Source organism: Eucalyptus grandis, chromosome 11, assembly GCF_016545825.1.
Source record: "Eucalyptus grandis isolate ANBG69807.140 chromosome 11, ASM1654582v1, whole genome shotgun sequence".
NCBI classification, from domain to species: Eukaryota; Viridiplantae; Streptophyta; class Magnoliopsida; order Myrtales; family Myrtaceae; genus Eucalyptus; species Eucalyptus grandis.
In genome coordinates, this window is record NC_052622.1 from 8,876,777 (window position 1) to 9,163,263 (window position 286,487).

A 286,487-nucleotide genomic window follows, 5' to 3' on the forward strand; every position below is an offset into this window, starting at 1 on the left:
AACTTTCCTTTTTTTTTTTAACCCATCAATCCTCTTGTAAAGGATCCAACTTGAGGAGATGCATGAAAAAGGAGTCAACTCTCGGAATGACTTGTCAATGGGGCAAGATTTGTGCAAGTTCACTAAGTCTACACATTTCACCAACCTATCATCATCAAAGAGGCAAAGTGATGGACGGCATTGCTCCCTTGAATGTCCCTACCTGACTCTTCTCAAAAGTCTTTTGTTCTAGTCTTCCAGTCCTCTTTCCAAGTCAACTGCCGTGTTTAAAGTCAACTGCCGTGTTTAAGCAGCTGATCTTACTTGACCAGTCAAAAGAATTGTCAATAACAAGGGCTTTCGTTTCACTTTCATATGAGGAATCAAACAACTTTCCCTTCTTTCTTCTTCTTCTTCTTCATACTATTCCATTCCGTTCTTTAGCTTTGATTTCAATAATTAAAAGGAAAAAAATTCTCATTTCCAAGCTAGAACCATATTGAAATCCTGGGATGGGTCTACACTGTGCTTCCGCACAAGAGGTAATTTGCATTGCATTGCACATCTTCTTCATTGCCATCTTAGAAGAGCACGTCGAGTCATCATCATATGAAGCTTGCGAACCCCGCAACTGTGGCACTGATGATTTCAACCTAAGCTATCCCTTTATATTCTTGGAGAAGGAAGCAATTTATGCGGTTACCCTGGATTTGAGATAACTTGTCGAGGAAAAAGGCTACGTATGGGAGCTACGCAGTTAAAAGCATCTCCTACAACGAGAGTTCCATCGAATTAGTAAGCCCAAGGGATACTTCCTGCTTTGCTCCTCGCCCCTTCCCCTTGCTTCCCGATAACGTTTTCCTACAGGACAGTGTTTCCCGTCATCCTAAACTTTTATTCTTCTATAACTGCACCGACCCTTCTTTTCCCTTCCATACATCCTCTGTGAATTGTACTTCTAACGCCACATACAACGCCTCTGTCGCGTTGATTCCAAACTGCACCTTCTATCGACAAGGTGGTTCCTGCCGGTCATTTGCAGTGGTACCAGTACAACTGGAGGAAAATATCTCGAATCAAACTATCAAAGATGTCAACTATAGGAGTTGTTGCAAAAGGGTTCCAGTTAAAGTGGATTTATCAACCAGTTGTACTGGTTGTGAAAAAAGTGGAGGCCGATGTGGACGATCACAAGACACGAACTTTCGGTGCTATTGCCCACATGGAACAATTCATCCCAGGGACTGCTATAGTGGCGGCGGTAAGGTTTTGGAATTAGGAATTAACGGTTCATGCAATAAATTCGTCATAAACCATTCTCTTCCCTGAATAGAACATGGTTATTACGATGATACAATTTTATTGAGTGTTACGAGGAAAATGAGCATTATTAATCGTGTCATCTCCCTTTGGCCTATCCACTTAGCATATTCAACTGGCCTACTCCACTCTCCCAACTCTAGCAACACAAATCAACGCTGGAATTTATTATGTAATCCCTGAGATATTTTGGCATCTGAAGATGTTTCTTCTACTTGTAGCTCTGCTTCTACAAATACAAGCAATCTGCACTACACTTCACACTCTATTCTCTAATTACTGATGCTCAGACTCCTACAGAAAAATGCAATTAGATTTACTCATCTTTTACACACAAGAACAACAAGAAGATGAACACTCAAAGCATAGACTCTTGTTCATTTTGCCCAACTCCATTATTTGAGTTTACAGCCATGAGATCTCGAAAGACCATTTGAAATTAAAATCCTACGAGCAGCTTTGATTGAGAGAGTTTCCCAAAGTAGTCGCTTTTGCTTCTGCAGCTCCATCATCATTTGTTGCCTGCAAAAATATAGTAAACTGTTTTGATCTTCTCTAGTCCACTTTTTTGTGGATTCCAATACCTAAGATCATTTGTATAACACTAATATGAATTTAAATTACATTGATAAAGAGTCAACATCTTCCCTTCATGATTGTATAGGCTTGCAGTAGAACCAATACTCCGTCTATAGCGAGAACACCTATTGAAGTGAGGTCCAAGTTTCTATGTGCCGAAGCTTGTTTGCTTACAACTTTCAGGCACTTTCAAAGCATACTAAGTCCTTTTGTTGTGTAGACTATTCACTTTTTGTTTGGTCTATCAAAACTCTTCAACCACTGCTTGCCCTCTAATTTGTTCAAGGCTTGCAAGGTCCAACCAAGCTTGTCAACGTCTTCATGTCATTTGGTTAGTTCATCTTCCATTTGTCCATCCAAAACTTTTTTATGATCACACGTCCTATGGTTTATTTACCATTCACAAGGTCCTTTTGAACATTGACATATTCCTCATCTAATAGGCTGTTCGCCATTTGCAATGTCCATCCAGTTATTGCCATATCTCACGTCCAATAGCTTGTTTATCTTTTAAAGCAAAAGTCGTTCTACACTCTTAGATGTCCTATTGCTAACACCATCTTCATATGAATATTTACTAGTGTCTTCTGCACACTCAATTGCACATGTTTGTATACCTAAAATGTTTTGACATCCTCAAAATATTATAGGCATCTTTCCTAACAGTATGACTTGAGAGAACGGATACTATTGTGCTTAACCATAGAAATCACACGCCATAGCTCCATGTGCATTTCTCACATTCAACCTATCAGTTTCCACTTCCTATTTCGGCTTTCCTCGGGTGGGATAATACACAATCGGTGTTCACGTCATCTTTCTATGCTATCTTTTTGCATTTGTGCAAACCTCATAAATACTTTAGCAGAACCTTTAGAATAGAGATCTTATGACAATTAAACCGACTTCTCATTTCAGGAAGATGAATATATAGGACTCTTGTTTGCCAATAAAATGCACAAGTAGTTGACACACCTCATTATAAATGGCAAACATAAGTTACCCCACTTTATATTTTGAACTTGCTCTGCCATTCACCTTCCGATAGGTTGTGCATCAATTTTATATCAAATAAGATTCGGATGAAAGTACTGGTTGTGGCTATTCTCCCTTTTATTATTCTCTATTCGTCCAAGTATGTAAAGTTGATTTATGAACTCTATGGAGGCTATATTGGCATCCTTTCCCTCAGTTGACCAATCTGCTTTTCAACTTTGATGCAGGAAAAGGGGTTTGCGGTGGAAGATAGGACTAGGTGACTTCCTTTTCTTAGTTTCTTGTCTGCTATCACATTGCCTTCGCTAACCTGAACAAATCAAAGTATAACTAGGACAATCTGTTCCCCTTGACATGATAAAACAAAAAAAAAAAAAACAGGTTCAACTTACTGCAGAAGTATCCTTTCTGGTTTTTACTGCAAACCAATCAAACAATGCTGATCAAATCAAAGTTGGCTATAGTAAAATCTTCTTACTTCGTCTTAGGATCTCAACTATCTGTCCATGCTTCCAGCCAACATAATCCATATGTCCTAGGAAACGACATTAAAGTTAAAAGCATTTTGCTGCATAGGACACTGGTTAATTATCTCCTGGTGCATCAGGTATTGGAATCGGAAGCTTGGCCATCATCCTGTTGTCCTATATGATCTACTTGAAGAGGAAGAATGCTTCTTTGAAGTCCTGTTTGAGACACAGCACCTCTCATCCTCAGTCCAATTCAGACATGGAAGAGTGCAATGTCTCCTTTGAAGTCCCCATTTTCAACAGTACCGAACTTGAAGAAGCCACAAACAACTTCGCTGCTTCCAATGAACTAGGAGAAGGAGGTTTTGGAACTGTTTATTACGGTGAGAAAAGTTCCTTCCCTATTTCTCCAAGGGATCTTCAACTGAAAGACATTTTCTACAATGTTCTTAACAGGAAAAATTCGAGATGGGCGGGAAGTAGCAGTGAAGCGCCTATACGAGCATAACTATCGGAGGGTAAAGCAGTTCATGAATGAGGTAGAGATCCTAACCCGTTTGCAACACAAAACCTTGTGTCTCTGTACGGTTGCACTTCTCGCCACAGCCACGAGCTTCTACTTGTCTATGAGTACATCTCCAATGGCACTGTTGCCGATCATATCCATGGCCAGCTAGCAACTACATTGCCTTGGAAAATCCGTATGGGCATAGCCATAGAGACTGCTACTGCATTGGCTTACCTCCACGCTTCTGACACTGTCCACCGTGATGTGAAAACAAATAACATCCTTCTCGACAAGAATTTTGGGGTTAAAGTTGCGGATTTTGGGCTTTCGAGGCTATTCCCAACGATGTCTCTCATATCTCAACAGCTCCTCAAGGGACTCCAGGTTATGTGGACCCTGAGTACCATCGGTGCTACCAGCTCACGGAAAAGAGTGATGTCTATAGCTTTGGAGTTGTTCTGATCGAGCTTGTATCATCCAAGCCAGCTGTGGACATAAGCAGAGAAAGGGATGAGATTAATTTGGCCGACTTTGCTATTAACAAGATTCAAAACTTCGCGTTTGGTAATTGATCGACCCAAATCTAGGATTTGAGTCAGATAGCAAAATCAATAGGATGACGACTTCGGTGGCCGAGTTAGCTTTCCTGTGCTTGCAACAGGATAAGGAAATGAGACCTCCAATGGATGAGGTTTTGGAGGAACTGAAGGCGATCGCATGCAATGAGAATGCCGCAGACATATTTGCTTATGCGGATGAGGTGAAGGTGTCCTTGCTCCATCTCCTTCGCATTACGACGATTCCCAGCTACTGAAGAATATGCAGTTGACCCATTCTCCAGTTTCTGTGACTCAAAAGTGGGGTAGCAGCGGCAGTTCTGCTCCTGGTGTTGATGGTTAGATTATCCATGCAGCCTCTTGTCACATACTTTGCACACACGTGAATGCAACTTCAAGTAAGCAGTCATATATGTTGAGATATTACTTATTTGAGTGCTGAAGGTATGGACATGGTAATAAAGCATTAATGTCAATCTGGCTTGCGCATTATATTGAATAGTTTATCCATTGTTTCAACCCCATTAAAAATATCAACACGACACATCAACATATTGGTTGGCCGAAAAAGAGAACGGCCTATATACATGAGTAGATTCACACGTAGATAACTATTATAGGAAGTCTTGAGACCATCTTTCTCTGTGGTTGGTCGTGACTTATACTGAACTTCTGTGATACAATCATTCAAGCTTACGACCATGGTGACCTGACATGTGACAACATGTATATCAGGTCTCTCGCTAAAGTGAGCATGGGGTGAAAAGGAAATATGGGGATGACTATTATGGTTGATGTGTAATTCAAAGTTATGTCCACTCGGATTATTCCGTCCACACTCTTTTTCCTTTCCGCAAGACCGGGAGATTGGACGCTTCAGATGCAAATCCAAGTTTGTCTATGGTTCAATTCGTTGTTTTGTCCCGATATTTTCAATTACGATAAAGACGTTCTGTAATATTATCGTAACTCTCAAAGTCATGCTCGGTCACAATACCAAATCAAATACAGCAAGTGGTAATCAAAATAAAGATAATAACGAATAGAGGGTCCATTAGTAGGTAGAATTTAATGTTCTTTCCATGATCCCCTTTAATTGACATAGATTGGAGAAATAATTTTTGGAGAGGAAATCTATACAGTGGCAATAAAGGTGACTTATCTATCAACTCATTTCAATTGGTTTGAATCCATTAATTGAAGGGAATCATTTTGTTACCTCTAGTTAATCGATAATCTCAATTTTAACTTGGCCAATGATTTTAGTAATTTCACATGAATTAGGTACCTAAAAAGAATACGCATCCTAATAGTTTCGACGCAACCATTAATTCACAATCCCACTAGCTGCAACCTTCCCTTGCAATGTCACCACTCTCGATCCTCAACGAGACATCTTCAAAAATTTCTCGTATTCTCTTCTAGCGATTGTCGTCCTGCCCGTGAGCCATTCGGATAGACCGGCATAAAGTCATGCGCACCCCAGGGATGACGCATGTTGTAATATTTGCTTTTGGGGTTGAAATGTCAACAAAAAGGAAAAAGAAAGGCACGCTCAGCACCAGGAGACCGAGAGCTCGCACGAGGAAGGGAAGAAAAGAAAGACAAAAAGGAAAAAAACTCCATGGGACCTCGTCAAGCTGAATCAATTACGTATCGTAATGTATCATGTCCTCTGTTCATTTATTCGGAGTAGTTTTCTGAGTTCGTATATTCAAAGTTATGTGAAAATCGAGGTTCAATTTTTGAATTGTGTAGCATAGAATTTTCATGGGAATGATGGATAATGGCATTGTGAAGTCGTGAGTTTGACGAGAGCCAATTTAAAATAAGATTTTGTTGGGTTGAGATTTGTTTAGATTTGAGTAGTCGCCGGATAAGCGATTTGTTAGTGTATGAGTCGTTTAATCTATACAGACTCAATTTGGTCATTTTGTCTAACATATGGTAGGCGGTTTAGTTGCTTAGTTTATGTATGAGTTAGGGTAACGGTCCATTTCATTCCATCGCTATAAGCACTTATATACATCATCATCTCAGCCTCGATCATATCAGATTTTAGATTGACGACGTATGAAGTCTCAGTATCTGTTTTCATTCTAAAACTATGGCCGATGGTAACAAATATTGGACTCCCCTTCATCAATCTTAATTTATAGCTCCGAACAGTGAGAAAATCCAAGCAAGGACTTCCCCAGAAATTTCACCACCGAGTAAATTGAAGATATAAACGCGAGATGACTTCCGCCAATTTCCCTGTCGTGAAACGGGAGGGCAGAGCAGGAAAGGCGCAAATCCGGACTGCCGAGAAACGCGACGGCGACGAAGGCTAATAACGTCAGGAGAGTAGAAGTGAAGGAATTCTCAGCGGTAGCAGGCAGCGACGAGCGGAGATAAGGGTAATCAGAATTGGAATCTGAAAGCAATCTCTGTACGAGCGAGGTTGAAAACCACTCGAAGCTCTCAGTCAACTGCAAGGAACGGAGCACTTCCATATTCTGGAACCTTCCCGATGTTCCTTCGCTCAGCATTCCTTCTCGCGCCCGCCGGCGCGGTCTCATCCTCGCTCGTTCAAGAATGAACGTGAGAGAAACAAATGAGGGTCGAATTGATGGGTGAATGGGCCTCCACTGGAATTAATAAGCCCAAATGCTGAATCTAATAAATGAATTGCACAAATCGGATCCAAATGTTTTTATGGGCTAAGGTTTATTCAAAAGGTTCAAGAGCCTGTGCTGAAAAAGAAAACCGCACTTTATCACTTTTCATCTCATTTTCATTCTTATCTATTTATTTATTCATTTAATTTTGATATTATCTCGCTATTTTTTTTATTGTTTACTTTTACAAAAATGAATACTTGAATTGTCAACTAAAATTTATATGTCAACAAAACCTTCTCAAGAATTTTTAGGATAGGTCAGTAGTTTTTGTTGTTCATGATCATTGTACTAAGAATTTACCTTTTGGAATTTCCTACTACTCGTGGACCTAACTCTTGCCGCTATTTCTTTGAAATTAAATTTCAAACAGAGGCTATTTTTCAAACAGACCCACTGATTTTTTTCCTTGAATTCATTTTTCTAACGTTGCTTATTTGGTTTGATTTTAATAAGCATAACAAGGGATAAAAGTTTCCGGATCTTTTTTTTTTTTTTTTAATTATCCTCTTGTAAATGATCCAACTTGAGGGGATATATGAAAACAGTAGTCAACTGTAAGATAACTTGTTAATGGGGGCAAGATTTGTGCAAGTTTACTAAGTCTACACATTTGACCGACCTATCATCATCAAAGAGGTAAAGTGATGGGTGACTGGCTCCTCAAAAGTCTTTTGTTCTAGTCTTCTTGTCCCCTTTCCAAGTCAACCGCCGTGTTTAAGTGAATTTCCAATAACAAGGCCTTCTTTTCACTTTCACGTCAAAAATCACACAATTTCTTCCATTTCCAATAACAAGGGCCTTCTTTTTCACTTTCACGTCAGGAATCACACAGCATCAATATCCCAAAGAAAAAAAGAAAGAAAAAGAAACTCCATACATTCTACTTGTCCCATTCCACAACATCGATATCCCAAAGAAAAGAAAAAAAGAAACTCCATACGTTCCAGACTAAAGCCAAATCAAAATCCCAGGATGAGTTCACACTGCTGCCACACGAGGTTTAGTTTGGACAATGTTATACATCTTCTTCATTACCATCTCGAGAGATCCTGCCGCATCATGGAAAGATGAAATATCATATGAAGTCAAAGCAATTGTGGGGGCAATCACCGTTCGAACATATATTATCCGTTTTATGTTCTAGGAGGAGGAAGAATTATGGGTTATCCTGGATTTGACATCACTTTGAGCTTGCTAACTATATTGTCCATTTTTGAGCTTGCTAACTATATTGTCCACTTTGATGAAGCTTAGCCCATCCTCATGGGCGTGTTTTGGCCCATCCCTCAAGATTGCCTTACTTGCTAACTATATTGTCCTTTGAGCTAAAGCTTAGCCCATCCTCACGGGCGTGTTTTGGCTCATCCCTCGCAATTGGGTTGTTACAAAGCCACCAGCTTCAGCCCGATTCGTCCTCGAACCACACACTTTTGACTGGGCTTGGCTCTATACCATTGTGAGGCCGACCTATGACCCCACTTGCCAACTATATTGTCTACTTTGGGCTAGAACATGCACGATTTTAAAATGTGTCATTGGTAGTTAAGAATGGTGCCACACCTTATAGGGCATCACCTCACCGTCCTCAAGTGATGTGGAATTTGATTCATTCATGTCCCCATCGCCATGCTCATAACGTGTGCTCTTGGCCCATCCCTCGCAAGATCAAGTCATTACAAACACAATTGGTTCTCTATTGGCATGGCAGGCCTATTTAGGAGGAGTCTAGAAATAAACATTCGGTACGAGTCATATCCAATGTGCAACAGAACTTTTGTTATCTCTTTAACTACTTACATTCTTGGCAAAAATTACCCCCAAACATCTATGCAGCGCGCAAATATAAGACATTGGCCCACACATAGATTCAATGGCTAGTGCTAGGAGTCTTAATCACGGGCAAAAGGGATTCTCTATACATTTAGCGAGACTCTAGTCTGTTTTATTACTCATTTGCTATTGTATTACTATACTCTTCTTCTCTTTAGGCACGTTCTCTTAAGCATGTGATCAGCTAGTGGCATTGCTTGACAATATTAGCAGATGTTACTTACATAAATGCATTTCGCACCAAATAAGCTCAGAGTGATGGTATCGGTTTGAAAACTTCAATTGACATAATCACCGCTCAGCACTGCCTTCCTACCACGACACTAATATGCTGTTGAGTAGTCCTTACATCCTCTCAAGAGACTTACCAAATGAATAGAGAGCCCTTAAAGGCTAATCAACCGCTCATCTGATGAGCAATTTCTATTGCAACTCATGAACCTTTTCAATAATTATCTGCTCTTTCCCTACCCTTTATAATTATTCGTTTCATTTCACGACTTGTGTTTCTTTGTAGAATCTCACCTTTTTATGGAATCAATTGTGGTTAGACCCAATTTTATTTTATTTTGTTCTTTTGTTCCTTGTCTTGCTTATTTGCTTTAATATGTAAGGGTCACCCTGTAATTGCTTGGAAAAAAATAGAGTCGTCAAAGTCTTTCAGTAACTGGTCAATAGGGGCAAGATAGGATGGAAGTTTTCCAATTGGAGGTTTTACTTTTTCGTCAGCCTATCATCATCAAGAGGAAGTGACAGATCGCATTACAATTACCAACGACGGACGCAAAACTTAAAATTCTTCAGTTGGGTGTCCCTACCTTTTATCAGAGTCTCTTCAAGTCTTCCGTGTCCTCTTTTCCAAGTCAACTAACGTGTCTATGGAATTGCCAATCAGAGTCTCAAGTCTGCCGTGTCCTCTTTATGTAATCAGAGTCTCTTCAAGTCTTCAGTTGGGTGTCCCTACCTTTATCATTGTGCAGGAATTGCCAATAAGAAGGCCTTCCCTTCAAGTTCAAAGCTGCTGCATTGTAGAGCGTCAATGGAAAACGGAAAATCTTCCTCTCTCGTTTGAAGCCTGGAAACCCCGTGTAAAGTGTCAGGATGGTCATGGTTCTATGCTGTGCTCATGCGCAAGTGCTACTTCACATGGGGTTGCACATCTTGCTCATTGCCATGTTAGCTGAGCCAAATAACTTATCACAGTATCAACCTTGCGAACCCATGAAATGTGGCAGTGGCGGAATCCCAGAAATAAGGTATCCCTTTACATTCCTGGAAAAGGTAAAGATTTTGTGGTTGTCCAGGGTTTGAGATCAACTGTCAAGGAACAAAAACTATGTATGGTCACTATTCAGTTGAAAGAATCTCCTATGAAGAACAATCCATTCATTTGGCGAATCAGTACGATATGGATGCTTCCTGCTTCTCCTCGTCCCTCCACTTTCGATCCCATGAACCCGTTTTTAGGTCACAGCTACTCCTTTCATCCAAGACTCCGTTTCTTCTATAATTACAGATTCCTTTTCTTTTCACTACCAAAAGTCCCAGTAAATTGTTCCTCTAAACCCATGAAAAACTCCTTCGTTGCATTAATACATCCAAATGATGCCTACTATCAAGAAGGTGGAGCCTGCCAATCGTCTGTGAAGTACCAGTAGAACTGAAGGAAGGGTTGTCGAAACAAACAATAGGTGATGTTGACTATGACCACTCTTTTGACTCATTAGAAATGTTATTCATACTGGCAATGTTACCGACAACTACCCCTTTAGAGAACGAAATTGAGGTGCTGATAAGCATAGTTTTGCATTGGTTTTTGATGTTGAACGCCTTTCTGGAGCCAAGATTCTGCTATTTGACATTACTGTGGTAAAACAACAGGGATCATTACCTCTTGTTGATCAAGTAACATCCTTCAAGCCATCAAAGGGCTGTCCTAATGCTCGTGTCAAATACATTTCAGACCTGCCAACTATCGCCAGCTTCCTAGTGAGCTTCTCTGGTTAGTACTTCCATTTCTATTATTTCATGCTTGTTTCGTCAATAATACTTTAAAAGAATATATTCTTTGCAAGTTTAGACACATACAAATAAAAAGGCAAGTGGCTCTACTAGTACGGATCCTCCTACTAATGTCAAGAGTACATGCGTTAGAAGTTATTCGAAGAGACAAAAGTGACAACATTTGGGAATGTTTAGTTTTGACATGTTGTGGTAATATCTTTTGTGATAATGGGTTCGGTAAAGTGGTGTTGATCAATTTGTTATTTTCATTGATGATGGCATCAATGAAGTAGGGTTGTGGATGTATGTTTTTATTTATCTTATATGGCCATTTGTATAACATTTAGGATCAGTGAGATGATGTGCTTTTTGAACCATCTTATTATAGTAAAATGGGTTTATTCATCTATTTTTACTTGAATAATGTATAACTAGTGTTTGTTCATGAAGTAATGAGATTGTGCATGCCATCATTTGCTCTTTTATACTCAATGGATGAGTACTTCTCCGGGATGTTGTGCAGTTGTGAGTGCCCTACATAAAAGTCAATTTCAATTTAAAAGAAAAAAAGAAACCATTCTTATTAGAAAGCCCCTCGTTCTCAGACATTTCAATGTCAAGGAGGAAGCATTCAATCACACCAGAAGGACTCAACTTTTATTACTTATTAAAACAAACCATTCTCCCAAAAAGACAAAAAAAACTTGTAGCTGTAATAGAAGATAAACAATTCCAAAAGATACGTACAGAATGAAAAGCATATAATATGCAAAATTTACCTTTCAGCAAAGCTTGAAACTCGTTTAATTTGTATAAATCGAAACTTTCCTAAGAAATGCCTATGGTGGGTTTTTTTAGGTGTGTTTTCCTAAGAAATGTGATACCATTTTCATATCGGCGGCATCAGGTTTGACATCCCGAAATTTGGCCCCATTTCGAATATAGGAAATGGTTGTTTCGTTGACACGCTTATGGTCATTTACGCTGCTTATTTCCGAAAGCTTTAAAGAAAAAAATAGTTGCCCAAGTTTATTTTAAAAAAGGGTTGTTGTGCAAGAAATAGAGAAAACATGAGGTGTCAGATTTGGACGCCAAATTTTATTGGCTCAATAACACAATAAGGTTTTAAACTACGTGCATGCAAAGTTTAATAGATTAATTTTGAGTATGGGAGTTAATACGAATTTATTTCCGAAAGCTTTAAAGAAAAAAAAAGAATTGCTCAATATTATTTCCAAAAAGAGTGGTTGGGCAAGAAAATAGAAAATAAATAGGGTGTCGGGTTTGGCCACCAAATTTTATTTGCTCAATAACACAATGAGATTTTAAACTAGGTGTGTGCAAATTTTGATAGATTAATTTTGAGTACGAGAGCACGTACGAATTTATTTTTGAAAGCCTTAAAGAAAGAAAAAAAAAAGAGTTGCCTAAGTTTATTTCAAAAAGGGTTTTTGGGCAAGAAATAAAGAAAAATAATGTGTCAGGTTTGGACGCCAAATTTTATACGCTCAATAACACAATGGGATTTTAAACTAGGTACGTGCAAAGTTTGATGGATTAATTTTAAGTACGGAATACGTACGAATTTATTTCCGAAAGCTTTAAAGAAAAACAAAAGAGTTGTCCAAGTTTATCTCAAAAAGGGTTATTCACCATGAAATAGAGAAAAAAATGAGGCGTTAGGTTTGGACGCCAAATTTTATTTACTCAATAACACAATGAGGTTTTAAACTAGGTGCGTACAAATTTTGATGTATTAATTTTGAATAGGGGAGCACGTACGAATTTATTTCAGAAAGCTTTAAAGAAAAGAAAAAAAAGAGTTGCCCAAGTTTATTTTATAAAGGGTTGTTGGGTAAGAAATAGAGAAAAAAAAAAAATGAGGTGTCACATTTTGATGCCAAATTTTATATGTCAATAACACAATGAGATTTTAACCTAGGAGTGTGCAAAGTTTAATGGATTACTTTTGAGTACAGGAACACTTGCGAATTTATTTCCGAAAGCTTAAAAAAAAAAAAAAAAGCAGGTGCCCAATATTATTTCCAAAAAGAGTGGTTGGGCAAGAAAGTAGAAGATAAATGGAGTGTCAAGTTTGAACACCAAATTTTATTTGCTCAATAAAAGTTTTAAACTAGGAACGTGCAAAATTTGAAGAATTAATTTTGAGTACGGGAACATGTATGAATTTATTTACAAAAGCTTTAAGGAAAAAAAAAAAAGGTTGCCCAAGTTTATTTCAAAAATGGTTGTTGGACAAAAAATAGAAAAAAATATTTGTCGGGTTTGGGCGCCAAATCTTATATGCTCAATAACACAATGAGGTTTTAAACTAGGTGTATCCAAAATTTGATGGGTTAATTTTGAGTATAGGAGCACGTACGAATTTATTTCCGAAATTTTTAAAGAAAAAAAAAGTGTTGCTCAATATTATTTCCAAAAGGGTGGTTGGGCAAGAAAATAGAAAATAAATGGGGTGTCGGGTTTGGACACCAAATTTTATTTGCTCAATAACACAATGAGGTTTTAAACTAGATGCGTGCAAAGTTTGATGGATTAATTTTGAGTAGGGAACACGTACCAATTTATTTCCAAAGCCTTAAAGAAAAAAAAAAAAAGACTTGCCAAATATTATTTCCAAAAATGGTGGTTGGGCAAGAAAATAGGAAATAAATGGGGTGTCGGGTTTAGACACCAAATTTTATTTGCTCAATAATATAATGAGATTTTAAACTAGGTGCATGCAAAGTTTGTTGGGTTTGGACACCAAATTTTATTTGCTCAATAACACAATGAGGTTTTAAACTAGATGCGTGCAAAGTTTGATGGATTAATTTTGAGTAAGGGAGCACGCACAAATTTATTTCCGAAAGCTTTAAAGAAAAAAAAAAGAGTTGCCCAATATTATTTCCAAAAGGGACGGTTGGGCAAGAAAATAGAAAATAAATTGGGTGTCAGGTTTGGACACCAAATTTTATTTGCTCAATAATATAATGAGGTTTTAAACTAGGTATATGCAAAGTTTGATGGATTAATTTTGAGTACAGGAGCCAAACAAATTTATTTCTGAAAGCTTTAAAGAAAAAAAAAGAGTTGCCCAATATTATTTCCAAAAAGGGTGGTTGGGCAAGAAAATATAAAAATAAATATGGTGTCTGTGTCGGATTTGGACGCCAAATTTTATACGCTCAATAACACAATGAGGTTTTAAACTAGGCACGTGCAATGTTTGATGGATTAATTTTGAGTACAGGAGCACGTATAAATTTATTTCCCAAAGCTTTAAAGAAAAAAAAAAAAAAAGAGTTGACCAAGTTTATTTCAAAAAGGATTGTAGGGCAAGAAATAGAAAAAAAATGAGGTGTCAGGTTTGGATGCCAAATTTTATTTGCTCAATAACACAATGAGGTGCGTGCAAAGTTTGATGGATTAATTTTTAGTACACTAACACGTACAAATTTATTTCCCAAATTTTTAAAGAAAAAAAAAAGTTGACCAAGTTTATTTCAAAAAGGGTTAATGGGCAAGAAATAGAAAAAAAATGAGGTGTTGAGTTTTTTTTTTTTTTTTTTTGGGTCAGTCCTACTCTATTCCTACTCTACACTCACTCGCAGACTTGTGCCCTGCCTCTTGCAGGGCGTGGGAGTCGCAACCCGCTCTCGAAACTTACGCGCCCCTACCCCATCCCCCCCTGAGAAGGTGAGGATTTGAACCCCTCACCTCCCCCTTCCATGTTGGAAGGGTGGCCACTGGGGAACCCCAGTGGTTTGGACGCCAAATTTTATATACTCAATAAAACAATGAGGTTTTAAAAATGAGGTGTTGGGTTTGGTAGCGCCGGTAGCAAAGAGAAGGTAATCATCCCGCATTTGTCTAGTGTTTCCTTGAATAGAATTTGCATAATATTCTCTTCTCGATTTTATATTTACTTAAAATTCTCGCTTGATGTTATGTTTAGGAAGAAAGGTTGATTTGCTAAAGAACAAGTTTGGATTTGATGACGCTTTCAACTACAAGGAAGAACTGGACATGGATGTTGCACTGAAAAGGTGAACAAGGATTATAGTAACAAAGATTGAGCAAATGACCGATGTACATCCAAACTTCAAGAAAGGCAACTTGGTTTGGGGCGTGACTGGATGGGAGGAGTGTAGTCTAATTGCTGCAATTGCCGTGAGAATTAGGTGATCTAGTCGAGCTTTGAGAAATCAGAATGAGGAGTATATTAGGAACTCTATATACCTAACAAACTTCGTCAATCTAAACTTGAGGCAGCAACTCAAAGTAATATATTCTTCCTCAATGAGCCAAAAGTAGCAACAATACCAAAAATTCTAGGCGAGACAGAGACATTCTAGAGAGACCATCCACAAACCCATGTCAGCAATTTGCCTAGCCATTTCAAATGAACCACTTCAATAACCACAAACCCATTACTACAACAAACCCATGTCAACGAAATTTAAAATAAAATTCAAGTGAAATCAAGATAGCTAAATCCTCAACATAAATATAAAGCACTGCAATTTCAAAAAGACGATGAAGGTGTTGAGTGAGCGTTAAGCAAGCGCCAGGCGAATCTGAGTGAGCGTTGGATGGAGGCGTCGGGCAAGCATTGGACGAAGACGTTAAGCTGAGCGTCGAATGGAGGCGTTGGGCCAACGCACAATAGCAAAATACATACGTATCGTTGTCAATTGGACGGACTGACGTCATTGATTGTGACAAATTTGATGATATCATCATGAATTCATTGATCTCCTCTTGTTGTCAATCCGAGAAGTCCGTTAAAAAACCTAGCCACAAGAGAGTGCACATTGGATGATGACCAGAAAACTTTACAAACTAGAAGTCTAAGATGAGCAACCCCGGTCACACAAGCATGGGTAGAAATTATATCCAAATTTTTTAACAGAGAAACTAACTAATCACTTTCTACAAAGGTTTAAGAAAAATTAGCCTTTTTAAGAGCCAAAATAACCCACATTGTCACTGGACTTACATCACTCGAGAGCATAGAGGATCTATAATTTTGCCTACATGGAATGCTAATTAGACCTCTTACCATTGATCTTCTCAAGAAACTTGATCACAATTTTTTAATTATTATCCCATATGATGTTCTCACATTTCATCACATCCACCCAAGAAAATATTCTTCATGTTATGCTTCTTCTAATGCTTGCAATGCACAAAGAGATTCCAGTAGGTCATTAGCTAAAAAGGAATGCACCGAAAAGTGATACAAATCATACAATCCAACCAACAAAGATGCAGTTTTTCCAATGACTGCAATGTACGAATCGATTCCGGTAGGTCCTTAGCTGAGAAGTAATGCACATAAAAGTGATACAAATCGTACAAACCAACTAACAACGACACAAATGCAGCAGGCACCACTTTCACCTCAACAAACCGACTTAGAAAGCTACTGCTTCTCATGCCAACACCCCCAAAACTCGAATCATGGAACCTAGTTCCCGACCAAACTCAAAGTTCCACTCATCCAAAGATGCTGATTCATTGAAATGGATAGTACTAAGTGCAGAAATTCTTCTCCACTTGTCGCAACACACCAATACCTCTTCCAAACTATTAGCTCCGCGATTATCAATTCACTAAATCTCGGCCGCAAGAAAATGATCGCCTGATACGCGGTGGCCCGAGCTAAAAAGGGGTCGATGGAAAATGAATCTGAACTCTAACCAAAGCAAACAAAACCTCCATCGCGCAATTCCTAGGAAAACGTTTCAGAAATTTACCTGATAAATGTAGGGCTGAAAAGGCATCCAGAAGAACGGCACGGCCATGGTGGAACACTTTGTCGTGTTCGGTGAGGTCGAATCCGGTTGCGACCTGCATCGGGTCAATCGGGTGGCGACTCGAATTGGGTGAGTCGAGTCTTCGCAATTTCGAAGGCCGAATTGTAGGGTTTTGGCAGATGAACGGGTTGGGCTAGATTGGGGAGTCGATTCGATCAAAGAGCAACTCGGCTTGAGCAAACTCCTTGGATTTGAGTTCGATTGAATCGATTTGGGCAGATAGGATTTGGGGTTCTTCCTCCATCGCTGGAGATGATTCGAGGCAAGTGAGAAAAGGGAAAACGTAAGAGCTTTTTACGGCGCCATTCTGTTTTGAAGGTTCTAGGTCTTTTTTTTTTTTTTAATAAAATGGTCCATGTCAGCGCCAGTCCGACCACGTAGGACGGCCGGTGCTGACTTTGTATCCACGTAGGCATTTTTGGGCTAGATTTGCCGGAAGGACTAAATCGGCCCAAAAAAGGTTTATGACTAAATTGGCACAAGACAAAAGGTTTATGACTTTTTTGGCATTTTTCCCTACATTTGTTTGTATAAATGACATATCAATGAGAGTAAACTTAAAAGTTCACTAAGAGAGTAAAAATCTCTAGCGACACTATTGCCTAATTTGTTTTTATTTTCTTTTTCCTCTTTTTTAATTATTTTGTTTTTTTTTATTTTTCCCCATTCCATCATCCTATAATAAAATTTTATTAAATAATACCAAAATATGTCATTTATAAATATAATATTCATATTCATATATTGAAGTTATATTATAAGATAGAATTAAAGTCGAATATATAAATAAAATTAAGATTAAATTAAAAATATTTTTTATTTTTGTTATTTTAAATTTCTTCTATTAGAATTAATATATTATGTATATTGAAATATAGTTTCAATTTTGTTAATTTAATAAGTTTGTTATTCGAAGAAAAATGGCTTTCTTATTGTAGATATTATAAATCTAGAAATATTATCCACATTTATCACATCTCTCTCGTAAGATAATTTGATCTAGTTTATATCGCTCTTATATCCAACTTTATCATGTTTTAAGTAGGCACCAAACGCGGATAAGATAAATTATATCTTATTCCGAATTTTATCATGACTAGCAAATACAATCTAAGATGCATGGGTATCATAAGCATGCAGTTTTTTTCCTTATTTATTGCTTTTTAATTTTTTTAAAACAAACCTAGACATCTCTTTTTTAAAAGCAAAGTTGCGGTCCTAGATTGGGCCGTGCCCTCGAGTGCTTTGGTGCCGTTTTGCTCCATCTCACGAAGTCTCTCCTCAATTTGCTTGCAAAAACTCCGGCTAACAAAGGTTCGCTCGTGAGTTCCTTCTTCTTTGAGCGTATCGCAGAGCATCTCGCCAATTACCTTAGGTCAATTTAACAATTTGATTATTGAGAAAAGAAATTAGTGTTATCATGCAGGTGTGTCCTCATCCAATGTAAACGAGAGTATTTAAAGTGAATTTGTGACGCCTCAAATCGTCACGCACTACACATGTCATATTTATTTTTTTTCTTAATAATTTATCTGCATGCGGAAGCATGACAAAATAATCATAACATGACATATCAACATCTCAATATCTCAATAGCTTAATAATGTATATATGCAATACTTTTAATAACATTAATTATACATATAATTGCGACACTTATTGACAGGTATATGACTTCAATTTTTATATTAAATCCTGGGGTTCTGCAGGTTTGTCTTCTGGTTGGTTGCTCTTTTTCACGTTAATGGGTATTTGGGATCATATAATTGCGACATCTCTTAAATAGATTTGTTATTTTCTTTCCTTTTGCTTTTAGACTTGAATGCACACACATGCGAGAGAGATTTGTCTCTTGGAAGATGGCGGTGTTCGAAATAAGACTATTTACAGGGGATGTTTGCCCTGTGGAAGTGCTTAATTTGAAGCTCCCTCTGAGAGCTACTAACTTTGGCAGCTAATTTTCTTGATAGTACGGTCAATGTCGGAGCTTCTAAATGTGCAAACGTCTTGATAGGAGTGGGGTCGGTTAAATTGGCTGTTAGTTGAGTGATTTGCTGGGGTATCTCATTTGGTGAAAATGCCAAAAATCTTTTGAGTGTAATTTGCTTTCTTTGCCAGCATCTTCACATACTTTACCCAGTCAATCTATGCAGTAAAATTGGGTGAAAAAAGTAATTAGAACACCTCTCCCGTTATTTCTTTTCTGGAAAGAAGTCTCATTGAGGAAAATTAGTGTGTAACTCATTGCTCTCGCATCATTTTCAGGCGATTTTTCTTTGTTAATCATCTAACTTTCCTAGCGAAATCTCACGGAAAATAAGAAATTACTAGAAAAGTATGCAAGGAAAACTACTAGAAAACCTGGAAAGGAATCATTATCCTGACAAATAGTTTCACAAAAGGAATACTTTCTCTTGTATGGATGTGCAAGGGACACGTAAGACTCTTCTGAAATGTTCTTGTGGTGAATTAAATACTATTTCTGGGTACTCTTTTGGCTTTTATTTAGATTCCGATCCCTAGGCAGTTGAATTACCTTCAAGTATAGGGTGATCATACATTTTATTCTTTGCAGGTTATATCGGTTCTGTTTCATTCTTGAACACTGTGTTGCAAGTCAACAAGCTCCGTTCTGTAAACCCAAAATTGACATATGGTGAGTACATTTGTCATAATGAGTAGAATCCCCTAGCGTTGAAGATCAGTGTCATCTACCCCCAATAGCTAAAAAGATCGTGAGATCTGGGTCGCGGCAACCCTCATCGGAAGGTTGCACAACCCGCCGCGCCGCAACCTCCGTGCGGAGGTCGCTCGTGCTGCTCAATCTGGATCGTGGCGACCCAGATCGCAAGATCCCGGTCGCCACAACTCTCGCCCAGCCGTCGTACGACCCACCGCTCCACAGAGGTCACCGGTGCTCGCAATTTGGTCGCCACAACCCAGATCTGTGCGACCAAATCTGCGCATGATCTGGGTTGCCGGCGTCCTCCACGCAGCGACCCTCGTCGGAGGGTCATGGGACCCTAGCTGCACCACCTGCCCTTCGCTGGACCACCTGCCCTTCGCCGGCCGTGTTCTCAATAAAGAGAAGGGAAGGATTAAGACGATGAACAGTAGTCGGGGTAAAGCCAGAAAACGAAAATTAACGAGGACAATTTCGGAAGAAAAAGTTATTATCTTCAATGCCAGCATGCCGAGAATGTCCAAGGCAGCCCCCAACCTATCTTGAACTTTCAGCCTTGGGAAGACTTTGCCTTTGGCAAAGGCAAGTGAAAGAAAATTGCCAAACACTCAACATTTGGCCCAAAGGCCTTTAGCCCCTAAAGACCCTTGGGAAGCAGTTCCCAAACAGAGCCAACGTATATCATAGTGCTTTCGATAGAAATTAGTCAAATCTTTCTCGAGGGAAACGCTGCAGAATGGCTATATTTGCTATCCTTAAGCTCGTGCTAAACGTCAATTATTTCTTAATCAGATAGTACCTTAGAGCATATTCACCGTTCACCATACAAATTTAAGGTATATCGAGGCAATTTCGTTAAATGTGATGTCTAGAAGCCGAATAAGTCTATTTATATGGAGGTTATAAAATTTCCTGGCAATAAGAAGATGAGATTGATCCGGATGTCCGAGTGGAGTTGACTGTTGTGCCCCCCTCATGTCTGTAGGAAAAGAATATGCATATGCAGCCATTGGCTTCTAGTAAATTGGTGATGTCGTGGGGGGCTAGGTTTTTGTCGGCATTCTGTTAGTAACGTTACTCGTTACGGATGAACGTCATCGAGTGGACGAGGATTTACATTTGATGGGTAGTAATCTTGGTAGCTACCATGAAATTCCTCGAAACGGGGCTCAAGACAGAAAATGCTTTTTCTAAATACTATAAATGGTTTGAAGCTCATCCAAAAGCAAGCGCTGCTCCGTAATTATCTTGGTTTTTAATAATTTTTTTTATTTTTTTCGATTTTTCCTTTTCTTATTTTATCTTTTTTCTTCACTTCCTCTACTTCCTCCAGTCAATTGCCGCCATCTAGTAGCCAAAGGCACGACCTCAAGAAAGCAGCTTGGCCGTAACTAGGTGAGACTCGACCTCGACGGCCATATTTGAGGCCTAACCTCACCAGATCTGATGAGGTCATGCCTCACCTAGCCACTCGGGAGGGATCGACTCTCGCCAGTGGCTAAGCAAACCTCACCGGCCATAGGCAGGCACCGTCCATGAGCAGGTCGCAGCCTCACCAGATCACTTGCCCATGGCCAGCGAGGTTTGCCCAGTGGTTGTGCGAGGTCGCGGCCTTCATGCTCGGATCCTGCTTAGGTGTGACATGTAACAATCTACCTTGAATACCAAAATTTTTACGACTGTTATGAAAATTACATGTGCCATGGATAAAAATCACTAAATAAGAATTGATTATTGCAATTTCCATAGGGCGGCATCTACGATGCAAATTTTGTCTCATGTAAATCAATCCTCAAAGGTCATCCAACATAATTGTTTCACAATTCATTTCTTCCATCCAAAGTTGATACCACATAGGATGGCCACCCTAGCCACCGCAACACCCAAAGACGAGCATTTTCACGGTAGAAATGGCCGGATTTTTCTACGTAACTTCCTCAAGATCCATTCCTAACAAAAGCAACAAAAAAGTTAACATCAGATGCAGAAAAGGAAAAGATCATGACACGATGTAGCATTGAGGGAAAAATACCAAAAAAGTCCTAAATATTTTACATTGGTACAAATTCAGTCCTAAACTTTTTAATTAAATAAATTTAGTCCTAAACTTTTTCACATTGGTACCAATTCAGTCCATCCGGCTAATTTAAGCCAGAAATTGCTGACGTGGCGGCTAGCGGTCTTATGTGCGCCATGCAAATAAATTTTATAATTTTTTTAGATTTTTAAATTTTTTTCCTTTTTTTTTCTCTTTTTTTTTTCTTTTTCCTTTCTCCCTACCCCTTGGCCGGCGTCTCGCTGGCCAACCATCGCCGGCCACAAGCTGGTCGGGGTAAGGGGCTCCATGCCCTCGTCAGCCACTAGCGAGGGCCGCCACACCCTCGCCCAGATCCAGGAAAGGGCCAAAACCCTCGCCTAGATCCAGGCGAGGGCACAACTCCCTCACCCGCCATGAGTGAGGGCCATGGCGGCCTCGCCAGTGGCATCGCAGCTTTTGCCTGCCACAAGCGTGGGCCTTCGCACCCTCGCTTGTGGCTAATGAGGACTCGACGGCCCTCGCCCTTGGCCGGTGAGGGCCACGCCCTTCCTGTGGCCAACGAGGGCGCAGAGGCCCTCGCCAGCCAACGAGCAAGGGTTTCGACCCTCTTCTAGATCTGGGCGAGGACCAACACCCTCACTTGTGGCTGACAAGGGCGCGGCGGCCCTTGCCAGTGGCCCAGCGAGGGCGCAGGGCTCCTTGCCCCGACCAACCTATGGCCGACGATGTTGACCGGTGACCTCGCTGACCAAGGGGTAGGGAGAAAGGAAAAAAGGAAAAAAAAAAAAGAAAAAAAATTATAAAATCTGAAAAAAAAAAATTATAAAATCTGAAAAAAAAATTATAAAATTTGTCCACATGGCACCATATAAGACCGTCAGCTGCCACGTCAGCAATTTCCAACTTAAATTTGCCGGATAGACTAAATTGGTACCGATATGAAAATTTTAGGATTAAATTGGTCAAATAAAAAAAATTAGGACTTAATTGGTACCAATGCAAAAGGTTTAAGACTATTTTGGTACTTTTCCTTAGCATTTATAAACCATCAATTATTATAACTAACCGACACATACAACGCGGAATGACTTTCTCCTTCTGGTCCACTATACCACATGCAAGAAGCACTCAACATTTTCAATGAGATCCAATGCAATAACTATTTCCTTTGCATCCTAAGTGATACAACAATTAACTCTTGAAATACCCAGAGTTGCATTGCCCACATCCTTAGGAGGCGAGTAACTTGTAGCAGTCGTAGAGCAAAGTCCCGCTAGAGGAGAGAAGCAATGAAATTTAAAGAGCACAAACTAAAGTATACCAATAATTAATGCCCTGACATCTAGAGCATCTAAAAACTGCAATTCAAGGTCGCTACTAAGGGTAATCCAGATAGAAGTCAAATATGGTAATCATCTATGAAGATTCACAATGTCAATAAAAGTCCATTAACTACTAAAAATGCGACAACATAAGTGAGTTAAATTGACTTTTGGATTCTAAGCCATCCTCTAGCATAGGAAATCGACATGGTTGGCCTTCCGAATGAAGTGGTCTCTGCTGCTCAAAAGGATATCGTGCTACATTTCCCCGTAAATAAATGCATGGAGAATGAAGTACAGCCCTAAGTATAAGATAATAAGCACCTCTCACATTGATTTCTGCGTATCAATCATTGAAGCCAATAAACTAGAAAGAATCATAGACACTCTCTACAGCAGAAGAAAAAGCACTTACAGAAGGGAAAAGAAGGCAATACTTGTAGTGGGCAATCACCCAGTATAAAAAATTTAAAAAAAGAAAATTCACCCAGTATAACCTTGCTGCCATACTTCATCGCTTCTTCATATGCTAGATGAAACTCATGTGCGAGATAGACCTCAAGCTTATTAGCATGCTAATAAATAACAAAAGTGAGATCCAGAAGGATATATGTGACTTAAATTGACCTTTGGATTCTTAGCCTTCCTCTAGTGTAGGAAATCGACAAGGTTGGCCTTTAAAATGAAGTGGTTATGCTCTGCGCACATTTAAAAAGATAATAGGCAAGATTTGCAAGGATAATAGTAGTGGTGATATAATTGAACATGTTCTCGAGATCCATAAGAAGATAGGACAAGTCATTTTGAAGGTTATCCCACGCTAGCTTTTGAGATGGTGTGGTTCTTGATCAACAATCTTTCGTCTAAATGGCAATGAGTGTTGAATCGCTTATGGGAGATCAACTCGGTTCCCGATTAAGCTTGTAAGGGCTTTTTTGAATGAATACTATAGGATTGAAGCCACAAAGATTTCGACTCAAGAAATGAATTCAACCCGACCAGGGATGAATGTGATCCTAAGGGATTTCCGTCTATTTTTCCATGGTTACCTAACGTGACTCTAGAATTTTCAAAGGAAATTATTAAGAAATTAAATAAATTTTTCCTTGTTCATAGGTTAACTTGGCGTTAGCTTCTTCTTTTTTTCTTTTTTTTTGTCTCTACTTTATGAATATCTTTTGTAGATAGTTTCTTCCATATTAATGTTGTTAGAGCTATTGATGTATTGGTTACATTATCTTTCGTTAATGTATATTCAATGTCCTGCTTCTGTTATTTTTAATACTCGTGAGTAGTTCAAAGAAGTTTTAGTAGCTTCAAAGGGCTTATTTTGCATATTATATTAATAATAATTTTAAGTTAGGATTTTTGGATGATGATCAGAGGCAAAGCCTTAAATGCTAATTGTCACAATTAGAAAAATTGATCTAACTTTGTCCAGGATTTGAGGAAAATTCTGTTTTCTTTGATATTTTGACAAAGAGATAATGAAGATAATAATGCTGAATCGTTGAATCGTTAACCTCTTTTATCATTCAAAACACCGGAAAAAGAAGAAGAAGAAGATATGCTTAAATGCTCTGTTTGTCAATTGAGGCTAAGTAGTTTTCTCTTGTGATTTTGCTTTTGAGATGGGTTTATTGTGATTCTGCTTCTGCGTTGAGATGGACTTGCGGACTTGCGATGTTAAATCAATATTACTTTAGAGGATCTTAGCAAGAATTATCGTAGTCAAAGATCTCATCATTACACATATTGAGGCCCTTGCATTTTGTTCCCATTTGAGAGGAACAATAGTTGAAGCAATTTCAAAAGAAGAAATTCAATGATCACTTGAAATGGCACAATCGCAGTGGAAAGCTTTGTTTTTTTGCCTAAAAAAATGGCGAAGTGTAAAGGATGGGCACGTGAACACTTTAGCCGATGTGCTGGTCTATGCATTATGACCGAGAGGAGGTTTCATGCGCATTTTAATTGTATATGAGGGCTAGGAAGTTGTAATCCTTGGAAATTTTAGCCAAATTTATAAGAGAACTAAATCATACGTTTCATTGAACCTCATCTAGAAAGATTATATAGATAGATTACCTTGGCATGCTTCACCCAAAAAGGACTAAACCTCATCTAGGTATATTATATAGGTAGATTACCTTGGCACATTTTAATCTGATGAAGATAGATTACATAATAAGTTTAAAATAGGAAAGACAATCAAAGAGACATGGCGTTCTGATGTTTATCATACTTAATTTAAATTTTGGATTTGCTGTTAAGGCCTTTTGATTCAAATTCCTTAAATAAGTCCAGCGGCATTTGAAGCCCGGCATTTGAAGTAGGAGGCTGTTCTAAGTTGGAAGCAAACCTAACTAGAAGTTGAAAGAGCGTAATTTTCTTCCAATATTGGTGGTTTAGGTATGAGTGAACCAATAATGAAATTGCATGCTTAGCTTCAGACCCGGTGAGCTCAAGAGACGCCACAATCGATCCACTAGTATTGATCCACCCACCATGCCGCAACAGGCGCCCACCACTACACAGGCGCTACTACACACCGTCCTGCATTCCTTATTATCCCTACCTTGCCCGTCCATTCAACAAGTCTAGTCACTATCCCTAACCTTGGCAATCCTCCTTTGAATACCACTTGTTCTAATTTTAAACTTCAACGAGAATCCTCCCATAATTTCTACCTTCCTAATCTTTTCCCATCTCATTCAATTAGTTCCGCAGCAGCACAAGCATCCACTCCAGGAACACCACCTCCCACGTCCAGATCAAAAAACAAGTATTGCCAACCGAATTATAAGAATATATACACCTGCTCGGATGTGACACGTGACAATCTACCTAGAATACCATAAGCTTGTTACCAAAATTACATGCCACGCCATGAATAAAAGTGTCACTAAATAAGATTGATCTTGAGCAATTTCCATGGTGCAAATTTCCATGGTGCTGCATCCATGTAAATTACGTCGTCACAAAGGTTATCCAACAGAATTGTTTCACATTTTATTTCTTCCATCCAAAGTAGAGACCGGATGGGATGGCCACCCTAGCAACCGCGACACCCAAAGAGACAAAGACGACAGCATTCTAACATTCTAACAGTAGAAACGCCAGTTTTTTCAAAGGAACTTCCAGACGATCTGCTCCCTAACAAAAGCAACAAAACAAGTTATAACATAAACATCACATGCAGAAAAAGAAAAGATCATGACACGATTAAGGATTTATAAACCATCAATTATTCAAACTAACGGACAGGTGCCACGTGCCACATGGAATGACCTCTCTGATGGTCCACCATACCACATGCAAGAAGCACTCGTAATATTTTTCAATGAGATCTAATGCAATAATTCTTACCTTTGCATGCAAAACTGATGCAACAATTAACTTAGACTTTTCCCAGAGTTGCATTGCTCACGTCCTTGCCCATGTCCTTGCAGGCTAACCTGTGGCAGTCGAAGAGCAAAGTCATGCTAGAGAAGAGGGAAGCAATGGAATTTAAAAAGCACCAACTAAAGTAAACCCATAAATAATGCTTTGTATATACGGAGCATCTAAGAAACCGCAATTCAAGATCGCGACTTAAGGGTAATCTGGATCGAAGTCAAATATGGTAATCATCTATGAAGATTCACAATGTCCATATAAGTCGATCAACAACATAAGTGAGTTGAATTGACTTTTGGATTCTCAGCCATCCTCTAGCTCCTCTAGCATAGGAAATCAACATCGTTCGTCTTCAGAATGAAGTTGTCTCCGCTGCTCAAAAGGATACTGTGCTGCATTTCCACAGAAATATGCATGGAGAATGAATTACACCCTTAACTATTACATAATAAGCACCTCTCACGTTGATTTCTTAGATGCTCTCTACAGCCATCACTTAGAAGATAGAACACCTTAGGGAAGGAAGGGAAAAGAAGGCAACACTTGCAGCGGGCAATCAGCCAGTACCCCAAAAAAAAAAAAAAAGTATTAACTAAAGCGAGATCAAGAAAGATATGTGTTCGGATTCTTGGCCTTCCTCTAGTGTGGGAAATCGACATAGTTGGCCTCCAGAATGAAGCGCTCATGCTGTGCTGCTCAAAAGGGCATTGTTCTACATTTCCTTGGAAATGAATGCATGGAGAATGAATTACCCCTAACTATTACACAATAAGCATCTCTCACATTGATTTATGAGTATCAATCATTAATGCCGATAAACCAGAATGTATCATAGACGGTCTCTACAGCTTTCACTTAAAACAGCAACAGAACACCTTAAAGGAGGAAGGGAAAAGAAGGCAATACTTGTTCTGGGCAATCAGCCAGCGAGCGTACTTCGTCGCTTCTTCATGCATTACATCAAATAAAACTCCGCCAGGGAACTCAAACTTATTAACAACCTAATAAATAACAGAAGTGAGATCCAAAAGGATATATGTTGAGTCCAGTTAAAGGAGATACAAAAGGACGTAGCTGACATAAAATTTGGTCTTAAACAGGACACCTCATGGGTTATAGCGATCAAAGTTGGAAACAGATTGCAGAACAACATGCCTTGGCATGTAACCAGTTGGATTGACCATTAGAAACCACTCACAGATGGAGATGAAATCAAATTGATCCTTTAGATTTGTATCAAATGATACTGATCAAAAGAGCATGTGATGTACACTGAAGACATCCTCTCCCATGAAAAAAATTTGCCACAAAATATATGTCAAAATTCTCTTCTCCCTGAGTATAATACTCGATATTCCGGTGCTTCTTCAGAAGAAAAACCCACAAGATGTGAATTAGAATTACAGTGTTAAGCTAGAAAATCTATGGGATAAAGAGGTAGGATATTGTGAAGGCGGTTCTAGAGTCGAAACAAAACAAGTACCAAACGACCTATTGAAAACTGTCATCGGCCACTCAATGCTTGTGATCACCAAACTTTTTGCTTGGGGGAGAACCCAGAGCCAATGAAGCCTCCCATGAAGGTTTGTGAGATAAATTTTTGTAAAGAAACAAGCCCAACATTCATATAAGACACACCTTCCATTTATGCGCTAGCTCAGCCGCTTCAAACGGAAACTTATCAGAAGGCGAACGAAAAGATATCGTCTGCACTCAAACAGGAACCACAATCAAGGACCTCTGAAGCATAGAACAATGCACAGTGCAAGCGAAACCCCCACAACATGATCCATATTAAATTAGCATGAACAGATAAACACCTTTCGTCCCACCGCGGAAGTCAAAGCAAACCATACTTCTAGTTCTCTACATGATTCCTGCAACCAAAGCCATCTTATTTCATTTACAGCACAAACATTAAACATAATCTGACAAACTATGGTTGATGAATCCGATTCTCTTTCGCTGCCACATTTCGTGGGCAACCAAACAGATCATCAAGCCCAATTGCAAGTAATTCAATTTTCCAAGTCTCATTTCCTTTTCCCTTCATTTTTCTTCTCCCAAACAATCGTCAGAATTCGTTCCAAATCCAAATTTTAGAACTCGAACCTTTGCAGCCCTCACTCGAGACCTATGTTTCCTCTCGTACCCTTGAGCCTTTGCAGCACTCACTCGAGACCTGCATTTCCTCTCGAGCAAGTACACGTACACGTGCGTGCAGTCCTCGGACACACATGTGACCACCACACTCGTGGGGAGCTCATGCAGCTTGGGTAGCCTCCTACAACGGGATTTTTTTAATTTTTTTTTTGGGTAGAACTCCTACAACCGGATGTTAAAGTAATCAAAACTGCATAATGAAAAATTGAAAGCAACACGGTCTTGACTCTGGTGTCATCCTCCAGAGAGGACAGATCAATTCCACGCAACCTTGAAAAATAGAGAGAATACTCACGGGTCTGGCTTGCGAAGAATTGTCTCCACTTCCTTGCTCATTTCTTGGTAAAAATGGTCCAATGCCTCCTCGTACAAATTCGTCTGCTAATGCAGAAAACCAGAAATTTCGCAGAATGACTTCTCTCTCTGATGGTCCACTATACCACATGCAAGAAGCACTCCCAATATTTTCAATGAGATCTAACGCGATAAATCTGTAATCAAATATGCTGCCCTGCATGAACACTCTCTCCAATACATGGGGAAAATCCTAGAGAAGAGAGAAGCAATGGAATTTAAAGAGCACAAACTAAAGTAAAGCAGATAAATAATGCTTTGTATATCTAGACCATCCAAAAACTGCAATTCAAGATCGTGACTAAGGGCAACTCCATAAAAGTCGGTCAACTCCTAAAAATGCAACAACGTAAGTGAGTTGATGAAGTGGTCTCTGCTGCTCAAAAGGATATCATTCTGCATTTCCTTGGCAATAAATGCATGGAGAATGAATTACACCCCTAATTATTACATAATAAGCACCTCACATTGATTTTCGTTGAAGCCGATAAACTAAAAAGCATCCTCGCTACAGCCATCACTTAGAACAACGAGTGAATGCCTTAGAGAAAGGAAGGGAAAAGAAGGCAATACCTCTATTGGGTAAACACCAACATACCGTTGTTGGGCAGAGTCCTTAGGCATCTTATTAGCAACCTAATAAACAACTCAAGTGAGATCCATAAGGATATATGTTGAATCCAGTTAAAAGAGATGCAAAAGGATGTATTTGGTCTAAAAGGATATTGTTCTGCATTTCCTTGGCACTAAATGCATGGAGAATGAACTACACCCCTAATTATTACATAATAAGCACCTCACATTGATTTTCATTGAAGCCGATAAACTAAAATGCGTCCTTGCTGGAACAAGGACAGAACAAAAAGAAGGCAATACCTCTATCGGGATTGGGATACCATGAAAATACTCTTGTTGGGGAGAGTCCTCAGGCATATTACCATCCTAATAAACAACTCAAGTGAGATCCTTATATGTTGAGTGCAGTTAAAAGTTAAAAGAGATGCAAAAGGATGTAGCAAACAGATTAATGCCGACATAAGATTTGGTCTAAACCAGACACCTCATAAGTTATAGCGATCAAAACTGGAAACGGATTGCAGAAAAACATGCGACGTAAAGGATACCCGTTGGATGGACCATTAAAAACCACCCACGGATGGAGATGTAATCAAATTGATCCTTTAGATTTGTATTAAATGATACTAATCAAAAGAGCATTTAATGTACACTGAAGACATTCACTTCCATTACAAGAATCTGCCACAAAATATATGTCAGAATACTCTTCTCCTCGAGTATAATAGCCGATATTGAAGACGAGATGCGAATTAGAATTACAGCATTAAGCTAGAATTGTGAAGGCAGTTCTAGAGTCCAAACAAAACTAGTATCACCCAACCTATTAAAAACGATCATCATCCACTAATTCGTCAATGCTCTGTGACTTTCACCAAACTTCTTGCTTGGGGGAGGGAACACTAAGCCAACAAAGCCTTCCATCCAGGTCTGGCAAAGAAACAAGCCCGAGGACTGCGATAAACATTCATATAAGACACACCTTCGCACATGGGCATAACTTAGAGCTCACAAACGCAAGAACACGATTTTCCGAGTCTCAGTTCCCTTCATCTTCCTCTCCCAAACAATCCCCAGAATTCATTCCAAATCCAAAATTTAGAGCTCACAACCTTCACAACACTCACCTCATCGACCTGGCTCTGCGCGTTGGGGTTCGGCTCGTCGAGCTGGTCCTCTGCGGAATCAGCGTTGGGCTCGGGTGCACGAGAGTAGTACGCGACGGTGGAGGGGGCCGGATCGCGAAGGAGAAGAAGAGAGGGGGAGAGGAGAGAGCGAGGTGCGTGGGGTGGGGGGTGGGGGTGGGGCGACTGGCCGAGCCGGCCCATTCAGGAACCGGATAAAGGCGAGGTGAAGGCGCGCGAATCACGGTCAGTTTCTGGATTCCTTGCTTGATCCTCCATCCATGGAAAGGTTTCCGCAACATTGCCATGATGAATTAGCGAAGCGAGGACCAGCTCGACGACGACTCGTGAAGAGGATGAGAGCAGATTCTTATGGAGAGAGAGGAAGGAGGGAGGAGAGCTCCGATATCAGCGGACACAAACAGAATCCTAACGGATTCAATTGGTGATACGATTTGACGTGGAGCGCAAGCTTTCCTTCTTCCGTTAGATTACGGAGCGGAAGGTGTTCTTTTGGGGTCCAATTGAAAATACAAAAATTCCGGCTATGACCGAAACCCAAATGGCATAGTCACTTTTTCATTTTCCTTTTCTTTTCATTTTCAATAAAGAGAAAGGAAAACTCCTTGCATAATCACCGGAGCAATTATAAATAATATGAATTTTAGGCCCTAGAAAGGTACTGTTTTTCTAATGTGTTTCATAAAACTCGCACTTATCTAATCAACTGAAAATATACAAGAATCGGAACTCTAATATTGGATTGATAGAACTAATTAGTTCATGCGACGTGACTTCAGATCGAAACTCAAACGGCACATACACTTTCTATTTTTGTTTTTCTTTCCATTTTATATACAAGATATGAAATTACTGTTGGGGTTGATGATCTTGAAATTTATGTAATCAATTAAAATACAAAAATTAGAATTTAATTTGGAATTAATTGAACTAATTAGTTCGTGTGTTGTGATGGAGCGTAGTGATGATGGATTCACATCGGAACCCAAATGGTACAGGTTCTTTTCATTTTCAATAAAGGAAAAGAAAAAAAAAACACTATGCATTACCACGTTTTATATTTCCAACATTAGTGCTAGCAATATCCAAGGAATTATAAATGATATGAATGTTACTATAATAGAGCGCAATGAGTTTTAGATAAGAACCCAAACAGCCTAGGCACTTTCTCGTTTTGCTTTTCTTTTCATTTTCAACAAAGCAAAAAATAAAAAATAAAAACCTCGGCATCATCATATTTAATGTCGTCAACATTAGTGTTTACAATATTTGAGCTTTTATAAATGATATGAATTTTATTATTGATTTAAAAAAAAATAAAGAAATAAAAATATTATTAAAAAGAGTGCAAAACGTGAGAACAGATTGTTCAATATTTTGAAAAGATTTTCCAGTTCCCTTGAAAAAACCAAAAACAGAAACTTTCCGTTTTTCGGATTCCTTCGTAAATGAAACATTTTTCTTATCAAATTAATTCCTTAAAAAAATCAAATCTTTTTGTTTCTTTTTTTATTTTCCTTTCTCTTTCATCCTCCGCTCGCCGCCGCATTACTCGGCGGCCGGCCATTGGGGGTCTCTTTCCTAACATAAAGAGGGTGGTGCACTTAGGGCTCTCATGTACCACCAACTCGACCCGAAATATGGGCTTTCTTGTTCCGGAACTTGGGTACCCCATTACCCTTGTCACTGGATGAATAACGTGCGAAAAGAGGATGAAATGTGAGCTTGCGGCGGTGGAAGAAGAGAGGGAGGAGGGGAGAGAGCGAGCATGGGGAATGGAGATGAGCTTGGGGAGGAAAGGTGGTGGGTTGGGATGGCTGAGTATGGCTATTCTCAACCTACGAGTTATTCTTGCAAGGCACAGAGACATGATGAAGAAAAGAGAGAAGCAAATGAAATACTTTTTTTTCCTTAAGACTATGAGAGAAATAAAGATTCTTGAGCCAGCAAGCTTACAGCTCAACCTCCACGTGGGATTCGTGCGACCATGGCGTTGGTGTCACATGGCCTCCGACCAGGCTCAAGGTCGCACAACCTCAATTCATTCTCTCTCTCAAATTTTATTCGAAAAATTACTTTTCAAATTGGATATCAAAATTTGTAAAATAAATGTTCACCAAACACTATTTGGGTTTGGTCCAAATTAATGTTGTCTCAAAAGTCACCCTAAATCGTGTGAAAGCTGAAAAGCCTTCTGCATGGACCCATCCCTTCGACCAGTTGCAAGAAGATTCTTTTCTGTATTTGCAAACATCTTTCTTCTTTTTAAAATTCTTGAATCTCTATGTAATTTAGTGCGCCCCGATCAAATCCTCGATTCGTGCAGAGAGATCTCTAGTCCATAAAATTCTAGCCATATCGTAAAGCACAGATCTCTTGCTAACAAGACAACAAAGCGACAGGCGCCGATTCTCCCACTTTTAGAGTATCTCTGAGGGAAAAGGGAAATTACGAAAATCGGCATTCCTCGTACTTATAGCAGCTACTCATTTATTATGCTCACATTCCTACAGTCTGCCACAATCCGCAAGAAGATAAGTTCCCGCAAGAAAAACGACAATCCATCGGTTCCGAGTTATTCAAACACCACATCACCTCGATCGATTCCTTCGACACGATGCCCATCCTCGCAAAGACGATATCTCTACTGGTACGTATGCTACACTCTCGCGAACCCAGGAACGCGGAGGCGAAGAAATTCCGGCGATCCTTCTGCCCGATCGAGCGACGAGAACCCCAACGGATGGAGCTCGGAGAAAGCGACGGAGTACGCACCGTCCACTGTCTCTGGAATTGGAACGTGTTTCATAGACAGCCGCAACAAAGAGACCCATTAAACGGGTGGATCGGGTCGGGTTTGGGTCGGGTCATAAATGGTCCGACCCAAATCGACCCATTTAATGAATAATTTTTATAATTTTAAAATAATTATTTTAAAAATCGAATTTTAATTTATTTTTTATTTTTTAAAAATTAAATTTTTAATTTATTTTTATTTTTATTTTTTCAGAATATAATTTTTATTTTTACTTTTCTTTTTTCTTCTTCCTCTTCTTCTAAACCACTACTCTACAAGGCTTTGGGCCAAAGCCCCTTGAATTAATTCTTTTCACCCAAAACCATCCTCATCAATTTCTTTTTCCTATTTTGGCCTCATAGGAGGAACTGTTCATCTTCACTAGTGAACCTTCCTCAATTGAGGCGAGCGAGTTCAAACTTTCTTTGGAATCACTTCTCTACCCCTTCAATAATTTTTTTCACCCAAAACCATCCTCATCAATTTTTTTAATTTTTCTATTTTGGCCTCATAGAAGGAACCATTCATCTTCACTAGTGAACCTTCTTAATAGTTGCATGAGGCCGGCTCAGAAAGCCAAATCTAGCTAGGAGCGAGGTAGTTTAGCACCCACCAGTCTTGTTTGCAAGGTTGCCAACTGCTAACCCTTCACTAGTTTTAAGATTTAAAAAAAAAAAAGAAAATGAATAAAAGTTAGTTACATTATGATTTTTCTAAACACTATTTAAATCAAAAATTTTTCAAGTGAATTTTTAAATAATAATTTATCAATTTCAAAAACTCCGTTTATTTTCACACATTTCCAAAGTTTTTCCCTAAAAGCCAAATCAAATAAAACCTTAAAAAGCCTTTGGAAATACAATTGCATCGTCACAAATTCTCCAAAAAATTTAGAGGAAAAGTTTTCCCAAACACTCACCCGACACCCATGTCTCGTTCCGGCTAGCGTCCTCCTGCAACCGAATCTCTCGCCCTCGTCCTCGCTCCCGTCATCGACTCCAACAGAGCTCTCTCTCGGGCTCTCCACATTGGGGTTTGGATTCTTAACATGGGTGAAGAGAGTGAGCCGCGTGGAGTTGGACGAGTGGCCAGGCCAAGCCAGGCGATTCACGAACCGGGTTCAGGCGAGGTGAAGGCGTGCCATTGGCTGTCAATTTTTCGAAAGTTTTTGCTTTTCATATTAACATGATCGTCTCCATTGATTCTATTGAGGGCCATGAGGGTGTGGTTTCGCTTTCCATACTGATGTAATTGTCTTTTCTTTTTCTGTTTTTAGTGGAGATCGTCTTCCTCTCATCCCCTTTTTATTCGTCGTCTTCTTCTGAAAGACCATAACGTTACATACGTACAAAAATACATATTTCTATGCTGCTCCTTTTCTTATGTGTTTCATAGCTTTAATAACTACTTACAATCAAATTGTTACGATTAGAAAATATGTTTTGATGATTACTATCTGTTGGGAAAAATATATTTGTGGAGAATAAAATTTTCCCGATACTATTTCTATGAAAATTAAAAAGGATAAAATTAACTGAAAGCAGTAAAGATGAGTAATAAATAACACCGAATTTTAACGGAAAAACCCTCCAAGGCGAAGGGAAAAATCACGGGACCGTGTCCACTTCAAACTTCCACTATGATAAATAATGGGATACAACTTGGGTGGATCTCTCTGCCTCTCATTTGATAACTCTCTCTTTGGAAGAAGAAAATTGTTTCTTCCGCTACATAGTCTTGCTTTTGTGTAACCTCTTCTCCGCTGAAGGACTCCTATTCATAGGAGCAAATACAATCCCAAATAGGAATTATACGATACAAAATCACGTAGATTTATCTCCTAATCTCTCATGATTTTGTATATATGTGAATATCACTTTGATTTCTTTTCCAATTTCCCTTGATTTTCTAGATGTGGAAAATCACATTGATTTATTTCCCCATCTCTTTTGATATTTTTTTTTTCTTTTTCTCCCTTTTTTTTTTTTTTTTTGCACGCTCACTACTATACATATTCTACTGCAGATATACATAATTGCATTGGCCTCTCCAATTGGGAGTGACCTACTCAACAAATCTCCCCCTCACGAGCAAGTTGGAGAAGGCGTCAAACCTGCAAAAGTTCGACAGGCTTGCAATAGAGATTTTATCATCATATCTCGAGCCATTGTTGTCAGTGTGTATCTTCTTTAGCTGTAGGGCTTTTTCTTCCAACACATATCCAATGATATCTGACATCAATGTGTTTGGATCTAGAGTGGAAAGTTGCATTTTTGCTGAGGTGTATTGCGCTTTGACTATCTGAATACAAGATATACTCCTCTTGGTTGTGGCCCACTTCTTATAGAAACTTCTTCATCCACAAGAGTTCTTTACATGCTTCCGTTATCACAATATACTCCGCTTCAGCAGTAGATAGGGCAACACATTTTTGTAGTCGAGATTGCCATGAAACTACTCCCCCTGCAAAAGTCATTAGATATCCCGATGTAGACTTTCTTGAGTCCACGTCTCCTGCCATGTCTGAATCCGAAAAACCTTCTAACACAGTTTTACCATCACCCAAACATATGCAATTATTAGATGTACCACGAAGATACCTGAATATCCATTTGACTGCTGCCCAATGTTCCTTACCAGGATTAGATAGAAATATACTTACCACACCAACTGCATACGCGATATCAGGCCTCGTACATACCATCGCGTACATTAGACTGCCAACCGCCGATGCATAAGGGACTTTTTCCATTTCCTTCTTTTCTGTCTCACTTTTTGGGCATTGATCTAAGCTGAGTTTAAAATGATTTGCAAGTGGAGAACAAACTGCTTTGAATTTATTCATATTAAATCTTTCAAGAACTTTATTAACATACCGTTCTTGAGATAGCCAGAGTTTACGATTCTGTCTGTCTCGCAAGATTTCCATCCCAAGAATTTGTTTTGCAAGTCCCAAATCCTTCATCACAAAGCACTTGCTCAATTCCTTCTTTAAGTTGTTGATCTTGCTTTTATCCTGACCAACAATCAGCATGTCATCAACGTAAAGCAAAAGAATGAGGAAATTACCATGTTTCTTGATGCAATCAGCGGTGGTTTTGTTGAACCCATTTTCTTCCATGAAGGAATCGAATTTTATGTACCACTGTCTTGGTGCCTTTGAGCCCATAAAGACTCTTCCTCAATTTACACACAAGATTTTCTTTGCCTTTGATTTTGAAACCTTATGGCTGATCCATGTAGATCTCCTCATTTAGATCTCCATGTAAAAATGCGGTCTTCACGTCAAGTTGCTCGACTCCAAGTTCAAGCTTTTGCCAAGCCAAGGATAACCGGATGAAGGACATTTTAACTACAGAGAAAATATCTCATCGAAGTCGATATCTTTCTTGGTGAATCCCTTCACAACCAACCTTGCTTTGTATCGTGGCTGAGTTACCTTCTTCATCTTTAGTTTGAACACCCACTTGTTTTTGAGAGCTTTTCTTCCTCAAGTTGACTAAATCATAAGTATGATTTTCTTTGGATTTCATCTCCTCCTGATTTTTAACCACTCCTCTTTGTGCTCGTGGAATAAAGCTTCTTGGTAATTCTCATTCTCCCCGTCGTGAGCATCATGTACTCATTGGGAGAATATCTACGACTTTGTCGTTCACGAGTTGATCTCCTCAATGAGGTTCATATGGGACCTGTTCAACAATTGGTTCAGGTTCAAGTTCGGTTGAAGTAGTCATACCTTCAATCCTAGATTTAACTTGCTTGTTGATAGGAGGAGCGACAAAGATCAACTCGTATTCGTCTGTTGATGGAGATTTCTCGTGCTTCTCAAAGTCCTCGATTGTCTGATCTTCAAGAAATACCACGTCCCTGCTTCTGACTATTTTCTGGTTAATGGGATCCCAAAGTTTGTAGCCGAATTCTTCATGTGCGTACCCAAAAAAAAAAAAAATACATTGCTTTGATTTTCCATCAAGCTTTGATCTCTCATCCCTTGGAATGTGAACAAATGCTCTACAGCCGAACACCTTCAAGTGGCCATAAGAAATATCCTTACCGGTCCAGACACTTTGAGGTACATCACCGTTAAGTGGAGTTGAAGGTGATAGGTTGATTAAATCAACCGCAATTCTCATTGCCTCACCCCAAAAGTGGTTTGGCAGCCTTGCGTTGGAGAGCATACATCTGATTCTTTCACATATGGTTCTATTTATCCGCTCTGCGACACCGTTGTGTTGAGGTGTTTTTGGTACGGATCTTTCTAGTTTGATCCCAAGGTTTTTGCAATAATCTTCAAAAGGTCCTCGGTATTCACCACCGTTGTCAGAGCGTACACACTTCAATCGCTTGCCTGTTTCTCTTTCAACCTTCATATGAAATTGCTTGAACATTTCCTACACTTGATCTTTAGTTTTCAAAGCAAATGCCCACACCTTTCTAGAGTGGGCATCAATAAATGTTACAAAATAAAGCGCACCTCCAAGTGTCCTAGTTTGCATTGTGCATACATCAGTATGTATCAGATCTAAAATTTCAACTTTTCTAGATGGTGGGGAATTGTGAAATGCTACTCTATGTTGTTTTCTCATAATGCAGTACCTTTTATTCCGGGTAGAAGTTGCTTCCTAGTGAGAATCTTAAGTCCTTTCTCACTCATGTGTCCGAGTCGCTTATGCCAAAACTCGGTGGTGACTCCTTTTCGGTTACATTCACCTCTCCTCTACACGGCTTGAATTGTGTGATATAGAGAGAGTTAGACTTTTCTCCTTTGGCTATCACCAAATTACCTTTGCTGAGCTTCCATTTTCCATCACTAAAGAAATTGATGTAGCCTTCGTCATCAAGCTTGCCGGCAGATATAAGATTATGGCGTATGTCCGGAACATGTCTCACATCTTTGAGTAGTAGCCTACATCCAACATTAGTCTCCAAATAAATATTACCCATACCAATAATTTTGGACGTACCTTCGTTTCCCATCTTTACGAGTCCAAAATCACCAATGGTGTAAGAAGTAAAAAGATCTTGACGAGGCGTGACGTGGTAGGATGCGCCAGAATCAACTACCCATGTCGAATCTTGGGATGCAAGATTAATGGAATCATCACTTTGAATAATGATCACCTCATCCGCAATATTTGCAGTGTCATTCGTCTAGTTCTCATTAGCTTTGTTGATGTTATGACTTTTTGATTTTTCCGCCTTTAGCTTTTTGCATTCTCGGATGAAGTGTCCCAGTTTACCACAATGATGGCACTTCTTGTCTCGTCTGAAGTTGGATTGGGACCTTCCTCGTTGCTGATTCCGGAAGTTTTGGCTTTTGCTTCTCCCTCTCTGTTCTTGATTTTCTTGTCGATTAATGACAAGAGTCTCGGATGCAGGGTTGACTCCACTCTCTTTTCGCCAAGATTCTTCATTCAACATTCTATCTTTTACCACGTCCATGGTAAGCTTGCCATCAGGAGCCGAGTTGCTGACTGACACAACAAGTGTGTCCCAACTATTTGGCAAAGAGCTAAGCAGCAGTAATGCCTGCAATTCATCATCTAATGTCATCTTCATAGAATTAAGTTGGTCTACTATACCTTGGAACTCGCTCAAGTGTTCCGAGACACTGCTCCCGTCTTTGTATTTCAGATTCACGAGCCGCCGCATGTGATTTGCTTTATTCTCGCGCCGTTGTTCTTGCGTACATCTTCTCTAATTTTTGCCAAAGAACACCAGCATCATGTTCATTATCAAAATTTTGAAAAATACTCTTATCAATCCATTGTCAGATTTGAGCGGCACACTTCCGATTGAGCACCATCCATTTGCTATCAGACATTGTCATTGGTTTGCCACCAGAAGATTATGCCAATTTGGCTTCCATTACAGGATCTGACTCCTCGGACGTTAGTACTTATACCTCCGTCGGTATCACAATTGGCCTCCAAAGATCTTTAATGTATAGCAGATTCTCCATCTTTGGTTTCCAGATTGCATAATTGAATGCAGTCAATTTTATCATGTTGCCAAAATTTTCCTCCATTTAATTCTGCACAGAAAAATAATAAATAGAGCAACCTCACTCTGATACCACTTGTTGGGAAAAATATATTTGTGGAGAACGCCCATAAAATTTTTCCCGATACTATTTCTGTGAAAATTAAATAGGATAAAATACTAACTGAAAGCAGTAAGGATGAGTAATAAATAACACCGGAATTTTAACGTGGAAAACCCTCCAAGGCAAAGGGAAAAACCACGGGACCGTAGTCCACTTCAAACTTCCACTATGATAAATAATGGGATACAACTTCACCAAAAGGTGGATCTCTGTCTTCAATTTGTGGATCTGAACCTCTTATAAACTGGATAACTCACTCAAAGATAACTCTCTTTCTTGGAAGAAGAAAACTGTTTCTTCCGCTACGCTACTCTGATATTCTTGCTTTTATGTAACCTCTTCTCCGCTGAGGAGGACTCCTATTCATAGGAGCAAATACAATCCCAAATAGGAATTATACAATACAAAATCACGTAGATTTATCTCATAATCTCTCGTGATTTTGTATATATGAGAATATCACTTTGATTTCTTTTCCAATTTCCCTTGATTTTCTAGATGTGAAAAATCACGTTGATTTATCTCCCCCATCTCTTTTGATATATTGTTTTTCTTTTTCTCCCTTTTTTCTTTTTCTTTTACACACTCACTACTATACATATTCTACTGCAGATATACATAATTGCATTGGCCTCTCCAATTGGGAGTGACCTACTCAACACTATCAAGTTGTCAAGGATTTGAGGAGAATGTTATTTTCTTTTCGGATGTTTTGACATGGAGGTTAATATGAACAGAAGATGATAATGCTGAATTGTTGAGTTAGGAGGGAGCATTTAACCTCCTTTTTCGTTCAAAACACCGAAAAAGAGAGTAAGAAAATGTTCTTAAATACTCTGCTCCTCTTGTCAACTTAGGCCATTCCAATGAAGTAATTTTGGCATAAGTCGTCTTTTGTTGTGATTTTGCTTATGATGTTTACATGGGCTTGTCATGTAAAATCAATAGTCAATATTACCTTGGCACATCTCAGCAAGACTTATCATCAATGATGATTGTTACACATACCGAAGGCCTAGTATTTTTGAATTATCAATTTTTCAACGGTGATTTCTTCAAAGTTTTATCTTTCTTTTCTTTTGGGTGGGATAGAGATGCGGTGATGAGGTGAAGGCACTAGCCAGGGTGTTGATGGGGGAGCCATGCTGTGAACCCATCCTTTCAATAAACGATTTCTCCTTCCATTAAGCAACACGATAAATATAATCCCTTTGTCCCTTTTTTCATCCTATTTTGAGTTTAATTATTGGGTTTGAAGATTTAATACAAAAAAAAGATAAGATAAGAAGAAGAAGAAGAAAAGGAGGAGGTTTTGGGCACTAGATCTAGCATTGTGGAATTTTTCCACTATTGTGGAATTTAAATTATAGATCATTCAATTGCATTGACCTTTCTTTGATTGAAAAAGAAAGAGAAAAGAAAATCTTATTGTCTTTTCCCATGCTCTTGATCCTGAACGGCCAAGAAGACATTCTTGCTGCGAAGTGTAGGTTGGAGTAGTTTGCTCACAAATCTTGTTTCAAGTATCTATTGTTTTTGTTTTATTTGGTTTCGAGTCTTGCTCCTTGTTGAGTATTTTGCCATGATTTGGAACAAAGTGGTTCTATTATACCACCCCAAAGATGGTGACAAGCTACGATTACAAGCAGAAGTTCCCATTTGAGAGAAGCCATAGTTGAAGCAATTTCATAAAAAGAAATTCATTGATCACTTGAGATGGCACAAATGAAGTCGCAAGCTTTTCTTTTTTTTTTTCCTTAAAAAAATGGTGAAATTTACTTAAAGGGCTTGATAGCACTCTAGCCAAAGTGCTCGTCTATGCCTTATGACGGAGAGGAGGTTTCATGTGCAATTTAATTGTATATGAGGACTAAGAAGTTGTAATCCTTGGACATTATAGCCGCATTTATGAGAGAACTAAAGCATATGAATTATTTCGCGAAAATGACTTAATCTCATCTTGGCAAATTATATAGCTAGATTACCATGGCATGTTTTAAGCAGATGAGGATACATCACATTACAAGTTTAAAATAGGAATGTCAATTAAAACAAGAAATACCATGGGTACTAAATCAGATTGACATGGTGTCTTGATGTTCATCAAACTTAATTTAAATTTTGGATTTGATGTTAGGGTGTTTTGATTCACGTTTCTTAAAAAGTCACACATTTGAAGTGGACTGTTCTAAATTAGAAGCAAACCTAACTAGAAGTTGGATTTCATGAGAGATGCAATTGACGAACAAGCTGTGCAGTCCAATAAACCTCAATGAAAGAGAGTACTTTTCTCATAATATAGGTTTAAGGATGAGCTCTAAGGATGAGCGACCCAAAGAATGAAATTGCTTGCTTAGGTTCAGACCCAGTGAGCTCAAGAGGTCCTAACAAGCCGACAGGCCATGATCGATCCACTAGTATTGATCCACCATGCCGCAACGGGCACCCACCACTACACACCATCTTGCAGTCCTCATTATGCCTACCTTGCGCGTCCATTCAACAAGTCTAGTCACTATCCCTAACCTTGGCAATACTCCTTTGAATACCAATTGTTCTAATTTTAAACTTCAACGAGAATCCTCCCATAATTTCTACCTTCCTAATCTTTTCCCATCTCAGTCAATCCGTAGCAGCACAAGCATCCACTCCAGGAACACCACCTCCCACGTCCAGATCAGAAAACAAGTACTGCCAACTGAATTATAAGAATATATCCACCTACTCCTGACTGACACCTGACAATCTACCTTGAATACCAGAATCTTGTTACGAAAATTACATGCCATGCCAAGGATAGAAGTCACTAAATAAGATTGATCATGCACAATTTCCATCCATGTAAATTACATCGTCACAAAGGTTATCCAACAAAGGTTATCCAACAGAATTTTTCCCATTTCATTTCTTCCATCTAAAGTAGAAACCCGATGGGATGGCCACCCAAAGCATTAATCCGCTCCCTAACAAAAGCAACAAAACAAGTTATAACATAAACACCACATGCAGAAAAAGAAAAGATCATGACACGATTAAGGATTTATAAACCATCGATTATTCAAACTAATAGTCCACCATACCACATGCAAGAAGCACTCGCAATATTTTTCAATGAGATCTAATGCAATAATTCTTACCAACAATTAACTTAGACTTTTCCCAGAGTTGCATTGCTAGTGTCCTTGTGTCCTTGCCGGCTAACCTGTGGCAGTCGAAGAGCAAAGTCAAAGAGGTAAGCAATGGAATTTAAAGTAAACCCATAAATAATGCTTTGTATATACGGAGCATCTAAAAGAAACTACAATTCAAGTCAAATATGGTAATCATCTATGAAGATTCACAATGTCCATAGAAGTCGATCAACAACATTGACTTTTGGACTCTCAGCCATCCTCTAGCTCCTCTAGCCTAGGAAATCAACATCCTTCGCCTTGATTTCTTCATGGAGAATAAGTTGTCTCCGGAGAACTGAATCATTTCCCATAAATATACATGGAGAATGAATTACATAATAAGCACCTCTCACATTGATTTCTTAGAGGCTCTCAACAGCCATCACTTAGAAGATAAGAACACCTTAGGGAAGGAAGGGAAAAGAAGGCAACACTTGCAGGGGACAATCAGCCAGTACCCCAAAAAAGGAAAAAAAAAAAAAACAGTATTAACAGAAGCGAGAAATATATGTGTGAGTTAAATTGGCTTTCGGATTCTTGGCCTTCCTCTAGTGTGGGAAATCACGTAGTTGGCCTCCAAAATGAAGTGCTCATGCTGTGCTGCTCAAAAGGGCATTGTTCTACATTTCTTTGGAAATGAATGTATGGAAAATGAATTACCCCTAACTATTACATAATAAGCATCTCTCACATTGATTTATGAGTCAATGATGCTGATGGTCCAGACGGTCTCTACAGCTATCACTTAAAACAGCAACAGAACACCTTAAAAGGAGGAAGGGAAAAGAAGGCACTACTTGTTCTGGGCAATCAACCAGCCAGGGTACTTCCTTGCTTCTTCTTTGGCTACACGAAATACATCTTCATCTTGGCTCGAGAACTCAAACTTATTAACAACCTAATAAATAAAGAAGTGAGATCCAAAAGGATTTATCTTGAGATACAAATTAACAACCTAATAAATAACAGTCCAGTTAAAGGAGATACAAAAGGATCTAAAAGGATCTAGCAGACGGACTAATGTTGACATAAAATTTGGTCTTAAACAGGACACCTCATGGGTTATAGTGATCAAAGTTGGAAACAGATTGCAGAACAACATGCCAAGCTCGTGACGGATGGTAAAGGATACCTGTTGGATTGACCATTAGAAATCACCTAGGGATGGAGATGAAATCAAATTGATCCTTTAGATTTGTATCAAATGATACCGATCAAAAGAGCATGTGATGTACACTGAAGACATCCTCTCCCGTGAAAAAAATTTGCCACAAAATATGTCAAAATACTCCTCCCTGAGCACTCTACTCGATTTTGGTGCTTCTTCATAAGGAAAACCCACAAGATGTGAATTAGAATTAGAGTGTTAAGCGATAAAATCTATGGGATAAAAAGGTCGGATATTGTGAAGGCCAAACAAAACAAGAAACAAAACAAGCACCACATGACCTATTGAAAACCATCATGGTCCACTCAATGCTTGTGATCATAAACTTTTTGTGAGATAAGTTTTTGTAAAGAAACAAGCAACATTCATATAAGACACACCTTCCATTTATGTGGTATCCTATCCACTTCAAATGGAAAGTGATCACTAGGCCAAAGAGCATCTGCCTCCTGCACTCAAAACAGGAACCGCAATCAAGGTCGTTCTGAAGCATAGAACAATGCACAGTGCAAGCGAAACCCTAAAAACCATCTTAAATTAGCATGAAGAGAGAAACACCTTCAGTTTCGGCCAGTAAGTCATAGCAAGCTCTACTTCTAGTTCTCTACATGATTCCTGCAACCAAAGCCATCTTATTACATTTAGGGCACCAACATTAAAAATAATCTGACAATAAACTATGGTCGATTCTCTTTCACTGCCACATTTTGTGGGCAACCAAACAGATCATCAAGCCCAAATGCAAGTAACTCAATTTTCCAAGTCTCATTTCCTTTTCCCTTCATTTTCCTTCTCCCAAACAATCTTCAGAATTCAAATTTTTTTAGAACTTGAACCTTTGCAGCACTCTTTGCAGCACTCGCTCCAGACCCCTGTTTCCTCCTCCTCCGGAGCACGTACACGTATGTGCAGTGGTGGTCCCTGCAGGGAGGGTCCTGGGGCAGGCATGTGACCACCACCCTCTTGGAGAGTTTCTCAGGTAGCCTCCTACAACCACAACCGGATGTTAAAGTAATCAAAACTGCAGAATGAAAAATTGAAAGCAACTAGGTCTTGACTCAGGTGTCATCCTCCACAGAGGATAGATCAATTCCACGCAAAAAAAATAGAGAGAATACTCACGGGTCTCCCTCGTGAAGAATTGTCTCCACTTCCTTGCTCATTTCTCAGTAAAAACGGTCCAATGTCTCCTCAACATATTTCATCTCCTAATGCAGAAAACCAGAAATTTTGCGAAGTGTAATGACTTCTCTCTGATGGTCCACTATACCACATGCAAGAAGCACTCGCAATATTTTCAATGAGATCCAAAGCAATAAATCTTACCAATGATGCTGCCCTGCATCTCTCTCTAATTTTCTCAGATGAACGCTTTTCCAATGCATTATCAGGGGAAAATACTAGAGAAGAGAAAGTAATGGAATTTAAAGAGGGCAAACTAAAGTAAAGTAGAGAAATAATGCTTTGTATATCTAGACCATCCAAAAACTGCAATTCAAGATGGCCACTAGGGCAACTCCATAAAAGTCATCAACTCCTAAAAATACTCCTAACTAAAAATGCAACAACGTAAGTGAGTTGATGAAGTGGTCTTTGCTGCTCAAAAGTATATTGTTCTGCATTTCCTTGGCAATAAATGCGTGGAGGATTTGGTTGAAGCCCATAAACTCAATAATGGAATAGATGCATGGAAGGGAAAATAAGGCAATACCTTTACTGGGTAACCACCAACATACTCTTGTTCTTGTTCTTCCTCATCACGCATATTAGCAACCTAATAAACAACTCAAGTGAGATCCATAGGGATATATGTAGAGCCTAAAAGGATATTATTCTGCATTTCCTTGGCATGGATTACGCCTCCTAATTAATTACATGATAATCACCTACATTGATTTATTACAAATAATCACCTCACATTGATTTTCATTGAAGCCGATAAAGCCATAAAGCCATCAGAACCACAGACAATGGAAGGAAAGGCCTTACAGAAAGGAAGGGAAAAGAAGGCAATACCTCTTGGGATTAGGGAAAATACTCTTGTTGGGGAGGGTCCTCAGGCATATTAGCATCCTAATAAACAACTCAAGTGAGATCCATTATATATATGTTGAGTCCATTTAAAAGAGATGCAAAAGGATGTAGCAAACAGATTAATGCCGACATAAGATTTGGTCTAAACCAGACACCTCATAAGTTATAGCGATCAAAACTGGAAACAGATTGCAGAAAAACATGCCTGGATGGATCATCAAAAACCACCCACAGATGGAGATGAAATCAAATTGACCTTTGATTTGTACCAAATGAAAAGACATTCACCCATGACAGAATGGAGATGTAAATACAAAATTCAGATATTCCTTTAGAATTGTTACTAAAAATCTATATAAAGAGGTAAAATTGTGAAGGGAGTTTAAGTCCAAACAAAACAAGTATAACAACCATTGAACGAGAACTGAGAAATTAGGGTTGGATAAATCATTCTCTTTCACTGCCACACATTTTTGGGGCAAAAAACAATCATCAAGCCCAGTGCAACAACTGAATTTTCATTCCAAATTCAAAATTTAGAGCTCACAACCTTCATAACACTCACCTCATCGACCTGGCTCTGCGCGTTGGGGTTCGGCTCATCGAGCTGGTCCTCCACGGAATCAGCGTTGGGCTCGGGTGCACGAGAGTAGTACGCGACGGTGGAGGGGGGCCGGATCGCGAAGGAGAAGAAGAGAGGGGGAGAGGAGAGAGCGAGGTGCGTGGGGTGGGGGTGGGGCGACTGGCCGAGCCGGCCCATTCAGAACCGGATAAAGGCGAGGTGAAGGCGCGCGAATCACTGTCAGTTTCTGGATTCCTTGCTTGATCCTCCATCCATGGAAAGGTTTCCGCAACATTGCGATGATGAATTAGCGAAGCGAGGACCAGCTCGACGACGACTCGTGAAGAGGATGAGAGCAGATTCTTATGGAGAGAGAGGAAGGAGGGAGGAGAGCTCCGATATCAGCGGACACAGAATCCTAACGGATTCAATTGGTGATACGATTTGACGTGGAGCGCAAGCTTTCCTTTTTCCCTTAGATTACGGAGCGGGAGGATTAGGGAGAAAATTACGGAGAAGGCGGGAGCGCGACACGTTCCTCCCGTGGGACCCATCATCTGGACTGACTGAGGAGAATAAATATAAGGTGGGCCAGCCCCTCCACGTCACCGTGCTCCGGCTCGATCACTTTTTCATTTTCCTTTTCTTTTCATTTTCAATAAAGAAAAAGAAAACTCCTTGCATAATCACCGGAGCAATTATAAATAATATGAATTTTAGGCCTTAGAAAGGTACTATTTTTCTAATGTGTCTCATAAAACTTGTACTTATCTAATCAACTGAAAATATACAAGAATCGAAACTTTAATATTGGATTGATAGAACTAATTAGTTCATGCGACATGACCTCGATCTCAACTCAAATGGCACATACATTTTCTAATTTTGCTTTTTCTTTCCATTTTATATACAAGATATGAATTTACTATTGGGGTCGATGATCTTGAAATTTATGTAATCCATTAAAATACAATATTCGAACTTAATTTGGAATTAATTGAACTAATTAGTTCGTGTGTTGTGATGGATTTGTAGTGATGATGGATTCAGATTGGAACCCAAATGGTACAAGTTCTTTTCATTTTCAATAAAGGAAAAAAAAAAAAAAAAACACTATGCATTACCACATTATATATTTCCAACATTAGTGCTAGCAATATCCGAGGTATTATAAATGATATGAATGTTACTATAATAGAGTGCAGTGAGTTTTAGATAAGGCACTTTCTCGTTTTGCTTTTCTTTTCATTTTCAACAAAGCAAAAAAAATAAAAATAAAATAAAAACTCGGCATCATCACATTTAACGTCATCAACATTAGTGTTTACAATATTTGAGCTTTTATAAATGATATAAATTTTATTATGATAATGTGTAGGAATGTACTGTTTTTCTCGTGTGGTCATTGAAATGCAAAATTTTTCTAATTAAGTATCTTCACCCTGATTCGAAAGATATAAACCAAATGGGATGGGTCCTCGTCAATGGTACGATATTGAAATAGTCAACTCTATCAATAACTGAAAACTACCGGAAAGTTCCTCAATTGTATACGGGAAAATAGTCCCCATAGCTCGATCGGAAAAAATTAATTCCTTGCAATGGCGCTTATTTATTTTGAAATCATACTTTGGGCTAATATGAATCGACACGGCATTGATTTATTGGAATTGGAGCGCAAGATGTCATTAGTGAATTCTCCAAGTTATTTTCGGGATAATACTTTTGCCTATCTATATTGTGAAAATTTGTGCCTTAAGTATAAATTAACCCCAATGCTAATATTATTATTTACAAATCACTCTTGATGAGTCGTGATGCTGTATTGGACATACATTAATCTACGGACGATAGGAACATGTCAAATGACATCTTAAAGTTTTAGGGCTAATACATGTTGAATTTTTAACATAGTGATGTTAAAGTCATATCTTGTTGATACGGTAAGCATGATCCCATCAATCAATCAAAAATCACTCCGATCAAACGAGCCAGAAAAGATTATCAATAAGCAACAGTCGAGACTTTCAAGAAAGTTGATGAGATTTTACGAGGATTTGACTTCGGAGGATAGTCTTTAGAACGCAATGGTCTCCTTCTTCTTCGGTAGCACCGTCGCTCTTTGCATCGTCGCCCTTGGGAAAAATAGACGGGTGCTCGGCAAAGACCAAACCGATTTTTGAACCGACAATGCTTTATTGCTCTCTCGTAAAGCGCTTTCTGCGCGCCTCCCGCTGTGCCGGACCGGCTCCACCCACGCGAGGCTTGAGCAGCTGCAGGAGCAGCTTGAAACCTCAAGCTATGAGTCTATGACCATGGCTCTGCGACCCTCTTTGAATGTTACTTTTTTACTTTAAGTTTTATTAGTTCTTCTTCTTCTTTTTTTTTTTTTTTTAAATGGGATAAAGTTTTTCACGATTGATACAATAGATAGAGAGATCGAGACTGCACGGTCAAATTCTAGTTAGTGAAATTCAAAACCAACATGTGGCTTATATAGGATGGAGATTGTGATATAATGCGAAATACAAGAATGCAAAAAAAAAAATTATTTTGTTCATGATTTTATATTTCTTTTTATATTAGGAAACATTTAAATTCTTTTGGGTCTGTATTAGGAAACAATTATTCAAAAAGTAATTTGAGCTCAAGTAAGAGGATAATCTTTGAGTAAATTGTGTATAATGCATACATGAACCACAATATTCAATGTTTGAGTAAATTCTCGTAAATTTGTACCAAAATTTGAAGTAAACAAATTCACGACCGTGAGGATAATATACAAAAGTAAAAGTAAACAATTTGCAGAAAAATTAATATTTCCTTACTCTAATATATGGTTAGTGTTAGAATAAGTTCAAGAAGACAAATAAGAAGAAAACTGTGAAATGTAATGAGTGTGGAAGAATAAGCTTTTCTTTTAGTAAAAATGAAAAAAGAAGAAGAAGAAAAAAAACTTAAGAAATAATATTAAACTAAGAGCGGGATTGCAAGGGATAATAGAAGGGTGCCGTGAGCCAATAATAAAGGGTGAAAATATTAATCTTAAATCAAGAGTGAGGCAATAAGGGTAAATATAGCCGATTCAATGTAATAAAAGGTTGTCAAGAGCAAAGAAGGAGGATGTGTTTTAATAAAGCAAATCCCAAAAGTAAGGGCGAACTCACGTAATAAAACAAATGGGACTCGTGTTTTGCCTGTGTTACATTTCATAGCAAGAAATAACACTCAAAATCTAAAATTAAATTCAACTCTCATGGAGGTCACCTCGTGACAAGACAAATTTAATAGCATGAAATCCACATCAAAGTTCTTAAGTTCTTTGAGGTTGAACGAATATAGGGAAAGATCCTCATCAATTTCGCATTCGCATTCCCACCTCTCGACATACTAGTCATGTCCAAGAAGTCGAGCTGCTTACATGAGGACCATGCTGCTTTCAACATCACAAACTCCTCTTATCAATCTATATTAGAGAAGCTAAGGGTAAAATGTGTTAAAATTTTTTGACCGGAATACTCCATAGCCCTTCAGGGCTGGGCCCCCTGGATACTTCTTCCCTCGACAGCTTAATTTTTTCAAATAACACATTCCAAAGTTAGTGACCTTTGGCTGGATGTTGCTATGAAGAGCTAATTAAAGATGCACAGATATATTATCTTTAAATACAGTATAGTATTACATTCTCAAGTAAACAATATGTCCAGCTTTTAAAAATATAGAAAAGGTAAATGATAAAATGATTGTACTCTATTAAGAAATCTACTCATTTTCATTTTCATGGTGGATAATTTCAAGATGGGTATAAAACAAAGCAAACGGCAAGCAATTTCTCAGGTTGCTTTTTTTCCAGCTTATCTGTTACTTTTCTCAAATCTTTACTACCGAAACAAACTGAGAAAACTTTGCAAATTAATTAGAGGTGCATGAGAGAGAAAAAAGGACAAGAAAAAACATCGCTAGCGAATATGAACTGAAAGTTGACGAGGTAAAGAGGATAGTCACATTATTTAAGAAAGTGTCGGGATGCATTACACAATCAGGAGTAAAATTGCCATCGAACGAGATGCGTCCCAAGGGCGAAAAGTTCTCAATTATTATTTGAATACCCATTTGCACACATTACCATCAACAGCAACACTTAATAAGTGCTCTCCAAATAACAGCAGCAAACAAACCTTAGCAGCATGCCCGCTCCAAGTTGCTACCTGTAATTAAAGCATACAATTAGATAGACAAAACGTTATTGCATATCATTAAAGAAGAACACAGCATGTTTTCTGGCAATATCTTTAATTAGCTAGTCAGCCATGTGCGTTGTGTACTTAGGTCTTGGGAGCACAGCGGCCCACACTGAATTCTCATGGCTTTAAAACGCGTTACACAAATTAGAGGGACCAAAGTCTTATAAACTAGCTCAGGACTCCCCCCTTAAGCGATGTGGGACAAGAGAGGGACCCCTTCCCTACGCACGTCCGGGGACCGAGGCGCAGACGCACCGCCATCCCTCCTCCCCGCGCACCGCCACTTGGGCCGTTACATTACTAATCTGCTTCCCCCAAAGATACAAACTCTAGCCAGCATTAACCATCGACATGTCTTCATATTGTTTACATAGGACCATTCGGGGACATGCGTAGAATCCGAGATTAAAGTTCTTCGCATGTTGATCGACTAAAATTATCTATGAATTGCTAGCCTATCCCGTTCAACTAAATAATTGCATAAGTCTGGCGAGAAGAAAATGCAACCATGAAATCTCTCCTCACACGGATATTTAAACCTGTTTCAACTCAAAATACCAAGCTGGTGAACCGAGCTGACAAAGAAATTTGAAATGCAAACATAACAAGAAGCCTTCGATGAAGGCTAGCCAACGTACTAGTGCCTGGTTTGGTGGCTAGCGCCTCAGGCATTAGGGAGTGTATGTGGCCTAGGAGCACCCAGCGCATTTAGAAATGTCGGATATGGCATGATGGAGGTATATGTTACTCGGAAATACACAAAAACAGGACACCGCTTGATAGAATTATATGCCTACGAAAAAGCCATACGGAACCAGGAGCACAAGTCCATGGCTATGGCTGAACAGAAAATTATGAACATGACTTGACTAAGATGCGGAGTTTATCAAATAAGTGCATACATTTCAGTAAAAGCAAGTCCGAATTGATCGAATTGATCAATTCTGAAGGCTAGGAAGTTTAAAAGATATTGTCTTCCGTCAACACCTACTGCTGCTAACAACATAGACAATGAACACATTCCACTACGCGAGTCAACCATCAGAAAATCGCGCTCTCAAAGCCACTGCTACATATACAAAGCCGCGAAAACCAAGTAATCGCCACCAAAAGCCCATCGTTTTTCCGCTCCGAACTCGATTATGTCCTCAATCACAACGATGATGCCACCCTAGCCAGCAATGCCATTCAGAAGCAGGAGAAGCCGTACCATCAATAGTATCCCAAAGTTCACATGCCAAGTGCAAACTAAGGAAAACCAAAACCAAGAATCACGAATCAATTATCTCAGAGAAAGAAAGGTCTGTGGAGTGTGGACCCCCTCTTCCCCTCCCACTCATATATTTTGCATGTTTTTCCTCACTTTTGCCACCGACGGAGATGTCCTGTCTCGTATGTACTCAAAACTTTGGAGATTTTTGGATTCTCTTTACGTGCCGTTTAGCGTTGGAATGAGCATGTGGTTTTGTAGATGAAGTAATAATGGAAAGTAGACAGAGTTTGCAGGGTCGGTTTGGAGTGTTGGCAAGGGCAACCTTTTCTTATTAGAAGTCCTTTTTTTTTTTTTTTTTTTTTTGGCCGGGGGAGGGACGGGGCAAAATAGCCTACGGACTATTAGGGAGTTTTATAGCAATTTTTTTAAAGTATGCACATCATTATGGATTTGTAAACTCATTGGATCCAGTTTTCATGTTTTAGGCATCAAATCATGGACATGTCATTAACTGATCAATAGTTACTTCAGGACTACATACCTTGGCTCTGTTCATACGTGAAAGAGATGTTTATGAGTAGGAAGTCGGGCATTTTCTTGCTGCCTTACTAAAGAAAGTTAAGTTGAGCATTCCGCACTTTGTTCCCGACATCACTCTTGGAAGTTTTGGTGCTATTACTCAGGTGAGTACTCTTTTGACTCATTAGAAATGTTATTCCAGTTGATAGAGGCAATGTTACCGACAACTATCCTTTTAGAGAACAAAATTGAGGTGCTGATAAGCATAGTTTTGCTTTGTGGTATTACGGGGCTCGAGAGCATAGGAGTAGTACGCGGCGGTGGAAGAGGGCCCGGCGGCGACAGAGCTGGTAGAGAGAGGCAAAGTGGTAGCTTGGGGGGTTAAAACCAAAGTGAGGCGTGGGTAGGAGGTTCTTGCAGTAAAAGAAGAGAGTGGAGAGAGAAGAGAGTGAGCCGCGTGGAGTTGGACGAGTGGCCAGGCCAAGCCAGGCGATTCACGAACCGGGTTAAGGCGAGGTGAAGGCGTGCCATTGGCTGTCAATTTTTCGAAAGTTTTTGCTTTTCATATTAACATGATCGTCTCCATTGATTCTACTGAGGGCCGTGAGGGTACCTTTTGATGACTTTCGGTGGTTTCGCTTTCCATACTGATGTAATTGTCTTTTCATTTTCTGTTTTTAGTGGAGATCGTCTTCCTCTAATCCCCTTTTTATCCGTCGTCTTCTTCTGAAAGACCATAACGTTACATACATACAAAAATACATATTTCTATGCTGCTCCTTTTCTTTTGTGTTTCATAGCTTTAATAACTGCTTACAATCAAATTGTTACGATTAGAAAATTTGTTTTGATGATTACTATCAAGTTGTCAAGGATTTGAGGAGAATGTTATTTTCTTTTCGGTTGTTTTGACATGGAGGTTAATATGAACAGAAGATGATAATGCTGAATTGTTGAGTTAGGAGGGAGCATTTAACCTCTTTCATCGTTCAAAACACCGAAAAAAAAAAGAGGAAGAAAATGTTCTTAAAAACTCTGCTCCTCTCGTCAACTTAGGCCATTCCAATGAAGTAATTTTGGCATAAGTCGTCTTTTGTTGTGATTTTGCTTCTGGTGCTTACATGGGCTCATGATGTTAAATCAATATTACCTTGGCACATCTCAGCAAGACTTATCATCAATGATGATTGTTACACATACCGAAGGCCTAGTATTTTTGAATTATCAATTTTTCAACAGTGATTTCTTCAAAGTTTTATCTTTCTTTTCTTTTGGGTGGGATAGAGATGCGGTGATGAGGTGAAGGCACTAGCCGGGGTGTTGATGGGGGAGCCCATGCCATGAGCCCATCCTTTCAATAAACGATTTCTCCTTCCATTAAGCAACATGATAAATATAATCCCTCTGTCCCTTTTTTCCTCCTATTTTGAGTTCAGTTATTGGGTTTGAAGATTTGATACGAAAAAAGATAAGATAAGAGGTTTTGGGCACTAGATCTAACATTGTGGAATTTTGCCACTCTTGTGGAATTTAAATTACAGATCGTTCAATTTCATTGACCTTTCTTTGACTGAAAAAAGAAAGAAAGAGAAAAGAAAATCTTATTGTCTTTTCCTATGCTCTTTATCCTGAAAGGCCAAGAGACATTCTTGCTGCGTAGTGTAGGTTGGAATAGTTTGCTCACAAATCTTGTTTCAAGTATCTATAGTTTTTATTTTATTTGGTTTCGAGTCTTGCTCCTTGTTGAGTATTTTGCCATGATTTGGAACAAAGTGGTTCTATTATACTGCCCCAAAGATGGTGACAAGCTACGATTACAAGCAGAAGTTCCCATTTGAGAGAAGCCATAGTTGAAGCAATTTCATAAAAAGAAATTCATTGATCACTTGACATGGCACAATCGAAGTCGCAAGCTTATCTTCTTCTTTTTTTTTTCTTTTTTTTTGCCTTAAAAAAATGGTGAAATGTACTGAAAGGGCTTGAGAGCACTCTAGCCAAAGTGCTCGTCCATGCCTTGTGACCGAGAGGAGGTTTCATGTGCAATTTAATTGTATATGAGGAGTAAGAAGTTGTAATCCTTGGACATTATAGCCGCATTTATGAGAGAAGTAAAGAATACCATTTATTTCGCGAAAAATGACTTAATCTCATCTAGGCAAATTATATAGGTAGATTACCATGGCATGTTTTAAGCAGAAGAGGATAGATCACATTACAAGTTTAAAATAGGAATGGCAATTAAAACAAGAAATACTATGGGTACTAAATCAGATTGACATGGTGTCTTGATGTTCATCAAACTTAATTTAAATTTTGGATTTGATGTTAGGGTGTTTTGATTCACATTTCTTAAAAAAGTCACGCATTTGAAGTGGGCTGTTCTAAATTAGAAGCAAACCTAACCAGAAGTTGGATTTCATGAGAGATGCAATTGACGAACAAGCTGTGCAGTCCAATAAACCATTTTACAGGCCTGCCCCTCAATGAAAGAGAGTACTTTTCTCAGAATATAGATTTAAGGATGAGCTCTAAGGATGAGCGACCCCAGAATGAAATTGCTTGCTTAGCTTCAGACCCGATGAGCTCAAGCGGTCCTAACAAGCCGACAGGCCACAATCGATCCCCTAGTATTGATCCACCATGCCGCAACGGACACCCACCACTACGCATCGTCTTGCATTCCTCATTATGCCTACCTTGCCCATCCATTAAGCAAGTCTAGTCACTGTCCCTAATCTTGGCAATCCTCCTTTGAATACCACTTGTTCTAATTTTAAACTTCGACGAGAATTCTCCCATTAATTTCTACCTTCCTAATCTTTTCCCATCTCATTCAATCAGTTCCACAGCAGCACAAGCATCGAATCCAGGAGCACAACCTCCCAATTCCAGATCAGAAAACAAGTACTGCGAACCAACTTATGAGAATATATCCACGCTTTTGGGTGTGACATGTAACAATCTACCTTGAATACCAGAAGCTTTACAACTTGCTACGAAAATTACATGCCACGGATAAAAGTCACTAAATAAGATTGATTATATGCAATTTCCATGGTGCTGCATCCATGTAAATTACATCGTCACGAAGATTATCCGATAGAATTGTTTAACGTTTCATTTCTGCCATCCAAAGTAGGGATGGCCACCCAAGCAACCACGACACCCAAAGACAAAGAGGAAAGCGTTCTAACAATAGAAACGGCCAGTTTTTTCAAAGGAACTTCCAGATGACCACTCCCTAACAAAAGCAACAAAACAAGTTATATCATAAACATCAGATGCAGAAAAAGAAAAGATAATGACATGATTAAGCATTTATAAACCATCCGTAATTCAAACTAACGGATAGGTGCCACGTAATAGGGTCCACTTTACCACATGCAAGAAGCACTCGCAATATTTTTCAATGAGATCTAACACTAATTCTTACCTTTGCATGCAAAAGTGATGCAACAATTAACTTAGACTTTTCCCGCATTGCCCATGTCCTTGCAAGCTAACCTGTGGCAGTCGAAGAGCGAAGTCATGCTATAGAAGAGGGAAGCAATGGAATTTAAAAAGCACCAACTAAAGTAAACTGATAAATAATGCTTTGTATATACAGAGCATCTAAGAAACTACAATTCAAGATCGCAACTTAATGGTAATCTGGATCGAAGTCAAATATGGTAATCATCTATGAAGATTCACAATGTCCATAGAAGTCGATCAACAACATAAGTGAGTTGAATTGACTTTTGGATTCTCAACCATCCTCTAGCTCCTCTAGCGTAGGAAATCAACATCGTTCGCCTTCAGAATGAAGTTGTCTCCACTGCTCAAAAGGATATTGTGCTGCATTTCCTCAGAAATAAATGCATGGAGAATGAATTACACCCCTAACTATTACATAATAAGCACCTCTCACATTGATTTCTTAGATGCACACTACAGCCATCACTTAGAAGATAAGAACACCTTAGAGAAGGAAGGGAAAAGAAGGCAACACTTGCAGCGGGCAATCAGCCAGTACCCACACCTTAGACTTAATCAATTCTTGACGCCGATAAACCAGAATGTATCATAGATGGTCTCTACAGCTATCACTTAAAACAGCAACAGAACACCTTAAAAGGAAAAAGGGAAAAGAAGGCAATACTGAATCTGGGCAATTTAATTATCCGACCAGCGCACTCCAATGCTGCCCCCTCTGCTACATCAAATACATCTTCGCCAGAGAACTCAAACTTATTAACAACCTAATAAATAACAGAAGTGAGATCCAAAAGGATATATCTTGAGTCCAGTTAAAGGAGATACAAAATTAACAACCTTAATAAATAATAGAGGTGAGATCCAAAAGGATATATGTGGAGTCTAGTTTTTTTTTTTTTTTCCTGGTAGCTCCAGTTAAAGGGGATACAAAAGGATGTAGCACACCGACTAATGCTGACATAAAATCTATTCTTAAACAGGATACCTCATGGGCTATAGCGATCGAAGTTGGAAACAGATTGCAGAACAACATTCCTTGGCATGTGATCGGTCGTAAAGTATACCAGTTGGATTGACCATTAGAAACCACCCTTAGATGGAGATGAAATCAAATTGATCCTTTAGATTTGTATCAAATGATACTGATGAAAAGAGCATGTGATGTAAACTGAAGACATCCTCTCCCATGAAAAAAATTTGCCACAAAATATATGTCAAGATACTCTTCTCCCCGAGTATACTCAATATTCTACTCAATATTCTGGTGCTTCTTCAGAAGGAAAACCCACAAGATGTGAATTAGAATTACAGTGCTAAGCTAGAAAATCTATGGGATAAAAAGGCAGGATATTGTGAAGGTGGTTCTAGAGTCGAAACAAAACAAGTACCACACGACCTATTGAAAACCATCATCGTCCACTCAATGCTTGTGATCACCAAACTTTTTGCTTGTGAGATAAATTTTTGTAAAGAAACAAGCCCGACATTCAGATAAGACACACCTTCCATTTATGCGGTATCATATCCACTCCAAACGGAAACTCATCATTAGGCCAATGAACACCAAACGCCTGCACTCAAACAGGAACCGCAATCAGGGACCGCAAGGTTGTTCTGAAGCATAGAACAATGCACAGTGCAAGCGAAACCCCCACAACATGATCCATCTTAAATTAGCATGAACAGAGAAACACCTCTGGTCCCACCAAGTAAGTCATAGCAAGCTCTACTTCTAGTTCTCTACACGATTCCTGCAACCAAAGCCATCTTATTACATTTACAGCACAAACATTAAACATAATTTGACAAACTATGGTCGATGAATCTGATTCTCAACCAAACAGATCATCAAGCCCAAATGCAAGTAACTCAATTTTCCAAGTCTCATTTCCTTTTCCCTTCATTTTCCTTCTCCCAAACAATCTTCAGAATTCGTTCCAAATCCAAATTTTAGAACTCGAACCTTTGCAGCCCTCACTTGAGACCTATGTTTCCTCCCATGCGCTCGAACCTTTGCAGCACTCACTCGAGACCTGTGTTTCCTCCGGAGCACGTACACGTACGCGTGCTTGTACGGGTAGTCGCACGTGCAGTCGTCGGACAGACATGTGACCACCACCTTCTTGGAGAGTTTCTTGGGTAGTCTCCTACAACCACAACCGGATGTTAAAGTAATCAAAACTGCATAATGAAAAATTCAAAGCAACTAGGTCTTGACTCAGGTGTCATCCTCCACAGAGGATAGATCAATTCCACGCAACCTTGAAAAATAGAGAGAATACTCACGGGTCTCGCTCGTGAAGAATTGTCTCCACTTCCTTGCTCATTTCTTGGTAAAAATGGTCCAATGCCTCCTCACATAAATTAGTATACTAATGCAGAGAACCAGAAATTTCGCGTAATGACTTCATCCACTATACCACATGCAAGAAGCACTCGCAATATTTTCAATGAGATGTAACGCAATAAATCTTACCTCTGTATTCAAATATGCTGCCCTGGATAACTTTGTCCTTTCCTCCGATGATAAATTAAATGATAACTTTTTTTTCCAATACGTTAGCAGCGGCAAATACTAGAGAAGAGAGAAGCAATGGAATTTAAAGAGCGCAAACTAAAGTAAAGCAGATAAATAATGCTTTGTATATCTAGAGCATCCAAAAACTGCAATTCAAGATCGTGACTAAGGGCAACTCCATAAAAGTCGATCAACTCCTAAAAAAACGTTAGTGAGTTGATGAAGTGGTCTCTACTGCTCAAAAGGATATTGTTTTGCATTTCCTTGGCAATAAATGCATGGAGAATGAATTACGCCCCTAATTATTACATAATAATCACCTCACGTTGATTTTTCGTTGAAGCCGATAAACTAAAAAGCATCCTGGCTATAGCCATCACTTAGAACAATGGAACACCTTGGAGAAAGGAAGGGTAAAGAAGGCAATACCTCTATTGGGAAACCATCAACATACACTGGTCGGGGAGAGTCCTTAGGCATCTTATTAGCAACCTAATAAACAACTCAAGTGAGATCCATAAGGATTTATGTTGAATCCAGTTAAAATAGATGCAAAAGGATGTATATGGTCTAAAAGGATATTGTTCTGCATTTCCTTGGCAATAAATGCATGGAGAATGAATTACACCCCTAATTATTACATAATAATCACCTCACATTGATTTTCAAATCGAAGCTAATAAACTAAAAAGCATCCGCGTTAGAGCCATCACTTAGAACAATGACGGAACGCCTTAGAGAAAGGAAGGGAAAAGAAGGCAATACCTCTATTGGGAAACCATCAACATACTCTTGTCGGAGAGAGTCGTTAGGCATCTTATTAGCAACCTAATAAACAACTCAAGTGAGATCCATAAGGATTTATGTTGAGTCCAATTAAAAGAGATGCAAAAGGATGCATCTGGGCTAAAAGGATATTGTTCTGCATTTCCTTGACAATAAATGCATGAAGAATGAATTACACCCCTAATTATTACATAATAATCACCTCACATTGATTTTCGTTGAAGCCGATAAACTAAAAAGCATCCTCGCTACAGCCATCACTTAGAACAACAAAGGAACGCCTTAGAGAAAGGAAGGGAAAAGAAGGCAATACCTCTATTGGAATTGGGATACCATGAAAATACACTTTTTGGGGAGAGTCCTCAGGCATATTACCATCCTAATAAACAATTCAAGTGAGATCCTTATATGTTGAGTCCAGTCAAAAGTTAAAAGTTAAAAGTTAAAAGAGATGCAAAAGGATGTAGCAAACAGATTAATGCCGACATAAGATTTGGTCTAAACCAGACACCTCATAAGTTATAGCGATCAAAACTGGAAACAGATTGCAGAAAAACATGCTTGCACATGACCTAAAGGATACCCATTAGATGGACCATTAAAAACCACCCACAGATGGAGATGTAATCAAATTGATCCTTTAGATTTGTATTAAATGATACTAATCAAAAGAGCATTTAATGTACACTGAAGACATTCTTCCTCTCCCAGACAATCCCCAGGAGAGCTCACAACCTTCACAACACTCACCTCATCGACTTGGCTCTGCGCGTTGGGGTTCGGCTCGTCGGGCTCAGGCGCACGAGAGTAGTACGCGACGGCGGAGGGCGGCCAGGTCGCGAAGGAGCTGGTAGAGAGAGGAGGAAATGTGGGCGGAAGATTGTGGCAGCAGAAGAAGAGAGAGGGGAGAGGAGAGAGCGAGCTGCGTGGGGTGGGGCGACTGGCCAAGCCGGCCCATTCACGAACCGGATTAAGGTGAGGTGTAGGCGCGCGAATCAGTTTCTGGATTTCTTGCTTGATCCTCCATCCATGCAAAGGTTTCCGCAACATTGCCATGATGAATTAGCAACGCGAGGACCCTGACGACGACTCGTGAAGAGGATGAGAGCAGATTCTTATGGGGAGAGGAAGGAGGGAGGAGATTTCCGAGATCAGCGGACACAGAATCCTAACGGATTCAATTGGTGATACGATTTGACGTGGATCGCAAGTTTTCCTTTTTCGGTTAGATTACGGAGCGGGAGGATTTATCTCGGGGGGAAATATAAGGTGGGCCAGCCCCTCCACGTCACCGTGCTCCGGCTCAATCAAATATTGATGCCGGTGCCGGACAGGGGCCGGCCCACCTAATTTTTTTCTCCCCACTCTCCCACCTCTATCTCTCTCTCTCTCTCTACTCTCTGTCTAGCAAAAGGCAAACGACGACCGCCGCCGCCGCGATCCTCCGTCGATGGCAGCTACTGGAAAACGACGGAGGCTTAGTGGAGTCGGTCGCCATCCTCGTCGCAAACAGAGTACAAGTTTCTCGGGCTGCATTTGCTGCACCTTCAAGCATGATATGGTTTCGAGTGACATCTTCAGAGGAAAGAAAGGCCTATGGACCCCTCTTCCCCTCCCTCTCATGTATTTTGCACGTTTTTCCTCACTTTTGCCACCGACCGGAGATGTCCTGTTTCGTACGTACTCAAAATTTTTGGAGATTTTTGAATTCTCTTTACGTGTCTTAGCGTTGGAATGAGCATGTGGTTTTGTAGATGAAGTACTAAAGAAAAGTAGACACAGCTTGGAGGGTCGGTTTGGAGTGTTAGCAAGGGCAACCTTTTCTTATTAGAAGTCCTTTTTTTTTTTTTTTTTTTGGGGGGGGGGGGGGGCGGGGCAAAATACCCTTTGGACTATTAGGGAGCTTTATAGCAAAAAACTTTTTAAAGTATGCACGTCATTATGGATTTGTAAACTCATTGGATCCAGTTTTCATGTTTTAGGCATCAAATCATGGACATGTAATTAACTGATCAATAGTTACTTCAGGACTACATTCCTTGGCTCTGTTCATACATGAAAGAGATGTTTATGAGTAGGAAGTCGGGCATTTTCTTGCTGCCTTACCAAAGAAAGTTAAGTTGAGCATTCCTCACTTTATTCCCGACATCACTCTTGGAAGTTTTGGTGCTATTATTCAGGTGACCACTCTTTTGACTCATTAGAAATGTTATTCATACTGGCAATGTTACCGACAACTACCCCTTTAGAGAACGAAATTGAGGTGCTGATAAGCATAGTTTTGCATTGGTTTTTGATGTTGAACGTCTTCTGGAGCCAAGATTCTGCTATTTGACATTACTGTGGTAAAACAACAGGGATCATTACCTCTTGTTGATCAAGTAACATCCTTCGAAGCCATCAGGCTGTCCTAATGCTCGTGTCAAATACATTTCAGACCTGCCAACTATCGCCAGCTTCCTAGTGAGCTTCTCTGGTTAGTACTTCCATTTCTATTATTTCATGCTTGTTTCGTCAATAATACTTTAAAAGAATATACTCTTTGCAAGTTTAGACACATACAAATAAAAAGGCAAGTGGCAGTGCTGGTGGCTCTACTAGTACGGATCCTCCTACTAATGTCAAGAGTACATGCGTTAGAAGTTATTCGAAGAGACAAAAGTGACAACATTTGGGAATGTTTAGTTTTGACATGTTGTGGTAATATCTTTTGTGATAATGGGTTCGGTAAAGTGGTGTTGATCAATTTGTTATTTTCATTGATGATGGCATCAATGAAGTAGGGTTGTGGATGTATGTTTTTTATTTATCTTATATGGCCATTTGTATAACATTTAGGATCAGTGAGATGATGTGCTTTTGAACCATCTTATTATAGTAAAATGGGTTTATTCATCTATTTTTTACTTGAATAATGTATAACTAGTGTTTGTTCATGAAGTAATGAGATTGTGCATGCCATCATTTGCTCTTTTATACTCAATGGATGAGTACTTCTCCGGGATGTTGTGCAGTTGTGAGTGCCCTACATAAAAGTCAATTTCAATTTAAAAGAAAAAAAGAAACCATTCTTATTAGAAAGCCCCTCGTTCTCAGACATTTCAATGTCAAGGAGGAAGCATTCAATCACACCAGAAGGACTCAACTTTTATTACTTATTAAAACAAACCATTCTCCCAAAAAAACAAAAAAAACTTGTAGCTGTAATAGAAGATAAACAATTCCAAAAGATACGTACAGAATGAAAAGCATATAATATGCAAAATTTACCTTTCAGCAAAGCTTGAAACTCGTTTAATTTGTATAAATCGAAACTTTCCTAAGAAATGCCTATGGTGGGTTTTTTTAGGTGTGTTTTCCTAAGAAATGTGATACCATTTTCATATCGGCGGCATCAGGTTTGACATCCCGAAATTTGGCCCCATTTCGAATATAGGAAATGGTTGTTTCGTTGACACGCTTATGGTCGTTTACGCGCTTATTTCCGAAAGCTTTAAAGAAAAAAAAATAGTTGCCCAAGTTTATTTTAAAAAGGGTTGTTGTGCAAGAAATAGAGAAAAACATGAGGTGTCAGATTTGGACGCCAAATTTTATTGGCTCAATAACACAATAAGGTTTTAAACTACGTGCATGCAAAGTTTAATAGATTAATTTTGAGTATGGGAGTTAATACGAATTTATTTCCGAAAGCTTTAAAGAAAAAAAAAAAAAAAAAGAATTGCTCAATATTATTTCCAAAAAGAGTGGTTGGGCAAGAAAATAGAAAATAAATAGGGTGTCGGGTTTGGCCACCAAATTTTATTTGCTCAATAACACAATGAGATTTTAAACTAGGTGTGTGCAAATTTTGATAGATTAATTTTGAGTACGAGAGCACGTACGAATTTATTTTTGAAAGCCTTAAAGAAAGAAAAAAAAAGAGTTGCCTAAGTTTATTTCAAAAAGGGTTTTTGGGCAAGAAATAAAGAAAAAAATAATGTGTCAGGTTTGGACGCCAAATTTTATACGCTCAATAACACAATGGGATTTTAAACTAGGTACGTGCAAAGTTTGATGGATTAATTTTAAGTACGGAATACGTACGAATTTATTTCCGAAAGCTTTAAAGAAAAACAAAAGAGTTGTCCAAGTTTATCTCAAAAAGGGTTATTCACCATGAAATAGAGAAAAAAATGAGGCGTTAGGTTTGGACGCCAAATTTTATTTACTCAATAACACAATGAGGTTTTAAACTAGGTGCGTACAAATTTTGATGTATTAATTTTGAATAGGGGAGCACGTACGAATTTATTTCAGAAAGCTTTAAAGAAAAGAAAAAAAAGAGTTGCCCAAGTTTATTTCATAAAGGGTTGTTGGGTAAGAAATAGAGAAAAAAAAATGAGGTGTCACATTTTGATGCCAAATTTTATATGCTCAATAACACAATGAGATTTTAACCTAGGAGTGTGCAAAGTTTAATGGATTACTTTTGAGTACAGGAACACTTGCGAATTTATTTCCGAAAGCTTAAAAAAAAAAAAAAAAAAGCAGGTGCCCAATATTATTTCCAAAAAGAGTGGTTGGGCAAGAAAGTAGAAGATAAATGAAGTGTCAAGTTTGGACACCAAATTTTATTTGCTCAATAAAAGTTTTAAACTAGGAACGTGCAAAATTTGAAGAATTAATTTTGAGTACGGGAACATGTATGAATTTATTTACAAAAGCTTTAAGGAAAAAAAAAAGGTTGCCCAAGTTTATTTCAAAAATGGTTGTTGGACAAAAAATAGAAAAAAAATATTTGTCGGGTTTGGGCGCCAAATCTTATATGCTCAATAACACAATGAGGTTTTAAACTAGGTGTATCCAAAATTTGATGGGTTAATTTTGAGTATAGGAGCACGTACGAATTTATTTCCGAAATTTTTAAAGAAAAAAAAAAAAAGTGTTGCTCAATATTATTTCCAAAAGGGTGGTTGGGCAAGAAAATAGAAAATAAATGGGGTGTCGGGTTTGGACACCAAATTTTATTTGCTCAATAACACAATGAGGTTTTAAACTAGATGCGTGCAAAGTTTGATGGATTAATTTTGAGTAGGGGAACACGTACCAATTTATTTCCGAAAGCCTTAAAGAAAAAAAAAAAACTTGCCAAATATTATTTCCAAAAAGGGTGGTTGGGCAAGAAAATAGGAAATAAATGGGGTGTCGGGTTTAGACACCAAATTTTATTTGCTCAATAATATAATGAGATTTTAAACTAGGTGCATGCAAAGTTTGTTGGGTTTGGACACCAAATTTTATTTGCTCAATAACACGATGAGGTTTTAAGCTAGGTGCATACAAAGTTTGATGGATTAATTTTAAGTAAGGGAGCACGCACGAATTTATTTCCGAAAGCTTTAAAGAAAAAAAAAAAAGAGTTGCCCAATATTATTTCCAAAAGGGACGGTTGGGCAAGAAAATAGAAAATAAATTGGGTGTCAGGTTTGGACACCAAATTTTATTTGCTCAATAATATAATGAGGTTTTAAACTAGGTATATGCAAAGTTTGATGGATTAATTTTGAGTACAGGAGCCAAACAAATTTATTTTCGAAAGCTTTAAAGAAAAAAAAAGAGTTGCCCAATATTATTTCCAAAAAGGGTGGTTGGGCAAGAAAATATAAAAATAAATATGGTGTCTGTGTCGGATTTGGACGCCAAATTTTATACGCTCAATAACACAATGAGGTTTTAAACTAGGCACGTGCAATGTTTGATGGATTAATTTTGAGTACAGGAGCACGTATAAATTTATTTCCCAAAGCTTTAAAGAAAAAAAAAAAGAGTTGACCAAGTTTATTTCAAAAAGGATTGTAGGGCAAGAAATAGAAAAAAAATGAGGTGTCAGGTTTGGATGCCAAATTTTATTTGCTCAATAACACAATGAGGTGCGTGCAAAGTTTGATGGATTAATTTTTAGTACACTAACACGTACAAATTTATTTCCCAAATTTTTAAAGAAAAAAAAAAAGAGTTGACCAAGTTTATTTCAAAAAGGGTTAATGGGCAAGAAATAGAGAAAAAAAATGAGGTGTTGAGTTTTTTTTTTTTTTTTTTTTTGGGTCAGTCCTACTCTATTCCTACTCTACACTCACTCGCAAACTTGTGCCCTGCCTCTTGCAGGGCGTGGGAGTCGCAACCCCTCTCGAAACTTACGCGCCCCTACCCCATCCCCCCCTGAGAAGGTGAGGATTTGAACCCCTCACCTCCCCCTTCCATGTTGGAAGGGTGGCCACTGGGGAACCCCAGTGGTTTGGACGCCAAATTTTATATACTCAATAAAACAATGAGGTTTTAAAAATGAGGTGTTGGGTTTGGTAGCGCCGGTAGCAAAGAGAAGGTAATCATCCCGCATTTGTCTAGTGTTTCCTTGAATAGAATTTGCATAATATTCTCTTCTCGATTTTATATTTACTTAAAATTCTCGCTTGATGTTATGTTTAGGAAGAAAGGTTGATTTGCTAAAGAACAAGTTTGGATTTGATGACGCTTTCAACTACAAGGAAGAACTGGACATGGATGTTGCACTGAAAAGGTGAACAAGGATTATAGTAACAAAGATTGAGCAAATGACCGATGTACATCCAAACTTCAAGAAAGGCAACTTGGTTTGGGGCGTGACTGGATGGGAGGAGTGTAGTCTAATTGCTACAATTGCCGTGAGAATTAGGTGATCTAGTCGAGCTTTGAGAAATCAGAATGAGAAGTATATTAGGAACTCTATATACCTAACAAACTTCGTCAATCTAAACTTGAGGCAGCAACTCAAAGTAATATATTCTTCCTCAATGAGCCAAAAGTAGCAACAATACCAAAAATTCTAGGCGAGACAGAGACATTCTAGGAGAGACCATCCACAAACCCATGTCAGCAATTTGCCTAGCCATTTCAAATGAACCACTTCAATAACCACAAACCCATTACTACAACAAACCCATGTCAACGAAATTTAAAATAAAATTCAAGTGAAATCAAGACAGCTAAATCCTCAACATAAATATAAAGCACTGCAATTTCAAAAAGACGATGAAGGTGTTGAGTGAGCGTTAAGCAAGCCCCAGGCGAATCTGAGTGAGCGTCGGATGGAGGCGTCGGGCAAGCATTGGACGAAGACGTTAAGCTGAGCGTCGAATGGAGGCGTTGGGCCGACGCACAATAGCAAAATACATACGTATCGTTGTCAATTGGACGGACTGACGTCATTGATTGTGACAAATTTGATGATATCATCATGAATTCATTGATCTCCTCTTGTTGTCAATCCGAGAAGTCCGTTAAAAAAACCTAGCCACAAGAGAGTGCACATTGGATGATGACCGGAAAACTTTACAAACTAGAAGTCTAAGATGAGCAACCCCCGGTCACACAAGCATGGGTAGAAATTATATCCAAATTTTTTTAACAGAGAAACTAACTAATCACTTTCTACAAAGGTTTAAGAAAAATTAGCCTTTTTAAGAGCCAAAATAACCCACATTGTCACTGGACTTACATCACTCGAGAGCATAGAGGATCTATAATTTTGCCTACATGGAATGCTAATTAGACCTCTTACCATTGATCTTCTCAAGAAACTTGATCACAATTTTTTAATTATTATCCCATATGATGTTCTCACATTTCATCACATCCACCCAAGAAAATATTCTTCATGTTATGCTTCTTCTAATGCTTGCAATGCACAAAGAGATTCCAGTAGGTCATTAGCTAAAAAGGAATGCACCGAAAAGTGATACAAATCATACAATCCAACCAACAAAGATGCAGTTTTTCCAATGACTGCAATGTACGAATCGATTCCAGTAGGTCCTTAGCTGAGAAGTAATGCACATAAAAGTGATACAAATCGTACAAACCAACTAACAACGACACAAATGCAGCAGGCACCACTTTCACCTCAACAAACCGACTTAGAAAGCTACTGCTTCTCATGCCAACACCCCCAAAACTCGAATCATGGAACCTAGTTCCCGACCAAACTCAAAGTTCCACTCATCCAAAGATGCTGATTCATTGAAATGGATAGTACTAAGTGCAGAAATTCTTCTCCACTTGTCGCAACACACCAATACCTCTTCCAAACTATTAGCTCCGCGATTATCAATTCACTAAATCTCGGCCGCAAGAAAATGATCGCCTGATACGCGGTGGCCTGAGCTAAAAAGGGGTCGATGGAAAATGAATCTGAACTCTAACCAAAGCAAACAAAACCTCCATCGCGCAATTCCTAGGAAAAACGTTTCAGAAATTTACCTGATAAATGTAGGGCTGAAAAGGCATCCAGAAGAACGGCACGGCCATGGTGGAACACTTTGTCGTGTTCGGTGAGGTCGAATCCGGTTGCGACCTGCATCGGGTCAATCGGGTGGCGACTCGAATTGGGTGAGTCGAGTCTTCGCAATTTCGAAGGCCGAATTGTAGGGTTTTGGCAGATGAACGGGTTGGGCTAGATTGGGGAGTCGATTCGATCAAAGAGCAACTCGGCTTGAGCAAACTCCTTGGATTTGAGTTCAGATTGAATCGATTTGGGCAGATAGGATTTGGGGTTCTTCCTCCATCGCTGGAGATGATTCGAGGCAAGTGAGAAAAGGGAAAACGTAAGAGCTTTTTACGGCGCCATTCTGTTTTGAAGGTTCTAGGTCTTTTTTTTTTTTTTAATAAAATGGTCCATGTCAGCGCCCGGTCCGACCACGTAGGACGGCCGGTGCTGACTTTGTATCCACGTAGGCATTTTTGGGCTAGATTTGCCGGAAGGACTAAATCGGCCCCAAAAAAAGGTTTAGGACTAAATTGGCACAAGACAAAAGGTTTATGACTTTTTTGGCATTTTTCCCTACATTTGTTTGTATAAATGACATATCAATGAGAGTAAACTTAAAAGTTCACTAAGAGAGTAAAAATCTCTAGCGACACTATTGCCTAATTTGTTTTTATTTTCTTTTTCCTCTTTTTTAATTATTTTGTTTTTTTTTTTTTTTCCCCATTCCATCATCCTATAATAAAATTTTATTAAATAATACCAAAAATATGTCATTTATAAATATAATATTCATATTCATATATTGAAGTTATATTATAAGATAGAATTAAAGTCGAATATATAAATAAAATTAAGATTAAATTAAAAATATTTTTTATTTTTGTTATTTTGAATTTCTTCTATTAGAATTAATATATTATGTATATTGAAATATAGTTTCAATTTTGTTAATTTAATAAGTTTGTTATTCGAAGAAAATGGCTTTCTTATTGTAGATATTATAAATCTAGAAATATTATCCACATTTATCACATCTCTCTCGTAAGATAATTTGATCTAGTTTATATCGCTCTTATATCCAACTTTATCATGTTTTAAGTAGGCACCAAACGCGGGATAAGATAAATTATATCTTATTCCGAATTTTATCATGACTAGCAAATACAATCTAAGATGCATGGGTATCATAAGCATGCAGTTTTTTTCCTTATTTATTGCTTTTTAATTTTTTTAAAACAAACCTAGACATCTCTTTTTTAAAAGCAAAGTTGCGGTCCTAGATTGGGCCGTGCCCTCGAGTGCTTTGGTGCCGTTTTGCTCCATCTCACGAAGTCTCTCCTCAATTTGCTTGCAAAAACTCCGGCTAACAAAGGTTCGCTCGTGAGTTCCTTCTTCTTTGAGCGTATCGCAGAGCATCTCGCCAATTACCTTAGGTCAATTTAACAATTTGATTATTGAGAAAAGAAATTAGTGTTATCATGCAGGTGTGTCCTCATCCAATGTAAACGAGAGTATTTAAAGTGAATTTGTGACGCCTCAAATCGTCACGCACTACACATGTCATATTTATTTTTTTTCTTAATAATTTATCTGCATGCGGAAGCATGACAAAATAATCATAACATGACATATCAACATCTCAATATCTCAATAGCTTAATAATGTATATATGCAATACTTTTAATAACATTAATTATACATATAATTGCGACACTTATTGACAGGTATATGACTTCAATTTTTATATTAAATCCTGGGGTTCTGCAGGTTTGTCTTCTGGTTGGTTGCTCTTTTTCACGTTAATGGGTATTTGGGATCATATAATTGCGACATCTCTTAAATAGATTTGTTATTTTCTTTCCTTTTGCTTTTAGACTTGAATGCACACACATGCGAGAGAGATTTGTCTCTTGGAAGATGGCGGTGTTCGAAATAAGACTATTTACAGGGGATGTTTGCCCTGTGGAAGTGCTTAATTTGAAGCTCCTCTGAGAGCTACTAACTTTGGCAGCTAATTTTCTTGATAGTACGGTCAATGTCGGAGCTTCTAAATGTGCAAACGTCTTGATAGGAGTGGGGTCGGTTAAATTGGCTGTTAGTTGAGTGATTTGCTGGGGTATCTCATTTGGTGAAAATGCCAAAAATCTTTTGAGTGTAATTTGCTTTCTTTGCCAGCATCTTCACATACTTTACCCAGTCAATCTATGCAGTAAAATTGGGTGAAAAAAGTAATTAGAACACCTCTCCCGTTATTTCTTTTCTGGAAAGAAGTCTCATTGAGGAAAATTAGTGTGTAACTCATTGCTCTCGCATCATTTTCAGGCGATTTTTCTTTGTTAATCATCTAACTTTCCTAGCGAAATCTCACGGAAAATAAGAAATTACTAGAAAAGTATGCAAGGAAAACTACTAGAAAACCTGGAAAGGAATCATTATCCTGACAAATAGTTTCACAAAAGGAATACTTTCTCTTGTATGGATGTGCAAGGGACACGTAAGACTCTTCTGAAATGTTCTTGTGGTGAATTAAATACTATTTCTGGGTACTCTTTTGGCTTTTATTTAGATTCCGATCCCTAGGCAGTTGAATTACCTTCAAGTATAGGGTGATCATACATTTTATTCTTTGCAGGTTATATCGGTTCTGTTTCATTCTTGAACACTGTGTTGCAAGTCAACAAGCTCCGTTCTGTAAACCCAAAATTGACATATGGTGAGTACATTTGTCATAATGAGTAGAATCCCCTAGCGTTGAAGATCAGTGTCATCTACCCCCAATAGCTAAAAAGATCGTGAGATCTGGGTCGCGGCAACCCTCATCGGAAGGTTGCACAACCCGCCGCGCCGCAACCTCCGTGCGGAGGTCGCTCGTGCTGCTCAATCTGGATCGTGGCGACCCAGATCGCAAGATCCCGGTCGCCACAACTCTCGCCCAGCCGTCGTACGACCCACCGCTCCACAGAGGTCACCGGCGCTCGCAATTTGTCGCCACAACCCAGATCTGTGCGACCAAATCTGCGCATGATCTGGGTTGCCGGCGTCCTCCACGCAGCGACCCTCGTCGGAGGGTCATGGGACCCTAGCTGCACCACCTGCCCTTCGCTGGACCACCTGCCCTTCGCCAGCCGTGTTCTCAATAAAGAGAAGGGAAGGATTAAGACGATGAACAGTAGTCGGGGTAAAGCCAGAAAAACGAAAAATTAACGAGGACAATTTCGGAAGAAAAAAGTTATTATCTTCAATGCCAGCATGCCGAGAATGTCCAAGGCAGCCCCCAACCTATCTTGAACTTTCAGCCTTGGGAAGACTTTGCCTTTGGCAAAGGCAAGTGAAAGAAAATTGCCAAACACTCAACATTTGGCCCAAAGGCCTTTAGCCCCTAAAGACCCTTGGGGAAGCAGTTCCCAAACAGAGCCAACGTATATCATAGTGCTTTCGATAGAAATTAGTCAAATCTTTCTCGAGGGAAACGCTGCAGAATGGCTATATTTGCTATCCTTAAGCTCGTGCTAAACGTCAATTATTTCTTAATCAGATAGTACCTTAGAGCATATTCACCGTTCACCATACAAATTTAAGGTATATCGAGGCAATTTCGTTAAATGTGATGTCTAGAAGCCGAATAAGTCTATTTATATGGAGGTTATAAAATTTCCTGGCAATAAGAAGATGAGATTGATCCGGATGTCCGAGTGGAGTTGACTGTTGTGCCCCCCTCATGTCTGTAGGAAAAGAATATGCATATGCAGCCATTGGCTTCTAGTAAATTGGTGATGTCGTGGGGGGCCAGGTTTTTGTCGGCATTCTGTTAGTAACGTTACTCGTTACGGATGAACGTCATCGAGTGGACGAGGATTTACATTTGATGGGTAGTAATCTTGGTAGCTACCATGAAATTCCTCGAAACGGGGCTCAAGACAGAAAATGCTTTTTCTAAATACTATAAATGGTTTGAAGCTCATCCAAAAGCAAGCGCTGCTCCGTAATTATCTTGGTTTTTAATAATTTTTTTTATTTTTTTCGATTTTTCCTTTTCTTATTTTATCTTTTTTCTTCACTTCCTCTACTTCCTCCAGTCAATTGCCGCCATCTAGTAGCCAAAGGCACGACCTCAAGAAAGCAGCTTGGCCGTAACTAGGTGAGACTCGACCTCGACGGCCATATTTGAGGCCTAACCTCACCAGATCTGATGAGGTCATGCCTCACCTAGCCACTCGGGAGGGATCGACTCTCGCCAGTGGCTAAGCAAACCTCACCGGCCATAGGCAGGCACCGTCCATGAGCAGGTCGCAGCCTCACCAGATCACTTGCCCATGGCCAGCGAGGTTTGCCCAGTGGTTGTGCGAGGTCGCGGCCTTCATGCTCGGATCCTGCTTAGGTGTGACATGTAACAATCTACCTTGAATACCAAAATTTTTACGACTGTTATGAAAATTACATGTGCCATGGATAAAAATCACTAAATAAGAATTGATTATTGCAATTTCCATAGGGCGGCATCTACGATGCAAATTTTGTCTCATGTAAATCAATCCTCAAAGGTCATCCAACATAATTGTTTCACAATTCATTTCTTCCATCCAAAGTTGATACCACATAGGATGGCCACCCTAGCCACCGCAACACCCAAAGACGAGCATTTTCACGGTAGAAATGGCCGGATTTTTCTACGTAACTTCCTCAAGATCCATTCCCTAACAAAAGCAACAAAAAAAGTTAACATCAGATGCAGAAAAGGAAAAGATCATGACACGATGTAGCATTGAGGGAAAAATACCAAAAAAGTCCTAAATATTTTACATTGGTACAAATTCAGTCCTAAACTTTTTAATTAAATAAATTTAGTCCTAAACTTTTTCACATTGGTACCAATTCAGTCCATCCGGCTAATTTAAGCCAGAAATTGCTGACGTGGCGTGCTAGCGGTCTTATGTGCGCCATGCAAATAAATTTTATAATTTTTTAGATTTTTAAATTTTTTTCCTTTTTTTTTTTTTTTTTTTTTCTTTTTTCCTTTCTCCTACCCCTTGGCCGGCGTCTCGCTGGCCAACCATCGCCGGCCACAAGCTGGTCGGGGTAAGGGCTCCATGCCCTCGTCGGCCACTAGCGAGGGCCGCCACACCTCGCCCGGATCCGAAAGGGCCAAAACCCTCGCCTAGATCCAGGCGAGGGCACAACTCCCTCACCCGCCATGAGTGAGGGCCATGGCGGCCTCGCCAGTGGCATCGCAGCTTTTGCCTGCCACAAGCATGGGCCTTCGCACCCTCGCTTGTGGCTAATGAGGACTCGACGGCCCTCGCCCTTGGCCGGTGAGGGCCACGCCCTTCCTGTGGCCAACGAGGGCGCAGAGGCCCTCGCCACCAACGAGCAAGGGTTTCGACCCTCTTCTAGATCTGGGCGAGGACCAACACCCTCACTTGTGGCTGACAAGGGCGCGGCGGCCCTTGCCAGTGGCCCAGCGAGGGCGCAGGGCTCCTTGCCCCGACCAACCTATGGCCGACGATGTTGACCGGTGACCTCGCTGACCAAGGGGTAGGGAGAAAGGAAAAAAACGAAAAAAAAAAACGAAAAAAAATTATAAAATCTGAAAAAAAAAATTATAAAATCTGAAAAAAAAAATTATAAAATTTGTCCACATGGCACCATATAAGACCGTCAGCTGCCACGTCAGCAATTTCCAACTTAAATTTGCCGGATAGACTAAATTGGTACCGATATGAAAATTTTAGGATTAAATTGGTCAAATAAAAAAAATTAGGACTTAATTGGTACCAATGCAAAAGGTTTAAGACTATTTTGGTACTTTTCCTTAGCATTTATAAACCATCAATTATTATAACTAACCGACACATACAACGCGGAATGACTTTCTCCTTCTGGTCCACTATACCACATGCAAGAAGCACTCAACATTTTCAATGAGATCCAATGCAATAACTATTTCCTTTGCATCCTAAGTGATACAACAATTAACTCTTGAAATACCCAGAGTTGCATTGCCCACATCCTTAGGAGGCGAGTAACTTGTAGCAGTCGTAGAGCAAAGTCCCGCTAGAGGAGAGAAGCAATGAAATTTAAAGAGCACAAACTAAAGTATACCAATAATTAATGCCCTGACATCTAGAGCATCTAAAAACTGCAATTCAAGGTCGCTACTAAGGGTAATCCAGATAGAAGTCAAATATGGTAATCATCTATGAAGATTCACAATGTCAATAAAAGTCCATTAACTACTAAAAATGCGACAACATAAGTGAGTTAAATTGACTTTTGGATTCTAAGCCATCCTCTAGCATAGGAAATCGACATGGTTGGCCTTCCGAATGAAGTGGTCTCTGCTGCTCAAAAGGATATCGTGCTACATTTCCCCGTAAATAAATGCATGGAGAATGAAGTACAGCCCTAAGTATAAGATAATAAGCACCTCTCACATTGATTTCTGCGTATCAATCATTGAAGCCAATAAACTAGAAAGAATCATAGACACTCTCTACAGCAGAAGAAAAAGCACTTACAGAAGGGAAAAGAAGGCAATACTTGTAGTGGGCAATCACCCAGTATAAAAAATTTAAAAAAAGAAAATTCACCCAGTATAACCTTGCTGCCATACTTCATCGCTTCTTCATATGCTAGATGAAACTCATGTGCGAGATAGACCTCAAGCTTATTAGCATGCTAATAAATAACAAAAGTGAGATCCAGAAGGATATATGTGACTTAAATTGACCTTTGGATTCTTAGCCTTCCTCTAGTGTAGGAAATCGACAAGGTTGGCCTTTAAAATGAAGTGGTTATGCTCTGCGCACATTTAAAAAGATAATAGGCAAGATTTGCAAGGATAATAGTAGTGGTGATATAATTGAACATGTTCTCGAGATCCATAAGAAGATAGGACAAGTGATTTTGAAGGTTATCCCACGCTAGCTTTTGAGATGGTGTGGTTCTTGATCAACAATCTTCCGTCTGAATGGCAATGAGTGTTGAATCGCTTATGGGAGATCAACTCGGTTCCCGATTAAGCTTGTAATGGCTTTTTTGAATGAATACTATAGGATTGAAGCCACAAAGATTTCGACTCAAGAAATGAATTCAACCTGACCAGGGATGAATGTGATCCTAAGGGATTTCTGTCTATTTTTCCATGGTTACCTAACGTGACTCTAGAATTTTCAAAGGAAATTATTAAGAAATTAAATAAATTTTTCCTTGTTCATAGGTTAACTTGGCGTTAGCTTCTTCTTTTTTTTCTTCTTTTTTTGTCTCTACTTTATGAATATCTTTTGTAGATAGTTTCTTCCATATTAATGTTGTTAGAGCTATTGATGTATTGGTTACATTATCTTTCGTTAATGTATATTCAATGTCCTGCTTCTGTTATTTTTAATACTCGTGAGTAGTTCAAAGAAGTTTTAGTAGCTTCAAAGGGCTTATTTTGCATATTATATTAATAATAATTTTAAGTTAGGATTTTTGGATGATGATCAGAGGCAAAGCCTTAAATGCTAATTGTCACAATTAGAAAAATTGATCTAACTTTGTCCAGGATTTGAGGAAAATTCTGTTTTCTTTGATATTTTGACAAAGAGATAATGAAGATAATAATGCTGAATCGTTGAATCGTTAACCTCTTTTATCATTCAAAACACCGGAAAAAGAAGAAGAAGAAGATATGCTTAAATGCTCTGTTTGTCAATTGAGGCTAAGTAGTTTTCTCTTGTGATTTTGCTTTTGAGATGGGTTTATTGTGATTCTGCTTCTGCGTTGAGATGGACTTGCGGACTTGCGATGTTAAATCAATATTACTTTAGAGGATCTTAGCAAGAATTATCGTAGTCAAAGATCTCATCATTACACATATTGAGGCCCTTGCATTTTGTTCCCATTTGAGAGGAACAATAGTTGAAGCAATTTCAAAAGAAGAAATTCAATGATCACTTGAAATGGCACAATCGCAGTGGAAAGCTTTGTTTTTTTGCCTAAAAAATGGCGAAGTGTAAAGGATGGGCACGTGAACACTTTAGCCGATGTGCTGGTCTATGCATTATGACCGAGAGGAGGTTTCATGCGCATTTTAATTGTATATGAGGGCTAGGAAGTTGTAATCCTTGGAAATTTTAGCCAAATTTATAAGAGAACTAAATCATACGTTTCATTGAACCTCATCTAGAAAGATTATATAGATAGATTACCTTGGCATGCTTCACCCAAAAAGGACTAAACCTCATCTAGGTATATTATATAGGTAGATTACCTTGGCACATTTTAATCTGATGAAGATAGATTACATAATAAGTTTAAAATAGGAAAGACAATCAAAGAGACATGGCGTTCTGATGTTTATCATACTTAATTTAAATTTTGGATTTGCTGTTAAGGCCTTTTGATTCAAATTCCTTAAATAAGTCCAGCGGCATTTGAAGCCCGGCATTTGAAGTAGGAGGCTGTTCTAAGTTGGAAGCAAACCTAACTAGAAGTTGAAAGAGCGTAATTTTCTTCCAATATTGGTGGTTTAGGTATGAGTGAACCAATAATGAAATTGCATGCTTAGCTTCAGACCCGGTGAGCTCAAGAGACGCCACAATCGATCCACTAGTATTGATCCACCCACCATGCCGCAACAGGCGCCCACCACTACACAGGCGCTACTACACACCGTCCTGCATTCCTTATTATCCCTACCTTGCCCGTCCATTCAACAAGTCTAGTCACTATCCCTAACCTTGGCAATCCTCCTTTGAATACCACTTGTTCTAATTTTAAACTTCAACGAGAATCCTCCCATAATTTCTACCTTCCTAATCTTTTCCCATCTCATTCAATTAGTTCCGCAGCAGCACAAGCATCCACTCCAGGAACACCACCTCCCACGTCCAGATCAAAAAACAAGTATTGCCAACCGAATTATAAGAATATATACACCTGCTCGGATGTGACACGTGACAATCTACCTAGAATACCATAAGCTTGTTGCCAAAATTACATGCCACGCCATGAATAAAAGTGTCACTAAATAAGATTGATCTTGAGCAATTTCCATGGTGCAAATTTCCATGGTGCTGCATCCATGTAAATTACGTCGTCACAAAGGTTATCCAACAGAATTGTTTCACATTTTATTTCTTCCATCCAAAGTAGAGACCGGATGGGATGGCCACCCTAGCAACCGCGACACCCAAAGAGACAAAGACGACAGCATTCTAACATTCTAACAGTAGAAACGCCAGTTTTTTCAAAGGAACTTCCAGACGATCTGCTCCCTAACAAAAGCAACAAAACAAGTTATAACATAAACATCACATGCAGAAAAAGAAAAGATCATGACACGATTAAGGATTTATAAACCATCAATTATTCAAACTAACGGACAGGTGCCACGTGCCACATGGAATGACCTCTCTGATGGTCCACCATACCACATGCAAGAAGCACTCGTAATATTTTTCAATGAGATCTAATGCAATAATTCTTACCTTTGCATGCAAAACTGATGCAACAATTAACTTAGACTTTTCCCAGAGTTGCATTGCTCACGTCCTTGCCCATGTCCTTGCAGGCTAACCTGTGGCAGTCGAAGAGCAAAGTCATGCTAGAGAAGAGGGAAGCAATGGAATTTAAAAAGCACCAACTAAAGTAAACCCATAAATAATGCTTTGTATATACGGAGCATCTAAGAAACCGCAATTCAAGATCGCGACTTAAGGGTAATCTGGATCGAAGTCAAATATGGTAATCATCTATGAAGATTCACAATGTCCATATAAGTCGATCAACAACATAAGTGAGTTGAATTGACTTTTGGATTCTCAGCCATCCTCTAGCTCCTCTAGCATAGGAAATCAACATCGTTCGTCTTCAGAATGAAGTTGTCTCCGCTGCTCAAAAGGATACTGTGCTGCATTTCCACAGAAATATGCATGGAGAATGAATTACACCCTTAACTATTACATAATAAGCACCTCTCACGTTGATTTCTTAGATGCTCTCTACAGCCATCACTTAGAAGATAGAACACCTTAGGGAAGGAAGGGAAAAGAAGGCAACACTTGCAGCGGGCAATCAGCCAGTACCCCCAAAAAAAAAAAATATTAACTAAAGCGAGATCAAGAAAGATATGTGTTCGGATTCTTGGCCTTCCTCTAGTGTGGGAAATCAACATAGTTGGCCTCCAGAATGAAGCGCTCATGCTGTGCTGCTCAAAAGGGCATTGTTCTACATTTCCTTGGAAATGAATGCATGGAGAATGAATTACCCCTAACTATTACACAATAAGCATCTCTCACATTGATTTATGAGTATCAATCATTAATGCCGATAAACCAGAATGTATCATAGACGGTCTCTACAGCTTTCACTTAAAACAGCAACAGAACACCTTAAAGGAGGAAGGGAAAAGAAGGCAATACTTGTTCTGGGCAATCAGCCAGCGAGCGTACTTCGTCGCTTCTTCATGCATTACATCAAATAAAACTCCGCCAGGGAACTCAAACTTATTAACAACCTAATAAATAACAGAAGTGAGATCCAAAAGGATATATGTTGAGTCCAGTTAAAGGAGATACAAAAGGACGTAGCTGACATAAAATTTGGTCTTAAACAGGACACCTCATGGGTTATAGCGATCAAAGTTGGAAACAGATTGCAGAACAACATGCCTTGGCATGTAACCAGTTGGATTGACCATTAGAAACCACTCACAGATGGAGATGAAATCAAATTGATCCTTTAGATTTGTATCAAATGATACTGATCAAAAGAGCATGTGATGTACACTGAAGACATCCTCTCCCATGAAAAAAATTTGCCACAAAATATATGTCAAAATTCTCTTCTCCCTGAGTATAATACTCGATATTCCGGTGCTTCTTCAGAAGAAAAACCCACAAGATGTGAATTAGAATTACAGTGTTAAGCTAGAAAATCTATGGGATAAAGAGGTAGGATATTGTGAAGGCGGTTCTAGAGTCGAAAAACAAAACAAGTACCAAACGACCTATTGAAAACTGTCATCGGCCACTCAATGCTTGTGATCACCAAACTTTTTGCTTGGGGAGAACCCAGAGCCAATGAAGCCTCCCATGAAGGTTTGTGAGATAAATTTTTGTAAAGAAACAAGCCCAACATTCATATAAGACACACCTTCCATTTATGCGCTAGCTCAGCCGCTTCAAACGGAAACTTATCAGAAGGCGAACGAAAAGATATCGTCTGCACTCAAACAGGAACCACAATCAAGGACCTCTGAAGCATAGAACAATGCACAGTGCAAGCGAAACCCCCACAACATGATCCATATTAAATTAGCATGAACAGATAAACACCTTTCGTCCCACCGCGGAAGTCAAAGCAAACCATACTTCTAGTTCTCTACATGATTCCTGCAACCAAAGCCATCTTATTTCATTTACAGCACAAACATTAAACATAATCTGACAAACTATGGTTGATGAATCCGATTCTCTTTCGCTGCCACATTTCGTGGGCAACCAAACAGATCATCAAGCCCAATTGCAAGTAATTCAATTTTCCAAGTCTCATTTCCTTTTCCCTTCATTTTTCTTCTCCCAAACAATCGTCAGAATTCGTTTCCAAATCCAAATTTTAGAACTCGAACCTTTGCAGCCCTCACTCGAGACCTATGTTTCCTCTCGTACCCTTGAGCCTTTGCAGCACTCACTCGAGACCTGCATTTCCTCTCGAGCAAGTACACGTACACGTGCGTGCAGTCCTCGGACACACATGTGAAATTTTATTCGAAAAATTCTTTTCTGTATTTGCAAACATCTTTCTTCTTTTTAAAATTCTTGAATCTCTATGTAATTTAGTGCGCCCCGATCAAATCCTCGATTCGTGCAGAGAGATCTCTAGTCCATAAAATTCTAGCCATATCGTAAAGCACAGATCTCTTGCTAACAAGACAACAAAGCGACAGGCGCCGATTCTCCCACTTTTAGAGTATCTCTGAGGGAAAAGGGAAATTACGAAAATCGGCATTCCTCGTACTTATAGCAGCTACTCATTTATTATGCTCACATGCCTACAGTCTGCCACAATCCGCAAGAAGATAAGTTCCCGCAAGAAAAACGACAATCCATCGGTTCCGAGTTATTCAAACACCACATCACCTCGATCGATTCCTTCGACACGATGCTCATCCTCGCAAAGACGATATCTCTACTGGTACGTATGCTACACTCTCGCGAACCCAGGAACGCGAAGGCGAAGAAATTCCGGCGATCCTTCTGCCCGATCGAGCGACGAGAACCCCAACGGATGGAGCTCGGAGAAAGCGACGGAGTACGCACCGTCCACTGTCTCTGGAATTGGAACGTGTTTCATAGACAGCCGCAACAGTAGACCCATTAAACGGGTGGATCGGGTCGGGTTTGGGTCGGGTCATAAATGGTCCGACCCAAATCGACCCATTTAATGAATAATTTTTATAATTTTAAAATAATTATTTTAAAAAAATCGAATTTTAATTTATTTTTATTTTTTAAAAATTAAATTTTTAATTAATTTTTATTTTTATTTTTTCAGAATATAATTTTTATTTTTACTTTTCTTTTTTCTTCTTCCTCTTCTTCTAAACCACTACTCTACAAGGCTTTGGGCCAAAGCCCCTTGAATTAATTCTTTTCACCCAAAACCATCCTCATCAATTTCTTTTTCCTATTTTGGCCTCATAGGAGGAACTGTTCATCTTCACTAGTGAACCTTCCTCAATTGAGGCGAGCGAGTTCAAACTTTCTTTGGAATCACTTCTCTACCCCTTCAATAATTTTTTCACCCAAAACCATTCTCATCAATTTTTTTAATTTTTCTATTTTGGCCTCATAGAAGGAACCATTCATCTTCACTAGTGAACCTTCTTAATAGTTGCATGAGGCCGGCTCGAAAAGCCAAATCTAGCTAAGAGCGAGGTAGTTTAGCACCCACCAGTCTTGTTTGCAAGGTTGCCAACTGCTAACCCTTCACTAGTTTTAAGATTTAAAAAAAAAAAGAAAATGAATAAAAGTTAGTTACATTATGATTTTTCTAAACACTATTTAAATCAAAATTTTTTCAAGTGAATTTTTAAATAATAATTTATCAATTTCAAAAACTCCGTTTATTTTCACACATTTCCAAAGTTTTTCCCTAAAAGCCAAATCAAATAAAACCTTAAAAAAGCCTTTGGAAATACAATTGCATCGTCACAAATTCTCCAAAAAAATTTAGAGGAAAAGTTTTCCCAAACACTCACCCGACACCCATGTCTCGTTCCGGCTAGCGTCCTCCTGCAACCGAATCTCTCGCCCTCGTCCTCGCTCCCGTCATCGACTCCAACAGAGCTCTCTCTCGGGCTCTCCACATTGGGGTTTGGATTCTTAACATGGGTGAAGAGAGTGAGCCGCGTGGAGTTGGACGAGTGGCCAGGCCAAGCCAGGCGATTCACGAACCGGGTTCAGGCGAGGTGAAGGCGTGCCATTGGCTGTCAATTTTTCGAAAGTTTTTGCTTTTCATATTAACATGATCGTCTCCATTGATTCTATTGAGGGCCATGAGGGTGTGGTTTCGCTTTCCATACTGATGTAATTGTCTTTTCTTTTTCTGTTTTTAGTGGAGATCGTCTTCCTCTCATCCCCTTTTTATTCGTCGTCTTCTTCTGAAAGACCATAACGTTACATACGTACAAAAATACATATTTCTATGCTGCTCCTTTTCTTATGTGTTTCATAGCTTTAATAACTACTTACAATCAAATTGTTACGATTAGAAAATATGTTTTGATGATTACTATCTGTTGGGAAAAATATATTTGTGGAGAACGCCCATAAAATTTTTCCCGATACTATTTCTATGAAAATTAAAAAAGGATAAAATCCTAACTGAAAGCAGTAAAGATGAGTAATAAATAACACCGGAATTTTAACGTGGAAAACCCTCCAAGGCGAAGGGAAAAATCACGGGACCGTTGTCCACTTCAAACTTCCACTATGATAAATAATGGGATACAACTTCACCAAAAGGTGGATCTTTCTGTCTTCAATTTGTGGATGTGAACCTCTCACAAACTGGTGATAACTCTCTCTCTTGGAAGAAGAAAATTGTTTCTTCCGCTACGCTGCTCTGATATTCTTGCTTTTGTGTAACCTCTTCTCCGCTGAGGAGGACTCCTATTCATAGGAGCAAATACAATCCCAAATAGGAATTATACGATACAAAATCACGTAGATTTATCTCCTAATCTCTCATGATTTTGTATATATGTGAATATCACTTTGATTTCTTTTCCAATTTCCCTTGATTTTCTAGATGTGGAAAATCACATTGATTTATTTCCCCATCTCTTTTGATATTTTTTTTTCTTTTTCTCCCTTTTTTTTTTTTGCACGCTCACTACTATACATATTCTACTGCAGATATACATAATTGCATTGGCCTCTCCAATTGGGAGTGACCTACTCAACAAATCTCCCCCTCACGAGCAAGTTGGAGAAGGCGTCAAACCTGCAAAAGTTCGACAGGCTTGCAATAGAGATTTTATCATCATATCTGAGCCATTGTTGTCAGTGTGTATCTTCTTTAGCTGTAGGGCTTTTTCTTCCAACACATATCCAATGATATCTGACATCAATGTGTTTGGATCTAGAGTGGAAAGTTGCATTTTTGCTGAGGTGTATTGCGCTTTGACTATCTGAATACAAGATATACTCCTCTTGGTTGTGGCCCACTTCTTATAGAAACTTCTTCATCCACAAGAGTTCTTTACATGCTTCCGTTATCACAATATACTCCGCTTCAGCAGTAGATAGGGCAACACATTTTTGTAGTCGAGATTGCCATGAAACTACTCCCCCTGCAAAAGTCATTAGATATCCCGATGTAGACTTTCTTGAGTCCACGTCTCCTGCCATGTCTGAATCCGAAAAACCTTCTAACACAGTTTTACTATCACCCAAACATATGCAATTATTAGATGTACCACGAAGATACCTGAATATCCATTTGACTGCTGCCTAATGTTCCTTACCAGGATTAGATAGAAATATACTTACCACACCAACTGCATACGCGATATCAGGCCTCGTACATACCATCGCGTACATTAGACTGCCAACCGCCGATGCATAAGGGACTTTTTCCATTTCCTTCTTTTCTGTCTCACTTTTTGGGCATTGATCTAAGCTGAGTTTAAAATGATTTGCAAGTGGAGAACAAACTGCTTTGAATTTATTCATATTAAATCTTTCAAGAACTTTATTAACATACCGTTCTTGAGATAGCCAGAGTTTACGATTCTGTCTGTCTCGCAAGATTTCCATCCCAAGAATTTGTTTTGCAAGTCCCAAATCCTTCATCGCAAAGCACTTGCTCAATTCCTTCTTTAAGTTGTTGATCTTGCTTTTATCCTGACCAACAATCAGCATGTCATCAACGTAAAGCAAAAGAATGAGGAAATTACCATCAAGTAAATTTCTTGACGAAAATGCAGTGATCAGCGGTGGTTTTGTTGAACCCATTTTCTTCCATGAAGGAATCGAATTTTATGTACCACTGTCTTGGTGCCTGCTTGAGCCCATAAAGACTCTTCCTCAATTTACACACAAGATTTTCTTTGCCTTTGATTTTGAAACCTTATGGCTGATCCATGTAGATCTCCTCATTTAGATCTCCATGTAAAAATGCGGTCTTCACGTCAAGTTGCTCGATCTCCAAGTTCAAGCTTGTTGCCAAGCCAAGGATAACTCGGATAGAGGACATTTTAACTACAGGAGAAAATATCTCATCGAAGTCGATATCTTTCTTCTGAGCGAATCCCTTCACAACCAACCTTGCTTTGTATCGTGGCTGTGAGTTACCTTCTTCAGTCTTTAGTTTGAACACCCACTTGTTTTTGAGAGCTTTTCTTCCCTGTGGCAAGTTGACTAAATCATAAGTATGATTTTCGTCTAAGGATTTCATCTCCTCCTGCATAGCTTTTAACCACTCCTCTTTGTGCTCGTGGAATAAAGCTTCTTGGTAATTCTCTGGTTCTCCCCCGTCAGTGAGCATCATGTACTCATTGGGAGAATATCTACGACTAGATTGTCGTTCACGAGTTGATCTCCTCAATTGAGGTTCATATGGGACCTGTTCAACAATTGGTTCAGGTTCAAGTTCAGTTGAAGTAGTCATACCTTCAATCCTAGATTTAACTTGCTTGTTGATAGGAGGAGCGACTGGGCCAAGATCAACTGGGTATTCGTCTGTTGATGGAGATTTCTCGTGCTTCTCAAAGTCCTCGATTGTCTGATCTTCAAGAAATACCACGTCCCTGCTTCTAACTATTTTCTGGTTAATGGGATCCCAAAGTTTGTAGCCGAATTCTTCATGTGCGTACCCCAAAAAAAAATACATTGCTTTGATTTTCCATCAAGCTTTGATCTCTCATCCCTTGGAATGTGAACAAATGCTCTACAGCCGAACACCTTCAAGTGGCCATAAGAAATATCCTTACCGGTCCGACACTTTGAGGTACATCACCGTTAAGTGGAGTTGAAGGTGATAGGTTGATTAAATCAACCGCAATTCTCATTGCCTCACCCCAAAAGTGGTTTGGCAGCCTTGCGTTGGAGAGCATACATCTGATTCTTTCACATATGGTTCTATTTATCCGCTCTGCGACACCGTTGTGTTGAGGTGTTTTTGGTACGGATCTTTCTAGTTTGATCCCAAGGTTTTTGCAATAATCTTCAAAAGGTCCTCGGTATTCACCACCGTTGTCAGAGCGTACACACTTCAATCGCTTGCCTGTTTCTCTTTCAACCTTCATATGAAATTGCTTGAACATTTCCTGCACTTGATCTTTAGTTTTCAAAGCAAATGCCCACACCTTTCTAGAGTGGGCATCAATAAATGTTACAAAATAAAGCGCACCTCCAAGTGTCCTAGTTTGCATTGTGCATACATCAAGTATGTATCAGATCTAAAATTTCAACTTTTCTAGATGGTGGGGAATTGTGAAATGCTACTCTATGTTGTTTTCTCATAATGCAGTACCTTTTATTCCGGGTAGAAGTTGCTTCCTAGTGAGAATCTTAAGTCCTTTCTCACTCATGTGTCCGAGTCGCTTATGCCAAAACTCGGTGGTGACTCCTTTTCCGGTTACATTCACCTCTCCTCTACACGGCTTGAATTGTGTGATATAGAGAGAGTTAGACTTTTCTCCTTTGGCTATCACCAAATTACCTTTGCTGAGCTTCCATTTTCCATCACTAAAGAAATTGATGTAGCCTTCGTCATCAAGCTTGCCGGCAGATATAAGATTGTGGCGTATGTCCGGAACATGTCTCACATCTTTGAGTAGTAGCCTACATCCAACATTAGTCTCCAAATAAATATTACACATACCAATAATTTGGACGTACCTTCGTTTCCCATCTTTACGAGTCCAAAATCACCAATGGTGTAAGAAGTAAAAAGATCTTGACGAGCCGTGACGTGGTAGGATGCGCCAGAATCAACTACCCATGTCAAATCTTGGGATGCAAGATTAATGGAATCATCACTTTGAATAATGATCACCTCATCCGCAATATTTGCAGTGTCATTCGTCTAGTTCTCATTAGCTTTGTTGATGTTATGACTTTTTGATTTTTCCGCCTTTAGCTTTTTGCATTCTCGGATGAAGTGTCCCAGTTTACCACAATGATGGCACTTCTTGTCTCGTCTGAAGTTGGATTGGGACCTTCCTCGTTGCTGATTCCGGAAGTTTTGGCTTTTGCTTCTCCCTCTCTGTTCTTGATTTTCTTGTCGATTAATGACAAGAGTCTCGGATGCAGGGTTGACTCCACTCTCTTTTCGCCAAGATTCTTCATTCAACATTCTATCTTTTACCACGTCCATGGTAAGCTTGCCATCAGGAGCCGAGTTGCTGACTGACACAACAAGTGTGTCCCAACTATTTGGCAAAGAGCTAAGCAGCAGTAATGCCTGCAATTCATCATCTAATGTCATCTTCATAGAATTAAGTTGGTCTACTATACCTTGGAACTCGCTCAAGTGTTCCGAGACACTGCTCCCGTCTTTGTATTTCAGATTCACGAGCCGCCGCATGTGATTTGCTTTATTCTGCGCCGTTGTTCTTGCGTACATCTTCTCTAATTTTTGCCAAAGAACACCAGCATCATGTTCATTATCAAAATTTTGAAAAATACTCTTATCAATCCATTGTCAGATTTGAGCGGCACACTTCCGATTGAGCACCATCCATTTGCTATCGCATTGTCATTGGTTTGCCACCAGAAGATTATGCCAATTTGGCTTCCATTACAGGATCTGACTCCTCGGATGCTAGTACTTATACCTCCGTCGGTATCACAATTGGCCTCCAAAGATCTTTAATGTATAGCAGATTCTCCATCTTTGGTTTCCAGATTGCATAATTGAATGCAGTCAATTTTATCATGTTGCCAAAATTTTCCTCCATTTAATTCTGCACAGAAAAATAATAAATAGAGCAACCTCACTCTGATACCACTTGTTGGGAAAAATATATTTGTGGAGAACGCCCATAAAATTTTTCCCGATACTATTTCTGTGAAAATTAAATAGGATAAAATACTAACTGAAAGCAGTAAGGATGAGTAATAAATAACACCGGAATTTTAACGTGGAAAACCCTCCAAGGCAAAGGGAAAAACCACGGGACCGTAGTCCACTTCAAACTTCCACTATGATAAATAATGGGATACAACTTCACCAAAAGGTGGATCTCTGTCTTCAATTTGTGGATCTGAACCTCTCATAAACTGGATAACTCACTCAAAGATAACTCTCTTTCTTGGAAGAAGAAAACTGTTTCTTCCGCTACGCTACTCTAATATTCTTGCTTTTATGTAACCTCTTCTCCGCTGAGGAGGACTCCTATTCATAGGAGCAAATACAATCCCAAATAGGAATTATACAATACAAAATCACGTAGATTTATCTCATAATCTCTCGTGATTTTGTATATATGAGAATATCACTTTGATTTCTTTTCCAATTTCCCTTGATTTTCTAGATGTGAAAAATCACGTTGATTTATCTCCCCCCATCTCTTTTGATATATTGTTTTTCTTTTTCTCCCTTTTTTTCTTTTTCTTTTACACACTCACTACTATACATATTCTACTGCAGATATACATAATTGCATTGGCCTCTCCAATTGGGAGTGACCTACTCAACACTATCAAGTTGTCAAGGATTTGAGGAGAATGTTATTTTCTTTTTCGGATGTTTTGACATGGAGGTTAATATGAACAGAAGATGATAATGCTGAATTGTTGAGTTAGGAGGGAGCATTTAACCTCCTTTTTCGTTCAAAACACCGAAAAAAGAGAGTAAGAAAATGTTCTTAAATACTCTGCTCCTCTTGTCAACTTAGGCCATTCCAATGAAGTAATTTTGGCATAAGTCGTCTTTTGTTGTGATTTTGCTTCTGATGTTTACATGGGCTTGTCATGTAAATTCAATAGTCAATATTACCTTGGCATATCTCAGCAAGACTTATCATCAATGATGATTGTTACACATACCGAAGGCCTAGTATTTTTGAATTATCAATTTTTCAACGGTGATTTCTTCAAAGTTTTATCTTTCTTTTCTTTTGGGTGGGATAGAGATGCGGTGATGAGGTGAAGGCACTAGCCAGGGTGTTGATGGGGGAGCCATGCTGTGAACCCATCCTTTCAATAAACGATTTCTCCTTCCATTAAGCAACACGATAAATATAATCCCTTTGTCCCTTTTTTCATCCTATTTTGAGTTTAATTATTGGGTTTGAAGATTTAATACAAAAAAAAAAGATAAGATAAGAAGAAGAAGAAGAAAAGGAGGAGGTTTTGGGCACTAGATCTAGCATTGTGGAATTTTTCCACTATTGTGGAATTTAAATTATAGATCATTCAATTGCATTGACCTTTCTTTGATTGAAAAAAGAAAGAGAAAAGAAAATCTTATTGTCTTTTCCCATGCTCTTGATCCTGAACGGCCAAGAAGACATTCTTGCTGCGAAGTGTAGGTTGGAGTAGTTTGCTCACAAATCTTGTTTCAAGTATCTATTGTTTTTGTTTTATTTGGTTTCGAGTCTTGCTCCTTGTTGAGTATTTTGCCATGATTTGGAACAAAGTGGTTCTATTATACCGCCCCAAAGATGGTGACAAGCTACGATTACAAGCAGAAGTCGCAAATGAAGTCGCAAGCTTTTCTTTTTTTTTTTTCCTTAAAAAAATGGTGAAATTTACTTAAAGGGCTTGATAGCACTCTAGCCAAAGTGCTCGTCTATGCCTTATGACGGAGAGGAGGTTTCATGTGCAATTTAATTGTATATGAGGACTAAGAAGTTGTAATCCTTGGACATTATAGCCGCATTTATGAGAGAACTAAAGCATATGAATTATTTCGCGAAAAATGACTTAATCTCATCTTGGCAAATTATATAGCTAGATTACCATGGCATGTTTTAAGCAGATGAGGATACATCACATTACAAGTTTAAAATAGGAATGTCAATTAAAACAAGAAATACCATGGGTACTAAATCAGATTGACATGGTGTCTTGATGTTCATCAAACTTAATTTAAATTTTGGATTTGATGTTAGGGTGTTTTGATTCACGTTTCTTAAAAAAGTCACACATTTGAAGTGGACTGTTCTAAATTAGAAGCAAACCTAACTAGAAGTTGGATTTCATGAGAGATGCAATTGACGAACAAGCTGTGCAGTCCAATAAACCTCAATGAAAGAGAGTACTTTTCTCATAATATAGGTTTAAGGATGAGCTCTAAGGATGAGCGACCCAAAGAATGAAATTGCTTGCTTAGGTTCAGACCCAGTGAGCTCAAGAGGTCCTAACAAGCCGACAGGCCATGATCGATCCACTAGTATTGATCCACCATGCCGCAACGGGCACCCACCACTACACACCATCTTGCAGTCCTCATTATGCCTACCTTGCGCGTCCATTCAACAAGTCTAGTCACTATCCCTAACCTTGGCAATACTCCTTTGAATACCAATTGTTCTAATTTTAAACTTCAACGAGAATCCTCCCATAATTTCTACCTTCCTAATCTTTTCCCATCTCAGTCAATCCGTAGCAGCACAAGCATCCACTCCAGGAACACCACCTCCCACGTCCAGATCAGAAAACAAGTACTGCCAACTGAATTATAAGAATATATCCACCTACTCCTGACTGACACCTGACAATCTACCTTGAATACCAGAATCTTGTTACGAAAATTACATGCCATGCCAAGGATAGAAGTCACTAAATAAGATTGATCATGCACAATTTCCATCCATGTAAATTACATCGTCACAAAGGTTATCCAACAAAGGTTATCCAACAGAATTTTTCCCATTTCATTTCTTCCATCTAAAGTAGAAACCCGATGGGATGGCCACCCAAAGCATTAATCCGCTCCCTAACAAAAGCAACAAAACAAGTTATAACATAAACATCACATGCAGAAAAAGAAAAAAAGAAAAGATCATGACACGATTAAGGATTTATAGACCACCAATTATTCAAACTAATAGTCCACCATACCACATGCAAGAAGCACTCACAATATTTTTCAATGAGATCTAATGCAATAATTCTTACCAACAATTAACTTAGACTTTTCCCAGAGTTGCATTGCTCGTGTCCTTGCCCATGTCCTTGCCGGCTAACCTGTGGCAGTGGAAGAGCAAAGTCATAGAGGGAAGCAATGGAATTTAAGGTAAACCCATAAATAATGCTTTGTATATACGGAGCATCTAAAAGAAACTACAATTCAAGTCAAATATGGTAATCATCTATGAAGATTCACAATGTCCATAGAAGTCGATCAACAACATTGACTTTTGGACTCTCAGCCATCCTCTAGCTCCTCTAGCCTAGGAAATCAACATCCTTCGCCTTGATTTCTTCATGGAGAATGAAGTTGTCTCCGCTGGATACTGTGCTGCATTTCCTCATAAATATACATGGAGAATGAATTACATAATAAGCACCTCTCACATTGATTTCTTAGACGCTCTCTACAGCCATCACTTAGAAGATAAGAACACCTTAGGGAAGGAAGGGAAAAGAAGGCAACACTTGCAGGGGACAATCAGCCAGTACCCCAAAAAAGGAAAAAAAAAAAAAAAAAACAGTATTAACAGAAGCGAGAAATATATGTGTGAGTTAAATTGGCTTTCGGATTCTTGGCCTTCCTCTAGTGTGGGAAATCACGTAGTTGGCCTCCAAAATGAAGTGCTCATGCTGTGCTGCTCAAAAGGGCATTGTTCTACATTTCTTTGGAAATGAATGTATGGAAAATGAATTACCCCTAACTATTACATAATAAGCATCTCTCACATTGATTTATGAGTCAGTGATGCTGATGGTCTAGACGGTCTCTACAGCTATCACTTAAAACAGCAACAGAACACCTTAAAAGGAGGAAGGGAAAAGAAGGCACTACTTGTTCTGGGCAATCAACCAGCCAGGGTACTTCCTTGCTTCTTCTTTGGCTACACGAAATACATCTTCATCTTGGCTCGAGAACTCAAACTTATTAACAACCTAATAAATAAAAGAAGTGAGATCCAAAAGGATTTATCTTGAGATACAAATTAACAACCTAATAAATAACAGTCCAGTTAAAGGAGATACAAAAGGATCTAGCAGACGGACTAATGTTGACATAAAATTTGGTCTTAAACAGGACACCTCATGGGTTATAGTGATCAAAGTTGGAAACAGATTGCAGAACAACATGCCAAGCTCGTGACGGATGGTAAAGGATACCTGTTGGATTGACCATTAGAAATCACCTAGGGATGGAGATGAAATCAAATTGATCCTTTAGATTTGTATCAAATGATACCGATCAAAAGAGCATGTGATGTACACTGAAGACATCCTCTCCCGTGAAAAAAATTTGCCACAAAATATGTCAAAATACTCCTCCCTGAGCACTCTACTCGATTTTGGTGCTTCTTCATAAGGAAAACCCACAAGATGTGAATTAGAATTAGAGTGTTAAGCGATAAAATCTATGGGATAAAAAGGTCGGATATTGTGAAGGCCAAACAAAACAAGAAACAAAACAAGCACCACACGACCTATTGAAAACCATCGTGGTCCACTCAATGCTTGTGATCACCAAACTTTTTGCTTGTGAGATAAGTTTTTGTAAAGAAACAAGCCCAACATTCATATAAGACACACCTTCCATTTATGTGGTATCCTATCCACTTCAAATGGAAAGTGATCACTAGGCCAATGAGCATCTGCCTCCTGCACTCAAAACAGGAACCGCAATCAAGGTCGTTCTGAAGCATAGAACAATGCACAGTGCAAGCGAAACCCTACAAACCATCTTAAATTAGCATGAAGAGAGAAACACCTTCGCTTTCGGCCAGTAAGTCATAGCAAGCTCTACTTCTAGTTCTCTACATGATTCCTGCAACCAAAGCCATCTTATTACATTTAGGGCACGAACATTAAACATAATCTGACAATAAACTATGGTCGATTCTCTTTCACTGCCACATTTTGTGGGCAACCAAACAGATCATCAAGCCCAAATGCAAGTAACTCAATTTTCCAAGTCTCATTTCCTTTTCCCTTCATTTTCCTTCTCCCAAACAATCTTCAGAATTCGTTCCAAATCCAAATTTTAGAACTTGAACCTTTGCAGCACTCTTTGTAGCACTCGCTCCAGACCCCTGTTTCCTCCTCCTCCGGAGCACGTACACGTACGTGCAGTGGTGGTCCCTGCAGTCCTGGGGCAGGCATGTGACCACCACCCTCTTGGAGAGTTTCTCAGGTAGCCTCCTACAACCACAACCGGATGTTAAAGTAATCAAAACTGCAGAATGAAAAATTGAAAGCAACTAGGTCTTGACTCAGGTGTCATCCTCCACAGAGGATAGATCAATTCCACGCAAAATAGAGAGAATACTCACGGGTCTCCCTCATGAAGAATTGTCTCCACTTCCTTGCTCATTTCTTGGTAAAAATGGTCCAATGCCTCCTCACCATACTTCATCTCCTAATGCAGAAAACCAGAAATTTCGCGAAGTGTAATGACTTCTCTCTGATGGTCCACTATACCACATGCAAGAAGCACTCACAATATTTTCAATGAGATCCAAAGCAATAAATCTTACCAATGATGCTGCCCTGCGTCTCTCTCTAATTTTCTCAGATGAACGCTTTCTCCAATGCATTATCAGGGGAAAATACTAGAGAAGAGAAAAGTAATGGAATTTAAAGAGGGCAAACTAAAGTAAAGTAGAGAAATAATGCTTTGTATATCTAGACCATCCAAAAACTGCAATTCAAGATGGCGACTAGGGCAACTCCATAAAAGTCATCGACTCCTAAAAATACTCCTAACTAAAAATGCAACAACGTAAGTGAGTTGATGAAGTGGTCTTTGCTGCTCAAAAGTATATTGTTCTGCATTTCCTTGGCAATAAATGCGTGGAGGATTTGGTTGAAGCCCATAAACTCAATAATGGAATAGATGCATGGAAGGGAAAAGAAGGCAATACCTCTATTGGGTAACCACCGAAATACTCTTGTTCTCGTCGGGGAGAGTCCTCATCACGCATATTAGCAACCTAATAAACAACTCAAGTGAGATCCATAGGGATATATGTAGAGCCTAAAAGGATATTATTCTGCATTTCCTTGGCATGGATTACGCCTCCTAATTAATTACATGATAATCACCTCACATTGATTTATTACATAATAATCACCTCACATTGATTTTCATTGAAGCCGATAAAGCCATAAAGCCATCAGAACAACGACAAGGACGAGGGAGGAGGAAGGCCTTACAGAAAGGAAGGGAAAAGAAGGCAATACCTCTATTGGGATTAGGATACCATGAAAATACTCTTGTTGGGGAGGGTCCTCAGGCATATTAGCATCCTAATAAACAACTCAAGTGAGATCCTTATATGTTGAGTCCATTTAAAAGAGATGCAAAAGGATGTAGCAAACAGATTAATGCCGACATAAGATTTGGTCTAAACCAGACAGCTCATAAGTTATAGCGATCAAAACTGGAAACAGATTGCAGAAAAACATGCCCGTTGGATGGATCATCAAAAACCACCCACAGATGGAGATGAAATCAAATTGATCCTTTAGATTTGTATCAAATGATACTGAAGACATTCACTTCCATGACAAGAATCTGCCACAAAATACATGTCAGAATACTCCTCCTCGAGTATAATAGTCAGATATTCAGACGAGATGCGAATTAGAATTACAGCGTTAAGCTAGAAAATCTATGGGATAAAGAGGTAACACATTGTGAAGGGAGTTCTAGAGTCCAAACAAAACAAGTATAACCCAACCATTGAACGAGAACTGAGAAATTAGGGTTGGATAAATCCGATTCTCTTTCACTGCCACACATTTTGGGGGCAACAAAACAGGTCATCAAGCCCAAGTGCAACAACTGAATTTTCCGAGTGTCAGTTCCCTTCGTTTTCCTCTTTTAAATTCATTCCAAATCCAAAATTTAGAGCTCACAACCTTCATAACACTCACCTCGTCGACCTGGCTCTGCGCGTTGGGGTTCGGCTCATCGAGCTGGTCCTCCACGGAATCAGCGTTGGGCTCGGGTGCACGAGAGTAGTACGCGACGGTGGAGGGGGGCCGGATCGCGAAGGAGAAGAAGAGAGGGGGGAGAGGAGAGAGCGAGGTGCGTGGGGTGGGGGTGGGGCGACTGGCCGAGCCGGCCCATTCACGAACCGGATAAAGGCGAGGTGCAGGCGCGCGAATCACTGTCAGTTTCTGGATTCCTTGCTTGATCCTCCATCCATGCAAAGGTTTCCGCAACATTGCGATGATGAATTAGCAAAGCGAGGACCAGCTCGACGACGACTCGTGAAGAGGATGAGAGCAGATTCTTATGGAGAGAGAGGAAGGAGGGAGGAGAGCTCCGATATCAGCGGACACAGAATCCTAACGGATTCAATTGGTGATACGATTTGACGTGGAGCGCAAGCTTTCCTTTTTCCCTTAGATTACGGAGCGGGAGGATTCATCTCCGGGAGAAAATATTGGGTACGTGAGACGCTCCAGCCTGTCAAACAAGAAGGCGCTCGGAGCGCGACACGTGTCCTCCCGTGGGACCCATCATCTGGACTGACTGAGGAGAGAAGGGGGGAAATATAAGGTGGGCCAGCCCCTCCACGTCACCGTGCTCCGGCTCGATCACTTTTTCATTTTCCTTTTCTTTTCATTTTCAATAAAGAAAAAAGAAAACTCCTTGCATAATCACCGGAGCAATTATAAATAATATGAATTTTTTAGGCCTTAGAGAGGTACTATTTTTCTAATGTGTCTCATAAAACTTGTACTTATCTAATCAACTGAAAATATACAAGAATCGGAACTTTAATATTGGATTGATAGAACTAATTAGTTCATGCGACGTGACCTCAGATCCGAACGTAAATGGCACGTACACTTTCTAGTTTTGCTTTTTCTTTCCATTTTATATACAAGATATGAATTTACTATTGGGGTCGATGATCTTGAAAATTATGTAATCCATTAAAATACAATATTCGAATTTAATTTGGAATTAATTGAACTAATTAGTTCGTGTGTTGTGATGGATTTGTAGTGATGATGGATTCGGATCGGAACCCAAATGGTATAAGTTCTTTTCATTTTCAATAAAGGAAAAGAAAAAAAAAACTCTATGCATTACCACATTTTATATTTCCAACATTAGTGCTAGCAATATCTGAGGAATTATAAATGATATGAATGTTACTATAATAGAGAGCAGTGAGTTTTAGATAAGGCACTTTCTCGTTTTGCTTTTCTTTTCATTTTCAACAAAGCAAAAAAAATAAAAATAAAAACTCGGCATCATCACATTTAATGTCGTCAACATTAGTGTTTACAATATTTGAGCTTTTATAAATGATATAAATTTTATTATGATAATGTGTAGGAATGTACTGTTTTTCTCGTGTGGTCATTGAAATGCAAAATTTTTCTAATTAAGTATCTTCACCCTGATTCGGAAAGATATAAACCAAATGGGATGGGTCCTCGTCAATGGTACGATATTGAAATAGTCAACTCTATCAATAACTGAAAACTACCGGAAAGTTCCTCAATTGTATACGGGAAAACAGTCCCCAAAGCTCTATCCGATAAAATTAATTCCTTGCAATGGCGCTTATTTATTTTGAAATCATACTTTGGGCTAATATGAATCGACACGGCATTGATTTATTGGAATTGGAGCGCAAGATGTCATTAGCGAATTCTCCAAGTTATTTTCGGGATAATACTTTTGCCTATCTATATTGTGAAAATTGGTGCCTTAAGTATAAATTAACCCCAATGCTAATATTATTATTTACAAATCACTCTTGATGGGTCGTGATGCTGTATTGGACATACATTAATCTACGGACGACAGGAACATGTCAAATGACATCTCTATTGTTTTAGGGGCTAATACATGTCGAATTTTTAACATAATGATGTTAAAGTCATATCTTGTCGATACGGTAAGCATGATCCCATCAATTAGTCAAAAATCACTCCGATCAAACGAGCCAGAAAAGATTATCAACAAGCAACAGTCGAGACTTTCAAGAAAGTTGATGAGATTTTACGAGGATTTGACTTCGGAGTGGCCTCGCTTTCGTCTTTAGAACGCAATGGTCTCCTTCTTCTTCGGTAGCAGGTGGGAGATGCGAAATGGCCATGATAGCCTCCCTTGCATCGTCGCCCTTGGGAAAAATAGACGGGTACTCGGCAAAGACCAAACCGATTTTTGAACCGACAATGCTTTATTGCTCTCTCGTAAAGCGCTTTCTGCGCGCCTCCCGCTGTGCCGGACCGGCTCCACCCACGCGAGGCTTGAGCAGCTGCAGGAGCAGCTTGAAACCTCAAGCTATGAGTCTATGACCATGGCTCTGCGACCCTGGTTACTTTGAATGCGAAACATTACTATTCACCTAAATCCAAATACTTTAAGTTTTATTAGTTCTTCTTCTTCTTCTTTTTTTTTTTTTTTTTAAATGGTATAAAGTTTTTCACGATTGATACAATAGATAGAGAGATCGAGACTGCACGGTCAAATTCTAGTTAGTGAAATTCAAAACCAACATGTGGCTTATATAGGATGGAGATTGTGATATAATGCGAAATACAAGAATGCAAAAAAAAAAATTATTTTGTTCATGATTTTATATTTCTTTTTATATTAGGAAACATTTAAATTTTTTTGGTCTGTATTGGGAAACAATTATTCAAAAAGTAATTTGAGCTCAAGTAAGAGGATAATCTTTGAGTAAATTGTGTATAATGCATACATGAACCACAATATTCAATGTTTGAGTAAATTCTCGTAAATTTGTACCAAAATTTGAAGTAAACAAATTCACGACCGTGAGGATAATATACAAAAGTAAAAGTAAACAATTTGCAGAAAAATTAATATTTCCTTACTCTAATATATGGTTAGTGTTAGAATAAGTTCCGAAGAAGACAAATAAGAAGAAAACTGTGAAATGTAATGAGTGTGGAAGAATAAGCTTTTCTTTTAGTAAAAATGAAAAAAAGAAGAAGAAAAAAACTTAAGAAATAATATTAAACTAAGAGCGGGATTGCAAGGGATAATAGAAGGGTGCCGTGAGCCAATAATAAAGGGTGAAAATATTAATCTTAAATCAAGAGTGAGGCAAGAAGGGTAAATATAGCCGATTCAATGTAATAAAGGTTGTCAAGAGCAAAGAAGAAGGATGTGTTTTAATAAAGCAAATCCCAAAAGTAAGGGCGAACTCACGTAATAAAACAAATGGGAACGTGTTTTGCGTGTGTTACATTTCATAGCAAGAAATAACACTCAAAATCTAAAATTAAATTCAACTCTCATGGAGGTCACCTCGTGACAAGACAAATTTAATAGCATGAAATCCACATCAAAGTTCTTAAGTTCTTTGAGGTTGAACGAATATAGGGAAAGATCCTCATCAATTTCGCATTCGCATTCCCACCTCTCGACATACTAGTCATGTCCAAGAAGTCGAGCTGCTTACATGAGGACCATGCTGCTTTCAACATCACAAACTCCTCTTATCAATCTATATTAGAGAAGCTAAGGGTAAAATGTGTTAAAATTTTTTGACCGGAATACTCCATAGCCCTTCAGGGCTGGGCCCCCTGGATACTTCTTCCCTCGACAGCTTAATTTTTTCAAATAACACATTCCAAAGTTAGTGACCTTTGGCTGGATGTTGCTATGAAGAGCTAATTAAAGATGCACAGATATATTATCTTTAAATACAGTATAGTATTACATTCTCAAGTAAACAATATGTCCAGCTTTTAAAAATATAGAAAAGGTAAATGATAAAATGATTGTACTCTATTAAGAAATCTACTCATTTTCATTTTCATGGTGGATAACTTCAAGATGGGTATAAAACAAAGCAAACGGCAAGCAATTTCTCAGGTTGCTTTTTTCCAGCTTATCTGTTACTTTTCTCAAATCTTTACTACCGAAACAAACTGAGAAAACTTTGCAAATTAATTAGAGGTGCATGAGAGAGAGAAAAGGACAAGAAAAAACATCGCTAGCGAATATGAACTGAAAGTTGACGAGGTAAAGAGGATAGTCACATTGTTTAAGCAAGTGTCGGGATGCATTACACAATCAGGAGTAAAATTGCCATCGAACGAGATGCGTCCCAAGGGCAAAAAGTTCTCAATTATTATTTGAATGCCCATTTGCACACATTACCATCAACAGCAACACTTAATAAGTGCTCTCCAAATAACAGCAGCAAACAAACCTTAGCAGCATGCCCGCTCCAAGTTGCTACCTGTAATTAAAGCATACAATTAGATAGACAAAACGTTCTTGCATATCATTAAAGAAGAACACAGCATGTTTTCCGGCAATATATTTAATTATGTGAACTTAGGTCTTGGGAGAACAGGGGCCCACATTGAGTTCTCATGGCTTTAAAACGCGTTACACAAATTAGAGAGATCCAAGTCTTATAAACTAGCTCAGGACTTCCCCCTTAAGCGATGTGGGACAAGAGAGGGACCCCTTCCCTACGCACGTCCGGGGACCAAGGCGCGGACGCACCGCCATTCCTTCTCCCCGCGCACCGCCATTTGGGCCGTCACATTACTAATCTGCTTCCCCCAAAGATACAAACTCTAGCCAGCATAAACCATCGACATGTCTTCATATTGTTTACATAGGACCATTCGGGGACATGCGTAGAATCGGAGATTAAAGTTCTTCGCATGTTGATCGACTAAAATTATCTATATATTGCTAGCCTATCCCGTTCAACTAAATAATGGCATAAGTCTGGCGAGAAGAAAATGCAACCATGAAATCTCTCCTCACACGGATATTTAAACCTGTTTCAACTCAAAATACCAAGCTGGTGAACCGAGCTGACAAAGAAATTTGAAATGCAAACATAACAAGAAGCCTTCGATGAAGGCTAGCCAACGTACTAGTGCCTGGTTTGGTGGCTAGCGCCTCAGGCATTAGGGAGTGTATGTGGCCTAGGAGCACCCAGCGCATTTAGAAATGTCGGATATGGCATGATGGAGGTATATGTTACTCGGAAATACACAAAAACAGGACACCGCTTGATAGAATTATATGCCTACGAAAAAAGCCATACGGAACCAGGAGCACAAGTCCATGGCTATGGCTGAACAGAAAATTATGAACATGACTTGACTAAGATGCGGAGTTTATCAAATAAGTGCATACATTTCAGTAAAAGCAAGTCCGAGTTGATCGAATTAATCAATTCTGAAGGCTAGGAAGTTTAAAAGATATTGTCTTCCGTCAACACCTACTGCTGCTAACAACATAGACAATGAACATATTCCACTACGCTAGTCAACCATCAGAAAATCGCGCTCTCAAAGCCACTGCTACATATACAAAGCCGCGAAAACCAAGTAATCGCCACCAAAAGCCCATCGTTTTTCCGCTCCGAACTCGATTATGTCCTCAATCACAACGATGATGCCACCCTAGCCAGCAATGCCATTCAGAAGCAGGAGAAGCAGTACCATCAATAGTATCCCAAAGTTCACATGCCAAGTGCAAACTAAGGAAAACCAAAACCAAGAATCACGAATCAATTATCTCAGAGGAAAGAAAGGTCTGTGGAGTGTGGACCCCCCCTTCCCCTCCCTCTCATGTATTTTGCATGTTTTTCCTCACTTTTGCCACCGACGGAGATGTCCTGTCTCGTATGTACTCAAAACTTTGGAGATTTTTGGATTCTCTTTACGTGCCGTCTTAGCGTTGGAATGAGCATGTGGTTTTGTAGATGAAGTAATAACGAAAAGTAGACAGAGTTTGCAGGGTCGGTTTGGAGTGTTGGCAAGGGCAACCTTTTCTTATTAGAAGTCCTTTTTTTTTGGCCGGGGGAGGGACGGGGCAAAATAGCCTACGGACTATTAGGGAGTTTTATAGCAATTTTTTTGAAAGTATGCACATCATTATGGATTTGTAAACTCATTGGATCCAGTTTTCATGTTTTAGGCATCAAATCATGGACATGTCATTAACTGATCAATAGTTACTTCAGGACTACATACCATTGCTCTGTTCAAACATGAAAGAGTTGTTTATGGGTAGGAAGTCGGGCATTTTCTTGCTGCCTTACCAAAGAAAGTTAAGTTGAGCATTCCTCACTTTATTCCCGACATCACTCTTGGAAGTTTTGGTGCTATTACTCAGGTGAGTACTCTTTTGACTCATTAGAAATGTTATTCCAGTTGATAGAGGCAATGTTACCGACAACTATCCTTTTAGAGAACAAAATTGAGGTGCTGATAAGCATAGTTTTGCATTGTGGAATTACGGGGCTCGGGAGCACATGAGTAGTACGCGGCGGTGGAAGAGGGCCTGGCGGCGACAGAGCTGGTAGAGAGAGGCAAAGTGGTAGCTTAAGGGTTCAAACCAAAGTGAGGCGTGGGTAGGAGGTTCTTGCAGTAAAAGAAGAGAGTGGAGAGAGAAGAGAGTGAGCCGCATGGAGTTGGACGAGTGGCCAGGCCAAGCCAGGCGATCCACGAACCGGGTTAAGGCGAGGTGAAGGCGTGCCATTGGCTGTCAATTTTTCGAAAGTTTTTGCTTTTCATATTAACATGATCGTCCCCATTGATTCTATTGAGGGCCGTGAGGGTACCTTTTGATGACTTTCGGTGGTTTCGCTTTCCATTGATATAATTGTCTTTTCTTTTTCTGTTTTTAGTGGAGATCGTCTTCCTCTAATCCCCTTTTTATTCGTCGTCTTCTTCTGAAAGACCATAACGCTACATACATACAAAAACACATATTTCTATGCTGCTCCTTTTCTTGTGTGTTTCATAGCTTTAATAACTGCTTACAATCAAATTGTTACGATTAGAAAATTTGTTTTGATGATTACTATCAGGTTGTCAAGGATTTGAGGAGAATTTTATTTTCTTTTCGGATGTTTTGACACGGAGGTTAATATGAATCAGAAGATGATAATGCTGAATTGTTGAGTTAGGAGGGAGCATTTAACCTCGTTTATCGTTCAAAACACCGAAAAAAAAAAAAAAAAAAAAAAAAGAGAGGAAGAAAATGTTCTTAAATACTCTGCTCCTCTCATCAACTTAGGCCATTCCAATGAAGTAATTTTGGCATAACTCGTCTTTTGTTGTGATTTTGCTTCTGGTGCTTACATGGGCTCGTGATGTTAAATCAATATTACCTTGGCAGATCTCAGCAAGACTTATCATCAATGATTCATCAATGATGATTGTTACACATACCGAAGGCCTAGTATTTTTGAATTATCAATTTTTCAACAGTGATTTCTTCAAAGTTTTATCTTTCTTTTCTTTTGGGTGGGATAGAGATGCGGTGATGAGGTGAAGGCACTAGCCGGGGTGTTGATGGGGGAGCCCATCCTTTCAATAACGATTTCTCCTTCCATTAAGCAACATGATAAATATAATCCCTCTGTCCCTTTTTTCCTCCTATTTTGAGTTCAATTATTGGGTTTGAAGATTTAATACGAAAAAAGATAAGATAAGAAGAAGAAGAAGAAGAAGAAGAAGAGGTTTTGGGCACTAGATCTAGCATTGTGGAACTTTGCCACTCTTGTGGAATTTAAATTACAGATCATTCAATTTTATTGACCTTTCTTTGACTGAAAAAAGAAAGTGAAAAGAAAATCTTATTGTCTTTTCCCATGCTCTTGATCCTAAAAGGCCTAGAGACATTCTTGCTGCGAAGTGTAGTTTGGAGTAGTTTGCTCACAAATCTTGTTTCAAGTATCTATAGTTTTTGTTTTATTTGGTTTTGAGTCTTGCTCCTTGTTGAGTATTTTTCCATGATTTGGAACAAAGTGGTTCTATTATACTGCCCCAAAGATGGTGACAAGCTACAATTACAAGCAGAAGTTTCCATTTGAGAGAAGCCATAGTTGAAGCAATTTCATAAAAAGAAATTCATTGATCACTTGAGATGGCACAATCGAAGTCGCAAGCTTTTCTTCTTCTTTTTTTTCTTTTTTTTGCCTTAAAAAAATGGTGAAATGTACTGAAAGGGCTTGAGAGCACTCTAGCCAAAGTGCTCGTCTATGCTTTATGACGGAGAGGAGGTTTCATGTGCAATTTAATTGTATATAAGGACTAAGAAGTTGTAATCCTTGGACATTATAGCCGCATTTATGAGAGAACTAAAGCATATGATTTATTTCGCAAAAAAATGACTTAATCTCATCTAGGCAAATTATATAGGTAGATTACCATGGCATGTTTTAAGCGGATGAGGATAGATCACATTACAAGTTTAAAATAGGAATGGCAATTAAAACAAGAAATACCATGGGTACTAAATCAGATTGACATGGTGTCTTGATGTTCATCAAAATTAATTTAAATTTTGGATTGATGTTAGGGTGTTTTGATTCACATTTCTTAGAAAAGTCATGCATTTGAAGTGGACTATTCTAAATTAGAAGCAAACCTAACTAGAAGTTGGATTTCATGAGAGATGCAATTGACGAACAAGCTGTGCAGTCCAATAAACCATTTTACAGGCCTGCCCCTCAATGAAAGAGAGTACTTTTCTCAGAATATAGGTTTAAGGATGAGCTCTAAGGATGAGTGACCCCAGGATGAAATTGCTTGCTTAGCTTCAGACCCGGTGAGCTCAAGAGGTCCTAACAAGCCGATAGGCCACAATCGATCCACTAGTATTGATCCACCATGCCGCAACGGGCACCCACCACTACACACCATGTTGCATTCCTCATTATGCCTACCTTGCCCATCCATTAAGCAAGTCTAGTCACTGTCCCTAATCTTGGCAATCCTCCTTTGAATACCACTTGTTCTAATTTTAAACTTCGATGAGAATTCTCCCATAATTTCTACCTTCCTATTCTTTTCCCATCTCATTCAATCAGTTCCGCAGCAGCACAAACATCAAATCCAGGAACACAACCTCCCAATTCCATATCAGAAAACAAGTACTGCGAACCGACTTATAAGATTATATCCACGCATGTCCTGCTTGGGTGTGACATGTAACAATCTACCTTGAATACCATAAGCTTTACAACTTGTTACGAAAATATCACGCTGCAGATAAAAGTCACTAAATAAGATTGATTGTACGCAATTTCCATGGTGTTGCATCCATGTAAATTATGTCGTCACAAAGATTATGCAACAGAATTGTTTCACATTTCATTTCTTCCTTCCAAAGTAGAAACCGGATGGGATGGCCACCCCGGCAATCGCGACACCCAAAGACAAAGACGAAAGCGTTCTAACAGTAGAAACGGCCAATTTTTTCATAGGAACTTCCAGACGATCCACTCCTTAACAAAAGCAACAAAACAAGTTATAACATAAACATCAGATGCAGAAAAAGAAAAGATAATGACATGATTAAGCATTTATAAACCATAAATTATTCAAACTAACGGACAGGTGCCACGTAATAGGGTCCACTTTACCACACGCAAGAAGCACTCGCAATATTTTTCAATGAGATCTAACACAATAATTCTTACCTTTGCATGCAAAAGTGATGCAACAATTAACTTAGACTTTTCCCGCATTGCCCATGTCCTTGCAAGCTAACCTGTGGCAGTCGAAGAGCGAAGTCATGCTACAGAAGAGGGAAGCAATGGAATTTAAAAAGCACCAACTAAAGTAAACCGATAAATAATGCTTTGTATATACAGAGCATCTAAGAAACTGCAATTCAAGATCGCGACTTAAGGGTAATCTGGATCAAAGTCAAATATGGTAATCATCTATGAAGATTCACAATGTCCATAGAAGTCGATCAACAACATAAGTGAGTTGAATTGACTTTTGGATTCTCAGCCATCCTCTAGCTCCTCTAGCGTAGGAAATCAACATCGTTCGCCTTCATAATGAAGTTGTCTCCGCTGTTCAGAAGGATATTGTGCTGCATTTCCACAGAAATAAATGCATGGAGAATGAATTACACCCCTAACTATTACATAATAAGCACCTCTCACATTGATTTCTTAGACGCACTCTACAGTCATCACTTAGAAGATAAGAACACCTTAGAGGAGTCCATGGTGCTTCGCGCATATAATTCATTTTCACATCTTTTTGCTTAATTAATTAAGATAATTTGTTATTTTATCATTTTGCCTCGCTCCCAACCCATGAGTCGAACTCCTTGGAGCCCAACCGAAGGAGTCCATGCTGGTGGTTGGCGCATATTATTCATTTTCACATCTTTTACCGTCGAGTAAATATGCAAATATGCAGAGCATGTGGTAAATAGTAATCGATCAATTCTTCATAAAGTGGTGATGAACTTAGGCCGGATACTTAGAGCTAAGCTAGGCAAAACAATAGCAATAGTTGTAGATTCAATTGAAGCATCATGTTGTGGTAGAATAGTATAATAGTGCGGTATGTCTGTCAAACGCCAACGCCAAAGGGGCCAGGGCCAGGGCCACGAGGGATATAAGTTTTCAGACTACTTCTGCTGCAAATATCTCTATAGATTTCAGCGCTTCTCATTCTAAGATGGACTATTTTTCCAAGTTGGTGGTACCATTCTTTGGATTGCATGGTGCGTTACTATATATTTTTGGAAGAGTGTATTTTTGTATGATTTGTGGTATTTGTATGATTACATCTCATCCACGCACACAGTACCAAAGTCGTTAATTATATTTGGGAAACTTAATCCCCCGTATTTGTGGACCCACATGGCCTCCCAGGTCAGTGCATTCTCCTCCTCGCGATTCCATACGCATTGCGCGACTTAATGGTGGATCTGGTCGGAATGGTGTCCTCGCGGGGAGTGATCCCTAGATCTTGCTTTAGCCTTCTTTAGGGTACATCCATCTCAACCTCAACGGCAACATGCAATCGCTTCTTGTTTATCAAGAAAAATTTTCTTGGGCTGGCCTTTCTCTTCTCTCCTTTTTTCCCCTCATCTTTTCTTTTGCCTTGCTAGGTTGAGGAGGCCTTCCTTTATTAAATTTATGTTTTCTATTTATTAGCTCTACAACTATTTCATGCCACTTCCAATTCTCAACTTGCATCAACTTGCATTTCTTTCGGGAAAGATCCACCATTTAAAAAATTATATTTTTAAGGGTCCATTCGTTTTGTGGAAAATGACTTCCGGAAAAATGTTTTCCGAATTTTCCGGTGTTCGTTTCACGGAAAATGAACTAGTCAAGGAAGATGTTTTCCATCATTGGAAAAAACAACTTTTAAAGTGAGGAAAACGTTTTCCACTTCTGAAAAGTGGAAAACGTTTTCCATGACTTCTTCCCTCTTACTTCTTTTTATCAATTCATTTTCGTTTTCATTTTATGCTTTCTTTTTCTTTTTCTTTTTTAAATCAAGTTTTTAATTTCTTTTCTTTTCTTTTCTTTTTTTCTTTCCTTTTCATCTTATTCTTTGGCGGTGGCCGGCGACCGGCCACGGCGACATCCGGCAACTGGCCGCAAGCCAGCGACCGGCGACCTCACCAGCCTCACCCCCGGGCCGCAAGGCGGAGCTCTCGCCGTATCTAGCATCGGAGCTTGCGGCTCACCGGATCCGACGAGCTAGGCGGGGCTCGAGCCTCACCCGAGCTCGCCGCGAGCTTTGCCGAGCTATGGCGAGCCGCGAGCTCGCCGGATCCGGCGACAGAGCTCGCGGCTCGCCGATCCGGCGAGCCGGGCGGGGCTCGGGCCTCGCCGAGCCCACCGAATCGGGCGGCGGAGCTCGGGCTCCCGATCCAAGCGAGCCCGAGCTCCGCCGCCGATCTAGTGAGCTTGCGGCTCGCCAGATCTAGTGAGCTTGCGGCTCGCCAAAGCTCGGCGAAGCTCGTGGTGAGCTCGGGCAAGATCGGCCGAGCCTCGAGCTCGCTGGATCCGCCACCTGGTTTGGTCGGCTGCCGGGCAACTAGCCATCGTCGGGGGGAAGGAGGCAGCGGCGGCGGAAGGAGGAGGAAGGAGGCGACGGCGAAGGAAGGAGGAGGAAGGAGGAGGAGGAAGGAGGAATGAAAAGAATAAAATAATAAAAATTTCCATTTTTTAAAAATATAAATAATTAAAAATTCATTTTAAAAAATATTAAAAAATAAAATTAATTTTTTGGTCAATTAAAAATATTAAAATTCAATTTTTAATAATTTTCCCAAACAATTAAATGAGCTAACGAACGGTGGAAAATATTTTCCACTCAAATTTTAGGTTTTGGCTGAACATCGGAAAATAAAGTCATTTTCCTAGAAAATGACTTCCAAGAAAATATTTTCTTGAAATATGATATTTTCCACGAAACGAACAGACCCCAAGTTTGATTGCTCATATCATTTGCAAAAAGTATTTTTTTTTTTTTTAATACTAGACTATTAATACTTGCATCAACTTGCATTTCTTTCGAGAAAGATCCACCATTTAAAAAATTATATTCTTAAGTTTGATTGCTCATATCATTTGCAAAAAGTACTTTTATAGAATTTTCTCAAAAGACTATAAAAGTATCATCATTTGCATAAATATATGCTGAATTGATAAAAGAGTAAACTTTTCATATTTTCGTTCTTGAATATAAGAAAGAAAATCAATTCATCTGGGACACGTCACCCGGGGGCGGGGGGAGTTCGTTTGGGCTCACAAAATTGTTGCGTTTTCTCTTTTTCCCGCCTAAAATTCACAGCTGGTCATTCTTCTTCTTGTTCCTCTTCGTCACGCGGCTCCCACAGGAGGTAGAGGGAGACAGAGCGAAAGCTTCCGATCGGATCGCACCTCTCCTCCGATTGCCTCTCCTCGCCGCACCTCTCCTCCGACCGCCGGAGTCTGCGCTTGCCGCGTGCACATCTGAATTCCTCCCCAACTCACAATCGACAATCGATGAGCTTGTTCGCATCCTTGTTTCCGTTGGCATTGGACAGTCAGTTTGCCGAAGCAAGTTGCAAGCTTGTTTCCATTGGCATTAGAACGTGTGCTTGTTTGGATTTCCTCGTGTGCTTGTCTTTCGTAAGTGCATTTCTTCTTCTTCATCCGAGTTCCTCTCCTCGCCGCACCTCTCCTCCGACCGCCGGAGTCTGCGCTTGCCGCGTGCACATCTGAATTCCTCCCCAACTCACAATCGACAATCGATGAGCTTGTTCGCATCCTTGTTTCCGTTGGCATTGGACAGTCAGTTTGCCGAAGCAAGTTGCAAGCTTGTTTCCATTGGCATTAGAACGTGTGCTTGTTTGGATTTCCTCGTGTGCTTGTCTTTCGTAAGTGCATTTCTTCTTCTTCATCCGAGTTCCTCCCCCTCACGGCTCGAATCAGGTAAATATGTCGGTGAGCTTGTTCGCATCCTTGTTTCCGTCGGGAATGTCTCTCGTGTGATTTCGTAGCCATTCATCTCCCTATCCTCCGCCACTCAAATTAGGTAAATATAGTCGAGCTAAAATCAGGTAAATACAGTCGAGCTAAAATCAGGTAAATACAGTCGAGCTTGTTCGCATCGCGACATCATCGGGATTTAGGAACTGCTTGTCTTGTTGGTGCATTTCGCAGTAGCCATGATTTTAGAAAACCGCAAAGTTCTGGAGGCCTCTCAGCACATTTGTGGAGTACGGAACTTTGATTTATATGTGGTTAGAAACTACTTATTACTAATTATGAGATACACAAAGCATATTACATCAGTTATTATGTGGTTAGAAACTAATAATAACCATTGATAAACATAAGTATTATAAACATAGGATAACACACATATAATGGAGATAACAAATAAATAGTACAATATGGACAACTTATATTATTACATTACCGACTATTGATAACATATAAAACTTATGTAGCTAAAATAATAATAATCCAATAACAATATTTATAATTTAATACTAATAATAACATATTATTGCTATAATAATATACTAAAAATAACTTATTCGATATTAATGTAATATTATCATATTGTTTATAATGTCATAACTTATTGTTTTTGATAAATTAACAATTGTTAATAACATATTATACTATTTATTTACATTACCGTTTATGTTAACATAATGTCCTCCATTGATAAACATGTATTATAAACAATAATATTTTGTTAGAAACATAAGTAACTAGAAAGATTTACATATAACAGAGTGTATCTCATCAATAAATACTATTTATGAGTGCAATGTAATATGATTTACTATTTCATCAATTGTTTCTCATTAGCATTGTTATTAAGTAATGGTAAATCAAAATAACCATTTACATATCCACTAAACAATGTGATATACAAAGAGTGGTTTTTTTTTTTTCGTGGATTACTTACGCATTAAAAAAAAGGTTGATTAAAGCAAAAACTAGGCAGAAAGTAGCGGTAATGTACATTCATTTTCAGCTCAATTCTTATACATTTATTTCCTTAGCTCATGGTCCTCCAAATCAGCTCAATTCCTTTTAGGTGATCAGAACCTACAACTGCAACCATGCAAGACAGTCTTTCACAACTTGTAGCATTCACTTTGCCATGAAGATAAACACCATTTAATTTATCTTAGTAATTTTTCACCCAACCTTGAAAAAAAATGAATACTCACATATCTCTTGCATCCAGTATTGTTCCCTTCGTACTTGGGAACTTCTTCTCAAATTGCAGGAAAAAATATAAAGGGTCCACCTAATGCAAAAAAAAAAAAAAAAATCAATATAAAAAACATCAATATTACTAGAATAATATCACATGAAAAACTAGGGGGAAATCTTACCTTATTTCCCATAGCACGTGACATAACATGTAAACTGTTCGTTCCGTGTCAAATGTTTTGGGCACATTCTCCTCGTTTTTTACTTCATAGTAAGCATTAGCATTGGAGATGCAAACAAAGGCAAACAAAAGGCAAAGGCAAATACCCGACTCGGTAAATCTCCTAAAACTATAAAACTATTAGGATGTTATTCTTCTGAGCCTGAGCCTCTTTCCATGCCACACGAAATTCACTCCAAGGTATCTAAGCAAACTCCCCCGCAATCGTGTGGAGTCAAATTTCTGTAGTCAAAATCAGTCTCACTTTCGATCGCGGAGGAGTTTGCTTAGACATCCCTGGAGTGAATTTCGTGCGGCATGGAAAGAGGCTCAGAAAAATAACATCCCAATAGTTTTAGGGGATTTATCGAGTGAGGTATTTGCCTTTGCCTTTTGTTTGCATTTATTTGCCTTTCCAATGCTAATGCTTATTATAATGTAAAAAACGAGGAAAAGATGCCTAAAACATTTTACACGAAATGAACTGGACAGTTACATGCTATGTCACGTGCTATGGGAAATAATGAAAGATTTCCCCCTAGTTCTCCATGTGATATTATTCATGTTATATTAATGGTTTTTTATATTGATTTTTTTTTTTTTTTTTTTGCATTAGGTGGACCCTTTATATTTTTTCCTGCAATTTGAGAAGAATTTTCCAAGCATAGAGGGAACAATACTGGATGCAAGAGATATGTGAGTATTCATTTTTTTTAGTGAAAAAAAAATTACTGAGATAAATTAAATGGTATTTAGGTTCATGGTAAAGAGAATGTTACAATCTGCCAAAGATTGTGCTTGGTTGCAGTTGTAGGTTCCGATCACCTAAAAGGAATTGAATTGATTTGGGATTTGGAGAACCATGAGGTAAGGAAATAAATGTATAAGAATTGAGCTGAAAATGAATTTACATTGCTGCTACTTTCTACTTAGTTTTTACTTTAATCAGCCTTTTTTTTAATGTGTAAGTAATCCACGACCTCCTTTTTTTCCGTTTGGGAGAAAAGGAAGCAGGTTTAGGGGTATTTGCCTAAAGAGGCGGACCAATGGCCCTAAATTAGGCATGTGCTCTCCCAAGCCCATACCTCGCACGACATTGGATTTTCATATTTTAGTTCTGAACAACCTATGTAATTCTAGGAGTCGCTAGTCTATTGAGGTCAGCTAGAAACCAATCAAGACGCGGGAACGTTGTCTCGATTCCCTACGCAACCAGATATTTCTAAAAATAGGGACTTGTTTACGCCAATATTTCTTTTAGCGCCCTTGCAGTACCACTAACTTAGAAGGTTATTCATCTAAATGGCCACACAATCTTAATTACCAATTATAATCTTTATAAAACTGCTAAGCATTCATGGAAATGTTTTTGTAGGTTTGTTTTCGTTAATGTCTAGACTAAGCCTAACATAATTTAAAAGAGAAATTTACACTCAAATTAATGAAAAGAGATGCGCAAGTAAACATCCAAGAAATTAAAATGACTTGAAAATAAATGCAGAAAAGGAAAACTCGATACAAGTCGGGCAAATAATATTACATGGCCTTGTTATCACACCCCAGGACAAGAGCCCCATGAGCGAAATGAGAATTTAACTATGCATGAAATTACTCTATATGCATTAAATTACTTTAAATAAATTTAATCTATGAAAAATAGATTATTTACAAAAATGATTATAAAATATCAAGATAGCATTAAATTAGGAAAATGACTTTACAAAAATTAATAAAATTTCATAGATGTCATTTTTGCCTTAATTTGATACCATCTATCACTTTGATTTTATTTTTTTTGAAATTTTTAATTTTCTTTGTTTTTTTTGGGAAAATTTTTGAATTTTTAATATATTTTTAATATTTAATATTATTATACTTCACGAAAATGGGTTCGGACCGGGTAAAACCCAATCCGGCCCGCGGACCCAACCCTTTTGAATTATTTTTAAAATCATTTTCAAATTTTTTTATTTTTTCCTTAAAAATTTAATTTATTTTTCTTTCTTTTGTCTTTTCTCACTGCGTCCTTGCACCATCTGTTCAACGGTCATTCCCGAGGCCCACTTTTTCATTTTATAGTTTTCTATTTCTTTTGTTTTGCTTTTTTGCTTTTTTATTCTTTATCCTTTTTTTTTTTTACTTCATTCCTTTCCTGCACCTTCCCCTTCTACGACTCCTTCCCGAAGTCATTTTTGCCCTCTTTTCTCTATTATTCTTTTCTTTTCTGGTTTTTCTTTTTCCTCGTTCTCTTTTACTACCCTTTTGGCGTTCTTCTTCTTCCCCGACGCTTCTTCCTCATTTTGTGCCATCCTCACTGAACTAAAAACAACACTGCAGCGAACCCTCACCGGTGTTTGGAGGGTCGCCAACCTACCATTTGGCGCCGGTCATTCATTCCGACCGACGATGACCACTGTTGGACACCCATTCCGATGACCACAAACCCATTTTTTTCGGCGCAAAGAAACGTCATCGACTCAAATACGCATGAATATTTCTCACGAACACTACGAAAAAAAAATCACAAATACAAGCAAAGCAAGCAGGACTCAGCGGGCATGGGAGAAAAACGAGTTGATCTTGCGTTAAAACATACACTGCCCTTCGGTTTTTTATTAAGGCATTTCATCGAACACATAAGACGCACTAACTAGAGAGGTAAGCATAGACTCGATCGGGGCTCGGGTTCAGGCCAAGATCGTCACGCGATACACAAGCACTATTCTGGATCGACTCGGGGACAAGTTTATCAGCATTTAACTTGAGTTTAAACAAAAATGACAAGTCTCGGCCATAACACCAAACACAAACAAATATTTGCATAAAGCCCTACGATAAGCACGCATATGCTGTGTGAGGAATGAACACGAGCACAATGGAATTTCGGGCGAAGATCGAGACTGAAGCTCGTGCGAACTGATCGACCACGAGCTCCAGTCCGACGCCCCACCAAAAACAGGGCAGACGTACTCGGGAATGACCTACCTGGTTCGAAGGGGAGCGCTGCGGTGGACGACGGCTCTCGGGCGGACGACTGGTGACGGCGAAGCTGTCCTTCAGTATCACCCTCTCCCTTTGGCTCGCCCTCTACTCTCTCGAACTCTCTCCGGTGCTCTCTGTTCTCTCTCCACTCCGAAAAAAAAAAACAGCCGAGTCTCGAAAGCCTCTCCCCCTCTCGCTTTTATGCTCGGCCAACAAGCGCGCTGGCCCCCTGCCACCGCCAGCTGCCTTGCCGGCCTGACTCCGACCCTGGGATCACGCTGCGGGATCTGCTGCTCGCCATCCGTTTCCTCTCTCTGACTTGTACTCCTCTTTTTTGTAGGGCGTGACTGGCGTGAGGAGGAAGAACACTAGCAGGCGGGCTGGGCTTAGAGAAAAGTAAATAAAGTTGGGCTTGGCCCAAGCGAAAACACACAAATAGGGGTACTAGACCCACCCGCTAAGAACCGTTTCCAATTCGGGAACCGCCCGCTACTTGCATGGATCCACCCGGAAACCGGACCGCCGGTCTGGTCCAATTCTGGGATGGATCCATAGAACTGGTCCAACCTCACGACTCGTGAAATAGATCAATCATGCAATTGAACTAAAATAAATCTTCGGTTGGAGTGAAATAGATCCCATCTGACCCTATGCCATCATGACCTGCGACGCTCATTTCCCTATGCCGGTGGGTCGATGCCCGTTTTATCTAATTTCAACTAATTATCGCACGATCGTAGTCCTAGACAAAAACAATTGGAATATTAGTTAACCTTTCATAATTATCTATCCATACACCATGTTGGCTCTTTGCTATTTGTCAAATTTCATTATAGAACGAGAACGAGCGTGAACAAGCTCCACACCCTACTAAGAACGGCACAAAAAACCTACCAACCATCAACGATCCCCTCCGTAGCCAAAATTATTAAAGATCTCCTAAACAGTTCAATGATCATACACATTCATTTCTCTTGATTCTCTCTTCGCTAAAGGGCCGGACTTGCACCCTTGGTATGGGCAAGTTCACCGGCTTAGCTCCACCACATAATTTAGAAGATTTACATCATCATCATTTGCATAATGTCCACGCAAGGCCACTTCTGGAGCCAAACAGACTATGTTTATTATACAATGCTACTACCCCCCACCATCCTCTATATAGCAAGGCAAAATTCTGTTTGCAAAGTTTATTCAGAAGATTCCCAAGCCAACAAATTTTCTTCGCTATTAAACAAGCAAACCTTATTTCAGTCCCCACAAATGAAAAAAGGTGTGGAGGATGGCCTGGCGATATGGTGTTCAAGGGAATTAAAAGAGAATGGTCCATAACCGGTCCGATCCGGGTGGACAGGCGGGCGGATCCGCCCATGGAACCGAGAACCGGACCGGTTCACTTAAGAACCACCAGTTTCGGGCAGTTCCGATCCGGTTCCGAGCGATCCGAGCGAGTTCCGGTTCTTTTGCACACCCCTACATACAAAGGAGTGGAGAAAAGAGAAGGACCAGACCAAACCCGGTCCGTCCCTTTTCCTTGTTTTCTTTTTTTTTTTAATATTTGATTTTTTAAATAATAATAATTTTTTTTTTTTACATTTTTAGATTCAATAATTAGTGACAGTCATGTAAATGCTCCTAATATATACGCGTAATAGATTTTAAAGAAAACATACACGATGCATTTTAATGAAAGCTATTTATTTTACTCTTTGCTTCCTCTCTTTTTTTAGCGACTAATTCCTAATATTGTATGCGATTAAGTCCTAAATAAAATGGTAAAATTTGGGTGTCAACATAATCCACGAAAAAGAAAAAAACCACTCTTTGTAAATCACATTGTTTAGTGGATATGTAAATGGTTATTTTGATTTACCATTGCTTAATAACAATACTAATGAGAAACAATTGATAAAATAGTAAATCATATTACATTGCACTCATAAATAGTTTTTGTTGATGAGATACACTCTGTTATATGTAAATCCTTCTAGTTACTTATGTTTCTAACCAAATACTATTGTTTATATAATACATGTTTATCAATGGAGGACATTATGTTAATAAGTTACCATATTAATAATATTAATAGCATAAACAATAATGTAAATAAATAGTATAATATGTTATTAACAATTGTTAATTTATCAGAAAAAATAAGTTATGACATTATAAACAATATGATAATATTACATTAATATTGGAATAAGTTATTATTAGTACGTTATTATAGCAATAATATGTTATTATTAGTATTAAATTATAAATATTGTTATTGGATTATTATTATTTTAGCTACATGAGTTTTATATGTTATCAATAGTCGGTAATGTAATAATATAAGTTGTCCATATTATACTATTTATTTGTTATCTCCATTATACGTGTGTTATCCTATGTTTATAATACTTATGTTTATCAATGGTTATTATTAATTTCTAACCACATATAATAACTGATGTAATATGTTTTGTGTATCTCATAAGTAGTAATAAGTAGTTTCTAACCACATATAAATCAAAGTTCAGTATTCCACTATGTTTTTTTTTTTTTTTTTTATCAATTGTTTAACCTATTGAGGGCATCAAAATAATCACATTGTTTCTCATTAGCCTATTGAGGGCATCAAAATACCGAGTCGGATACAATTGCTACTCAACCGAGTCCGATATGTGGCAATTGATGTACTGATAACATGTATGATAACATGTATGCGTACAATTTTTTATGCGATATATTTCTTCTAAGCATTTTTTTGTTGTAGTGTTTGCGAAACCCCCACATAAGTTCCTCCAAAAAAAAAAAAAAAAAAAAAAAAGTTAATGATAATTTAGTTTACTTACTTTTAATCAAAATAAATCAGATTTTACTTAGAAAAAAAAAAAAAAAAAAAAAACTTGAAGGAAATCCTAGTGCTCAAGAAAAATGAAATCCCACTACTCTACTTAGAACATTGGGCACGGCATGACTTAAATTTACCCAAAAAAATTAATTCAAAATAATTTACATTCATCAAATAAAAAATAATAATTAATAATTATTAGGGAGAGAATTTAGTTTAGTTTTAATAAAATAAATCTGTTTACTTAGAAAAAAAAAACTTGAGTTTTATCAAAAGGAAAGGAAATTTTGGTCACGGCATACTTGGGCATGCATGGTTATGTTTAATCTTCTTAAATTTTAGTTTTAATCAAAATAAATTTGTTTACTTAGAAAAAAAAAAAAAAAAAAAACTTGAGTTTTATCAAGAGGAAAGGAAATCCCAGTGCTTTATTTAGAACATTTGGGCACGGCATACTTGGGCATGCATGGACATGTTTAGTCTTCTTAATTTACCCAAAAAAATTAATTCAAAATAATTTAGCTTGTAGTTATTAATCAAAATAAATTCTTCAAATAAAAAATAAAATAATAAATAATTTGTAGGGAGAGAAATATAATGGCTGTACATGAGACAAGACGTCGACATCTTTGTTCACGACTCAAAAACCCTATCTTTGTTCACAACTCAAAAACCATGGAGAACAAGGAATAACAATTTGATATTAGATGAATGCTAGACCACCAAGACATAACTGAAGCCATAGTAGATGAGGGAAAGTAGAAGAACTCATGTAATTTGCAAAGCAGCCAATCATTCAAGTTCTTGACTAAATTCATCACATTGTAGTCTCTGCTTCAACCCTCACATTATAAGATATAAACATACATACCATACCATAACCTTGTACAAATCAAAATAACTTTGCAAGGGTTGCTTCGCTACAATAAGCAATGCAAAAATTAATTATACCATTTCTTATCATTAGAAAACAAAGAAAAGCTGCGGAAGAGAAAGTGTTCGCTGCCATAAAACGTCACCCCCCGATCGCCTCTTGAAAGCACCAAATCAATTTTTGGAACAATCAAACGTATTCTAATGACTAATATAGATCACTTACCTTCTGCTAATCAACAGTAAAACCAGAACCTCCACGACAGAAAATTCTGCCACCACCTAATGCATTACTTGCCAGTGTCACCAATACTAAGCCCATAGCAATCATGCTCACTCATCAACAAAATCCTTCTAAAACATAGCATGTAGTGGTGGTAATGCAGTCATTCATGGCAATTTTCGCCACTAATACCAAAAAAGCCCATGTTAGCTTCTAATGACCTGGGATAAAAGTCACAAGCAAAAACGATAACTTTGGGACCTTCCCCAAAAAGATATGCTCCATAACATCTCTAGACCTTGTTTTGAACAAGAAAAGAAAAACCTCTTCAAACCTTTTGAATAAACATATACTCAACAAACAAAAAGAATACAGCATAACATCATCTGAAGAAACTTCATCTTCCAAACAATCAACTCATGACTCAAAATCGTCTAAATCATCCGCCATCCATCACTTGTATTCAGTCAAAAACTGCTGCTGCAGCCCATGTATTATTGGTGGCACTTTCAAGGAGTTTGGTTAGTTACATCCTCGTAGCCAGGGGTGGAAACTCTAGGTGTGATTTTAATTCTTATAGCAGTGATCTTTTTTTGAGAAAGAATATATTCAAGCTAAAAATTCAATTGCTAAAGGAGAGATCATCGTTATTGCAGCGCCGACGAAGAATGCGGGCCGCTGTCATGGCGGATTTTGCGCACCGCAGCAAGAAAGCAGCGTTCGGGAGGAACCACTCGAGCAACAGAAGAAGAGGAAGATGACTTTTTTGGAAACCTAGAACTTATCGATCCAACGATCTAAGATCAGAAGCAAGGATCGGACGGTACCCATGCATTCCGAACTGACGGTGGGGATTATAGGCGTCGAAGTGCATCTGACGGTCCTTATGATGTGCAATCCGACGGTCCAAATCAGCACCATCCACACGAATTCAGCGGCTCCTATTCGCTGAATCAAATGGTCCCAATGGCGCCACGTCATCACATAAAGGGTCATCAAAATTTTAAATTCAAGCTAAGAAATTGAAACATATGGTAAGCCCCCAACAAGCCGACAAAAGAGAGGGAAACATGGAAATGATCAAGCTCATTGATAGAGAATACGAATGAATGAATGTTCGAAACCAAATTACATGAAAAACTTTCGTAGAGAACACGCCGTGTCTTCTTTCGCTCGGCCTCCTGTCAACAAAAACCACCGAATCAGATGCTTAAACACACTAATCCTCCTCCCTAATACCACCATCTTTGTTTTACAGATGAAATCAGTCCCATTCAACACAGCAGCCAGCAACCAACCACATCAGAACTCCACAAACACTCCATAAACGTGCTGAGAGGCCTCCTGAACTTTGCAGTTTTCTAAAATCATCGCAACCGCGAAATGCACCTACGAAATCCAGACAAGCACAGGAGACGTTCCTAAATCCCGACAATATTCCAATGCGACAACTATGCGAACAAGCTCGCTTCGGCAAATCGACTGTCGACTGATTGACCTAATTCGAGCGGCGGAGGAACTCGGATGTACGCAAAACAGGCAGATGAATCCCTATGAAATCCAGACAAACACACGAGAGACGTTCCAATGCATGCCCGTCAAATCGCACAGCATAAAGACCGTCAGATCCATTTCGACGCTTATAATCCCACCGTCAGTTCGGAATGCACGGGTACCGTCCGATCCTTGCCTTTGATCTTGATCGTTGGATCAGTAAGTTCTAGGTTTCCAAAGAAGTCATTTTCCTCTCTTTCTGTCGCTTGGGCGATTCCTCCCGAACGCTGCTTGCTCACTGTGGCGTGCGAAATCCGCCGTGAGAACAGCCCGAGTTCTTCGCCGGTGCTGTAAGCACGATGCTCTCTCCTTTAACAATTGAATTTATGACCTGAATATATTCTTTCTCAAAAAAAAGTTCACTGCTATAAGAATTAAAATCACACCTAGAGTTTCCACCCCCTGGCTACGAGGATGTAACTAACCAAATTCCTTGAAAGTGCCACCAATAATACTGTCACTAATTTGCTCTAGCTTCTATACTTTTCCAAAGGTAGCTTTCATACTGCCTGAATATGCAATCACTAATCAGAAATGTATCTTATGAGCTTTCATACTACCTGCATATGCAATCACTAATCATGAATGTATCTTATGAGCTTTCATACTGCCTGCATATGTAATCACTAATCAGGAATGTATCTTATGAGATGGGCGTATATGAGTCCTCTCTTCTTAGAGCACTAGGAGCACATGTAAGCCATGTAACCCATCACCCAAGCACCCAATAACAGCCCAAAATCACAACCGCGTGCAGCTTATATGTCTCCTCCACACTACCTCTAATTAATTCTACCATATAACATACACAACTTATACACGACAGGTTCCATGAATATATCATCATGGACCGACTATAATAATATTTTATGAAAGAATTGTGAAAGCAGCAATCCCAATATTCTGTAAAGCGGTGATATTAGGACTTAAAATGCCTAGGTATTCACATGAGATCAATCTAAGTGAAAATACATGCACATTTTAAGCAAGCAATACCAATACAAGAATGATTATTAAATAAAAATGAGAAATGTATAATGTAAGATCATTCCTTCTAAATTTGGAAGAGTTTCTCAAGATATTGCTAAAGATATTGCCAGTTCCAATAGGCACAATACATGATGAAATAAAAAAAAATGTCCAAAAGTAAAATGCTTTCAATGAATGCTTAGTATCTCATAAAAACTACAAACGCCAAATAAGGTCTGCTAAGTCGAACATCTAACAAACGCCAAACAAGGTCTGCTAAGTCGTAACCGTGCATAGAAAAAGTGAGGCGCGGAATCAAAATTACAGAGTTGCAGCAGAACCACAGCAGGAGGAAGACCGACGACGCGGCAGAAGCAGAGCTACTGAAATCGCTAGCTAGCCTGCAATTCGCGATCTAGACAGATGGATTCCACGCTAGCCAGTGATCGAAGGAGAGGGCAAAAGAAGAGATCGGAGAAACCGATTCGAAACCCTAGCCGAGGGAAAGAAAAAAAAAAGGGAAAGACTCCCTCCTCATATTTGAGCTCTCGTTCTTTCAGCTTGCTATCTAAGAAGAAAACTAGCGCCTCGCGACCTCCAAACAAGAGAAGGGAGGAGAGGAGAGAGCATCGTGCTTGTAGCGCCGATGAAGAACTCGAGCTGCTCTCACTGCGGGTTTTGCGCACCGCAACAAGCAAGCAGCATTGAAGAGGAATCGCCCAAGCAACAGAAGGAGAGGAAGATGACTTTTTTGGAAACCTAGAACTTACTGATCCAATGATCTAAGATCAGAAGTAAGGATCGAACGGTACCCATGCATTCCAAACTGACAGTGGGGATTATAGGCGTCAAAATACACCAATAATACTGTCAATAATATTGTTACTAATTTGCTCTAACTTCCATACTTTTCCAAAGGCAGCTTTCATACTGTCTATGCAATCACTAATCAGGAATGTATCTTATGAGCTTTCATATTGCTTGCATATGCAATCACTAATTAGAAATATATCTTATCAGCTTTCATACTCATGCATATGCAATCACTAATCATGAATGTATCTTATGAGCTTTCATACTTCCTGCATATGCAATCGTTAATTAGGAATATATCTTATGAGATGGACGTACATGAGTCATCTCTTCTTAGAGTACTAGGAGCACATGTAAGCCATGTAACCCAGCACCCAAGCACCCAATAACAGCCCAAAATCACAACTGCGTGCAGCTTATATGTCTCCTCCTCACTACCTCTAATTAATTCTACCATATAACATACCCAACTTATACACGACAGGTTTCATGAATATATCATCATGGACCGACTATAATAATATTTTAGGAAAGAATCGTGAAAGCAGCAATCCCAATATTCTGCAAAGTGGTGATATTGGGACTTAAAATGCACAGGTATTAAGTGAAAATACATGCACATTTTAAGCAAGCAATACCAATACAAGAATGATTCTTAAATAAAAATGAGAAATGTATAATGTAAGATCATTCCTTCTAAATGGGGAAGAGTTTCTCAAGATATTTCTAAAGATATTGCTAGTCCAATAGGCACAATACAGGATGAAGTAAAAAAATGTCCAAAAGTAAAATGCTTTCAATGAATGCATAGTATCTCATAAAAACTACAAACGCCAAACAAGGTCTACTGAGTTGTAACCATGCATAGAAAAAGTGAGGCGCGGAATCAAAATTACAGAGTTGTAGCAGAACCACAGTAGGAGGAAGACCGACGATGCGGCGGGAGCAGAGCTATTGAAATCGCTAGCTAGCTTGCGATTCGCGATCTAGACAGATGGATTCCACGCTCGCCAGTGATCGAAGGAGAGGGCAAAAGAAGAGATTGGAGAAACCGATTCGAAACCCTAGCCGAGGGAAAGAAAAAAAGGAAAGACTCCCTCCTCGTATTCGAGCTCTCGTTCTTTCAGCTTGCTGTCCAAGAATAAAACCAGCGCCTCGCGACCACTGGACAAGAGAAGGGAGGAGAGGAGAGAGCATCGTGCTTGCAGCGCTGACGAAGAACTCAGGCCGCTCTCATGGCGGATTTTGCACGCCGCAGCGAGCAAGCAGCGTTCGGGAGGAACCGCCCGAGCAACAGAAGGAGAGGAAGATGACTTTTTTGGAAACCTAGAACTTATCGATCCAACGATCTAAGATCAGAAGCAAGGATCGGACGGTACCCATGCATTCCGAACTGACGGTGGGGATTATAGCCGTCGAAGTGCATCTAACGGTCCTTATGCTGTGCGATCCGACGGTCCAAATCAGCACCATCCACACGGATTCAGCGACTCCTATTCGCTGAATCAAATGGTCCCAATGGCGCCACGTCATCACATAAAGGGTCATCAAAATTTTAAATTCAAGCTAAGAAATTGAAACATATGGTAAGCCCCCAATAAGCCGACAAAAGAGAGGGAAACATGGAAATGATCAAGCTCATTGATAGAGAATACGAATGAATGAATGTTCGAAACCAAATTACATGAAAAACTTTGGTAGAGAACACGCCGTGTCTTCTTTTTCCATACAAACCTGTAATTTCCTTTCCCTCTCTATATCTCTATCATATCATAATCTTACTCACAAGAGTAGATTATCCACATGTAATTTTCAAAAGAAAGAAGCTTCCATGCTGTAGGTAATATTCTTTCTACATTGAGCATGGACACAAAAATTCTAAAATGCTCTTGGTTAACCTGCATCTCCAAACATGGAAGGCAAGAAATACTGGCAAGGTTTTATCATCATAAATGCTAAATGGTAAAGTAATAACATTGGGAAAGGACAATTTCATCTTGACATCATTAGCTGACATGCCCGCATGGGTCAAATGCATGTTATAAATCTCAAAGAAAAATATGTAAGCTAGATATGTTAGGTAACTAGTGGCAATTGGGCAATTGGGGGAAAAGGAGCACTAACAATCTAGTTTATCAAGCAGTAGGCTAGCTGATTTTTCCTTTTCTTTTTTACTTTGGTGCTCGTGATTTGCTTTCCAGCTTGTTTTGCTCTTTAAGTGAAAAATTGCAAGCTCAACATGTAATGAAGGACTTTTTAGATTGGCTTCTAGAAACAAATATACCTCTTTTAGACAATGATTGATCTTTTAGACAATTCAACACGTTAATAATAAACTAGAAATATTATTTACTTTTCAAGGAAAAGATACTCATTTATAAATGTGGTGGCCAATGTCATGTCCCTCTTAGCCCCTCTTAGCAATGTCACGTCCCTCTCAGCCCCTCTCAGCGGGCTTATAATAGAGTGGTAGTGATATTGGGACTTAAAATGCACAAGTATTCACATGAGATCAATCTAAGTGAAAATACATGCACATTTTAAGCAAGCAACACCAATACCAGAATGATTCTTAAATGAAAATGAAAAATAAAAAGTATACTGTAAGATCATTCCTTCTGAACGGGGAAGAGTTTCTCAAGATATTGTTAAAGATATTGCTAGTTCTAATAGGCACAATACAGGATGAAGTAAAAAAATGTCCAAAAGTAAAATGCTTTTAATGAATGCAAAGTATCTCATAAAAACCACAAAATGTCACCCAAAGCGAATGGCTCTATTAGGCGTTGAAAAACAAGTTTTCCCAAAATCAAATCATTTGATGATTTTGCCCACCCCTATTGTTTTTTTTCACTTTACTTATCTTGTGGGCCTAGATGAAACTGAAAATAATCTTTTTCTTTGCTCGTTTTACTCAGGTGTTTTACTTAGGTGAGGAAGGCAGAAATGCCTGTAGGAGTATCTGTGGTCCGTTCCGAGAAGGTGAAGGATGAACTGGTCGTGGATGGAAATGACATGGAGCTTGTTTCGGGGTCTTGCGCTCTCATAAACCAGGTACGTCCTACTCATCATTTTCCAAAAAGCTCTTGCTGAGATTAAATTTCTGCTCGTCTTGAAATAGAAATGCCATGTGAAGAACAAGGACATCAGGAAGTTCCTGGATGGTCTTTGATTGTTCCCAAAATTGATTTGGTGCTTTGAACACTTCCCTTGAGTAGCTTTTCTCTGTTTTCTGATGATAAGAAATTGTATAGTTTTTCTTTGTATTGCTTATTGTACCGCATTGCTTATTGATTTCGTTGGTCTGTTGATTGAAGTATTTATTCTTGGGCCGGGGTACTGAGATTTCTGTCTGTGGTTAGAATGTAGTTCAAAAGTTGGAATCTTGTGGTGTCTATGGGAATGCATGGATGGAAATTCGAAGTGAAAAGGTCTTTTTTTTTAAGTAAAGTTCTGCATATGAATAGCTTCACGTCGTTAGGAGACCTAGAGATAGCTTGTGGGTTGTTCTATTCTGTTGGTCCTCTTGATGATTGTTTATGCAGCAAGTGTGTGCAGTTTATTGTACTTTCAATCGATTGAGGTCAGAATGTTGCCTTTTGTCCGTTAGCTTCGGCTGTTTCTGGACTGATGGGATGAATGAGTTTGTAACGAATCAGTATAGCTAGAGGGGTGTGTGTATACCGAATGGAGGATGCTGGCTGGGGGCCGGATACTTTGGCTTTTGGGTTTGGATTGATATTCAGATAACAAGTTTTCCCAAAATCAAATCATTTGATGATTTTGCCCACCCCTATTGTTTTTTTCACTTTACTTATCTTGTGGGTCTAGATGAAATTGAAAATAATCTTTTTCTTTGCTCGTTTTACTCATATGTTTTACTCAGGTGAGGAAGGCGGAAATGCCTGTAGGAGTATCTGTGGTCCATTCCGAGAAGGTGAATGATGAACTAGTCGTGGATGGGAATGACATGGAGCTTGTTTCGGGGTCTTGCGCCCTCATAAACCAGGTATGTCCTACTCATCATTTTCCGAAAAGCTCTTGCTGAGATTAAATTTCTGCTCTTCTTGAAACATAAATGCCATGTGAAGAACAATGACATCAGGAAGTTCCTGGATGGTCTTTAATTGCTCCCAAAATTGATTTGGTGCTTTGAACACTTTCCCTTGAGTAGCTTTTCTCTATTTTTTGATGATAAGAAATGGTATAGTTTTTCTTTGTATTGCTTATTGTACCGCATTGCTTATTGATTTCGTTGGTCTGTTGATTGAAGTATTTATTCTCGGGCCGAGGTGCGAGATTTTTGTCTCGTGGTTAGAATGTAGTTCAAAAGTTGGAATCTTGCGTGTCTGTGGGAATGCATGGATGGAAATTCGAAGTGAAAAGGTCTTTTTTTTTTTAAGTAAAGTTCTGCATATGAATAGCTTCACGACGTTAGGAGACCTAGAGATAGCTTGTGGGCTGTTCTGTTCTGTTGGTCCTCTTGATGATTGTTTATGCAACAAGTGTGTGCAGTTTATTGTACTTTAAATCAATTGAGGTCAGAAGGTTGCCTTTTGTCTGTTAGCTTCTAGTGTTTCTGGACTGATGGGATGAATGAGTTTGTAACGAATCAGTATAGCCCTGTGCTAGAGGGGTGTGTGTATACCGAATGGAGGATGCTAGCTGGGGGCCGTATACTTTGGCTTTTGGGTTTGTACTTATATTCTAATAACAAGTTTTCCCAAAATCAAATCATTTGATGATTTTTCCCACCCCTATTGTTTTTTTCACTTTACTTATCTGGTGGGTCTAGATGAAACTGAAAATAATCTTTTTCTTTGCTCGTTTTACTCGGGTGTTTTACTCAGGTGAGGAAGGCGGAAATGCCTATCTGTGGTCCGTTCCGAGAAGGTGAAGGATGAACTGGTCGTGGATGGGAATGACATGGAGCTTGTTTCGGGGTCTTGCGCCCTCATAAACCAGGTACGTCCTACTCATCATTTTCCGAAAAGCTCTTGCTGAGATTAAATTTCTGCTCGTCTTGAAACAGAAATGCCATGTGAAGAACAATGACATCAGGAAGTTCCTGGATGGTCTTTGATTGTTCCCAAAATTGATTTGGTGCTTTGAACACTTTCCCTTGAGTAGCTTTTCTCTATTTTCTGATGATAAGAAATGGTATAGTTTTTCTTTGTATTGCTTATTGTACCGCATTGCTTATTGATTTCGTTGGTCTGTTGATTGAAGTATTTATTCTTGGGCCAGGGTACTGAGATTTCTGTCTGTGGTTAGAATGTAGTTCAAAAGTTGAAGTCTTGCGGTGTCTGTGGGAATGCATGGATGGAAATTCGAAGTGAAAATGTCTTTTTTAAGTAAAGTTCTGCATATGAATAGCTTCACGTCGTTAGGAGACCTAGAGATAGCTTGTGGGATGTTCTGTTCTGTTGGTCCTCTTGATGATTGTTTATGCAGCAAGTGTGTGCAGTTTATTGTACTTTAAATCAATTAAGGTCAGAAGGTTGCCTTTGTCTGTTAGCTTCGGCTGTTTCTTGACTGATGGGATGAATGAGTTTGTAACGAATCAGTATAGCCCTGTGCTAGAGGGGGTGTGTATACCGAATGGAGGATGCTGGCTGGGGGTCGGATACTTTAGCTTTTCGATTTAGACTTATATTCTGATAACAAGTTTTCCCAAAATCAAATCATTTGATGATTTTGCCCACCCCTATTTTTTTTTTTCACTTTACTTATCTTGTGGGTCTAGATGAAACTGAAAATAATCTTTTTCTTTGCTCGTTTTACTCGGGTGTTTTACTCAGGAGAGGAAGGCGGAAATGCCTATCTGTGGTCCGTTCCGAGAAGGTGAAGGATGAACTGGTCGTGGATGGGAATGACATGGAGCTTGTTTCAGGGTCTTGCGCCCTCATAAACCAGGTACGTCCTACTCATCATTTTCCGATACGCTCTTGCTGAGATTAAATTTCTGCTCGTCTTGAAACAGAAATGCCATGTGAAGAACAATGACATCAGGAAGTTCTTGGATGGTCTTTGATTGTTCCCAAAATTGATTTGGTGCTTTGAACACTTTCCCTTGAGTAGCTTTTCTCTATTTTCTGATGATAAGAAATGGTATAGTTTTTCTTTGTATTGCTTATTGTACCGCATTGCTTAATGATTTCGTTGGTTTGTTGATTGAAGTATTTATTCTCGGGCCAAGGTACTGAGATTTCTGTCTGTGGTTAGAATGTAGTTCAAAAGTTGGAATCTTGCGGTGTCTGTGGGAATGCATGGATGGAAATTCGAAGTGAAAAGGTCTTTTTTTTTAAGTAAAGTTCTGCATATGAATAGCTTCACGTCGTTAGGAGACCTAGAGATAGCTTGTGGGCTATTCTATTCTGTTGGTCCTCTTGATGATTGTTTATGCAGCAAGTGTGTGCAGTTTATTGTACTTTAAATCAATTGAGGTCAGAAGGTTGCCTTTGTTTGTTAGCTTCGGCTGTTTCTTGACTGATGGGATGAATGAGTTTGTAACGAATCAGTATAGCCCTGTGCTAGAGGGGGTGTGTGTATACCGAATGGAGGATGCTCGCTGGGGGCCGGATACTTTAGCTTTTCGATTTGGACTTATATTCTGATAACAAGTTTTCCCAAAATCAAATCATTTGATGATTTTGCCGACCCCTATTTTTTTTTTCACTTTACTTATCTTGTGGGTCTAGATGAAACTGAAAATAATCTTTTTCTTTGCTCATTTTACTCAGGTGTTTTACTTAGGTGAGGAAGGCGGAAATGCCTGTAGGAGTATCTGTGGTCCGTTCCGAGAAGGTGAAGGATGAACTGGTCGTGGATGGAAATGACATGGAGCTTGTTTCGGGGTCTTGCGCCCTCATAAACCAGGTACGTCCTACTCATCATTTTTTGAAAAGCTCTTGCTGAGATTAAATTTCTGCTCGTCTTGAAGTAGAAATGCCATGTGAAGAACAAGGACATCAGGAAGTTCCTGGATGGTCTTTGATTGTTACCAAAATTGATTTGGTGCTTTGAACACTTTCCCTTGAGTAGCTTTTCTATGTTTTCTAATGGTAAGAAATGGTATAGTTTTTCTTTGTATTGCTTATTGTACCGCATTGCTTATTGATTTCGATGGTCTTGATTGAAGTATTTATTCTCGGGCCGAGGTACTGAGATTTCTATCTGTGGTTAGAATGTAGTTCAAAAGTTGGAATCTTGTGGTGTCTGTTGGAATGCATGGATGGAAATTCGAAGTGAAAAGGTCTTTTTTCTGAAGTAAAGTTCTGCTTATGAATAGCTTCACGTCATTAGGAGACCTAGAGATAGCTTGTGGGTTGTTCTATTCTGTTGGTCCTCTTGATGATTGTTTATGTAGCAACCCTGGAAAGTTATTTTGATTTGTACAAGGTTATGGTATGGTATGTATCTTTATATCTTATAATGTGAGGGTTGAAGCAAAGAGACTGCAATGTGATGAATTTAGTTGCAAATTACATGAGGTCATTCAAATTGTTATTTCTTGTTCTCAAGGGTTTTGAGTTGTGAACAAGGACGTCTACAGGTATATTTCTCTCCCTACTAATTATTAATTATTTTATTTTTTATTTGAAGAATTTATTTTGATTAATAACTAGAGATAAATTTGAATTAATTTTTTGGATAAATTTAAGGAGACTAAACATGTCCATGGGCACGCACCAGTGCCCAAGTATGCCTATGCCGTGCCCCGTGCCCATGTGGATTTCCTTAACTCAATTTTTTTTTTTCTAAGTAAAGGGAGATTTATTTTGATTAAAAGTAAACTAAATTCTCTCCTAATGATTATTAAATATTAATTATTTTATTTTTTATTTGATGAATTTATTTTGATTAATAACTACACGAAATGTAAATTGGTAAATTATTTTGAATTAATCTTTTTGGGTAAATTTAAGTAGACTAAATGCCTGGGAATAAAACTCAAGTTTTTTTTTTTTCTACAAGAGATTTATTTTGATTAAAAGTAAACTAAATATTTTTTTAAGCTTCAAGCTTCAATCAAATCATCCTTTGTTTTAAGCTTCAAGCTTCGATCAAATTTCCATCAAATTTGTATCATTAACGAACTTAGGATGAAAGGGCATTATTCAAAATTAGTATCATTAACTTTTTTTTTTTTTTTTCTTTTTTTGAGGAACTTATGATGAAAGGTTAGCAATATATGGGGGCTTGAAGGAGGTAAGTTACTACAGTAGAAATGATTTCCATATGCCTACTCTTATGGATACTAGAAACCGAGCCTCATAATTATGAGCATAAACTAGTTGTCCCTATGTCAAGGCTGAACTTAGTTCGTTCATTGTTTTCTAATTGTGATCTAAGTTTGGGTCTCGGATAAGTTTGAAGCTCCACCTTGTGTCATCCTTCAGCATCTGTTTCTTAGCCTTTCGACATTCGAGCAAATGCTTTCCAATTTCACTCAGCGCCTCTCTTACAAAGCTCGTACCTCTGACCTAGATACATACTCATATCTGATTCATGTTGATGCATATACGTAATACGTTGCCATGGACTTCATATTCTTACTATATACAAACTCCTTTGATCACACTGGTGGTTATCACCACTGTTTAGATAATATTTCCTTCACCATAGCAGTGCATGCATGCATATAAAGATGGGCAGTTTGTGACTACTCCAGTCTCTCACTCCGGCGGGTAAATGAGATTTCTTCAGCTGTCCTGTGCCTACCATGATTCTTCCATTCTGTTAGCGGTTGATGGTGGTTTTATATTTTTCTTATGCCTGATTCATTTGTCATTAGAACTCGACTACAATGTTGTATGTTCTTCTGCTTTGCTTGGTTCATTGAGTCTTTCAATGTCGATGTATACGGTTTTGTAGCTCTGTTCTATATGGGTTTGGTTGTTGTGAGCCCTTTTGTCTACCTCCTCATGTGGTACAAGAACATACACTTTGTAATGTGTTCTTATGATGAAGTTCTGTTAATTTCAATCTGTAGACATTGCGATTGCGTCAACATGCAGGCATGTCTGGATAGATTTTGCTTCTTTCTTGATATTTTGTAATGGATGCCGTGAGCTCTTGGATTTGGTCATCATTTACTAGATTCGACAATTGTTACAAACAGAGCTACAATTTGTAAATGATTAAGTGTTCTGTTTTCATGCTCTACTTTAATGACCTGTGCTGTTTGCCATTTTCACATGATTTTTTGTGATTAGATTCTAAAGTTGATGCCTAAATGAAAGTTGTTCATTAGGTTCCAATCTATATCAAATAAAAATTTCGTGATAATTGAAGGTCATTTACCCAAATCGAGTATGTCTAGAATATCCTTGACCTTGTTTGGAATTTTGCTGAGCTGATTGTTTTGCACAAATTCTTTGATCTTTATAAAAGCATATGTCAGCATATAAAAATGGTTTCTTCATGAAAATTTCTTTCTATGTCCTTTTTGAACAAAAATATAAAATTTAAATGAAGAGTGAACATCATTTGGATAGGTTTATCATGTTTAAATTGAATGCACCGGCTACTGTGATATGTCTAACTTGAAGGACGCTGACATTGTGATTTTTGTGATTCATGCAAATTGAATTAGCTTTAGATGTCCTTACAAAAGTAGCAGGATGTTGTATGATGATCTATGTTGTGTAGAAATTTCATATTGAATGGATCATTTTTGGATGATGTAAATAGTTGTGAATCAGACATGTATGCTTCTCTCATGTTCTATTTCCATAGTGACATGCCCTAATTCTTTGATTTTTTAGAAAGAATCTGTTGCAGATGTCTTCATGAGATTTGTTTGGGTATACACAAAAAGACTGTACTTACTTTTTTAAAAAGATTAGGTTCGGAATTTTTGGAAGAATTCCTTACGGAGGAAGAAGTTGTTCTTTCTTTGATCTTCCCAAGAACTTATTCTACTTCATGAAGGTTATATAGAGGGCGGATTTGGTATTTGGATGTTGCATAAACATGTTCAATGATGCATATGTTTAGTAAGTGATCCTTCGTCAGCTCACTCATTTATTTGATTAACTGAGAATCAAGGTCATATGGCTTGAATGCTTGTCTTGTTATATGCTCTGCATGTAATCATTAGATAAATGATTTAGGTGTGACACATAATAATGCTGAACCTTGGGATGTCACCTAGGATTTGATCTAGGGATTTCATGACTTTAGTCACCATTTGTAAACACAAAAAATGTGTTGTTTTTGGTTGTTTGATGTGATGATTGTTTCTTTCATTTGTATGTCCCCAAACTATCTGTAGGAATGGAGGGAACACTCCGACCCCTAGTGGCGACTCCCATCTAAAACCTGACCGGACAATTGGGTTAGGGATGGTTATGTAGTTATTTTATTTTTATTTTTTTGATGAATTTATTTTGATTAATAAGTGGACAAAATTAAACCAAGGACTTAACCTAAGTAAACTATTTGTATTAATTTTTTGGGTAAATTTAACAAGAAACATGCCATGCCGATTAAACAAGAGGGAAAAACAACCTATTCATGGATCATCATCTTCTTAGATTATTAATGATCTTTAATTTTTATTTTTATTTTAGGATCTTGGTGAATCCATTTATTTCTCAAGTCTTGGTTAGCTTGCTGGTACTTATTTCTCAAGTCTTGGTTAGTTTGCTGGTACTTGGTCAGTACCAGAAATCTCATAATTTTTGTGTATAGTTTCTCTAAATTAATCTAGTGTCATTATATTTCTTAGTAATTTTTTTTATTAATAACAATTTATTTTGAAATAATTTTTTTGGGTAAATTTAAGCATCTATTTCGGTGCCAGTGTTCTAATTAGAGCACTGGGATTTAAAACTCAAGTAAGTTTTTTTTTCTAAGTAAACAGATTTATTTTATTCTGATTAAAAGAAAATTAAATTCTCTCCCTAATGGTTATTAATTATTTTATTTTTTTATTTGATGAATGTAAATTATTTTGAATTATATTTTTGGGGTAAATTATGGGTGCAGAGCACTCGGATTCCGTCAAGGTCATCATTTGCATTATTCAAAATTTACATTATTCGAGTTTAACTTCTTTTTTAGGAAAAGGTTAGCTATGGCTTGCTTTGTGGGGGGCTTGGCAAATCTACTAGCTAAAAGAGAAGAAAACTGTAGGCATACGTGGGCACGGTAGCAATTGCCAAGCAATTGCCACATATCCGACTCGGTTCGGTTGGGGGGCAGCAAAATGATAAGAAGAAAAGGGCCATGATGACGATCCTATTTTTGCTCCCACGACTTTTAGGCACAATACTAATTACCATTTACAGAATACTTGATAACCATTTACATTTACACAACACAATACTTGATAAGATGTGATGTTCCTTCTTGGTTCCAAGGAAGGTATTAATTCTTTGATGTTGCTTGTCTAAACTGATGTTTTGTTGCCTTGAACATATAATAAGTATCTTTGCTTGAGAATTTGATTTTGATATTTTAAATGAAGAATTTTGTTCTTGGTGCTCACATTTGCACCAAATTTGCACCAATCTCCTCTAAGTTCAATACTCATCATCCTAGTCATCATGGTACATCTCTTCCTAATCAAATAAAAACTCTTAAACACTTTTTTTTTATAAAAAATAATTTGTATAAATATCAGTTGGACACGTCACCCGGGGGCGCACTGCGGGCGAGTTCTGGCTCAAAAAATCGTTTTCCTCTTCTTCTTTTTTCCCGCCTAATTCTTCTTCTTCTTCGTCGCGGCTCCCACAGGAGGCAGAGCGCAGAGCTCGGCCCCCCGATCGCACCTCTCCTGGATCGCCCCGATCGGATCGCACCTCTCCTCAAGTCTGCACTTGCCGCCTCCTCAAGCGATTTGCGCCTCCTCACATTCGTCCGCTAGGTAAATCATCGTTGTTTCCTTCTCGAGCAATCCTACAGAGATGGTGGTAAGGGAGGAGGATTAGTGTGTTCGGTCGCGTTTTCTTCTTTTTCCCGCCCTTTAAACTCTCTAAAGACTTTGAATCTAATAAAGCGAATAGAGATCAAGCATGTCCGAACTTGAGTCTTGAGTCATTGTTTGTGCTTAGATTGATTTTTATCAGGACATGAACATCCACAGTTCTATACAGCAAGAGTTTGATTTCTTCCTTGATTTCCCTGTTTAATAAGCAGATAGTTCAAAAATTTCTTCTCTGATTGGAAATTGTTGTGGCTCGAAGGGTTAGATCCCAAATCTCTCTTTACGCAGTTATGCATCATATCAGAGGCTGCAAATTGCAATTGTATAATATCTGTCTCAAGTCATCTCTGTTCTTTTCTTATATTTATGGGCCTTTTTTTTGGCATCCGTTGTCGATTCTAGCAAGCAAGTACAGCTACAGAGAGTTAGAAAGAGCTAGAGCTTTGACGATTTGAGGTTGGTGGTATTGGATGTTTGAGAGCCTGTTTTGCATACTGAGTATATATGCTTACTCAAATTGCTGGAGGGTCTTGATGAATTGAATGATTTATTTTCAAGTGCAAAAGCTAATGGACTTGTAATGAGCTGTGCTTATTTGTAATTCTTTCCTGGATGTGGCTCTTTAAGACCAGTGGAAACTAGTATGCATTAGCATTTTTATCTGTATTGTGCTGGATTGTGCTTATTCTGATATCTAATTTTGAGCTGCGGGGTAGATACATTCCTTAGGGAGTATCAAAGGGACTACTCATTTCCTTTCATTAGCTTCTGTTAACTCTCCACTCATTCTATTCTGTTGTAGTTTTTATCAGATAGTATAAAAGGAAAGCATTTTAGTTAGGGGTACAAACATTGGAGTAGTGAGCAATGCTTTATTGATTGGACTCGATGTAATTGTTAAAACTATGAAAAGTATTAAAGCTAGATGATATTTCATCTTGGATCACCATAGACTTAGTGACTTTATTATCTTTATGGATTTTTTTACTGCACCTTGCACCTTATGCTTTTGCCTCAGTAGATTGTAGTTGCATTTACAGACTTTTGAGTTGGGTCGCAGGGTCTGCAGCTGCTTTATAGTAATATGTTTATATGTTTATGCCGGTGATCCTCATGAAGAGTATTAAATTCTTTAGTCACAAGCTGTTATTTTCCACTAAGTTATTAACAAAGAACAATGAGACGAATGAGATAAACAGATCTAATCTGTTTATGTTAGGAGAAAAACACAAGGCTAAGGTGAGGCTACTTAGGCTACTTGATACTTGACATTTGCTAACATCAAATAGGCTATTTGATACTTGAAATTTTTTTTCAGAGATCAAGGCAAGAGGTGAAACAGCTTATTAATGATAAGAAACCTATTGCAGTATTTATAGAGTTGTCCCAGGATAGAAAAAGTGTACTTAACAATCCCCATTCTGAATTTTTCGTGGCGGCCGTGGAGGGCGAAAAATATGAGGCCCAAATCATAATGGGAGACATGTCCTAGAAGGTATGACAAAGCATTTGTTCAAAGTTATACAATGCTCTCTAATAAAATGATCATCAATGTCAACAGTAAATTGTGCACACATTTTCTTCATGCCCATCTTGTTTTTATCTTCTTTGGGGCTTGGAGGTATTGAAATTGAACATATATGGTGTTGTTATATCCTTCTCATCAAGTATTGTGTAAGTGTAAACTGTGTAAACATCAGTTTAGATTTAGCCTTCTCATCTTCTGTCATGTGGATGTATATATCCTTCATTATGTCCTGAAGATTAAAAAAAAAAAAAAAGATAAGAAAGATATCTCGGGTAACAAAAATTTAACAAAAATGTATTGTTCTAAGGTATATCAAGATTTAGTCTCAGATTCATATTTCTATTTCCTTGACCTTCCTAATTCACGAAATGGATTCAGAAAATAGGATCTCTGCCTATGTTGATAAAACTCCAAAATGACATTTTCTTTTGACCCAATTTTTTTTTCTCTTTAACATTCAGGAAAGACAAGAAAATTTCAGGATAGCAAACATTCTCTAGAACCCATAGGAACGAAAATAAAATATCACAACATGTCACAACAATAACAACACCATATATGTTCAATTTCAATACCTCCAAGCCCCAAAGAAGATAAAAACAAGACGGGCATGAAGAAAATGTGTGCACAATTTACTGTTGACATTGATGATCATTTTATTAGAGAGCACTATATAACTTTGAACAAATGCTTTGTCATACCTTCTGGGACATGTCTCCCATTATGATCTGGGCCTCATATTTTTCGCCCTCCTCAGCCGCCACGAAAAATTCAGAATGGGGATTGTTAAGTACACTTTTTCTATCCTGAGACAACTCTATAAATACTACAGTAGGTTTCTTATCATTAATAAGCTGTTTCACCTCTTGGCTTGATCTCTGAAAAAAAAAAAAAATTCAAGTATCAAGTAGCCTATTTGATGTTAGCAAATGTCAAGTAGCCTAAGTAGCCTCACCTTAGGCTTGTGTTTTACTCCTAACATAAACAAATTGGATCTGTTTATCTCATTCATCTCATTGTTCTTCGTCAATAACTTAGTGGAAAATAACGACTTGTGACTAAAGAATTTAATACTCTACATGAGGATCACCTGCATAAACATATAAACATATTAACATATTACTGATAAAGCAGTTGCAGACCTTGCGACCCAACTCAAAAGTCTGTAAATGCAACTACAATCTACTGAGGCAAAAGCATAAGGTGTTGCTAACTTAACATTTAGGTTTCGGCATAACAAAGCTTGCACTGTCTTTTCGCACTTAGGCACACAGCGTGCCATTGGTAATGATTCTAATACGGTGCCACAAATTCGCAAGCTGATCCTAAGTAATCATTGTTCTTCATTGGATTCCAGAGGAACTACTTCGTTAGGATTGGGGAATTGATGTGATTCTTCCTTAATAGCCTGGATTCTCCCGTCGAGAGTCACTTTGAAAGTCTTACCTAAACTCTTCCAACTGAATATGATAAAGCCTATAAAACAAGCAGCTACTATCATTTCTTCATTATAGATTAAGATCTTCTTCGAACTTAATGCACAAAGAGATAGAATAGCAGCAAATTACATCTTTCTAGCCTGCATATTCGTGGAACTCCATCTCATTTAGAAAGCTTATCTCTATCTTTCAGAAACTAAATGGAAATTGGTTTAGGAAAGAACTTTCGAATCGGATGCGCTCACCCAGCAAGAAAGGCCCTGTGCAGTAAAAAAATCCATAAAGATAATAGAGTCACTAGGTCTATGGTGATCCAAGATGAAATATCATCCAGCTTTAATACTCTTCATAGTTTTAACAATTACATTGAGTCCAATCAATAAAGCATTGTTCACTACTCCAATGTCTGTACCTCTAACTAAAATGCTTTCTTTTTATACTATCTGATAAAAACTACAACAGAACAGAATGAGTGGAGAATTCACAGAAGCTAATGAAAGGAAAGGAGTAGTCCCTTTGATACTCCCTAAGGAATGTATCTACCCAGCAGCTAAAAATTAGATACCAGAATCAGCACAATACAGATAAAAATGCTAATGCATACTCGTTTCCACTGGTCTTAAAGAGCCACATCCAGGAAAGAATTACAAATAAGCACAGCTCATTACAAGTCCATTAGCTTTTGCACTTGAAAACACGTCCTTCAATTCATCAAGACCCTCCAGCAATTTGAGCATATATACTCAGTATGCAAAACAGGCTCTCAAACATCCAATACCACCAACCTCTGAAGCTCTTTCTAACTCTCTGTAGCTGTACTTGCTAGAATCAACAACAGATGCCAAAAAAAAGACCCAGAAATATAAGAAAAGAACAAAGATGACTTGAGACAGATATACAATTGCAATTTGCAGCCTCTGATATGATGCATAACTGCGTAAAGAGAGATTTGGGATCAAACCTGACAATTCTTCGAGCCACAACAATTTCCAAGCAGAAAAGAAATTTTTGAACTATCTGCTTATTAAACAGGGAAATCAAGTCAGAAATCAAACTCTTGCTGTATAGAACTGTGGATGTTCATGTCCTGACAAAAATCAATATAAGCACAAACAATGACTCAAGTTCGGACGTGCTTGATCTCTATTCGCTTTATTAGATTCAAAGTCTTTAGAGAGTTTAAAGGGCGGGAAAAAGAGGAAAACGCAACCGAACACACTAATCCTCCTCCCTTACCACCATCTCTGTAGGATTGCTCGAGAAGGAAACAACGATGATTTACCTGGCGGACGAATGTGAGGAGGCGCAAATCGCTTGAGGAGGCGGCAAGCGCAGACTCAAGGAGAGGTGCGATCCGATCGGGGCGATCCAGGAGAGGGGCGATCAGGGGGCCGAGCTCTGCGCTCTACCACCTGTGGGAGCCGCGACGAAGAAGAAGAAGAATTAGGTGGGAAAAATAAGAAGAGGAAAATGATTTTGTGAGCCGGAACTCGCCGGTGCGCAGTCCCCTCCCCACCCCCCGGTTGACGTGTCCAACTGATATTTATACAAATTATTTTTTATAAAAAAAAAAAAAGTGTTTAAGAGTTTTTATTTGATTAGGAAGAGATGTACCATAATGACTAGGATGATGAGTATTGAACTTAGAGGAGATCGGTGCAAATGTAGAGATCCCCATAGAAATTGTTAATTTTGTATAGATATCATGGAACAACGAAAATATGAAAAGTTTACTCTTTTATCAATTCATAATGCAAATGATGCTTTTATAGTCTTTTGAGAAAATTCTACAATAGTCTAGTATTAAAAACAAAAAATACTTTTTGTTAGTCTTAGGAATATAATTTTTTAAATGGTCGATCTTTCCCAAACAAATGCAAGTTCAGTTCAAGTGGGATGAAATAGTTGTAGAGCTAATCAATAGAAAACATAAATTTAATAAAGGAAAGCCTCCTCAACCTAGCAAGGCAAAAGAAAAGATGAGGGGGAAAGAAGAGAAAGAAAGGGCAGCCCAAGAAAAATGATAAACAAGAAGCGATTGCAGGCACGTCCCGTTGAGATGGATGTACCCTAAAGAAGAACGCTAAAGCAAGATCCAGGGATCACTCCCTGGGAGGACACCATTCCGACCACCGTTAAGTCGCGCAATGCGTCTTGAATCGGGAGGAGGAGAAGGCACTGACCTGGGAGGCCATGTGGGCCCACTTGTCGCCGTGCTCGGTGTGGAGCAGGAAGAGAAGGCGCCCTTCTTCAGGTTCGGCCTCAGGTGGTTCACCCACCTCAGCCGGCAGCAGCGGGGTGCCCTGCACCGCGTTCCAGTTCCCTTCCCCGTACCTTATCTTCCTCGGCCGCTCCTCCCCTACCCCCTCCGCCGTTCATCCCTTCGGACGTTCGAATAGCCTTTCCCCCGCCTGTGGTTTTCTGTGGGTATGTGTGAATGCGGTGCTACCCCATTGCTGGTGAAACGTTCAGGTTTCAGGAGGAGCGGAGGGACGAAGTCGACATTGCCGATGTTTTCCTGTTTTGAGTAAAGACTGTGGTCTCTACTCCCTTAATTAGGAGAGAGGGAGAGAGAGAGAGAGAGAGATGATCGTGCTTGTCTTCTTCTTCTTCATTGTAGAGAGAGAGATTTCAGGGGGGAGAGCTGGGACATCGCTCCCGCTTGCATGCAACCGCTTGCATGCATCGTCCCATTTGTTCTTCTCGCGTTTACATGAAGCTATTGCTTCTAAGCAACCATGGGGGACTTAATCACTAATGCCCTCCTGCAGCCCTCGTACCTAATCTTATTTAAATCCTAACACTTTTTGGATTTTTAAGAATCTTTCCATGAGAAAAACATATTTATATTTTTGGTCTTTTCTATTTTTTGAAACATTTTCGGATTTTTTTATCTTTTTTTTTTTAAAATAGAAATCTTTTTTGACTTTTTCTGAATTTTTTTGGGAAAATGTAAAATATTTTTGGATTTTTCTAATTTTTGAAAAAAACAATTATTATTAAAATATTTTTATATTAAAACAATAATATATTATTTTTAAAAAATCACGTGGAAGCGTCCATGAAAGGAGGTTATGTCACACTTCTCACTTCTTTCCAAGATTGAGAAATCAACTACATCCATTCATCATATTGAATGGAATCATGGCGGACAAGGGCTTGGGACCCGAGTGGGGCATAGTAGATGGCAAAAAGTAGGACTCCTCAGCCGATGGGGCAAGCACTTGGACAAGGCCTGAGTGAATTAGTGGGGATGATCAATACTGTCCTTTATGAAAGCAGCACGAAGCAGGAGGGAGCTCGCAACGTGATCTGACTTGCCAGGAGGGAGCTCGCAACGTGGTCTGACTTGCCCTGATATGAGAGAGAGAGAGCTGGATCCCCAACCGCTACTTTTTGCCTCGTCAAAGGACCAGCCAGAACTGCAAATTACTCTCAACTTGCGGAGTCGGATAAGTGGCAAATTTTTCTCTTTCAGATTCTGAGCATTTTTTTGTCGTACTTAGAAGTGCAGGAGGTGTGTTCCTTTTCTTTAGAACATTTGTACCAACTCAAGCTTAACCTCCTCAAAGGATCTTTGATGGATGGAGAAAATCATGTGATGGCTTATTTATTACTACATGAGCCAGGCTCATGGGCTCATGATCTTTTTCACAATATGTTGCCACGGTGAGCATTGCCTAAAACACCACTGTCTCCTATTTTGTTCTCCTAGAATTTTATTCCAAGTCAAAGCACTTAAGTCTAACAACCAAAATGCTTCACCAATTACTTTGTTATGCTAAGTGGTGAAGAAGCCAGGGGCATACTTGGGCACCGCATGAACATGTTTAGTGTACTTAAATTTACCCAAAAAAAATTAATTCAAAATAATTTATCAGTTTACTTTTGGTGTAGTTATTAATCAAAATAAATCCATCAAAGCTCTATTTCTCCCTTAACATTTTCGAGTGTTTACTCGGGTCTAATTTTGATTCTCTGTCAATTATTTCAAAAATTGAGGCAGTTGCGCTTCTGGCTTTGGTGGAGTCCTGAGTGAGGGAGCTTGAGTGAGTAATTGCATAGGCCTCGTTCGTCAGGGCAAGAAACAAAGCACAAAATAGGTAAACCATAAATTGATGTATAGAAATTAAATATGTCCTCTCCAGCGCAGTGAACTCGGAAAACTTCTGAAAATGTTGTCTTGCCATCCTGGACAAGTCGAGCTCCAGCGTAGAAGCAGGTTCCGTAGACCACAAAAAGTGAGAAACACGATAGGCCAAACCCAACTCCGCTAATCAACCCTTGCCTAATTCCTTCGCATTTCTTAGCATACAGTTCCATAATCTTTTCTTCACTTCAGAACAAAAAGAAGCAACTGTCCTGATGCTTCCAACTGCATCGGCAGCTACTTGACTGGCTTCCTTGTACATCATCTGTGAACAAAGGGACTTTAATTAACATCGTTAATATCTTAAAATCAATTCAATTCACCCAATAATTAGGACAGTTTTCAGTTGTTGGCTTCGTGAACACTCACGTGGACAATGACTAGACATGCATTAATTTTGTAGGACCATAAATGGCGAATATGGAATGTGTACCTTGGCATCTGCGCTGAACCCTTTCATGAATTTTACCTGGACATATCCATTAACAAATATCAGAGGGAGCAACACAAGGACGATGAGCGCCAATTGCCAGCTAGCTGCAAAAGCAATGACTAAACCAGCAACAGCAGACGCGCTGTTTTGAACGAGCTGGGATAATGAATCCCCAACTAGGGCCCGCACTGTCGCTGCATCTGCTGATAGTCTTGCACCGATGACACCGCTGGAGTGCTCTGGCTCATCGAACCAACCCACTTCCATGTGCACCACCTTCTCAAAGCACACTGACCTTATCCGCTGGAGTAATCTGCAACCTGCTATCGAGAAGAAGCACGTCCTCACTGGATATGCTACTAATGATAACAGGCCAAGAGTCATGAACATCAACGCACAAAACTTTGAATCTTTCCTTAGTTTATAGGTGCTTCATAAAATGTCTTGATCACATTAGACAATAGTACGCCAAAAATGGGGAATATCACACCAGCAATGATTGCAAATATAGATCCTTTAAGTGTGAAGGGAGAATCTGTTGAATATCAGCTCATCAGGTCCGGCCGGGTAGCTGAAGTAAACATCCTTTAAGTGTTATGTCTCCACAAATTCCATCCAACGTCTTGCCACGGGTGTCACAAGAATCAATCTCAGGCTGCCCGTTGATGGTCTCAATCATCTTAAATGCTGTGGCTTGACCAGGGGCAAATGCACTCAAGCATGGAGAAGCCTGTCCTAAGGACCTGAGAAGTAAGCCAAATCAATTCATTTATTATGAGTCTGCCGCAGCATTGACACTATAAAGCTCTATTCAATTGAGTACTCCTGCATAGTTTGCAAAATAATCAATAATTAGAATTTCCTTCCAAAGAAATAACATGTATCCTCATGCAAAGCTGAATGAAGTCGAAAGTGCAACTAACATTGAACCAGCTAATAAGACAGCCATGATGACATTAAGTACTTCACCCCCAGTATATCCTTTTTCCAGAATCATCTTTCCTCCAAACCATATTGCCAATGCGTAACTGAAGAAGAGAATCAACACGGCTGCACCGAGACCTAATCCAGTGGCCATGCCTGCGTGAATTCCCAACTTGTATACATCCTCAAGGAACTCGTTGTAGTTTGCTATCGCCAGCTTTTCCCCAGTAAATGATGCTGCCTAATTGCACCAAGCGACAGCCATCATCCTAGAGTCAAAATTGTAAATCAAAAGGTTTTTGGTATTTTATTGATGTACAGTTCTGATTGACCCCCAATTGTCTGTTCAACAACATTTGCCGGCTTTCGCATAAGCACTTTGTCCCCGTGATGCCATCTTCCCTCTGATCAGGGACATGAAGCCGCCAGAAACCACGATGGGAGGAATGGACGATAACATGACCAAAGTAAGTAGCCACAAATGCGATAACAAATCCTCCAAAGAACGTTGACATGAGCTGTATAAATTTTCCAACCTGCAGAAATCAAAGAGATGTAATAAAATAAAACACAATCACTTCCTGGGTAGCAGGAAAATTTTTACGGGCTTCCTTCTCCATTAGTGTCTGGCTTTCAAGCTAAAACGTTACCTTCTCACCCATGGCATCTTATATAAGAACGGTATCCCCAGACATTCTTCCCACAACCTCTCCTTTGTTTGTTTCCTTATCAAAAAACGCAATGTCCTCTCTCAGTATCAGGCATCGCCCACAAATACAATCCCCTTATCTGACCATCCAGAAAGTAACCACTCTTGAATCTTTCGTTTGGGTTAGGGATATACCTACGAAGAAACGCGGTCACACCAGTAAATGCTATTTACTGATAAACTTCAGAGATATTCATATTATTATGACTGTAACATACCAGTAAGGACCGGAGGAAAGACCTGTTCTTTATGAGTAAGCAAATTACCATCTAAGTAACTTCATAGGATCTAATACAATCATTATTATTGTATACGTAATTGATATAATTAGAAATAATAGTTGGGGGAAATACTATGTCTTTGGCAACATAAATACAATAATCAAGTATGCACAATGTCAAATAATAAAGAATATCGGTATTTAATGATTAATGGATCCAAACTTATTGCTCAAGTCAAGAGTACGTCCAAAAACCGTTTGGCCATAATTAAGCCCAAAAAATCACGCAGGCGCTAATTAAGCTACAAAACAGAATCAATCCATGAACGCTTATGATTTTCAAGCTCAATTTCAATATTAATAGTGTCTAATTGTCACGTAGGTCGATCATGAGCATAAATCCAAAAAGACACGATAATTCAAAATATTTTTCTCATTAATAATTTGTAAATTTATTGATAGACAAACATTTGTCATTTTTACTTCATGTACAATGCGCGAGAAATACGGACAAGTGATAGAGAGTGACTAGACTCCTCAAATCCACTTAACCAAAAAGCCGAACAAAAATATCATTCTTCGCCGTATCCCCAAACCATTCCTCTTTTTTTTTTTTTTTTTTTTTTCTTCCCTCTAAAACTGGAAACCACAACCTTTATATTTATACGTTGGCACCTCCAAGAAAACTTTACATCCAGAAGAGGTCGAATACTAAATCAGATCAACCACAAACTCTTTCTCATCATGTAGAACTCCAACAGTCCTAAAAAATTATCGTTCTATCCACTAACAACCTGGACTTCCTAAGAAATTAAATTCCGATCTTACAGTAATTTTCTTGAATCACAGACATTCACATCCAAAAGAAACTGGAGATAATCCTTTCTTTTTCCTTCCTTGGTCCACAAATATTAAGTTACAAACCTGGCTTAATCTCCAATATAAACTTCTCACACAACAACGAAAGAGATAGTCTCCTTGTAAATCTTAGCTTCTCCTCTTTCTTACTTCCGTAATCAGGATGCTTCTACTTCATTTTCAAATTTCCAATAATATCTAATCAAAGACATAAATTCGCCCATAATTAAAGGCATTATAAACAACTATTTCTTCTAATAATCCACAAAATATCTAGAACCTTATGAAATATTAAAATCTTGATTATTTTTGGCAGTTACTAACTATTTGTCAAGAATAAAATTGGAGACGTTACATTAGAACCAGATATAACGGGTAGGGACGTAATTCTTAGATGATTTAGTGGGTAGGAGAGCTATGATTATTTCTTGGAGACTGATTATGCCATTTGAGTTTCTAGAAAAGTTATTTTTGAGGTAAAGATTCTTAAATTTTCAAAGATTGATATTTTGTCTATTTTGTTTTTTGGCATAGATCCCCTTAAAATCTTGAGGATTGATACTTAGTGAATTTCAAGGGACGAAACTCATTTTAAAGGTGGTAGAGTGTAACATGCCAGATTTTAATTGGAGATAGATTGTTACTAAGCTATATGAATAACAATTAAGATATTTTTATAAGTTCTAGATATTTTGATTATTTAGAAGAAATAGTTGCTTATAACCCTTTTGATTATGGATTATTTGAAGGGCGTTTTTAAATTTGTGATAGATGTTATTGGAAATTTGAAGTAGAAGGCATCCCTTAAAAACTGTGGAAGTGAGAAAGAGAAGAAGTTAAGAATTATAGAGAGATAGTCCCTTTCGATGTTCTGGGGGATGCTTATAATGGAGATTAATCAAGGTTTCTACTTTGGTATTTGTGGAGGAGAAAAAACAGTTTATCTGTGATTTCCATTGGATGTGAATGTCTGTGATTTAGGGAGACTAACCGTAAGATTGGAATTTAATTTCTTACAAAGTCGAAGTTTTTTGTGGTTAAAACATTATGATCGGATGAATATTGGAAATTTACATGTCAGATAATGTTAGTGGTTGTTCTGATTTTTGTAGTCTGCCAGTTCTAGACGTAGGGTTCTCTTAGAGGTGCATACATATATGCCATGCTTTTGACTTTTATAAAGAAAAAAAAAAGAACCAAATAGAGGAGAAAATGTTTAATAGTGGTACGAGAGGAATGGTCTGGGTTTACAGAGAAGAATGGTATTTATACGGGTTGATTCGAGTTAAGTGGCTCTCTGTCACGTCTGTATATTCCATTGCATTATTCATTACGTAAAAGTGAAGTAATTTTGCCCGTCGATAGCTTTTATATGTTATTATTGAGAAAAATATTATTTTAAGTTATTACGTTTTTGTTATTTATACTAATGATCTACTTAGGTGTTAATTACACACTATAAAAGTTGAAATTGAAATTTATAAGTGTGCACAAGTTAACTCTGTTTTGTGGCTTAATCACAGCCTATGTGATACTTGAGGCTTAATCATGGCCGATATAATTTTTTGGCTTTTGTCACCTAGCGCAATGTGACTGTAGTGTTTCACTTGAGCTGATAGTTCGGATCCATAAGTAATAGATACAATGTTGATTGCTATGAAATTTGATATTTTTTTATTATTTGAAACAGTCTATAATTGACGATTGCATTTATGCTTTTATGTGAAAATACTTACTAGTTTTCCGAGCTATTATTTCAAATCATATTAAATATGCGTACAATCTAATTATTTTATTTACTTCCACGGAAGTTGTTAGGGCCAACACAAAAAACCTGGAGGGGGTAAATAAATTGTTTTAACTAGACCAGAAACTTTGGCAGAATACTTGAAAGAAAACTTTAATAGACCCTAGAACAGTTAAATGAATAGAGATGCTTGTATCAAACAGATAAGTACATGAGATAAAGAGAGAACTAAGTGAAATGATTCATTATTCAACATCCACCCAAATGGTTGTCATATTGCGTGGTCACTCAAAAGTAATTTGTTTAGGGGCTTTGCCGCGTGAAATGAGCCGGGTCATCACAAGAAATGAAAGAAAAAAACGTATGTAGATGTATGGGTGAATGAAATTGCATATACTTGTGATACTGGTATTGGTTATTGACTTGTTTCCCTCCTTGTCAGGGAACGGAAAATGTTGTAGCACTCACATTGTGGAGTACAAGATACAATTTTATACGGGAAGATTTTGTGAATCTCAGAAGACAAGGTTTCTAGAATTAAATGGAGGGAACTTTGCTGGCAACTTTGAGATATTTTGCTGGAGCTAAGATGGCTTTGTTGGTGAAATTGTCTCCAAAACTACAAGCAAACAACTTTATGTTTGCCAGCAAAGTTATTTTGAAGCTTTCGGGCAATATCACCACAGAATAATGGAGTGGATGGGTCAAACTCATGATACAATTTCACCTTGTTCATTTACTCTTTCAACTAGTTGTCTCAGTATATGATGAAATGCACCTATTTTGTAATGCATTCCAAGTCCGGAAAGTTTTAAGTTGGTTGCTATTTTGCAGGTGCCAAGTAAGCTAAAAGTTTTGCATCTTGCGAGATCTAAATCCTTAATCAAAAATCCTTGCTTCTTTGAATTTATGAGTTTGGAGAGACTGGTTTTGAAAGATTTCCCAAGGTTGGCCGAAATTGATTGTTCCATTGGTAAACTAGATCGGTTGATTTACTTGAAAATCAAACGGTGTCCGCATCTTAGAGTTGCCCAAGGAAATTGGTTGTCTAACTAGCTTGAGAGAGCTCATCTTGATCCAAGGTCATGGTGTTTGTTATTTGCCAGACTCGATAGGTAATCTAAGACTTTGTTCAAGGCTAGTAATGGTGGATACAGGATTAGTTGCACTTCCGGAAACAATAAGAGGGCTAGTGGATCTTGAGCACTTGTGTTTGGTGGATTGTAGGAGTCTAAATTTGCTGTCAGATGATGTTGGGAGACTGGGACCGATCTATCTGGGAGACTGGGACCACTATCGAGGAACTACCTCCTTCACTTTGGAATCTAGAAGATTTAGAATTACGGATGAATAATAGTAAGATGGAAACACAACTGCGGAGGTATAGGATTCTAGAGCGAGATCTTGCGTATCGCTGGGAACTTGGAGAACTGGAATCATATGGCCCCTTCAAGTTCTCCGTGCATCTCCCAGGCTTTTCAATGGAATTACTTATTCGGGAGTCGAGGACAACTGTAGCGCCAGGATTTCATGAGCATCACCTTTCAGGAAGGTGCCCACCTAAGATTTCAGTGAGGGTAATCTTTCCTCACGGCGGGGGTTTGCCCATAGATATTGCCGCGGAAGTCCCACTTTGGGACGCCGGGATAATGAGCTTATCTCGACCAACCCTGTACTTCAAAAATCTGATTTTAATGCTTGTGTCCTGGTTAGAAAGAAAGTACGTATCCGGGTGGACGCATGACTTTCAAAGAAAAGACGAGGAACTGCTTGTTAAGTATACATGGAACAAAGATGCTCAATACAGCAAAGCAAAAACAGAGGACTCGAGGATTCGGCAAATCAGCAAAGCAGAAACAGAGGACTCGGATCGCCAGCAAATGACTTGGATCGCTAAAGTCATAAAGTCAAATCAGTGGCAAAGATCTTATAAAGAAGACCAGCCTGGATCGAAGATCAATGAACGAAGATGCTCAAGGAATCAATGACTCGGATCGCCAAAATCAATGATTCGGATGATCGTCAAAGTCTTTAACATAGTCAACTAGGCTTTTTTGTTAAAGTAGTTACTATATTCAGTTTTCCTCTGTAACCAAGTTCTGTTACATATCCTGATATAAATACTCTGCTTTGCTTTACATAATAAATGATGAAAACTGATAGAGAGAAGATAGAGAGAGGAAGTGCAAGAGTTGAACAAGGTATCAAGATCATCAACGAATGCTGAAGAGATTTCAGTACTAAGTGAAGAGAGCTACAGAGAATGAAGAACAGCTCAAGTTCGTAATGCTGAAGCGAGTTAAGTACAATTACTCTTAGAAGATAGAACAAAGAAATTGTATTCACATTCTGTCTTTCAATTGTACGAAGATACAATGATATGATCATCATTCTGAAATACAGATCATCTTCAGAATTGATCACTTGATCTTGTTTGAAGTTCTTCATCTTTCTCACTGCTCTCTTTGGAATTCAGCGATCATTGTATGTCTATAACCTCGGTGATCAGAGAGTTCAGTCCCAGTCCGCCTTGTTTGAAAATTGATCGGTTTCCACAGTTTTCCATTGCGTTTTCAATGACCTTTTATGAGCATGGGAATATTTATCCATTTCTTTGTCGGGTGGAGAATCTGGAGATCTTAACCAAATCTCATTCCCAATCTTGCGTTCTACCAATCTGCTGCTGAAAAGTCCTTTTTCAGAAAAAAAACTTCTAGATTACATTGAAGTGTGGGACTCCTGGCATGAGGAGGCCCCTCAAGTTCAGCGTGCGGAATCTAGAAGAAGCTTCAAGAACTGCAAGAATCGCCGACTTAGAAAAACACGTGGGAGTATATTGCGGGCCAAGAGGAACCGAAATCTAACTTGGTTATGTCTGCATAACCACTTAGATAAGCATTTGCTGACGAATACGGTTTACGTCTGTGCGGGCTGTTGCGTTTTGAGCCCGTTTATTAAGACAAAGCTGGATTACTGTAGCCACGTGTTGGAAGAGGCTTGCCCTCTCCTCCTTGACAGCGCACTTGACGTCAAGCAAAAGATTCGGCTTACGAGGGATTTCGCCAGGGCCATGAAATGGTTGGGTGGGGTCATCAATATAGAAATAACTCCGAAAGAATACTCAGTTCTTCGAAGATATATACGTTCTCTTGCTCCATTGGTATCGCTGCAATCGGAGGAGAGGTCATCATCATAGGTAAGCCTCTCTTTTCTTTTTTGTCTCATGCTTTTCCCTGATTCCCTACCCATCCGGGAAAAAAGTAGGATCCTCTATGGATACTCAACTTGGGTGATTCACCCTACCCCTGTTATAGCTTATATTGCTTCAAACAGTGAAATGCGAGGCTGAATGATAATTGACGGCCATTCGTGCAGGACTAGGGAGGAAGATCTCTTAAAGCTTGCCAAATTGTGAGGGACATCCCTTTTTGTCAGTTTTTGGTGTAAATGGACAATGTGTGTATGCGTGTGGGAGTTCACGACAAAGGAGCACCAGAGGACAAGGTAAGAAAGCTTTTACCCGGTAGTCTGAAATCACAAAAGGGCACAAAGGGAGGAGAGGAGGCACTCTGTTTTCTTTTTGTTGGTGGTCTGCTAATTACACAGTTGAACAAGGATAAGCCTTTTTATAGTCCTCCATTGCTGCCTTTCTTCAGCAACCATTCTTGACCTGTTTCTTCTTCTTTTTTCAAGATCTTTTTGTTGTCTTTACAGCTGAATGTTCCTCTTACATGTTGCCCACGTCTTAGTGAGTGACCGACTTAGACCCATACTTGGAGACTTTACACTTCGCTTATGTGTCACTGTTTGATGCTTTTATTTTAATATGTAAGTTAGCATATAGATATTGCACCACAGTAATATTTAGGTGGACTAGTTCTGATTACAAGACTATATAGTTATCATACAAGCGCAGCAGGATCTCACCAATCTAGAATGTTGATGATACGATGGAAGGCTTTTCAAGTACAAAACATCTGACGCATTAAGAGCAAAGGGGAAACTTTGCTGAAGCCATGCTAGAAAATATAGTTTTCTCTCTCTTACTCTTGCCATCATCAGCTTGCATAGAACCATTCTTTTGTCCATGCCCTTCTTCAAATTTATCATTACTCACTTGAGGATTTGCTTTCCCCCATGAAAACTTCAGTCTACCTGTTTCATGTTGATATGTCACAATCATGAATTTTACAAACAAATGCGAGCACGAAAGAAAAATGAGTAACAGCAAACATGGAACTACTTGTCCCATAAAAAGATTACCCCACTAGCTTCTGTCTGCTCCAAATTGGAGAATGCGAACAGTTCCATCTTTCAAATGTTACCGATATTTATTTACATAAATGTACTTAGCATGTCAATAACAATTGCTGTTTTCTTGTACTAATGCATCCTCTAAAAAAAGTCAAAGTTGTGAGTCCATATCATCCAATCTTCAGTCAAGTTCATGGCAGCTTGATCAGTAAATCGTATCCTCACCTCCCTTTTCAATACTCAATACGACTTAAAAACCATTAGAAGGATATAGATCTCCCTGATCTGGCAAACCTTTGCAGTATATTGTATCCTCCCTTCCCTTTCAACGGGACATTATTTTCCTAAGCCAAAAACAGAGAGGAAGTGAAAGAGATTGGAAGAACAATGCAGTAACATATGATGGCAATTCTTCACTACCAGTCTGGTTAGGACCAAGCATTCCACTTTTTGAAAGAAACTCGATTGCACGAGCAATCAACAGATTCTATGGGCAAGCTACATGATTCCCAGTGGGCTCTCCATCACTGACGATGTCGACCTTCGAGTCCTCTTCATCATTTCCGACACCAATAGCAACCGTACCAAGCTGATCTCCCAGATTGTGAAATTGGAGTTCTTAACTACAATATTCAGAATGATGAGTTGTAGTTGTAGAAGAACAAGTCACTATACGTTCTTTCGCGTTAGCATTTTCTGTGATGCAAATGCCTGTTTTTGCTTCGTGGGTGAGATGTGTTGTTTCCGAAGTTCGGTAATTAGAATCAGTGGAGACTTTAACTTGACCAATGACAAAAAAAAAAGAATCAGTGGAGATTCGAGTATCAAGTGAGGGTAGGTGAATTTCAGCAAATCACTTGTTCTGATTCTACGTATTGGTTATTTTGAACCAAAGGAAAGCTTTTCGGTGTTCACTGGATGGGGTTTGTCTTAGTTTAAGTTATCTCCGTCCAGCAAATTTTGCATTTTCCCTCTGATTTTTCCTGCCTTTCGGTTTTAATAGTTGTCTAAAATTTGTTTGATCACAACTACTTTGATACATGCAGGAAGTGGTTACGCATCTTTTAGTGTTTAGTGAAGATCTCTTCTTCATATATCTTCTGCCACCTATCATATTCAATGCGGGGTAAGTTAATTTCCAATTGGAGTGGTGAAGAACTTTTCTCAGATCATCTCTTACATAGTATAGCATTTAGGCATCATTCTTTTGACGTGGTAACTTTTAGGCAACATTTGTTGCTACATGTTTGTTTTTTCAAATTTGTCTTCAAATACAAGTAACTCCACTGAGATTGGGTTGGATTTTTCCATAATTGTAAAGAGTTCCTCGAACTCTAAACAGGTTTCGAAAGAATTCTGACATGGGCTTTATAAACTGTGAGGGATAAACTATATAGATGGACATAAGACTTATCATCGAAGATTTGAATAATTTGATAGTCAGCAAAATGTCCATGTATATTAATCTCTTAAAATTACGAGAGAAATAAGGATTTTTGAGCCGGCAAGCCTACAGCACAACCTCCACGTGTGATTTGTGTGACCATGGCATTGGTGTCACATGGCCTCCGACGAGGCCCATGGGCTTGTGATGGCCGACACTCAAGTTGGATTGGTTTTTTAGTCGGCCCTCAAGCGAGTTAATCAATTCATTCTCTCTCAAATTTTATTCTAAAAATTACTTCTCAAATTGGATACCAAAATTTGTAAAATAAATGTTCACCAAACACTATTTGCATTTTTTTCCAAATTCCTTCTGGCTAAAGGCTTTTCCATAATGTTGTCTCCAAGGGCACCCTAAATCGTGTGAAAGCTGAAAAGCCTTCTGCATGGACCCAATCCCTTGGACCATTTGCAAATATCTTTCTTTTTAAAATTCTTGAATCTCCGTGTAATTCAGTGCACCCCGATCATACCCATAAAATCCTTGATTTGTGAGCGCCTATAACGATTATTTTGTCCGCTACTCGTGATTCTTTCTCGTACAGCAAGCAAAGAAAAAGAAAACACAAACATAATGCTCGAAACAAAAATCCATATTCTAATCAAATGATTGAGTCGTACACATTATTCCAATTGGACGTTTGCTCAATCCCATCTTACGCTTACGAAAGCGATTGACTTTGATCCTTTTGATTAGGAGTTTACTCAACCCCGTTCATTTGCATGCAAGAGTCAAATGGAAGAGATCCTTATCGGAGTTTTTGCGCAATAAAGGAAACCATCCGATTTCTAGAATTACGAGATGACTGCTCGAAAGCCCATGAACTTTGGCTTTGTTGCGCAATTACCTTTTTAAATTAGAGAAGTTACGGATTATCCTCATCAGCTTGGCACCCTTGCACAATTGCTCCTGAACTTTTTAAAGTTTTTCCCCTTGAGTTTTGATTTTTAGTGTGGCTAGCCATTTTGTCTACAAAACCACCGAGAGTTACCCGAAAATGAATATGTTCAATTTTTTACCAAGATGGTCTAATGGAGTTAAAAAAAAAAAAAGATGGAGATTAAACAGATATCAAAACATTTAAAATTAGATTCAGCAAGCTATCATGGTGTGTAAGTGGTTTGGAGCTATTTCCAGAGGGGAGAACCAACAAGGGCCGGCAAGAATTGGCATGAGAATTTGCTTGTCACATGACGCGATCTTATGTTATGGAAAGTTTAGTTATTTAATCAAATTAAAGTTTAGTTATTCAATCAAATTACGTAATTTTCATCATTTTCTTTTTTTAATTTTTTTTTCCAAGAGCACATTGATTTGTTCAAAAATGAATCAAACGTGGGATCATACATAAGCATCTTCGCATCGCGGCCGAAATACCTTCGTTCGGACATTAATGCCCGGACGGAGCATTGTTTTCTAACACTAAACTCCAAGTCTCCAACTACCTCCACCGCTTCCGAACCCAACTCGCCCGCTCCGACTCAGCCGGCAACCCCGAGTTCGCCCCTCCGATCCGGCGCCGCTCATGGCGTCGCCTCCTGCTCCCGCCGCACTCCTCCTCCTCCTCCTCGTCTCCTCCTTCCTCATCTCCCTCCTCGTCGTCCCGTCGCAGTCTCGCTCCCAGCCCGCCGGCGACGCCTTCACGTCGATCCTCATATCCCAGAACGGCCTCGATTTCGTCAAGGACCTGCTCGTCACCAAGGCGATCGCCTCCGCGGTCCCGCTCCGCCTGCCGGACATCGAGAAATCCCAGAAGATACCCTTCGTCGGCAATGTCGAGATGGTCCTCTCCGACATCACGATTTACGAAATCGGCGTCTCCAGCTCGCACCTCCGGCCCGGGGACTCCGGCGTCGCCCTCGTCGCGTCGGGGACGACCTGTAATCTGAGCATGAACTGGTTCTACTCGTACAAGAACACTTGGCTCGTGCCGGTCGAGGTTTCCGACAAGGGAGGCGCTTCCGTTCAGGTGCTGACTCGGACTTGACCAAGTCGCTTCCGGCTGTTTCGTTACCAAATTGTGTGGTTTAGTCATATGAAGTGCCTCTAGCCCTAGGTTGAGTTTTTGTTAGATCAATTGGAGATGCCCTTCTTGCGTCAGTTTAGGGATGCTGAGGTTTTGCTTTTCATTGAAATGCTTGTTTTGCCGCAGTTTTGTCTTTGCCTGCTAATTCTTGGGAAAAAGTTTAGCTAAGAGGCGACTTCGATCTCATTACTTGCGTCTTATTGCTTAGGTTGAAGGCATGGAAGTGGGGCTAACTGTAGGCTTGGAGAACCAGGAAGGTACCCTTAAGCTCTCTCTAATGAACTCCGGTTGTCATGTTCAAGATATATCGATAAAGTTGGATGGAGGTGCAGCTTGGCTTTATCAAGGGTATGCAGTAGTGGTAGCTCGTCGGTCTTTGACCTTCACTGCCTTTTCTTGCTTGTGAATTTTTTCCTGTTGTTGTAGATATCATGAATTGGCATCGAGTACTTTCTCATCCCTTGAAGCATATAGCCACCATAGAAAGTATCGCATAGTTGCTTCTCATCCTTTGAAGCGTAACTTTATTCTGCAATCGACTTGATGTGCTAATTTTGTCAATTGGTTACAGTGCTAACCCCATGCATTTCTCATCTCTTTTTCTTCCCCATTACAATATCCCTTTGCTGCTTCTCCTTGCCCTGCAATTTGCTTGAGAATATCCTATTAAGTAGCATTTAGCTCAAACTGCTATTCATCATTCGGAGCTGCTTATGTTAGTTTATCATAGGCAATGCAGTTTTGAGAGTGCGTAGAGGTGAGGAATTGTGTTCCAGTTGTAATCCTCTGTTTGGTTTTGGACTTTTTCTGGCGATGCAACTCTAGCATTGGTACAATTACTTTCTACTGTAAAAGAATCAAGGATCGCATTCATCCGATTCCTTGCTGCTTGTTGAAGCTACTAACTTTAGGTAGAGGGTGGTTCTAACTTCTAAGCAATGACTGCATGGAAAGGTGTCTTATCTCGCCTTCATTTATTCTGGGACACAGACAGGAAGTTTTTAAGGTTTTTGTGTGTTTCCTTGCCCTTTACTTTCTTCTTTACTCTGCAAGGTTTAACTACTTACAAGTTAGAGCGATGAATGCTTCTTTGAATGAATCTTTAACGGCATCACATGTTCACTCTCAAATGGGATTAACCATTGGTTGGAAGGCCTTTTCTTTTTTGTGACTTCCCTTTTTTCATCTTTTAGAATGGTCGATGCATTTGGAGCACAAATTGCCTCAGCAGTGGAAAATGCTATAACAAAAAAGCTCAAAGAAGGGATATCAAAACTTGATTCCCTTCTCCAATCTCTCCCAAAAGAAGTTCATGTGGATCATAATGCCTCTCTTAATGTTACATTTGTGAATGATCCTCAATTGAGTAGTTCTTCAATTGGATTTGAGATCAATGGTTTATTCATGGGACGACAGAACGAGATACTTCCCAACTTATACTACCACAGAAATCAACACCTTTCAGTTCTCTGTAGAGATCCAGCCAAAATGCTTGGGATTACATTAGACGAGGCTGTGTTCAACTCTGCATCATCCTTGTATTATGATGTAAGTTTAAACAATAGTTGTACTGTTACTTTTCTGATATACTGAGCAATTGAAGTTGGAATAGAGGTTGTTCCGGTATTAGTTTTAACTAACCTTTTTTTTTTTTGGTGAAGATGTTGATGTTGAGTTGAGATAAGTCATGTAGCAATTAGCACGCTTTAATTTTTTTATGAAGACTGGGTGTCTTGTAAAGAAACAGGGGAGCAATATTTATAAACTCTATTTCACATGATATAATAATCAAGTACCTGTTGTTGTCAACTGCTTATAGTTTTCAATGCAATGATACTCAATTAGGCCATTAGTTCTGCTTCAGATAAAAATTATGATGCTCTTGCATGTAAATTTCATTGTGGGGCACCACTTAACTTGAAATTTGCATGTGAACCTATTGATTGGAGGTTGATTTGGTTGCTAGAATCGCACGCGTTATATGATATACCTTGGTTTGACCTGAGTTGTATGGAGATTAAACCTCATGTGTCTCCAATCATGGTCATGCTATCTCTCCACATGCTACTGGTGATGATTGTCTGCAGTAGAAGATATGAGAAAAGATCATCTAAGGAGAAACTTTGCTGATAGTGGATACCACTTTGCCCTAAAAAAATCTGACTTTGTTCTTTTCTTTTTGGAGCTGGAGAATGTGTTACTGTTGGGGTCTGTTGAATAGGAAAACGTGACAGGCTGATGAGGGTTCCTCCTTTACTTTCACTAGTTAGATTTGAACACAATGTATCTTGATAGAATTTCAATAATTTAAGGTTACTAATTAGAATAGTTATTCTATGACATAGCGTTTTGTTTTCCTTAGATATCTTCTAAGATAAGTTGACAATTTTCTGTGGTCAGGCAAAGTTTATGCATTGGACTGTGGATAAAGTGCCGGATCAATCTCTTCTGAATACTGCTGAATGGAGATTTCTTATTCCCCAATTGTATAAAAAATATCCAAATGATGATATGGACCTGAATATATCATTGTCTTCTCCTCCAGAGATCAGGATATCAGAGAACAATATAGATGCTACTGTATATGCAGACCTGATAATTGATGTTCTGGAAGCAGGCGAAGTAATACCAGTAGCATGCATCTCATTGGTAAGTGGAAATATAACAAACTGCTTGCTGTTATAACTGATGATGCTGAAGTTTTTGCTTTTGTGAATATATAATTTTCTTGTTGGTGAGTTTAGTTCCCACTTCTTCGTTTGTCTTCCTTCTTTCTGACAATCTGATTGCATTATTGTATATATCGGTATTAGTGTGCTGTTAAACCACTGTCAACGATGATGATCATCAAATTTAGTACATTGAGGTGATTTGTGAAGAACTCGGGACAAATGTTGAAACTGTTGACAAGCATCAGTGTTGTTGGCTTTTGGCAATGAAGTGCTGCAAGGCAAGATGACTCCCGAGCGCTTTTGTTTCCATGCTTATGCTTTAGTAGAAGTCCTAACACGGCCCATGGTTTGACTTGGACACCTGTAATATAAATTTTTCAACTATGGTGGACCTAGAAAGTTGGTGATTAGCAGTCTTTGTTGGGCAACTTGCATGTTGATGTAGCTATGATGAGATAGCTGTTATTGGGCAAATATTACAGCTTGTTTGCATCTAATGCTGTGCAAGTACTAATTTGCTCCTTTCCACACTATTTATTGTCCAGTCTTGTCCATTCATAACTCAAGAGTGCTTATAGCATGATGGATGCGCTTGCATAATAGTTTTTTCTTTTTGGTTCATTACTTACACCTTTCCACGCTATTTATTGTCCAGTCTTGTCCATTCATAACTCAAGAGCGCTTATAGCATGATGGATGCGCTTGCATAATAGTTTTTTCTTTTTGGTTCCTTACTTACATATATGACGGTCTTCACTTAAATTCTTGTGGTTTTTCAGGTGATGCGCGGTTCCGGTTCAGTTAAAATCTTACAGAACAATCTTGCTGGAAGTGTGAAATTGAATGATTTTGCAATGTCACTGAAGTGGAGTAACATTGGTAATCTGCGAATTTATCTTATTCAGGTATATGATGAAAAGAAGTTTGATCATTTTGCAACTTTTGTGGTTTGCACATTTTTTTTTATGTTTTCTTTGACGATCTATAAGAAACCGGTATTTGCTTGCTGCAGCCAGTAATATGGACAGTTATTGAAACCGTGTTCTTGCCATACGTGAACGCACACCTTGCCAAAGGATTTCCATTGCCAATAATCCACGGTTTCACCCTTCAGGATGCTGATATAGTCTGCTCTGCTTCAACAATCACCGTTTGCAGCGACGTGTCCTATGCTGAGGCGGGAAACTTGAAGAACCTATCGATGCGCTTCCTGTGATTACTGTTCTCAGATGCCAGTGAGAGAGACCCGTGCTGGCCTACAATTTGTACAGTGTTGTAGGATACACACAGAGAGCAGGGCATGGTGCCGACTTCAGCAGTCATGATCCGCCAAGCTGGGGAAGGAAAATTGCTTTTAAGTGTTTCTTCGAAGAAGGTGCTGAATGTGAGTGTCTGTCATAAGCTGCGGTTTGAAGTAAGTTCAAATGTGCCACTTTGCCACGGCCATGGCACAATTCAGTCTGTGGGATCGAAACCTGCACGGGATCATCCTTGGCAATTGCTCTCGCTGTGTTAATCGGTTTCAACAAGGGACTGGAGTCATGACCGTCACCATCCATTGGACTCACTGTATAGGTTGCAGATAATATGTAACGATGAACATGGAAAACACACTGGCTTTTGCTTACATGAATCGTTTGCCGTTGATTTAGCCTTCTCATTCTCCGTTTTCATTCGCCTTCTTTATTCCTCTTTACCCCTGAACTTTCGCACTTTACATTAGGCCACTTGAAATTTCGAAATCGGTTGTAATGTCCATCCTGGCGTTGACTCTGACTCTTTTTTAACTGGACCTTTTGTCATGTGCTTGTCACATGACTAATTCTCTCCTTTTTTAGAGGGTCAACAATAAAAGTGAATTGCATTTTGCCCTTGAAGTTTTGGCACTTGTTGTAAGTTGCCCGTCGATTTTTTTAGCTTTTTCCAATTTCCCCCTGAAGTCCTGAAATTAGTTGCAATACCCTTCAGTGTTTGGACTTCGGCCAATTCTCATAAATGGGCTACACCTTTAATAGTTTTATTTTTATTTTTAATAATATATCTAGCCCAAATTTGCATTTTGGTTTTGATTATGGCCTCCAAAACCATCGAAAATCATGTAATCAACCAAACTTTATATATCGTTTTCAGAAAACGACCTATTCGGGGTTGCAATATATAAAGACAACTTGGACATTTTTTTATGAGCACAAATTTTGTTGTTTACTCTATAATTTAATTGGTTTTTTTGTTAAACAAAAGGTACGATATTCAGTACCTCTTGAGAAATATAATTCGAGTATCAAACGTTAATGCTATGGAACAATGCACTAAATTTTATTCTTATGCCACATCTTAAAAAATACTTGACTTCTATGAATTTTAGAGTGAGAAATCACTTGAAATTAGAAGAAACGATTTAACAATTTCTACAATAAATAAATGGAATAGGAATGTTTTAATAAAATAGAAAAGAATGGGAGAGAGGGAGGAAGGAACATTCTACCACGTTGGCTGGTAGAGGTTATGCCATCGCCACACGCATGAACCGAACGACGGCAAGACGACTCCCGCTTAGGTTGCCTAAACTGATCTCTTGACAAAATTATATACATATATGTAGGTCAAGATCCTTGTTAAGATGACTTTGAAACTCATTTCAACATGCTAGGGGAAAAAGTGAAAAAACTATTGAAAATTTACGGGATGACTTATCACATGCATCAAAACTTGAGGCCCAGAAAATAAAATGTAATTCACCATTCACCAATTATGGTCAAACGGATTTGCTGTCCATAAGAGAGCGAACTGACCACGTGACAAGCATACCACCGGAGCTTCAACTGAAAAAACGTTCACTCGACGCCGGGCGAACATCGCAACCGATTTCAAGACTTCAGGACACTAGGGGTGATTGGTTCCCTGGTTGGTCCGGTTCCAAGGTGGAACCAGAATCGGACCGGGAAAACCGGCTCCCAATTTTGGGAACCGTGGACTGCACCATCGGTTCCAAATCCCGTCCGGTTCGGTCCAATAGGATCGGCACTTTCTTTTTTTCACTAAATAACGACCATTCATTAAAGAACGACCATGCTCCGGACCGATCAATCCAATTTGGTTCCCGGGTGATCTAATAATTTATGTGTTTTCACGTGCAAAATATGTGCTCATGAAAACACATATTTTCACGTGCAAAATATTTAAACTTCCTTGCGTGAACATTAATCATAATTTATGTGTTTCACTCTTAATTTTAAGCATAAAAGCCATGAACAATTTGAGTAAAATATGTGATTGGCTTAGGTTTTATAGACAATCTCTTTTCTATGCTTTGAATGTTTAGTCAATGTCAGATTCTTTGAGGCTTGAAGTGCCTTGTCGTTTGCAAGTGAGGGGAGCGAGAGAAAGAGTGAGCATGAGGAACTCCTAGAGTCTTATCCCACATCGAGGAGAAGATAAAACTAACAAATAAGTTTTCTAAGAGCTTTGGTGGTCTCTTGGTCACATAAGAGGTTGTTACCCCAATTGCAATTCCGATTGCAACAAATTTCATATATAATATTCATATATTATATGTGTTTATATATTATATGTATATAAATTATATATAAAAATTTAGTCGGTCCGATCGGTCAGTCGGCCCGGCCCCACCTTGGAATCGGGAACCGGACCGCCGACCGTGGAACCGCCCAAACCGGTTGGTCGGTCCCGGTTTCAGGGCGGTTTCCAGCACACCCCTATAGGACACTGCAAACACTCCAAAAAGTAACAAAAAAAAATTGGGGAGCAATTTGCAAAAAAATGCCAATATCCGGGGTCAAAATGCAATTCGCCCAAAGATAATAATCCTATCTGGTCACTGTTTCATCTTCTTCATCGCGCTTGTCGGATTACTGTCTTCCCTCCACACCTTCACACTCTCTCTCTGCAAAAAACCTCCCATAAACCCTCTCTCCCTCTCTCTCTCTCTCTCTCATCTTCAACCAAAGCAGCCAGAAAATGCGAATCTCCATCCCCATCTCTCCCTCCAAATCCCCCCAAATCTTCCCTTTCCACCACCACCACCGCCGGCGCCACCAAATCCCCGACCTTCGCCGGCGTCCTCCCGCGCTCTCCCTCCCGGCGAGCGCCGTGAATCCCCTCAAGAGCTCCGGCTACCTGTCCACGATCCACCGGGCGATGGAGGAGGAGGAGGAGTACCGGAAGGCCCGGGCCGAGGTCGCCCGCAAGGGCGTCGACGTCGAGGGGTTCTCCATCGAGGGCGTCTCCGTCGGGGGCCACGAGACCTGCGTGATCGTGCCCGAGTTCAAGTGCGCCTTCGACATCGGCAGGTGCCCCACGAGGGCCATTCACCAGAATTTCGTCTTCATCACCCACGCGCATCTCGATCACATTGTAAGGCTCCGCCGCTGCTTTTTGTCCTCCCCCCCGCTTCTCGTCACGAGGATGGGAAGTTGTAGGAGAAAAATGGAAATGATGTGTGTGATGATGTGATGGAATGAGCAGATCTTTTGTCAGCGTGGGAATGCTGGAAACGTGTTCGTTTAATTTCATTCTCGAGTTCTTGGATGGAAGCCCACGGAGTTTGCGAAATCCTGAAGTGTGATTGGCTCGGTGTGTTGATGTTGATGTTGTTCTCATGTGCTTAATGCTCTTTGCATCGTATCATCTAGTGCAAGCTCTCCTTTTTTATTTTTGTCCCTCCTCTTTTTCCTTCAAATTGCAATGAAAAGTGCATTTTTTTTCCCAGTTTGAATGTTGGACTTTGATTGGCTTCCGAGTGATCCTAGTCTCCCAATGCTTAGACAATCTAATATCAAATTTTGACTGTTGGATGTTGTGGGGAGCTTAATCTGTATTATTTTTTCAGGGTGGGTTGCCAATGTATGTCGCATTCCGCGGTTTGTATAATTTGAAGCCTCCGACAGTGTTTGTTCCTCCATGCATTAAAGAAGATGTGGAGAAACTACTTGACATTCACAGGACCATGAGCCAAGTGGAACTGAATCTGGATTTGGTTGCATTAGATGTGGGTATGTGGCTTTAGTTTCCCAATTTGATCCATGAAAGATTTATCCTGTACTAAGAATGTTGGAACTCACTCATGAATTTTTTTTTTTGGTTGGAAACTCATTCATGAATTTAACCTCAGGAGAAACGTATGAATTGAGAAATAATCTCGTTGTCCGGCCATTCAAAACTAACCATGTTCTTCCCAGTCAGGTATGACTTACAAGGTTTTTCTTTATACTTTTAAGTGTACGTAGAAATAATTATGCAATGTCAGACTGCAACAGAACATTTTTGCTTTCTAGATTTTGATGAGGATTCTGTAGAATTTGTGAAATGATGAAACAGGACCATATCGTTGCCATGGGACTGGAAAAGATGTGAAAATCCATCTTTTTTCTTTCTTTGAAAGGCTCCCTGTGGATCAGGGGTGAGCACTTGCTCCTTATCTACTGATGAATGTGGTCTCTAGCCAATGCAAGAGTGAGACTGCTTCCTTTGACCTTCCCAGACGTGCAATGAGGAAGCTCGCTTCATAGGGATGCTCAAACCATGTTGTGGTTTTGAGAATACTTCTAGGAGGCAAAACAGTTGCATCTTGTAATATTTGTATGCTAAGTTCTTGAGTACTAGCTTTTTTTCAGATTAGAGCTAGCTATAAATTGTTCTTTTAGGGTCTTTTTTGTTTGCTGTGTTTCTTTTCCAAAGTGATATCCAATGAAAGGCACTGGGAGCTACCGACCCTACATAAAATCAAAAAGTGAAATGGTTATTGTTCTTTTCAGGGTTATGTCATTTACTCTGTTAGGAAAAAACTAAAGAAACGGTACATTCATCTTAAAGGGAACCGAATCGAGAACTTGAAGAAGTCTGGTGTTGAGGTACTGTAACTCCTACAAGTTAAAGTTGGTTTTCTATTCATATTAATAGGCTTTAACTTCTTTTTTTCCCTCTCACTCATTTAAACCCCCTTTTCTTTTTCTTTTCTGTTAGATTACAGACACCATTTTGTCTCCAGAGGTGGCCTTTACCGGAGATACAACATCTGATTACATGCTTAATCCACGCAGTGCAGATGCATTAAGGGCAAAAGTTCTGATAACTGAGGTGTGAATGAAAAGGCTCTAGTCCCAATGTTAGTTGTGTTGGTATATTCATTGTTATCATCATAGAGATCATTAATGTTTGCTGCTATTTAGTGGTCCAGCTAGTGATTGTTCGAAATTATTTAATTAAAATGAAAATCTAGCTTGTTCCTGTGTATTGAGATGCCAGAGTATTAAAATTTATCCTTAAGCTTGGGTCATATTAATTAGTTTGGCACTATCAAAATAGTTTAATTAAGTTTGCATGCCTGCACTTTAACAGTAGCCTCACTTTCTTTAGAAATCTGTTTGCATTATATTTTAATGCACGTCACAACCATAGAGATATGCTTCGGGTCCTATTTTCCTGGTTACCACATTTGAATAGGTCATGTTTTCAAGACATTTCTCTCCATAGTTTGAAGTTTGAGCCATGGTAGCCTTGCATTAAGAAATGAGTCAGTAAGTTGCTGACAAGTACTAGCTGCTGAAGAGTACAGTGAAGCACAAGTATCTTGTGACATGGTTGATTAGATGTGTGTGCTCACTGTCGCTATCTATAATGAACATAATCTTGAGTAGTAGTTTCATTATATATAATATCAAATCAACCTAACAAAATCTGGTATTATTCATGAACCAGGCGACTTTTCTCGATGATAACATAAGTATAGAGCATGCACAGCAACATGGCCACACTCACTTATTTGAGGTATGTTGATCCCCCCTCACCTCTCCATCACTTACCTCCAGAAGTTCCAAATTTGAAGGACCGTGAACTGGGCTGATTCTGTTACATATGCAGATTATTGAACACGCTCAATGGATTCGAAGTAAGGCAATATTGCTCACTCATTTTTCTTCCCGTTACAATGTCGAGGTAATATTCTAAAGGACATTCAAACGTGGATGTTCATATGTCCTCATTCTATTCTTAGAGCTTTCTTGAGTATATACCACAGATTTCCAGTCAGTGGATTCTTTTATGTCTGAAAGAACACATTTACACTTTATACTTTATAGCACCCTCATGCATCATCTTAATTTTTGCTAGCTGGATGGTTGCGTGTATATTTACTTCAGTGAGCATAAGTGTACATTTTGTGTTGAACTTTTACTGTCAGAATATTTGTTGTTTAAAAACTTGAGAGTATCCAATCATCCAAGGTCAGTGAATGGGGGCATATCAGTTAGTTTGGAACGCAGTTTCTAAGTTTGCTCGCTTGGTGACTGACTTCATGAGCTGATTAATTGAGTAATGTCCACAGGATATTAGACAAGCTGCGTCCAAGTTGCAATCCAAGGTGTCAGCAAAAGTAGTTACCCTTACTGAAGGTTTCAAATCGGCATACTCTTAACTTCATATGCTTCTGTTTTGTAAAATGTAGCTTGATGAAAGGAAAGAATAGACATGTAAATGTAATTCTCTTCATAATTTTTATTGCATCTCACAGTAGATGTCCTCTTGAGAGCACTGTACCATATTTTCCAGCAAAGGAAATGTCATGTGCAATTTCTCTAGATGGTCGTAAGTATTTCTAGTTTCAATGCACATGATACATCTGGCTTGTTTTGATCCAATCATGGCTCACGATTTGCGTTCATACATCATACACGAAAGTTGGAACAATGAATGATTTTTTGCATGTCAAGGACACTAGCTTGCGTTGGGTGGAAGAAGCAGGCCAATCATAAGGTTTAGACTTTTGACGTGAAGGAACTTGTTAGCGGGTACATCTATCACATCGTGGGCAAAAAATGAATGACTCTGGTTCAATTCACTGATGTTAGCTGATGCTTCTTAGATCAATTAATGAGTCCTTGTACTTATGTGAAAATTACTAAGTAAGAATATATGGAAAGTTACTTCCTTTAGATTAGATGGGCGTAGGCACAATGCGTTAATTATATCGATTGATGGAGAATAGATGCGAAAGCATCCTTCCAACAAATAGATTTGAATACTAATTTCTTCTCATGAAGTCATGTTGCTTGCCTCCTTTTTTTTGGGTCAAAGAATCTCTTGCGGATGCTATGTTCTTTAAATGGACGCTGGACCATTGTTGGATTTTCTTACGTTTAATAAGATGATATCTACTAGCTCGCCAAGTCCCTGTAAGTATGAAAGAACATGGATACAATACAGCAATTCGAAAACCATACTGCTCTTATTTCGTTGCTCTCCTAGAAACTATGAGAAGTTTCATTGATATTTATGCCAGTTACAAGATAAAAACAATATTACTATTACAAAGAGACTCAATAAATCCAAGATGTGCAATAAATCAGGAGGGCAAACCTTTCTCTTTTGCATACACACTAATTGATTAATCTACAAGAAAGATTATCATGCTACAGCTTGGAAAAAAGCACAAATGTCAAGAACAAAACCGGGACACAAAAACAGTAGTACAACCACAATGCCCTAAATCTGTCGGAAGACCCTTTCAGCTGCCGCCACCGTCTTCTTGATGTCTTCAGGAGAATGCGCCAAACTGGTGAATCCGGCTTCGAACTGGGAAGGGGCAAAGTACACGCCTTCCCTTAGCATTCCTTGGTAGAACCTTGCGAATTTTTCAGTATCACTCTTCTTTGCATCCGAAAAGTCGTAAACTGGCCCTTCTGTGAAGAAAAAGCCAAACATCCCGCGTATGTATCCACCACACATGGCATGCCCAGCCTTCTTTCCAGCATCCACAATACCTTGGACGAGTTCGCCAGTAATCTTATTCAAGTACTCATAGCTTCCGGGCTCCTGCAGCCGCTTAAGAGTGTGGATTCCGGCTGTCATTGCTAACGGATTCCCACTCAAGGTACCTGCCTGGTACATCGGTCCAGCTGGTGCAACCAACTCCACGATGTCCCTCCTCCCACCATATGCACCAACAGGAAGACCGCCGCCAATGATCTTACCTAGAGTCGTCAGATCAGGAGTTACTCCAAAATACTCCTGCGCACCACCATAAGACAAGCGGAATCCTGTCATGACTTCATCAAAGATGAGGAGAGCATCATTATCTTTTGTAATCTGGCGAATGGCTTCGAGGAAACCAGGTCTAGGAGCAATGTAGCCTGAATTTCCCACGACGGGTTCCAGAATAACGCCAGCAATTTCCCCCTTGTGGGTCTTGAAAAGCTCTTCCACAGCAGCAGCATCATTGAATGGAGCAGTCAGAGTGTCTATAGTGGCTGCTTTCGGAACTCCAGGAGAATCGGGGAGCCCCAGAGTAGCAACACCACTGCCGGCCTTCACAAGGAAGGGATCAGCATGACCATGGTAGCAACCCTCAAATTTGATTATCTTCTCCCGCCGAGTGTAGGCACGGGCCAGTCGGAGCACGCCCATGCATGCTTCTGTGCCGGAATTGACAAACCGAACCATTTCTATGCATGGAACTGCAGAAATAACCATCTCAGCCAGAACATTCTCCAGAAGACAGGGAGCACCAAAACTGGTTCCCTTTTTCATTGTCTCGGCAAGGGCTGCCAGGACCTGCGGGCAGATATTTGGGCCACATAAGAAATGAATTGCGGCACCATGAATGCGATATGCAGTAGATAGATGGACAACACCAAATGAGCCATCATGCTTAAGTACTTTCACAATTTGGTAAATCAGAAGTTCCTAGAAACTTTTTCTTACTTCTGGGCGAATCTAAAACATCTTGTCTAGGTACTTATGCACGCTTCACTCAGAGCAAAAATCAATTTAGACCGCAAAGAGATATAGACACTGGTTACATCCATTACAACAGCTAGTAAAGACAGATTCCAAACTCCGAGAATTGCTATTCATGAAAAGAAAAGATGTGAGACGTTTCTTGAGGTTAATGAAATCCGGATGTCAGCAATGCGAGGCAATGAGAAAGAACAGGACATCATCATCAGCATACCCAGTAATGGCAGGACCCCAAGACCCAACCAAATGAACCACCGTGCTTATTTACTTTCACATTTTCAGTAAATCCGAAGTTCCTTGAAACATTTTCTTGCTTCTCGCGAAATCTAAACCATCTTTTCTAGGTACTTATTCCCACTTCACTCAGAATGAACGTCAACTTAGAGCACACACAGATGCAGACACTGGTTCCACCAAATGCAACAGGAAGCAAGGCACGATGGTTTAAGTTGAATTCAGCCAAAGACATATAGAGGAAAAAAAAAAACTCTGAGAATAACATATTGAAAGATTAGATGCAAGATGATGTTCGAGTTTGATATCATCAGGATGCCACAATGCGAGGCGGTGAAAAAGAAGAGGACCTCATCATCGGCATGACCAATAATGGCAGGACCCCAAGACCCGACATAGTCGATATACTCGTTGCCATCGATGTCCCACATGCGAGATCCCTTGACAGAATCCATCAAGATAGGCTGGCCGCCTACGGATTTGAATGCACGGACGGGGGAGTTCACACCTCCGGGCATCAATTCCTATCAACAACAGAAACACATGCCATTATTCATCATCACCACCACCACCACCACCGAAACAAAATACAAAGAAAGCTTGTGATGGCACACGTAAAGCACCAGAGAAGCATAACATCCGCATCTCAAATGGAGTAGGACTAGCATCGGATAAAGTGATCAAATCGACTCCAAATCCCACCCACATCAACTCAAAACACACCGGGCAATGCTTTCAGCACAAATAAAAAGTCGCCAGCCTCAAAACAATCAAATGGGTACCAGCAGCCGACGAATGGGGGGGAGCCCAAATCTTCTTCCGGAGGCATTTCTAACGTAAAGGGTCGACTAGAAAAAGATCGGATTCCCGGAAAAACGCAGGCTTTTCGTCTTTCTGTTGAATGTCTTTCAATTTACCTTGGCGGCGCTGAAGGCTTCCTCGGATTTCTGGAGGGTGTACGCCTTCTTCTCCTGGTCGAGAGAGACGGCCATTCTCACGCAAGCGCGGGAGGAGGGCGGCCTAGGGAGCTTGGAGGACGACGGCCTCGCCGTGACGGTGAGCCCCACGACCCCGATTCCGCTCGCGGCAGCCATCGTCGGCACTTTTATCAGCTTCTCCCTCCGCCGGTCAAAACAACAGAAGACAGAAAGGATAAGAAAATTTCTATCTCCTCTCTCAGTCTCTCTTTTCTGATTTGTTCATTAGTGGGGGATGCGATTGGCTTGATCACCGTTGGATCGATTTTGGCTTCATCTGGACCGTCCATTCGGGTGTCCGGTGTTCCATCCCAAAATCTCAGCGGTTGGTTCTTCACGATCGATCTCGGCCGTTCGTGCCTTTGACTCTGCTGCGCGTCGAAAGTGTCGAGTGAGGGCGGCGGACAGCCACCGCCCGCAATGATAAGACAAGGAAAATCATTAAATAAGACTCCATTCGTGGTCAACTGAGTGATATGACTTGTTAAATTGAGCACCAACTTGAATAATTACAAGGCTCTCGTGCTATTTTCACCTCTTGAGTAATTTAAGACACGATATGAAATTTAAATAATTTAACGTAATCTTCACCAGCACTGATAATAATCAACCTTCACAAAATCATTGCCTTTGTTTCTTTGTGTCCAAATTGAAGAATTTCACTTGTCCTTTACCTTTTCCCGAGAGTCGTGTAATATTCGTTTGCTCTAATAAAATTTTAATGATGGGGAAGTTTTTTGTTAATATTATCGTCTAGTTTAATTTTTTCTTCAGGAAAATTCTTTGGTGTGAACTCAAGATTCGAACTTATTACAAAAAAATCCTTCATAAAAATCAGTTTGGGCAAAGTAGTAAGTAAAATAGAGAGAATCAAACTCGCACGAAAGAACAATTGAAAAATAACTAAGGTCGTGAAACAAAACATATTTGTTTTTATTAATACGAATAATATTGTATTTTCGCGACATTTGCATTTTCAATAAATAACACCTTTCACTCTTTATTTTTTTATTTTAATTAATCAGTTCTCTTGAGATTATTTTCATTAAACTCCGTAAGTTAAAAAAGAATGTTATAGTCTCTCCATGTGTGAAATAACATGAGCCGAATTGTAAAAATGAAACATTTCCTCTTGTTCTCATTCCCCTGGCCCTCTTCTCCAGGTAAAAAGGAAAATCCTTTAGCCTCCATTTGCACCATTCATGCTTTGCTTCGATTGCATCTGCAGTTTCCATCGAACGGCCTCTTCACATTTCAGAGGCAGAGTAACGAATGCCGGCACTAGATCTAAGCTATGGAGCAGAGGTGAACAGTAGTGATGTATTCGTTCCTCCAAAGCCAAAAGAATTGGACATTGCTGCTCTCACCAGCATCTCCTTCGAAACAGTCAAAGGCATGAAATCATCGGTGAACACCGGATCAGGTTTGGTAAGATTAAGAGTCAAAGGTGCGATTCCCTGCAAGAACACCATTGAGCACCCACTTAGATTCACAATGACAAAGTTCATAGAGGTGACAGCAACCCAACTTTGTAATAACTTTTGAAGCCACGGAAGGGTATGTCCACCAAGTGGCTCAGGCCTAAGGACAACGCATCTGTATCTGCAAATTATGCTCGAACAACTGGAAATGGTAAAACCATGAACACCAAGAATTGCTTCATCCATTTGGCCATATTACTTCAATTTTCTTCTGGCGAAACTATGGCATACACAGAAATTCTAGAGGAACTCGTCTGAGCATAAAAGATACTAAGGCCAACATATGTTTGTGTCCATTCAAACATCACTCTACAATCAGTCATATAAGGGCAGAAGAAAGGAAGCAAGAAAGATTGCTCTTTTTTTTAGTGGAATCATTTAAGGAGCAAGAAAGAAAGATTGCTCCTTTTTATCGGTAAAATGGAATAAAGATTCCTCACTTTGTGTATGGCCAAAACCGCAAAAATTGCTTCCACTGCTCCGGCCGCTCCAAGCAGGTGACCAATCGCACCCTGTAGTTAGTAGAAATTAAAGATTAAGAAAAAATCCGATTGAGGTCGGTGAGTAATGAGGACAACAATTGGAACAATGGCCACCGCATTGAAAATGCCCACTCTGAACATCACCAAGTAAGGAGTAGTCTGAAGTTGGCAAATGGCAAGTAAATACATATGCAATTATAAGCATTTCCAATTAGATTAAGCTAGAACGAGGGCAAAAGGAATTTAACTAGAAGCCACTGAAAAGCACACAAACTGTATAGCCTTATAAATTAGCATTCTGAAGGGACCGTAAAGTGTAATTTATTGCTTGTGGCAGTGATGCAGAGTCTATTTGTCTCTACCATGCCCCAAGAAAAGCCTGTTCCCATTCAATGAACAGAACCTATTTAAACAAAAGAATTACCTTAGTGGAGGACAGGGCCAATGCACCTGATGATGCGTGGTCAGAAAATATTGTTTTGATTGCTTTCGCTTCCACCGCATCACCTGCACAAAATTTTTGCTTCTTTCATCAGCCATGCTGTGGAATTTCTCATGCATTAACTTATCAACATAACTGACAATTATATCAATCAGCAAAGAGCTGACAAGTTTACCCAAAGGCGTAGACGTTGCATGCGCATTTACATAATCCACCTGGTTAGCACAAACATTTGACTGCAAAGATGACATCTCAGTCTCATTATTGAGAAGGAAGGAGGAGCAAACAAAAGAAACTAGAGATACTATTGAGAAAAATTTATGAGCATAGCGCGGTATTGAAGGTCCACTATAACGTAGATCAAATAAGAGGTTTCGCAATAAGCTGAACTTAACAGTAGTTAGATAATGATTACATCGCACAACCCCTTTCAATGTTCACCAGCACATGAAACTTTCGAAATGACCAGACTTATCATGGATCATTCCCATACCTGCTTTAGTGCACGTGTCATTGCCAAAATGGCACCTTTTCCATCACCATGTGGCTGGGTAATGTGATAAGCATCCCCTGAAACATTGCTACAGTAAGGAACAAGAAAACAAGGCACTCTTACAAAACTGTTAATTTCTTTCTTGACAGTTTTGACAGATGACCTGACATCCCATAACCACGGAACTCAGCATATATCTTTGCTCCTCTTTTCTTTGCATGCTCAAGTTCCTATAAGGTGAAAAAACAAGATGGTAATTCCATAGAAAGTAATAGAAAGGAAAAGGAATATAGGTAATTTCCAAAGAAAGAGATCTTCAACTCACCTCCAACACTATGGCGCCTGAACCTTCACCAATTCTGATATTTGAGTGCATCTTAGATAAGGAATATTACTAATCACCTAAAAGCAGCAATTACCAATGATACATAAAAAGTGTTTACTTACACAAAACCATCTCGACCACAGTCAAATGGCCGCGATGATTCCTCTGGGCAGGAATTGTACTTTGTGGTCAGAGCTCTTGACCTGCAAATCTCTAGCATTAGTTTTCCACGTGTCATAGGCTTTACTGGACCAAAAAGAAGGAAGATAAAAGAAAGAATAAAATAGGGTTTCCCAAAGCATAGAAATTGCTATCCCAGAGCTGCCACCTGGAAATAAAATATGCCATTCTGCAGGCGCTTACCTGCAAAATCCTGCAATAGATAAAGCATCTATGCTGGACTCTGTACCCCCAGCAACCATGACATTTGCATCTCCAAATTGAATCATCCTTGCAGCATCACCTATTGAATGTGCCCCAGTTGCACAAGCTGTTACTGCAGCATGATTGGGCCCCTATATGAAGGCAAACATTGGATCAAGCAAGGGTATTAATTTACAAATTGACTCGTTTACTTATTTTGAAAGATATGAGATCAGTAGAAAAATGTATAAAGAATGAAAGACCACCACATGAGAGTTAATTGCAATGAGATGTTTTCTAAGAATTCTAAGAGACATGGAGGAAGGCTAGGTTTGCTTAAAAAAATTACATGATCAGTCAAGAAAAGAAGCATAAATCTCAGGGGTCATATCTTTATTAGGAGAATGAATGATGCAGTGAGACATCAGCAGAAAGTTATCCTGTTGTCTTTTGGATAGTTTTATCATACAAAATCATCTGGCGACATTTGTATACTCACCTGGAAACCATATTTCATGCTCACATGACCCGATGCCATGTTGATCAAAATCCTTGGAATAAAGAAAGGGCTAAGCCGACGAAGACGCTGCAACAAAGAGCAAGAGATTGTTCAAGCTTCCACCATCATAGAAGAAGGCAATTTATCAGGTTCGAGACTGCAGGAACAGTTAATGCTTTGTAAATGACTGATAGAATGGTAACATATAAACCTTCTCACAAATCATTTGTGCCGCATCCAGTATGTCACTGATGCTTCCAGTTCCCCCTCCAATAGAAACCCCCTGGCGTTCTTCAAGTTAAAGGAAGGTACATCACCAAAGAATTTATAAAGTGTACTATTCTCCCAAAGTATCTGCAAGAAATACATTGATTACCGTCATTTCTTTCTGTTCCTGTTCAGTGGGTAGCCAATTTGCATCTCTTAAAGCCTCATCAGCAGCACACAGTGCATAGCCTATGAATCTTGCAATCGAACGATGCTCCTAAACAGAAAATTGAGAAGGGATCAAATTCATTATGCAGCATGTATGAATGACTTCTTTTGGAATTAACAGCCTATTGCATCAGCAGATGATGGGACTGATTTGTTATATCACAGAAGTTCCTCATACCGATGGAAAATGGAGTGATCAAGCATAGTAAAGTATATTGATATCACTTTCCCACGGACTATAAAATCATGAGCAAACTCCAGACAGTGCCTCCAACTGTATCGGGTTACTAACTAGTAAATTTCAGTATCTCCCTGTCACAATTAAATTCATTTATTACCACAGCAGTTAAATCAGACATAAAGTCAAGCCAGACCTGCCAATGCCAACCGTGTTAAAAGAAGTCACAGAACTTGCCATCGCATTGGAGATTAATACAAATGTCCCATGTGTTCATTACAGCCCATCGCAAAATCATTAGATAGTTACAAGCTCAAGAATTTTAAGCAGAGCCATAAGTAGCTTTCAAAATGTCAAGGTCGCATGTATAACATTTGCTCGAAATTGGCACATTGAATAAGCATGCAGCACGACTGCTTTGCAGTCTCAGTAAGCAAATTTAAATGAAAAAACTCGCCCTCGCTCTCTTCCAATTCCTCCAATCACCCATCGTGCATCATCTTCGTTGCACAGCAAGGCAACTAGTGGGAATTCAAATTTACGCAATCTGCCATCTATCTACACAGTACTCTCGGGCAGGAATTCCCATCAGGGGATGAATGCGCATATAAAGGTACATCATCAAACAGAAGGAAAACACATGTAAAGCAAAGTACCAACAGTCACGAGGAAACAGATTATTTACTTTGGAATTAAGCCACAGCTCCTCATTAAATTCGCCTTGATTGGTACCGCGGGGCACTGTCGCGGCAACTTTGGACGTCAGCTGCTCGAACGTGTGCAGCCGCGTCTCTCCATCGAAATTATTCATCTTGAGATCTTCGGGCGTGATCGCTCTGATCCCGCATTCCCCATCTATCAGCCGCTTCCACGTCGTTTCCACTCCACAACCGAGCGGAGTCACCATACCCAAGCCTTCAATCGACCCCCAAAAATATATTTAAAAAACCAATCTTTATCATGAAAAGCCAAGTGTAAACCTCCCAAGAGCATCAATGTGACATCGTCCGAAGTGAAAAAAACAACAACTGATTGAGCTTTAAGTTGAGTAGAAGGAGCGCGCGGTGCGGACTCACCGGTGACGACGACTCTTCGAGGCGTGACGGCGGGCGGAGGTTCGAAGGGTTCGAGCGAGGAGGAAATGCGTCGTATGCATCGGGAGAGAGGTGGAGAGAGGAGCATCCGGCGAGAAGGGCCTGCCATCGCCGTCGGTCGATAAACCCTAGCGCGCCAAACCGGTAGGATTTTGACTCTCTCTCTTGCTCGCAGTTGAACTGCTTGGAAGACGAAAGGGGAAGTTTCCGCGCAAAGGGGCTCTGCCCTGTTCAGCGTACTCTGTTCACATTTCGTTGAGGGTGAATGCGTATTCTAAACAAAATTCAAAAAATATTATATTAGTAATTTAATTTGTCATTTTTATTTTTTTACCGTGAAACCGCCTCATAGCCAACAGCGTTCCGCGTAAATCATAGGGGCACTAGCAGGGATCCACCTCCCATAGCGTCCTTGGCGCAACGGAACGAGCTGGGGAATCGAACCCTGTCCAGCGAGGGGGCAACGTATGCCAAAACCAACTCGCCCACAACAGGATGGGTTAATTTGTCATTTTCATTGCTGATAAATATCTTAAAATCTATTTGTTTACAAAAATCAACTTCCGCCTGAAAATGTTTTTCTAGTTTTTCAACATTTGATTCAAAAAAATAAACTTGGCAAAACGTTTTTTCGTCAATAAAAATATATTGGAAGTTTCCTCTTTCCTTCTCTTTCTTTCATTTGGATGCCTATGGTGAGGCTTGAGTTCATTGAATTGACAACCCTCGCCAAGGCAAGTTTGAAGCTTGCTAGCTCTAGCGAGGCTCAACGACCCAAAAGCTAACGAGCTTGAGTCTTATTAGGTTAGGCGAGCTCAAGGCCTATGACAAGTTTGAGCTTTGTTGGTGTAACTCGCCCATGACTAATCAAAGAAAAAGCAAAGAGAGAGAGAAAAAAAAAGTAATTAAAGATGCATTAAAAAAATATCATTTTCATATCATTTTCCTTATGATTAAATTTTCAATATAAAATAGCAAAAAATAATTTTTAATTCATTTCAAACAAACACCACAAAGTGTTATTATTTTTCTGATAAATTATTTTATGGAAAATATTTTCTAATAATGAGACATTTTTCACAAAATAAATAGAACTTTATATATTCAACATGAAAAATTCAAATCTCCCCATCCTACAATCAACTAACCATTTCAACATGAAAAATGCACTAGGAAGGTAATATCGCTTGCCGTATTAGGAGCAAAATTTTGACGACAAACTCTCATGATTGCGCTAGTCATCACGCTAGAAGTGCGCTAATGATAGCCAAAATCAAACATATCATCAAATAAAAATTCATTTGCCTCTCAATTTTTCTTTTTTGTTGGATTTTGCCTCTCATGAAATACATAGAAATAAGCAATGTTTCTAAATAAGCTTTTGACACATAATATTTTTGGGATAAGAACATAAAGGATCTCTAAACTTTAATATATAATGCGATCCCTAAATTTTTAATTTTTTTATTGTCATTTATGAACTTTAGCCGACTATTTTAAATTTATTCTTGGTGAATGTTCAAACTAGTCCTCGAACCATATGAAAATATCTAATATTAAGTTTATGGACAATATTAAACATTATTTTATAGTCCAAGGATTAGTTTTAACATATGCTTAAAGCTTAAGGACTACATTAAACAAAAAAAAAGTTTATGAAAGATATTGCACATCAAACTAAAATTTATGTACCAAATTGAATAAATTAAAAGTTTGTGAATTACATTGTATGTTGAATCAAAGTTCAAAAAATCGTGTCATTTTTCCATTTTTTTAATATATAGATTGCGCAACCAGGAGTACCACACCAACAAGTCGATTGAAAAATAGTTGGCCTAGCAAGAGGGATTTCACCTCCCTCTCCCACTTTCACCGATAATATCGGCCTACTATAGTTCTTCAAATAACTTTCGAAGAAGTTGCAATGGAGTCTACTTCCTCTATTTCGATTTCAGGATATATTTTATTCAGTTCAAGGACATACTTAGATCCCACGGTAGGTAGTTAAAAAAATTGACTTTCTGTGTTCCCCAATGATGTTATGGCTGGAAAAACAGGTTAGCCCTATCAATCAACGGAAGAAAATCATTCGCAGAATAGCCTGTTGTCAACATTGGCAAGATCATACCGTACACCGAGCTGGATTCTTAAAGCCCAAGCACTCCCCCTATCCCCCCTCACCCTTGATCTCATTTTTTTAAGATTCCTTTTCGAGGCCAAGCCTTGAAAGCGACTCAGTAGCAATCTCAATCTCAATCTCATTATTATACTCTGCTTCCTGCCTCTTCTCGGTAAGGACGGCAACTCGCTTCGAATGGACTCGGTCAGAAAGTTCGAGTCGGTGAGTCCCGATCTCTTCCCCTTCTTTCCTTTCTTGCTCTTCGGGGGTGAAGGGGAAGATTGCGATCCTCAGTCCCTCATGCTAGAAGCACTATGATAGCCAAAATCAATCATATCATCAAATAAAATTCATTTGTCTCTTGAGAATTACATAGGAAGAAGCAGTGTTTCTTAATAACCATTTGACACATAATTTTTTTGGAATAATAATACACATAATCTCTCAAATTTGATTCAAGATATAATGTGATCCATAAAGTTTTAATTTATTTAATGTCATTTATGAAATTTAGCCCAATATTCTAATTTATTTTTGGTGAAAGTTCAAACTAGTTTTCGAACTATATGAAAATATCCAATGTTAAATTCATGGACAACAGTTAACATTTTTTTATAGTTTAAGAATTAGTTTTAACACATGCTTAAAGTTTAAGTACCATATTAGATAAATTAAAATTTCATTAATGATATTATATATTGAATTAAAGTTCAAGTACCGAATTGAACAAATTAAAAATTTATGGATCACATTATATATTGAATCAAAATTTAATAAATAATTGTATCATTTTCTCATTTTTTTTTAAATACATAGACTGTATGACTAGGGATACTAGGCCGACAAGTAGTTGAAAGCTATTTCGTGAAACACAAGTCAACCTAGTAGAAAGGCTTTCACCTCCCTCTCCCATTTTCACCGGTGCGGGCGGTAACTAATTGGCCCACTAGTTTCTCAAAGTACTTTAAAAAAAAAAAATTTGTAATAGCGTTTATCCTCTCTAATTCTTTTCTCTATCTTCCCTGCTCAGGAGGGAGGAATACCTCAAAATTTTACATCCTCCTCAGATTTTTATGTCTTAAATTATAGACAAACGGTTTAAGGACAAATTTAGGACCCACGACACTTGATGATAAAAAAGAAGAAGAAAAAGAACCGACTTTCTGTGCACCCCCATGATGTCATGGCTCGAAAAACAGGCTAGGCCTATCAATCAACGGAGAGAAAATCATTCGCAGGATAGCCTGTTGTCAACATAGGCAAGATCGTGCCGTACATCGAGCTGGATTCTTAAACCCCAAGCACTACCCCCGCCCCTAATCATTTGCCTTAATATTCCTCGTCGAGGCTAAGCCTCGAAAGCGACTCGGTAGCAATCTCTCAATCTCTCAATCTCTCAATCTCCATCTCATTATAAGACTCCAAGCTTCCTGTCTCTTCCCAGTAAAGGACGGCAACTCGTTCTCCGAGTGGACTCGGTCCGCGTGTCCGAGTCGGGCGAGTCCCGATCTTCTTTTATCTTCTCTTTCCTTTCTTGCTTGCTCTTCGGGGAGGACTGGGACTGGGAGGAAGACTGTGATCCCCAGTCCCTCAACGCTCCACGGCGGCCGTTGGATCTCGGGCCTGATCCGAACGGAGGCCGTCCGATCCGACTGATCTTTTCTCCTTTCCTTCTTTCTTTCTTTTTTTTTTTTTTTTATAACGCAGTCGTGGCTCCTTCGTACTTGCACCGTCTGCTATAAAGGACAAAAACATCAATCAGACGCTTCCTCAAGAGAAAAAAATAATTACAATTCAATACAAAATCTCCTAAAAGCCTCTCCTATCTCTCTCCTCACGCAATCTCAATCTCGGGGGCGCGTTCCTCGTATCGTGAATCTACTCGAGACCCGCGTTTCCTCTGCCCCCGAATCGATCTGGGTCGGCGGTAGTTTCGCGTGGGCTGAATCGGTTTCCCCGAATCATCCGCCGCCGCCGCCAGCAGCAGCAGCAGCAGCAGCAGCCGCCATGAGGAAGAGGGAGAGGGAGAACCCGTGCGGGGTGTGCGGCCACTACCACAAGTACGAGGAGGGCGAGGTGTGCGGGATTTGCGGCCACCGGATGCCCGTGGCGGCGGAGAAGGCGTCGGTCCACGTCAGCGCGTTCCCGACGGCGATCCTGCCCGATTTCCTCTACCTGGGGAGCTACGACAACGCCTCCCGGTCCGAGCTCCTCAAGACGCAGGGGATTTCGCGGATTCTCAATGTGTGCATCGCTCGATTTCAAAGTTTCCTAATTGATTGGTGAATGATGATGTGTGTCGCTGCTTTCTTTTCGCCTGCGCGTCGATCGGTCGGGTTGGCCGCGGGATACGGTGGATTGGAATTTGTAGTAGCTTTTGCATGTCGCGCTGCGCATATGCTCATATTAGGTCATTCGTTTGTCATTGGATTGCCTGATATCTGCGAGAACGGGGAAGTTTCAGCTCGGTCGGAGCAGCTATTTGTGTTGAGCGAATTTTGTCTGTGGGGTTTTTGATAGAATTCTTCGGTAATGCGGCATATGCGAGATTTGGCGGATCAAGGAATGCTGGCTTTTAGATGTCTATGTGACCTTGGACGTATGATGGAGATGATTGTGAAATTTACGCTTGGAAACAGTTGGAGGGATATATCTTGGGCAATGTTCTTTGAGTTCTTTATAGGATCGTGTGTCTGTTTGTTCCCTTTTCTTTGTCAGCTATTTGGTTATCTCTACATCTCACTGTGTGCAACAGTTTCAGCTGGATTATAGTTTTGGTGATAAATAACTTGAAAACTGAGGGCTTTTGTACCAAGTCAGCGATGTGAAAGTTACCATTGGTGAGATGTGAATATTCATTGTAATCTGAATTATCGTCCCGACTCTAATATAGAGTTTCTTCTAATCTGTTGTAGTACTGTGATGTATTGTATTTATTTGTCTTCTTGACTCGTTGCTTATGGCGTATTATATATATGTGGGTTGAAGTCTGAAAGTTTTATTCGTTGTTGTGTGCAGACTGTGCCTGCCTGTCAAAATCTTTACAAAAACTCATTTACATATCACTGCCTCCAATATGACCACACCTTGCCCTTTGACGATGCGAACCAGTTTTTAGGTATTTCTACCCTTACCTGCAATACTCCTTTATGTGTTGATTGGCATGCTCACATTCTTTCCTTTTCAAAGTTGAAATCTTGGGAGTCCTATTCATTTGTTAGCAATGAGAACCTTTGAAGTGGTGGAACGATTCATGAATGACCGTGATGAAGACTGGAAACGGCTGGTTTTAGTTCTAAAGAACTTGAAGTATGTAGAAGTTTGAGGAGCCTACTATCTTGTGCTTTGCAGGGTGTGTTTCTTTTTTCTTTTTTTAAGTTCTGGTCTCGTGTCAGTGTGACTGAGTTTTGGCTAGTTTGGAGTGATTAACATGGTGACTCTTACTCTATGTAATCAACTAGGCGCTCATGACTCTGTTTGACTCTAGCAAGACACTTGTCGATTGGAGGTTGCCATGCTTGGTTGAACAACCATATTATATAGCTAAATGTCCTTTCCTTTTTTTTGAGATGCTACCTAATCATCTTTACCATAAGGCTTCAATTTTTTGGACCTTGCTTTGAGCATATATCATTCCCTTCTCTGTACTTTCTTTGTCAATAATGTTGCTGTGGGACCATACATCAACTAAGGTGAACTTATTCTTGCTACAAACTAAGATAAATGTGTTTATCAGCTTACGCTTGGTTTCGGAAATTGGCCTGTTCATTTTACATATATAGGATGTGTCTCATCTTTTTCCTCTGCAGAGCAATGTGAAAGGGACAAAGCCCGAGTTCTTGTGCATTGCATGTCCGGGAAAAATAGGTGTGATTTACATGCCCTTTTTCTCCCTTAAAGAAAAGTGAGACAATTTAACACATTGGCAAGCATGTAATTGGCGATTTGAAGAATGTAATAATTTGGCCATAACTTCAAATTATGCAATTTTGCACGTAAATGGATGACATTTCAGAGTTATTATAGTCGAAATGGTCTGATGGAAGAATACCGATGTTGTTTCTGTGACTTAATTATTGATGCTTTTCTTCTGACAGGTCGCCAGCCATTGTGATAGCTTACTTGATGAAGTCAAGAGGATGGAGGCTTGCAGAGAGTTACCGGTGGGTGAAAGAGCGGAGATCATCAGTGGAACTAAATGAAGGTTTGCATCCTTATGTGCAAAATGACCTTGCACTGCCCACCCCCACCCAAAAAAAGAGTTTCACATGCACACACGCATAAAGTGAAGGATGAAAGATTATATTGTTAGTAGGTATTTCATTTGCACGTGTGAGCGGAGTTGTCATACCTAGTCTTGTGAGCGGAGTTGTTGGTAAGAACCAAGAAATTAATTTTTTTTTTCCTCATTTGGTTCTAAAATTGTGTTTGTTTTTCTGCTTGCACGATAGGAAAATGGCAACTACACCAAAATTCTCACAAAAATTTCATGACCATCTTGTGTGCCCTTAACTGACTGTTGTATGAATAGTATACATACGTTGCCTTTATTTGTTTGTATGAGATGAACTCCCAAAAAACGCAATGTGTCACTAATTGTCAACTTTATGTTAGCTGTCTCGCCTAAATGTTTTCCCCACCCTTTCGGCTTTTTCCATAATGGGCATGTTCAATTGCCTCGTCCCAACTGTTATCTTTGGTGAATCTCTCACATATCTCTTGACTGCAGCTGTGAACCAGCAATTGCGAGAATATGAGCAGAAGATTTTTGGTTCCATGGATGGATGTGATGTAGCTCCACCCGTTTTTCCATCTATAAATGCACAACCCTTCAGCTTCGGCTTCTCAAATGTTAACAACCCAGTTCCACCTCCTGCATTTAATGTTGGTGCTGCCTCAATCTTGAGTCGCCCTGCATTAGATATTCCTCCACACGAGTTTACTTTTGGAGCAAGCCAATTACAGAAAAGTTGTCACGAAAGCCCTCTCACAGCAAACTCCACAAAATCAAATGGCGGCGATGCACCGATGGACAGTGCTTAAATTTCTTGTCATCTCCTCTGGCTCCAAAATCGTCCGTTTGTTGGGAGCATCCGGTGCTGACTTAACGAGGCTGTTCATGTTGTCGGGTGTAAAGTTGCGCGAATGTTAAAAACTTGCTCTCTTGGGATGGGGTAAAGGAATTCGTGCTTTGGTTCCTGCTAAGATTTCTCAAAAGGCAAGTGTTTTTTTGGGGGCTTGTCTGTAATAACTTTTATGCAACTTCAGTTGTCAAAAGTCTCATGGTAAATTGCTTTACATTTCGTTCACTTGTTATTAAACTTTGATCTATTGTCGATACTGTTTCATGTTTGTGCGTTCTGTGTTGGGGTGAGAAGTGAGTTCGGCTAGATGTTTGCGCCTCATCTGTAGCTATTCTATCGTTGGAGAGTGACGAGGTGATGCTGTTTGTCGATTGCGTTGAGGTGAGAAGATGAATAGTGTAGGGCCAACTTGAACAAAAATGACACTTTGGATCAAGGACCATCATCGCTTTGACATTGTAATGGTGTTGATGAGAAAATGCACGACTTAAATTTTAGATGCGATTTCAACGCTGGTGGCGTGAAATTAATTTGTTAATAGCCAAGTCAATAGTGCAAAAGTCCTTGAGGATGAACTATCTGCTCGATTTTTTTAGGCTCGCTGGAGGCGTCTCAAGAGAACGCATTCCTTCATGTATCTTCTGTCGGATTTTCCTTTTGATTAGACAACCCAGACATGAGTCCATCAGTGTGAAATCCAGTAACTTGGCACACCACGCGGCAGCAAGGTGCTAGTAACCAATGTAGAGGTCACAAAAGATATTAGAATTTAAAAGACTAAAACGCACCTCTTGGAACGGACCAATGCAACAATATTACAAGCGGGAGAAACTTCCTGTTATAATTCAAGTAAAAAGGTTTGATAACATAATGCGTAGATATTATACTCCAATAAGCTGTTTTGGCATGCAAATATCCCATCATACATATACACGGACCGGTTTATTCAGAATTCAGGTGAGTACCCTTGATATACAAGCTCTCCTACGGAGACAGAATCATCATACGCCAAGTACCATATCATACAACGCGCTTCTCAAGTAAAGAAGAAACACACGTTCAATACAAGTGCAGGATGTACAAACAATACCCTGTATGTGTCTATCTATAGTTGCACGTATTCCGCAAATCAGCAGCTGGCCATCCATGTTTCAATGGTGGATTTAGCAAGCCACAACAAGCCAGGGTCATTCCGCTTCAACACTAGACAAGCTTCTGCTTTACCAGTATCAGCGAACAGTACATCTTCACTGAAACCAATCAGAGACAGAATTTCCACGGCAGCTGAAATATGTACAGGAGGAGGTACTATTAGAAACTCTTAAAAGCTGGATGCAGCGTCCAGATGATACCAAGTGAGATGAGCAACTCAATGAATTTCAACGCTTCGTTTTTATTGTTCCTCATAACCATTTCTTTTATAAAAACTGACTCATGAGATTATGACATATGCCACAGAGGCACATTATTTGCTCGGAAGTTACATTGTTCGAAATGCACAGGACAAACTAAGCCAAACCCCAACCAACCTTATCTTTTTCCTACATTTCAATGAACTATGACTCACAATTGCTACATTTCATAATTAATCAGCTTAAGACCCAGAAGAAGATATACCTGCAGAATTTACGATATTCCTTTGTATTACAGGATTAGCCTGCAATTTATAATTTATCGATGATCATAAACACTGTTGATACTAAAAATATCCAAAAGGAAACCCAAACAGGAAGGTAACCTAAAGATGAGAAATCTCTGTACCTTACGGAGTCTTTTGAACTTCATCTCATCCGGATGTTCAATCACGTTCCTGCCACAAAGAGGTTATACTTGCAGCTGTTAAAACCATACCATCGTTATGTTGTTCCACGTAATTTTCAAATGGGGAGGTTCACGCCCTTCACACTACTCTTAAGTGGGTGAATGACTGATTTGTAACAGAAAAATCGACTTGTGCGCCCTGAGAAACAAAAAGCATAAATCTCACCTTATTATTTTCACGAGTGTTTCCATGACCTTCGTAGCCTCCATGGGATTGACTTGTGACTGCAGCATCTTTATTGCCTTCTGTATACGACTGCAGACAAGACTGACAGGGTCTTGGATTATTTTCAACTCTTGATCATCTGGATCTGGCTCATCAATTTGCATTATGGATTCTCCAGTTGGATCTTTAATACCATCATCAGGATCAGGCTCTGCATGCTGGAATTCATTAGCCTGAAATTCACTCAATTCAGTCTCTTCATGAGCTTTTCTAGCTTCTTCATGGGCTTGCTGTACCACAATCTCGTTTCTCAATCTTGTAATGTTTTTAACTTCTAAATCATCAGGATCAGGTTCTTTCTCGGTTCCCTCCTGAACTCTATCCTCCAGGACATTGGAAACTAAAGACCGGTTGAGTTCAGATATAAGCATAATATTGTCCTTGAGAGAATCTGAATCATCAGGATCAGGTTCCCTGGACATTTCTAGACCAGCAGATATCTGACCATTTATCAGAGGAGACTTTACTTCTGTCATCTCAGAATCACTAATACTTGATCCACGTTTGACATTGTTTGCAGTGTTCTTCGAAGCATCACCACCAAGATGATCATCAGGATCAGGCTCACAGTTTGCTTGATTGTCAGGAACATCAGGATGGCATTTGCGATCAAATTTGTGCCTGCTCAGGTTGTCATCATTCATGTTTTTGTTTTCAACAGAAACCTGGGGAACACTATCCTTTACAATAACAAATCCAGAATCATCAGGGTCTGGTTCAGCATGCACTTCAGGTACCACATCTTGATTGATTGAAGCAGTTGACATGCGCCTATAGGCAGCAGCAACTGATGATGCGCGGGCACTGGCCAACTGATCTGACATGTTACCCCCAAGCTTTCGTGGAGGAACATTGATTTGGACCATACTGTAATCATCACTTTCATAATTGGAATCCCTAATTCCACTAAGCGTTTGGCTTTGTGATCTTGTCCAATCTAAACTACCAGCTTCCTGGTTCAGCTGCTCAGCTCAAGAAAAAAAAAAAAAACGACGACTTCAACACTGGATAAAAGAAAACTTACACAACTGAGATTAATCATTTACCTGCTTATCGAGAGCATAAAAGTTCGCATCATGCTCTGAGTACACCATGTGAGCCTGAAATTAAAGAATAACAAATAAACATATCCTTCAGCAAGCATAACCAATAAAATAAGAAATGATTGCAGGACCTACACTCAAAGAGGCAACAAAGGTCTTGAAACCACTTGACCACTTTTCTCCCAATAATCAAAATTCAAAAAATATAAAATTCAAAGGCAAACAATCTATATTAGGAACTCCAATTAATCTTACAAGCTCATGAAGAAGAGTCTTCTTTATGCTTTCATACTTCCTAAAACCCTTGAGATCATCAGTTCGCAGACGCAAGGATATCTCCTCTCCATGATTCTGCAGGATTACATATTAAGGTGAAAAGAATTTTAAAAAATGCATTACAATGCATGAACTAAATCAAGTTACAATTAGGGAGCAGCAACGGGTAATTACCTTATTGAGACCAAGAACACATTTGGGGCTAATCCCAACATAACCAACTGGGGCCATCTCAGACATAACTCCAACGCGCCATCGATGCTTTAAAAAATGAAAAGTAAGAGATTGTTGGTACTGAAGTATACCACTATAAAACCAAAACGCCTAGTTATTTATGAACCAAGCCTTATAATACCTTATTCATGATGGCCACAATTCCAGGATCTGCAGCAAGCATGTGCATTCTTCTCAATGCCTCTGAAGCCGGTGGATGCAACTGCAGGTTTAAATAAGGGAAATTAGATGAAAGTAACTAAAGTGATGGACACTGTTTTGGTAATTTTCATTTAGACGATAACTGTACAGACAGACTCTTCAGCTCAAATAATATCTACACTCTGCAGAACATTTGTTATGCACATCGAAAACTCTTCAATCCAAATAAAAGCGAGAGAGAAACTATTGAACTGCCGGTAACGTTTCCCATAGGATATCAATTATTATCCTTAATTAGATCTAGATTACTACATTCTGATTCAGTTTTGTCATTCCTAGCTTCAGAACGGAAAAAGTCAAGGATGGTCTGTCTATTCCTTAATTTTATTGATCCTCTGATGGCAAAGGATAGGGCTCTAGCTTACGGTTTTTCTTTATTCATCCACATTAAAGACTTAACAGGTTGTTTCTGGTAAAATGTAAGGAAAATTATGGGTTGGGCTTTCTATACCTAACTGTACTGATCCTAATGGGAAGTATAGGGATTAGTCAGAAGTTTTCTTTATTCAGCTACCAGCATGTAGTTTATTAAGAAGATCGCAACAAGTAATTAAAATAAGCTCCAAGCAGCTCTCTCCTTGACAGATTTCAATCAAGCTCTAACAGTATTATTCACTATCAAAATCGTCACACTTGGGCTCTTTCCATGTAATATTCCATGCTAAAGACCAAGTTCCAGCATCGGCAGCAAATAGAAAGGATAACACAATATCAGTACATTGGTGCAAAGAGCTTGGCCACTTCCCATTTATTCTTTCACAATCTCAAACATGAAGCCCATCTACTTTATCTTCCAAACACTTCTCCAAGATATCTTAAAGGCTTAAACAATCAAACAAAGGAAAATCCTAGCTTAAGAAGTACCTCTACTCCTGGAAGTTGAAGTGTGCGAAATTCACAAAAGATATAAGCTCCTTGAGGAAGTTGTATTGACCCAGAAGGCCGGTCTAGCATCCGTCTAGCTCTCCTTTCCTCCTCATCAAATCCAGCAATCCTCAAGTCCTTCTTTGCAATTTCCAGCACCTCATCAACCTCAACTTCAGGCACTCCCATCATTGTGATAGGTTTACCCTGAAATGGCATCTCCCAACATTTAAGTAAAATGAAAGATGGCTAGAATTTGACTGTCAGAACAAAACAAAACTAAATCATAACAACAATAGCTATTATAATAGTAAAAACAAATAAAAATTACTAGGATTTTTTTTTTTTTTCTGTAATTGAGTCAATTATCATTTGTTTTTGTTACATCAAGACATGTCTACCAGTGGAAAGATAAATTTTCAGTGTTAACAAAGGAAAATCTTCAAATAAACATGACCAAATGACGACAAAGACTTTCAAAAACTACGATTGATACAGATGACAAAGGTAACTCAGGAGAGAGAGCAAGAGAGAGAGAGAGAGAGAGTTATGTGGATAGCTGAAATGTCATCTTCTGAAAAGATTATTGGTAATCTTGTATTCGATTCAAGGAAGCAGGAAAACCTCACCATGGCAGGAAAACAAAGCTCAAATTCAAGGGGTGAAAAAAAAGAGTTACCTCATTTATAGGAATTTCCTGCAATCTTAAGGAACAGTGTCCATCTGAGAAAGGATAAAGCAATTTGGAGCTCTTGCTAGAAGATTGAGGGACAATGAGCCGCATAGTTTCCGCTTTTACATCTGTCAATTTCTGCAGCTCATTTCCAAAATCCTCAAGGGTAGCATCCATATTCATCTCGACAATTAGCTTTTGTCCCCTCCATATAACAGCAGTTTTCAGTATGCTCTCTTGTTCTGGCATGTTTTTCTGCGACAAGAAGTCAAATATCTAGTAAGAAAGAATTGCTTTTAAACAACAGTTCTCAAAATGGGAAAAGGTTTCCAGGAGCCAACACTTCCACACACTTGCAGTCCACCCCTAGACAAAGCGAACAAGTAACGTCACCTGGCAAAACCGAGGCCAAAGAAGATTAGGACAAAAAAAAAATTGAAAATGTAGAATAGCTGCAGTCAGCTATCTACCTTTGAATTATTATAAATAAAAAAAATCATAATAATTCTGAGAGGAGACACGACTTCCTAGAGAAACATGTGGTCAATACTCTCATATTCCTATTAAGCAGGAGGTTTAACCAGGAATAAGGTATAAAAAGAGATGTTTCATAGATGCACAAGGAATCACTAAAGACAGAAAAGAATCGTCCTTGTGATATATCTCGTTTATCGATGGAGGTCCATGAAGAGAAATTAGCAACACTAATGAGGTAGCCATTCTACACATCCCTATAATTGCTTCCGGAACTTACAGATTACAAATATAAAGAATTCGCAAACAACAAACGTGTACAAACTAATCTCCCAATTCACACAGCTAAAGACGAAATCGAGCATGCAAATTAAATAGACGCTACTATCTGCAGGCGCCACCGCAAGTCAAATCACATTTTCCCCAAAGATAGGAGCTCCAAAATAACACGCGGATGTCCTTTAACATAGAATCCAAGGACCTTTCACCGGGGAGGTCAATCTCAATCCCTTTTTCACCGAAACCCTAGGAAGCTCGAACCGGCCCTCGCTTCTCATAAAACAACCTCACTTCCTGCAGCATCCTCCCACTCGTCGACCACAACACGAACGGCGCTGACATCACAACATTCGACAGCTTCTACAAGGAGGTTACCGAGTCCGGCTCCAATTCAAAGGGAGGATCAGACAAACAAGCGGCGATCGGAGTCCCAACAGGAGCGAAAACCCTAGGGAGGCCACGGGGCCAAAAACGACTCGACAATAGCGACCCCCGTCGGCCGGCGGGCGACGAAACCCGGCGACCGCCGAACGGCACGGGAACTTCGCGGCGCGATCGGGCGGAAATCCACGGAACGAGAATCGCGAGCAGAGAAATGCAACTGACCTTTGGGGGGCTTCGGCTCGCCGGAAGAATTCCCTCTTCTTGGTTTTTTTTTAGGCCCCTTTTCTTTTCTCTTTCAGCCCGACGGAGACGACGAATATTCTGGTGTCGACGTTGACGAGGGACGGAAAAAGTTAAATTCTGGCTGTTTTTATAGCGGGAGACGAGACAACGAAGGCCGGCGGGGGATCCGATAAGAGGCGGCTCACGTTAGCATCATTGGGCGGGACGCGCTAAATTGAGCTCCCGGTGGGACCATGTCTACGCACCTGCTGACGTAACCCCCTTCTCAGCCATCTATTTTGTCGTTCGACGGGATGCACAAGCGGATTTGTTAACCTCGGGCCTTTAACTTGTGTTGGATGTGAAGTATTTAGGATTCAATCCGATTATTTTAATGGACTTTTGAGGTTAGAGCTTATTGTCTCTCTTCGACGATTTCGTATGTAAGGAAAGAAAAAAGATAATTCATTTATTTTTTTATGTGCTATAATCAATTAGATTTACCTCCATTGTAATGAATGTATGTATGTTTTAAGATCAGGCAGTGTTATCCTATGAAGCCGGTATTTTTTTTAATAAAAAGTTATTAGTTTCCATATCTTTAATGAGGAGATTTTACTTGTGCCCAATAACATTTTTGCGATGAAATATATCTATAGGTGGTAATTCTTACACAAGTGTTGTAAGTATTTCTTAGAAGGAAAAAAATTACAACAAACTTCAAACTTTGCATATTGTGACATATTTATTCTAAATTATTTCTTTGATACAAAAAATCTTAAACTTGTATTCATGTGACATATTTTTTTCGAATTTTTTTTTGTGACACCAAAATCTCCAAACTTTTACTCTGTATGATGCATTTATCTCGAACTTTTTTTACATAAAAAACTCCAAACTTATAGTTGTAATATTAATTTTTTTAGGATAAATGTGTCACACATATATAAATTTAGAGTGCATAAAAAAAAATTGGGATAAATGTGCAACATTGTTACATAGGTCCAAGGATGGGGTTTTTGATGTAATAAAAAAAATTTAGGATAAATCACAACTAGTATAGTTTAGAGTTTATAGCCAGTGATTTGAGCCTCGGACATCACCCCTTTTCAAGCCCAATTGGGTTTATTGAGATGACCCAAACTTGATCCTTCAGGTATCTGAATCAAATCGAACAAGATTGGACATCATCATCGAAATTTTGTGGAAAATGACCAGTAGCACGCCTGTTCTTGCAATAACATGCATCGGTCCGCTTATTCCAGCTAACTCGCGCATTTCTTCACAGCTAACACACATTTTTTCACAAAAGCTGCAGTCTGCTCTTGCTTCCTCACGTTGAGTACCGCATGTTTGGAGGAGAAAGAGTGGACACCCATCATCGAACTTTCGACAATCATAATATTTATGCACAGAGACGTGTAAAACATGGACGTCATCGGTACCATTACATGTGCTCGTTTCTCTTAGAGCAAGGTGAAAACCACTTATTTGTTCTAAGCACAGCTCGGCTCTGAACTGTGTAGGGAGAGAGATTGAATGGAAGTTGCGGAACTCCCAATGTTTTTAGTTGAGGTGGATGAACTATTCTATCGCATCCGCTTCATACTTGGACGAGAATTCGTGCCTGGCAATTGGATTCATTAGCACAATAAAAGATTAGTCGTTAGTTGTCATAATCGATGTAGAATTACAGTCAGAAAGGAGGAAAATATTTGATGGACTTACGCAGAATTGATTATCATTTCAAAGTAGTTATCAAAGTCCAAGGCATGCATCAGATGAGTGAAATAGCTGTTTGATCCACAATGAACGAACAAACTTTGTGACTTACTCAAGTTTGCGCGCGAGTTGGTATGTGCAGATTGAAGCCATCCCGAGGCTACTACTCAAGAGGGTCCAGTTCTTCTGAAATTTCACAAATTCGAGCATAATGTATTAGAAATCTCAGTAGAAGCCAAAGTGGAGTTCGTTGCCGAATGAGGAAACTTCCAATTAGAACTGTTGAATGTTTTGGCAGTGAAGTACTGCTGATCTAGAACTTTACCGGGGTTATTACTGAGCTGTACCTCGCCCAGATGAGTCCGTTAATTGTGAGAGCTGAGGGAAAATTATGAGAAATGGATAATCATTCTATCCAAATAATATTGCTTGAAGTTATAACGTAGAACTGGTGCCTTGGAGAGGACACTAGGGTTTTCCTTTTGGGGAAAATGAGAGTTTAATCAAATAACTAATGACTAAACTTAGAACAGGAGGCGACAGAAAAAGTCAGATATCTACGTGCCTGATTGCTGAGGATAAGACAATTTCCTCCGGAGGCTTCGAGAGGTCGGCAAGATTTGCTATGGTGATGCCCCATTTGAACAGAGGGGCCCCAAAATGAACTGCAGCATGAGTTTAGAGAAGAAAAAAAAAATCAGAAATATTTTCTATAGAGTAGATGATTAATCCAGGTACATTTCCTTTCGAGCTCAAAAGTTTCATGTTGATAGGTTGCATAAAGTCGGATGACGCATCTTTCGGTCTAAATGATCTCTCAGAATCCGAACTCTGAAAGCTGGACATGAATGCTATTTTCATATTGTGGGGGATACATGATATCTTCTATCTAAATGGTGTTAGAAATTAATCCAAAGAAAACACAAACTGTTTGTTGCAATCGGAACATGAAATTGGAGGTGAGGTACGGATATCCGAATCTCCTTAAGGCAATTAGTTCCTGCGAATGGCAGGTGCTCCGCAGATTCACAGACTATGCCTCCTAAGATACAACACCTCAAACCTATTTGCATTAGCACTATGCAAACAGAACTCAGTCGAACCGTTCAATTGAACCAGCACACTCAAAAAAATTAGAGAAGTAGAAAAGTATATCAAAGTCCTTTTGGAATGAAGTCGGAAAAACCAAAACCGAAACATCGTAATGAAGCTATATGCTCCTATCTTTTTATAGAAATTTCAAGTTCATGTATAGAAGAGATACATGAATTAAATAGACGCATGGATCCACGAAATTATGAATCAAGAGATACATGAATCCAAAAGATTCATGAATCCAAAGATACATGAATTCAAGAGATTTGTGTACTCAATAAATACATGAACTAAAATATACATTAATCTAGAAAATTCATGAATTCAATAAATACGCGAACAGAAAAGTTTAGGAAATTCATGAATCCAAAAGAAATACGTGAACATAAAAGACGTATCTTAATTTATTGGCTTTCGTTGATCCATTAACCATAATTACAACAAATGGATGCATATGTTCTAGCCTAACCAACTGATGATCATCTATCAGAAAAAGAAAGTCAACTGATTTATGTACCTGGAAAGTTTGAGTCTTTGAAAGGTTTATTTAAAGTCGACTGATATATGTACCGGCTAAGTTGAATATTTTGGATGGTTTATTTAGCGGAAGGAGCTTATACAGGACCATCAACCGTAAGAATCTAACCGATCTTTACAATTTTTGAGGTTTAAGACATAAGGTCGGCTACATGGTCGAATCATCGGGACATATGCACTACACAAGCATCTTAAAAACTGCCAAGCCTGTGAGAAAAACCCTGAGACACCCAGATGAAATATACATGTGACTGACTCAAAATCACAGACCATACATGTCCTTGTTGTTACTGCGTCGAACCATAGCCACACCGAAGAGAAGGATCGGTTGAAGATGTGAGCTCAGAAAATCATGAAGGTAAGACAGAAGAAGCAGTTCAGATCCCGAAGAAGGCAAAATGAAAATAAACAGATCCTTAAATCACAGGCAAAAGAAAGGAAACAGATGAGAAGAAGTGAACCCACTGGTATTGGGCCCTGCAGGATGGTTCCAAAAAGCTTGAAACTTGGAAGCTGCCATGACTCTCTCTCTCTCTCTCTCTCACTCATAACATGGCAACTCAAAACAGGGCAGTTAGATTTAATGTTTTTTTTTTTTTTTTTTTTGTGAATAGCAACATCACATTGCATATGAATATCACCCACACTACATGGCAGTTGAGCACTCTCCGATGAATAGATTCGTCTGCAAAAGCTCAAGTTCATGTTTCCATCAGTAATATAAAAAAGCAACTTGCTTTGATTAATTTCGAGTTGTCAAGTGATATTCTTGAGCCGGAAGGAGAAGAGCGGCTCGTTTGCAAACCCACATTCGGTCTGCAGGGTTGTCCATGCTAAAACTGCGAGCTAGTACTATAATCAAATTTAAATATTTTTAAAAAAATCGGATTTCTTTTTTTTTCTAAATTGATTTTTGACTTTCTTCTTTTTTCTTCATCTTTGGCCGACCTTTTTTAAAAGATAAAATTTCGAATTTTCTTAGAAATAATTAATGATTTGTTTTTAATAATAAAAATAATTGGAAATTCGATTAAAAAGAAATAAATTAATTAATAATATTATTAAGATGAGTGCAAAAGAAAATATTATGTAGGTAGTATAATCAAATTTATTTATTTTTTTTAAAAATCGGATTCTCTTTTTTTCCAAATCGATTTGTATTTTTTTTTCTTCATCTTCGGCTAATCTTTTTTAAAAATAAAAAAATAAAAATTTCGATTTTTTTTAGAAATAATTAAAGATTCGTTTTTAATAATAAAAATCATTGAAAATTCGATTAAAAAAGAAATAAATAAATTAAAGATATTATTAAAATGAGAGACGGATAACTCCGGCCGGATTTTACTTTCTACGTACGGAAAAAGAGAGACAAAGAGGGGGCGAGGGATTCAGTCGCTGATCTTGCGAACGTATTTAGATACTTCTAGTAGCATTCCACCACTAGTCCGTTTGAGTAGACTTTTCTCAGCAAGTTGATTCCTTCCTTCTTTTTCAACTCCCACACTCGCACACAAGAAGGAGCTCAACCTTATAGGAAGCCCAAGGTGGCCAAATTTTGTAGCTCTCTTGAGTAACTTCATTTCTGACTCCACCTTCATGAGACTTACATATTCATACTGCAACATACACAAATTGTTGATGTTATCTAAAGTTCATTGTGTTGTTCCACCACATGCTGCAAACGGTGTTTAGATACTTCCCGCGACATTCCACAACTCGTCCGTTCAAATAGACTTTATCTTAGCAAGCTGACTCATTCATTCTTCAACTCACCACTCTCGCACACAAGAAGAGACCGAATCATATAGGAAGCTCTAAGGTGGCCAAATTGTGCCGCTCTCTTAAGTAGCCTAACACTACCTTTATGAGACTTACATATTCATACTGCAATATACAAAAATTGTTGATATTCATTTTATGTGGACAGGCATGCAGCAACTCTTTTGAAGCTCTCTGAGTTCACTTTGGAAAGCATGGAATAATTCAAATGTCATGTTCTTGAGGATTGTAATGAGCTTGAAGTCCATAAAACAGAGCAAAATAAATTACCAACTGAAATAAGCAACAATTCTTGCTTGGATTCCTTTCATGTGACATGTTGTGAAAAGGCAGTTGAAGGACTACACAAATTGTTTGAGACAAATCAAAACCAAATCAAACAGTAGGTTTTACTTGGTTTTTGTTTTGTGGTATGATGCACTTAAAATAAAGTGAAATCTAGTTACAACAACAAGGCAACTATAGAAGACATAATCATCTTGTTGCAACAAATTTTGCTTAGTTTGAGGAACACCAAATTGATGTTAAGCATTGCTTTTATCAGCACAAGGGGCATCATCAAGAACCTATAGAGAAGAAAATAAAGCCATATTAGATACTCCAAAGAAGCACTTGTGTATCAAGATTTATTTTGAGCTAAAACAGGCTCTCTCCCATCTTTTCTTTAAGCAAACCTCTTGTGGTCAGGGGCGTCTACAATACTTTTACAAAAATTTTGTCTCCGCTTGGCAAATGCATTCTTTATGTTCAGTGCCCTCATAATGGTTGATGCCACGCACCCATCCACTCCTCTTGCAGTGCTTTGTTTGCATCTCGCAATTATAGCAATGAAGTTCTTCTCTAAAGATCATTGTGTTGTTTCACCACATATTGCGAACAGTGTTTAGATACTTCTCACGGCATTCCACAACTCATCCATTCGAGTAGACTTTTCTCAGCAAGCCGACTACCTCAATTTTCTTCAACTCGCCACCGTTGTACACAAGAGGAATTCAACCATATAGGAAGCTCTAAGGTGGCCAAATTGTGCGGCTTTTTTAAGTAAGTTCATTCCTGACTTCACATTCATGAGACTTACATATTCATACTGCAACATATACAAATTGTTGATGTTCTCAAATGATGTGCGGGTGTCATGCGGATGTCATGCATGCACTGTGTGGGCTAGAGGCAGCAAAATAGCACGTAGAGGCCATTTAACTCTTTTTGTCCATTCTTATTTTATCACCTAGTATTATTATCATCATAAAAATGCTATTAATAGTATTGATTAAGTAACACAACTTTTAAATGTAAAGATTGTTCCACCATATGTTACTGTCATGACCCAAACCCCGGGCACATGCACATCCCTTAATGATCGATTTTAAATTTGCAACATCCTAGGAACTGTGCGGACCCATTCATTATTCGTAAAACATCTCCATATAACAAAGCAATGGGATAGAACGTAGAATAATATTCTTCAAACCACACCTACAATACCGTAGTACTTATGTATATAGACCAGTTTAACACTCCAAGATCCGATACAAAAAAGTGAAGCTATTGATAACCCACGAGCTAAGCTTCTATTTACAATATTGAGGTTTATTACTACACTATCCTACTTCTCGATCTCTTTGGGGTAAGCCGTCACCCTACATCCAGTCTTGACGGAAAACCCGTCATCACTTGGAAGGAGATAGCTATAGTCATACTCTTCTTTTATTGCGACCGACTGTACACGACTTGGACTTCCTCCATCTAGGGACCTGAAAAATCTAGCTCACAATAAGGTGAGATCACATCTCGGCGAGTAAATCCCTTAAATCCCGAGTATGAGAATGGTACATCCTACATGCAATCTAGTCACGTTTCTTACTACTCTTTTAATGCCAGCAAATTCCTGCATATTAGTATATCTATTAAAACATTCATAAAAGTATCGAATTCACACATCACATAAATACTTTAACGTGAGTATATGTAAGGACGTGAATATCAATGTAAGCATACATGCCACAGTTAATGCAACAGATAACAGTCTTCCGGCAAAATCGGGCATCGCCTCGCACCGTCAAACGCAGCAACGTCTACCTCTAGATGTCATTCCGATTAAGAGCATTAGTCCAGCATCCGCTGCGATCGGCATCCATTGACTTTGGGCATTCCCAAATGAGCATTATCCGGTCTCAAGGCTCATAACAGATTCTCATATTATGTATACATTCATTAAATGTCACAGTTCAACGCTCAATTACATAATTCAATTGCAACATCAATTAAACAATCTTTACAGCAAGAAACATCCCAAACAGTTATGAATTTCCACTAACCAAAATTAACAAAAACTGTCCAATTGCGCATTCTCGGATTTAATGCCAAAAACCAACTCATATGAGTTCGAAAAATTCTAAAATTTGAACACGTGCTAAAGTACATGTAAACAAACATTTTCATGAGACACCGAAGCTCAGATCCCTCTAGATTCGGCCTAGAAATTCACGCAATCAAGCACTAAAATTATGTCCGTTTCCAGTGGTTTTGTTTTCCGAAATTAGCTTAGTTTGGGGTCCTAAATAGATTTGTTTGATTTGAAATTTGAGTATGTTATATTACAAAACATGAAAAATAACTTTTGTAAATGTATCGTTTGAAGATTCGAACTCTAAATGTTGATAAAGACCCGTAGAATTCTTACCAGTCAAAATTTTCAGTGCAGTTTAACTTTCTGTTTTAAGCAAACGAAGCTAGAATCATCTCCTTTTTAGTTTCAAAAAATCCAAGAAAAATTATATATTATACTTGAAGATGTGTAAAATATTTCTTCAGAAGGAAATTTCTTCAAAATCGCAACATACATCCATCTACAAAAATAGTAAATCACGCACATCTAGAAAACAATTTCAAGAAACAGTCTTTGTCTTTGGCCGAATCATTATCTATGGTTCTTATCTTGTCCTTTAAACCACAACTAAGCCTCACTATGGCTAATATAACATTTTTAACTAACACTCATCCATATGTAATGTCATATACACATTTCTTACTTGTACGAATTCCTAAATAGAGGTACTCAACCCCTAATCTAGATTTAGAAGACAACTCACCAATTTAAAACTAATAGCGGCTCTCATTGATGGTTGGACAGCAACAAAGAGACCAGCCTTAGGTCTCTCGGTGATAGTGTTGAGCCGAGATAGCAGAGAGATGTGCTGTGGTGTGACGGCAACAGCAACACACGGATTTATAAACTTTTCGGTAGAGAAAACTAAATGTGGAGTTTGGTCGGTTGCACGGTTCTCCTATGGGTGAGGGGGTTTTATACTCATTCAAACTCCAAGACCAAGATATAAAAACTATGGTGATAATTGGTCGACGTTTATGTGGGTTCAGAAATTTTGGTAACGTCACGATCACGCCTTGCTTTGTTTTATTTTCTTAGTTGCCAGTTTGTCGTCCAAGAGGGAGCAAAAACAAGAGTTGCACGTTCAAGGAAGAAAAAAGCAACGGCTTCCGCAGTTGAAAAAGACAATGGAAAAAGAAAATGAACCAAAAGAGAAAGAGGGGGACATGTGCACGGCAGCAACAGAAAATACGTGCAAAAGAAAAGAGATAAGGAATGGAAAGGACAAACTTTTTCGGTCAAGAGAAAAAGAAAGGAAAGGGAAAGAAAGAGAAAGGGGGAGAGAGAGAAGTGAGAGAGAGTCGAATGAGGCCAACGAAAGGAAATTACACGGAATGGGAAAAAGAGAGTGAGGAGAAAGGACTATGAGGTTCCCTCATCTCATTTTCCACAACCTTTTGTAACTTTCCACAAGAGTGCTTGTATTTTTCCATTGAAAGATTCCATCCTTTCATTATCGAGAGGTCCACCTTATCTAGACATAGCTATCTTTTCCAAATGAGATGAAAAAGAGATTGGAATCCATCGTAAGGCTGCTGAATCCAATTTGAAGTTGGTTCTCATAACTTTTTCATGGAAATTGAGTTCTTATCACTTTTAAGTGATCCCCTACTTTATGCATCTTTACCTCCGCACAAATGGAATGCAATTGTTGATGAAATCCTACTTAATGGCACCCATCCGAATTCTGCACTTATACCCATAACTTTTTCTTTTTCCATCTTATAATTTTCACACTCTAAATAATAAGGATAAATCTTCATTTAAACTTCTATAGTTTTTTCTCCAATTGTTTCATAATAAATGCCAAGAACCTATTTAAAAAATGGCATTTCATTTTATTCTTTTAATTTGTTACTCTTGCCCATTTTCCACTAATAATTCATGTCGTCCATAAATTTGAAAAGATGCAACAACATTCCCCGGGATTAATTGTGACGCGTGAAAATTCTTAATTTTTGAATTCGACATCATTTTCTCGGTTAATTTCAATCAAATGTGATTTTAGTGCAACCTAAACTATTGGTTAGTTTTTGGGAATTTTCGGTGCAAATGACCCGTAGCCGATTATTCCCGAGCCACAATGTATATCTTCGACGCATTTGCAACTCTCGATTGTCGTAAAAATCTCGAGATTTCAATTACGAGCACATGGTACCAAAACAACAAAAAAATCGATTTAGTGCAGATCGACGAGAATTTTGTAATTAGATGGAATCACCCGAGCCTAATTTTATCTCTATCGAATCAACATATTTCCGGTCTCTGATAGATTTTCGACTGTGCCGAAATGATCCTTGTAAACTAATACAGTCGAGTCGTCGATTCTTAATCAAATTCTCAAATCAGTTGCATCAAAATCATTTAATAATTTTCCTGACTAGTCTAGTTATCTTATGAGTGATCAGCTCAGAAAATAGCACTATAGGCACGTCGACGAAAAACCCGATTTATTTAATTGAAAACAGAAGTAGAAAATCAGACTGTCACAGTTGCAAACGGTATTTAGATACTTCTCGCGGTATTCTACTATTCGTCTGTTCGAGTAGACTTTTTTTCAGCAAACCGACTTCTTATTTCTTCTTCAACTCGCCACCCTTGCACACAATAAAGAGCCCAACCATATAGAAAGCCCCAAGGTAGTCAAATTGTGCGACTTAGCTTCATTCCTGACTCCACCTTCATGAGACTTATATATTTATACCGCAACATACACAAATTGTTGATGTTTATTTTATTTGGACACGTATGTACCAACTCTTTAGGATTTCTCTGAGTTCACTTGAAAGCATGGAACAATTCAAATGTCGTGTTTTTGGGGAGTGTAATGAGTTTGAAATGCTCATAGATAATATTGAAATCATCCATAAAGTAAAGCAAAACAAATCACGAACTGAAACAAACAACAATTCTCGCTTGAATTCCTTTCATGCGATCTGTTGCGAAAAGATAGTTGAAAGACTACACAAATCGTTTGAAACTAAACTAAAACCAAATCCAACAGTAGGTTTTACTTGGTTTTTGTTTTGTTGTACAATGCACTAAGAATAAAGTGAAATCTAGTTACAATCACAAGACAGTTATAGATAACATAATCCTCTTGTTGCAACAGAATTTTGTTTAGTTTGATGAACACAAAAGTGATGTTAAGCATTACTTTCGTCAGCATAAGGGGCATCATCAAGAACTATAGAGAAGAAAATAAAGTCATATCAAATACTTCAAAGAAACAATCATATATTAAGGTTTATTTTGAACTAAAATAGGCTCTCTCCCACCCTCTCTTCAAACAAACCTCTTGTGGTCAGAGGCCTCTACCATACTTGTATAGAATTTTGGTCTTCGCTCGGCAAATACATTGTTCACATTCAGTGTCATTGTAATGGTTGATGTGACGCATACATCCCTTCTTCTTGCAGTGCTCAGTTTGCATCTCGCAATTATAACGATGAAGCTCTTCTCTAAATATTATTGTGTTGTTCTATCACATGCTGCGAACGGTGTTCAAATACTTCTCGCGACATTCCACGACTCGTCCGTTCAAGTAGACTTTCCTCGACAAGCCGACTACTTACTTCTTCTTCAACTCGCCACCGTCGCACATAAGGAAAAGCCCAACCATATAGGAAGCCCTTAGGTGCCTAAATTGTGCAGCTCTCTTAAGTAGGTTCATTTCTGACTTCACATTCATAAGACTTATATATTCATACTGCAACATACACAAATTGTTAATGTTCTCAAATGACGTGCGAGTGTCGCGCGGATGTGGTACGGATGTCGTGTGGATGTCGTACATGCAATGTGCGGGCTAAGGGCAGTAAAATAGCATGCAGATGCCATTTAACTCTTTTCGTCCATTCTTATTTTATCACCTAGTATTATTATCATCGCTTTTGGTAGTATTGATTAAGTAACACAACTATCATTATGATGTTCACCACATGCTGCGAACGGTGTTTAGATACTTCTCACGACATTCTACCACTCGTCCGTTGGAATAGACTTTTTTCAGTAAGCCGACTCCTTCTTCAACTCGCCACCCTCGCACACAATGAAAAGCTCAACCATATAAAAAGCCCCAAGGTGGCCAAATTTACGGCTCTCTTGAGTAGCTTCATTCCTAATTTCACCTTCATGAGACTTACATATTTATATTGTAGGATACACAAATTGTTGATGTTTATTTTATTTAGACGTGCATTTTAGGAGCTCTCTAAGTTCACTTTGTAAAATATAGGACAATTCAAATGTCATGTTCATGGGGAGTGTAATGAGCTTGAAGTGCTCATAAATGATGTTAAAATTATCCATAAAGCAGAGCAAAACAAATCACCAACCAAAATAAACAATAATTCTTATTTGGATTCATTTCATGCAACATGTTGCGCAAAAAGCATTTGAAGGATACAAATCGTTTGAGATCAAACCAAAACCAAAACCAAAACCAAAACCAACAGTAGGTTTTACTTTATTTTTGTTTTGTGGTACGATACATTAATAATAAAGTGAAATCTAATTACAATCATAAGACAGCTATGGATGACATAATCCTCTTGTTGCAACAAAATTTTGCTTAGTTTGATGAACACCAAATTAATGTTAAGCATTACTTTCGTTAGCACAAGGGGCATTATCAAGAATTTATAGAGAAAAAAATGAAGTCATATCAAATACTCCAAAGAAGCACTTGTGTATTAAGATTTATTTTAAGCTAAAATGGACTCTCTCTTGCCTCTCTTTAAGCAAACTTCTCGTGCTTAATACTTTTTGCGGCATTCTACCACTCGTCCGTTCGAGTAAACTTTTCTCAGCAAGCCGACTATCTCCTTATTCTTCAACTCACCATCCTTGCACACAAGGAGAAGACCAAAAATATATGAAGCCTCAAGGTGGCCAAATTGTGCAGTTCTCTTAAGTAGCTTCGTTCTTGACTCCACTTTTATGAGACTTACATATTCATACTAGAACATACACAAATTGTTAATGTTCTTTAAAGATCATTATGTTGTTCCACCACATGCTGCGAACGGTGATTAGATACTTCTCGCAGCATTTCACCATTCATCCATTCGAATAGACTTTTTTGGTAAGCAAACTCATTCCTTCTTCTTCTACTCGCCAGCCTTGCACACAAAGAGGAGCCCAACTATATAAGATGCCCTAATGTGGTCAAATTGTGCAGCTCTCTTAATAACTTCATTTTTAACTCCACCTTCATGAGATTACATATTCATACTATAACATACACAAATTGTTAACAGCTGTAATCAGTATCTAATTCAAACGAGTGAAAAATTTTAGTTTAAATAAAAGGGGATATGACAAAATTGGTAGACACTAGGAACTAATTGGATTAAACCTTGGTATGAAAACTAATAAAATTTCAAATTCAAAAACCTTGAAATTAAGGATGGGCAATCTTCCCAATCTACTAAACCAACAAAATAATAAGATTTTATAAAGCACAAGATGAGAATAAAAAGAGATAGAAACTACACATTTCATTCGATCTCATGAGCAAAATTCAGGTAAAATTCAATTTTCTTCTAAAAAGACTAAATTATAAACTATCAAGCTATATCAAAAGTAATTAGTGAAACCCTCTAAATGCACGAGGCGAGGCGTCTATCTTCGACGGGAGCGAAAAAAACTTAAGCACAAAAGCCCATAAAACGAAGTTGGGCTCTAGCCAAAATTATGTTCGATTCTTTTCCTCGGCCCATCTTCCTAATGCCACCTTTAAAATGAGCGTTAGATCCTTCCCACGGCATTGTCACAGAACACTAGAAAACCACCAAAAATTTGTGCTCTCACTTGCTCCTCGCTCCCTCCCCCTCTCCCTTCTTGACCACCACCAAACCCTCCCCTCAAGTGAATTGGGGCCTCCAATCATAAAAGGTCATAAACTACCATAAAATAGGCCAGGTAAGGAGAGAATAAGCATTTCTTAGGTCAGGGTGAAAATGGACTAAAAATAGATCTACTCCACTAGGAAATATTATTACGTCCATTTCGTTCCATGGATAGCAATAACAATGCGTTTCAGCAAGATCAGAACTAAGTAAATGTAAGAATAAAGGGACCATCAATCAACACGTGAAAAAGCATGAGGTAAAAGGTAGCCGAAACTGTAGGGGGAGAAGGACAAGGTACAATTTTTGTACTCCTCGCAATAAAACAAACAAAGCTGAAAAGGCGATTTCCAACCAAATGAAAAAGAGTAAAATAAAACAAAAAGGCAATAATCGCTTATATAAAACAAAAAAATGCTATTGAAATGAGAATTCTCAACTTTTGAGAATTCTCAGAATGAGGAATAATAGGTATCTAGTTATATCATCGAGGAATAGACGTGGAAATTGAATGCAATTTGTATTAAACTGAATAATAATGATTAAAAATAAGTTTCTCAAGCCCTTGTTGAACCTAAAGCTTCCTAATTGTCTGGAAGAGGATGCTCCTACTCCTAGATCCAAGTGATCCGTTCTAATATGTTGTTGTTACGGATATGGGAATGAACAAAAAATGGGGCACTTCTATTGAAGTGTAGTTTAAGCAACAATTGAAGGGATGCCTCATTGCCCTGCATAATTGATTCTTATAGCATTTCTTTCAATCATCCAGTCTAAATAACAATGACCCCCAAGGTCCAGGAAGTTGCGGACCACCCCAGGCTTTGGATTTTGTACGATTTTTCTGTACTGTGTGTTTAGGCTGAGCATATATAAGCCTCTCATCCATCCATCTTGAATGAAGGGAATAAAGTATTACTCAAAGTATTACTCGAGGGTGCTTATTTCAATATTTTATGTGAAGACATATTGGTTCTAACAAAAAAGGAAAGGGAAATAAAAAATAAAAAATAAACTTCTGGTATTGTTGCCATTGATATCTCTCATGAGAAGGCTTTGCAACTAGTTTCGTAATTAGTTAATAGCATTGTCCTTCCAAGGTTTCCTTTCCATCTAAATGGATTTTCTGAATCTTTATGATTTTTTCTGGATTTTCTGAATTTTTTAATATTTCAATATTTATTATTCTAAAAAAGCGGATTCGGATCGGGTTCATCCAAATAATAATTATTTTAATGTTTTATGATTTCAAAGATATCTTGCACTAATTATTCCACATCATGCCAAGTCAAGCCAAAAGAGAGAGAGAAGAAGTAAAGAGTCTTGCTGTTCAAATTCCATATCGAGTTTCGTTTCTCTGTCTATTTAGCATTTAATTATTGTGGCTGTAACATTAAGTTGCTAATGGACAGTTCAAATACATAATAAACTATATACAAAAGTAATGAGATGCAAAAACTGTAATAAAACATAGCACTCTTCACTGTCATGCTACAATTTCATTGGTGGTGACCGAACTTTAGTGGATGTTGCATTTACGTCACTACTCAATGTACTAGGGTACACATGACAATATTTTTGTTTCTCTATTTTTTTGTTTTTTTGTTCCCAAAACAGGTTTGAAATAGAAATCTGTTTGGTAACACAATTTCATTTTTCTATTTCTTGAATAACTATTCTAGAAATAGATTTGGAGCAGAAATCAGAAGATAAAATTTCTAACTTTTCTATTTCTAAAATAGCCTCATCGTTCACTCTCGTCATCACCCGTGTGTGATGCTGGACGCCCACTGTCGATGGCCACACGCCCGCCACCGGCCCTAGCCGTTGGCCGCCCATCACCAACCGCCAACCTCTAGATGCTGGTGCCTGCCAGTCATTGGCCACTCATCACCATCGAATGTCTGCCACCAACAGTTTGCCGCTCACCACCGCCCACCGATCATCAAACTCCAAGTGTCGAACGCCAAATGCCGGCCATTTATCGCCGAACACTGGACGTCGGACTTCAAACTTTGGCCGCCCACCGACCGATTGCCGAACACCGAACGTCGGTCACCGGATGTCAAACTCCGGCCGTTGCCATTCCTAGAAATAAAAAAAAAATTCTATTATCAAACAACTTTTTATTCTAGAAATAAAATTTTGAATCGTTATCAAACGTGTTTCTTTACTAAAAAACTTGTCTATAGAATAGATTCTATTCCAGAAATTTTGTTACGCGTCCCTAAAATTCTGTTTTTCTCTCTTTTTTTCACTCGGTGCACTTTGACAGATATCCGGTCAATTTTTCCATTACGAGCTTGGTGTAGTGGCCACATGGCATTGCGTCCAGAAAAATTGGCCAAGTTTCAGACACATCACTAATTTTACCGGAACCAGTTTTACCGGAAAAGAGACTGGTTCCGGTCAAAGTTCATCATATACATATATCGACCCTGGTAATGTCAGATCCTGGTAACTCCACAAAGGAAATAGCTGGTGCTAACTTACGGCCAAAAAATAGAGAAGTTCAAGGGTGAAAAGAAGAACAGATCCTAATCTTTATTCAGGGACATATGCTAAGCAGTTAGAATATAGGTCTATCATCCTCAAATAGCCTAATGCCACAGTCAAATAATTAAAAGATCTTGATCAGACTGATAAGAAGGATGCTACGTAAATGTCCCGAGCTCTCAGTCAAGATCCCCACATGATGTGGCACTGGATTACCAATAAGCAAGATAAATCAAGCAGTAGCTTTGTTTAAAGCATATTGATCAATATTACATGCCAAAACGACAGGAACATTCTCAACAAATAAGAACACTAACAATAGTAGGTCGTTTTCCCTCTTCCAAGGTAAGTCAGGGAGGCTAAAGCAATGCCGTGTTTTATACAGTTAAGCTGCTTAGCCGCCTGCAATGTAAGAGTAGACATTGGTCAACAAGTTATTTTTCGTAGGGATGTGATGCATCGTGCGGGATGATAGCATGACCATAGCCAGTGAGAAGAGGTCGCTAAACTTCTGCAAACTCCCTCAGGGAAGTCTGAAGTGATGGATGAAATCAAGGCCAAGTTGGAAGAGTGTGCCCTGGCATTGTGCCTTGTGCACATACTATTGCCCTCACAGCCCAAGGATCTACTGTTCTGGTACGTTCTATACTCCTATTGTATTATTCACTCTTTTTATATGGTTAAACGTCAAGATCAAATCTACAGGTCACTTCGACTTAAGCTCCCCTGTTAAAGCTTCGGAAAGGTGTCCATTTTCCAACTAACACTGTCAAGACCATCTGAACTAAATCCAGGAAGCTACATTTCTTCTGTAGTTTGCTTTCTTAGATTGGCTGACAATTTACTTCTTTTAGATTTAGCAGAGTGGTGGACGAAATTGAGAGATTCCTCTTGGAGCGAGGGACTCTAGAACAGCAAGTCTTTCAGGCTCTAACAACAACATTCCCCCACCAAACTCCACAATCCAAAATCCCATCACGCTATTCCTGCGCCAAGGCCTAAACGAAGCGGATCTCATCGGTCTCTCAGGTACCAGCAATCATTCAGCACTGAGAAAATCGTTCGCTAGGCCCTTTCTGTCACCCATGTTCTAAACTAATGTCAATTACAGCAAGGCAAACACATGACAAACAATAACTGTAACTGGCATTACAAAGTCTGTATACCTCATCTGAAGCTATTGGCAAAAGCAGAGGTTTTAAGGTTAATTCTGTCGGCTATAATTATAAGGTAGGAATAATTCAATCATGTACTTCCTGTGTATGATTTGGTTCCTGTTATGTCCTTCAGAAAACCAGCAAGAGGGTCCATTTGTCAAGCATTAACATGGTGAAGTTAGTCAAGCTAAGGTAAGATCGTGGGCTAAAAAATCGTCACAAACATTAGGAAAACGTTTCTTTCATTTTCTACTTCATGTCATCTATAATACGACATCGTACCCCATTTGTGAACTCATCTTATTGACAGAGGAGGAGGACCGCCTCTGCAGCGGCTTATTTTGGAGCAACCTCTGTTGTATAGGTTTGAACCGTGGACCGGAGGAGGCGCAGGAGGAGGACAGCCTCTGCACCGTTTGATTTTGAAGCTGCCTCTGTCGTGAGGGTTCGACAGAGGCAATAGATATGTTGCCTTAACGTGGATTCGGTGCATGTGTCAACCGTTTCATGCATCTGCATGCAATATATTCATTCTTGTCGCAAATAAATTTCATAATTATTCAGATTTCGATTTGATTCGAGCCAAATTATTTTTCTTGCAAACATTCTGACAAGGCTAATCAAGATATGAACAGGATGAGACATCATCTGAACTGAAGCCCTTATGGGCAACGAATGAACACGAAAATAGAAAGGAGAGAAATAAAACAACGAAACGAGGAAGAAGAATCACCCTAATACAGATCGAAACATTGTCAGAGGATAAAAGCCTTGCTCAATGCCCCAAAACAATTAACTCCGACTCTATAGTGGGCACCTCTGTCTGGTCGGTGGTCGGAGCCGTAGTTGGTGCTGCTTTGATCACCTCCGCGTCTCCAGCACTGCCATCCTCTTGATTCGTTGTGTCCGGACCATCGTCCACCGCGCTGTTCCCTCCAACTTGGCCACTTGGAGTGGGGCTCGAAGCCGACGTTTCGCACAGGCGGTCACCGCTGCATTGGCGCACAGCACCATCAGCAACGCCAGCAGAACCCGAGTCCGTGGCCTCGGCACAAGAGTATGACAAGAGCACGAGAGACACGAGGGCAACAAGTTTTTTCATTCTTGGGATAGTAGCCATTAGTTGCAGTGATGAGATAAAAACTAGTTTAGTGGTTTTGGTTGAGGAAGGACTGACGAGAATGCGTTTAAATAGATGGGAAATTTTGTTTGTGCTATTTATGGACTCGAAACTTTTTGTGGCGATAGAGGCTTCAGGCTAATTTTGAGCGAGTCTTGCGGAGAACTCTCATGCTGAAAATGGAAAGACTGAGACTTATCCATTTTGCAATTTATCTTTTGAATTTGTCTTTTCTTTACTTTTCTCGCCCAGCCTTTTTCTGTTGCACTAGCTATTAAGCACGTTGCGGCAAGATCGAACAATTGATTAGAAAAAAAAATGGGATTCCATATCACGGAACAAATCGATCGTGGAACTGTGCAGCAAAAATCATGTCCCTGATGTTTATAAAGGAGATACATATGAACACAAGAATCAACTGGGACTGGCGAGACACTGCAGAGAAAATGGGAGTGCCCGAGGATGAAGCAGCACATATCATCATAAGTAACAAAGAGATAATGTATCCTGAGACATAATTTTTCATGCCTTTTTCATGTGTTTTTGGATGATCTCGGTTTCATGGTCGATCGCAATAATTGGCATCTGTAAATGCTCGAGGAATCGAAACCTGTTTTACACTGCAGTTTGGTCAACAAAAGCGTTGCATAGCTCAAGATTCGTAAAAAAAGCTGTAAGTAATAAGTATACCCCAAGCCTAAAACATGTTAAGAAAAAAAAATACGGAGGTTTCAGGGCAAACAAGAAGCGCCATGTATCAGCATAGCTGTCCTCGAGATAGAAATACTCCACTTTATTATATAAACGATTAACATAGAGCACATCGTAAAGTACAAAAATGGAATCCATCAAAGTAAAGAACTCCTGCTAGAGTCCATTGTCACTATGCCGATAATGAGGATACTCGTCCTACAGCAAATTCCCTAGAATAACTAAAGTCAAGCCATATTTTGTTACCTTAGTCTCTTCTACTCGATCAGTGTGAGCTCTGAACCAATTAAACTAAACAGTTTCATCCATAATTAATGTTTGTTTCATGAAGTATACCTTGCACTGTAAGAGACCTGTATCTGACAGGATATGGTTGACAAAGGTTCCCAACTTCCCACTGACTAACACGAGAAAGGATCAGATCATAGTCCACGCCACACAAACTATGGATTCTTCTGTCCTTTTATTTTACTCAATCTCATCATCTTGATATTGGCTTCACGTAGTCTAGTATGGTCGATGCGGCTATCATGCTTGGGCTGCCGTACAAACACTTGCTGCTTGATCCCCATCGTGCTCTCTTTGCTACTTTTTCCGAAGGCCACAGAAGCTTCATAACCTCCGGTGCAGCGAGGATTTGCTTTTCACGAAGCCCTTCATCATGGATTAGTTCCCTGCAACAAGACAGCCCATCAAATCATAATATATAAAGATCAAGTCTTTCCATTCAAGACCATAAAAACTTAATTACACCAGCTCAAATCTATGCCGAAAAAGACAGTGAAAACTTGGCATTTGCTAGTACCAGTCACTCATTCCATCAAACCTATCCATTCACCAAGTCTCTTTCTTTAATTTTTACACCCTCCCCAAATCAGCAGGTATTGAAACTTGAACTATAATATAACTTGATCATGCACCAAGTGATAGAAGGAACTACTGTAATGTGTATTTTCATTATAAAGATAGTGAATCTACTCCACAGGCATTATATACAAAGTATTTAATCAAAAATACAATCAAAACCAAATGAAAAGGAAAACATTTATGTTCAATAACTTCTTACATGAGCAAAGAAGTCAGGTTCCCAGGTGTACATTGTTGAAACAAAGCTTCTGGAATGACACTTGCATTTAAAAGGATATTGGGGAGAGAAATGTATGGTATCTTTGCTTTGTAGCGAATAAACAACTCTGTTAGAAAATGAGCTCGGTAAGCAACAACACATGGTAGCCGCGCAACTTGCATTTCCACAGCAACGGTGCCAGAAGTACACAAAGCAACTCTGCTTGCCTGCAAGGAGTCAATTAACTCAACTATGCAGAAGTTTCGACAGAAGATATGACTGCCAAATTTGTAGGTGCCAACAAAAGAATTCATTGCCGAGAAAATTGAGAGGTGACAATAATATGTTGCATTTGGATGTTGAAGCATGCAAATTGTGGCACCCTAATGCTTAGAGAGAGGAAATTCCCATGTGAGATATTTTGTCCACAAATCTCCCTAGTAACAAGGCAACTGACGTACAGTGATTGATTAAATAGTCTTACCTCATGAGCAACAGCATATGCAATAACTAGGCACGAAGGCAGGGTGGAAAGTAGTACATCAACTAAACACAAGAATATTCACGACAAAGATAATTACCCGACTGAATTGGCCTAGATAATAACCTTTTGGAAAATAGACCAACACAGAAGCTCAGACTTCATGAATCCAGATCATGATTTGACTTCATTCACACACCAAAAATAATAAAGAAGCCTTACACTCAAAGCCTCATATTTTGGCTGTGTTTCTCCTCCTGGAACCAATATGACGGGCACTGGCCAGTTCCGGACAAATCCGTCCACGTAGTCCTCCACATGCTGATTAGATGCCACGTGAACTATTGTTAATAGCTCCGAGATGGATGATTTCAGCATCTTAACAGTCTCTGCAAAGATTGGAAGCATCCGTGCAACCTCTTGCAGTCTACTTCCGGGGAGCAAGCTAATGATTGTACCTCCTTAAGGCCCAAACAAAGTGTCAAAACCAGGTTAAAGAAAGGCTTGCAGCAAAAGGAAAGGTCAAGGTTTCAGAAATAAGTTCAATCACATAATTTGATACAGAAAAAAATAGCAAGAAATTGGTTAACAGGGTTGAAAGTGACCTTTCATTTTTCAAGCATGACCCTACATCTCATGCCCACAGCCAACGCACAAGGTCTTTTTTCTGGGCTAAAAGGCACTAGGTCTTTTTATTTGTCAACGAAACATTACAAGTGCAGATTGGTGAAGAAAAGTTTAGGGAAAGATTAGGACACCGAATTCTCTTAATTCACATTGCCTGAGCTTGCCACTGCACTCACAATATCTTCAAATGCCACTCCGACAACAGATCAGTATGCACAACTTGCCATGTTAAAATTTTAAAATGAGAGCAGAAGATCCAGTCCTTCACATTACCTGAAGGTACTCTGTATTTGGACCAAAAGCTTTCCCTACTCCCAGCCAAGTTCTGTATTCTTGACGCATCTTCTCCCTAAATATGCATTTCGTTCAGGTGTCAATATAAAACAACACTGAGAGCAAATAGAAGGCATAATATTGCGTCATTAAAAAATCTTAAAACGAATAAACATATTCAGATGGAGCAGGCACTAGCTCAGTGAGCAAAGGCAAAGTGCTAGAAGATTTGAGCGACAAAGACACCCAAATGATTTCAACTGAGTACATAATCATACAATCCAAGTCCCATAAAAATGGAATGCTCAACTCTACATCGTACAGGCACACATCACAATCTCAGAAGATAAAATGACATGGAGTACCTGATTCAACTCCAAGGCATCTTCTAATATAGGGTGGCCCACAAAATTCGCTGACAGTCCATTCAACTTGCAAACTTCGGCCTCATTTGGGAGTATGCAGAAAATGTGGTCCACAAACTTAGCAAGGTTTGCTAGTCTTGCTTCACCCCCTTTCCATGCCCAGAATGAAGGAGCAACATAGTGGAAGTGAACAGGGCCATCTGCATATTGCTGATAATGTCCAGCTGCAAAAGACAGTCCAATTTCCCTATACCATACAATCTGCAGAAGCACTATGTGAAAATGATTTGGACTACTCGAAGGCATTACAGGTTACCCCTCAGCAGCTTCAGGAGACGAAAGGAGAAACCCTTGGAATCCACTGTTACCACAACGTGAGGCTGAAAAAGAAGAGCAGCATCCACTGTTTCCTTCAATTTAACCTGTCAATTTAAACTCCAGTATTCATTGACAACTAAAAAATGCACCATATAAATCACCAAAAGCTTCCACGAAAAACAACATGAAAACTTTACATGTTTCATGAAATGCACAAGCACGACATGGGCATTGCTCAATACTCACTCTGATTTTACCCAAATGAGGTATTAGCTCCCAGATGCCCATCACTGAAATGTCCTCCATAGGAAACAGGCTTTTCAACCCCTGCTTAGACATCATTGACCTGAGATAGCATGGAGACAAGTCCTTTTGGAGATGAAAAAGCAACATGCTATGCACTTACCCTTCAATGTGTGCATAAACATTTCAGCCTAACGCAAGAACAATTTTCTTGAAAATGACCTTTTTTAGCCTAATCCAGGAAACAAAGTTGACCGAACACATGTTTATCACCAGAAGTGCATCATCATTCACACAAATTTCAGCAAGCAGTTTCTTTTCCCACTCTAATTCAAACGGGAGCTTTTCTCTGACCACGTGAGCACAGTGCTGAACTGTAAGAGCAGCAATACATGTACAGAAAGCACTTAGCGTCAATCAAACACTGACCCAACTTCAAATGCACCCAAAAGTTCAGCCACTAAAGTAAAGGACTAAATTCCGACCAAAAACAAAAGTAAAGAACTAAAAGAACATACAGCATGCCAGAAATAAGCGGCGACATATCATTACCCTCCGACGCCGGCGAAACGAACCGGAAAAGGAGAGAGAGACTTGAGACAGGTCATGAGGCGAGAAGCGATGGTGTCCCCTGAAACCTCCCCTGCGACGACGAACACCCTCAGCTCGCCGTCCCTCGCCGCCATGCCCACCACGGACTCGCCCGACATCGAGGCGTGGCTTCTCCATACGCCCGAAACGCACGGTCCACGGCGATTTCCGCATAGCTTCCGCGCCGTCCGGAGTACCATCGCCATTTCCTGCGACGGATCGTCACGGCATAGCCGAGCGACGCACCGGATATCGACCGAAACGAAATGGAAGGAAGGGAAAAATGTTTTGGGCTTTGGACGGAGATGAAGGAGCAAGTTAAGAAAGGAAGGTTCCTCGACGAACGTTGGTGCTTCGGGTCCGTAGCACGACGTGATTGATTGGTAAAAATCTTCGGTGGAAATGAAGTTCCCAAGTACACGAAGTTTTCTCCAAGTAAAGAAGAATTTTTTCGAGGGAATATCAGATATATTTTGTTCATAATGATTTGATTCTTCCATTTTAAGGACGTTTAATGATTTTAGATTCTGGAAAAGAGAATTAAAATAAAGAATAAAGATGATATATTTCCTTTTAAAAGACCGTGAATAATGCATGGAAATATAGTGAAAATTAGAAAAGCAAGACAAGTTTCTCTTTTAAATTAGAAACTTATCCACTGCGTGTGGAACATATCAATTTTAGTCTATATCAATATTTAAGAGAGCATTTGAAATTGAACCACTTCTCGAAATCCAAAAGCACTCTCGCAAATTTACAGTTTTTCTACTTAGAATAGGTAAATTTCAAACAAAAATCTAAAATTGAGCCTTTTTTAAAAGAGGGTCTTTGACTAACTTATGTATAGGGACCTCTTCTTTGTTTTCCCATCATTTAATCGTTGTCTTCCGATAAAATATCCATCATAAAGTCTTTTAATGTATATAAGAGACCAATTTGGAAAAACTGAACTCTCGAATGTGAAAGAATAGGTTGAATTTGAGAAAGTAGAATATGGCAAATTAGAGTAATTATGTGAAATTGTGCTATGGAGCATCTCTCAAAACTTACAAATAAATGAGTGAATATTCTTAAAAGAATAGACATGAGCATCAAATTTGACTTTCTAATGGGTTCTCTACAGCGCATCGAGTGCTGGGAAAGATGAGCTGTGTGGCTTCCTATAGTAGTATGCATGGGAGATGCATAAAATTGGAGATGTTGCATTAAAATATATTACAAAGGTTAAATTGGGGACTTTACCAAAGGTTTAGCCGATTACATAAGGGAAAAAAAAAGAAGGCGAAAACAGGGCGGCGCACATATTCTAATTCATGCTAAACCAGTTTTCTATTTAGCTCGTTGTCCATCCACTTGAGTTATTAAGAGAAATATCAAACATCATTCACATTTCATGTAATGACCACTCACACATCTTTAAAGATACCAAAATACATGCACAAATTTACGTTTAAAGGTCATTTTGTATCTTCATATAAATTTTCCTCTCGTATCCCCATTTATGAAAATATTATTTTCTTTCTAAAAATGCTCTTCCCCAAATTTTAAATTTTATTCATCCAAAACATTCAAAACCAACTAAAGATCAGACCAAGCAAGATGGTAAATGAGTTCGCAATAAGGCATATTTCAGTCTTCTTCTTAGTGTTGGATTTTGCCTAAAGGTATATAAATGATATTTGCAAAAACAAGAGATGTAAATGGTCGTTGACTCATAGCGTCAAAAGTGAGGTAAATTTTTTACGTTTTCCCAAAATTCTTATATTTAAGACAAATAAGACTGACCTCTCTGACCTACTAACATCTGCGTCAGGAGAATAATCTCACAACCAGAAAAACTGAGAACAAGTACCCCAGCAAGACAAACATCGGACTTTCTATTACACTTGACCAATATCCAAAAGCAAATAGTCAATTTTGCTGGACCTCCTCATTCTGTCTCCAAGTGTAAATTGGTCATAACTCATCCTTGTTTGGTGCATCCTCGCTCATTAGTTCCTCGAGAGAAAATTCATCCTCCTCAAGAATCTCTCCATCTTTACCATCCCATGGCTCAGTCATCGCGATCACTGGGGTGCCTTCAAAAGGCAAGTTGCCCTTACCACCCAGCCCGGCTTCCCTCACAAACTCTCTGACAGGCCGAAATTGAGTACAACATGTCAAACTATTTATAGACATTGTCATAGATACTTAAGTAATGCGGAGTTTGAGACTTACACAATATGGTTAAGTTCGAATGCGCTCCGAAGTGGGGCATATGCGCCTTTCTTTGCATTTAGTGCCACCAACGCAGGGTACCCATATCCACCCACACCAACAAGTTTCTCTAGATCTGGCTGCTTACCAGCAGAAGCCCAAACAAAACTGCACCAGGTGGAATTCAATTTTTTAACTGAGCTTAACTAAAACATATTTGGAAACCACAGGCATTTACCATGGAGAATGTTAAAGAGAATCCAAAGGAAAGCATATGCATAAACGCTGCAGCCAAAATTCAGTGAGCAAAAGCACGGTGACTAACCTGTAAGGACTTCTTTTGAACTTTTCTGCTGCTGACAATAGCATCTGAATATATCTGTTCCTTCCTTCTGCCTTAGTGTCCAAGACATCGGGCAAGAAAGCAACAAAACAGATGGCAGCTGAACCGCATTTCTCTTCCATAACATCCTTTTGAAATAATAACAGTGTCATGCTAGCGGAGTTACTAAAAGTGAAAGAAGCAGAGACCTACAGCCATGAGAAGAACTTACTTGGCTGGTCAGCTCAGTCACTTCAGGAGGAGCAACATTTGTCTCCAGCTGCTCTAGAGCAAAAGATTCAATAGCAGAGGCAGTTCTAGCACCCTCAAAAGGAATTGGACTGTCTTTGTCAGCACCAAACACAAGGATAGTAGGGAAGCCTTGTACATTGTACCTGCTCATTAGAGACTGGCAATCCCAATCCATCAGAATTGTACAGAGGAATAATTTTGCAAAACATGTTCAAAAAATTAAGATATTTGTCAGTGTGCACTAGCTAGGAAACTAAGGGCTGGAGCTTGCCAGAAGAAGTATTTCATTTCGAGAGCATTTCCCTGGACAATCCACAAATATAAAGTTTTTCTCTTTTAAAGGTTTGACAGTTAAATTGATGTATGATAAAATGATTATGTACTAGGGTTCACTGAGAATGCATCATTTTTAGTGGCAAATAAAAAATGTGAATCCAATCAGGTAACAGATTAAAGTTCAAAATGATGATAATAATAATTCTTACAAACATGCAGGGGCTCAAGCCTTTCATTAAATGAAGACAATTGCATATAGAAGCAAAAATTACTATCAATTTCCTATTTGTTGTAATGATGAAGACGATTGGAAAAAAATGATAAATGGAAGGAACATTTTCTTCTAAATGTGGAATTAAATATACTACCTTCTCGGCATCACAGTCAACATGTCCCAACTTCACTTTTCCTTTCAAATTTTTGGCAGCCTTCTTCCACTCAGGTGCCAGTTTCTTACAGTGACCACACCTTCAAAAGCACAAGAGGCATAAACTTCTTGAGAAGCTAAATGAGCAACAATTAAAAGAGGCCATTAAGCATATAAAATCCAAAATGAGACAAGTGAATAAAAATTGTTCTTATCAAGATAATTTCTCCTTATTATTATTACAGCTGTTTTCACTATTTAAAGATGCATAACTTTGTTTTAGCAACATAAAAAACAAATGAGTTTACAATCAATGGAACTGTATACAGACTTCTACTACGAGGGGATAATCGAACTCATATTGACAGAAACAACAGGTAGTCATGATTAGTTGGTGACATATTACACTGTAATCATATAATTGAGCACCGATTCTCAAGAAAAAGTTTCAGTAATCAAGTTATCAGCTTGTATCCGACTAAGATCTAGACTTCTCCATAATTTCTTCTATCAGTACCATGTTTATATACATAAACAAAAAGATGGATTAAACAAGCTAAGAATTAATTCCAAGCAGCAATAAACAGACTAGCTATAAAAACCAAAGAGATCAACCATCAAGGAAACAGAATGTACCATGGAGCAAAAAATTCTACAACCCAGAGTTCTTTACTTTTGAGAACCAACTCATCAAAATTGCTGGAAGTCAGCTCAGCTGACGCACTAGGTTCGGATTTCTCACTTGATCCTCCAGTTGATTTACCATTTAAGCGATCTTTGAGAAGTGCCTTAACCTGCACATAGATACAACCATTGAGAATTGAGCATATTCATGTAGACTCTGTTCAGTAGATAACTAAAAATTTAAGAATAAGACACAATTTTGCTTTTCAAAGTATATTACTGAGTTGAACACAATTCATGACACAATAATGCATTTATTATTGAAAAAGTTAAGAGTCACAAAGAGAAGGCATTTATGTTCCTATCTTTAATTTTAGTACATTGAATGAATGCAAACCCATGAGAAAATACTATGCCTGAGCCTGGAAAAACAGATATATAAAAGTTTGAAGCTCGTATCATGTATTAAAGATGAAGACTGAACTTAAAATTCTGGATCTAGAGATGTTATACATCGTTTAAGTATTAATTCTATATAGTTCGTTACCATTTAAACAAAATTATATGTTTACATCGATTGCCATGATCTTAGGAGCCCCACAAAGGTCTCATGATCCCATCCCTCAGGCACCCTTTCTCCCAAGCTGGATTTTTCCAACAACCTTGAAACAGTCAAATATGGTACCCCCCAGCTCCACCCCATAAGGACCACTCTCTAATAATCTTAGAGATTCCATGCAACAGCAAATAGTTAGTATCCTGTGGCTGCATTGCAAACCATACTAGGAGACAAAATACTACAGTGGAACAACTGTTTGCAGTGCATTTTAAAGGCCACAGAAAGGACAAAGAGAAATAAAAAACGTAGACTCAACCTCAGGGAGATTTGAGTTTAGTCTTCAATTCCATCTAGAAATAATATTGTGAGATCAAAAATGTGTCTAGAGTTATTTATGCAGATTTCTCAATTGTATTTCTCCATCAGGCAGTGAGGTGTTAGTGGCCACTAAAACCTCTTCTTATTGCTATCAAGGCATGGCCATGGCTTACAATTGGTTTCACAGCCGAATAAATAATGTAAGTCAAACTTACCTTAAGTCTAATTCCCTAATTAAGCTGGCAAGCAATGATCAAAATCCTATGTAAACCCTTCCGCAGAAATGCATAGATGACAAAAACATAAACAGGGTAATCCATCAGTCCAATCAAGAGAGAAATAAAAGCAGACCTGTTTTAGTGCAAATTCTGCAATAGGTTTGACCTCCCTTGCTCCTTGGTAATCAATAGGAGGTTGCCCAGGTACAAACACCTTTATGGTTGGAAATCCTCTAATTCCATACTCCTATACGGTAAAGTAGACAAAAAGTACATAATCAGAGAGGCAAGGGAATATAATGTGAGGATATCTAAGTTCATCATGACAATTGTTACCCACGCTGCTTAGTGTAATAGAAAGGGAAATAATTCGCTTCAAAGGCTCATTTTATGAACAATTTGTGCCTCAGTATAGATGTGAAGAACCCATGAGAAACTAGTGCTGTCTACTTTCTTGTGCTTTGTGGTGCCTAAAGGTGCTTCTACTGAATTGACGGACAAAAAAATCTCAAATCAAAATTCGAGTTTCGAGAACCAAAATCGAATCCATCGACTAAAGAAATCCAATGGAGGGAAAACCTGAGCGAGGGACTGGTGCGCATCGGCATCTAGAGCCGCCACGGTGGCTACCCCTTTCAACACAGTGGCCGCCTTTTCCCATGTCGGTGTTAGAGCTTTACAATGGCCGCACCAGGGGGCAAAGAACTCGACCAAAACAACTCCATTCGAATTCAAAACCTGCAAGCACAAAGCATGGAATAACTCAAATCCGTGTAGCTCTCACAATCACAAGAACGATAGACACAAACATATCGCTAAGGTAAAAGAAAATAGAAGGATAGCGATTTTAAGAGCGATTTCGCAAATAAAAGGCGCGCCCTCGCACGAAATCAAGCAGCCTCGACTTCACTATCATGCTGTCCGAGACCAGACAGCCAATGCTTGGAGAAGTAAAGCACGTAGCGTAAAAGGAACTCGGCGCATCTCAACACGCGCGAGCCTCGTTCCTTATCCGATCTACAGTACTCGAACATCTCCGAACGGAAGGAGGGGACGGCATCGCGGAACGCTCGGGAAAACCGAATGCCGCCGAACGCGACGCGGAACGAGCCGAGAGCGCGTGGAAACTTCGAGCTCGAGACGGCGGAGTCCCGAAACGAAACCGCGATTGGATCGGGAAGGGACGGCGGCGAGTTACCTTGCTCTTGAAGTTGGAAGGGGTGAGCTGAACCACCGGGGAGGACGGCCCGTACAGCGCATCGCAGGGACCGAGCGCGAGCACGAGCGAGGCGATCGCGCAGAGTAGCGACGCCGACGCTGATCTACCCCGCATCTCTCTCTTTCTCTCTCTTTCTATCTCTCGCTCTCGCTCGCTCGTCGATTGGCAGAGAGTCTCTCTCTCGGAAACAGAGCTGAAACCTCTCGAGTTATAATTTACACAGGGTCAGTCCGGGGAGGAAGAAAGACCATGGCTCGTCGCGGGGGGTGATTTTCCAGTCGTCGCCCGAGGCAACGTGTTCTAGCCAATGGGATCCTTACACGTCATCAGGGTTCGCGGATGCACCGCAATTTCCTGCTCCTCTACGTCCCTGTCGTGGCCGGTTGTTAGCCCAATGGGCCACTCATTTTTCATTTTCCTGTCGGTCTCTTCCGGGGCTCCGCGTAAAAATTTGTTTCATAAAAAGATGGATTAATTTCTCAAAAACTCCAAATTGATATAACTGTGATAAATTTACCCAAAACTAATATACTTTTGATAAATTTATGCCAAACTAACAAATTTACCCTTGTTAGTTTTCGTTTAAATTTTACCGTCAAATTATTAAGTTAAATAATACGTGACAGTCAAATGATATACCAATTTGGAATTTTAGGCTCCATTTGTCACAATTTATAATTTTTGTGATTTTTTTGTAATATTAATCCAATTTAGCAAAGAGTATATTTATAATAATTTAGGATTTTTTACGGTCGAATAAATTAGTTTATGGTAAATTTATCATAAATGTACTAGTTTAAAGTTTTTTATAGTCATTCGGGATAAATTTGTTGTACCATTTTGAGATTTTTCATAGTCAAAAAAATAATTTAAGGTAAATTTGTCACAAGTATATTAATTTGGATTTTTTCTGGATATTAACCCAAAGAAAGAATTGGTCCTTGAAAGTTTGAGTAATGCATCTCTGAAATTTATTCAATAAGATACCTCAACTTTGAATAAATATTCAAATAAATCTATAAATTGCGTAAAATATTTAATATTAATTTAAATTCAGCAACCACATAAAATATTTTCATATACTAAAAGCTTATGAATCATATTAAACAAAGTAAAAATTTAATAATAATATTACAAATTGATTAAAGTTTAAGAATCACATTAAACAAATTATTAACTTAAAAACTACATTGCATATCGAATTAAATTTAATGACCATTTATATCATTTCTCTTCGTAAACATCATCTACATAAAATCATATTCTCAAAATTGATCTCACTTAAAAAAAATAACACAATATATATAATCATTTTTAATAAAATACTTTGCCAATCACGAATCATCCTCCAACTAACGCCTTTTTTATTTTCATTTTTCTCCATATCTTGAGATACTCAGAATCTGATCTCTATTTTTAAGTATCGAGATCGAACTCTTTCGCATATCAATCATGTAAATGTTACAATGTAACTTATATTTTAAACTCACAGTGATTTTATAAAACAAATAAAACGAAATTCATATGTACAAATATTTATTGTTCTTTCTAACTTTGACACGGGAAAAAAAGTCCCCGAAATGATGGCATTCCATCCCCACGATTCATTCTCATTCCCCCGCCATTCGACCGGATCCATGGCAAACTAATGCCTCATCCCCAGTCCCTTCCTAAAACTCCCCACTTACCGAACGAGGCCTGCAAGTAACAATCCCGTATGCAATTTGCAAACAGCGCTCCCACAAGAATAAAGGACACACGAGCCATGACGCTATCCTAAGGTTCTCCCCTTGTCTAGATAACATCTTTCGTATGCACAAAATATAGTTGCAGCCAACCCATCTCCAGGAAAAGAGAAGAAAGGAAAAAGTGGACCCTCTTCTGAGATCAATAAGCACGCCAAACTTCTTATCCCAACGAATTCTTGTATGCGCAGGACACAATGTCAATCACTTGGATCAGCAGAAGTGGTGACAGATTAGCTGCCAAGCTCTATAACTGTGAACAAGTGCGAGTGGACTCTCCGATATTGCGCGCAGCAGTAGCATCTTCTAGTAAATTCTCGGATGCCTTGGTTGTGGTCTCGGCTGCCTGGGTCTTGCTCAATGATCTTCTCAGGAATTGGAGTTTCAAACCTTTTGGCTTTATCTGGCCCAGCAATTCCCACCTCCTCGGCTTTAACTGTCCCAACAATTTCATCTGCTCCCTTCTAAACTTCCTATTTGCGTGCCATCTTCCACCTCGCCAACCCAAGGCATAGCTGCAATCATAGCGAAGACAAGACAATAAGCAACGAGAGTGCAAGATATGAATCAGAAACATCCATATCAACTTAACCACAGTTCAAATAATTTTCAAGAATATCGAAACACTAAGGAAGCCATGGAAAAGGATCAACCAACCAGAAATCTCTCCCAGGGAATTACAATTTTCACAGTCTTCAATCAAAATTATCAACTAAACTCTACAAAAGTAAACCAAAGTCTTCTACCAAGCACAGCAAAGGAGGTAACATGCCCATGCCTATAGACATATAGAACACCTGTTTATTTTCACTGTTCTAGCTTCTTCCAACCTAACCGAAAAAGGGAGGTAATGGTACCACAATTATATGGCATTTTGTCCGTCTTACAATCCTAAACTTTTTTTCTGTTCGATTAAATACCTCAACTTTTAAAATTTGACTCAATTTGAGGCATCCATAAAATAAATTGTTGCTATGTAATGTGATTTGGCTATCATGGCTTCCTTACTCAGCAAAAGTCGAGCAAAATGACGTGGCACAATTCACTCAACAAAAATTACATCTTCTCTATTTGAATGTTGGGTGATGAGGAGGGAGAAAGGGTGTTGACTTGGACGATCTTAATCATCCAACATGTCTTTGTTGACATAGCATCATCCCAAGAGGCCTCACTAGATGCCAAATCGACAGCTCTTTAACAGCATTTATCCATGTTGGCATTTTCTTTCACATTTTTAGCAAAGGCCTCACATCGAGCCAAAATTGAAAAGTTGATGTACTTGATTGAACAGAAAAAAGATTAATGATCCAATGTTGAATTGGTAAAGATTCATACAATTGCGGTGTCAAAGGATCCAATAAAAGGAGAATCATGCACCTTCCTACTGTTTTCTCTAACAATGCACATTGACGGCTTATTAAAATAATGTCCCTTTCTAGAGTATGCATCTTAACCAACCTCCTTTTTCACCATGCTTTAGTATGCCAACTCTTATAGTGCATGCACAAATCAAATTGCATGTAAGCATACTTAAATTCTGGAACTGGTTAACTGTAATTATGGCATACCGCCCCTCTTTATACCAAAGAATTGCACAGACATCTGTTCAAGCTGCAGAGTATTAGTACAAAAGTCATTCTATGCTCCTCAAAGAAGCTAAAAATCTGCAATTGCAAAAACTTTGTCCAATTCATTGTGATATCTAGTAGACGAATGCTGCAGAAATTCTAGCCACCACCCCCAAGATTGGAATCCCATTCCACCATCACATTCCCCACATCAAAAATATTAAACTGGAATAAAATTTTAAGGTTAGTCCAAAAATGAGACCAAGCTCATTATGGCTGGACAGATTTGTCCAGATCATCATAGATTCATCCATCACTCCCAATATTTCATGAGATAATCTAAAAACAAAATTACAAACAACCACAGTTCTGCCTTCGCCTTTGTAGGAGTGAAAAAGGAGAAAAAAATGCATCAATGATAAAGAGCAGGAAAGGAAGTGAACGTGGACCAACCCAATCACTAAAGTGGTACCGGCAGTGGCAATATAAGCCGCAGTACTGAAACTTTCTCGACCAACAATCTTCTTAATTTCCTCATGTTCAAATTGATAATTATTCTTCATCTGCCACAGAACAACAATAAGCACTCATCTTAGATGCAAGAAGTGATGCCAAGTAACAAGAGAGGATAGAAAAAATTGGATTGGGTAGAATTGACATGTGATTTTAGAGAGCATGCTTGATTCAGAAAACAAATTAAGTATGGGTAAAAGAAAGAAAAAGGCAATGATAGTGCCATATACAAATCAAGCAAAAGATAGGCTGACAAAACCTTCTCGAACATCACAAGAGCTTGTTTAAACTACATCAAATTTAAAAAACAGGCTCAACAAAGCTACTTTCAATTAAAAATATATATGCATGACAAGGTTATATGAGATGGCTTATAGAAGTCTGAAATTCAACCACCACTGCCATGTTTGTCCAGCATTATACTGAAGGGAAATAGAAGTACTTCCTTGCGCATGACAAGTTATTTGATCTGAAATTGTGAATACCAAAGATGAAACACAAAATCTTAACAGCCAAAAAAGGGGAAACACAGAAATTATTTAAATTATACAAGGGGATAAATATCGAGACAGAAGACATAACTGCAATGCAAATGGTGCCATCCATCTAGGGAAAGCATTTCATTAATCCCTCAAAATATGTTATCTAATCTAATCTGACCCACAAAAATAAAAGAAAAAATTCACTGCATTCCTTTTCACAATCTTGGAATCTTAAATAAAGGCTTTATCCTTCCCATCCATGACAAACAGCAGAGTATCACCTCTACCTAGAGAAAACAATATCACATAAACTTCAAATGCAAAAAGAAAGATACTCACAGCTCTTTCTATTGATTCAAGCCTTTCATCAACTTTTGTTTCGTGATAGTGGCGTATAGAATAACCTGCAGCATGAATTACAAACCAATGAAAGGGTTACAAATACCCTTAAGAATGTATTAATGTAGCAAAGAATACATGCCCTTAAGTCAAACACACCAAATAACTACACTTCTGACATGAGCAACACAGTTCCTTAAACATGTTAATGACAGCATTATTTTTTATTTATGTGCATGGTGCCCCCCCAACTAATAATTGATAAGATCTTGAAAGCCATCAAACTATTCTTGCAGGACTATTAACTGCAAGGCCCAAGAAAAGCAAATGCCAAAGAGTGCATTTGTTCCACCTGTGAGTATTTGTGTGTTAAAAATCTTGTTCATACTCACAACGGGCAAATAGGGACTAATGCAATAAAGGATCTACATTCATCTCGTAGAACCGCTAAAGTATCAGGTTTATCATGATCTTCACAAGCGCAAACCACTGTCCTTGTTGCTATCATCATCAATCAGGCCATTTACTTGAATGATGAAAATTTCAGTTTCCAGTCATTGCAGAAGTCGAGACTGCAGGATCTCAAGGTCCAAGCTCCCCTTGATCAAAGGATGCTTAAGCGCTCCTACCGCAGCCCACTTCTTAGCACCCATGAGTCAGATGAGCAGCCGTTCAGTTCATAGATGTCAATCAAAAACGTTTTTTTTTCAGTATCATAAGTTGCGGAAGCTAACAGCCCGGAAAACCCAAGTTCATTATGTACATATCAACTGCAGATGCGTTATCAGCAACAGCAAACTACCCAATTGCTTGACAATTGCTTTCTCATAGGCCTTCGAGATTCATTTCGCTCAACTCGCGAGATAAATGAAGACAACCAGATGCGAATGAACAGTCGTCTTTCTCCTAATTTCAGAACAAGTGCGAATTATCGAATTTTGCCGCAAATTCAATAAGGCGCCGATTCAATCACCAAAATCCACAGCCTTCATCGGCAACTATTAAACGGAAGAAGCCCGAGCTAAAGAGAGAAGGGGGAAAAATGAACAAAGCGTGAATCGAAACGGAAGAAAATCACCTGCCCATGCCGTCGCCACGGAAGCTATCGAAGTTCCGACAGTGAACACCACCCGGTGCCTCTCGAAAGTATCCTAAACAAAAAAACGACCGCCGAAACGGAAATCAACAACGACGACGACCGAACCGAACCGAACCAAAATCCCGAACAAATTACAGTTTTTGGCTATGATCATTCCAACCTTGGTGGAGAAAAAAGTGTCCTGAACCGCGGCCCACGAATTGAGGGCTTTCTTCTTCAATTGAGGCGCCGCCAAGCTGCCGAAGAGGGACGTCCCCCTCCGCAGTCTCTGCATGCTTAATGCTCCGTCGCGAACGGAGGCGGAACCAGGGAAACTCGTGCCGTCCCTCCTCCTTCGCTCCGGATCGCAGGGCTCAAGCTCGACGACTCCTCCGCGCCGGGGACACGCGAAGTTTCGCGGAGGGAATCGCCAGGTCCTTCGGTCAGATGGGCCCGTCTGGCTCTTTTGAGCTTCGAAAAGTTAAAACTGATACCGGTGCTTTTGTATCCCAAAAAAAGAAAAATTACACAATTCACCTCTAAATTTTGATTTAATGTATAACGTGGATCCGAACTTTTAATTTATTTAATATAGTACCTTAATTTCTGATTTATCTTCAATCTAGTAGATGGACATTCATTGAATATTGGACTAAAGTTTAGGGGCTCCATTAAATAAATTAAAGTTCAAGAACTATATAGTTTTATGAATTATTTGTGCCGTTATTTTTTAAAATAAAAAGAGTCTAAATTTAAATTTGCATTTAGCTTATAAGGATTATATTAAATCTTTCATACCTTTATATTATGCAACTTGCTGCTAGCAAAAAGAAGAAGAAGAAGTTAAAAACACAAAAGATCTCAAATCAATACATTTTGTGCTACATTTACACCAAACTAATATTTTCAAGTCACCAAAAATCTGAATTAGTATGCCTGCGCCACGATTTCTCCAAATTACTTTTTCTCGCAACAAGTCCGAAACTACTATACCCATATCTCATTTTCTCAAAAATGACTTTATTATAATAAGAAATCCCAACTCACCAAAATATTTTGGTGATTTCAGATTTTTTGTGATACAAAAATCAATTTGAGGATAACATGGTACGAGTTTATCAATTTGAGATATTTTGTAATATAATTTTTTTTGAGTGGATGTGGTATAAGTGTACCTGTTTGGAATTTTTCGCGATGCAAACATTATAGTAGGATAAATATGCCATTGGTGCACCGATTGATTTTTTTTTTTTTAACAATATGAAAATTATTGTGAAATAAATGTGGCACCAGTGTATTAATTCCAATTTTTTGATGGTGTAAATTCAAAAAAAAAAAAAATAGCAGCCCAATTGGACAAGCAAAGAATGGTTATTGCTAAAAATACAAGCGTAGTTGACATTTGGGCCTCAATGCTATTCTTAATCTATAGAATTGAATTAGGAAAAATAATTTTAAGTCAAAGTAAAATTGCAAATAATACATTTGACTTTAACCGAAGTTGTGTATCTATTTTGCATTTGGTTATTGCCACATTCTAATTGCAGGGCAAGAATTCGAGATTAAGGGTGCCCTTCATATAATAAGGAAAAGTTTCTTTCAATTATGATCACGTCGTGGTCGATGAATGTCTCTTTTCAAATGACTGTAAAAACAATTCACACTTGATTGTAATCGATTATTGCTCAATCGGAGAGTTGTTCGACGATATCTATGGGTACGAAGTTTTGTGGGTGTGTTACAAGCATGATTAAATTGGGATGACCAATGAATAGCAAGGAATGTAGAGGATTTGAATCTAGAAGATAGGAATAATAATTTACAATGTCCAACGAGATAAGTAATCTTATATATGAAATTTCGATATATAATAAATATGCTGAAAGCTATACTAAACACCGAGGCGACGAAAGACAAGGAAGAACTCCATGACCGCCAGCTCCCTTAATCAGTCATAGCCTTGTCAGTAGGCATTTGTATGCTCAAAACATGGCTCGCTAAGAAATTTCATCTTTCGAGCCCTCAAATGCCTCGGGAAAAAAACAAATTCATTTTCTCCTAATTTTTTCTTTTCATATTTGAGCATGATGGCGACCTGTGTTGTTATGCCACTTGATGATCCATTACGAATCAAATGTGTGGCCCATGAGTTGCTTGGTGGCAAATCACCATGGCATTGGCTCCCACAACTTTTGTAGTATAAACACTTCATAGATTCCCTCTTACTTACTTATTAGTTATTACTACCGTTCGCTCACATTTGAAATCTAAACTCGTAAATGTTACTTTCTCGTAGGTTTTCTATCGTTAATTAACGCGGTGGGCAATAGAGATTAAAAGCAAATCATCCTCATAAAAACATGAAAGTAAATAGGATTTGATGATTTTAAAAAATGCTCATTGCTTCACAAATTAAATCAGATTAAAAATGAATAAAAGTTGTCAAATAGTATTTTCATAATGTTCCCATTGATTTATAAATTGATTTCACTTCTCGTATCAAGTCATATTTTTTTTGTCATCTCCACCCTATTCTTTTTCGGTGAGACCCATGATTTGATAGGGCCACCACAACCCTATCGCAACCGGACCCAATCAAATCTTCAACATCACCATCACAGCCGTGAGCAATACAATGATAAAGAGGGAGGTTTCAATCTGTTTCAATCAATCGTTCATTCTCGCTAAACTTAAAAACTATAAAACCTACCAAAGAAAGCAAAAAAAATGTCATGTTTCAATAAAATCAAAATTACATATTAATAGGTAAAAAACATAATCTCCCACCAAAAGAAAATATTAATTCAAAGCCAATGCCCCAAAATAAAATTAAATCCAGGAAAAGGACAAATTTCTATCATGGAATCAAGCTCTATAATTGAGCCTTTTTTGTAAGGGGAATCGGCTATACAATTGCAAGTCAAAATTAATATAACAATATAGTCATGCAATGAGCGGACGATTTCGCTTACATATCCACCAAGTGAATTTTGTGCCGTGCATCAAGAGGCTGATAAAGTGGCATTGAAATAATTTTAGGCGATTTACCTATTGAGGCATTTGCCTTTTTGATGCCCAAGGAAAGGAAATAATTTTAGGCGATTAAGGCATTAGCCTCTTCTTTTTGACACCCAAGGATAGGCAAAAGTTACATGATTTATCATCTAAAGGAGATGTAAGATTTATTGATTAGATCTAGTTCTTCTTTTAGCCTTGATTTTTTGCATTCTTTTTTTTTTTTTTTTTTTCAGACACCACTTGTACAGGATATTGTGTGATTACAAAAATAGTTACATAAAAACTCAATGTTCTTATCAAAGGGCTTGTGTGTGTCATGGATCTAGGATCATTAGTCTAGGATCGTAAAGATAAAAACTCTAGGACTGTGTTTGGTTGACCGGATAAAAACTAGGATAGGATATGTTTTATCATATCCCGTGTTTTTGGTAGCTATCTAGGATAGGATAAGATCGGATATAGACAGAATATAAACCGAATAAAAGAATCCAAGAGATGGGATAAGGTCGGATAAGATTTCTTTTATCCGAAACATAAAACCTACGCTTTTTTTCTTTCTTCGTCGTTCACCCACAAACGACTCTCTATTTCCAAAGTATTGACATTGAAGCCTTCTCCTCAATAGCTCTCCAATTCTCATCGAAATTTTATGAAAACCTTCTTCAGGTAAGACCCCCGTCCACCGGCGATCACCCATCGGTCGCCCTCCCGAATCATTCCCCCACCGCAATGTTTTCCTTGCTTCAATTGCGCCCGGCCACTAAGGCCACCGGTGCCTCGATCGTCTTGTCGGGCCACCTGGTCCGGGCGGTCGCGGCCCGTTTCCGCGCGGCGGGGATGCAGGGGAAGTACGTGAAGGAATGGGCTTGCGGCAGCCAAGTAAAAATAATTGTTGTGTCGTCCCCTGCTTTAGACCGCTTCGGAGATTTACCCTTTGCACATTTCGTCTTAAAAAGCCAGTCTTCATCATCAGGTTCACCAAGTCCGTGATCCAAAGGAAGGGGCACCAATGCTCTATCAGAATTTCAGACAATTCAATTATGGCCGATGGAGGGACAGTCTAAAATGCTGTATCTAATTGAGGAGAGGCTTCTGGCTTCACCAATAAAGCCTCATTCGCATTAACCAAAGGAATGTTTATTTGACAAGGCGCGTGACTCGTCTCACGCAGATGCTTAGGAGGAAAATATGTTCTTCCGGATGTAGTGCACTCAATTGTCTGTTGTCCGCTCCTCATTTCAACCGGATTCTGAGAATGTTGCCTCTGGTGTCAAAAAAATAGATACGTCAAATCTAATCACCAGGACCAAACCAGCACCAATGTTAATGCAAATGATCAATGCTAGAGGTCGAGGCATCTTGTCTACTCTTGTTACTGCTCTTGCTCCCAGATAGGTAACCAACTGGTTCTTCTGTAAAACTCTTCTTCCCCTGCTCAAGGAGTCTTTACTCACTAGAGGGGAGTCTGAATCAAAAACTTTTCTCTTCCCCTCTGGAGTCTTTACTTACTGGAGGGGAGTATGACTCAAAAACTTTTCCCTTCCTCACTTCTACCGGTCTCTTTACCTTACTATCATAACTTAAATGCGTAATTCACCAAACAATAGATTTGATAGGATATTAGGATAAAAATCCATAGATTTCTTCAAATCTAGTCCTATACCATTTAGAAATTGGACGACCATACGCAGCCTAGAGAGACAAGCTCTCACTCTATATTCTACTTGAAAATGAGATGATATAAATGAGGAGGAGGAGATCTCTATTTATAAAAGTACAGGGTAACCATAACTATAGATTTCTCTTTGATCTAACGGTGAATATGAGATCTCCCAACTACCACCTACTCACATCATATCGCTCATTCTAGAATCACTTCAAAAAAACTCTAAAGAGCAAGAGAGAAGTTGAGGGTTCTTTGTTCACGGATTGATCACAGCCTTCATTCAGGAGTTCTTCAAATCATGTCGATTTATCAGGCCATATGAAACATGATTGGTTCATGTGCAATCAATTATGTCAAACTTCAAATGACCAAATTCGCTCAAGCCTATGCACTTAGTTTTCGATTATCTTGAATAGTGCTGATGCTGACAAATGTATGGTCTGGTAGCTCCCCGATCTTCATACACTTTTGATGTGAGGATAAAGTGGTCTCCTCACAACATGAACTGCAAAAAGCAATGAGGACCAAAATGTCACCAAAGGCTCGTAAGGTGGTCTCTCTTCTCGACTACCACTTCTAGCCATCACCACCTTATATAGTCCACCCAAAGCAGCTAAGCATTCCTTCCAAACAAGGAAAGCTTATTTTCACTGCACTTTAATTTTCCTTGATAAGGTGGTGACATTGTTCTTCTCAAGCAGTTAAGCATTTCTCTTATTCGTGGGCTTCTCATTTGTTGGCCTGTCTTTCAGCCATAAAACGATTGCAGATTTCACAACTTCCACAAATTGATTTACAATAATCTTGGGATAAAATATCGTGAAAATTGATTGATGTATGTATAGTCTATTTTTTCCACCCCAACTTTTTTCATGGGATAGTAGAAAATGGATCGAATTCTTTGAATATGTAGCTTGGGAAATTACCAAATGGATCTGGCTAATTTTTTATGTTTGGCAAAAATATACTTTTGTTTTATCCTCTTATGGGGAGTTGAGATTGTAGTCAAAATGTGTCCGAAACTAGCAGTGTTCCTCAAGCATTATGAGGACATATTACGGAGTTAGAAAATGACAAATCTACCAAACCGAAGCCCAGATTTTATCACAATTCTGGATATTCAGTCAGACAAATTGACCGGCTCGACAGTTCTCATGGCCCCGAAGGGCCCATCTGATGACATGGACACCAGTAACTATGGTAGATAGAGCATCTGAGTTGAGGAACCAGCAAGAGAAAAGCTATAATAGATCAAAATGAGTTCAATCATGCATATTTTAACTAACAATTCACATCAACCATATCACATGAATTTTTATCATATTCAATCAGTTGACTAAAAAAAAAAACAATTGACTTTGAATTTGTCTTGGACTAGAAATGAATGTAGTAGATCACAAAGAAATTCTCGCTTCATGCGTATGTGTTCTTTTCACTTCCATTGCATCTATATACCCTCGACTTAACTAAAACACCTCCACAACCATTCCCACAGTTACACATACTTGTTCATACAGGCACGTAACCAGAAGGCAGTTTGCAAAGCAGACCATATTACCAAAAGCCAAAAGGCAGTTCTTTATCATTTTCTTTTCTCGGTTAGGCTGCAATTCTGCAAGGTAGCATTATATATAAGGCTTGACTTAAAGAGTATTTTATCTATCAAACGTTATACTACAAAACACAATCATTGTCAGTCCATCCTGCCTAACAAGTCATCAACCCTGAAACATATAGTTCCTATATCAACGATAGCAAAAATCAGTTAGCTTAGAGTTCCCTTGTTCTTACTTCACCAAGAAGCAGGATTTTTAGTCCAAGCGTCTACTGATGGTGAGACTCCAGGTGCATACCTACTTAGCTGACACCAAAGAACAAGAATCTGATCAAACATGAACAAACCGTGAAGCCAATGGTAAAAGATGATTCTCACAACAACATGAAACCAATGGTCCCCAACCTAAAAATGAGTATGGAAACTGCAAGATTGTGGACAGAGATCAATCTATCCTTTGCAACTCCATGGAAAAGGAGACACAGATTCGTTAAGCCTCTATCTGTCCATCTATCTCGCCTAATCAACAAGTTGAAAAGCTAAAAAATGCAACTATCCCAAAAGACTTCAAATGAAAAAAAAAAAAAAAAAAAGAAACAGAGAGACAGAGAATTGCAAAAGAACTGTCCAGTAAAACTACAAGAGAAACTAAATTTGCATGTCGTGTAAGAATATTATTGAAGTTTAAATCATGTGCAATAATGGTAACTTAGATTCAAATAAACATGAGAAAACTAAATTTGCACACTAGTCCTAGTCACAGCCATTGCAAATGATTAAACCTACATCACCACGTAAGTACATAATTGACACAGGCGATCCAAAAGCCCTAAAAAAACGTTGTCAAATTTGGCAATGCAAATGCATGTCAGAGACCATATCAACATGATCTAACAAGTCATGGATAGAAATCTAAAATAATTTCTTCTCTATTAGAATATGTAACAATTCAAGTTTGTTCATAAGTTCGATCCTTTTGTTCTGTAACTCAGGCATATTAATTCTAATAGGATCACAATAATTTAATTTAATTGGCATAAGTTAAAAATTGAATGGATATTAGTATAAATATTTCCAACTTCAGTCGGGACACCCCACTGAACTTATGCTGGAACGACCCCTGCTTCTTCTGTCTCTCCTTCCTTCTTCTTCTTCTTCTTCTTCTTCTTCTTCTTCTTCTTCTTCTTCTTCTTCTGTTTTTCTTTTTTTTTTAAGCAGAAGCAATGAAGTCTGATGCAGACAAAGGGCCATATTCGTCTTTCCGCTGTCTTCATTCCGCTCCGTCACAAGTGGAGAAAAAGGGAAACTGTCCGGTCCTCCTCCTTGAATTGAGGGCTTTCTGGACGATTCCTCCGCGCCGAAGAGGTTTCGTCCCCCGCTCGCTGTATCGTTCGGATGGGCCTGTTTGCTCCGTCAAAGGTGAAGCAACCTGGTGATTTTGTATTGCCAAGCAAGCTCAATTTAGTCCCTGAATGTTCTTTGAATATTTTTATATAAGTTAAACATATATCAAAAGTTAATGGATCACATTAAACAAATTAAAAGTTCAAAAACCACGTCGAACAAATTAAAAGTTCATGGGTTATATTTATGAACTTTTGGTATGTGCTTAATTTGGTCCATGGACCACATTGAAAAGTTGACTAAAGTTTTAGAAATTACATTGAAAAATTAAAAGATCAGCAACCACATTTACATTGTATCAAAATTTATGGATTAATTTGTATTGCTATCATTTTGCAATAAAACAGGTCTAAATTATATATGTATTTCATGTATTCATAATATGCAACTTACTGCTGGAAAAAAAAAAGTTAAACACACAAAAGATCCTAAATTGGTATGCCCATGCCACATTTACTTCAAACTACTTTTGATTACAAAAAGTCACAAATTGGTACACCCATACCATATTTTCCTAAAAATGACTTTGTTAACACAAAAAAAAATCCCAAATCACCAAAATCTTAAATCGGGAAATCTCTAATTTTGGTTATTCAAGGTTTTTTGTGATGCAAAAATCAATTTGAGGGTAACATTGCTTGAATTTATTGATTTAAGATATAATAGTAATATAAATTTTTTTGGAGTTGATGTAGCATGAATATACCAATTTAGGATTTTTCTTGATGTAAAAATTATATTAGATTAAATGTAGCATTTGTGCACTGATAGAGTTTTTTTTAGTGATATGGAAATTAGTTTGAAACAAATGTGGTATCAATATATCATTTTAGTTTTTTGATGGTGTAAATACAAAAAAGAAAATATAGCAGCTCCATTGGACCAGCAAAGAATAGTTACAGCTAGAAATACAAATTTAGTTAACATTTGGGCTCCAATGCAATTCCTAATCTATAAGATTGAATAAGGAAAAATAATTTTGAGTCAAAGTAAAATTGAAATAACATATTTAATTTCAGCTGAAGTTGTATATCTATCTTGCATTTGCTTATTGTCACATTCTAACTACGGACCAAGAGTTCGAGATTAAGGCCGCCCTTCATATATAATAAGGACAATTTTCATCTAACTAGAGTCAGGCCACTGATGAATATGTCTTTTCAAATGACTGTAAAAACAATTCACACTTGATTGTAATCGATCAGGTGCAAGGCTTTGAATCTAAAAGACAGGGTGAATAATTCACAATGTCCAACAGGATAAGCAATTTTATATATGAAATTTCGCTATATTATAAATATGCTAAAAGCTATACCAAACACCGAGGCGACAAAAGACAAGGAAGAGCTCTACGACCGCCAACTCCATTAATCGGTCATAGCCTTGTCAGTAGTGCGCATCTGCCACTTGGGTGCTCAAAATGTGGCTCGCCAAGAGCCTTCATCTTTTAAGACCACAAATGCATCAAAAAAAAAAAGTTCATTTTCTCCTAATTTTTCCTTTTCATGATTGCGCATGATGGCGACCTGTGTGGTAATGCCACTTGATGATCCATTACTAATCAAAGGTGTGGCACACGATTGCCAGGTGGCAAATCACTATGGCATTGACCCCCACAACTTTGTATTATAAAAATTTCATAGATATCCTCTTTGCTTTCTCATTTCCACCTTTCACTCACATTTGAAATCTAAATTCTAAATATTATTGTCTCGTCGGTATTGTTCATCCTGACTATAACGCGGTGTGAACCACTCTTGAAAACAAAATACTCTTAAAAGCAATATCATCCTCACAAAAACATGAAAATAAATGGAATTTGATTATTTTAAAATATGCTCATTGCTTTACAAATTAAATTATATTAAAAATGAATAAAGGCTGTCGAATGGTGTTTTCATAATGTTCCAACCGCGTTTTGAGTTAGAATAATCTAGTCTCCATTTTATGTTCGTCCACGTGGGAAGCTTTATAATTTGATTTCCCTTGTAATTCCACATCATTTTTATATTTGTTTTCTATCATTTTCATCCCAATATTTGTTTTTTTGATGAGACCAACGTTAACGTTACCGCCAAGCCGGGCTGTCAGCCATCAAAGGTGGTTTCAATCTGTTTCAATCATTCATTCCTACCAAACCTAAAATCAATAAAATTTCCTAAAGAAGGAAAAAAAGATCAAGTTTTGATAAACAAAATCCAATATTAACAGAAAGAAAAAAAAACACAATCTCCTACAAAAAAAATTCAAAGCCGGTGCCAAAGAAGATTAAAATCCAGTAAAAGAAGAAACTCGAGACTTATCATTGGGCCCTTTTTGTACCTTTTCGTAAGGGAAATTGGTTATACGACTAGAAGCCTTGAGTTAATCTAGAACTGTTGTCGATCAAGATAATAGAGAGGGTGATTTTGGAAATTGAAATCCACTAAAAGGAGTTGTCACGGACTCCTCACTTATCCCATCAAGGCAAGCCAGACTTATTAAAAAAAAAAAAAAAAAAATTAGAACTGTTCCAGTAGAGGAGGAACGACCTTCTCCCCCATCAACTGTCAACAGGTCATACATGCATAATCCAAATAATAGATGGACGCTGTCATTTCAGAAAGTTGGACTCACAAAGTCGGACTAAAGTAAAACTAAATAGTCTTCTCTCCCCGTTGATTCCCGTACCCATTTTCCCCGCCGTGGGCTCGCGAAGTGACAAAGGCTGTGGACACTCTGTATTTCGGTATGCAATACTTTGTAAAACCAGCACAATCGGGTGCCGTGCCAACGTTGGTGGTGATCACTAATTGACCAGCATTCCATTATCGATTAAATATAATCTCATAACAAAAATTAATCCCAGCACAATTTCATGGATGTCATTATGATATATTCGTATTTACATTTATGCAACGAGAAATCTTTGTTCTTATCTGGGAATAATGCAACCGGCTAAAAGAAGATGGATTCTCTGTACAGAGCACAACAAATCAAAAGAGAGGAACACTGCATCATATTCACATGATCCAACTTCAATCTTCAAATTCATACGTACAATTGTTTGGGCTCGTCAGTCAGATCATGTCGGGCAGCCACAGTTCGTGAATCTTTTCGAACTAAAAATCTAACTCGGCGAAAAAAACCAAAGCAGCCAAGTTTTTTTCCAGATTTCTTTTTTTTTCAATCAATGAGAGTGGGAAAGATAAAAGTTTGAAGCCAGGAAGATGGAAGATAACACAAACTCCAGAGGCCATAAATCATCATCACTTCACAGGCGCAGAGCAGTGGCCAGATCATCACCGTTGAGCTCGTCGCTGCCGCCGGCGCAGTCCATCTGCGGTGGAAGATTGAGATCGAACGGCAGAGCTCGGCGGCTGAGCGGCGCCGGCGCCGGCGTCGCGCAGCAGTCCTCCACCTCATCGACCACGGACGAGGAGGAACCGCAGTCGCTGTGGCAATCGTCGCCCGGAACCGGCTGGACCGGTCTCCGGTCGGCGGCGGCGGCGACGGCGACGGCCACCGGGACCCGGTTCGCAACCCTAGGCCCGCCGAACGACTCCACGGTGCTGCTCAAGCTGCTGCTCGTCGGCCGGCTGGCGTCGAAGCCGTCGCTGGCGACCTCGAGGTCGGGCCGGTTGTGCGCCTGGTCGAGGCCCGTGGCCTGGGAGCCGACGGACTGGGGGTCCGCGGCGAAGTTCGTCCGCGCCTTGGCCCCGTAGATCTCGCGCGCCGCCGCGTCGTAGGCCCGGGCCGCGTCCTCGGCGGTGGCGAAGGTGCCGAGCCAGATCCGGCACTTCTTTGCCGGGTCCCGGATCTCGGCGGCGAACTTGCCCCACGGGCGCTTCCGCACGCCCCGGTACCTGATCTCCGGCGGCGATCGGGCGTCCGCCGCCGCGAAACCCGCCGCGCCCGCGGTGGCCCCGGGCCGTCGCATGGTTGGGAAGTGGGTGGGGTGGGGAGGGTTTCGGGGGCGAGATGGAGACGGTAGGTGAGTGTAGGGGGAAGGGAGGGAGAGAGAGAGAGATTGGTGGAGTTAGGAATTTGTGCGCGTATATGTCAACCACCTCGTAACAGAGATGGCTAGGTTTTCGACCTCTGCATGAGCTCGCTCGCTCTCTCTCTCTCGCGACGGCTCGTCGGCGGCGGCGGCGGCGGCGCGGTGGCGGCGGCGGGTGCTTCTTCTTCCTCAGATTCCGATTTCTGAACTGATCTCTCGTCGCTCGTGGCGACGGACTGGTTGAAATCCGTTCTCAGCTCTTTCTTCCCCTCCTTTTGATTCTCCCACCGGACAGGGGGGCGCGAAATGACCGGAATGCCCTCCTCCCGGTGGTTGGAAACTCGAATCTCTTTCCCCAATCGGGCCAAAATAGGAGTCGGATTGATGGGCTTTAGTGGTATGAAATCGGAATTGGCAACGCGAGAACCATGCCCTTGACGGATTTTCAATTCGATCCCAGGTTTTGATTTTGTGTAATTCGGTTCTTATGCATTTTTTAGAGTCGAGCGAATTGAATTTTTTTTTTTGTGTGAATTTGTCTTGTCATTCAAACACAAATCTAGGAATTATGTTTACTGAGTTGTGCATGAAAGCAACTATGTTGACATATTCGGAATGGAAAAGCATCACCCTAAGCAAAGATGATCACGCATTTTGAATCGGAAACGCTCGCTTCACATTGTTAAAGTAAGCAAGTTATTAGCTCCAGGCTCCAACACCAGGGATCTATCTTACAATCAGCAAGCTATCATGATTAAGTCCTGACTTATTTATTAGTTTATCAGACACATGGATGGATCTAAAATTTACTAAGAGGTCAATATGGATTATATGAATAAAACTGCGTCCTTTGAATAAGAGAGAAGGGCAATTTCATTTCTCCTATATTAATTTTCCTCCACCTCTATTTCTAGTGTTCTAAAAATGATTATTTCTTGCCAGAATTTTTCTGCAGCTCATACCCTCTTTGATGACAATGAGAAGGCCCCTTGATAAAAAGCTAACGGTAATCCGGTTTCAACTGCTGACGAAGACGTTCCCATAGTCTTCGGGGAGTCAATTGGAGCAACACAAATGAAAAGGGGGGAAAAACTCGCAGGCCATGGTACTGCAATCGAGATTTAAATCCATGTGAAAGATTAGCCGATAAATGAAAGATCAAAGAGCAGATTACACCAAACTGGTGATCTAGTAAGAAGACCCGATGGTCATATCTTCAGAAGCTCGAGAGCTATACAACGCAGAGACATTAACTTCCTTTGACATGAAGCACTAAAAGAATTTTCCTATTCACAAAACTGATCGCTTCAGGTGTTTCCTATACTTAGCACTTCCGTATGATTAACCTAAAATGCAGCCAAACTAGAGGTCGCCTGACTCGCCTGCATATAAACTTAGTACCTAACTCTACAAATTATGGACATCAATGGAACTAGCGGCATTCACAAAAAGCAGTGACCAGCACACTAACAGAAGAACATAGAACTTCTGACATTCTCGTGCAACCTGGGGAGCTCAGGTACGGGAGGAGCAGATGCGATGCTTTCTTGTCCAGACGAGGTTTCTGATAAATCCTCGAACTTAATAAACTGGGACATCTGCTTTGCAGCAAGGTGTGCATAATATATCGGAGCAACTGCAGAGGGAAAAGGCATTCATTTAACTATCAAGACAGGCATCAACAGGGCCACAAGAACTGCTACATAGAAGGCTGGGAAATGCAAGAGCATCTATGTAAAGAACATTACCAATGGAGATAGCAGTGGTGCTCCTCTGATACCTGATTTAATACAAGGAACAGCAAAATGTCAACAGAGACAATCGAACTGACTGCCAAATAAGAGAATCAGCAAAATACTTACACATAAGATAGCGAGTGAATAAGATTTTGCAATTCATCAGCAGAGAAACCAATCTCGTCAAGCAGAACATGATAGTGTGCCGGTCTAGAAGTTCCCTATTGTTCATGAAAACCAAATAATATGATGTTAAACCAAAATAGAGAAAGAATGTTGGGGTTGAGGTTGCTGATGAGTGAACCATGCTCAAAAGGACCTACTGTTATTTGGATTATAGCAGCCTCAGCCTTCGTAAGCTAATGGCGGAACCAAGTTCTCAAAAGATTTTATCATATGCAGACATGTATTTCAAATAAACCAGTTTTTTAACAGGCTAATTGAGATACATAACTTCAGATTATCTCCTAAAAAACACAAAGCACTCACTATCATCCCGGCTTGAGCACACATGTAGAAGTCGTAGTTTCTTGGATGTACGATCATTGAGTCCACCACTGTCCCTGGAGAGAAGAAGGAGGGGGTTGGGGGGGAGGGAAGGTCAGGAATGAGAAGGCAAATACTATGCTAAAGAGAAATATCAATTACAAGGAACATACCAGGTGGAACATTTTCTGGAGAATTGGCTTGAAAAAGCTTTGTGTGGTGATTCTTCTGCGCCACGATAACAGTGAATCGTGGAATATTGGTCTCCCCCATATTCTGATAGGCCTGTACCACACATAAGGACTTATGCTCACAAGCAGTAAGAGATGCAAATAGCAAGCTTTGACATTTCAAGCTGTGTTCATATGAGAAACATCAATCCCATGTCAACTTGAAAAATGTTATTTCCCAGGGGCATTATCTAATCGAAATTTAATTAGATTAAAGCTTCAACTACATCTGCCTGAATGCAATCTTAATAGGAATTTAAAGATGCTCAACATGAAGTCATTAATGATTTTTCATTTGCTAAATACCTAATGGGCCAAAGACTGAGACTAGCTCACCATCCACACAATATTTCTTCAGTTAATAGAAAGGTAAACAAAAGATGATAACTAGAGCCATACCTTGACAATTTGCTCCAGTTCAATGTTTAGAACTTGATTGAACTGCGACTCGCTCACTCCATCCCTAAGAAAAGAGAACAGATCAAGGCAAAGAAAAGCAGGTAATGACCCCATGTAAAAAAGTCAGTTCTGCATTGCAAGAGGACAGTAACTAATTAACAACACCTGAATGTCAACATGGGTTTGATCAGATGCTCTTCTCGGACAGCTAAGCAATGACGGATTATCATTTAATGTTCAATGCTAGAGTACCAAATAAATTGAATTAAGATAGTCTAATATGATTGGAAATCAAAGCTAGTACTACATATTTCTACTAAGCAATGGAAAGAAAAATGGAACTTATTCTTATTTTAAATAGCTAATAGTCCATAAAAAATGGAGTATATCACTTGCACCAGAAAGATGATGAATGTAGCAAAATGAAGAATATTGTGAGTAATGGACATTAGATAACAACCTTGAATGCAAGGCTGATCAAACAATAATCATATTGCCAAGTTTTACTAAGGAGAGCCACTCAAGGTATAAGATCCCAAACAGCAGTTCATGGCTTCATATACAGAGTGCAGTATAGAGTGACCAAAGCCCTATGCAGGCAAATTGGCAAAGTAACCTTTTGATGAATGACACTTTTGGTGAGGTATCTATTGTTGTAATTAGGTTTAATATACAGCAGTTATCACATTATCAGAAAGAAAGAGAGGGCAAAATGAAAAATGAAAAAGAAAAAAAAGAAAAACAGAGCTATCCTCAATTTCGCAAGGAGATCATAGAACAATCAGACAAACTTAGATATTTAAAAGCAGGCAGCAGCATTACATAATAACATTTCGACTTGTATTAAGTTAAAAATATCACATTTGGGAACTTATTAGGTGATGAGCTGAGCTGCCAGGAATTGATCCATATGGTTGAGATAGACAATTAGAAAATACTTATGGCATTCAAAAAAATCAAACACAACAATACCGGAAAACAATTATCTGAGTTGGCTTGCGTCCTTTGCTTGACTGATAGAAATCTATGAGCAGTTCTCTGCAAAAGGACAAAGGAAAGTCTCCCATTGTATAAAATATGCTAAGAAGAATTGTGTCACAGACAATGTCTACCAGCGGCCAAAGTCAATACATGGAGATGAAAATAATAAAACAAAGACCATAGAGAAACGGCTGAAACCCTTTAACACTGAAAACATGTGTTTTGAAATCGGTGCGTATGCATAATAAACCCACTATTTTTACGTAGCAGATGTATAGCTAGTGTGCAAACCAATGACAAAACTACCCAAGGATATGGAAACATGGTCGCATGTGCACAATCAAATGAGAAGTTTTATCGTTATGAAATAAAGTATAATTTTCAGAGAAATTCAATGGGACATTAGCACGCACTCAAACACTCCTATGATAGCTAGCACTGATTAAGAATAAAACTTGAAAGGCACGAGATCAAGATATACATACCGCACGATACCATCATCAACCCCGTCAGCCAAAGGCTTGAATAAAGCATCAATCATCTCCACCTTTGGTGACTGTGTTCTTACAGATGCTCTATATCTTGAAATCAATGGCCAACATTGAGAGCCAACAACCTACTCAAGATGCAACAAAATTGTCACAGGAACAACACCCACAATGATCATTATAATGTTTAATATTTCTACTCAGACCATTTACCGCAGCAACAGATGGCATATCTGATCGACCAGGAGAACCATGAGAGACATCCATGCCCAGAATCATTGTAGGAGTATCCTTTATTATGGGGACACTTAAAGAGCGCTCTATAGCCAACAAAGAATTTATTCCCCCGCACTGCCAAAAGTAAATGTCAGCACAGGAAAGAGCCAAAAAATTTAATTGCCGCCTCGCACATTTACCTTTGCATTGACTTTAAGAAGCACATTTGTCAGGTATTGATCATTTATCTTAAATGGGCAAATGCATTGCGTGACAACACCAAAGTCACTGAGACAGATCTTCTTCCAAGGCCCTTTGAAGCAAAATGGACATAAAGTTGGTTATTCACCAAAAGACAAGTAACCCATTCAAAACACAGCAATACTCCTACCATAGATATCAGAGTTCTTCCGCTCTGCCAAAACACACAGAATGAGATCAGGTGGACGTGATAACTTCTCTCTAATCTGTTCAAACATCCTTTCTACTCTTCTAACAGGACTCTCCCTTCGCACTTGAGAACCTTCCTCGATAAGAGCCACTGGACGTTCAATTTGCTGTGACAGAGAGAAAGATAGAGAGGTCAAAAAACGAAGAGAATGAACTGTGCATGACTATTTACTTTCGTTTAACGTACCACACCCTTATTCCGACCGCAGTCAATGAACTCACGTGAAAGGCGACTAGTATCACATCGAGCAGAAAAGTTGACAATAACCCAACGTTCGATCTTGGAAGGTTGCAAAAGGGTCTACAGAACAGGTTCAAGGGAAATTGGGGAAAGAAATGAACAAATGATTAAATAAGATGGAAACGGAAAATAACAAGATTAAAAGTACAATATAGCAGATTTTCAAAAGGGAAAAGCAAATCATAATTCATTTTCATCATTCTCAGAAGTCCAAGACAATACCCTTTGATTGTAGTTCCACCGTCCATTACGAGGGATGCAATCATTACCATTCCCCACTTTCAGCTGTCAGTTACAAAATACACATTAACTAACACAAAGCGAGAACTCTTTTAACGTGCCTTTAGCTCTATAAGCTCTAAGGCATGTAATGCATTAGAATGTACCTTTGGGGATTCAAGAACACGGCCTTTGATTTGGATCAATTGCTTTTCTAAGGAAATACCACACTCAGCGAGCACGGGATCCTCATCATAACGGTAGTTCCTCAAAGCCTATAATTTCAAGAGAGGAGATTGCATCTTTAAAATCGAAGAAGAACAAAAAGAACAGAGACCGGTGAGGCCAAGAGGTATGCAGTGTGTACATCAACTAGAGTTCTCATCCTCTCCAGAGGCTTTTGCCTTGACTTTTCAACTAAAGATGCCCTCTGCATTGATGACAGCGCTTTTGTATAGCGTTGAAGTGAAACAAGTGAACAAAGCTGTAAGGTAAAAGTAAACGGGACAATATTTAGAGAGTTAGACCTCAATGATTAGGTTAATAACCTTAAGTTAAACTATGGGAAAAAAGTTGCCCACCTCCAGAGGTAGGTAATTTGGTCGTTTTGGTTTGCCAACATTAAGGCATGGCAAGTATCCAGAGCATGTAAGCTCTATTTTACGGTGCTTAGTAAAATAATCATATACAGTAATATCCACAGTCTGCTCCTCATCATCTGCGCCTTTCCTATTTCTCAGTTTCATAGAAAAACTTGGGGACAACAGGAAAATGTTAAAGCTTCTCCAGTTTTCCAAGAAAAAAATAATGGCTAAGAAGTTCCATAAACATAACATACAATTGCTGATTGCATGGCTTCTCACTAAGACCAACTACTTTGTACTCCATATTGCTGTGTCTAGTCTTAACCCTCAGATTCTTCAGCATTCTTCTTGGCCTGCAAGAAGGATGATATTACAAAGATTTGGAGAACTTTATAATCTAAAACATAAAATGCAACAGTTTCTTTACCTTAGCCCAGTCGATATAACGAGCCTCCTTCACATCCTGGTTGGCCAAAAGGAAATGGATCACAGGTCCTGGTTTAAGGATCATTGTCGTAGACACATCTTCATTGACAGAAAAGATAAGCATTACTGCACATGTCATGTCAAAATAAATTTTAGCAAGTGGCATGAAAAGTATCCTACCCATATTCAGGGACAAGCCACCCTGAGTTGGACGAAAGCTGGCATGAAAACCTTTAACACCAGTTACACCTCCTCCGACATCAGTAAAATTCCTTGAATCATCATGGAAGAATGACTGTCTCACCAGAAGACATCCCCTGAATATCCAACAGACCCTTAACAACAAATAATAGTAACCATCATATGATAAAAATAAGTAAAATATTGACAAGAATATTACCTTTTCGCCACTGTCTGTCTCAATGCTATATCAAGAACTCTTAGAGCATCCTGAGCATTATTATCCTTATCCATTCCTTTTAAACCAAGAAAGATCGACTTCAAGGGTACTTTTGCAGCATAGCTTATCTCTACCTGAAACGTCTTAGACTGGAAAGAGCGTTTTGACCGTTTAGTAGAACCATTCGGACTCTCACCACCACCAACGCTCTCACTTTCCCTGACACATGAAGGAAAAATGCAACGCCACACATAAATTTAGTAGCTTATGATTTCAACTTTAGAAAAGGAACTCACAAGGAATTTTATAATGTACATACCTCTTTGCAAAAGAATCCTCAAGAACCACAGTGAATTGGAGCTTGTTCTGTGGCAGGGGACCCACTGTATACAAAGTTTTTTCTCCATCATAAGCAAATTTCTTACCAGCAAGTTCAGAAGAGTAGGTTTGGTATAGCTTGTCAATAAGCTTTCTCCCAATTCCCTTTCCCTCAACAGCCCTCGTATCTTCTGAAGTGATAGAAACCTGCGAAAGAGACATTTTGATGTCTTCAGTACACGTATTAAGAAAGCCAACCAGATGTACTCACTTAAGTAACCACTTGGAGAAAATACTTGCACATATAACAAGCTAAACATACACTGTACTGGTAAAAAACTGCATCTGGAACATTGACAGAAACTTTAAAGTGGTTGGTGAGCAGACTTATTTGCCTTCCAGCACTCCCTATCCCACGCCTGCTGATTACGGAGTATTTAGGAATATCCATGCATTCAGGCTTCGTGTCGGGAGGATGATTTGAGGTTGGAACAGGATGTGGCAGATTTGAATTTCCCTCCATGTTGCCAGTAACTTTGTCCATCTTCTTTTAGAAGACACCCACAACTCTCTCGTGCAAGTTTTTCCGTCAAAAATTGTGTGAAGAGGTAGAATAGTTCACTGCCCAGTCATCAAGCATCCTAAAAATAAATTGAACAAGCTAAGGTGAAAAAAAAAAAAAAGTCGAGATACTCTATATCTTAAATAGCATAACCACGATGATATCAATAAGCGAATTTAGCTCTCTTCTTGAAAGGTTTCTCCATCCTCCACAATACCAATAAGTGGTCCTAGATTGACTTTCCTCCTTGAAAGATTTCCCTTCTTTTTATTTTTTCAGTAGCTGCTTAGCTAGCACGAGATCAAACTCTACCAAGAACCCAGCATCAACCAAAGGTTCTCGCAAGATTCCAAAACGGAAAAAAGTCAAACAAGGACCCGATGATGTTCATCTTCTATTGTAAATAAAATTGGTGCAGAGCAACAAACCACTGCCTAAGCATAAGGCAACGAAAAGCCCGTTGCATCGGACCCGTCTATCGGAACGCCGTAACGCAAGGAGGAGACCAGGAAAACAGCGGAACATAAAACCGGGAAGGGGGAAAAATAAGAAGAAGAAGAAGAAGAAGAACGAAGCATGTGTAACGAAGCTTAAAAGAAAAAAGAGCCCACAGACCAGCATTCACGTTGATCATCCACAAGCATGACCAACAAAAACCAAGAAAAAATTTAACAAAACAGCTTCGTCGTCGATGAAGACTAGTCGAGAAACCCAAGCGAAAACCGAGGAACCAACGATTTCCGCGCACAAAACACGCGCACGCATCACGAGACCCGAAGAAAATCGGCCCCGCGTGCTAATCACGCGGGACGAACCCCATCTACAGACGAAAAAAAGGCAGCAGCACATTCGCAGAAAACAGCGTCGCGAGCGTCTCCGCGGAGACATTGTTCCCCGACGCCAATGCAGCGACGCTCCCCGGAAATTTCGCCGCGACGCGCGACTCCTCGAGGCTCGCGGGAACAAATTCTCGCCGGAGCGGCCTCACCGGGCCGCGAAAAACTCAGACGCGCGACGGACATCGCAGGCCGCGACCCATGCACGGAGACGGTACACACTCGAGAGGGAGGAGAAGAAAGAGAGGATTAACATACGATCGCGACGGGAACGAAAATCGGGACAAGGCGAGAGAGTTCTTACACGGAGATCGGAGAGAAGGGAGAGGGCTTTGAACGGAGAGGAGGAGGAGGAAGAAGAAGAGCAGAGAGCGTAGAGCAACGAGCTTCTTCTCCTCCGCCTCCTGCTGGTTCTGGCGAGAGTGAAAAGAGTATGGAGGGAAAAAGAGGGGAGAATGTCCGCGTGTGAACTCGGGATTCCCCAGTTAAAAAAGGATAAATTTTTTTAGAGATTTTGAAACAGATTTTGAAACTTTGGAGTGATCTTTAGGGTCAATCTATTTTATATTAGATATGTTCTAGATTTAAACCATATCTATGGAATTTGTTCCTAATATTTTGAAATAGGATTTCACCTTATGAGGGATTGACCCTAAAGTGAAACCGAATTGATCCATTATTGATTTTGAATTAAGAACCAAAACGCTTCTTTATGAATTGGTTTTGAATTGATTTTGTAAAGTCGATGTGATTGGATTTCAAATTATAATGGCTTTTTCATACTATTATTCTTTTTTTTTTGGGTAAATCTAGCAATTTTATGAGATCATCATCCAAATTTTAATTCAAATCTATATAAGTCCGTAGCAATTATATGAAGTCATTAATCAAAATTTTATTCAAACCTATAGAAGTCCGAATAAATAGGAAATAAGAAAAAATCCAATCAAGGAAAAAGGGGTGAAAAGTAATTTTGCGTTTTCCTTTTTCGTTTTCTAATGAATAATAGGAAACTTGATTTACATAAGTTTTTTATTAAAGGAAAGAAAATCTCTCTCTAAACGAGTCATATGATGCTAGCATATTGTATTTATTACAAGAAGCCTTATTTGAAAAGAAGAATCTTTAGGCTTTTTTTGTTAGATATAAGATATATATCCTCTCTTTTTTTTTTTTCCCTTCTTCTAGGCTTTGTTTGTTAGATATAAGATAGATATCCTCTCTTTTTTTTTTCCCCTAAACTATAGAATAGGTTTGATTAGATGATTGAGCATCTAGCTTTCATTTATTGCCGGAAGAGGAAGAGTGGAGTTCTCCTGCTCCTCCTCTTGGTTTTGACGAGTGAAAAAAGTATGGAGGGAAAAAGATGGGAGATTGTCTGAGTGTGAACTTAGGATTCCCAAGTGAAAAGAAAAATTAAATTTCTAGAGATTTTGAAATTTTGGAGTGAACTTTTGGGTCAATCTATTTTATAATAAATAGGTTCTAGATTTAAACCACATCCATAGAATTGGTTCATAATATTTTGAAAAAGATTTCACCTTATGAGATATTCTTAAGTGAAATTGAACCGATCCGTTATTGATTTTAAATTGAGAACTGAAACGACTCTCTCGTGAATTGGTTTTGAATTGATTTTGTAAAGTCGATCTAATTGGATTTCAAATTATGGTTAATATCCTGAAAAATCTCAAACTGGTACATCCGTAACAAATTTACACCGATTAACCATAAAAAAAACCCTAAATTAGTACATTTATAATAAATTTACTCCAAACTAATTTATTCGACCAAAAAAACTCTAAACTGATAAATTCATAACAAATATACTCTTCGGTAAATTAGATTAATACCACAAAAAAATCACAAAAATTGTAAACTATGACAAACGGAGTGTAAAATCCCAAATTTATATATCAATCAATCATTACGCGTCATTTAATTTAATAATTTGACAATAAAATTTAATAAAAACTATCAAATGGTAAATTTGTCACAAATATACCGGTTTTGGGTAAATTTGTCACAAATATACCGGTTTTGGGTAAATTTGTCAAAAGTATACAAGTTTTGGGATTTTTGTGGTTCAAAAAAATAGTTTCGAATAAATTTGTCATAAATGTACAAATTTGAGGCTTTTCAGGGTATTAACCCTTCAAATTATAATGGCTTTGTCATCCTATTATTCTTTCTTTTTGGGTAAATGTAGCAATTTTATGAAATCATCATTCAAAATTTTATTCAAATGTATAGAAGTCCATTAGCAATTATATGAAGTCATCAATCAAAATTTTATTCAAACCTATAGAAGTCCGAATAAATAGGAAATAAGAAAAAATCCAATCAAGGAAAAAAGGGGTGAAAAGTAATTTTGTGTTTTCCTTTTTCATTTTCTAATGAATAATAGGAAACTCGATTTACACAAGTTTTTTTATTAAAGGAAAGAAAATCTCGTTCTAAAAGAGTTGTACGGTGCTAGTAGATTGTATTTATTACAAGAAGCCTTATTTGGAAAGAAGAATCTTTAGTTTTTTTTTTTTTTTTGTTAGATATAATATAGATATCCTCTTTTTTTTTTTCCTTAAACTATAGAATAGGTTTGATTAGATGATTGAGCATCTCTAGCTTTCATTTATTGCGAGGAAGAGGAAGAGTGGAGTTCTCCTCCTCCTCCTCCTCCGACCAGTGGAAAAAGTAGGGAGGGAATTAGAGGGGAAATTGTCCGCATGTGAACTTAGGATTCCTCCGTAAAATTTCCTAGAGATTTCGAAATTTTGGTGTGTTCTTTTAGGGTTGATTTATTTTATAATAGATAGATTCTAGATCTAAACTATATCTATAGAATTGGTTCCTAATATTATGAAACAAGGTTTCACCTTACAAGAGATTCTCGAGTGAAACTAAACTAGTGAAGGTTGGTTGTTGAATTTTGAATTGGAAATTGGAGTAGTCCCTTTGTGAATTGATTTTAAACTAGCCCAGTAAAGCTGAGATTGGTTTATGAGTCAAAATGGCTTTGTCACCCTAGTAATCTTTTTTAAATCAAGAAAAAAAGGGGCGAAAATTAATTTTTTGTTTTCCAATGAATGAGAGGAAAAAGGGTTTACACAAGTTTTTTTTAATTTTATTATTAAAAGAAAGAAAATCTCCCTCGAAGAGGAAAAAAGAAGAGTCGTATCGTGTTAGTCATCGCGTAAATTGTATTCATCACGAGAAGCCTTATTTGAAAAGAAGAATCTTTGGTTTTTTCTTTTGTTAGATATAAGATAGATATGATTTTTTTCCCTGAATTATAGAATAGGTTTGATTAGATGATTGAGCATCTCTAGTTTTCATTTATTACATGGAGTCTCGCAAGAATGGTAAATTATAGGAAAATGAAGGATAGATCTTAAGCTCAATCCATGTCATTTTAGCCGGCCTCTCTAAAAAAATGTAAGTAAACTTACTCACGTTGAAGGGAAGTTGCCAAATATAAAATTGTCAAGTTACGAATAATTAAGGACAATTATGACGCTAGGGGAAAAATTACTCGTTCGTGAATTTCTTAAATTTACGAAAAGTGAAGAAATGTAGGGAGGGAAACTTATCAAATTTGAAATGGTTAATCTCATCAAACCTGTTCAGATGACTTTTGACTATTTCCCAAAATATTATGGGTTTTTTTTGTGAATGGCACCTCAAACACGTTCGAGTCATTCGGTACCATTAATAAAGCACATGACAGATTTTCTATAACGTCACTCGTTTATTTCCTCTTTACGTAATTTTTAGCTAGAAATTATCTAACCTGGAATAATCAGTATGATATCTTAATTACACATGCATAGTATCGAAATTTGAGATTTCAACCCATCTCTAAATTTCGAATTTCGGACTTTCGCAGTATATGGAAATTACCTAGGTGGTCTTACTTTCTTGGGTTAATATCTTGAAAAGTTCCAAACTTGTATACTTATGACAAATTTACAAAAAACTAATTTTTTGACTATCAAAAACTCTAAACTTGTACACTTTTGAAAAATTTATCTTAAACTGATACACTCGTGATAAATTTATCTTATGTTAGTTTCCGTTAAATTTTACTGTCAAATTATTAAGTTGAATGATACGTGACAGTTGACTAATGTACCAATTTGTGATTTTACTTTTCGTTTGTGACAGTTGTACAATTTTTGTGATTTTTTGTGGCATTAATTCAATTTAATAGAAAGTACACTTATCACAAATGTACCAATTTAGGATTTTTGGTGGTGAATTTGTTTGGGATAAATTTATCACAAATATATAGTCAATTGGGATAAATTTGTTACAAGTATACCATTTTTGGGTTTTTCATGATCAAACAATTAATTTGGGATATATTTGTAACACGTATACAAATTTAAAGTTTTTCAGGATATTATTCATATTTTCTTCAAAATAGTAAACTATTTTAGCAAATGTCCCCTTTGTTTGGGTTTCGATTTCCTTTTGGGCTTTTGTAAACATACTGACAACCTTAAACGACAAACCATTCAAGCCCTATTAATTCTAGGATGGGTTTTGATTACGCAATTGCCATGCCAAAAATTTACGATCATCGAGAGAAGTTATTCCTAAGCAATTAAAAAATAAAATTCATGCCATTTGCAATTTTTCGTGAAAAATTGCCGACATTAGATTCTTCAACCGTACAAGACTTTGAGACAGTTAATTATCTTTGAAATAAAGTTATTACCTATTGTCATCTACAATTATTTGCATTGTACAATTGTTGAGGATAGTTATCGAGCATAGCCTATAAGTATCGTTAGTTATGATTAATTGAGACAATTCAATACATCATCAATTAATTTTCTAAGTGCTGATATTTCCTCCTCGTGAACTATAATCTGAAAAGCTAACTGTGAAAGATAAATTATTTGGTATGATCGTCGGTGCGATAGTATCGACATTTCTTTCTCATTTCAATTATCTCGCTTTTATAACACCTTGACTCTTGCATTTTCATCTGTGAAGTAACTTTAATATATTTGGTTATTGTTTTATTTAGATTATCGCGACTGTCGTCACAACTCACAAGGACCAAATAAGTGATTTTGTTTTGGCTCAATAGGGCCAAATAAAGAATTAGAAGAAACCGTGTTGTTCTGTTATGTCTAGTGCCTGTTTAATGGAGCTCTCCCTCAACGGCTATAACTGTTAAAAAGGGCACTACTGCTTTGTAAGAAGTATGGCGAATTCCTTTCAAAATTTGCACTCTCCCGTGAGACCATGCCCGATAGACAAATTATCATTGGTCACGTCTATGAAGTTGCATCATTCGAGTAAAAAGACAACCCTATCATTTGTGAATTGAGATCTGACAATTTTAGGACACAAAATACATATCATAGATCGATAAATTATATTCAGAAAGATTTCTAGTTATCATCAATTCAACACCATTGTTATATTTCTCTCCACCCCAATTTCTAATTTTCTCGAAATGATTATTTCTTTGCCCCAGAATTTTTCTTCCGCTTTTACCCTCTGGGATGACGTGGAAGAAACTTGACCTGTCCAACACTCAAGTTAAGCTGATAACAAGAAGGTTTCCGATAAATCGACAGAGCAACACAAATGACAAGGGGCAAAAACTCAGTAGACCAGGGAGCTGCAATCAAGATTGCATTTTCATTCAGATAATAATCATGGGAAGACTAGCTGATAAATGACGGATCAAAGAGTAGATTACACCAAACTGGTGATCAAGTAGTAAGACAACCGGACAGTCATATCTTCCAAAGCTCGAGCACTTTACAATTTGGAGATATTAACTTCCTTTGGCATGAAGCACTTCAAATTTTCCTATACACAAAACAGATTGCTTCCGGTGTTTTCCTGTACTTAGCTCTTCCATATGGTTAACCTATAAAACGACTAAACTAGATCGCCTGCATACGAAATTAGTACCTAACTCTATGAATTATGAACATCAAACGAACTAGCGGCATTCACAGAGTGCAGTGACCAGCACTCACAGAGAGCAGTGACTAGCACTCTTAACAGAAGAACATAGAGCTGCGGACATTCTTGTGCAGCCTGGGGAGCTCGGGGACAGGAGGAGCAGATGCGGTGCTTTCTTGTTGAGACGAGGTTTCTGATAAATCCTCGAACTTCACAAACTGGGACATCTGCTTTGCAGCAAGGTGTGCATAATATATCGGAGCAACTGCAGAGGGAAAAGGTATTCATTTAACTATCAAGACGGGCATCAACAGGGCCGCAAGAACTCCTACATAGAGGGCTGGGGAAAGCAAGAGCGTCTATGTAAAGAACATTACCAATGGAGATTGCAGTGGTGCTCCTCTGATACCTGATTTAATACAAGGAACAACAAGATGTCAACAGAGACAATCGAAGCGACTGCCAAACAAGAGAATCAGCAGAATACGTACGCATAGCATAGCGAGTGAACAAGATTTTGCACTCCGTCGGCAGAGAAACCAATCTCATCAATCAGAACGTGATAGTGTGCTGGTCTAGAAGTTCCCTATCGTTCATGAAAACCAAATAATATGATGTTAAACCAAAGAAGAGAAAAAATGTTGGGTTTGAAGTTGCTGATGAGTAGACCATACTTAAAGGACCTACTGTTATTTGGGTTATAGCAGTCTCAGCCCTTGCTGAGCTAATGGCAGAACCAGGTTCTCAAAAGATTTTATCATGCGCAGGCATGTTTTCAATAAAACCAGTTTTTAAACATGGTAATTGAGGTGCATAACTTCTGATTCTATCCCAAAAACACAAAATACTCACAATCATCCCAGCTTGAGCACACATGTAGAAGTCGTAGTTTCTTGGATGTACGATCATTGAATCCACCACTGTCCCTGGAGAGAGAGAGGTCGGGAATGAGAAGAAAATACTTTGCTAATAGAACCACCAATTACAAGGAACAAACCAGGTGGAACATTTTCCGGAGAATTGGCTTGAAAAAGCTTTGTGTGGTGATTCTTCTGCGCCACGATAACAGTGAATTTCGGAATACTGGTCTCCCCCAAATTCTGATAGGCCTGTACTACACATAAAGACCATAAAACCCATCTCGTATGGTCACAAGCCATGAGAGACACAAATAGCAAGCTTTGACATTCCAAGCTGTGTTCATTTTAGGAACATCAATCCTATTTTGCCAACTTGAAAGATGTTATTTCCAGGGGTCTGAAATTTGACTACATTTATGGATTCAAATATATCTGACTAGACACAATCTTGATAGGAACTTAGAGATGCTCAACATGCATGAAGTCGTTAAAGAATGGAAAGGGAAACAAAAGATGCGTAACTAGAGCCAAACCTTGACAATTTGCTCCAGTTCGATGTTTAAAACTTGATTAAACTGCGACTCACTCACTCCATCCCTATGAAAAGAGAACGGATCAAGACAAAGAAAGCAGGTAAACAACCCCATTGGAAAATATCAGTTATGCAATGCAAGGCCAATGCTACAGGAACTAAATAACAATGCCAAAACATCAACTAAGGTCCAATCGGATGCTCTTCTCAGACAGCTCTGCAATTGGGATTTTTCATTTAATGTTCAACGTTAGAAAGCCAAATTCATTGGATTAAGATGGTCTGATATGGTTAAAAATCCAAGCTAGTACTACATATCTCTACTAAGCAATGGAGAGAAAAATGGAACTGCATATTCTAATGTCAAATAGCTATTAGTCCATAAATAGAATGATTGTATCCCAATTGGACTGGAAAGTTGATGAATGTGGCAAATGAAGAATTCAAAGGATTAATGGACATTAAGGAACAACCTTGAATGCAAGGCTGATCAAACAATGATCACAAGGACATTAAAATCAGCAAGTTTTACTAAGTTGTTAGAGCAACTTAAGGTATAAGATCCCAACCAGCAGTTCGTGGCTTGATATACAGAATTCAGTATACAATGAGCATACCCCTATCAGGAAAATCAGCATAATAACCTTTTACTGAATGAAGTTTCTGTAAGATATTTATCATTGCAATTGGGTTTGATATACAACTGTTGTCACATTATCAGAAGAAAAGACGGGGCAAAATGGAAAAAGAAAAAAAACTGAGTGATCCTCAATTTCTCGAGGAGATCACAGAACAATCAGACAAACTTAGATATTTAAAAGCAACCAGCAGGCAGCAGCATGACATAATAACATTTTGACTGTATAAGTTCGATTTATCACATTATGAAACTTATCAAGCAATGAGCTGAGCTGCCAGACAGATATCCATATGGTTGACATAGACAGCTAGAAATTATCTTTGGCATTTAGAAATCAAATGCAAAAATACCGGAAAATAATTATCTGAGTTGGCTTGCGTCCATTGCTTGACCGATAGAAGTCTAAGAGCAGTTCTCTGCAAAAGGAAAAGGAAAATCTCCTAAGAATTGTGTCACAGACAATTTCTAATTGTGGCCAAAGTCAATATATAGAGATGAAAATGACAAAACTAAGAGCACAGAAATATGGCCAGAACGCATTAACACAGAAAAATATGCTTTTGGAATCAGTGCATATGCATGATAAATCCATTATACTTGTGTCGCAGTTTTTGATAGCTTGCATCGGTAGCACGCACACCAATGACAAAACTACCTGAGGAAATAGAAACAGAGTTCCGTGTGCTCAAAAAATTGAGAAGTTTTATCGTTATTAAATAGAGTACGGTTTTCAGAGAAATATAATGGGACATTAGCACACGCTTGAACACTTCTATGATAGTGAACACTGATTAAGAATAAAACTTGAACGGCATGAGATCAAGATATACGTACTGCATGATACCATCATCTTTCCCATCAGCCAAAGGCTTGAATAAAGCATCAATCATCTCCATCTTCGGTGACTGTGTTCTTACAGATGCTCTATACCTTGAAATCAATGGCCAATGTCGAGAGCCAACAACCTACTCAAGATGCAATAAGATTGTTACAGGAACAACACCAACAATGGTCACTATAATTTTTAATAGTTCTACTTGGACCATTTACCGCAGCAATAGACGGCATATCTGATTGACCAGGAGAACCATGAGAGACATCCATACCCAGAATCATCGTAGGAGTATTCTTTATTATGGGAACACTTGAAGAGTACTCTATTGCCAGCAAAGAATTTATTCCCCCGAGCTGCCAAAAGTCAATGTCAGCGTAGGAAAGAGCCAGAAATCTAATTACCATTTAAGTTGTGGCTTCGCACATTTACCTTCGCGTTCACCTTAAGCAGCAGATTCGTAAGGCATTGATCATTTATCTTATATGGGGAAATGCATTGGGTGGCAACACCCAGATCACTAAGACATTTCTTCTTCCAAGGCCCTTTGAAAAGACAAGGACATAAAGTTGATAGTTCACCAAAAAATAAGTAAACCCAAGCAAAACACAATAATACTCCTACCATAGATATCTGAGTTCTTCCTCTCTGCCAAGACACACAGAATGAGATCAAGTTGATGTAAATCTCGAAACTTTTCTATCTGCTCAACCATCCTGTCTACCCTTCTAACAGGACTCTCCCTTTGCAATTGTGAATCTTCCTTAATAAGTAACTTGGGACGTTCAATTTGCTGAGAGAGAGAGAGAAAGAGAGAGAGGTCAAAAAAAGGAAGAGAATCAAGTGTGCATGACCATTTACTCTCGTTTAACGTACCACACCCTTCTTCCGACTGCAGTCAATGAACTCGTGTGAAAGGTGACTCATATCACAACGAGCAGAGAAGTTGACAATAACCCAGCATTTGATGTGGAAAGGTTGCAAAAGGGTCTACAGATCAAGTTTACAAGAAATTGTGTAAAAAATATTTAGAACAGATGATTAATTAAGTAGGAGACTGAAAATAAAAGATCAAAAATGCGATGTAGCATATTTTCACAACGAAAGATTCAGGAGTCCAAGACAATATACTCTTTGATTGTAGTTCCATCGTCCATTACGAGGGATGCAATCATCACTATTCCCCACCTTCAGCTGTCAGTGACCAAACACACGTTAACTAACACAAAGCAATATCCCGTTTAACATACCTGTAGCTCTATAAGCTCCAAGGCATGTAATGCATTAGAATTTACCTTTGGGGATTCAAGAACACGGCCTTTGATTTGGGTCAATTGCTTTTCTATGGAAATACCACACTCAGCTAGCACAGGATCCTCATCATAGCGGTAGTTTCTCAAAGCCTATAATTTCAAGGAAACAGATTGCATCTTTATGCTCACAGAGAAGGGGAAAAAGTAACAGAGATCAGTGAAGCCAAGTGGTCTGCAGTACATCAACTAGAGTTCTCATCCTCTCCGGAGGCTTTTGCCTTGATTTTTCAACTAAAGATGCTCTCTGCATTGATGATAGTGCTTTTGTATAGCGTTGAAGCGAAACAAGTGAACAAAGCTGTAAGATAGAAGCAAATGGGACACCATTTAGAGGGTTAAAACTCAACGCTTAGGAATGACCTTGAAGTTGAATTATTACCGAGAAAAACAACAAAAGAGGGAAAAAATTTGTCCACCTCCAGAGGTAGGTAATTTGGCCGGTTTCCTTTGCCAACATCAAGGCATGGCAAGTCTGCAGAGTTTGTAAGCACTATGCCATGGCGCTCGACAAAATAATCAGATACAGTAACATCCACAGTCTGCTCCTCGCCACCCGGGCCTTTCCCATTTCTCAGTTTCAGAGGGAAACTTGGGGACAACAGGAAAATGTTAAAGCTCCTTCTGTTTTTCAGGAAGGAAAAATGGCTAAGAAGCTACAAAAATATCACATACAATTGCTGATTGCATGGCTTTTCACTAAGACCAACTATTTTGTACTCCATATGGCGGTGACTGGTCTTAATCCTCAGATTCTTCAGCATCTTCTTGGCCTGCGTAACAAAATGACATTGCATACATCTGGAGCCATTTAGAATCTATATCATATAGGCCAAACAGTTTTTTTACCTTAGCCCAGTTGAGATGACGAGGTTCCCGCACATTCTGGTTGGCTAAAAGGAATTCAATCACAGCTCCCGGTTTAAGGATCATTGTCGTAGACACATCTTCAATAAGAGAAAAAATAAGGATAACTGGACATGTCATGTGAAACTAAATACGGTTAGTGGTATATAAAGAATCCTACCCATATTCAGGGACAAGCCACCCTGAGTTGGACAAAAGCTGGCATGAAAACCTTTAACACCAGTTACACCTTCTCCGACATCTGTGAAGTATCTTGAATCATCATGGAAGAATGACTGTCTTACCAGAAGACATCCCCTGCATATCCAACAGCCCCATCAACAGAAGATAATAGTTATCATCACGCAATAGAAACGAGTAACATAGTAACAGGAATATTGCCTTTTCGCTGCTGTCTGTCTCAATGCTATATCAAGCACTCTTAGAGCATCCTGAGCACTATTATCCTTATCCTTTCCTTTTAAACCAAGAAGGATCGACTTCAAGGGCACTTTTGCAGCATAACTTATTTCTACCTTAAAAGTCCTTGACTGAAAAGAGCGTTTTGACCGTTTAGTAGAACTCTCGCCGCCACCTAGGTTCTCGCTTTCCCTGATATGTGAAGGAAAGGTGCAACACCACACGTTAATTCAGTGGCTTATGATCCAACTTTAGGAAAGGAACTTACAAGGAATTTTATAACTTGCATACCTCTTTGCAAAAGAATCCTCAAGAACCACGGTTAATACGAGCTTGTTCTGCGGCAGGGGACCCACTGTATACAATGTTTTTTCTCCATCATAAGCAAATTTCTTACCAGCAAGTTCAGAAGAGTAGGTTTGATATAGCTTGTCCATAAGCTTTCTCCCGATTCCCTTTCCCTCGACATCTCTCCTCTCTTCTGAAGTAAAAGAAACCTGCCAAAGAGAGATCTCTATGTATTTAACGTATTCAAAAAAGGTAACCAGATGTATTCACTTGGGTAACTACTTGGACAAAATGCTTGCACATATGACAAGCTAAACATACACTGTACTGGTAAAAAACTGCATCTGGGACATTGACAGAAACTTTAAAGTGATTGGTGAGCAGATTTATTGGCCTTCCAGCACTGCCCGTCCCACGCCTGTCAATCATGGAATACTTGGGTAAATCTGGGCGCTCAGGCTTGGTGTTGGGAGGAAGATTTGGGGTTGGAGCGGGATGCGGCAGTTTTCGGTTTTCCTCCATGTTGCAGGTAACTTTGTCCTTTTTTTCTAAGAACACACCCAAAATTCTCTAGTGCAAGCTCCTGTCAAAAATTGTGGGAAAAGTGGAATATTTCACTGCTCGGTCATCAAGCATTTTATATAACTAATCAAATGAACAAGCTAACGCGACAAAAAAATAAAAATCAAGAAACTATCTCTATCTTATCTCGCAGAATCTTTGAAAAGAAACTAGTGATGATATCAATAAGTGAATATAGCTTTCTCTTTGCAAGGTTTTTTCATCTTCCACAATGTCAAAACTGCAGTGGAATGTTTTCAGTAACTGCTCAGCAAGCACGAAATCGAACTCCACCAAGAACCCAGCAGCAACCAAAGGTTCTCATAAGATCCCAAACAGATAAAAATCAAACTAAGAGCTGATGATGTTCATCTGCCATTGTATATATAAAACTGGTGCAGAGCAGCAAACCGCTGCTTATGCATAAGATAACGAAAACAGCCCATTGCGTCAGACTCGTGTCACGGGGACGCCGCGATGCGAGGAGGAGACCAGGAAAACAGAGGAACGTAAAACCGGAAAGAGGAGGAGGAGAAGGGGGAGGAGGAGGAGGAGGAGGAGGAGGAGCAGGAGGAGGAGAACTTGGAAGGAAAAAGAGTTCGTCAAGAAGAAGCACAGCAGCATGAGTAAAGCAGCTTGGAAGGAAAAAAGAGTTCGTCAAGAAGGAGGAGGAGGAGGAGGAGAACTTGGAGGAAAAAGAGTTCGTCAAGAAGAAGGAAGGCAGCATGAGTAAAGCAGCTTGGAAGGAAAAAAGAGTTCGTCAAGAAGAAGAAGCAGCAGCATGAGTAAAGCAGCTTGGAAGGAAAAAAGAGTTCGTCAAGGAGGAGGAGGAGAAGAAGGAGAAGAAGCAGAAGAAGAATAAGGAGGAGGAGAGGAGAAGAAGGAGGAGGAGGAGGAGGAAGGAGAAGAAGAAGAAGATGGAAGGAAAAAAGAGTTCGTCAAGAAGAAGAAGAAGAATCTTGGAAGGAAAAAAGAGTTCGTCAACCAGCATTCACATTGATCATCCACGGGCATTGACAAACAAAACGAAGAAAGATATAAGAAACCAGCTTCATCGTCGTTGGAGCAGCATCATCGGACCATAAAGAACCTCGAAAACAGGGTGAACATCACGCTCCATGACAATCCATGCAGAGAGACAGTGACCTCGAAGGAGGAAAAAGAGCATTAAAAAGGAGAAATCGACAGGAAGTGAGAGTACTTACACAGAGATTGTATAGCAGAGAACGGAGAGATTTCCGGGCTTTGAGCGGGAGAAGAAGAGACGAGGAAGAAGACAGAGCAGAGCAGAGACTCAGAGAGTGAAAAAGAGGACGGAGGAGGGACGACCAGATATGCAGTCTTAACGTTTCCCCGCAAAACATTTTGAGAGAAGCTCGGGAGAAGACTTGGAACGAGTCCGATGACATCGAGGGTCACCATCTCAACCGTAGATTTCTCCTTGATCTTGCGGTGAATATTTCGTCTTACAGTCTATCAACGACCCGCATTAATTATAAATACATTTCTAGATCATAAAAAATCAAATTACAAATAACTATAAATTATTATGGTACCCACTTTTCAAAAATTCATGATTCACAATAAATTATTATTTTCACAGTATTTCATTTTTTGAAGAAATAGATCCCACATAATATATAATTGTTCGTGATTTGATTTTTTGTGGATCAGAGTAGATTATTATTCTCATGATACATCAAAATTGTTACACAATCCTTCTCTTCTTTTTATAACACTCTTGAAATAATTATTTAGAATCTCTCGAAAAAAATTACATTAATTCGCAGAAAATTCCTTCACTTTAAGCAAGCAAATAATAAGATAATGGAGGGGGAGGAATAATGACATCAACTCGTTTTCTGCATATCGGTCTACACCCTCGTTCGCATGTGCTTCAAATGCACTCCGAGACCCTTCTCGACATCACTTTCCTCCCTTCGGTGCCATTTTTCGGTTCTTCTGTCTTGTCACCGTCGGTTCTCCCTGCTCCGAGGTTTCCCATGTCAGCTTCAGCTGCTAGTTTTGGGATCTGCTTTTTTTCAATCCGAACGTGTAATATTTGGCTGGTGGGGGTCCAAAAGAAGAAAAAGAAAGATAAGTTGAAAAGTAAAAAAAGTAAAAAAGGAGGGGGGGAGGTGCTCGGCTAAAAAGGGCAGCTGAGAGCTCCCTCGACCAAAAAGGAGAGAAAAAGAAAAAGAAGAAGAAGAAGGAGAAGGGGAAAAAGAGGAAAAGGATTTTGGTACGTGCATACCTCGTCAAGCCGACTCAACTTTATAACGCAACACCCGGATCGCGAGATCGAAGGATCAAATAACACATAATATTTGATTTTAGGGCATCCCCAAGTGAGTAGTGCTAAGGTCTTCTTTGGTTTTGTGAAACTAAGAGTAATCATCATATACTTGTGTAGGGAAGTGATGACCTATTTGTTGTATAGAGATGGATATAGTACTTGGTAATTTTGAGTTATTGTGGGATGATTTGACAAATCTCTCTTGAAGGGTTATGTATGCTGTTTTGGTACAATTAATTTATGTGATTATGTGATGACTATTAAAAGATGATATGTGTTGTACTAAGGAAATCAAATGTGTTGTGAAGAGATAAATGATTAAGTGCTACACGATAACGAAATTTCGTGTGAGTCACCTAGAGCCTTGTCAAGAGCTAAGTGCTACATGGTCACATGGGAGCCATCTCTAGGACCTTGTACTATTGACATGCATAGTAAAGAACTAAGTGTTACACGATAACGTAATTTCGTGGGAAGCTACCTCTGGGGCCTTGAGTTTGGATATTAAGCGTGGAATGAACCATCGATATGAGATAGGATGAGTCCGATTATAGAATCAAATTGATGATACTTGTTTTGTTATTATGGATGAATTAGAAATTTTGCTATTTGATATAGTTAGGTAAAACATTTTGTTCAAGTTAGTTATTATATTTTTGTTTGGCGATAATGAGCCATGTCTTGAGTTTTAAATATATAATGTGGAAGTTTGATATGCTTTTATGATATGTACTACTCACCGAGTTGTGGTTGCTCATTCTATTCATCTTTCATGTTTTTAAGTCCCAGAATTAGCAACTAGTAGGACAAGAGCTCTGCTAGGAAACTTTTGGGAGTTCTATTTTTGGGTATGGTATGGTTTAAGGAAGTGGTGCACTAATCCTTGCTATTGGTTGGACTAGTTGAGTTCTAAATGTAAATTTCTTTTTGGTGAATTATAGAAACTCTGATGTTGCAAACAATCTATTGGTTTTATTTGATATACATATACATATATATATATATATATATATATATATATATATATATACATACATATATATATGTTATACACACACATACACACACACACACATATATATAGTTGAGATATATAAGTTAATATCAGGTTTTTGGTTGTGTTTGAGGCTGTGTCCTTCGTATGGAAGACGACCGTGTCATCCCCATTCTTTGTAGTTTTAGGGTGTGACAGAATGAATCCGTCGGCTCTCTCCTCAAGCGCATCTCCACATGGGTCCTCCTTTTTCCATTGGAGCCTGTTGTTTATCAGCATCTACATTCTAAAGTACAGGATAATAACTCCTGTGCCGAAGGAGAAAATATTGCATACCCTAACAGTAGCACATCAATTTTACTCTGATCCATTCACGCTTCACCTGTCGTTCGGGCCCGCCACATCTGCTCTCTCTTCTCTCCATCTTCTACTCCTTCTCTCCTCTCTCCTCTCTCTTCTCACTCTATCCCCTCTTTCCTGACTCCACGACTCTCTCCCAAATAGTGCTTGCTCTCTGATGATGGCCACGCTCTCTCCGACGACGGCAACGTTCCCTCTCGACGACGGCAAGCCTCGAGAACAAGTGTCGATGCGTGAATGAATCAGAGTAAAATTGACGTGGCACTGTTAGGGTATGTAATATTTTCTCCGGAGGCGAACTGCTGATCGCCAAGTTGGATGTTTCCACTTATGTACAGTAATGAATGCTACGGCTCAGAGACAAAGCCAAACGCTTTTTAGGAAAGCCAGCAATGTTTTCAGATGACAGAGATTGGTGCTGCATTCTGTTGGGCTGCAACGAGCTTAGGTAGGTTGCCTTATTCTCTCGCGATTTCAATGGAAGGATGGCGAGTTGGGGGCGTGGTGCAGTGCGGTTCCTTTCAATGAAACTGATGATCCCTGAAACGATTTTTGATTTTTTTCTTTTGAATGGGGCAAATTTTTATTCATGTTCAAAACTATCCCAAGGATCACAAGTCATTGGAGTGCTTTGTGCAAAACAATTGGGAATTGTTCCATAACAATTTTTGAGAGGTCCTAATATTATAGGCTGCGATTATACCTACTAATATTGAATCTTATGATATCGAACATTGCGACGAAATGCATCAAGACTTTCAATATAAGTTTGACTTCCTAAGCAAAAATAAATAACCTTTCTCAATCTATTATGACTTAAATTATTGAAACCACTGCTTATTATTACTTATCATTTGAGTATTGGACCTTTTATTCTGAAAATCATAATTAGATTAATTTTATGATCTAAATCTGCCCAATTTCATCAATAACCAATACTCAAACATTTTCAAACTGAAAAATTGATATGATGGAACAACAGCTTATGACATTGCAATTGATAGTGAAAAATCCAAAAAAAAAAAAAAATCATCAATGAAAGAGGACAGAGTTAAAACTCAACACTTCTAAAACCCTTACCTTGCAAATACTAAGATTTTTGTGGCTGTAAGACTTAATAACCTAGAATTCTAACAGACTGTAGCTTATCAGATGGTCAGTTTCTTACTAGATCAAAGCTTATTACTTTCGCATTTCCTATCCATCAAGTTACTCTCAGAACTTATAGTCCATTTGTGCAGTCTATCTATGTCTTTTTAAGCTCTCACGAACTCCCACTGCGGTCGATCAAATAGTCCATTTGAATTTACGCAGTCTACAATCTATGTCACCACATAACACCTTCACAATTCAACGGAATTACAAACGGCTACGGCCAGCTCTTAAAAGTCATTAGTTCATCTTAATCATGACTTCACATATCCTAACCTTCTTATAAAATGGTTATTCAATAACCAACCACGTCTCGGCAAGTTCAACCCCTAAACCCCTATTAGAAATAAAATACGCCTGGGTGGCCTAGCCACACAACATTTACCTATAATTTCACTCAATCACGAGATAGTAAGAGGAACTTAAACAAATGGAACGTATTCACTTTCATATATCCAACAACCGACCTGATTATAAGACTAAATCGTTATGACACGTCCCATTCCATGCCACACAATTCCGTCCCATAATCCGACACATCAACAACACTCAACATGCATTCCAATTGATATTCACTGCCACACAAGGGCATAGCCTACTCGCAGTTCGGCTATCTACGGCATATAGCCAGCATCGCCTCCCCATGGAGCGCGGCCGTCGCGTCGACGGCATTCCCGAAGGAGCATCGTCTCCCCCTTGGAGCACGGCTTCGTCTCTCGTCGACGGCATTCCCGAAGGAGCATCGATCCAATCGGCCCGCCTCTCTTGCGATCGGCATCACATTACTCTCTTGACAAAGATTTCTAAAAGAACAAAGGTCCAGTCGGCTAGCCACTCTTGCGACCCGAGCCACGTCACTCTCTCGACGGCATTCCTAGAAGAACAAAGGTCCAGTCGGCCTAGCCACTACTGCGACCCGAGTCTTTCAACCAGCACACAACAATTCAATAATTAATTGCACAAATCATCGCTCAATTTGTAATATCTAATCATCAAATTCATAATCAATACACAACAAAGAATCATGCACAAAATTCTGAGAATTTAGGGTCCCAACTTAATTTTCGGAATTTATTAAATAATTAAAATTTATTCCGAAAATTAATTAAATAATAATATCCATATTTTCACAATCCACACTCAATTTATAATATCCAATCGTCAATTTCAAAATCATTGCACAAATACGCCGGCACGAAATTCTGAGAATTTAGGGTTAAACAAAATTTTCGAATTTAATAAATAATTAAATTTATTCCGAAAATAATTAAATAATAATATTTTAATAATTTCGAATAATAATATATTATTAAAATATTAAATAATTTCGAGATATTTAAATAAATCAAAAGTAAATTCCTTTATGTCACATCAATGTTTATATTAATATAAACACCCACTTAACTTTAAATTAAACACAATTTAAGTTAATCAAGCACATTAATATAATCTACACTTAAATAAATTAAACTAACCACCTAATAACACTTAACATAAACTAAGCACACCTAAAGCATCATTAACCCTCTAAGCGAGGTTTAGTGAGTTAAACTCACCGGATTAACGAACCGAGCGAACCAAAAACGACGAGGACGCCGAGGAGAACAACTTTCCTCAAAGCGGGCCGAGCATCCGAGCTCGGGAAGGCGGCCAAAACGGGCCAAACGTCCGCTGCATACCCATTTTTCTTGGTTGCTGTTCGGGGCTGAGAGGGAGCAAATCCGGCGCCGGTTCGGGCGGCCAAGGGCGGCGGAAGCAAGGCGAAGCTCCGGCGGGCTAAGGCGGGGGCGCACGGCGGCTCACGGTGGCTGATCCGTGACCTAGGCTGGTCGGACAGCCTCCCAAACGTGAAGACGAGCGAGGATGACGGCGAATGAGGGAAGAGCAGCAGCGCGAGCGGGCGAGCGCGCGAGGGCGGCGCGGGACGGACGCACGGCGGCGGCGGCGACGACGGCGTGCGAGCGGGTGGCCGGCCATGGCTGCTCCTTCTTCTCTGCAATTTTTTCTGGTTCTTCGCACAAAGAGAAATGGGGGAGAAAGGCAACGGGAGAGGAAGAAGAGAGAGGAGGAGAGAGAAGGAGTGGGGCTCTTTTCTTTTCTTTCTCATTTTCTTTAATCCACAAAAAGGCCCACCATGACCTCATGCATGATGTCATACTCCACTCACTCCCACAACCTCTTCCAATGGGTTCACTTCCATTTTCCGCCGGGGTTTTTGACATCAAATTTCTTCACTTTATCAATTCTCTTTCAATCGAATCAAATTGAAGTCCATAAATTAATCCAATGTCACCACACTTCAATTCACATCTTCACTTATCCGTAAGACCAACTTAAGTCCCAAAAGACAACCAAAGACGGAGCCAAATTAACCATTTTCGAATTTAATTTGCCAAAGAACTCGATTGCATGAAAAATCTTCCAAAGATAAGCCAATGATCCTAAAATGATTTGTGACACACCTGCTCTTTCACCCGATTTCGATTTGATTAAACGGTTAATTTACTTTGACGATACGATCTTAGCGCGGCCCACCTCCGGGTAGCCTTTAGAAACTTTTCATGCATTTGACCCGTGGTTGATCATCTCAAGCCACAATGTACATCTTTGAAACATTGGCGACTTTCGGTTGTCGAGGTAATCTTTTGAAATACGAACACAGGGGTCCATCGATGAAAAGTGCAAATCGATAAAAAGTCGGTCCGGTGCCAATCGACAAGAATTGTGCGATCCCGGTGGAATCACCCACACTTGATCACATGCCTCGCCAACACCTATCTCCAGGTCTCTAATCGATTTTTATTTGTGCCGTAATGACCCTTGGGTGATTAGCTCGGTCGAAAGGTCGTTTCCCCGGTCAAATTCTCGAGTCGATGCATTAAAAACTCTTAACGGACTTTACCAGAACTAGCTTTCACATGAGTGGCCGACTCAAGGAAAGAAGCATATGCGTGCCAAATGCCCGTCTCAAATTATTGAAAATGTTGAAAAATCGGGATGTCACATAAGCTCTTAGTCATTGGTTCATCTTATCACTTTATTAACCTTCTTATAATACCGAACTATTAAGACCCAAATTTTCACTATAATTTCAGCCTCAAGATGTATAATTTAACCCCACTCTCTATTACTCGTGATTTCCTTGTAGGGCTTGTTTGGCAATGTTCCAATTTCTTTATTTTTCTATTCTTTTGTCCTCCGGAATAAAAAAAAGAACATAATTCCGTTTGGTAAAATTAACTAAGTTTTCTATTTATCAAAATAGAAAAGTGGCCGAGAAATAGATTTGAAACAAAAACAAGAAATATAAGAAAATAAGGGCCTGCTTGTTAATTTTTGTTTTGTTTTCCGGTGTAAATTTGGAACAAAAATGCATTTGATAAAATTTTTGTTCAAGAACAAATTTCTAATTTTTTTGTTCCCGGAAGTAAATTTGGAATGGAATTGAGAAGTAAAAAAACTGATTATTTGTTTCCGGAACAATTCTAGAATCAAGTATCTATTTTCTATTTTTTCTTGTTCTTCTCCCCTCTTCTTCTTCTTCTTCAACTGCCGCCGCCGCCCATTGCCATCCACTGTCTATTGCCCATCGTCGTCGGTCGCTAATGAGCTCGTTGGAGGCTTGCCAAGCCAAGGCGAGATTCAGCGAGCTCGCCGATGGCCAAGCGGGCCTCATCGGGGCCTCCCCGGCCACTAGCAAGGCTCACTTGGCCGGCGAGGCTCGACCTCGCCTAGATTTGGTGAGGTCAGCCTTGCCGGGCGGTGGGTGAGCTCGACCTCCACAAATTTGGGCCACGCTGCTCACCTAGCCAAGGCTCGATTAAGCCTTGCACTCGGCCTATTGGTGAGGCTTGGTTGATGAGGCATGACCTCGGCGAGGGCCGGCGAGCTGAAGTTGTTGGCTCTCGTTTGGCCAATTGCCGATCATCCCAAGGCCGCCGACAGCCACTTTGAAGAAGAAGAAGGGGAGAAAGAAAGGAAAAAAAGAAAAGAAGAAAAAAAAAGAAAAAAAAAAAAGGAAAAAAAATAAAATATCTAAAAATTTAAAAAAAATGATTTAAAGCATAAATTTTTATAACGGTGCCAAAACACAATTCTATTTCGGGAATTGAAATTTTGGATAGTTACCAAATGATTTAAAATGCTTATAAATTGTTTCTCTGGGAACAAAATTAAAAAAATCGTTCTAATTAGAAATTGCTCTCGAAAATAAAAATGTTATCCAACACGCCTTAACTTATTAATCCCATGAACAATTTCTTGAAATAAATTATTATTTTTCTTTTTTTCTTTCTTATTGCCCACCACCCCTTGCCACTTACTCCTGTTGTCTGGCCACCACCAAGATGAGCCACGGTTGCAGTCAATTGGCGGTCGGCGATCAAGGTTTGTGGTGGCCGGTGATCGACGGTGGTCACAAGGAAGAATAAGAAAAAAAAAAAATCTTTAAAAATTATTAAAAAATTTAAAAAATTCTACATCACAAAAAAAATTTGTGAATTGTATTAAACACATTCATGTTCTTTTTCTATTTCAAGAATAGAAATTTTGTATAATTACCAAACGCGTTCTTTTATTTAGAAATTCTTATGGAGAATAAAAATTAAAGAAAAAATATTTTTGAAAATAAATTATTCCCTGAAAAGTGTTACCAAATGGACCAATAGCTATCTACTCTTGTTTTGTAAACCTTTTCTTTTACTAAATGGATTGGCGAAGTAGGTGCGCAAAACGAGGATTCAAGCTTATCAAAAACATAATTGGACTAGAGTTAAAAAAATAAATAAATAATGCCATGCCCGATATAATATGAAATTAAGAAACTAAATGAAAGACTAAAAACGTGGCATGCTATATTAGTAACAAGCGGTTGGTAAGGTAAAGTTTAGGGGCAACATGGTTATCCTTCAAAAGATATTTGAAATTTCCATAAATAATAAGTAAGAAGTATCTGTTCTACCTGCCGATAAGCCAAAAAATATTTTTAAACCACCAAAATAATTAGCAAGGCATGTAGAATGGCCGAGTAATCTTAACTTAGTGAAATTCACTTTAAATAATAACCCTATGTGCTTTTCAGGATACATCGATTCCGTCTTTTAAATAGTATGTTGATTTGTTTTTCACCGTTAAACTCCGATAACAACTTATGCACTAATTCAATATATTCATGCGTATTGAAGTTAGTAAAATCATTACGATGTATTCAAATACTGCACATAACCAATAAATTCTATGTTCTTGTAAAACTTGTAATGTTGATAGACCTTCGAAGCAGTTTCATCAAATATAGCTCTGTTTTGTCCTTCCTGACCTTCAACAGATTTAATAACCTTCTGCAAAATCACATACTTAATCAATCATGGTTGGGAACACAATTTTTCTAGAAATCTTTCTAGATTAGCACATTCATTTATAAGTTGAATGGAGTAGTTTTTCACTTGGACACAAAGCTGTACCTAATATTTTCTTGAATGGGGGGGCCCACCAAATGAAACCTTGGCTGAGTTTGTTACGGAAAATAGAAAAAGGAATCTTGCAAAAAAGGGGTTTGCGAGAACAAAAAGAGAGTGAGCTTACCACCGCCTTGCTGGCCGCGATGGTTTGGGGTCTCTTCCCCTTACAAGGGGGGGAAAAGTTTGAATCCTTTCACGGTCGCTTGGGATCTTAAGTGGGATGTCGGAGGTGATGGGTCCTCCCGCTATACGCCCCGAGTTTACTCGATGGCCGACTAGTCTAACGGATTCTTGGGTCACAAAAAAATAGAAGAGTGAGCTTGGTCGGGAGTCGGGACACAGGTGAGGATATGATGTTCATCTCCAATTGACAAGGCCATCCGAACCAAGTAGAGCACTCTATCCCACCTTTGCACTATTTCTCCTTGTTGAAATTGATTTGGAGTTGATTCGCCGGAGTTGAAAGGTTCTCTCATCCTACGAAGGATCATCTAGAAATTGACGGCGGTTCGCCACACCTTCACTCCCCACTCCACGCAGATCGCGTACATTGAAACTCATGGTTATGGACCCAAATCCATTAGTATGGAACATTTTCTTTTCCAAGTGAAATCCCTCAATATATGAAAGGATGAAAAAGTGTTTTCCTTGTCGGAATCTTTCTCTCCTCTCCCTCCTTTCTTCTTTTAGTGCCACACGCTCTCTCGCCGGTCTTACACTCCTCTTGCACTAGCCACCCACATTCCCTTTCTTAGGAGCCTCGACAGCTCCTTCGTAACCACTGTCACATGCTCCTCCCGTGCGCCCTAAGGATGATAAGAGTATAAATGATAGCAACCGCGAGCAACTCGTCCGGAGGACGTGGTCCTCCTTAAGTGCTAGTCCTTGCTGGAGGGTGGCATCTGTCATATTTATGTGATGAGATCATTCATCGGATGTGAAAGTTCGAGTTTTAAATTTATTAAGGTATAATTTGCGCCACAAATGAAATGTTTTTTTGATTGCAACAAGCGCGAGAAAAAGTGAAAGAAGAAATTAATTCCCGAAAACCACAGGTTTCACTTATATTGTGCATTTTTTTTAATGATTCGTGTTTGCATTATTCCTGGAGCTATGAAGAAGACCGAATAATGTGTTCAAAGATGGGAAAGTGAGTATTGTGTTGCTCATGAAGAGGTTAAAGGAGAATGGCAACAAGTTATTGCTAGGCAATTTACCAATTCACGTATGGCCTGCTATTCTAAGCGATGGCTAGGTGCTTATTATGTTATAATTACGGTGTAATTCATTTTTCATGCATTTATTTCCAAGTGAATGTAGCATGACTTTGCTCTATGACTAGCACAAAAAACCAGGAAATGGGCACTCAGAAATTTGATGCCCCTACAAAAGTTCAAGTTACTTGTTTTATTACAGAGTAAGATTTATTGGTTAGATCTTGTGATATTTCTGGAGAAAAATATTGTAAACACAAGATGTGCCGAGGCGTAGCAAAGGCCAGGCTTAGGTGAGGGAGAGGAGAGAGAGAGAGAGAGAGGTCATCCATGCCTCTAAATAGAAGGAAGAGTCTGACAAGTGGACCCTTCACGGGGTACATGGTTCAATGAATGAGCTTCCAATTTGTCCAATTTGGTGGCACTCGCACGGCTCGTGACGCCAACGTATCTTCGGATCACCGTTTTTTTATCACTCCGCCCAGCGCGCTCTGCGTGGACCATTTTCCCCCTCAAGCTCCTCTCCGCCCGGCCCCACTCTTTCCCTCTCTCTCTCTCTCATCAATCTTCCTGCTCCTTCTGCTCAGAACGGCACGCATCTCCTCCTCTCTCCTCCTCTCCAACCGATTCGCAAGCCATCCCCGCCGCCGCCGCCACCGCCACCGCCACCGCCGCCGCCGCTTGGAAACATAGTCCACGCATGGAGGAAGTGTCCACCGGGGCTCTGGTCCCGGCGGTGAAGCCCGAGCCGGTCTCCTCGTCGGCGACCGTGGCCGCCGCCGCCCTCCCCCCTGCCGCCGCGCCGCCGCCGCCGCCGGAGGTCGCCGGGGACGCGGCCGCCGCGGGGGCCTCCGCCGCCGAGCAGCTCGACAGGGACTTCCTGTGCCCGATTTGCATGCAGGTGATCAAGGACGCGTTCCTGACGTCGTGCGGGCACAGCTTCTGCTACATGTGCATCACCACTCACCTCCGCAACAAGAACGATTGCCCCTGCTGCGGCCATTTCCTCAACAGCCACCAGATTTTCCCCAATTTCATGCTCGATAAGGTCCCCGATCTGCTCATTCGCCTTTTCCATACTGTTTTTGACGGCTTACGGTTCTGAGTAGTCATTGCGGTAGCGCGTCGGATTCGTGGATGGGGACGATTCTTTATGTCGGTGATCGGTAATTTTGTCTGCTTTGGAATTGCTTCGCGGAGAGCTGAGTTAGCATCGGTAGTCTTTTGACGTCTCAGAGCCATACGTAACCGCAATGTTAAGCGCCTTATCTCTATTCGCGGGAAATTTCTATCTGAACACATTGAGAGCTCGGCAGATAGACTGAAGCGCACAGGCCGACAGAATTATTATTGCGAATCTCAAAATTGAAGCTTGATAGCTGTAAAACAACTATCTCATGGAAGATTTTGGCATCGGGTGTACCCGACTTGATTTAGAGTTGTTCTTATCTCCGAACTGTGTCTCCAGTGTAAGCTTATTTCATGGTATCCATCTGGCTCATTTGCAGCTATTGAAGAAGACTTCTGCTCGGCAAGTATCAAAAACTGCATCTCCCATTGAACATTTTCGTGTGGCGCTGCAACAGGTTAGTCCTTGCTGGCTTTTCTTTTCGTGATTTTTTTAAAAGGTGGAAGTTTCATTCAGGCATAGAGAGTCCATGGAAGCCATCTCCAAATTTTGGCAAACGCATAAATGGGTATCTATATGAGCAACTATTATTTTTCACTTTCTAGCTCTGTGGTAACAAGGTCCAGGCTCTTTATGGAAGCGTCTAGTGCATTACTTTATTGACTGTGGCAAATAATAAGTTAGCGAGAAGGCATCTCTAACTTGAAATTCTCATTCTGGACACTTTTTTATGCGACGAAGAACGCAATTTAATTTCAACTTTGCACTTTCTGCTGATATGTTCGGTTCAATTATAGTGGACTGAAGTTTGTAACTCGTGACTTTAACACATGCCTTAATCAAATTTTAGCTGGATCTCTCTTCCTTATTTATTTTCTTGCTCAACATTTTTCCACCTTAGCTAAGTAAACCATGAGCCACAATATATATGCTATTGACTTATGGATTATATAAGTATTAAGCCAAAGCTCAATTGAGTGATCCAATAATTACGAGATTGCTGAACTTGTCTCTTTTGAGGAATTGAACCTGTGACGTTGATCCTTTCCTTGAACTTGTTCGTACTTCTTTATGGATAGCATTTCAATCATAGAAAAACATAGTTGACCTTCAATCTTAATAACCTGGAGATGCTATCCAATGATGCTCCAGTGCATTGGGTATTTACCGGACGTGTAGCTAAGTAGCCATGGAGAACAAAATAATTTGGACTGTATTGGCTGTTTTTGAGTTGAAATATATTCTGCTAATTTTGGCCTTTTGATTATCCATAGGGTTGTCCAGTGTCAATCAAGGAGCTAGATAGCCTTCTCGTGTTTCTTGCAGAGAAGAAGAGAAAAATGGAACAAGAGGAAGCCGAGAGAAATATGCAAATTCTTCTTGACTTCTTGCATTGCTTGAGGAAGCAAAAAGTTGAAGAGTTGCATGAGGTTTGTTTTCACCTTTTATCTGTGAATGTCATCTCGTTTCTCCTTGCTAAGTGCTGCTGCTGTAGTCCTGCAGCCTCTTGCCTAACCCCTTCCCTCAAAAATAATCTGAGGGACAGTGGTTAGGTGAAAGTCCTAATTGACAATCATGTCCAGGAATTCTTTTTCTGCTACAGATACAAAATGATCTCCAGTATATCAAGGAGGATATTAATTCTGTGGAGAGACATAGGATAGAGTTATATCGGGCAAGGGACAGGTACTCTGTGAAGCTGAGGATGCTTGGAGATGATCATAGCATGAGAAAGCCGTGGCCTTCGTCAATGGAGAAAACACCTAGTGGCTTTACCTCCAGTAACATCAGTACCCGGGGAAATTTGTCCTCTGGTAGTCTACAGAGCAAGAAAATGGAAACTAAGGCTCAAGTGAGCTCCCACGGACTACAGAGAAAGGATACTCTTAGTGGGTCTGACTCACAACACATGAATCAATCCAGTCTTTCAGTGACTAGGAAAAAGCGAGTTCATGCACAGGTTGGTGATATTGAAGAATTTATTTTGCTTAAAGCTCATTATGAAAGCTTATCTTCTGGAGATGCTCAACTTACTAACCATGTTTCTCTATAAGCATCCTTTTTGCTGCCATGGAAAATTATGAGAATTTCTTGCATAAACTATCTCTTGAGAAAGATTGTCAAAATTGAGTTTCCATGTTGTATTGATGGTAAGATAATCTCTTTCAAAAACATTTACTTGTCTATCTGTGCCTCATGTTACTCACTTGTAGTTAATGATCCTTGACTTCTTGCCCATCTACATGGAATGGACATAATTGTTGGGTGAATGTCTGTTTCAGTTTACTGATCTCCAAGAATGTTATCTACAAAAGCGACGCCAGTTGGCAAATCAACCACATTTCCAGGATGAAAAGGACAAAAATGTCATACATAGGGAGGGTTATAATGCAGGTCTTGCTCATTTTCAATCTGTATTAAGCACCTTTACGCGGTACAGGTATAGATTAAGTCTAATATCCTTGTCATAAATCAGCAATTCCTTTTGCCTTGTTTCCTTCTGATGGTGCTTACACGCCTTCTCCTTTTTGTTCCTCTTGACCAGTCGCCTACGGGTAATTGCTGAACTTAGGCATGAGGATTTATTTCACACAGCTAATATAGTTTCAAGGTGATTTTCCTGTCTTTTGAGTTTTATTTAATGTACCGATATCTGAACTTTTGGATGACAAATATATATATTCTTTTTTTACCTCTGCGCAGTGTATGTTGCAAATAGTAGTCCTCGCAGTACTTGTACTAATTATGGTATGCTGCATCTACAGTGATTGTATTGATTATATCTTCTGCAAGGGTAATGAATGCATTTGTATATATATGCTATGAGTTGTGTTAATAACTCTGGTTCAGTTTAGGGGTTTGGTTAACACTTTGAAAATGAAAATTAGCAAGGAGAAGTAGTAACTCATTTGTAGGTGGAGAAAATTAATCAGGTTGTGTTCAAATTCGAAGTAAATTGACCAGCCTGCAATATGTTAGAATATTGTTTTTTTTTTTTTTTTTTTTTTTTTTTTTGTTAACCGAGGAACCGCCGGAAATCATCCTTCGGGGATCACACGACCCTCCAGTGCCTGCTGGTACCGTTGGGCCTTGGGGGAGGCTAGCCCAGGACCCCAACACCAGGACCCTCCACTTTAGACACTTTAGCAACGAGAGGGTTTGAACCCTCGACCTCTGCAATGAGGGAGAGAACTCACACTAACCGCGCTGCCTGTGGTTGGGTATGTTAGAATATTGTTGTCATTGCAAAAACATTCCTATGAAATTCAGCTGTACCACAAGTGAATAAGAATAATGACGGACTTGAATGGGCAAGACCCTTGAAAAAACTTCTTGTTGTTTTGTATAGCTATTTTAAGTTGGAACCTTTTTCTAGAGGCATGACATGTGGCAGTGCTGATTATGTCTGCTGGACTTGCGCTTCTTGCTGAACTGATGCGGTAATGCTTCTTAATTGAAGTTTTTAGTTGAACAAATTAGGTGTCTCTGCTTTTATGCTCTAGATTATTGAAGATCCCTTTTTTTGAGGTCTTCAGTGAAGCTAGGAGATGGATCAAATAATTGACAGAGACAGACCCTCACTGAATGCTCACGCATATATTGAAGCTCTGTGTGCTTACTATTCCATCCTTCTATTAGTTGTCTCCTGAAACTGAGGAAATTGGTTGATTCTGCTGCAGCATTGAATTTGATCGAGATGACGAGTTATTTGCCACTGCCGGAGTTTCCCGTCGCATAAAGGTTTTTGACTTCTCAACGGTAAGTTTCTAAGCTTGCTGTTTAATCATTTTCAGGTTTTTTGAGATTGTTGGGAGGAGCCAGGTTAGCATGTCTTTGTGAAAGATTGCAATTCTTTTTCGTTCTTCTTTGCAATGAACTCTGGTGGAAATATATTAAACATTTATATCTGCAATAGGAAAAGAGAATTTGAAACACTTACATATGTACCTGCCTACCTGCATCTGTATATATATGCTCCAGATTTATGAGATCTTTGATGACCTGCTAAATTTCTATGCTTTATGTGACTCCTCAAAAGGAACCTACGATTGTTCATGTTGTGTTCATTGCAAATTGATGTGAGTATGAATTAATACTTATAGAAGAAAATTGATTAAAGACAAAAAAAAGTACCCAAGCTGTAATTTTGATTCCATATTGAGTTCTCCTCCTTCCCCTACTCTTTTTGATCCTTAGTAATTACTAATACTGTTATCTGCTTCCATTAAATGGCTTAATTATGCCAATGCTATTGATTATCAGGTTGTGAATGAGCCAACTGACGTTCACTGTCCTGTGGTTGAGATGACCACGAGGTCCAAGCTTAGTTGCTTGAGCTGGAATAAGTATGCCAAAAACCATATAGCAAGCAGCGACTATGAGGGAATAGTGACTGTCTGGGATGTGGATACCCGGCAGGTAACGACTGTCCTTATAAATTAGACAATAATTGTCACTTTTATTGCTGATAAATACAAAAACCCAGTTTCTATCTTTGGCCATCTTATCTATCTGCTTTGGTTCTATTTACTTCTGTTGCAATAGTAATTTAACCTTTTGCAGAGTTTGATGGAATATGAAGAACATGAAAAACGCGCATGGAGTGTTGATTTCTCAAGGACTGAGCCTTCGATGCTTGTATCTGGCAGCGATGATTGTAAGGTACCTCCTTGCACTTTGTAGATCCTTTGTCCTCTTGGTGTGGGTTGATCCAAAGTTTGCAGTTGTCTATGTCTGTGGGTTTTCCAGTTTGACCGTTTGTAATATATTCCTCTCCATGCTTTTTTGGACTAAATTTTGATCCTTTCTTAGCCATTTGACTGCAAGAATTGTTTTGCCATGTCAGAGATTAACTATTAATGAAAAACCATTCTCTTGGTGTGTAAAAGTTGCTAGCCCCTCAACGTATTTAGGTTGTCGTACTGATCGCTTTCATTTTTTTAAAATGACGAACACCCTCAATTTGCCTTCATAGTAGAGCACAATCTTTGGGAAACAGCAGTGAAACTTTATTTTACTTGTACGTAGAAGCAAATTTTATTATTTAAGAACTCTGTAAAGTGTTGATTCTTCTGTAATTATATTTTGCATGTATTTTATTAGACAATTAAAGTTCGTTTCTGTTTAATTTTTGTTTTTTGATTACTAGGTCAAGGTTTGGTGCACACGGCAGGAAGCTAGCGTGCTAAACATCGACATGAAAGCAAATATATGCTGTGTCAAATATAATCCTGGATCTAGCAACCACATAGCGGTAATTTCCTTTCGTCCAAGATCTTATGGCACTTATCATGCCACTTGATTTTTGCTGGTAGATAGTTTAACGGGTTGTACTTATCTACAGACAATTAGTAAGCAGGATAGTTTAAGTGGCTGCTTATGTTTCAAAGTTGCCTCTTCAGTATATTTATGCATCATTTAACTTGCAACTAAGTTCATATTACACTTAGCTAGTTCAATAAACTTCGGCCAACACATACATAGAATTTTTCTGAGCTGGTATTGCAATTTCTTGATTCTTTCAGGTTGGTTCAGCTGATCACCATATCCATTATTACGACTTGCGCAATATTAGCCAACCACTCCATGTATTTACGGGGCACCGTAAAGCTGTCTCATATGTGAAATTCTTGTCCAACAACGAGCTTGCTTCTGCATCCACTGACAGCACATTACGGCTATGGGATGTAAAGGAGAATTTGCCGGTGAGTAAAATGTCTAGCGACAGGATGAGTCTCTTTAAATTTCATATGTGTAGGCTTAGTTAGATGCCCTGCAATCCAGTAGTTCAAGCAGCATATAAATTCTCCGAGTTTTCTCATATTGAGGAAGTTAATTCTTAGAATTGGATCAATGGAACCATTTTACTCATTCATTAGGCCCAAAAATTGGTTGCCATGGAAGTTGTGGTTTCTGGGTATCAAATAGTAGGCCCTGCCTTTAATTGAAAGCACCAGAAAAGCTTGTGTCTTCATGGTTGCCTTTTTCTAGCCCCACTGTGTGCATGTTCCCGTTCTCTCCAAATGTAGGCGAGCTATCCTTTTTATTTTTAATCTTCTTGCAACTATTATTCTGATCGAGGGAACAATCTTGGTCTCTTGGTATTGCAGGTTAGAACGTTTAGAGGCCACACAAACGAGAAGAACTTTGTGGGTCTAACGGTAAATAGTGAATACATTGCGTGTGGCAGCGAAACCAACGAAGTCTATGTCTACCACAAGGTGAGAATTGCTGAAGCAGCAATCCTATCTAGTTACTATTCGTGTGGCTCAAAGATTGTTTACTTTTCTCTCTGGGATATATCAAAGTACTAAAGGTTGTCTACTTTCTCTTCAGGAAATATCAAAGCACGTCACTTCGCATAAATTTGGTTCGCCGGATCCCGACGATCCTGACGATGATGCAGGATCTTACTTCATTAGCGCCGTGTGCTGGAAAAGCGATAGCCCAACCATGCTGACTGCTAACAGCCAGGGAACAATCAAAGTATTGGTGCTGGCTGCCTGATTATGTTGCAAAAGACCGGGAAAATATCTAAACAGAGGGAAATTATACAGAAGGACCGTGAGCTCGATCCATTGTATTTGATCGTTGGCATCAACTCTTGTTGAAAACGAAAAAGAAAAAAAGCAAGCTTGTATTGCGAGGCCCGCAAGGTTGTAGATAAAGCAATTAGTGTACGATGTATCTACTTACGTAAGAAATCGCCATGTACCATGGGCAAGGGCTGCAGCATTGATTCGTGTTCAACTGAAAGAGCTTTAGCAAATATATTGGCAGGCAAAAAGAGAGAGAAAGAGAGAGAGGAGTTGGGCACTGCAATTTTGCAACAGAGCGCGTCAGCTGCCTACGCCAGAATTCACTCGTTTTCTCGATGTACCTCTTACCTAGTTAGCCGGTTTTCCCCGTTCCATCAATTCGCACTGGCCAGTTTTGAGTTGAAACGACCATGTGTTTGACCCTGACGCCGATTCGATTCAAGATCGACAACAGAGCGTGCGACCGTACACCAGTTAGTACCCTTTCTGGTCTGATAATCTCGAGTACTTAGAAAGCAAGCATGGCGAGGTTCTACTACAACGACCGATATTCATCGAACGCTTGCCTGAATGAAAGAAAACCCGGTTTCGTTTAAGGGCTAAGGCTCTTCAGTTTGTCGTGCTCTTTCGCCTCTTTCTGCTTGAAGAACATGGTGCTTTATGTGCTTTATGCCCTCCAAGTTGAGAAGGAGCAGTTTCATCTTATATTAAGCAGAGACGACCGTGTCGAATATACAAGTGACAAGCGGGGGTACTAATATCTCTACGAGCTGATCACATTGTCATTTGCTGATATAGCTTTACGACAAAGATATACAAACACCACCTTGTTCTACATGAATGTATAGCATTTCATAACCAAAAAGAAAAGGCAAACCTTATACAAATGGATATCGTTTCCAATATCACGTCAAAAGGAAAAGGTGAATCTTATACAATTGGTTACTGGATGAGGCAAGAATCCATCTTGGAAAAAAAAATACAAGAAGAAAGGTGTGCATGCACTGATAGTCGAGCACGGGTTGGAGAGTTGCCTCCGCTGAGGCCACCTGAATGGACACTTCGGCTCTTTGCATGAGATATCAACCGTTCAGGATCTTGAAAGTCCTATTCCAGGACTTGCAAGGTCAAGAAAATTTGAACGGACTTCGTGAAGCCCATTAAAGAGGGAAGAAGCTGGAGGAAGAATAAGCTCAGGAGGAATACCGCCGCAGTGATTACATCACAATCCCGTCGTTGTCTATATCTCGAAGGAGAACGTGACGCAGACAAGATAGTAGGATGACCGGCAATGAGTCGAGGAGTAGCCAAGCATGGTTAGGAACCGAGAGAGAGGCGACGGATGATGATGGTAAGAAGAAGAAGTGGGGTTTCAGAAAGTAGGGTTCTTCCCATGGAGTTGACTCTTGCTGGGCAACTTCCATTTGGGACTACAATGGTTTTGAGGTGAAGCGTGTGCTCGCTCGCATTTTATAGACGTGAGACAAGTCTTTTTTGCAATCCTCAGTGTTTTATCAACTTGAGAAGTATGGCCAATCAGAAACACACACATATACACACGAAAGAAAACAAAACCACTCAAAAATAAGTGGTGGATTTTTATTTAAAAAGAAAAACTCAATGGTATGTGGACTTAGGTAAATTCCTATTTCACAAGACTGGATACTTTTATAGAGCAGTGTAATGAAATATCATTTGAGTTGGTCAATGAACTATGTCTTCCATGGTTTAGATTGACACTAATCTAGAAGAACCTTTGACAAGAACAACACAAATTTGTTTCTAAGATTATGATGATTAGTTGTGACTTATTCGATTGATTTTATGTTATATAAAATATATATCATGACAATTATAAAAAAAAGTTCTAAATCTATTGTATTTATGTCAGTTTAATCTTAAATCTTTCAATTATATCAATTTAGTTCTAAATTTTTTTACAATTTGCAAATTGAGTCTTTTTAGTTAATTTTGACTAAAAATAATAACGTGGTAGTCCAATCCAACCATCTAATATGGCGTGACATGAAAATCTTTTAAAAATTTTGAAAATAAATTCATATAATTGAAAAGTATAAAATTAAACCAATACTAGTGCAATTGATTAAATTTTTTTTTTTTGTGGTAATTTTCCCTAGGTACTCGAGAAATTGGATGCATTACTCTTATAATGACTGGCCTCATCGTACATGGCAACATCCTAGCGAAAAAGAAGAAAAAGTACCGAGTGCAATTCACAAAACCACGGCCTCTTAATGATGCGTACGTCGATAAGAATAAAGCCCCCCCCACCCCGGTACATTTGCTCCTTTTTTCCCCATGACATTTCTCTGTCGGCGAATTAAATTAGGGTTTGACAAAGGGATAGTCTCTCCCTCTCTTGCATGTGTGAAGAAGAAAGGTCAAGCCACCATTGGCTGCTCACTAAGGAATGGACCCGATGCGTCATTTTCTCCCGCAGAAGTGAATGAATGGCATGAAAAAAAACAACCTTTTCTTTTTCTCGGGATTGCAGTCTCATGAATTATTCTCTTGAATTTGTTCTCTTCTTCATTTGTTTGTTTACTTGTGTGTTTTTTTTTTTTTTTTTTTTTCCGTTTCTTTGTTTTGCCCAGTTGGGTATTTTCAGAGCACAACCCTTTTCATCCATGTCAAGATTCGGAAGGCGAGAGAAATATATACTCTCCTGCGACTCGATGAAGTTGGGCTAAGTGAGAATCGAACGCGACTCTTACTGAAACGGGCAGTCGGGTTCCTAGTGATTTACTTAGTTTTTGAATGATCTCGATACTGCCCTCGTACATCATTAGCTACTGCATCGATTTGTGGAGTCGACCCTTCTTGGGTAAAAGCTTCATTTTTTTTGACCCATTGATTTCTTCTTTTTCAAGGAACATAAGCATGAAGAAGGCCAATGAAACTGGAGGGGCAGTGCATTTATCATCTTGCAAATGCAGAGCCATATTTGACCGTTGAATATTCACTTTGCTCCAGTACTCATTTTCTCTGAGTAAAAAGATCAAGCCAAGACAAGAAAACTTCTTATCTTATTCGTGCGTGGGAGAGAGAGAGAGTATGAGAGAACGTGTGCCTCAGAAGAATACACAAGACCTTGTCAGTTCTTCAGCTACAAAAATAGATGCCTCCCACAAATTTCCAAACTTTTATTGACTGTACGTTTTGTCTCCCGGCTCTGCACAGCCCCAGAAAAAAAGAAGAAGAGAAAAATGAAAGGAAAGAGAGAAAAAGGGACCCCCTGCAAAAATCCCAAATTTAAAAGCACTCAAACAAAATATCATGATGCTGATCATGTCTTATGTAATAACTCCGTATTGCAGTCACAGAAATGGGGCCTGCAATGAGAGGTCGATCTCACACGGTCCATTGCCAAACGCTAAGGCCCTTTTGCCAATATTGTCTTTTACGGGTCCTCCTTAATTGCCCGCCCTTTTCTTTTCACCTCCCCACCTTCCCTTTGGGTAAATTGCTATCCACTCCCTCCCCCCCCGTCCTCTCCCCAACCAAAGTAAAAATAAAAATAAACTCTTGTTTAGGTTAGGGTTTAAGGGCAACGTGGATTTGGTGAGACCCGGACGAGACTCGTACGTATAAGGACTCAAAAGGAACAATCGACGGGTGTGATTTATTCGGAAAGAGCCAAGCCAACAAGCCAAGAAAGCTTCGTGCGGGGCTTCTTCAAACGGGGATTTAGGTTTTTGCACAACTGTGAATTCATTCCTGTCGAAAAGGGGTTTTAAATTCCTCTGTTCTTGCATGCATGCAAATTCTTTACCGGAAGAGGAGGGGGCAAGAAGAGGGAAAGGCTTCCTTTTGCTCCGGCCCTCCTTTGCTGAACGGGGGATTATTATTAGGCAAATGCGACTCCGACTCAGAGAAGAGAGCGAATTCAATTTGCTTTGCACTCCACTGCACCACCACCCCCCTGCTGCTGCTGCTGCTGCTGCTGGTGCTTCTGAATGAATTATCAAGTTCAAGCCCAAATTTCTGAAAATCTCGCCAGCCCCACCCCACGATGGCCAGCTGCTCTGAAGTCATCATGATACTCCCACCGTCAGGTCACCTCACCCTTATTGATTAGGGGGTGGTCCAAGGGTACTCGCCCATTTTCTTTTGTACTCCATATATGTCGATTCCGGAATTTTGGCAAAAATTAGAAGAGTCGGCAGTACTTTGTAATTACTACTTTGGGTATAGATATATAGTTGATAAAATCACACCCGATAAATAAAAAAATTTAGGATAAACGCTACTAACAACCTCAATTTATACTAATTGCAACATATTTACCTTATATTTATATTAATGTGGCACATTTATCCATAAAAAATTATGACTTAAAAAATCTCAAATTTGTATTAATGTGATATATTTATCCTTAACTCAACGGCAAGGATAGTGGCAATGATGACGGTGAGGGCGGCAGCAGTAGCACCAACGATGAGGCTTCTCTGGTGTTAAAAAGAAAAGATTAAAGTATATATGTCATATTAGTATAAATTCGGGGGTGGCTAAATGTATTGGGTTTTAATTTTGGGTTTTTGGTGGCATAAGGAAAAATTTTAAGATAAATTTATCACAACTAATATACACTTGTGATTTTTGGTGTCACAAAAAAGTTTAAGATAAATATTCGCAATGACTATAATTTGTGACTTTTTGTGATTTTTTTCCCATTTTTTTTTAAAAATAAGGATACAGGTTTGTAGAGATAAGGTAGAATTTTATGAGATGAATTAGTACAACAAAATCATTTAACAAAACTATATCAATCATAGAGGCATTTTTGTATTTGAAAAATAGTTTTTGAAAAAAGAAGATCCTCATTTACCCGATGCGCAGAAGAAGCAATCCTGCATGCATCCGTGCAGATATGCTGAGCTGGAAAACATATATATATTCTCAGAAAGCACCGGTCTAACATATAGTTAGTAGTGTAAAGGAAGATTGAACTCTGGGATTATCATGAGTTAGAGTGCTTTTAAGCATTCGTCAGCATAAGAAACACAAGGCTGGAACTTGGATGTGAAACCATAGTTTTGCTTCTTCAAAAATCAACTAGTTTTGTTAGGACTGTTAAAATGAGTTATAAATCCATATTTTTAATTCCTATTTATGAAAGTAGATCGCAAATAGGCCATTTCAAATTTAAAATATGAGCCATAATAGGTTTTACTAAAAAAATAAAAACAAAAAAGCCCGACTGAATTTGGGCCTTGGTGGGTTTAAAACAAGCCCATTTCCAACCCAAAATAGTAATTAGTTGAAGAAAGGGGGAAAAAAAAATCTCTTACGGTGCTTGTTGATCTCTCTCTCTCTCTCATCCAGATTGACGAAGATTGGAATGACTCGGCCAAAAACAATAGCTTCACCATCAACCATGCAACCAAAAACGCACAACGATTTTTCAATTCCAATCCTCCAAAGTCAAAACTGATCGGAGTCTCCCCACAATCGAGAATTCATCAAACAAAAACTGATGAACGAAGATATGGAGCGATCAACTGATAGAATCCCAGTGAAGCCGCCAATGCAGCTCAGGTCGCTGTCGAACTTGCGACGTGTGATTTTTTTACCACCGTAGTTGTAGAGAAACTATGAAGTGCTTGACACCCGGCTTGAATTTGCAGGGTCTCTCACTGCGTTGCTCTCCACAATGAGAAAAAACAACAGTCTCGATGTTCCGGGCGGGTCGAGGGTTTGTTTGGAGAAGGAGTATTCCTACAGATGAAGAGGGTGGCGGTCGAGGTGCTTCGGTGGTTCAGGGTGGTGCCAACGGCGGAGAAAGGTGATGCTCATTTCGAGGAAGGGGCGGATTCCATCTCCACTTTTTTTAATTCATTTTTATTATCTTAAATTTGCTAAGTGCTTGATCGATATATTTAAAAAAATAGAGTTATGTGAGTAGGTTTGGATTGAACCTGGGTTGAGTTAGGTACAAGCCATTTAAATTGTCTAGAATATAAATGGGCCTTTGTGAGTTAAATAAGCGAATTTGGATTAAACCCATCAATGACCCACTCAAAGCCAACCCAACTCACCGATTTGTCGCCTCTAGTTCTTGTTTTCTTTCTTCCATCTTCTAAAACTAATCAACAGAAAAGGGGAAAAAGGGCCTTATTTGGGCTAGCCCGGTCCGGTTTGCCAACTGAGAGCCCAAGCTTAGCTCAACTAGCTCGTGGAGCCCGGCCAGAGAATGAACCGTGGATCTGCGCTGGATCGTTGCCACTAAGGCATCCCTCTCGTTGGTATAATTTAGTCTTCAAAAAGTTGGTTCGATTAGGTGGACAAAGTCAGGAAATTCATATGGTTCTTACTAGAGTCTCATTTGACTCTCCGAGTCCCGATCTTCCCTTTAAGCACTGTCATTAGTCGAAGCACAGAGGAGACTTTCATGGCTCGAGTTGAAAAAAACAAAAAGGGAAGAAGACTATGGAATAACATGTCAAGTATGCATGCACATGCTGTTAGAATGAGGAACCCTTTGGCTTTGACCAGTTAGGAGGACTTAAGAAGGAGCACTAACGTGTGCTCTTTTGATAACGGGTCACGAATTCGGTAAGGATTAGTTGAATACTTGGAAATGTATAGAACCCTATTATTTCTAGCTTAGGAAAGAATTAGAGAGGATGCCAACACAGTGCAATGGAGATATGACCCTAGTAATGTTTTAACATAATTAATAAGTAATTCCATCTACTCCATTCGACCAATAGCGGGTTTATTACCTCCTTTGCGTCAATGGCATTTGGATTGAGAATTCGCGATTTGTCAATTTGTTCAGTATCCTTTGAGTCTCGATCTTCCCTTTAAGCACTGTAATTAGTCCGAGCATAGACGAGAATTTCACAGTTCGAGTTGGAAAAATACAAAGAGGGAAGAAGACTATGAAAAGTGAAGCATGCATGCATTTGCTGTTAGAATGAGGAACCCTTTGGCTTTGACCAGTTAGGAGGACTGAAGAAGGAGCACTAACTTGTGCAATTTTTTTATAGCCGGTCACGGATTCGGTGAGGATTAGTTGAATACTTGGAAAGGTATAGAACCCTATTATTTCCAGCTTAGGAAAAAATTAGAGAGGATGCCAACACAGTGCAAATGGAGATATGGCCCTAGTAATGTTTTAACATAATTAATAAGTAATTCCATCTACTCCATTCGATCAATAGCAAGTTAATTACCTCCTTTGCTTCAATGGCATTTGGATTGAGAATTTGTGATTTGTCAATATGTTTAGTATCCTCTGAGTCTCGATCTTCCTTTAAGCACTGTAATTAGTCCGAGCATAGAGGAGATTTTCACGGTTCAAGTTGGAAAAATACAAAGAGGGAAGAAGACTATAAAATAACAAGTGAAGCATGCATGCATTTGCTGTTAGAATGAGGAACCCTTTGACTTTGACCGTTTAGGAGGACTTAAGAAGGAGCACTAACTTGTGCAATTTTTTATAGCCGGTCAAGAATTCGGTGAGGATTAGTTGAATACTTGGAAAGGTATAACTGTATTATTTCCAGCTTAGGAAAGAATTAGAGAAAACACCGACATAGTACGAATAGAGATATGGCCCTAGTAATGTTTTAACATAATTAGTAAGTAATTCCATCTACTCCCATTTGATCAATAACGAATTGATTACCTCTTTTGTTTCGATGGCATATGGATTGAAAATTCACGATTTGCAAACTTGTTCTATATCCTTAGAGTAATCACAAGATCTTGTAAACATCTGGGTTAAATATATGTTTTGGAACAAATTTGGTCTGAAAATCACATCCACCCTCCTTTTGGCAAATCGACATCAATTCTCCGCAGTCCAACATTACCCAAAAACTCTCAAATAGAATCAGATCTAGATCTCGAAAGGAAATTTTATCCAACATCATTTTTGGCTTTGCCCATTTTTATTATATTTCTTGGGGGTCTTTCCCATGCGATTACCTAATCCATGGTTGGAATTATTCAGATTACAGACGGCCGGCCCTTGTCTTATCTGGCATCATTTTATGTCTGAAGCACTGATTGGCTGCTCCCCGAACCCAATCCAAACGATAAGTCAGATTTCCAATTACGAACGACACCAAGAACGAGGGAAGTTTGGGCGGAGGAACGACCGTCGTTTTGTTTTGGAGAGGCATCCTCGATAACTTAATTTGCATCGCCGCACGACAGAAAAAATAGAAAGATGCATAATAATAATAATAATAATAATTTTCAACAATTGCACCAGCTGTGTGTCAGATATGATGTGGGTGATAGGATGGTCAGAGAAGGCGATGTTCCCTTTCCCGGCGACAAGGCTACGAGCGCTGCATGTGATAATTCTTTATTCCTACATAAAAATCATGTCACCCCAACAGAATAAGACAATATATAAATTATTTATAATATGTATGCTATATGGAAAGGTCGAGGGATGTGAAGTGAATGGGCCCCACCGTGTGAAGTTTGACCCTTTGACTTTCTGTGTTTGAATTGAGGCTGTCGTCACGTTGAAACCTTTCTCTTTTTGTGTACGGATGGTTACAAAAAAAGAAAAGTCCGGATGGTTACTGGTTAGCACTTGGAACCAAAAACCGTTTTCAGATCCAAAGGAATACGGGAGAAATTATTTTAAATGATCTTTCGCTCCTATTATTTCCAATTGAGTATATCGTTACAATCCATAAATCAAAGTACATATTGGGACAGAGTTCAAATATGTACTTAAACTGATGGATAGAATCTCCTCAGTTGGTCCAATCATAACCTAAAAATAATAATAAAAAAAAAGCCAATTTATTCTTCTGCGTCCACACTTAGAGAAGTCCTAAATTCTCCAAATCAAGCGGTTGCGATTGGGCCCAAACTGGGGCTCGACTCCATGGCTTTCATGGCTTGGAACCTTGGCTCTTTGGCTTGGAACTTGAGAGCAGCATACAATCTCATGTAGTCCTCGAACACGAACTTTGGGTAAACTGCTTTGCTGGCCTCCTCTGCCTCGCTCTCCACAAGTGCCGGTGCTGGATAGATCACGGCGTCGCTGCCTGGGTTGTAGAATGAAGCTATGGACATCCTGTTTCCATCGGTCTGGGCCACCACCCTGTGCAGTATGCTCTTGTACTTTCCATTAGTTATCACCTGCATTTGATTTGAAACTTTCTTGTATTAAAAGGTGATGGTTTCGTTGTACTACCCAAGCAGTAGTGCGATTGATGCGTTGAGAAGCCCTTTTTTTGTTTTTTGGGGTCGTAAGTGTGAGTATGTATGTTACCTCAATTTGGTCTCCGAGGTTGACGACGATGGAATGGCGCATTGGGGGGACGTCAACCCACTGGCCATCCTTGAGGAGCTGCAGGCCGCTAACCTTGTCGTCTTGGAAGAGCAGGATGATGCCACCGGCGTCGGTGTGGGCCCGGAGCCCCTTGATCAGGTCGGGCTTCGGGCACGGCGGGTAGTTGCTAACCTTGGTGCCGAAGTTCGGTCCTTGGGACCCGTAGAAGGCCTTCTTCAAGTAGCCTTTCTCCAGGCCCAGGTTCTCACACAGTAGGTCCATGAGCTCCTCCGCCAGCTTCTCCAATTTCAGTGCAAACTCCTTCATGACTCTCCTGCACATCAAACGATAGAAGGTCATCAACGATGCATGCGAAGCGGAATGTAGCTTTTCATCTAAGTTGATAAATTCTCATCATCAGTTACCTGTAGTCATCATCGAGATCTGGGATTTGGGAGATGTTAGAGACAGGAAGGTGCTTCAAGTGGAAGGTGCTTTCCCAGTCCAAGTCGTGGACCTCTGTCTGGACACACTCGAGCCCCTTGCTCGCCACCAGCTCTCCGAACCTCTGCTCCATGCACTTCTTGTAGTGCCCCTTTGTCATGCTTTCGATCGTGTCCATAAACTCGGGTGGAATCCCATGATTCACCAGCTTCATTTGGTCATTTCCCAAGGCATGACAATGCAAAATGTTAGACCCATTTTTTTAAACATAAAATATAGGTTACAGAGAGAGAGAGAGAGAGGAGAGGTACCTCAAAGAAGCCCCAGTTCTCACAAGCATCTTTGATCTTGTCCATGGTGATTGCTCTCTTCTCACCATTCAAGTTCTCCATGTTGATCACTGGGAAGCTCTCCATTTTCTCTCTCTAGAAGCTGTAGTGAAACCTTGCTTGTCTTTTGGTCTCTCTCTCTCTCTCTCTCTCTCAGAACGAAGATAATGCACTTGCTTGTTTGCCTTGCCTTGCCTTGTCTTGTGCATTGGGTTGTCTGGTGGGTTCGCTATTTATAGAAGTTTTTTCCTACTGCACAGGAGAGGACTTCCTCGATCCCTTTCCATGTTCACATGCTGGTACAGAGCATTGGATGGGCCATTGAGTCGAACGAGGATTGAATAAGATGGAAAATTACTAAAATTATGACATCCACTGGGTCCCAATGGTAGTGGCTGTGGTCAGCCTGCCTTGTCCAACCTTCTCTCTTGCTCTCTGGATTTTGGACCCCCCATTGGATGGTGGTGGCTAAGATTCCTCTTCCTTTGTCGCGTTTATTTTTTTCTTCCGCTCCCTTTTGACCAAAGTTTAAAGTCGCCAGTGCCCTTCCATGAACGTGCACTAAACTAGACCCCACAATCTATGTGCCTCATCGATGACGTGTCGATAAGATAGGTAAAACAAGATGTTCACAAGGTGTATGGCAATTAGAGTACGCAAGTTGCGGGTCTTGTGACTAAAAAAAAAATGTTTGATTTATGATCTTGTACACTATGGTTTAAGTTGTATTCGCATCTTGAAAATGTGACTAGTTTAACAAGCCAGGAGACTTAGGTAATTTCATCTAGATACACACTATAGTTAATATTTGGACAAATTATCTAATCAATTATAAACTTATTATACGGATATCAATTCAACCATAAACTTATGAATTTTGCCAATTTTGTCTCAAATCTTTGCGCGGAATTCCAATATGACTATTTTTTTTATTAATTTTCGTCAGAAATTGCAGGCGTAACAATCTAGTCATTGTCGGCCGTCTTATGTGACATACTGCCACGTTTTCGATTTCTATCGAAAGTTGATAGGAAGAACTACATTGGAATTTCATACAAAAGGTTTATAATTAAATTGACAAAATTGGAAAGTTGAAGGATTGAATTGATATTCGTATAATAGATTTATGATTGATTAGAAAAATTTTGCATTGACGTTTTGCATATCTTAATCGTGGGTTATCAAGAAAGATCCACGTGAATCCCAAAATAATCACCATGCTAAGCACCATGGCCTGTGTGCTCTAAGCAAAGTTTTTCATGACATCAGTTAAATAAATGGGATTCGATCCTTGTTTAGAAGCAAGTGACTTGTGCACATTTTCCTATTTGACATCGCAATCTTGTATGACAAACGTTTTGCTGTTGATTGGTTCCGTTACTAGATGGTTTCCATATGATCTCGCTCATCCGCATCGTCTTGCCAATTTTCTTTAAAAAAAAAATTAAATCCAATCCTTATGATAAGATTAAGAGATCATATTATATAAATGGGTCAATTGAACACTAGTTAGGTGGCTATGAAGAAGCGGAGATATTGTTGGATGCTTTTGAGACGAGATATTGTTGGATGCTTTTGAGACAAGATCACCCAATTCAATTGTTAGGTGTCACCACATTGATTTTAATAGAAGAACATGAAGAGATATTCATGACATTTAAAAATAAATTGGTTTCACTGGCTGTTGAGGGCAGTTTTCTAGATTTTAACTTTGAATTTCAAAAGTGATTTTCTTGCCAAAGTTTACGAAAAGTTATGATTAACTGTGAATATTTTTAAATTGATAGATCTATAGTTTTTGTAATCGATCTAATGTACATTCTACACAGTATATCTCTGGCTCTTTAGTGTCAAAAGCCAGAACTTTAAGTCAAGAAACCGATGTATTTGATCTTGTCAACTTGACAATGTTTGGTAGCAATTTTTCAGATGCACCTACCCTACCGTTAAAAGTGTAATATACATGTTGGAAATGTCAATAACAACTATCACAAGATGTAAAAATAGTCTAAGGGTTGCAGACACTATCCTCAATCATAAGTTTTGTTCTTCACAGAGTGCAAAAGGCGCGATGCAAACATCCTTTAACATTCAATAGACATTTTAGATAGAGTGCAAGTGGGATTCACTTCTAACCACGGCAGCCCACTTCTTCCAAAACATAGCAGAGTACAATACCTAATGCGGAATTATAGTCAATTATCAATGATATAAGAGGAATTTCCCAATTGTAAAGGGACAAATAATGATGTGTTTGTTTGAAAGTCATGCTTCTTTAGGTAAAACCCTAGAAAAAAAAAAAAAAACTCCTTTTGGCCTTTGTAGTGGGAATCCAAAGAACTTGAAGTGGGAATTGAAAAAGCTCACAATTTGTGAATGATTTTTCATATCACTTAATTTACAGATTGTACACGCTTATAAAGAGAAGGAAAAATACAATTTTTGATAGAGCAAGAATCATGGAATGCCAACTCATTTATAGTTGGTATGCTGATATGAAAATAAAAAAAGATATCGAAAATATTTCATAGCTTAACAGGAATAATATTCTTTGCGAAAGTTACGGTGCAGAAGCAGAAAAGCAGTGGAAAAAATTGACTGCAAAGGCAATTTAAGTCATGTTCCAGCTGCTTTTGGTCGTTTTCCATAGTCCCCACCAATGACACCCACTTCTCCTTTCTTGGAGAGTTCGGTCGTCAGTGATTTGACACCAACCTACTCATTTAGCAAATAGTTAAAATTGAAGCGGAATGTTGCTAACCTCAAAGCAATCGTGCTTTGCGGGGGTAGGATGTCTCTTTACGTATTTTCTGCAAGAAGGCCAGGCGAATTTGGGTTGGAACATGATGCTGGACATCTTTTTTTGATTCTCACGTGTGAACTACTCCATTTGGCAATGATCCGATTACTCTCTCTCGCGCGTTCCGTCATGCATTTTATCATTATGAATCATGTGCATCATGTTATAAAAATCGGACACGTTTTACTTTTTCATATTCAACCAAATTCAATGAACCCCGCGCCGAGATTATTACACATAATGATAATATTGTGTCTTGTCATGATTTTGACTGGCAATATCGACAAAATAAATTCGGCAAAAGAATTACCAAAATAGACCTAAACTTATTGCATTTTTTTTATTTGCTCCTAAATCTTTTTTTTTTTTTTTTTTTGCTTTTTGCTAATTGAGTTCTAAATTTTTTACATTTTTGTTATTTAGTCTGTCTGACCAATTTGGGCTAGCTGGCATTGATGTGGATGCCATCCGGCTAATGCTGATGCGTCAAATCTTTAATATTTTTTCTTTCTCTTTCTCTTTTTTTTTTTCCTTCTTTGTTTGGACCTCACCGACCACTGGGGAGGCTTGTACTTGCCTGAATTGGTGAGAGCAAGCCTTGACCACCCTTGGTGAGGCCAAGTCATTGCTCGTGAGGTCGAGCCTCGCCCTCACTATCACGATGCTATTCGAGGTTGTGCTCCCTAACCATGGTGAGGCTTGCCCTCACCAGAGTGCTTGGTGAGGTTGAACGAGATGGTTGTAGCCTTTGGTTGGTCTGCGATCAACCAAGGAAAAAGAAAGAAAAACAAAAACATAAAAAATAAAAGAAAATATTAAAAAATATTAAAATTAAATGTTAGTGTCCATGTCAATGTTAGATGGCTAGTGCTAGTTGGCATCCATATCAGTGCTAGCGAACCAAAATTGGTTAGATAGACTAAATTGGCATAAATACAAAAATGTTTAGAATTGAATTAGCATAAAAATGTTTAGCATTGAATTGGAAAAATTACAATAAGTATATGACTATTTTGACAATTTTCTCCAAATTTGACATCCCACACTTCTTGAGACGTATGAAATATCAGTATTTCACAGCCGGCATGGATAAGGTTCACGTAATTCTGCGCAAGTAATGAATGGTGAAACCAAACAATTCCAAATATGCAGGATGATAATTACAACAGGAAAGTACTAAAAATAATTAGAGAGAGAATGTCGGTTATGGAATGGCTAGAGAGAGTGGGATGGTGGGGTTGCATTGGAAAGGGTTCAATAAGGATAAAATGCACTTTTTTTTCTTTTTTTTTGCTCTCGTCTGTTCTTTTCTTTGAAGTGTATAGATGCACGTAGATGTATACGGCACATGCAATGCCACGTTCACACGTTAGACCACTTGATGAACCTACGTCTCCCATTCCGTGTCTGCTAAAAAATTGAAATCGACACCAACATGCGAATGTGTGCTTGTTCGACTGTTATTGAAGGCACTTTGTTGTTTCTATACACAATTGAAAATAAGGATTTTGATGTCAGTCTTATCTCTATGTGATGATTTTGGTTAGATTGGAATGCTTATCAATTGGTGCAATTAAAAGAGTTAGGACTGAATTGGTAAAAGTGTAATAATTTAGTACTTTTTAGACAATCAACTAAGTGTATTAATTGAAAAATTATCACGTGTATTGAAAATGTAGCTAAACTAGTAATATACTAAATTGTTATTGGTTTTTGAACATGATTGACTTGATATAAATCCACTCAGACACATTAGCAAACCAACAATCTAAACCGGTCCTTGCAAGCATAGAGCACACCCAACATTTACAGTCAATGTGGTAAATATAGATTAGGATATGTGATGTGGCTAACTTTTGCCCCTAATTTTAGACTAGCCTATTGAGTCTATTTAAGTTATGATGTATTCGTAAACTATGTACATGTATGTTAAACTTTTCTACGACTCAAAAAAGAGAAGTTTGCCCTTATGGCACCTATAACAAAATTTCTAGGTTTTCCTTTCCAAATCAAACAAGTCTATTCTAGACAAGATCCTACTTATGCATCACACGCATGTTATTGGGATTTAGGATGAGGGCGACTTGAACCATGTAATTCTCACACCATAAGCTCCCAGGTAAATAAATAATTTATGAAGTAAGTAACCTTGAATTTTTTTTCACGAGGCGGCTTGCAATTCTATCATCTCGAGTCTCTCTCCATTCAAAAGGATTTCTTTAGTAGAATGGGGAGCATGCCCATTCTGATTTTTCAAATTAATCAAAGTGGATTTCAAAATTTGCTCATGTATACAAGGCTCGACTTCATTTATCATTAAGGACTTAATCTCGCCTCTAATTAAGATCATTCCTACGATGCAAGCATGCATATGGACAAAATTCAAGGAGACTCTGCATTAAATTCTAGGAAATTTCTCTTGTCAACATGTGATTGAATCATTTGTGGAGGGCAAAGTAGACCTTTCTTGTCATTGACCTAAATTTGCTAAGAGCAACATACTCTTGATTACTCCAAAAAATTACAAGTACTAAAAAGAATGATCTATAATGTACTTATTTTAATGTAAATACTTCCCAATGTGTAGATTAACAAAAGATGACGAAATTACAAAACAATCGGTCCAATTACATCAGATTGTTGGCTGAATTGACTGGTGTATGTGTTACACAAAAAATTGCTACAACTTGCATCGCTACTTGTGAAAAATAATTTCGATTATGAGTCTAGTTGATGATCTAATAGTATTACTATAGAACTTTGACCGTGAGAGAGAGGTCTTGGTCTTGCAACTTGACGAGTTTTTTTAGTCTATTTAGGGTCGTTTACGGTTCATGCATGGGGCTGCGAGGCACCATATTCTCATGATTTGGAAAATGCACGTGATTTTCTTTTTTCTTATCCCTTGTGGTTTCCTGCCAGAAATTCTTGAAACCGTCCAAAGGTTACGGCCCATGAACAATGGGCCCCGCAAAGAGAAACCAAAGATGTTGACGACCAATGAAATTTCAGTCAAACCCCGAGCTCGCGAGTCTTCTACGAAGAACAGAACAGCGAAGCCGGGGGGCCCCACCGAAGTCTAGTCATCATGGGATTTGAAGGGTTCAAAAGATGATTTTTTTTTTTTGTTTTTTGGTCGGTGATTTAGAGTTCATGGCCCATGATGCGATGAGCAAAGCGTATGAGCACTTTTAGCAAAGTTTGATTTTTCTCTTGACCTATGCAATTAAGAGGAGCTAAGATGGAGTGCCGAACACCTTAAGTATTAAAATTTGACACGGATAAACATTAAGCCGCCAAAACTTTCAAAAGATACATTGAAATTATGTTTAGTAGTTTGAATTTCTAATTGGAATAGAATTTGATATGATAGGATATGAAATTCACGAGATTTTTTTTTTATTCTATCTACTTATTGTTTGGTGATTGTAGTAATAAAATCATATATATTTACATTATATCATATTTATTATTTGTATAAACGACATATCAATATAAATGAATAACAAATGTTATATATGGAGATGGTAAAAATCTTTTGCAGCACTCTTATCTACTTTATTTTTATTTGCTTTTTTATTTTATTTTCCTCTCTTTTTTAATCAATTTCTCTTTCATTTCTTTCTTCCCCTTCCATCATTCTTCAATAAAATTTTATTCAATAAAAAACTATACCAATATACCTAAGATATTAAAACACCTAAAATATGTAATAAATATATATTTATATACTGAATTATATTATAAGATAGAATTACATTCGAGTATATATATAAAATAAGATTACATTTTAAAAAATTAATTTTTTATTTTTTAATTTCTTATATTAGAATTCAAATATTATTTATATTGGAATATAATTTTAAATTTGTTAATTTAAGATTTTTTTATTTGAGAAATTTTTTTCCTATTATGGATATTAAAAATCCCATCTTTGCCTTTAACCTACCTCCCCATAGGATAATTTTATCCGGCCTATGTTCCCTTTATATTTCGACTTGCAAGCACCAAACAAATGATATGATAAATTTTGTCCTATAATGAATTTTATCTCAATCGCCAAATGCAGTCTTAAGTGCAATAATCGGAGAAGAAATAGACACTTAAGTGTCAACGGTGAGAGATTTTAATCAAAATACTGATGTGACATTTTGCAGCGAATTTTTTGCCTAAGGTGGAAATTAGTTTAATAAAAATTATCCACTTGGCTAGCTTGTCCTAGAACAATGTTGTTTTGCCCCCAAAAATTGATTTTAATATAAATATTAATTAAATTAATTAAAAAGCTAACTTTATAAAAAAGGGAGGGGGCAGCATTCGGTGAGAATTTTTGGGTAAAAT

General features: G+C 39.0%; 17 protein-coding genes, 2 long non-coding RNA genes and 3 pseudogenes across 26 annotated transcripts; 6 read left to right on the forward strand and 16 right to left on the reverse strand.

Annotated features, from left to right (window-relative positions):
* The window catches only part of LOC104435554, a 6,322-nt pseudogene extending 1,414 nt beyond the window's left edge, over positions 1 to 4,908 (forward strand).
* A 20,635-nt stretch (positions 4,909 to 25,543) lies between these two features.
* Positions 25,544 to 30,591, reverse strand: LOC104424688. The gene is made up of 10 exons (XM_039305044.1): positions 30,391 to 30,591; positions 29,564 to 29,629; positions 29,261 to 29,323; positions 28,629 to 28,711; positions 28,283 to 28,454; positions 27,991 to 28,047; positions 27,809 to 27,877; positions 27,077 to 27,171; positions 26,141 to 26,229; positions 25,544 to 25,927 (listed from the first exon to the last, which is right to left on the reverse strand). Exons 1-9 carry the CDS (start codon positions 30,589 to 30,591, stop codon positions 26,172 to 26,174), a joined length of 864 nt encoding a protein of 287 aa, XP_039160978.1. The 3' UTR covers positions 25,544 to 25,927; positions 26,141 to 26,171.
* An 11,448-nt stretch (positions 30,592 to 42,039) lies between these two features.
* On the reverse strand, positions 42,040 to 44,234 carry LOC120289719. The gene is made up of 5 exons (XM_039305045.1): positions 44,211 to 44,234; positions 44,033 to 44,101; positions 43,282 to 43,382; positions 42,449 to 42,513; positions 42,040 to 42,274 (listed from the first exon to the last, which is right to left on the reverse strand). The coding sequence occupies exons 1-5, from the start codon at positions 44,232 to 44,234 to the stop codon at positions 42,213 to 42,215; spliced, it is 321 nt and encodes a 106-aa protein (XP_039160979.1). The 3' UTR covers positions 42,040 to 42,212.
* Positions 44,235 to 55,240: 11,006 nt separating this feature from the next.
* Positions 55,241 to 56,430, reverse strand: LOC120289472. Its single transcript, XR_005547483.1, has 3 exons — positions 56,366 to 56,430; positions 55,658 to 55,728; positions 55,241 to 55,465 (listed from the first exon to the last, which is right to left on the reverse strand). It is a non-coding gene; the product is annotated as an uncharacterized LOC120289472 (long non-coding RNA).
* A 32,056-nt stretch (positions 56,431 to 88,486) lies between these two features.
* Positions 88,487 to 93,285, reverse strand: LOC104424690. Of its 2 annotated transcripts, XM_039304388.1 has the most exons (11): positions 92,846 to 93,283; positions 92,150 to 92,215; positions 91,831 to 91,899; positions 91,444 to 91,518; positions 91,240 to 91,325; positions 90,964 to 91,108; positions 90,678 to 90,734; positions 90,500 to 90,568; positions 89,751 to 89,851; positions 88,904 to 88,972; positions 88,487 to 88,721 (listed from the first exon to the last, which is right to left on the reverse strand). In XM_039304388.1, the coding sequence occupies exons 1-10, from the start codon at positions 93,137 to 93,139 to the stop codon at positions 88,915 to 88,917; spliced, it is 1,020 nt and encodes a 339-aa protein (XP_039160322.1). In that variant the 5' UTR covers positions 93,140 to 93,283; the 3' UTR covers positions 88,487 to 88,721; positions 88,904 to 88,914. The 2 variants fall into 2 exon arrangements, with proteins under 2 accessions (XP_039160322.1, XP_039160321.1); XM_039304387.1 differs by lacking the exons at positions 88,487 to 88,721; positions 88,904 to 88,972 and adding an exon at positions 88,981 to 89,246 and having other exon boundaries at positions 92,846 to 93,285.
* Positions 93,286 to 108,345: 15,060 nt separating this feature from the next.
* On the forward strand, positions 108,346 to 132,863 carry LOC120289462. Its single transcript, XR_005547476.1, has 3 exons — positions 108,346 to 108,358; positions 116,254 to 116,255; positions 132,522 to 132,863. It is a non-coding gene; the product is annotated as an uncharacterized LOC120289462 (long non-coding RNA).
* A 3,812-nt stretch (positions 132,864 to 136,675) lies between these two features.
* On the reverse strand, positions 136,676 to 140,046 carry LOC108957146 (annotated as a pseudogene).
* Positions 140,047 to 148,864: 8,818 nt separating this feature from the next.
* On the forward strand, positions 148,865 to 153,854 carry LOC104424697 (putative BPI/LBP family protein At1g04970). Its single transcript, XM_010037185.3, has 6 exons — positions 148,865 to 149,465; positions 149,731 to 149,870; positions 150,716 to 151,070; positions 151,923 to 152,171; positions 152,974 to 153,099; positions 153,207 to 153,854. Exons 1-6 carry the CDS (start codon positions 149,022 to 149,024, stop codon positions 153,408 to 153,410), a joined length of 1,518 nt encoding a protein of 505 aa, XP_010035487.1. The 5' UTR covers positions 148,865 to 149,021; the 3' UTR covers positions 153,411 to 153,854.
* A 2,192-nt stretch (positions 153,855 to 156,046) lies between these two features.
* On the forward strand, positions 156,047 to 159,789 carry LOC104424699 (tRNase Z TRZ2, chloroplastic). Its single transcript, XM_010037186.3, has 8 exons — positions 156,047 to 156,568; positions 157,044 to 157,206; positions 157,326 to 157,396; positions 157,969 to 158,064; positions 158,177 to 158,290; positions 158,912 to 158,980; positions 159,074 to 159,148; positions 159,537 to 159,789. Exons 1-8 carry the CDS (start codon positions 156,173 to 156,175, stop codon positions 159,624 to 159,626), a joined length of 1,074 nt encoding a protein of 357 aa, XP_010035488.1. The 5' UTR covers positions 156,047 to 156,172; the 3' UTR covers positions 159,627 to 159,789.
* Positions 159,790 to 160,417: 628 nt separating this feature from the next.
* On the reverse strand, positions 160,418 to 163,351 carry LOC104424700 (glutamate-1-semialdehyde 2,1-aminomutase, chloroplastic). The gene is made up of 3 exons (XM_010037187.2): positions 163,099 to 163,351; positions 162,532 to 162,705; positions 160,418 to 161,761 (listed from the first exon to the last, which is right to left on the reverse strand). Exons 1-3 carry the CDS (start codon positions 163,273 to 163,275, stop codon positions 160,694 to 160,696), a joined length of 1,419 nt encoding a protein of 472 aa, XP_010035489.1. The 5' UTR covers positions 163,276 to 163,351; the 3' UTR covers positions 160,418 to 160,693.
* Positions 163,352 to 164,194: 843 nt separating this feature from the next.
* LOC104424701 (3-oxoacyl-[acyl-carrier-protein] synthase, mitochondrial) lies at positions 164,195 to 169,198 on the reverse strand. Its single transcript, XM_010037188.3, has 14 exons — positions 168,933 to 169,198; positions 168,542 to 168,771; positions 167,620 to 167,727; positions 167,455 to 167,526; positions 167,244 to 167,330; positions 166,745 to 166,896; positions 166,504 to 166,584; positions 166,382 to 166,415; positions 166,220 to 166,286; positions 166,057 to 166,133; positions 165,739 to 165,799; positions 165,546 to 165,628; positions 165,080 to 165,151; positions 164,195 to 164,615 (listed from the first exon to the last, which is right to left on the reverse strand). Exons 1-14 carry the CDS (start codon positions 169,057 to 169,059, stop codon positions 164,451 to 164,453), a joined length of 1,416 nt encoding a protein of 471 aa, XP_010035490.2. The 5' UTR covers positions 169,060 to 169,198; the 3' UTR covers positions 164,195 to 164,450.
* A 3,401-nt stretch (positions 169,199 to 172,599) lies between these two features.
* Positions 172,600 to 176,390, forward strand: LOC104424702 (protein-tyrosine-phosphatase IBR5). Its single transcript, XM_010037189.3, has 5 exons — positions 172,600 to 173,313; positions 174,088 to 174,187; positions 174,879 to 174,936; positions 175,167 to 175,273; positions 175,799 to 176,390. The coding sequence occupies exons 1-5, from the start codon at positions 173,077 to 173,079 to the stop codon at positions 176,110 to 176,112; spliced, it is 816 nt and encodes a 271-aa protein (XP_010035491.1). The 5' UTR covers positions 172,600 to 173,076; the 3' UTR covers positions 176,113 to 176,390.
* A 621-nt stretch (positions 176,391 to 177,011) lies between these two features.
* Positions 177,012 to 183,025, reverse strand: LOC104424703. Of its 4 annotated transcripts, none has more exons than XM_010037191.3 (12): positions 182,851 to 182,981; positions 181,845 to 181,884; positions 181,498 to 181,746; positions 180,819 to 181,025; positions 179,875 to 179,955; positions 179,694 to 179,780; positions 179,499 to 179,594; positions 179,247 to 179,300; positions 178,141 to 179,162; positions 177,915 to 177,963; positions 177,771 to 177,810; positions 177,012 to 177,437 (listed from the first exon to the last, which is right to left on the reverse strand). In XM_010037191.3, exons 3-12 carry the CDS (start codon positions 181,738 to 181,740, stop codon positions 177,283 to 177,285), a joined length of 2,034 nt encoding a protein of 677 aa, XP_010035493.2. In that variant the 5' UTR covers positions 181,741 to 181,746; positions 181,845 to 181,884; positions 182,851 to 182,981; the 3' UTR covers positions 177,012 to 177,282. The 4 variants fall into 4 exon arrangements, with proteins under 4 accessions (XP_010035493.2, XP_010035492.2, XP_010035494.2 ...); XM_010037190.3 differs by having other exon boundaries at positions 181,833 to 181,884; XM_010037192.3 differs by lacking the exon at positions 181,845 to 181,884 and having other exon boundaries at positions 182,851 to 183,025.
* Positions 183,026 to 183,946: 921 nt separating this feature from the next.
* Positions 183,947 to 186,724, reverse strand: LOC104424704 (annotated as a pseudogene).
* A 14,609-nt stretch (positions 186,725 to 201,333) lies between these two features.
* LOC104424705 (probable lipid-A-disaccharide synthase, mitochondrial) lies at positions 201,334 to 206,053 on the reverse strand. 3 transcript variants are annotated; one of them, XR_721518.3, is made up of 9 exons: positions 205,634 to 206,053; positions 205,085 to 205,184; positions 204,837 to 204,942; positions 204,521 to 204,744; positions 204,156 to 204,231; positions 203,478 to 203,716; positions 202,775 to 203,001; positions 202,045 to 202,382; positions 201,334 to 201,607 (listed from the first exon to the last, which is right to left on the reverse strand). XR_721518.3 is itself a non-coding variant. In XM_010037193.3 (8 exons), the coding sequence occupies exons 1-8, from the start codon at positions 205,876 to 205,878 to the stop codon at positions 202,190 to 202,192; spliced, it is 1,410 nt and encodes a 469-aa protein (XP_010035495.2). In that variant the 5' UTR covers positions 205,879 to 206,053; the 3' UTR covers positions 201,770 to 202,189. The 3 variants fall into 3 exon arrangements, 1 of the variants encoding a protein (XP_010035495.2); XR_721519.3 differs by having other exon boundaries at positions 201,334 to 201,617; XM_010037193.3 differs by lacking the exon at positions 201,334 to 201,607 and having other exon boundaries at positions 201,770 to 202,382.
* A 1,320-nt stretch (positions 206,054 to 207,373) lies between these two features.
* On the reverse strand, positions 207,374 to 213,799 carry LOC104424708 (protein disulfide isomerase-like 2-3). 2 transcript variants are annotated; one of them, XM_039304690.1, is made up of 10 exons: positions 213,733 to 213,799; positions 212,003 to 212,064; positions 211,384 to 211,542; positions 210,938 to 211,051; positions 209,722 to 209,879; positions 209,087 to 209,186; positions 208,423 to 208,599; positions 208,194 to 208,339; positions 207,890 to 208,036; positions 207,388 to 207,803 (listed from the first exon to the last, which is right to left on the reverse strand). In XM_039304690.1, the coding sequence occupies exons 1-10, from the start codon at positions 213,788 to 213,790 to the stop codon at positions 207,629 to 207,631; spliced, it is 1,296 nt and encodes a 431-aa protein (XP_039160624.1). In that variant the 5' UTR covers positions 213,791 to 213,799; the 3' UTR covers positions 207,388 to 207,628. The 2 variants fall into 2 exon arrangements, with proteins under 2 accessions (XP_010035498.2, XP_039160624.1); XM_010037196.3 differs by lacking the exon at positions 213,733 to 213,799 and having other exon boundaries at positions 207,374 to 207,803; positions 212,003 to 212,254.
* Positions 213,497 to 218,220, reverse strand: LOC104424706 (hypothetical protein). The gene is made up of 5 exons (XM_010037194.3): positions 217,930 to 218,220; positions 217,749 to 217,821; positions 216,671 to 216,735; positions 215,790 to 215,899; positions 213,497 to 214,283 (listed from the first exon to the last, which is right to left on the reverse strand). The coding sequence occupies exons 1-5, from the start codon at positions 218,041 to 218,043 to the stop codon at positions 214,016 to 214,018; spliced, it is 630 nt and encodes a 209-aa protein (XP_010035496.2). The 5' UTR covers positions 218,044 to 218,220; the 3' UTR covers positions 213,497 to 214,015.
* A 10,146-nt stretch (positions 218,221 to 228,366) lies between these two features.
* On the reverse strand, positions 228,367 to 229,801 carry LOC104424709 (ethylene-responsive transcription factor 3). The gene has a single exon (XM_010037197.3). The coding sequence runs from the start codon at positions 229,308 to 229,310 to the stop codon at positions 228,645 to 228,647; it is 666 nt and encodes a 221-aa protein (XP_010035499.2). The 5' UTR covers positions 229,311 to 229,801; the 3' UTR covers positions 228,367 to 228,644.
* A 692-nt stretch (positions 229,802 to 230,493) lies between these two features.
* Positions 230,494 to 238,386, reverse strand: LOC104424711 (protein argonaute 16). Its single transcript, XM_039304072.1, has 23 exons — positions 238,250 to 238,386; positions 236,870 to 237,188; positions 236,549 to 236,754; positions 236,230 to 236,448; positions 236,010 to 236,146; positions 235,820 to 235,928; positions 235,658 to 235,756; positions 235,401 to 235,572; positions 235,187 to 235,303; positions 234,987 to 235,094; positions 234,823 to 234,885; positions 234,547 to 234,660; positions 234,301 to 234,466; positions 234,110 to 234,222; positions 233,907 to 234,044; positions 233,691 to 233,821; positions 233,197 to 233,262; positions 232,225 to 232,288; positions 231,769 to 231,880; positions 231,599 to 231,672; positions 231,236 to 231,330; positions 231,122 to 231,153; positions 230,494 to 231,009 (listed from the first exon to the last, which is right to left on the reverse strand). Exons 2-23 carry the CDS (start codon positions 237,089 to 237,091, stop codon positions 230,840 to 230,842), a joined length of 2,727 nt encoding a protein of 908 aa, XP_039160006.1. The 5' UTR covers positions 237,092 to 237,188; positions 238,250 to 238,386; the 3' UTR covers positions 230,494 to 230,839.
* Positions 238,387 to 243,971: 5,585 nt separating this feature from the next.
* LOC104424710 (protein argonaute 16) lies at positions 243,972 to 250,048 on the reverse strand. The gene is made up of 22 exons (XM_010037198.3): positions 249,926 to 250,048; positions 249,608 to 249,813; positions 249,299 to 249,508; positions 249,078 to 249,214; positions 248,900 to 248,997; positions 248,726 to 248,823; positions 248,470 to 248,641; positions 248,235 to 248,351; positions 248,036 to 248,143; positions 247,872 to 247,934; positions 247,617 to 247,730; positions 247,365 to 247,533; positions 247,173 to 247,285; positions 246,959 to 247,096; positions 246,743 to 246,873; positions 246,259 to 246,324; positions 245,270 to 245,333; positions 244,874 to 244,985; positions 244,729 to 244,802; positions 244,368 to 244,462; positions 244,254 to 244,285; positions 243,972 to 244,141 (listed from the first exon to the last, which is right to left on the reverse strand). Exons 1-22 carry the CDS (start codon positions 250,031 to 250,033, stop codon positions 243,972 to 243,974), a joined length of 2,595 nt encoding a protein of 864 aa, XP_010035500.3. The 5' UTR covers positions 250,034 to 250,048.
* Positions 250,049 to 262,132: 12,084 nt separating this feature from the next.
* Positions 262,133 to 269,535, forward strand: LOC104424712 (E3 ubiquitin-protein ligase COP1). Its single transcript, XM_010037201.3, has 13 exons — positions 262,133 to 262,685; positions 263,146 to 263,223; positions 264,041 to 264,196; positions 264,370 to 264,726; positions 265,049 to 265,206; positions 265,312 to 265,377; positions 266,447 to 266,525; positions 267,030 to 267,185; positions 267,330 to 267,428; positions 267,916 to 268,020; positions 268,292 to 268,471; positions 268,877 to 268,987; positions 269,103 to 269,535. Exons 1-13 carry the CDS (start codon positions 262,338 to 262,340, stop codon positions 269,271 to 269,273), a joined length of 2,064 nt encoding a protein of 687 aa, XP_010035503.2. The 5' UTR covers positions 262,133 to 262,337; the 3' UTR covers positions 269,274 to 269,535.
* An 8,372-nt stretch (positions 269,536 to 277,907) lies between these two features.
* On the reverse strand, positions 277,908 to 279,567 carry LOC104424713 (1-aminocyclopropane-1-carboxylate oxidase 3). Its single transcript, XM_010037202.3, has 4 exons — positions 279,329 to 279,567; positions 278,999 to 279,225; positions 278,574 to 278,907; positions 277,908 to 278,440 (listed from the first exon to the last, which is right to left on the reverse strand). Exons 1-4 carry the CDS (start codon positions 279,431 to 279,433, stop codon positions 278,144 to 278,146), a joined length of 963 nt encoding a protein of 320 aa, XP_010035504.2. The 5' UTR covers positions 279,434 to 279,567; the 3' UTR covers positions 277,908 to 278,143.
* Between the last annotated feature and the right edge of the window lie 6,920 nt (positions 279,568 to 286,487).

Bases quoted from the DNA above. Each gene is read 5' to 3' on its own strand.
- LOC120289719 (XM_039305045.1), bottom strand. From the start codon at position 44,234: ATGACTTACTGGCCGAAACTGAAG. The intron at 43,383-44,032 runs GTGTGTCTTATA...TTTATTTATTAG, and splicing joins GGATACCACATAAATGGAAG to GTTGTTAATAAGTTTGAGTT. The intron at 42,275-42,448 runs GTAAGAATTATT...TGCTTTTGTTAG, and splicing joins AAAGTCTAAGTTAATTGTTG to GGAGCGGATTAATGCTTTGG.
- LOC104424699 (XM_010037186.3), top strand. From the start codon at position 156,173: ATGCGAATCTCCATCCCCATCTCTCCCTCCAAATCCCCCCAAATCTTC. The intron at 158,065-158,176 runs GTACTGTAACTC...CTTTTCTGTTAG, and splicing joins TGAAGAAGTCTGGTGTTGAG to ATTACAGACACCATTTTGTC. The intron at 159,149-159,536 runs GTAATATTCTAA...TAATGTCCACAG, and splicing joins CTTCCCGTTACAATGTCGAG to GATATTAGACAAGCTGCGTC.
- LOC104424702 (XM_010037189.3), top strand. From the start codon at position 173,077: ATGAGGAAGAGGGAGAGGGAGAACCCGTGCGGGGTGTGCGGCCACTAC. The intron at 173,314-174,087 runs GTGTGCATCGCT...TGTTGTGTGCAG, and splicing joins GGATTTCGCGGATTCTCAAT to ACTGTGCCTGCCTGTCAAAA. The intron at 174,188-174,878 runs GTATTTCTACCC...TTTCCTCTGCAG, and splicing joins CGATGCGAACCAGTTTTTAG to AGCAATGTGAAAGGGACAAA.
- LOC104424700 (XM_010037187.2), bottom strand. From the start codon at position 163,275: ATGGCTGCCGCGAGCGGAATCGGGGTCGTGGGGCTCACCGTCACGGCG. The intron at 162,706-163,098 runs GTAAATTGAAAG...TGTTGTTGATAG, and splicing joins AAGCCTTCAGCGCCGCCAAG to GAATTGATGCCCGGAGGTGT. The intron at 161,762-162,531 runs GTCCTCTTCTTT...ATCTGCCCGCAG, and splicing joins TTGGTCATGCCGATGATGAG to GTCCTGGCAGCCCTTGCCGA.
- LOC104424712 (XM_010037201.3), top strand. From the start codon at position 262,338: ATGGAGGAAGTGTCCACCGGGGCTCTGGTCCCGGCGGTGAAGCCCGAG. The intron at 267,186-267,329 runs GTAACGACTGTC...AACCTTTTGCAG, and splicing joins GGGATGTGGATACCCGGCAG to AGTTTGATGGAATATGAAGA. The intron at 268,472-268,876 runs GTGAGTAAAATG...TTGGTATTGCAG, and splicing joins ATGTAAAGGAGAATTTGCCG to GTTAGAACGTTTAGAGGCCA.
- LOC104424701 (XM_010037188.3), bottom strand. From the start codon at position 169,059: ATGGCAGGCCCTTCTCGCCGGATGCTCCTCTCTCCACCTCTCTCCCGA. The intron at 167,728-168,541 runs GTAAATAATCTG...TTTTCTGTTTAG, and splicing joins AGCTGTGGCTTAATTCCAAA to GAGCATCGTTCGATTGCAAG. The intron at 167,527-167,619 runs GTAATCAATGTA...GAAGAACGCCAG, and splicing joins AGGAACAGAAAGAAATGACG to GGGGTTTCTATTGGAGGGGG.
- LOC104424711 (XM_039304072.1), bottom strand. From the start codon at position 237,091: ATGGACAAAGTTACTGGCAACATGGAGGGAAATTCAAATCTGCCACAT. The intron at 236,449-236,548 runs GTATGTACATTA...TTCATGTGTCAG, and splicing joins GAGGATTCTTTTGCAAAGAG to GGAAAGTGAGAGCGTTGGTG. The intron at 231,154-231,235 runs GTAAGTATTTTG...GTATTAAATCAG, and splicing joins ATTCACTCGCTATCTTATGT to GTATCAGAGGAGCACCACTG.
- LOC104424710 (XM_010037198.3), bottom strand. From the start codon at position 250,033: ATGATTGACAGGCGTGGGACGGGCAGTGCTGGAAGGCCAATAAATCTG. The intron at 248,144-248,234 runs GTACTGCAGACC...TTGAAATTATAG, and splicing joins GGATGAGAACTCTAGTTGAT to GCTTTGAGAAACTACCGCTA. The intron at 244,803-244,873 runs GTTTGTTCCTTG...CTCTCTCTCCAG, and splicing joins TCCGGAAAATGTTCCACCTG to GGACAGTGGTGGATTCAATG.
- LOC104424703 (XM_010037192.3), bottom strand. From the start codon at position 181,740: ATGCCAGAACAAGAGAGCATACTGAAAACTGCTGTTATATGGAGGGGA. The intron at 181,026-181,497 runs GTAACTCTTTTT...ATGCCATTTCAG, and splicing joins AGGAAATTCCTATAAATGAG to GGTAAACCTATCACAATGAT. The intron at 179,956-180,818 runs GTACTTCTTAAG...TTAAACCTGCAG, and splicing joins TTCAACTTCCAGGAGTAGAG to TTGCATCCACCGGCTTCAGA.
- LOC104424708 (XM_010037196.3), bottom strand. From the start codon at position 212,137: ATGCGGGGTAGATCAGCGTCGGCGTCGCTACTCTGCGCGATCGCCTCG. The intron at 211,543-212,002 runs GTAACTCGCCGC...TTGTGCTTGCAG, and splicing joins CTTCCAACTTCAAGAGCAAG to GTTTTGAATTCGAATGGAGT. The intron at 208,037-208,193 runs GTTAGTCACCGT...CACCTGGTGCAG, and splicing joins TTCAAAAGAAGTCCTTACAG to TTTTGTTTGGGCTTCTGCTG.
- LOC104424690 (XM_039304387.1), bottom strand. From the start codon at position 93,139: ATGTTGCGGAAACCTTTGCATGGATGGAGGATCAAGCAAGGAATCCAG. The intron at 92,216-92,845 runs GTGAGTGTTATG...GTTGTTTATTAG, and splicing joins CGCAGAGCCAGGTCGACGAG to GATGCTAATATGCCTGAGGA. The intron at 91,519-91,830 runs GTATTGCCTTCT...TCTCTTCTCTAG, and splicing joins TCGGTGGTTACCCAATAGAG to TATTTTCCCCTGATAATGCA.
- LOC104424709 (XM_010037197.3), bottom strand. From the start codon at position 229,310: ATGCGACGGCCCGGGGCCACCGCGGGCGCGGCGGGTTTCGCGGCGGCG.
- LOC104424705 (XM_010037193.3), bottom strand. From the start codon at position 205,878: ATGGCGATGGTACTCCGGACGGCGCGGAAGCTATGCGGAAATCGCCGT. The intron at 203,717-204,155 runs GTAATGTGAAGG...TTGGGCCTTAAG, and splicing joins CAAATACAGAGTACCTTCAG to GAGGTACAATCATTAGCTTG. The intron at 203,002-203,477 runs GTAAGGCTTCTT...GACTCCTTGCAG, and splicing joins CAAAATATGAGGCTTTGAGT to GCAAGCAGAGTTGCTTTGTG.
- LOC104424697 (XM_010037185.3), top strand. From the start codon at position 149,022: ATGGCGTCGCCTCCTGCTCCCGCCGCACTCCTCCTCCTCCTCCTCGTC. The intron at 149,871-150,715 runs GTATGCAGTAGT...TTCATCTTTTAG, and splicing joins GCAGCTTGGCTTTATCAAGG to AATGGTCGATGCATTTGGAG. The intron at 153,100-153,206 runs GTATATGATGAA...TGCTTGCTGCAG, and splicing joins TGCGAATTTATCTTATTCAG to CCAGTAATATGGACAGTTAT.
- LOC104424713 (XM_010037202.3), bottom strand. From the start codon at position 279,433: ATGGAGAGCTTCCCAGTGATCAACATGGAGAACTTGAATGGTGAGAAG. The intron at 278,908-278,998 runs GTAACTGATGAT...TTTGATGTGCAG, and splicing joins GATCTCGATGATGACTACAG to GAGAGTCATGAAGGAGTTTG. The intron at 278,441-278,573 runs GTAACATACATA...AATCAAATGCAG, and splicing joins ACCTCGGAGACCAAATTGAG to GTGATAACTAATGGAAAGTA.
- LOC104424706 (XM_010037194.3), bottom strand. From the start codon at position 218,043: ATGCAGAGACTGCGGAGGGGGACGTCCCTCTTCGGCAGCTTGGCGGCG. The intron at 216,736-217,748 runs GTGATTTTCTTC...TTCATGCTGCAG, and splicing joins CGTGGCGACGGCATGGGCAG to GTTATTCTATACGCCACTAT. The intron at 215,900-216,670 runs GTGAGTATCTTT...GTTCTGTGGCAG, and splicing joins TTGAATCAATAGAAAGAGCT to ATGAAGAATAATTATCAATT.
- LOC104424688 (XM_039305044.1), bottom strand. From the start codon at position 30,591: ATGGGCCGGCTCGGCCAGTCGCCCCACCCCCACCCCCCACCCCACGCA. The intron at 29,324-29,563 runs GTATTGCCTTCT...GTTGTTTATTAG, and splicing joins GTATCCCAATCCCGATAGAG to GTTGCTAATAAGATGCCTAA. The intron at 28,455-28,628 runs GTGAGTATTCTC...ATCCCGTTGTAG, and splicing joins ATTCTTCGCAAGCCAGACCC to GAGGCTACCCAAGCTGCATG.